Source organism: Felis catus, chromosome B1, assembly GCF_018350175.1.
Source record: "Felis catus isolate Fca126 chromosome B1, F.catus_Fca126_mat1.0, whole genome shotgun sequence".
NCBI classification, from domain to species: Eukaryota; Metazoa; Chordata; class Mammalia; order Carnivora; family Felidae; genus Felis; species Felis catus.
In genome coordinates, this window is record NC_058371.1 from 73,842,644 (window position 1) to 74,073,005 (window position 230,362).

The 230,362-nt window shown below is 41.8% G+C and overlaps 1 protein-coding gene and 3 long non-coding RNA genes across 7 annotated transcripts; 1 reads left to right on the forward strand and 3 right to left on the reverse strand.

The window, feature by feature from the left end:
* Positions 1–6,719: 6,719 nt before the first annotated feature.
* Positions 6,720–177,766, reverse strand: TMEM131L (transmembrane 131 like). 4 transcript variants are annotated; one of them, XM_023252754.2, is made up of 35 exons: positions 177,561–177,766; positions 176,790–176,860; positions 168,141–168,184; positions 97,555–97,623; positions 92,656–92,779; positions 91,492–91,608; positions 90,032–90,142; positions 69,620–69,697; positions 69,259–69,412; positions 67,591–67,649; positions 67,170–67,278; positions 64,762–64,855; positions 64,109–64,262; positions 63,221–63,391; positions 61,827–61,896; positions 60,645–60,762; positions 59,165–59,306; positions 56,663–56,772; positions 55,586–55,658; positions 52,229–52,356; positions 50,024–50,166; positions 47,588–47,774; positions 47,192–47,377; positions 46,224–46,373; positions 45,217–45,842; positions 38,876–39,024; positions 30,031–30,155; positions 26,644–26,810; positions 25,270–25,458; positions 21,017–21,095; positions 20,056–20,138; positions 12,010–12,130; positions 10,631–10,719; positions 8,581–8,720; positions 6,720–7,131 (listed from the first exon to the last, which is right to left on the reverse strand). In XM_023252754.2, the coding sequence occupies exons 1-35, from the start codon at positions 177,682–177,684 to the stop codon at positions 6,856–6,858; spliced, it is 4,830 nt and encodes a 1,609-aa protein (XP_023108522.2). In that variant the 5' UTR covers positions 177,685–177,766; the 3' UTR covers positions 6,720–6,855. The 4 variants fall into 4 exon arrangements, with proteins under 4 accessions (XP_023108522.2, XP_044911697.1, XP_044911699.1 ...); XM_045055762.1 differs by having other exon boundaries at positions 10,631–10,722; positions 177,561–177,765; XM_045055764.1 differs by lacking the exons at positions 10,631–10,719; positions 12,010–12,130.
* A 145-nt stretch (positions 177,767–177,911) lies between these two features.
* Positions 177,912–191,096, forward strand: LOC109498928. Its single transcript, XR_002155967.3, has 4 exons — positions 177,912–178,124; positions 179,189–179,926; positions 181,561–181,721; positions 189,126–191,096. It is a non-coding gene; the product is annotated as an uncharacterized LOC109498928 (long non-coding RNA).
* Positions 191,097–191,211: 115 nt separating this feature from the next.
* LOC111560032 lies at positions 191,212–192,309 on the reverse strand. The gene is made up of 3 exons (XR_002741485.2): positions 192,269–192,309; positions 191,879–192,042; positions 191,212–191,514 (listed from the first exon to the last, which is right to left on the reverse strand). It is a non-coding gene; the product is annotated as an uncharacterized LOC111560032 (long non-coding RNA).
* Positions 192,310–196,889: 4,580 nt separating this feature from the next.
* Positions 196,890–200,090, reverse strand: LOC111560033. Its single transcript, XR_002741486.2, has 2 exons — positions 198,885–200,090; positions 196,890–197,700 (listed from the first exon to the last, which is right to left on the reverse strand). It is a non-coding gene; the product is annotated as an uncharacterized LOC111560033 (long non-coding RNA).
* Between the last annotated feature and the right edge of the window lie 30,272 nt (positions 200,091–230,362).

The window sequence follows — 230,362 nt, forward strand, 5'->3', positions numbered from 1 at the left end:
TATTTTTGGGACAGAGAGAGACAGAGCATGAATGGGGGAGGGGCAGAGAGAGAGGGAGACACAGAATCGGAAACAGGCTCCAGGCTCTGAGCGAGCCATCAGCCCAGAGCCTGACGCGGGGCTCGAACTCCCGGACCGTGAGATCGTGACCTGGCTGAAGTCGGACGCTTAACCGACTGCGCCACCCAGGCGCCCCAATCCCATGTGATCTTGAAAGCACAGTTTCTGGTTGGGTAAGAGAACAAACATTTGGTATCGACTGTCATGGCACGGCCACCCTCATGCTGCCAAGCTCACTGTGGCTCATCGGACAGCCCTTTTCCCTGACACATTTCTCAACTTGCCTTTCAAACCCTGCCACCATGCTGACCTGGTCTTTACTTTGCTCACACCTGCATGTTTACTGCCTCCTGCTAGCATCCAGCTCTTCCCCAGCCCCTGGGGGCTGCCTCACATTCCAGAGCTGGAGTGACATCCCTCCCACCTTTGTTCCCAACGTCCTCGTCCTCATCGTGGTAGCCAGTGTATGAAACCATGGGCTTGAAGACTGCTCCCGCCTTTATCTCATCCCCCCACAGAACCTGATCAGACTCACTTTCCATCAGAAAGCCAACATTTTCCCTCAGTGTAACTATGACCTGTTTTTCCAAGTTCTGCTTCCAATTAATCCAGCAATGACCCCTTTCACGGCCACCCGTGTTTGGGGCATGCTAGTAACTCTGGCAAAGTGTTTTTGAATAGCTGTTCAGTAGTTGACATGTATTTGTGCCCAGTAGTTACAATTGTATTTTTCTGAAATAAAAGCAGCGTAGGGAGCACACGCTGTGTTTCGGGACTAGGTTTAGGCTCCAAGCAGTCACGTAAATCCCGTTTGCTATGGCGGGTGTCAGCGCCCCTGGTATATGGAAGCCTGGAGGGGTGGGTGCTGGGTACCATAGGGAATGAGCACTGGACTTTGAGCAACTCCCAGGGCACAGCCCAAACGGCAGGGCTCCAAGTGAAACCTCTGTGGCACTCCAGATCTCTTCTCCAGAAGGAGGCCCGGGCCCTGTTGCCCACCCTGGGGTTTAGAGACCAAAATGTCTCCAATTAGGAGAGAAATAAAGAAACCATCTGCAAGCCCGTACCCTGTTGGTTTAACATTAGCTGTGCTCAGCAATATCTGGCACCGGCCTTTTAGACACGGGGAAGCCCCTATTTCCCCCTGACTGGGACCACATGACCAGCTCCCGCCAATGGGCTGTGAGAAGTGGCCTGGGGGAAGTTGCCCCTCCGAGGAGTGGGTGGAGTCCTCCAAGCACTTTCTTCCAGAATGGAAATGAGGGAGACCTCCTGTGGAGATGGCCAAGTGATCTGAACCACTTGAGTCACACTAGAGGCCCTTTGCCCTGCAGTGTCACCTGAGCCTGTTTGGGGGTCAATTTGTTACTGCACCATGTAACGCAGCCTATCCCAACTAACACCAGATCAGTTCCGAATTTTAACCCATTATTTTGATTTAATGAAATTTTCTTTTTTTTGTTTACTTATGTATTTTGGGAGAGAGAAAGTGTGAGCAGGAGAGGGGCAGAGAGGGAGGGAGGGAGAGAGAGAGACAAGAGAGGGAGAGAGAGAGAATCCCAAACAGGCTCCACACTGTCAGCGTAGAGACCGATGCGGGGCTCAATCCCATGAACTGTGAGGTTATGACTTGAGCCAAAATCAAGAGTCCAACCCTTAACCAACTGAGCCACCCAGATGCCCCTTGATTTAATAAAATTTGGTCAATGAAAGCAGGAAGGTAAACAAGTGGATCTAGAGCACAAGAAGGACTTGGGAACCTGGCCTGACCCAGTACTGCTTGCTCCTTTTCTTTTAAAATTGAACTACACACTGAGTGGTCACTTTCCACTCCCTTGTGGCAGCCTCCCCAGCCTGAGGCCACAGTGTTCGATGTTCCTTCAATCATTTTCAGATTTTCAACAAGCTCTAGGTCTACAGTGAATGAATACACATCCGATTGGCCAGATGAAGAGACACTGGGTAAATTTTTCATTTCTTTTTAACTTCTAAAGTAAGAGTCTTCCTTTATTAATAATATGTGCATTCTACATCCATAAATAATGTTCTATTTTACGGACATCTTCTCTGGACTCTGGTAGCTGTATTAAACTGCTCAAATATCTAGGTCACACAGAAATGATTATTTAGAAATGTTAATTTGAATTGGCATAAATATTATAGTACAGTATGTGTATTTTAACTAAGTTGTATTTTAAAGGTGACTTTTATAATACTTGTCTAGTATTTCAATTAATTGTAATTAGACTGGCTTGCATTTTATACGCTGGCTATACAAGTATTTAAAGACATTCTTATGTGCCTTTAATCCTAGCCCGAGTAATTACTACATACCTCATTTTATAGGGTTTTTATTAGGGAATGTTTAGTGAAAGTTTCACTTTGCCTTTGCCTTAAAATTATGTCCTTTTATAGCGTGATGTAAATTTTACTTGGACTTTAGTATTTGTTGTTAGCACGCTTACTTTTCCCCATTGTTAAATAAAGTATACTTTCCCTTCATATTTAATTAAAAATTTGGGGGGGGGGATGGAGACAGGGTAATAGTAGTACATGCTTATAACAGACGATACAAAAGAAAATGAAAATCACTCATAATCCACCCACCAGATAGTGCATCATTCCCTCCAATCCATAGCCTGCTGTATACAACTATCATATTCATACTGTATAAAATATCCATATTCATATGCAAGCAACTGTCCATATTCATACTCTACATAACTTTGTATCCTGCTTCTTTTCACTGCATATGTCATTGTCTTACAGTTTTTTGGAGGCCTCCCAGAATTTTGTTTTAAATGTTTATTTATTTTGAGAGAGAGCGTGTGCTCGTGCACCAGCAGGGAAGGGGCAGAGAGAGAGAGGGAGAGAGAGAATTCCAAACAGGCTCTGAGCTGTTGGCACAGAGCCCAATGTGGGGATTGATCTCACCAAGTGTGAGATCATGACCTGAGCCAAAATCAAGAGTTGGACGCTTGACCGACTGAACCAAGCAGGCACCCTGAGGCTTCCTAGAATTCTAATATTTGTATGTACTATAATTTATTTTTTTTTCTTAAGTAGACTCCATGCCCAGTGTGGAGCCCATTGTGGGGCTTGAACTCACAGTCCTGTGATCAAGACCTGAGCTGAGATCAAGAGTCCAACACTTAACCGAATGAACCACCCAAGCACCTGTACTATAAACATTCCTATTGTAGAACATTTATTTTCAATTCATCACTGTTGTAAACATTGATGAATATGCTCACACATCACTTGTGCTAGACAGAATAATGATTCTTCTGTACCAAAGAAGTCCACATCCTAAGCCCCAGAACCTGTAAAAACACAAAAAGGACTTTGAAGATGGAATAAATTAAAGACCTTGAGATGGGGGGATTATCTGGGTGGGCCCAATCTAATCACATGGGTTCTTAAAATAGGAGAACCTTTCCCAGTTGAGATAATAGAGATGTAACAATGGAAGCAGGGTCAGATGCTACATTGATGGCTTTGAAGATGGGGAAAGGGGACCACGAGCAAAGGAACGTGGGTGGCCTCAAGAAGCCAGAGAAGTCAAAGAGAGAAAGCAAATTCTCCCCCTCGAGCCTCCACATGGGAATAAATATAGTGTCTCCAAAATGATTTTAGCCCAGTGAGACTTGTGTGGGATTTCTGCCCTACAAGACTGTAAAATAATAAATTTGTGTTGTTTTCAGCCGCTAAGTTTGTGGGAATTTTTAATGGCAGCAATAGAAAACTAATACCGGATTTTTGCGCACATCTTTTACTCTTTCCCATAGGAATCGACTCCTAGAAGTCTTTAAAGTCCCTTATATTGCCAATGAATTTATAACATCAGCAATGTGTAAAACTGCCCCACCTCATTTGCCCTCACCAACCCTGAAACTCAATTTCCTGCATATCCTGTTGTTTCGTTGAAATTGATGATAGTAATGATAACCAAATACTCATAGCATCCAATGGAACACTTACACTCACTCATTCAATCCTCACAACTCTGTGAGGTATGGTACCATTGCCACCCCCATTTTACAGAAGAGGGAGCAGAGACATGGAGAAGGTAGGAATGTGGTACAGCTGGAGTTAGACCCCAGGAAGTCTGGCCCCAAAGGGCACACTCTTTAATAAGTGTTCCATTCAAATCGAAGGTCCCAAAGGGAAGGGTCAGTCTTTTCTACCTCCTTGATTACTCGAGTGATTGTCAAGTTTTCCCCGGTGTTACCGTAATCGTGTGGCAACAGTAGTCGTGAAGAGCTCTAAGCAGAGATTGACATCTAAGAGTTCACTCAGTCTGTAAAGAATCGCGGTAACATTTTCTCCTACCTTTGCTGCTTTGCTGGTGGCCCTTTGCTTCTCTCTCAACCACAGAATAATTGGAATATTCTCTAATAATTAAGACTCACTTCAACTGCCAGATCACTGTGAACCACCCCCTCCCCATTCCTTTACACCCACTACTATAGAATGGATACCACACCAGGTGCTAGAGACAACAGTGGACCGGACAAGAGGGGACGGCTGTATTAGGTCTGATGCCATAACACAGACCCTTACGAGAATCAGGAGTCCAGGCCTCAATGCCAGCGGGTGAAACAAGGAAGAGGAAGCCACACCCCTTCCATTAGGGGCACAATCCAGAGCAGGCAACCTCGGTTTGCTCACATGCCAGACAGCCACTGCTTTTAGTCTTGGGGCTGAAGGATCTTCCAAAGTTAAGACGTTTACTTTCTCTTGTGTATAGTAGAATAAAAACTTACTTTGGTTTCTCGCGTTTTCCTGACGTAAAACTGGGGGATCAATGAAAGTAGAAAAATAGATTAGATCGACAATCATCCTGAACAGAATGTGCATCTAATGTCTCACTGTCTCCAGTGCGAGTTTTGAGTTTGACTCTGAAAATGCTTTGGGGCTGTTTCACCTTATTTTGTTGTGTGGTTAATAACATAAAACTTACCATTTTCATTTTGGAGCAAGCAGCCCAGCGGCATATGGGGTACTTTCACACTGCTGTGCGGCAACACACCATCCATCGCCCCAAGTTTCATCTTCTCAAACGAAAGCCGCACACCTCAGGGGCGCCTGGGTGGCTCAGTCGGTTGAGCGTCCGACTTCGGCTCAGGTCATGATCTCATGGTCCGTGAGTTCGAGCCCCACGTCGGGCTCTGTGCTGACAGCTCAGAGCCTGGAGCCTGCTTCAGATTCTAGGTCTCCTTCTCTCTCTGCCCCTCCCCCATTCATGCTCTGTCTCTGTCTCAAAAATAAATAAACATTAAAAAAAAAAAAAAAGCCGCACACCTTAGACGACAACTCCCCCCAGCCCCAGTCCACTTTCTCCGGGAATCTGACTGCTCTGGGTACCTCATGTAGGTAGAATCGTACAGTAATTGTCCTTTGACTGGCTTAGTCCATTTAGCATAAAGTTTTCATGGTACATCCACGCTGTGGCAGCATCAGAATTACCCTCCTTTTTGAGGCTGTGTATCCCATGGTACGTCTGTACCCTGCTTTGATTATCCGTTCATCTGTCAGTGGACACTTAGGTTGTTTTCACCTTTCAGCCGTCGTGAATGATGCTGCCAGGAACATGGGTGTGCAAACATTTGCCTAAGTCCCTGCTTTCGATTCTTTGGGGTATATACCTAGACCCTAAACTATGTTAACGTTATTCAACACTGCAGGTGGGAGATCTGCTTTACCCAAATCGGGATTCTAACTTGGCAACCTGAGTAGTTTCTAGCAGCTGTGCATGCCTGGAGGCGTCCCCCACAGAAGGGCAGTGCCTGGTTTACAGTACACTGGTCCTCCTTGTCCCAGGCTCCCGACGATCGCAACAAAGGGAAACTGAAAGCAAACATTGCCAGCACACCTCTCAAAACTCTCTCCCACTGAATTTCCAATAAAGACAAAACGCAATGTAAAAATAAGACACTTTTATTCAAAGTTAAGAATGTTTTCCAGGTTGACACACGTACATAGATAATTCCACCATCTTATGGATTTCTAAAATCACTGACAGGCAGATACGAACCGGTCTGGCAAACACGGGTCAGCCACCTAACTCCCGAGTTTTTGTATTTGCACTCAGCCTGCTCACTCAGAGGGAAACCACTGGCCGGAATGCCCCTGCTGCTTTTGTTGCCCCCAGACTGGCATGACGGAGGGGAGGGAACGCTCCTGCTACACTGAACGGGCAGAACAGCGCTAGGCTCTCGGCTCCACCCAGCGGCCATGACCGCCAGGACCGGGGAAGAGCCACCCCGCACCCCCAGCAGGGTCTGTCCAGGCCCGTGAGCATGCTGCTCAGCGGGGCTTCCCAACCAGCCGTTCTCCACACTGGCTGCACGGTACCGTCAATGGGGAACCTGACACAAAATCCAGATGGTCTGAGCCCCCTGAGAATCTCTGGGAAGGCCACCGGATAAAGGTCATCTCTGAAGTTCCCTGGGGGTGGGGGAGGGGGGGTTCCGAAGCTGTGGAGAAACATAGCAGCCCTTTCTTTCTCAACTCTTACCTTCTTGGAAGTCTCTCTTATTCTGATTTCAAACATTGGGCATGTCAGACACACTTCTGAAATTATGAACTTATGCCACATGGATGCTAACGTCTCTAGCAGGGATTTGCAATGGGTTTAAAAAAACAGAGCACCTGGGTTTCATTAAAAAAATTTATTTTCATATAAAAGTGCCAAAATATCCACCAATGTCATAATCTATCTCAGCAACCAGTTTACGCTAGTAATCAAAACACAAGCCTCTTTATTCACATTGTTTAGAAATCAAATCCTTTTCACACATTCCCACAGTAGCTGGAGTCTCTAGATAGTGGGAAGCTTGCGCTCCTATCTGCCGTGGTAGTCCATATGTCCAGGTTCATATAGGCACGAAACGGGTTAAACCCCGGGTAGTACTCCTTGCACATGACAGCCTGGTTTTCCATGTGAGTCGAATGTTCCGTGGTGGGACTGATGGGGCAGCAACTTTCATATACATCACTCTGCGGGGCCCAGATGGAACCAAAAAGTCCAGACATTGGAGACAAGCTTCGGGTGCTTGTGAGGTAGGGCTGAAGTGTACATGAGGAGAGAAAAAAAATGTTTTTATTTTTTAAAAATATTTATGTTTGAGAGAGACAGAGGAGCGGAGAGAGGGGGAGACAGGATGCAAAGCGAGCTCCGTGCTGATGGCAGAGAGTCAATGCGGGGCTCGAACTCATGAACTGTGAGATCGTGACCTGAGCTGAGGTCAGACACTTAACCGAGGCTAGGCATCTAGGCCACCCGGTGCCCCAAGAAATGTTTTTTTTAAAAATAGAAGGCTTGGGGCACCTGGGTAGCTCAGTCAGTTAAGTGTCTGACTTTGGCTCAGATCATGATCTCGTGGTCCATGGGTTCAAGCCCTGTGTCGGGGAGCTGGAGCCTGCTTTGGATTCTGTGTCTGCCTCTCTCTCTGCCCCTCCCCCACTTGCACTGTCTCTCTCTCTCTCTCTCTCTCTCTCTCTCTCTCTCTCTCTCTCTTTCTCTCAAAAATAAATAAACATTACAAAAATTTAAAAACACAAGCCTTAGAAAGGCAATATCAAGGTCGAATGCTTACCAGTGGACACCACAGTGGTAGCAATCCAAGATACTTGTAAGTTATTAATATTCTCAACCATCTGGGTTGCTTCAACTCCATTTTTCTCAAATGGAGTGATGTGAAATCCTCATCTAACTGGAATAAACTTATTTTCAACCCAAGGAAGGACCCACACAGGTCAAATGCCCTCAATCTATAAGAACTGTCTTGAGGGGCATCTGGGTGGCTCAGTTAAACGTCTGACTTGGCTCAGGTCATGATCTCGGGGTCCGTGAGTTCAAGCCTCACGTCGGGCTCTGTGCTGACAGCTCAGAGCCTGAAGCCTGCTTCAGATTCTGTATACTCCCCCTCTCTCTGTCCCTCCCCCACTTGTGCTCTGTCTCACTCTCTAAAAAATAAATAAATGTTAAAAAAGAAAAATTAGGGGCGCCTGGGTGGCGCAGTCGGTTAAGCGTCCGACTTCAGCCAGGTCACGATCTTGCAGTCCGTGAGTTCGAGCCCCGCATCGGGCTCTGGGCTGATGGCTCAGAGCCTGGAGCCTGTTTCCGATTCTGTGTCTCCCTCTCTCTCTGCCCCTCCCCCGCTCATGCTCTGTCTCTCTCTGTCCCAAAAATAAATAAACATTGAAAAAAAAATTAAAAAAAAAAAAAAAAAAAAAGAAAGAAAAATTAGTGTCTTGAATGGATGTGAAAGGAAGAAGGTGTGGGACTTTTAGGCGCAGAAGGGTGTTGACAGGCAGGAAGCCCTCAGGACCCAGTCACAGAGGGCTTCCTGGCCCCAATTCAATTTTATCTACAGACCATCACCCTGACTTCTGTGATGTACAGGAACCAAGCCAGGCTTTGGCTGATCTGAACCTAACTCTGAAATTAAGGGAGACCAGGATTAAAGCAGCACCAGAAGGAATTTGCAACTGCCCCAGGGTCACAGCACTAACCGGAGAATTGAGGAGACTGGCATGTCCCCAGGCAGTCGGCATATTGGGCGGGGGACTCCAGGTAGACTGAGAGTTGTGATCCATAACATCTGTCTGAATTTCGGCAGGACAAGGGAAGCCATTGGGGTAATTCATGTTTTCTACAAAGAATGGGAGACAACAACACAGGTAAACATTTTTATGGCAAGATCTGCATTCTTACTCTTGGGCCAAAAACTTTCAAGGCCTTACTATATTGACAAGTCAAAGACAGGTATAAATACTCACCCCATGTGGACCAGGAGGCCCACTGTCATTCTCAGGGTTAAAACTATTTATCAGATACACTACCTGGGAAGCCCTCAGTGAGGAAGGTCTTCCTCTGGACTTGATGTTCTGTATTTGACAGTCTGATGGGAATCTTTCTAATAAACACTACCGCAGATTGGAATCATGTCAAGAGTCTTACTAGTCCTCAACATTTTCCTTTATTACCTGCCATGCTAACCTCATGCTTCCGAAATCTATATATGTTTTTTTCCTATACATAAACAGTTATGGTAAAGTTTAATGTACTAACTAGGTACAGTAAGAAATTAATGACAATAACTAATAAAATAGAAAAATTATAACAAAAGTTATGTGAATGTGCTCTCTTTTTCTCCTTCCCTCTCAAAAGATCTTACGGTACCGCAGTCACCCTACTTGTGATGATAGGAGATCATAAAATGCCCATGTAGGGAGATGAGGTGAGGTAAACGACAGACATTGTGACATAGTGTTAGGCTAGTATCGACCTTCTGACAATATGTCAGGGGTCAGGGGGAGGATCATCTGCTTCTGGATGGCGGCTGGCCGCAGGTAACTGAAACAGAAGAAAGCACGACCGGCTCACAGGGTGCTGCTGTCATGAACACAAGCCCCACCAGCACAGGAAGAAAGTTACCACAGCACCTCCCAGTGGTTAGCATGGAGCAACGCATACATTACAATCGGGGGAAGTACATCTGCTTACACCTTCCCTGAAAAGGCATGAGAAATCATGATCAGACTGTAATGTAGAATCAGAACACTCTGCAGTTTATCTTTTTGCATAGCTCTTATTGTTTACTATTACCGATGCTTGAGCCCAAGCATCTGTAATTTCCCAGAATTTCCCCTCCTAGCTCTGTTCCTTCCTTCTGCAGCACCACCCAGGGGCAGAAGAGTCAGGACTTGCTGAGGAACAAGCCCATAAATGCTCGCATTTCACATGGGGCTTGCCTGCCTCAAAAGTTCAGCAAACATCTAAAGCCTCAGCCTCCCAATGGATCATCTACAATCTTAGGTCCACATAAATCCAAATGACCCAGTTCTACCAAATGGGAAGGGCTAAATAGGTTAGAGTTATCTGTAGAAGCCCCCAGACATCCAGGTTGAAAGGGCTTTTCGAGGCCATATAAAACTATACATGGCAGGCATGCACAACTGAAGCCACTCAGCAGCTTCCTGTAAGGTCATTCTCCACGGTTGCTCACTGTTAAGGGCACATTCTTAACAAACAAACAAATAACAACAATAAAAAAACCAAGCTCACGGACGCAGAGAACAGACTGGTGGTTGTCAGAGGCAGGGGTCGGGGCTGGTGGGGAGTGGGGTGTATGTGAAATGGGTGAAGGTTCTTAAGAGGCACAAACTCCCAGTTAGAAGATGAACCAGCCCTGGAGAGATAATGTGCTGGCATGGTGAGGTTAGCTGACCACACTGTACTGTGTATTTGCAAGTCGCCAGGAGAGACCCTGAAGGTTTTCATCACAAGAGAAAACCTTTGTAACAATGTACAGTGACAGATGGTAACCAGACTTACTGTGGCAATCACTTCCCAATATTTACAAATATGGAATCATGATGTTGTACACCTGAAACTAAAGAACGTTCTACACCAATTATATCAGTTGTTTTCAAAAAGGTACTCTTCTGCAATTAGTGCCTTAGACAGACTTAGACCTTAGACTTCAACCTTAGACAGACTTCCTGCTTTGACTTTCTGAGAGTAAAAGAATGGCACTGGGATTGTTCGAATAGCTTTTACCTTCCGGAAAGGCATTATAATCATTCAGTTCCAACGGACAGTACACACTGGAGAACTGGCCTTCACAAGTCGCACTCCAATCAATGAAACTGCTACAAAAAACAAGAGGTGTAGTCTCAGAAATAGGATGTCAAAAGATCAAGTAAAGAAAGGAAACCGATTTTATTGCCCAGCATCCTAATCACTGCTAATTCCTCAATTTTGGAAGATAAAAGATGTACTTTCTCAAGTCACAGGATCAAAGACTTACTAACTGAATGCTCATCATCAATGACACAGCCTTGCAGGTTGGACGGTCGGACTAGGAGCACACTTCCTTTATTTGTGAAGTCTAACTGGAGGCAGTCTTTATTTGTGAAGTCTAACCGGAGGCAGGATCCAAGGCCATGGCTTTACGAGCACTCTGGAAGAGTGACCGTGCTACCCTGAGGGTCTCAGCAAACACCTGACGGTTGTGTTATAAAATATCCACCTTTGCTCAAAGCAAGGCCAGCACTCACCTTACGTAAATCACAACCATAGAGACTATGATTCACGATAGATACTTCAATCACTGTTACAAACTGGATTCTCATTATAGACAGAAGGAAGTAAATACCACTATAACAAGCTGAACCAAAAAAGAAAACTTCAAACAGACTCTGTGATTAAACACAGATAGCAACATTTTCTCAAGTTTTCATAATTGAATGCCATTAATATCCAACAGCAAAATTAAAAAACTGCTATAATGTAACTACTTTTCAATACTCAAATTATTTGAGCTTTCTTAACACTTTAAACGTGTTCATGATGAACACCATGGAAAAATGGAAATCTTTGCTCTGCTAGGTGGTAGAAATTCTGAGTGATTGTTTTTTCAGACTTGCCGCTCTCTTTTTTTTTTTTTTCAACGTTTATTTATTTTTGGGACAGAGAGAGACAGCATGAACCGGCGACGGGCAGAGAGAGAGGGAGACACAGAAACGGAAACAGGCTCCAGGCTCTGAGCCATCAGCCCAGAGCCCGACGCGGGGCTCGAACTCACGGACCAGGAGATCGTGACCTGGCTGAAGTCGGACGCTTAACCGACTGCGCCACCCAGGTGCCCCGGGACTTGCCTCTCTTAATAGATCCGTCTTTCCAACTTAAAAAGGAAGGTAATCACGTGGCCAACAGCTTTGTTATTTTTATTTCCGTTCATGTTTCTCTCAATCCGTGCTTTGTTATTTTCTGAGACATCACAATGCGACTTCAAAAGGCAGGAAACACCCAGCTAAGGTGCACTGGGGAAGAAGCCTGGCCCCCAGTTGTGTAAGGCCTGCCTAACTGACTGAACTCAAATGCCCACGGCAAGCCCTCAGGCTAAGCAAGGCAAGGACCAGAGGAGAGAGCTGTACCTATTATGCACGGGGGCGGGGCCCTGCATCACGCCAGGCATGCTGTTCTCCAGGGCACAGTTGTAGCTGCTTGTCACACACATGGGCTGCGTGGGCCATAGGTCTCCAGGTGGGTAAAGACCTAAGGAAGAGAACAAGGCCTCTCAGTCTACCTTCTTCCCCCTTGGCCTTCATCCCACCCTCCTTGCAGGACCAGCTCAACTTCCCTTCTCTCAAGAAAACACTCCCTGAATATCACCCACACCCACACACATGCCGATCACTTCTATCTTCCCCAACCCCTTTCAGGATATACTTTCAAGATATGAAGTAGAAAGATGGCATGTGCTTTAACCTTCACTTCGGACGGTATAGGACTGTCTCCTGACCTGGATTATAAGATCACTGTAATAACTCAACAAGTATTTGAGGGCCTGCTCTCTGTAAGGCCCCATTTTAGATGTCAAGAACACAGCAGTGGACAAGTTTACATTCAAGTAGACAGAGACAAACGAAAAAGGAAGAAGGAGAATATGGCAGGTGGTCTAAGTGCTATGCAGATAAACAGCAATTTCATTTATTTTTATATGTTTACTTGATTTTGAGAGAGAGCACGAGTGGGGAAGAACAGAGAGAGAGAATCTCAAGCAGGCTCTGCTATCAACACAGAGCCTAAAGCAGGGTTCAACCCCACAAACCATGAGATCATGACCTGAGCCAAAATCAAGAGTCAAATGCTTAACCGACTGAGCCACCCAAGGGGCCCCAACAGCAATTTTAAACAGGGTAATGAAAGGCCTCACTAAGGGAATATCTGATGGGTGGAAGATGTGAATAAGGTGAGAAACCAAGGGGGATGGGGGAGGCTCCAGGCAGGGGGAATAGCACTTTCTGTAAAGGCTCCTGGTGAGTTCAGAACAGCAAGGATACTGGTGTGGCCAGCAAGGAGAGTAGTGGGGGATAAGGTCACAGAGATGACTGAGAGCCAGAGAGTGCAGAGTTTGTGGGCTCCCCAATTTAAGGATGGGGGCATTTACTTTGGATGGTATGGGGAGCTGTTAGAAGGTTCTGAGCTTAGTGACTACCAGGAGACAAGTCTCTACCAGTTTCTCACATTTCTGTACATCTTGCAGGCAGAGGCCCTGAATGCCTTTATTCTGGACTATCTTCTCAAGGATGTTTGGTAAGCAACCTATATACAGCCTCCCTCTGGAGCAAAGGGCAGGTATGCTTACTGCCCATTATAAAACATATGGGTTCCCTAAGCTCAGGGTTCCTTCCTATAACATAACCCAGTATGCACACAGGTATCCACGTAGGACCCAGGGGAATTGATGCAAACATGGTGATGTTCATGTAGCTGGCTTGGCCTCAGCCCTCTCTCAGCTTTATGTGGAGGAAATGGAGGCTGTCCCTCTGGGGAAATTGTATCTCCCACTCTACTACCTGAAGCAACGCTGCTGGCTCAGTGGGGCCTACAAATCATTGAGGTTCCCCTAAATGCCTGGGTGTGGCTCACTGATGGTCAGACTAAGCTGAAACCGGATAGTGCCCACTGGGCTGCAGCAGCTGTCCGCCCCAGCATCCACTCTGCAGCGTTGAAAATGAATATGGCCCCTCTGGTCAGGCACAGACCCAGGGTGGTTCTCAAAGCCAGCTCTTCTCTTGATAAACTGAGTTGTGCTTTTGCTGACACAAGCTATTGCTAATAGCCTAGCTACTGGTCTGTCACTTGGAAAGCTACTAACTGGCAGATTAAAAGACACTTTGCTTTAGGGATGTGAAATGGGGAAACAAATGTTGGCTTCCAATTTAATCATCTGAGCCACTCAGGTAGGGTATCCTGGGGAAGGTAGCCTGGAATCAAGCTGCACACCCAGACGACCAGGACTGCTGCCTGTCATATCGGATGTGGGAGCACTTCCAGCATCACAAATGCACAGAGGGAAGAAACCACTTGTTTAGGATGCAGGACTACCACTGCCAGCCAGACTCATCACAGCTGCCTCGAGCTGGGGTGGGCCACATCATACTGAGCATTGCTGTCACCCACTCCTGGCACATGGACCATGCTGGACCCTGAGCCCCGTCTCCAGGCCATTACTGCTGCCTCCCCACTGCTGACACATTTCTGGTTACAGTGCTGCTGTTCATCCAACCAGCCGGCACAGCCACATCACTGCAGCCCCTGAAAGTAACCTGATCAGGACAGCTATCCCAGACCAAAGCCACTCAGCGGTGGGTCAAGAGTCAAGGCATTTGGTGGTCCTTCTACACTCCCTACCACCCACAGACACCTGGGATAGCTGGGCTTGGAACAGCCTCCTCCAGTTCAACCCAAACAGGTTTCTGACCCTACTTCCTCATCTCCCCTGGTCTACATGCTTATGTAAGGCAGTTTGGTACTGACTGGACCTATGCCCAGAAAGGGATCACTGGCCCTTGGCTGCTTCCTGGGTATGAAACAGGACTAAAGGGGTGTGGGGCAAGTGGGATACAGAGATCTGTTCTGAACATCCACAATTCTGCCCCGACCACTTCTAGACATGTGACACTTGTTTTTTGCCCTACTAGCAACCCTAGGCTGAGCTGGGGGGTAGACACTCTGGTGTCAGTCCAGCCAATAGGGGGCTGAGTGGGTTCACACTTATTTCTGGTCCAGTCACCTGGATTCTCTTGTTAGACTGAGGGGATCCTGGACCATAAGGATACCAATCACGTGGATGGGTACACTGCTCACTGAGTCCCCTACATGGCCCATACAGGCCCAAGTGGGGGAACATATGGATCCCTGTAAGTTTCATAAAAAATGCCTTGACCCAGGGCACCTGGGTGGCTCAGTCGGTTAAGCATCCACCTTTGGCTTGGGTCATGATCCCAAAGCTCATGGGTTCAAGCCCCACATTGGGCTCTGTGCTGATAATGAGCAGCTTGCTTGGGATTCTGTCTCTCTCCCTCTGCCCCTCTCTCCCGCTCTCTCTCACAATAAATAAACATTTAAAAAAATGCCTTGACCCTTGTGGACAAAAGGTGGTACAAGTACGGTTTTGTTGTAAAAAAAAAAAAAAAAAAAGTCACTGTTACAGTTACAGCTCTTGTGATGAGAGACAAGGATTCTACGGTGATGGAGGAAGAAAACCTCAGCACCCAGGGAGGGAGTGCCTTAGGTCTCAGGAGGTGCAGAGCACAGGAGGACATTCATGATCCCTCTTTTTCAGAATTGCCCTTGGAGTCTTCCTCAGGGAGGAAAATGTCCTGGTACGGCTCTTCCAAACTGTTGTTAGGGCCTTAAATGCGACTGCCGAGTCCGCCAAATTACATCACACAGTTCTGACCTCAACTGGTCACCTTCTCCCTTGACGTTTCCAGGGGATGGACTGGCTCCTGCCCCCTCCATGCAAAGCACTTGAGCATCTCCCGCTGTCTCGTGCCTTCACTGCCATTATCAGCGCTCAGTCATTTGTGGGATGGATGGATGGACAGCTGCCATCAGCTGGTGGCATCCATCAATGGGACAGCCTGGGCTATCTGCATGTAGGCAGAACCTCCACAAAGAAAGACTAGACTCAATTATTCAAAACTGAATTGGGAACCCAAAGGTTTACCAGCCAGTCAGGCCACACTCGAGACACTGCCAACCTGTATTCCCTGAATGATCAGGTCCCATTGCCAGGGCAGGGGGACAAGGGGGGGAAGCGGGGGCGGGGCAGGGGTAGCAACTGTAAATGACACCTTCTTCCCAGGGCAGTGTGTGTACCCCCAGAACGGTACTTCTCATGCCAGTCACCAGTAGATCACGTAGCTTTCCTATGACTGTGGAGATCTCTCAGAGACGAGGATGCTCTTGGTTATTCAGGGAGACATCCCTGAAGGATAACTTGCTGTTTATGCACATCCTGTAGGCAGTAATCACCACGAGGGAGCCATCCAATCAGCAAAGATGGTATGAGATTTGTTTCCTAACATTAGCTGAAATGATCAAAGACACCACAACACCAGCTTGGCTCTGGAAGGCGTTCAGGTCAGCGCTAACTCACAGGCCAGGGTGTGGGGGACAGACTCACCCAGACATGTTCCTGTAGGTCAAGTTGCAGGCTATATCATCATAGTCAAATTAAAAGACGTGGCCCCACCTTCTGTCACAGTAATCGAGAACCACTTAAGGAGTGATGTACGCATGAGAAAATGGACCAGAAGCCAAGGCTACGCAGCAACAAAGGGTGTGTATATTGTTGTGAGACAATTTTCTATGGGTGTCTCGCTTTTCTGTACTTCCTGCAAGGAGGAAGCTAGCTGCCTATGTTCTGACCTACCTTTCCAAGGATGTTTACTAAGCAAAGCCTCAGGAGAGAGATGAGGTCTCTCTTCGGAGCAAGGGGCAAGCTTCTTTTTTTTTTTTTTTTTTAATTTTTTTTTAATGTTTTTATTTATTTCTGAGACAGAGAGAGACAGAGCATGAGTTGGGGAGGGGCAGAGAGAGAGGGAGACACAGAATCAGAAGCAGGCTCCAGGCTCTGAGCTGTCAGCACAGAGCCCGATAAAGGGCTCGAACTCACAAACCGTAAGATCATGACCTGAGCCGAAGTCGGTTGCTCAACCGACTGAGCCACCCAGGCGCCCCAAGGGGCAAGCTTCTTTAATATTCAACAAAATAAATACAGTGTTTCCTGACTATTATAAAACACTTGGGTTCCCTAAGCTCAGGGTTCCTGTCCTGTAATGCACCCAGAGCCCATGCAGGTGGCCACCCAGGCCCACCTGTATCACCCCTGTGGGACTGCAGGCCAGGACCTGCCATAAATACATCCATGTGCATGCCATTCATTGTGCTTAACGTCCTCTGTGTCTGACCCAGAAGTCTCCTGTCTTCTCCCAGTATCTATAAAAATGTGGTACACTAATTGGTTAACTTGTAAGTTGGGTAAACTTCTCAGATCCTCCCCAGTTCTGGACAGAGAAAGGCTATGACTTATGTTAACATGGTCACTAAGGCTGCATTGCTAAAAACAGACGGTAAGGCACTGATGGATGTTAACCAGACTTACTGTGATCATTCTGCAATATACACACATATCAAATCATTACATTGTACACTGTATAAGTCAATTAAACCTCAATTTAAAAAGAGAAAATTAAAAAGAAATTAGATGGCAAGGTGAGAGCAGATGCAGGGAGATCTGTCAGAAAGTTATCGTGACAGCCCAAGAGAGAAACAATGATGGTCTGGACCAGGGTGATTATGGTGGAGGTGAGGAGAAGCAGTCAGATCCTGGTTGGAAGGCAGAAGACGAACAGAAGACAACAGATCATGTGTGGGCGACAAGAAAAACAAGTCGAGATTTCTGGCCTGAGCAACAAGAAAGACCAAATGGGAAGGCTGTAAGGTGAGCAGGACTGAGGGAGGCCGAGCACTGGGATACCTGCTGCATCCCCAAGTACAGATGTCAAATGGCAGTTGGCTATAAGACAGTGGCGCTCAAGAGAGAGGCCCAGGCTAAAGGTGCAAATGTGGGAGTCATCAGGGTGGAGGGAGCACTTACGTTTGCAGATGGATGAGACCACCCACCACAGGACTGTGCACAGAGACAGCACAAGGTGGCATGACAGGTCGGGGGGTACTGAATTGGAAACCCTAAAACTTAAGGGCCGGAGCAGAAAGTCTAAGGTCTGCAGTAGGTCACCGTGGAGACAGGAGGACTGAGAAGTGTGGGACTTCACGGCACGGAAACCGCTAGGGCCCCTGCAGACACTGTCTCGGGGAGTGGTGGAGCACAGCCAGTTTCAGAGGAGAAGAGGAGGAAAGGAATCTGATAGCAAGCACAGACTACTCTTCTAAGAAGTTCCCCCAAAGAGAGGCACGACGTAGCTAGAGAAGGGGATCGAGAGAGAGGGTTTGGGCTGTTGGTTTTTTAAAGATGGGAAGTATCACAGCTGATGGAATGACCCCCAGAGAAAACCAGCTGATGGCAGAGGGATGGGCAACGCACTGAAACAAGAGCCTTGGGGAGGAGCACCGCACTGATGATTCAACAGGTTGAAACAGGAAGGAGCAGAAGATGTTGTGACTGGTGGTGCATGGAGGGGGCAGTGGGAGCCTTCCGAAGGCCTCCAACTGTCTCTTTCCTTCCCGGGGAAACACCAAGCAATATCAGCTAGGAGGACGAGGCAGAAAGCACTGGAAGTATGAGCACAGAGGAGGGAACAGATAAGGGCCCAGAGAGTCGCAGCCATGGGGTCACGTGAAGCGAGGGCCGTGGACGTACAGAGCAGTGGCTGCTGTGTGTGCTTCTGCCCACTGTTCTCCAGCCTCGCTCGCGGGCACTGCAGCCGGCAGAGAAGCCGCAGAACCTGGCAGAACCCTGACTGTGGTTTTGCAAGGTGTCTGCAGTGAAAGGAGGTAGCAACGGAGAGACTGTAACGAGGACGGGGAACTGGGGCTGGGCAAAAAGCAGCTGTGTGAGGAAGGGCAGGGACGGCAGAAGGAGATGGGGCCAGTGCTCTGCAGACAGTCACTCTGAGCAATTCTCCAGTGACTTGAGGATCCAACCAAGGACTATAACAGGTGATTCAAAACTAATTGCAGGGGTGCCTGAGTGGCTCAGTTGGCTAAGCATCTGACTCTTGATTTCGGCTCAAGTCATGATCCCAGGGTTATGGGATCAAGCCTCGCATCATGTTCCACACAGAGCATGGAGCCTGCTTAAGGTTCTCTCTCTCTCTCTCTCTCTCTCTCTCTCTCTCTCCTCTGTACCTTCCCCATTCTCTCTCTCTAAAATAAAATAAATAAACAAAAGTAATTGCAGATTATTAACACCAAGAACAAGGTGAAAGGCACTTGAAACATACACACATGCAAAAAAACACAGATTAAGACTCTAGACAACATGTAAGTCTCCACCTGACAACACATACAGACAGATACAGACAGAATACCATTTTAAGGCATATCTGTTTGACAATTTTTATTTTTCCCCATCAACTAAATCTTATCTTGTCTACTACCTGAAAGAAAAAAGGTAGTACCACCTAAATTTTGTCCAAATCTTGCTTCAGCAACATTACTGAATTCAAGAGTTTTTGTTTGATTGAAAACACTTATTTTATTGGACTAGTAGTTGGATCCAACTCACAAATAATTTATTTCTAATGACAATGCAACAACAGCAAGTCCAAAATGTATCCAAAGAACAGCACAGAAGCCTATGCTTTCAGAGTCGGCTCCAATGCATAGAGGAGTTTTCAAATCTAGTCTCATTTATATGAGCAAAAGCAAGTGCATGCGTTAAAGCTAAATGATGCCACGGGAGTGAACATCAGGTTTATCCTGCCACGGTTCCTGACCCTAATCACGTAGGAAGCAGGCACTAGAAGAAAACAGGAGACACAAGACAAGAGCCAAGAGAGGTAACAAAGAGAACTGGAGAAGAAAAATGAGGGAGACTGGAGTTAACGTCCTACAGAGACCCCAGGAGGGAGCGGGGTTTGGTTTTCCCTCCCACTCACATCATTTCCACACCCCTGGGACGCTGTCCTCCCCACCTGGGGGTAGCCTGCAGGAGCTCAGCTCCTGGTCTCAGGTCACGTACAGGGAGTGAGGCTGGTCACTGAGGCTGCGAGGCCAGGTTAAGGGACTTCTAAGACATGGGGAGGCAGGGAGGACAGGGAGAGAGTGGGAAAGGTGGAAGCCGGCTCAGGTGCCTGGACTTGACCCATGGCATGCTGTCCAACCAGAGCTTACCTTTGCTTTCTCTATTTCTCTGTTACCTCAGACAGGCAAAGGTGGACCACACATAGCAGTAGTCCCCTGCAAAGCACCCCGTGCTATACTCGGGCCACAGGGCACCCGTACCCTGGCTCTAAATGAGGGGGCAGCCCAAGTCAGAGACCTCGATGAAGCCAGTCCAGAGGGCAGGTACACTCCCAACGCACGAAAGCCCAGTGACATGGCTTGAACAAGAGGGCGCTGGGCGAAGCCCCGGCCCCACCCGATCTGCCTGCCTCGGCAAGCTCCCCAACCTGTGGTGTGGAGCACCTGGCTGCTGTCTGCTCCAAGCATATGCGCCTCACCTTTATCTTCTTCGACACCTGCAGGCCCGGCAGGAAGGCTGGGACAGGGAGGTTCTGCATACTGTGGGACATTATTCACGTTTCTGTGGAGAAAGTGAGAGAATGAGCATCTACTCATTTCTTCTGTACAAGGACATACCAAATTTGTTCACTGAGTTTTTACAGACATTCTTCCCACAAGAAACATAAAATACTAGAGACACAATGGTACACGGCCAGAAAAGGGCTGAGGAATAGTAAATTCCCAAGACCCAGCAGAGCCTTTTTTAAATAAACAAAACAAGTTTAACTCAGGTAGCTAAGGTGAACTGCAGATTCACCATCAGCCCACCACCAGCCAGCAGCAAGTATTAATCCCTAATTTACTTTCTACCTCTAGCAAAACAGTTCACAGACAGCTTTGTCTCCTATGCTGAGTTTCCTTTTTTACAACCCACCAATTTAGTTTTAATGACAGCCTCCTATCCTCTCACTATGTGACCAGCGCCTAAGGAAAGGTGATCACGTGCCCACTCTGAAAACCTCTGCTGGCTGCGTACCCTCCTCTTCTCCCACTCAATAAAAGCCACTTGTTGATTTTGTCCCATGCAGTGGCAAGCATCACACAGAATTGTTACCATGGAGGTAGCTGCTGGGGTCTTGCAAACTTCCCTAAGTCATGGGCGTCCAGTTTTATTTCAAGTTGTAGCAATGCGTTGATGACCCCCACCCCTACAACTACTGCAGTTTCTCTGTCTGCTTTCAGGAACGAGACGTGTTCCAATGTGGCTACGTCACTGGGCACCCCAGAGATCATGAAACGTGTTTCCTCGGGAGGATCCTGCCTCCTGAATGATGAGCAAAATTGGACTGTATTTTCCCACATCCTTAAAAAGTTTTCCTATTTTCACCCGCAGAACCAAGTACAAGGAAGAAGCAGTACCTACAACACACTGTCAAAGCTAGGAAATTAAAAACTCACGTGGGATTGCAGATGTTATGAGAAAGATTCAAGGAGATGGGAGTTTCTGAAGGAAAGTCATTTTGGGAAACATTGTCTCCTGCATAAAAACAAAAACATTATCATTATGTTTTACACATGTAATTCAACTGTATTATGTATTAAAGAGCAGATGGCTAATACCTCCAACCCCTAATGAGCAAGTTCTCACTTTAAAATGATTTTCAGGGGCGCCTGGGTGGCTCAGTCAGTTAAGCGTCCGACTTCGGCTCAGGTCATGATCTCACGGTCTGTGAGTTCAAGCCCCGTGTCGGGCTCTGTGCTGACAGCTCGGAGCCTGGAGCCTGCTTCCAATTCTGTGTCTCCCTCTCTCTGACCCTCCCCTGTTCATGCTCTGTCTCTCTCTGTCTCAAAAATAAACATTAAAAAAAACAAATTAAAATGATTTTCACATTCAGTAATTTTATTTTATTCTTTTAAACTATTCCCAACATTTATTTATTTTTGAGAGAGAGACAGAGACAGAGACAGAGACAGAGTGTGAGTGGGGGAGGGGCAGAGACAGAGGGAGACAGAATCGGAGGCAAGCTCTAGGCTCTGTCCGAGCTGTCAGCACAGAGCCTGATGTGGGGGTCGAACCCATGAATCGTGAGATCATGACCCGAGCCGAAGTCAGATGCTTAACTGAGTGAGCCACCCAGGCACCCCTCAGTGATTTTATTTTTTAAAAATCTCTATTATAGGGGTGCCTGGGTGGCTCACTCGGTTAAGCATCCGACTTCGGCTCGGGTCATGATCTCACGGTTCATGGGTTCGACCCCCACATCGGACTCTCTGCTGTTAGCAGAGTCCACTTCAGATCCTCTATCCCCCTCTCTCTCTGCCCCTCACCCACTTGCACTCTCTCTCTCAAAAAATAAACATTAAAAAAAATCTCTATTATATTTATCTTCATTGAAAAGTTACTGAAATTCAACACTTAAATTTATGAATTTTGGATTAATGGTGTTTTAATTTTGGCAAAAAGCTGAAATCATTAATATCATGTAACTTTCTCATAGGGGTTTTTCTGATAAAAGAAATCTTGCTATATAAATAGATCCCTGCAATTTATAAAAGTAATACATATTTACTGTAAGAAATCTATGAAAATAAACGTAAGTTTAAAGAAGAAAAACAGGGGGCTCCTGGGTGGCTCAGTCGGTTGGGCGTCCGACTTTGGCTCAGGTCATGATCTCTTCGTCCGTGAGTTCGAGCCCCACGTCGGGCTCTGTGCTGACAGCTCGGAGCCTGGAGCCTGTTTCGGATTCTGTGTCTCCCTCTCTCTCTGACCTTCCCCCATTCATGCTCTGTCTCTCTGTGTCTCAAAAATGAATGGAAGGAAGGAAGGAAGGAAGGAAGGAAGGAAGGAAGGAAGGAAGGAAGGAGAAAAACAGAAGTTACCTGCAATTATACTGCCATTCAACATTTAGATATATTTCCTTACAATCTCTTTTATGTGAACGCACACATATAAAATTGGGGTCATGCTTCACATATACGTTGTCCTTATGGTCTTTTACACCATAATTATGCTGGGGACATTTTTCTGACAGTACGTAACCCTCAAACAACTTATAAACTACATATTAAGCCACTGTACAGAAATACTATGAATAATTTTTGTCATCTTGCTCTCTCAGCCCTTCCCCCAAGCAAAACTGCATTTCTATTTTTTGTTAGTAAGGACTGATTTTTCAGAATCTTATGTTTGCATCATCAGGCAAACTTTGTCTTCAGTGGTGGATGGAGCTGGGCTTGGTGTAGGCTGTGGAACTCAAGCTTCCTCAGGCCAAACATATCCCGCTATCAAAGCGCGTGTACCTGCCTGCCTTCATCTGAGCCTGTGTGTCTCCATGTGGGCGACAGTGTCTCCTAGAGGGGGGCAGGACTGCTGAGTTTCTTGGGGGTTGAGAAGATCTTATCTTTTCATCCCTAAAGCACACTACACAGTAAGAAACACTGCCTATCAGTGATATTAAAATTTTACGGGGGGTCATTAAGAAAACAGTGTCTCAAAAGGCTCCCGGGGAGGGAGAGGATAATGAAAGAAAGGCTGAGAAATGCAGCTTGAAAATACGCGTGGGTGCTTTCTGTAGGTTTTTATGGTTACTAGGGCCCTGGTCTCTCAGACAAGACCTTCTTTTATAGGTCTCACTGCCGGTGGGAGACAGAGAAGAGAGGACAGCCCGGAGGCTGCTGAAGGGAATGGTCTGTGGCTTGAAGCGGCCTGTCTTGGGGGGAGGAGACAGGGTTCAAGCAAACTGGGGTGTGGAACAGGCTGCCAACCTCTCTGTGCCCGGGACCTCAAATCTCAGACTGCCCGGGGACACCAGCCCTGGCCCCTCAGGGTTACTTGGGAGCAGTGTGAGTGTGATGGTGAACAAAGGCCTCACAAATGTGAGTTTCTCAATCTCACCCTTACACAAAGACTAAGCTGAAAATAACAGTGAAAAGGAATGAATTCCATCTTTATATAGACACAGAGCTTTAAAATAACATTAAGTGAAAGAAACAAAATGCAGAATGATATACTGAAGTATGATTTCCTTTATGTAAGTTAAAAACAATAATTCTATACTTTGTTGATGGCTATATAAATGTAAGATAAAATATGGACTAAAAGAACATGTACCAAGTTCATGACAGTGGGCAGTGACTCGGGGAGGCCAAAGTGGAAAAGACTATAAAGCACTATTAAAAACAAAAACAAAAACAAACCCAAGGGTAAAGATAGTGAAAGTAAGAGTAGTTAATTCTGACCTTTCCCAAATCCTCAAATTTCTCAAAAATAAGAGAAGGCCACAATGTTCACAGCATTATTCACAATAGCCAAAACGTAGAAACAACCCGAGTGCCCATCAAAATGAGATATGTGCATGCAACAGAGTATGATTTGGCCTTAAAAAAGAAGGATGGGTGACCCTTGAAGACATTATGCTAAGGGAAATAAGCCAGACACAAAAGGACGACCACTGTATGATTCCACTTAGACACCAGAGTAGTCAAATTCATGGGGACAGGAAGTAGAGGTGAGGCTTCCAGGGACTGCAGGAAGTGAGGAATGGACAGCTGTTGTTTAAAGGTACAGAGTCATGGGGCACCTGGGTGGCTGAGTCAAGCATCTGACTTCGGCTCAGGTCATGATGTCACAGTTTGTGAGTTCGAGCCCTGTGTCAGGTTAGCTCAAGCCCAGCTCTGGGTGAGCACGAGCCCTGCTTCAGGTGAGACCCACTTCTCTCTCTCTCTCTCCCCCTCCCTCTGCCCTTCGTGGGATTCTCCCCTCCCCCTCTCTTAGATAGATAGATAGATAGATAGATAGATAGATAGATAGATAGATAGATAAAGGTGCAGAGTCTGTCTGGGGTGATGGAAAAATTTGATGGTGGTGATGGTTACACAATATGAGTGTACTTAACACCACTGAATGGTACACTTAAAAATGGTAAGTTCTGGGGGCGCCTGGGTGGCTCAGTCAGTTAAGTGGCCGGCTTCAGCTCAGGTCATGATCTTGCGGTTCGTGAGTTCGAGCCCCATGTCAGGCTCTGTGCCTACAGCTTAGAGCCTGGAGTCTGCTTGGATTCTATGTCTCCCTCTCTCTCTGCCCCACCCCCTCTCACACTCTGTGTCTCTCAAAATAAATAAACGTTAAAAAAAATTAAAAAATGGTAAATTCTGTGTTATATATATTTTACCATAATAAAAACTTACAAGTGAAAAAAGAAATGCAAAAGTTCTTTGAACTGTGTCAAAGATAGACATTAAATGATGGTGATGATGGTGGTGATGATGATGATGATTTAGGGAGAGGGAAAGGAAGGAGGAAAGAACAAAAGAGTGAATGAAATCCAAAGCTAAGTAAATACTCCAATCTGCAGTCCCGCATGTACTCCAGGCCCTGGAAAACAGATCCAGGTCTCATACTGGGCTAGGCAGCAGGGCAGGAGGGAGGACAGATGGGAGGGAGGGCAGGGGGGAGGGCAGGTGGGAGGGAAGACAGGAGGGAGGGCGAGAGGCAGGGGCAGGAGGGAGGGCAGGAGGCAGGGGCAGATGGGAGGGAGGGAGGCCGGGGCAGGACAGAGGGTAGGTGGGAGGGAGGACAAGAGGGAGGGCAGATGGGAGAGAAGACAGGATGGAGGGCAGGTGGGAGGGAGGGAGGGAGGACAGGTGGGAAGGCGGGAGGCAGGGCAGGAGGGAGGGCCGTTCCCAGGGCTGGGTGTACTCCCAAGACTCACCGCCTGGCAGGAAGTGCTGACGGCCCACCGCGGGCTTCTTGTCCCCATCAGAGCTGCTGCTGCTGCTGCTCCAGCTGCCCCAGCTGCCGCGGCTGGCCCGAACGCCGCCCGAGGAGCTGCCGCAGTCGGAGCTGGAATCTGAGCAAGACTTCTCCACACACTTCTTGCCAGTCTTCTGGTAGTAACCGTCTGCAGGAAGGAAGGGAGAAGTCATATCTCATTCGAACAATTTTCAACTTGATGCCATGTCTCCTCAAAGGAGATAAGTGAAGTTATGAAGAAGGCCAGGTTCACGGTCAGGGTCTGCTACCTCTGCACATCTAGCGAGAAGAAAGAAGTTAACTACAACCAACAACGGGACTTTAAGAAACAGTGAGGGATGGGCTGTGTCTACTCTGCCTGCGGGATGGGTGATTACACCTGGCTGGGGCTCAGACTGTTAATACCAAGCATACCCTTGATCTAAAAGTGGTTCTGGAAATAAACACTCTGTGAAGAAAACTGAGCTACTCGATCAGACTGGAAATTTATAGGTAATTTCTCCCTCTCTTTTATGAAGATACCTCCTAAGAGCTTCAACGTACTGGGGCACTGGCTGGCTCAGTCAGTACAGCATGCAATTCTTGGTCTCAGGGTTGTAAGTTCAAGCCCCATGTTGGGTGTAGAAATTACTTAAAAATAAAATCTAAAAAAAAAAAAAGAGCTTCAAAGTACTATTTATGTGTGAGTGGAATGAACCCCCAAGAAGACCAAAAGGCAACACATGTGTCAAGGGAATGAATGAGAGGACAGAGAAAGAAACTCCCGAAGTCTGCCAGCCATGTGCATCGAGGACATGGAAGTGTGTCTGGGAACACGGTGTTGGCAGACAGGACTACAACTCCCCCACACCGTCCCCCAACACGTGCAGTCAACTTCAGTGGCCCTGGAGCCTCCTGCTACCCCTTAGTCTAGCTCGGACCTAGCTGTGGGTGCCCTCTACCTCTCACTCCCAGAGGCGCTGCCGGGTAGTTCTTGGGAGGGACGGCAGCCTGGCTCTGCAGGAACTGCCTGGCTTGGGTGTGTGAGAAGAACACAGTTCTCACCCGGCTGTCCCCAGAGGGAGCAACCACCGTTCCTTCAGCACTGCGCAGGAGGACAGTTGAGAATGGCCAGATTTTAGGGAGGAGGGGACAACACTCGAGGCCTGCCCGGGTTCAAAAGAATCTCAGGTTTACAGTGTCATCCTGACAGCTTTCCATTCAGGCGTCAATAACCTAAGTTGCCTCTGAAGCGATAACCTCATCAAGGTGCCATTTCTTTACAGTGGCTACTTCCTGGAGGAACCAAAAATCCCAGCAGAAGCACTGCTCATAGCTCAACAAAGTCACACACCTGCCTCTTCCTGTGCAGCAGGTAAACTGCTCCCAATGCCAGCATCTGTCTTACAAATTTCCCCCGGGTTTTCCTGTATACACCAGTTTCGGACATTGATGTCACTGCTCAGCTCAGGCCTTTCAAATGCATTGCACACAAGTTTTAATTCACTCTGTTCAGAAGGCCTAGAAGAACCACAAACAAACAAACAAACAAAAAAATCACATCCACATGTTATCATCCAACCATCCTTGCTTTCCATGAGACTTACCAGAGGTGAAAATGAACCTGGGACAACCCAAGACCTCTGCTCTTCGTGTTTTGGGGGAGAAGACACTGAGTAAGGGAGTGGTATCAAAAAGACAAAAGATTTTTGCTGTTTTAGAACTACAATCAATCTGGAGCTCATTTAATCTACTCTATACTTCACAATGAGAGGAATAAAACTCCACAAAGTTAAATAAGTGATGGAGTCCCTCCGTCACCTCATAAGTGGCAGGTCCAGGTCCAGAACCCAGGACTCTTGGCTTTAGTGACAGGTATGATTCTTAATAGATGAACCTGCTGCCTGGTGTCTGGGGGAAGGTACTGAGCATTCATTTATATCTCTTCTCATCCATTCATTTAGCATTTATTGAGTGACTACCATGTGCCATGTATTATTAGGAAAGTTGTGCTTACAAAGCATAAAGTTCTTTCCCCAGGGAGCTCACAGTCCAATGATAACATCTCTGTACTAGACCGTGAACTGGGGGAAAGAACTGTAATGGTTTTGTAAACGGCAAAATAGAAATGGGTAGAGGACGCCACTGGAGTCCACAGATGGCTATTCACATCGTCTAACTGCAGTACCTCACGTCAGGTTTGTAGGATGGCAGTTAAGAAGACAAAATATGTGAGCTACAGCACATGATTTCATTGGTTTCTGACCGCTCAAAGTAAAGACTATAACAGAAGAAGCAAGAGCCAAGGAAACAGACAATCCAACAAGCACCCACTTCTCTTTTTGTAAGTTTACCCATTTATTTTGAGAGTAATCAAAATAGGTGAGGGCCCCCCAGCTACTTCTTAAGTATCATATTCTCAAAACATTCTGATTAGTTACAAGCTACTGGAAAGTTCTATTTTAAAATTTTGTTTCTTGGGGCGCCTGGGTGGCTCAGTCGGTTAAGTGTCCGACTTCGGCTCAGGTCATGATCTCATGGTCCGTGAGGTCGAGCCCCGCGTCGGGCTCTGTGCTGACAGCTCAGAGCTTGGAGCCCGTTTCAGATTCTGTGTCTCCCTCTCTCTCTGCCCCTCCCCTGTTCATGCTCTGCCTCTCTCTGTCTCAAAAATAAATAAACGTTAAAAAAAAAATTTAAAGTTTTGTTTCTTTAGCATGTCAGAAATATCCTTGTAGAAATATATCATAATGCTTAATTGGTGAAATTCCACTCGAATTTTGTATCTTCCTGTATTTTCACATCAGGAAAATATAATACTTTAGAGTGACCTAAGTCAATCAACTTTTTATGAAAATACATGTAAAAAGAATAAAAGGTGGGGGGCGCCAGGGTGGCTCAGTTGGTTAAGAATCCAACTTTTGATTTGGCTCAGGTCATGATCTCATGGTGCATAAGATGGAGCCCTTGTCGGGCTCTGAGCTGACAGCACAGAGCTTGCTTGGGATTATTTTCTCTCTCTCTCTCCCTGCCCCTACCCCGCCTCAAGATAAGTAAATAAAACATTAAAAAAAAACAAAAGATATAACTTTCCTTTCCACAAGATACCACACTGCAGCTTTTAAATAATTTAGCCTAAATAAAATGGTAATTGCTAATCAACAATTAGTATTTAGTATTAACAACGAACTAGCAGTCAGTCTATGCTTTTTTCCTATTTGCACTTTGCTGTTTGCTCTGAGTGAGCCAGGGACGTTGGAGCTGCCTGACCTTTCCCCAGCAGAGTGTAAATGAGAAGGCTGGCGGGGGGGGGGGGGGGGGGGGGGGGGGGCGGTCCTGCAACGCTGAATCACAGGCTCCGGACAGCAACCACCTAAGCGACCCAGCGACAGACACTGCAAGCAGCACCATATGTGCCCCCCACCCTCCCGTGCCAGGGTCCTTGCCTCAGTGTGGGCTGTGCTGCCAGAGTCCCCTTCCAACAACAAACAGAACTGCAGCATGGTGGAGCCCCTTCCCCAGGAAGATTTGGAGCCACTAGAGAACAATCTGGCAGAAACACATTTAAATACCTAGCTGAGCTCATAAGAAAGAAATTCCCAGATGCCTGAACTCAGAAGAAGAAAAAGCCAGAGTGGTGAGGATGTACTCAGGAGGAAAAAGGTTTTAAAGCCCAGGGGGGTAGGTTTTAATTCCTCTCAAAGACAGTTATACAAGAGTCAGGGAGCTGGAACTATTCCTAAATAAAACTGGGGTCCTGGGAAGGGGGTATTGTCAGTGCAAGGGACACCTGAAAGGCTCCATCCATGGACTTAGGGAGGAAAAGGCAGGAGAAAGTGTCTCTACTAGAGGCTCTGGGCTTGTGCATATGTTGGGTGTTTAGATGTCTAAACCAAGAAATCAAAATTCAGAAACTATACCACCAGGTAGATTTGAAGTCAGAATGTACATACATACTAGTGACCCCTTGAAAAAACAAACCAACCAACCTCAAGCTGAGAAATTCACATAATATCAGATTTAGAAAGATATTTCTGAAAAGCCAGAATGCGGGATTCCCACAAACACTATCCAGCGCCTTCATTTTACTGATAAGAAAACGAAAGCTCAGGGATATTAGGTGAGCTACAGAAGCAAGGTTTCCAAAGAAGAATATCACACTGCTTGGGTTCCAATTCAGACCCTGCCCCTTACCAATTCTGGGGCTGTAGGCCAAACACAAAATGTCTGGGCACCTCACTTACTGACGCTGTAAGAGAACCCAGCTTCTGCAGGACTGAGCCTCAGGTTCCCTGAGTCATGACTGTTCTCTTGTTAAGGGGCAGGGGAATGCAGGACCCCTCGCGCGTGAGAGCAATGCGGGGGTAGGAGGCCTGAGAGCTCCCAGCTGTCTTCTCTGTCACCTGGCCCACAAACACTCCTGCAACTGCACTGCACAGGGAGAATGAAGGGCCGGGCACAGAGGATGCCACACTTTTTCTTTAAAACCTCCCAGAGCTTTGAGCATTTTATAAAGTAAAAACATGAAAACTATGTTCACTTTAAGGTATTATTTTAGGAAAAGAAATGAAAACATATCCAGGATATGTATTAATTTTAATAACATTTATCTCAAAATACAAACATTGATATCTATTCTCTGTATCCAATACAACAAAAATAAGATTAAAAGATAATAGCTAAGAATAAAATTATAGATTAAAAAACAGATGAAAATTTTAAAGAGATCGTAAAAATTACACACCTCAAGACCTGAGCAGTACCTCTTTTCTTGTTTTTTCTACACGTTCGATTTTTATTCCAACTCAAGTTCTGTAAATTGCCTTCTTTCTTCTCTTGAAGCTTCTTCCTCCTATAAGGATCTTCTTGCTAAAGAGAAAAAAGAAACCTTAAGTAAAGGTTTAAACTGAAGACCAACTTCATATGAATTCAGAATGTTCCAACATGGGTGAAAACAGAGACATACATTTCTCAATCTCTAGTTTGTTTTCATTTCCCTTCCTTCTCTACCTTCCTCAATCTCTGCAAAAAGAAAAAACAATCATTGCCTATAAAATTCCAAACAGGCTAAAAAGGAAAAACATCTGTTAGCAATTTAGGGTCAGCTTGCTGTTAATCGGCAGCAATAAATTCTCCAGCATTCACCTGTTAATTTGGTATGTGCAATTCGCATGAATTACTACTGAAGAAAAGTCACGTAAAAACTCAACTTAGGAGTAATTTGTGTATTTATGTTTTTATTTGTTTACAGAAAAACTTTAGGAGGACAGCCAAATCTCCACTGAGTGTGCCAAACTAGTTTAAGCTTTTGTAAATAAGGCAAGAATATGCTTGATGTTTTAAATGTGGTTCTGAAAAACTTAATTTAGCATGAAATTCGTATTTTTATATATCTACACATTATGTACGTATGCGTATATACACATATACACATACGTGTGTGTGTGTGTGTGTGTGTATACATATATATATATATTTTTTAATTTGGGCCTTTTCCTCTTTTAAATGTTAGGCATAGTCCGTTAAGCCAAGAGAAGGGGGATTCCCCTGCCCCTTAACATTTTGAAGTAGCTCCTGCCTTAGAAGTCCTCTAATACTCTATTTCTCTTCCTTCTACCACTCTGCCTCTTTGAAGGTTTTTTTTTTTAATGTTTATTTATTTGAGAGAGAGAGAGAGAGAAAGAGAGAGAGAGAGCACGCACAAGCAGAGGAGGGGCAGAGAGAGAGAGGGAGACACAGAATCCAAAGCAGGCTCCAGGCTCCCAGTTGTCGGCACAGAGTCCAAAGCAGGGCTTGAACTCACGAACCATGAGATCATGACCTGAGCCGAAGTCGGATGCTCAACTGACTGAGCCACCCATGTGCCCCAAACTCTGCCTCTTTACAGCAGAGGCACTGTCAGCAGGTGGGACAAGGTACAGAGCTCACTAGGGCTTGAAAAATGCATTGTTCCTGGACATCACAGAGGCAAATCCCCCAGCTCAGAGAGTCCTCTTCCTACTGACCCTTAGGATTCACCTTTCATACAGAATAAAGACTGCCTCATTTTACCTTCTTTTTTGAGAAGTTTGGTCCAGAAATCAGAGTAGGAATCCATGGCATTCTAGCATACACCTGACTAATACACGACTTGGAAGAGGAAAAGAAGAAGGTTTCAAATGCCTACATGTTACATATCTGGGGTATCAAAAGCCTCATGTACCTATTACAGCAAGAGGCTTACTACAATAAATACTAGAAATAAAATGAAACTGCAACTGTACATGTGGTAGGATTATGGGATTTGGGGGTTCTTCTTAATACTCCTTTAGTTTCTCTCCCAATAAGTATGTATTAACTTTTTTCTGATTCTGAAGGTATCTGAAAAACATGACATGTTAAACACACAAAGCCCTATCTTATAGGATTTTATGCTAACTGCTTAAGTTAGACGCTAAACACATTAATAACATATGATCAGACATTATCCAAAGTTAAACAGTAAATACGTGCCGTATTTATTCACATACTATTCCCTGTATATTTCTAACTTTGGGGAGGAAAGTTTTCCTCTCCCCTCCCCTCTCCACTTAAGGGCCAAGAAAGACTTTTCAACACAGCAAGCCTTTCTGTCCCTTGAGCCTTTCTGTCCCTCCAGAGTCACATACAAAGAAAGGATCTGTCTCTAAGTGGGGTCAGAGAAAGAGTGAGCTGGTCAGTAGTCACTCTGACACTTGGCTGCCTTTCTGCACTCAATCTGGTTAGATTTGTCATCCTGTGCAAACAAGAGGGACTACAGAGACATGAGACTGGGTGGTCAGAGGCATCGTTACGGTCTCTGAATATAGGCAAGAGTGATTAACGAGAGTGCGGGGCACGCTGGACTCCGGTGAGTGGAATGAGAGAGAAGCAGAGTGCGTGAGCAAACACAGACAGGAACAGAAACAGGGTGTGGACAAGAGAGGGAAAAGACTGAGGACATACTGAGGAATGAAAAGCTAATGAATGGACTTGCTGTGTGTGTGTGTGTGTGTGTGTGTGTGTGTGTGTGGTGGGGGGGGGGCTGGGGGGCAGGGGAGAGGGAGGGAGGAACAATGGGAAGTGAAGAGGAAGGGCTCCAGTCAGGCTTGGAGAACAGGCCAGCACTGGCAGTAGCAGATGGCGGGGGGGCGGGGGGGGGGGGGGGGAAGGAGGCCGGGAGAGAAAACCAGAGACCCAGAGCAACAGACTTGTGGAGAAATGAGAGGCAGACTAAAGGCACAATCTGGCTCTTTGCATTCTGGTAGAGGGTGTCACACATAGAGGGAGGCGGGACCAACCAGGGAACGAGTCCGTGCAGAGTTGCAAGTAAGACCACAACTGTGAGGCCAAAGAGCCCGATTTGAATCTCACTCCATGCCTGCAACTGTGATCTTGAGCAAGTTACTTAGCTTCTCTCTGCCTCAGTTTCCTGAATCTTCCTCAAAAGGCTGTTGTGAGGGTTACATTACCTGATACATAGTAAGAATTCTATAGAAGACCCGGCTATTATCACATTATTGAATTATTTGAACTAGTGAAGTTCTCTGATAGCCCTGGTAGAAGGGACGATTTCATTGATTACAGGGTGGGGAAATAAAAAGATTTCCTAAACTTTAATAAAAGCAAACGAAAAAAATCAAAGAAAAACCACAGATTTCACAATACATTCTTCAAGCTGCTGTATATAAGTAACAGCAAATAAAAGAGGGAAAGGGCCGATTAAGAAAAAAATCGGATACACTATTTGATAGGCAGAGTCAAAACCGTGCTGTATGTTCTTAGAGAAAATAAGAAAAACACATGCAACAGAAAAACGGGCAAAGGACATGAAATAGAAATTTGCAAAAGAAATATAAAAGGCTAAAAACCATGAAGACTTCACCCAAAATACTTAATAATGAAGTATGTTTTTAGGAAAGGCAAATTATAGACCAGCTTGGATCTCATCTTTCCATTTTGGCTTTAAAAACCACGAGTGTATTTACACTGCATGTTTCTGCCTGCAAACACCAGGAGAGGGCTTGGGGGGGGGGGGGCAGAGTGCCATTAACACAGTCTGCCTCTGAGCAGCACAAGTGGAACTGGGCGAGACATTCACTTCTAATTTATTTTAAAAAATGAAAAAGATTTCAGCGGTAGGATTTTGGATGGATGAGTTTTTACTTGTTTTTCGGAATAGGAAAGTGCTGATTTTTCCCTGGTGAGAGATGCAAAGTGAAAGAAAACACAGTCGTTTCCCTATCTCGCTGATCAAGATTTTGCATGACACATGGGGCTGCTGGGGGCAGAGGAAGCCAGCGTTTCCTACACCATCCGTGTGAACGTGAATCCACCTTTCTGGAACGCAATCTGGGGCACACATGAGGATACTCTCTAATCCTACTTCTAGAAATCTCTAACAAGGACACAGCAGGTACACAGGGAAGACTTAAGAACAACGTAGCTCATCATAGCGCTATTTACGAAAATAACAAGCTGTAAATTAATGTCCAGTCACAGGGGAATGGTTTAGGATTAGGGGCATAGTTAAATGACGGAATGTTATGTAACCACTGAAAGTTCCCTTTGTTTTGAACGTGAGAAAATTCAGAATTATTAGCATGATTTGCAAACCTACATCTACATAATGATGATGCTGAGGTTTTTAAAAAGTTGTATAAAAAAGAAATAGAATATAGAAAAATGTACAAAGTGGTTCATTTTGGATAGACTTTTCTCCCCGCTGCCCCTTCTTTATGCTTTTGTAACAATCATAAATTCCTTTTCTAAGGGGGAAAAAATCTGCTTGAAAAAATAAACAGCAGGGCTACGGTTAAAATTTAGTTTGTAGCTCTTAAATCTGGGCTTCAACCTTCTTTGCCAATAAATCTACAGGAATGTTCCCCATGTACTATAGACAGATTTATACAATTTTCTAAGCTGCAAAGTTAGGCCCTAAGAATGTATAAGAAAAACAAACATTGAGTGCTGCCCTTGGGAATGTGTTTATTGAGAACGACTTCTCCAAACGAACAATGAAATGGAAAGCACACACTTGCAAGGTTTTAAAGAGATGCTCTGCAAAACAGGGAGTGAGTCATGGAGACCGCAAAACAAATGAGGGACTATGGTCCCTCAGATCCTCCAGCTGGTGGCATCCTTCCTGTTGAGGGGATTGCCATCATCTTTAGGTGCAGATGTCTCTCTTACACAGGCTCCCAGTCCAGAAAAGGAAGGAGGAGCTTACATGACCCCTGGGACTGTGCACGAGCGAAGTCTGAGCTCCAGGGATAATGAGAAAAAAGAAGAGGCCCAAGCACAGAGGCCTGGGTCTGTCATGGGGGCCAGAGGCTGAGTCTGAAGTGGGGGAATGGCACCCACCTGTGACAGATGGATGCCAGCAGCACCACCACTGAAGCACAGTTCCTCGGGGCCACCTCCTCCTTGTGGCCCTCAGATGGAGGGACCTGGCGTGAGTCCCAGCTCGCAGGCTGTGCAGCCACTGAGTGATCATATCTCAGTGTTGGTTTCGATCTCACTACAGGGCAACATGGAAGTCTCCAAAGCCCTTATCAGGAGGATGTTACGGTTCAACCCTTACCTTCACCCATTCCCTCCTACCTCAAATTCAATGACTTTATTTCTGCTCCTGAAAGCACAGCCCGTCTTAGTCTTCTGGCCTCGCTTCCAGTACATCTGCTATACCTGCACCCTCAAGCCGTCCACAGCTACACCACCACCCGAGGTTCACACTCAGGCCCCTGCTCTTCCCTCTGTACATACACACCTCGGAGAACTCAGTGTCCTCTTTCAGTTCTAACCTCCACAGGCACAGCTCCCATTCAAGCCCTGGATCCGTATCTCCGGCTGTCGCTAACGAACACGGTCATTTCCTTTCTACTTACCCCTTGTCAGTGCTTAGTAAGTGCGCTACTCTAAGCACTTACCACATGAACTCATCTATGCCTCACAATGCTAGGAGGTAGGCAGGCTATTATCATCCTCATTTGTCAGATACGGAAACTGCGATGTTAAGTAACTTGCCCAATGTTATAGAGCAAGTAAGTGACCACCTGGATTCAAACCCAACAAGTCTGGCTGCAAAGTCCATGCTCTTAATTTGCAACATTGCTTTGATAAACATAAAAATGAACTCATAAGTCAGAATTCCCCATCTTCTAGTTAGCCAGACTTAAAACCCTGGAGTTACTTTTGCAAGTGATCGTATAAGAGAAGACAGCTCCTCTCCTTTGTGCAATTAGGTGCAGGGAAGTCCTATTAGTTTTTCTTCTAAACTCTTACCTTCTCTTCCTACCCTTCACCCTTGCTCCTGCCCAAACACAGCCTTACATCACACCTCCCAGCAGAGTAACAGCCTCCTTATGAGAAGACAGCTGGTGCCCATCTCTGCTCTCTATAACCCAGCCTCCAAAACATTCAGACTGACCCTCCAAAAATGCATTATCCACACATTCATTCAAGCATTTACTAAACAACTACACTTTATAATCTTTGTAACAGCCATTCTGCCCGTCTTTGTGAAACTGAACTGAAAAATACTCAATTATGACCTTCAAGAAACTCACAGCCTATAGGCTATTTTCCACCACCCATCCACATGCCAGTTCAGAAACCTTCCATAGCACTCCATCGTTTGCAGCAGGGTCCCCCCCCAAACTGGCCACCCTTCAGCCAAATCCTCTGGCCAAACCCTTCAGCCAAAAGAACTTTGTTTGGACAGATGTGCTTTTAAAAATCTGACTCTGAAATTTATTAGCAAGCAACCCACTACTGTCCAATTCTCTATAGGCATCATCACTTTGATTGCTGTGCTCACCCAGTTCACTATTTGTGCTTCTGGCTGAGGCCTAGGGGATAAAGTCTAAATTTTCAATTGGTATGCAAAGGCCTTTCCCATCTGGAAGGTCTCCCACTCTTCCCTCCCATTACTTCCCACTCCTGATTGAGCTTCTTCTCAAAGATGATCTCCTACAGCTCCCAGTTATGCTGTGGGGTTCAGGGGTGCCGCTGCCCACCTTCCCTTCTTTGCCTGTCCACGTTTCTATCTGAAATCCCTTCTACCATGGACTGATTGGGGCACTTGACTACTTAGAAATATCTTGTCCTTCTTTAAATGCTGCAAACTCCCAGTTTGGAATGCCTAGGATATCTTTATTTTGTATCATTTTCATGTTATTTAAATGAAAAACCCATGTTGGTTATGAAGTTTAAGCAAAAACAGAAGAATATAGAGAAGGAAAAAAGAATCACCCCGAATCCCACCACCCAGAAATAACCAGAGTCTGCCACTGATTATTTGGCAAACCTTATTTTTTACTATCTCTCTATGAACGTACATACACAATAGGATGGCAAGACAAGTGACAGGAATGATTCATATTGGAACGATGTATTATTTTTAAATAAAAATTTAAAGCTCAGTTTTATCTGAATTTAACAAAAGTAACTGAAGTAGAACCCAGGGAACTGCCAATGTTCAAATAATCATTTCTTCTTTATTAATTGTTTAACGTTAAGAAAGATAGTGAAGGACATTTTCATTAAGTTTTCACCCTATTAAGTGCTATGTTCAGTTTTATACAGTATGGACTCTCTACCAAGAAAAATAACATTAAAACTCACTATCACCTACCATTCAATACCATCTCTCATTTTTGCAGATTGTTAGCTTTTCGTTTTAAAATATGCAATCTGTTCTGCAATTATAATTGCTAACTGTTTAATTTTAATTGCGGGTGGAAAATGGACAGAAATCCCAACAACAGACCTTTAACACAGCTTCAGTAGTCCTGGGTCCTTATTTTCACTTCTAGCTTAGTTAGTTAAATTTCATTAACTTCATTTTTTAAGAAAGACTCATGATGAACTCACCTGTGTTTAAGGATGCTGCTGTCTTCGCACTTAAGTGTCAACTTGGCTAGAGTATTCTTGCTCACATTCTCATTCTCTCCAAGATATGGCTTCCTGTGCCCTGGCATGAGATTTTTCTACCAAGTGAGGCAAGCCTGAGCTGGTGTTTCTCCATCTTCCTCACCTCTTTGCACTGTTCTTCAGGCTTTAAGTTCAATAACTATAGCCAGGCTGTGCCTGTGTCCATTGCTATGTGTCAGTTTTTCCTGGTGTACCCCATGTGCCCTTTTATTCTATGAATTCCATTCTTCCCTTGTATCAGGAAAATTTTCTTCGATTTCATCTCTGAATAAGTATGTTTCAGATCTATTTCCTGGGCCATTTAAACACTCATTATTCTTCTGTTGGACTGGTTTTGTCTTTCTTTGCCCCATATCTATCACCATCTTTTCTCTAACTGCTTCCAGCTCTTCAATTTTTTCCCTCACACTCGCTCTGATTATCTTAAAGCCTTTCTTGGGGTCAAATAATTCAAGTTTTGGCTACTGTCTGTGTAACGTCATTTGGGTCTTCATTTCTTAGCTTTATAATATCTCTTTTAACCTCACCCTGGTGTATTGATTTGCCTTTATAAAAGCTCTCATTTTATGGAGTTCACTTTCTATAGTGAGAAGTATGAAGAGTTTTCTTCAGGTCTCTGGATATGTTTTCTTCTACATTAGGATCTTTACCTGTCTTCTGTGTTCTACTCCTTTCATTCGCTTTTACTGTGTGTGTGTTGGGGGGGCGGTATACAGTGTATATCTGCATAGTTAGAATGCTATGTTTTTCCCACTGGGCTTTTACTAATACACAGATAGCTCTGTTCTGAAATAAAGTAGGTAAATTCTCCTAAATACCTTTTCTACCTTTCTCCTTCACCTGTTTGCTTTTGCCTATGAGATATGGGGCTGGGTTCTGCTCTCTAGATGCTCTTTGGTAGGCTACACTAGAGAGAAGGGAGAGGGTTTGCCAGGACAGTGTGCAACTATGTTCTCTTTTCTGGGAACCTGTTGCACAAGCGCCCACTTGCTTGAGCTAGATAGGCATCCATTTCCTGTGGATTTTGGCCTATGCTTCCAACTCAGCAAGAGCAGACCCTAAAATGGATGTTGGGTAACAACTGGAGAAAAGGGACTGGTTCTACTCCACCGTCTTTACCAGGAGTTAACCCATCTACTTAAGAACAGCTTCCCCAGGGGCGCCTGGGTGGCGCAGTCGGTTAAGCGTCCGACTTCAGCCAGGTCACGATCTCGCAGTCCGTGAGTTCGAGCCCCGTGTCAGGCTCTGGGCTGATGGCTCAGAGCCTGGAGCCTGTTTCCGATTCTGTGTCTCCCTCTCTCTCTGCCCCTCCCCCGTTCATGCTCTGTCTCTCTCTGTCCCAAAAATAAATAAACGTTGAAAAAAAAAAAATTAAAAAAAAAAAAAAAAAAAAAAAAAGAACAGCTTCCCAGAGAATAAAAGATAAAAGCTATCTGATGTTACTAGAAATTATCTTAGTGTCTCCTATGGAATTAGAAGATAAATAAAACTTTCCAAACACCTCAAACTCACCACTTACAAGTACAGATTCAAATGCATAACTAGCCCCCTCACTGAAAAGTATGAAATATACGTGGATAGTCACTAGACAGATATTTGCTCTCTAAGCCCTAAAAATGGGTTTTGTCCTAATAGGCAAGAGAAAAAGGAATACAGACCTCGACTGAAGGGATGTCCTGTTTCTCAAAACATATGTCTTCTTTAGATGCTTTGTGGATCTTCTTTTCTGAGGAAGACTTTGTGTCAACCTTTTTCAAAGTTTCACAGCTGTCTACTTCATTCTTGACAGGCACTTGCTGGTTATTCCCTTGAATACATAAAAACGATTTAATCTCTAGCTAATTATTTCCATTCACATTCCCATAGTTAAATCTCTTTCCCACACCAATCTAATTTAATGAGATTTACACTTAAAGATTGTTCCTGACATTCACGATGCTCTAGAAATGTGCTGACCAGTAAAACCGCGCTTATGTTAAGAGTTCTACAAAAAGTCTTTAAAAGAGATTGAGGGAAAAGCCTGAGGCGGTACACCATTATTTATAGCAGCATTATACCTAACAGCCAATAGGTAGAAACAACCCAAGTGTCCCTGGACAGATGGACAAACAAAATGTGCTATACCTACAGTGGAATAGCATTCAGCCTTAAGAGGAATGAATCATTGCCCAACACCATGGGCAATATTATACTTAACACTATTGAGGTGTATACTCAAAAATGATGGAGATGGAAAAGCAAAGGAAGGAAATTCTGACACATGCCACAACGTGGATGAACTCTGAAGACCTCAGGCTAAATGAAATAAGCCAGTCCCCCAAAGAGAAATACTATATGATTCTCCTTGTCTGAGGGACCTAGAGTCGTCAAATTCATAGAGAGGGCTGGCAGGAGAGGGTAGAGGTACTCACTGCTTAATGGGTATAGAGTTTCTTTTCATGACAGTGAAAAGGTTCTGGAAACGGATGGTGGTGATGGTTGCACAACAATGTGAATGTACTTAATGCCATGGAGCTTTACAATTAAAATGGTAAATCTTATGTTATGCCTATTTTACCCCAATTTTTTTGAAGTTGGTGAGGGGAGAGAGGGGTAAAGGCCTTGGCTTCCAGTCATGACCCAGTCCCTAATTAGTTTTCAAAGCAAATCTCTTAAGTTGCCTGCTTAAGTTTCCTTAGTTATAAAATGAAAATACCACTTTCTCCGCCTGCCCCGACTGCTACAAAGATGAAATCAGAAGACCCTATAAATGGAAAGGATCCCCCACCAAAACTACATGACCCGTTTCAGGACAGGTCCTCCTCCCAGTCGGGGCGCACCTGCCCCCAGCAACCAGGGCCTGTACCCTGTAAATGAGCAGATGAATCACAGGGCAAAAAAGCTGGTGCTGGTAGAAACCTCATGTGAAAACATGATTTTCCTACTTTTCTTTCAAGTGATTTCATGCCTAAGTGTATTTCTTCTTCCATCCCTTACTTCAAAATAAAGTCAAAGCAACGTCAACCCTACAAAAACTGGCCTCAGTGTTCTAATATGAAACAAAGCATTTCAATACCTTCTCTTTTTTTCTTAAACTGAGACTTCCCTTACCATACCTTTGGAATCTGAGAAAGTTTAGATGGCCCGGCAGCTATTTCACAAGGAAGCAGGCTGCAGGCTTGGTGATGCAAGCCTGACCTCACCTCAGCAGGGGCTCCAGTCCGGCCCTGCTTTGGGACCTGGTGCAGGAAAAGTCTGTGCCCGCAAAATGAAATGAGCAGTTCAATCCCTCCTGATTCTGAAATTCTGAAGCTGAACTCACTCAAAGCAAGGTATATACATCTTACAAATAACACTTACAAGGGAAGCATGGTTTTATTTTGTTAATGGAAAATGGTGTAAGTATCACAGAACTATAAAAACGCTGGGAAGCATTAATTGCTCTAAGACACAAATTGGGTGTTCAGACAACTACAGAGGAAAATATCCACCATGATGAAGTGGTAAAGGAAAGAGCCAAGAACAAAGGAGGCAGGATCCAAAACACAAAAAGAAATCATAAATAAGGACATCCCTTCGGATTCTGGAAACCATACATATAAAACAGAACACATACATTCTCCCAAAAAATGTGCCGCTAACTTTCCTAGAGTCTTAATTCGTGAGAAAATGGATTTCCTTACGTGTTCTTCCGGCCAAGAACAGCACTAAAAGTATTAGTCGTCAAACTTTCTCAGGAAGGATCCAAAGTTAATATCCAACACTGAACTATCCCCAAAAGTGCTAAAGCACTTAGTAACACCTTCTGTGGGGCTGGGAATCAGGACAAACAGTAAAAGCAATACTTTTTTTTTTTAATTTTTTTTTTTAACGTTTATTTATTTTTGAGACAGAGAGAGACAGAGCATGAACGGGGGAGGGTCAGAGAGAGGGAGACACAGAATCTGAAACAGGCTCCAGGCTCTGAGCTGTCAAGCACAGACCCTGACGCGGGGCTCGAACTCACGGACCGCGAGATCACGACCTGAGCCGAAGTCGGACACTTAACCGACTGAGCCACCCAGGCACCCCCCCCCACTTTTTTTTTAAATTTTTTTTTAGTAAAAGCAATTCTAATAACAAGTTCTTCATTGAGTCTTTGAGAAACTCTAACATGACAATATCTAAGAATTTAGAAATTCATTTACTAAATGGAGCCATCCAAGTCATCTTACTAGGCACGATTACTTACTTACAGTGTTATACAACTTTCTTATACCCATCTCACAGAGTCAGTGTTTGAGCCATAAAGATAAAAAACAAATAAAACAGGGAACAAGTGAACTCAACTAGAATCCTGCTTAAACTTTTATGGTATCAAATCTAATCAAATGTTATATTTTGAGTAAAAGCTAATCTTCAAGATATTAGTATCTATAAGTAAAATGAGACTATTTGAATTTTTCAAATATTCGTATTTCAGAAATTTGGAGTGTCTATTCAGTGACATTTTCCATGTATTGTTAATTCCAAGGCTTAGGGTATTATTCAATTTAAAACTTTATTATCCTTTACATTGTTATAAGCAGAAAGCAATAAAAGGGTGCCTGGGTGGCTCACTTGGTTAAGCATCCAACTTCAGCTCAGGTCATGATCTCATAGTCTGTGGGTTCGAGCCCCGCATCGGGCTCTGTGCTGATAGCTCAGAGCCTGGAGCCTGCTTCAGATTCTGTGTCTCCCCCTCTCTCTGCCCCTCCCCTGCTTGCTCTCTCTCTCGCGCGCGCGCTTTCTCTCAGAAATAAACATTAAAAAAAAGAAAGCAATAAAATAATTGGCTGACTATTCCTCTTTCATAGTGCTGAGGCCAGCTGTGTGTCTTTAGCCTTAATTCCAGAGATCATTATTTTTTAATTGTACGGTCAAATACAGATCTAGAATTGTGATCACACAATTTAAAAATAATACACATTTGAAAAGAGACATATTTAAAAGATCAGTTACGTTACACACAGAGCTCTACTCTTGTCAGATGCTCAAAAGACTCTGGAATACATAACAAATGTTTGAAAAATTGAGCTGTGGTTTGACAGGTGGATGCCAAGAAAACTGTGTGTGAAAACAGAGCTCTGAAGCATCTGTCAACAGACTTCCTTTCTATGGGGAATTTTCATTTATGACTTACTACAAGGCCTCTCAGAAGAAGGCCGCAGAAAGAACAGGAAGGGGATGAGACACATTTCTTTTATTCAGAAAATAAATTCTGTGTTTTTCAACAACAAAACTGAGCATGTAGTGCCAGACCCATTAATATTCACCTTGGAATATTTTTTTTCTCACACAATATGTCACCCTCAGCAAAAACTAAAAAGCCTCAGAACAGGAGAAGGCAAACTTCCTCACATGCCTCAAGGAGGTCTGTCAGGTTAATAAAATCACTTCAGGCACTCTTAGGAGACCGACCGCCTGCCCCCTTCCCCTTTTTCCAAAAGCAATCTTATCACTGAATTTGCCTCTATGGAACATTTGTGTACTTTAGAAGGAGCTAGGATGTGGCAAACACACTAGCTGCTTTCCCCTGAGCAAACAGAAATTTTCCCCATTCTAGTGGGCCACACAGGAAACGAGGTGGAGGGACCTGGGATTCCCAACCAGCCGGCGGGCTAAGTTCAACTATTAACACAGAAGCTGTTTTCTTCAGATTCTAGAATGATTTTGTGATGGAAACACGTTTTTCACAAAGTAAAACACTTTTCAAAGCAAAAAAAGAACCAACACTCAAAGTTGGAAGTGAAAATTTGGAGAGTTCTCATATACAAATGGTTTTCTCATCCTTGAGCATTCTTCACACGTTATGGACTCCCTGCCAATTATATGCCTGTTCACCATCTGCCAGCTTATTACAATGCTTTCCTTTAACATCTGATAAAAGCACCCCAAGCCCTTGATATTACTAAAAAAAACCCTCCAAATCCTATCTTCAAACTACCCTCTAGAATTCTCGGTCCTTTCTTATTTTTAAAATTGCCAATCCTTTAAAATGTCTAAATTGTAAATGGATGGCAGGCAACCTATTTTTTTTAACCTCTTTGATATTTTCCTCGAATAGTGCTGTGAACAGAAAACAGAACAAAACACATGTCAATGAATGGCTTTCCCTGCGAGGAATCTCCTGCTGACATACTAATTCCGGAGAGAAATCCAGCACTGTGAATCAGTACCTCTAAGTTTGCTGGTCGGAACACGGTGGAAAGCCAAAGTTCTTTCATCAGTCCTTACTAGATCTGATCAACAATCACCCTGATACCACTTAACATACTACTGATCTAACCAAACAGCAGTTTTTAAAGACTTCTTATTGCGAGATACTTGTTTCCATTTAAAACACAGATTAGCAATCTGCACAGGAGGGAAAGATTCTGGGCAGGAATGACATCTATGATGATACAAGCAAGTCCTTTGTTTCTGGACCTCCAATACGAAGTTCACTCACACTTGCTGAAGTATTACTACATGGCCATCTATGTTCCACTATGGGCATTAAACATCAAGTATTGGACAGGAGGGACCTGAAGCACAAATGTGAATCCTCTGACCCACTCTAGCGCTGCACTTTGGGCCCACGTCTCCACATTTTAACCCACTTCAAAGTACTGCAGTGCAGCAAAAGGTCCTTCCCATCTATCTGTCCACAAGGCCATGGCCACTGCACTCTGCAGGCACATTTATGCAGATGACTAGTGGACGCAATGGGCCACAGAAGCACCTCAAACAACTATGGTTTTAGGCTTACGTAAAGTCAGCCTATGTTAGATCCTGTGCTCAGGCCTAAATAATACCGAACAAGGAAAACCCTGGTAGGATTCACCCCTAATCTCACTCTTTCACAAATGTTTTGCAGCCTGGGCCCCATGGAAATGGAACAATAGGCAGCCCCCTGCCCTACCACAAAACATCCTCAGACCAAGTATGCTATGCTATCATTTGAGGATCTGGTTGAATGCTTCATCTGGAGTGCGTGCTCACACGCCGGGTGGACAGAACACAGGGGACGGGGTCAACCCTGCAGACATGATTCCACCTCAAATACGTGCACAGATACCAGGGAAACGGTACAAACTGGTTGGAACAAGACGCACCAGGAATACATGTGCAGTTGCCTGACCTTGCTCCACTCGCTCGGAGGACTCCAGCTCTGAAGTTAGAGACGTCCTTTTATGGAACACATAAAATTCACTTCGGGTTTTTAACTACATGCATAAAACGCATCAGAAACTGACCAATCCATAATATTTCTCTACCCCCTCTACAGTAACAGGGAGTGAAACACGTTAGAAGTTTTAATAAGATCAAAGGTGACTGATTTTTCCAGATTAAAAAGTGTCCAAAATCTGACTTTTACCAGGTACAGAAATGTGCATATTAAGATGATCAGAACGGCTAAGAAAAATAAGCACGGGCTCTTCTGCCAAAAGCCAAAGGGGTCAGTTAAAGCTTCACGACAATGTTACATATAGGTAGTTTTCTGAGTCCAGTCCTGCCGACGCTTTCACTAACTGCCTTTGCTATAAGAGAACATCTGTCTCTTTTAACCAAGGGACACGATTAGACAAGAATCGGGGCCAGGGAACATGAGACGGTAGCAGCTGTTAAATATAAAAAGTTGGTAAGTTTTGTTCGGTCAGAAACATTTTATGAGCAGATTAATTTTCACAAATAGTCTGAAAATCCAAGATAGAAAATAATAATTAGAAAGTGGTGTCCATATCCTCCCAATAAAATATGACATTCCCAACCCTCTAAACACATGTGTTAAAAGTACACTTCTTAGCCACGACATTCTAAAAACGTGGTGTCTCCTCCTAAGCTTTTCATTTTGCAAACCGTACTTCAACATTTACACCTTTGCTTTAACTCTGTGCAAGAACTAAAAATTCAGCATCCATGATTAAACCTAAAGTCACAGGTGAGAACAAATTCTGTTAAAAAAACAGACCGAAGACAAACCGGAGAGAAAAGTCATCCAGGAGGATGAAAAGATTACCATTATTCTTCCCGGAAATCTCTGGCAAGTCTGACTGGTACTGAGGTGCACTTCTTGACAAGTGATTTTCAGGTAGTTTCTTAGAGGTCTTCAGAGAACAGAGCTCTCTCTCCTTGAGCTCACCTATGTTTTCTGAAGTTTTAATATCCGTTTCCTTAGGAAACATACATGTCTGTATTTCCTCCTTCATATGACATTCTGAAGAAGGATGATTGACCATAACTGTGTTTTTCAGTGTGTTTTCTTCTTTATTCAGTAAGTTTTTGGGAAGGGTTAAATTCTTTTGCAGGTTGACATTTATGCCACTTGCATATTTGAGGTTTATCCAGTTCTCACCCATAACATCAGGGCACACGTCCTCTCTAGGGGCAGACAGAGGGCTGCCCAGGGCTGGAGTCTGTCTCTCCTCGGCAGCAGTGTTGGCACTGCTGGCAACAGGTGGGCTAGGTCTGTGTTTGCTGTAATAGACTGAGCACTTGTGCTTCTTCTGAGAATGACCGTAGGTACCGGGGCTCCTCCTTGCCGCGTTCTGGATCCTGCTTTGTGGAGTGTTTACTGGAAGACAGCTCTTCCCTCTGCCTTTATCAGAGGGGCCATAGGTATCAAGAAAGTTCTTACAATTGCTCCTGAATGGAGGAAGAAAAACATTTAACATCAAGCCAAGTGGAATCAAACCCTACCCCTCTGTTTCTAAAGCCGTGAGAAAGAAGTGGCCATCGGTACTGTGTGTACTGGGGAGTTCTATCTTTCCTTCTTCCAAAGCCCCCTGGGTTTTACAAACTAAGTCCTTATATGAAGTCTATCTTATTGTAAAAGGACTATTACAGCCTCAATGACTTAAAGAAAATTTTACGAATCTAAACCTGGACTCAGAATAGTATTTATATCACCTTAAAATAAAATCAGAACAAAGTAATATCAAAGGTGAGAGCCCCTTCCCCCTCAACACACACACACACACACACACACACACACACACACACACACACACACACAGAAATTCTTACTTGTGAGAATGGGAGCTAATTACATCCATCGAACTATTGTTTTGCTGCGAAGATGAGCTAGCATTTTGCCTCTGTCTTGTTTTCATGAATTCCATAAGAATGTACTGTGCTTGTTGGAAGGCTATTAAAATCACACCCAACAGGGACAAACTGAGGAAGAAAGCAATAGGGTTCATTACTGCATGGTTCTGACTGGCATTAAAAAGACCAGCTCTCTTACAGAAGAGCAGTGGATGGTTGATGCAAAATGTCTAAAGATGTGGTATTGGGATTCCCTAGGATGTATGATATCATACTTTCTGATATTAAAGATTAAAAAAAAAAACCCCAAGTTTCTAAAAATGTGCATACTTGTAAGTTTGACATTCCAATTCCATTTTTAAAAGCACTTGTGGGGCGCCTGGGTGGCTCAGTCACTTGAGCGTCCGACTTCGGCTCAGGTCATGATCTCGCAGCTCGTGAGTTCGAGCCCTGCGTCAGGCTCTGTGCTGACAGCTCAGAGCCTGGAGCCTGTTTCAGATTCTGTGTCTCCCTCTCTCTCTCTCTGCCCCAACCCACTCGCATTTTGTCTCTGTCTCTCTCAAAAATAAATACACATTAAAAAAAAAATTTAAAAGCACTTTCATGATAAAATCTAAAAGGGTTGTTCTAGTCTTCCAATCTCAAATTGCCACTGCACTGGGCCAATAGGAGTCAAAGTCGTATCTTCCCCTGTGACGGCCAGTGAAAACATATAGGGCACAATGGTCTATGATACTTCTAGGTCCCATGAATCTCTTACAATTCATTTACTATTATCTTAAAGTTTATCAGTTACTACTTTGTCTACTTCATGTCTATCAGGGTTCGCAAAGAAATACAAATTTCACTCAATTCAGATGCTTTGAATATGCTATTTGACTATTCATAAGCTCTTACACCCAGGCAATAGACAGTTTCTTGCAACTCGTCCAAAGGCGGGAGCATACCTGACAAAGAAGACTGTGAGCCTCCAAAACGACTCCTCCCAGCTGGGTCCTGGAACCACGTCGGCACACAGAGGCAACAGGTGATGAGGGAGGGTCACATTGAGAGTAAAGTGAAATTCTAGGTCTGCTGCAGTCACAAGAGTCAGCTCACGAATGACCCAGGAAGAGGTAAAGTCGGGAGTAAACCTGGTAACAAAAGATTCATCTTTATGAACTTTGATTCTTTTAATTCCAGGCACAAAACAAAGTAATCACAATAGCAGCCAAATTTCTTACTTACCATCAGTATTTATATAAAAACAACTTAACATGTCTTACCAATGGAAAAAGGTCCCTCCACCCCCACATTATTAAATGCGCCACAAAACTTAAATGAGGTTAAAACTCAATGCTTACACAATGCTGATATCTCGGGATGTGTTTGGGGCCAGGGAAAATTGATGACAATCTAGCACTTCGAATCCATAACCTTGGCAATTATACCCATTAATTTTCAGAGATGTCACAGTTATAGGAAGTGGTCCAATATTCTCAACTTTAAAGTTCTTTGTAATAGATAAAATTTGCTTGCTGTCTTTCAGTTCTAGTGAGGACAGAAAGTAATATTTAGTGTATACGAACTGCAAAATTTACTTAGCATAATTTATTGAATCAAAAAACCATGACGTGTATTATTATAATGTGAAAAAAAATTCAATATAAGCTCAAAGTATGACTTCTATCTAATTTCTAGAACAGTTACAGATTTTCTTATACTACCAGGATACAATAAAAACATTTAACTAATCAAGATTTTTAAGTTAAATGACCTTCCTAGGTACCAACAGTAATCAAAATCTCTTCTTTGTTCTTTTACTTAGTAAAGGTTAAAGTTAGGGATGCCTGGGTGGCTCAGTCAGTTACGTGTCCAACTCCTGATTTTGGCTCAGGTCATGATCTCACAGGTTCATGAGATTAAGCCCCACGTCAGGCTCTGTGCTGACAGTGTGGAGCCCACTTGGGATTCTCTCTCTCTCTCTCTCTCTCTCTCTCTGCCCCTCCCCTGCACATGCTCATGCACTCTCTCTCAAAATAAACTTAAATGTTGTTTTTTTTAAAAAGGTTAAGGTTAGAAGTTTATTCTTTTCAGAAGCCAAATAGTTTGGATATCCCTAGGCACTATGCACACTTTGCTCCCAGTATCTTCACACTGAACAGGGACCAAGAGCAAGTGTGTGTGCTTCTAGAAACATGACTCAAACACCCACTACATTCAGAGGAAGTAAGTCACCAAGTCCCTGCAAAAAAAATGAGAGCACATTTTATATAGGGAGTTTAAAAAAGAAAGAATTACCACAATTTTAAATTACTCCCATAAATTTACAACCCACAATCTTTTCCATAAAGGGACCAATATCTTATCTGGTTCTATAGTTTTTATAATACTCCTTAATTCTATCTTTCAAGGTCAACTCTAAATTACTGAATGAATGAAAGAAAAAATGAATTGTGATGAATGCTGAATGCAAATGGTTAATAAATCGCTTCAAACTCAATGCTCATTTAGCATAGTTTTATTAAAAAAATTCTAATGAGACATTAAATAGTGCTACAAAATTATCCAATAGTTTTCACTAATCAGATTTCTCCACAGGAAGCACAGTGTTACTAAAATGCTTTCAGTGTGTTCCAGAAATTCAAAATTATATAGGAAACAAGACAGAATTTACGAAAAACATTTTACATCTATTGTTTGATTTTTGTTTTAGTTCCTGAGAAAGTTCTTGAACCTAATATAAATAATTTAGAAGTATTTAACTTAAATACATGCACAGTTTGGAAATATCTAATGGAACATTTATGTAAATTTCTAAATCTTCTATGTCTAATACAGTAGCCACTAGACATATGTGGCTACTTTAAATTAAATTAAAATTAAGTAAATTTAAAAAGTGATTTTCGGGGTGCGTGGGTGGCTTAGTCGGCTAAGCGTCCGACTTTGGCTCAGGTCATGATCTCGCGGTCTGTGAGTTCGAGCCCCGCGTTGGGCTCTGTGCTGACAGTTGAGCCTGGAGACTGGCTTCGGATTCTGTGTCTCCCTCTCTCTCTCTGCCCCTCCCCCACTCATGTTCTGTCTGTCTCTCAAGAACAAACATTAAAAAAAATTTAAAAACTTATTTTCTCAGTCACACTACCTATATTTTTAAGTGCTCAGTAAGCACATGAGGCTAGTGTCTGCTGTACTGGATGACACAGACACTGAGCATTTCCATTACTGCATAGAGTTCTACTGCTTAGAAATCTTTAGTCTTGTCTCCATTCAGCATTTTGGTGTGATCTTTTTTTTTTTTAACGTTTATTCATTTTTGAGAGACAGAGGGAGACAGAGCATGAGCGGGGAAGGGGCAGAGAGAGAGGGAGACACAGAATCCGAAGCAGGCTCCAGGCTCCGAGCCGTCAGCACAGAGCCCAACGCGGAGCTCAAACCCACGAACTGCGAGATCATGACCTGAGTCGAAGTCGGACGCTCAACCGACCAAGCCACCCAGGCGCCCCATGGTGTGATCTTTTTATGATGATGTAGCCTCTTACTATTTATCTTAAGTATTTGACACTATACTGATAATTCAGCAATTACACTTTTTATATATGTATTAAGTAAGATGGGTTAAATATCTAAGGCTATTTTTATAAAGTAAAGGCCTATATATACTAAACGTTTGCCTGATTCAATTATTTGCATCAATGCAATGAATTTACTATAAATTTATAAAGAATCTTCCTCTAGAATCCTTTTGCTCTTGGCTTTAGCACCAAGCCTGCCCCATCTGAGTGCTACACGCACGAACTCACGTCGCCGGCAATCCATCAGCGTGGACTCAGGCACCTTGAACCTGAGAGAACCTCCCGAACCAGGAAGCCTTCCGCCCACTTTCAGTAACTCTCTCGCTCCAAACCCTTCCACGCCAATCATGTCGATAACAGTCAAGTTATTCCTATTGGGGCAGCACATACAAATACAAAGGCATTACAACACAGTCACAAGATACAGTGCACTTGGACTTAAACATTCCTAGTTAGCAAGAACAGCTGTAAGGTTTTCAAAGAGAAAATCAATTTAAATAGTGTGGCATCTCCTGGAATTTAGAGGCTATTGACGGGCAACGGAAGCTGCCAATGGGCTCAGAAGAGCCCAGGCAAGCTGACTACACCAAGAACGAGTGAATGCCCAGAATATTCCTGATCACCCTCCTGCCTCAGCCCGAGAATGTGAAGCCATGTTTTTCTAATAATCAGCCACCTGGGTGGTGATGAGACCTGCAAGAGCAAACAAAAACAAAAACAAAAACAAAAACTGAAAAGATAAAGTTGGGGTCTCAGAGAAATATTAACAAATTTAACCTAATTGATACAAACTACTTGCAGGGTGAATTAAGGAGTTTCATAGTAATTGTGACTATTAGAGATTCTGCCTTAGGGATAATTCTAGAAATAAAATCCTACTGTTTCTTTTGAACCAAAGATTTATAATGTCACCCCACAAAATAACATAGATCTACTCAAATCCTTAGTAGTCAAGCAAAAATTCAGACTAGTTTCTGCCTTTTCATTAACTGAAGTCATGACTCCCAGGACAAAAAAAGTTAAATGGAGTAGATGTTTAAAAGGTGTAGACTGGAGTGAAAGCCAGTCATCATTAATGGAAATACTATAGAAGCTGAGAAAACATTCCTAATTAGGCAAAATACAACAAGAGCTTTTTTACACCTTTATCTGAAGGATTAAGAATCTTTAACCATTTAAAAGCCTTTAAGTTAGGTTGGATGACTGATATTATTTACAGAAAAATACTATGTGTCAATATAGAAATATCAAAAGTAAATTAACTACTACAAATAATTTAGACTTTCTTTTCGAGGTGGGATAGCTGAACCTGGGATGAGGTACATGTTATCTCTGCACTTCCCAGGACCTTAGTTCTTCAACGGAGAAGGAGTTTTAAATGAAAGACGCTGTCAACAGGGCAGCAGGAGTCTTAGTTAAAATGCTTAATAGAACAAACAAGTACATTTTCTTTTTCAGAGCAATTCACTTGCAGAAGAACAAACTCGTGTAATATATTAAAGGAAGTCCAGAATAAGAAAGTCTTCGCTAGCTGATCTGATACTAGAAAAACTCTACAAAGTAACTAAAAGGACATTTATTGAAAATTAGTGTTAGACTTCTCACCAACGCAGAGAGCTTCAACATAGATCTGTATTTACTGTAAATTTTTGAAAGAAAACTCTCAATAAAGACTAACTAAAGATGAAAAAAATGTAATAGTGAGAAACATTTAGCTGCTTAAATTTAGCAACATCGTCATTTAAAATAAGGAGGGAAAAAAAGGCAATGGGCTCAACAGTCCTTAGTCCATTGTCCTTTGGGGCTACAGAGAGTTCCAGAAGCAAGACAGGTATGAGAGTGATATAAATCCCAACACTGCGAGTGAAAACATACACAGCAGTGTTTCAATTATTTTTCTGAGCTGGGAACATGCGTTCCTAGCACATACGTGTGTGTGTGTCTGCATTTGTACATGTGTCCTGCCCTCAATGACACCAACAGATGAGATGTTGAGCAAAATATACTGCGGCTCTTAGAGAGAAGGGCACACAGCCCCTACTTTACAAGGTGGGAAACTGAGGCACAGAATAAGGTGAAGCCTCACATAGCCTCTCCTCTCCCTCTCATGCAACACAGCCCCATCCCTGAAGGCCTGACCATGAGGTGAATGTCAGCTCTTAGCTAAAGAGATTACATATTCTTGAGGCACCTGGGTGGCTCAGTCAGTTAAGCGCCCGACTTAGCTCAGGTCACGATCTCACAGTTCGTGAGTTCGAGCCCCATGTCGGGCTCTGTGGTGATGGAGCCTGCTGCAGATTTTATATTTCCCTCTCAGAAATAAACAAATACTTATAAATAAAAAATAAAGAGATTATGTATTCTTGAGAGAAAGAGACTTGGACAGACGAGTCAGAGAGAAAGAAATAGGCTCCATGACAGGGACACACCCACCGGATTAGTATGAGTGAGGTAACTTTTCCGTAGTCAGCTGGCGTGAAAACTACACCGACCCTTTTCATCTCCAGAGGCTGCAAATGTAAGTGGAGGATGCCAAACTCAGATTCCTCAGAAGGCATGCCCTGCAGATTTAATAAATGCAGTGAAATGATTCCCGTGAAGCAAGCTTCCGTCTTCATTACGTGCATTTTAGGGTATAAACATGATTGCTCTTCTTTTAACGTCCAGAGTGGACTACCCTAATCGACGTGCTGAACTTGCTCACTCTGAGAGTTCACACTGATAAACAGTTCCCGAACCACAGCTGAGAAGAGCAGGCAGAGGCTGCAGGACAGCCTGCCAGGGATGCTGGAGAGGGGGATTTGCTTCCCGGCCCGGACGGAAGCTGCAGCTACAAGAGCCATCTCTGCCAAGATGCTCTGACTGCAAACTGTCACTTAGACAGCACACCAAATAGCCTCTGTTTGAATGCTGCAGGGATCTGACCCAACACCCAACTGCTGCTCGACAACCCTATCTTTAATACTGACCTTAGGTTCATACAGAAACTTTTTTTTTTAATTTTTTTTTCAATGTTTATTTATTTTTGAGACAGAGAGAGACAGAGCATGAACGGGGGAGGGGCAGAGAGACAGGGAGACACAGAATCGGAAACAGGCTCCAGGCTCCGAGCCATCAGCCCAGAGCCCGACACGGGGCTCGAACTCACGGACCGCGAGATCGTGACCTGGCTGAAGTCAGACGCTTAACTGACTGCGCCACCCAGGCGCCCCTAAACCATCTTTATTATATTGCGTCTCTTCACTCAGGAGAAAGAGCTGTGTTTATTCACAAGCTCCTTTATTTTTCCCAAGGTCTCTAACTTTCTCTGATTAATCTTGTGTTCTAAATCCAGTATTCAAGGCTAAAATCTTGTTTTCTAAATCTAGTATTCAAGGCTGAGTTCTTCATCATTTTTCCTCTTTCCACTGTTTTTTTCCAGCTCCTTCTCAAAAAAAAATCATTAATTTCTTAGCACTATAATCATATAATCTGCATGGTAATATTTCTCTTTTCTGCAGTCTTGATTTCTGTATTTGTTTTATCCTGCAATTGTTGCTAGTATTTCCACACGCTATCAGAAGAAATAGCGACAGTGTTTGATTCATTTTCATTAGGACTATAAGTTTCATGAAGGGAGAAACCTTGCTTTACATATACCTAATATGAATACTGAATAAAACTGATTTTTAGTATTAAAACTGTAATAACAACATGGCGCGCCTGGGTGGCTCAGTCGGTTAAGCACCCGACTCTTGACCTTGGCTCAGGTCATGATCTCACAGTTCATAGGATCGAGCCCCACAAAGGGCTCCATGCTGACAGCACAGAGTCTGCTTGGGACTCTCGCTCTCTCTCTCTCTCTCTCTCAAAATAAATAAGCAAACATTAAAAAATCTGTAATAACAACTGCATCATTTATTAAATCGTTCTTATATGCCAGGCACTGGAATATAAGAAGTCTATAAAATGCTGAGCATTCCATAAATGTTACTGAATCTTCAAACATTATTACGAGTGAGTGAGAGAAGGTTGTAGAGAGGATAAGTAATCTTCCTGAGGGCACAAAGCTAGCCCATGTTAATAGCCGAGACTCAGAACCCTGACCATCTAATTCCCCCTGATCTTAACCGAAGGAACTACATTTCTAACAGCAAACCATCATAAATACAGGTGCCATTCTTTGCGTAACAAAGAGTTCTAAGAAGAATTTTGAATTAAACTTTAAGTGTCTCAAAGGCATCGATACTATTATTGTCAGTGTAACAAACTCATAACAGTAATAGTGTCTCTTATCACAAAAGGTGTAATATTCTTGGGGGAAACCTTTGGTCACACATGAAAAACTTCTTCCGGGGCGCCTGGGTGGCACAGTCGGTTAAGCGTCCGACTTCACCCAGGTCACGATCTCGCGGTCCGTGAGTTCGAGCCCCGCGTCAGGCTCTGGGCTGATGGCTCAGAGCCTGGAGCTTGTTTCCGATTCTGTGTCTCCCTCTCTCTCTGCCCCTCCCCTGTTCATGCTCTGTCTCTCTCTGTCCCAAAAATAAATAAATGTTGAAAAAAAAATTTTTTTTTTAAAAAATAAAAAAGAAAAACTTCTTCCAAACAGGCTGCAGCATTTGTTCAAATCTGAATAGAACATTTAGATGTAAAAGAAAATCGGCATTATTTTTGGAATTCCAAATTATATACGATTCAACACCAGTGGAGCCAAAGATCTTTTAGTATCCTGGACTAACTTGTCTCTAACAGCCCTGGGAGCCTGCTCAGTGGAAAGGAGAACCAGAGGCAATGAGCAGGGCAGGTGTGCTAACAAAACCAAGACCATCCTGCTGCCTAAACCACTTACAAACAGAAAGGGACATTTGCTGTGATATGTTTCCTATTGTAAGTCTCTGTTAAAAATCCATCTAAAAACTTGCTTTGATGAGTTTTAACTCTTAGGTGGAGGTCATTTGATCTCCCTCGTTCTGCTATTCAAGTTAATCTAGAGTCAACAGTCCATCTTTGGAGGGATAAGTGTGGAGAAAGAAGAAAATACCAAGGCATTTCAGTGTGTGCGTGCGTGTGTGTGTGTGTGTGTGTGTGTGTGTGTGTGTGTTAATATAGTTGTATGCCCATGTGTGGTGACGTGTGTGGCTGTATTTTTTTAACAGATGCTCCGCGTCTGACTTGATCTCACACCTAGGATACTTGTAAGGAGAACTCTCAGCTCTGTACAAAGAGCCACAGAACTACTGAGTGGAAACTAAGAAACAAGGCTGCCAAGTCCCAGAACAACATCCTTTCCACATGACATGTTTACTCCTCCTCCTGAGTATTTGTGCAAGACCTCATGAGCGCCCAGAGGCTTAAGAATTTCAGAAAGACCTTTTTTTTTTTTTAACAGATGAGGTGAACACAGAAACTGGGTGACTTGCTAAAAACATGAAGCCTGTTTAGTAGGAGAAGATGTTCTTAGGTGTATCTTTACCTTATGTCGCCTTAAAAAACAATCGATGGGAAATCTAAAAGAGAATTGTAAATTCTGGGGTCTCAGGTTTTATGGTTTTCTACATAGCCCTGATCCAATTGTTATTTCCTCACTCACATGAATCTAAACTATCAAATTAAAATGATTTACAGGCTAACATGAACCATGGGCTCTTGCTGCATTCGTTAATTGGGAAAATCTGCTATGTATACTTCACGCCTAGAATATAAGAGAGCCACATATATTATGTAAAAACACTTGAAACATGACTTGGTGCAGCCATATGCTATGTGTATGGTTTGTCAGCATTCTTTTTCTATTTAAAGAGGACATCCTACCTGGTAAGGGCAAGCTTTGGTGAGCTGGAATTCACCAGTTGTGAAATTAATCATCTGCATATCGGTGCCAAACCTATAAAGGAAAAAAACATGTTTGAAGTAACATTCAGGTTGCCACTAAAGAAAACAGTGCATGTGTGCACATATACAGATTATGTGAGCACATGTGTTTACATATACAGTTCATCCCATCCTGTCACCACTGCATCCCAGCCCCCTGCATTGTCCTGGGCATACTGGAAGTGCTCAATAAATACCATTGAATGAATGACTTTGGCAGCACAGAATGTAAAGAAGCATATGGTGACAACAGCTCTAAATACAAAGCAATTTTTTTTCCCTCTCCAAACAATACATAAGGAACCTGACAGGAAGTGACTCTTGAGAAAGGACAGTTTTGTCTCCCGGTAGACACGTAGCAATGCCCAGAGACATTTCTGCTTACCACAGCTGGGGAGGTCCTACTGGCACCGATTGGGTAGAAGCCAGGGACGCTGCTAACCACCCTCTGAAACACACAACAGCCCCTCCTCCCCCAAACAGAAAATCACCTGGTCCAAAATGTCAATAGTGCTGCAGCTGAGAAACCCAGGGATAAGGGTAGATCCTACTAAGCCAAAGAGGGAAACATTCTAACTGAAACTGTGACTGCTTTGTGAAAATAAGATATAACAGACAGGGACATCATCTTTTCTTTTCTAACACGAGATTAAAATATACTAAAACACTAAACTCCTTTCTTGTGTTGCCCAGAGATCGCTGTGATTTAGATTCTCAATATGAGGAATACACGTGGGAAAAAATCACAGCTGTAAAGATTCCCTGACCAGAGAAAGTAATATTCTGCTGGGAGCTAGCCTTGTCACAGGAACACCAAAGATACCACGTAACAAGAGAAGCGGCAATTTCCATCAGGTTGTATGTCCCAAGGAGCTGGGTGTGCAGGTACTGGGGCCAATATTGTGTACACCCACATACAGGTTCTGAGTGAAAGATGTGAAGGACTCTGAATAATTCTGAGTCTTAACAGCGTTTCCCAAACACCGTCAGAAAGTCTTCACCAACTGGGTGCTTTACCATTTGTGCAGCAGGCGTACCACAGCCTCGGGTGTAGGATACAAGGAGAGAGGCAGGAGCTGCAAGGAGACCGGCCAAGAGGAAGGGTTCTTCACCACAAAGTACTTCACCTAGATATGGGGAAAGGAAAATCAAAACCCCGAGGAAGACATGGCATTGCTCCTGAGATAATCCCGCCAAGAATTCATAACCTGAATCGAATCATGGGAACCATCATGCAAATCAAATCGAGGGACAGTCTAGAAAATAAATGGCCTGCTTACTTCAACAACATCTCTGCTATGAGAGGCAAGGGAAGGCCGAGAAAGATTACAGGTGATGATAAAGATCATGCAATGCAAGATCCTGAGCTGGGAAAAAAAAAAACCTACCATAAAGTATGTGAGGGGGATAACTGGAAAATTCTGAATATAGACTGCAGACTCGATAACATTATTATGATTAATATCACATCCAATTTTAATAATTACACTTTGGTATGTGAGAAGATGCTCCTGTTCTTAGGAAATCCACAATGAAGTAGAAATAAGGGGGGACATAGCATCTGACACTCTCAAACAGCTCGTAAATGTGTGTGGTGTGGAGCACGTGGGTGGCTCAGTTGGTTAAGCGTCTGACTTCCGCTCAGGTCATGATCTCACAGTCCATAAGCTCGAGACTCGCATCGGGCTCTGTGCTGACAGCTCAGAGCCTGGAGCCTGCTTCCGATTCTGTGCCTCCCTGCCTCTCTGCCCCTCCCCTGTCATGCTCTTTTTCTCTCAAAAATAAATAAACATTAAAAAACATTTTTAAAAAAAGGGTGTGGTGTGTGTGTGTGCAAAGACAGAGAAAAGGAATGATAAAGCAAATGTGGCAAACACAAAAACACCTTTGTGAAAGGTGATTAGGAGTTCTTGGTACTATTTTTAAACCATTTAAGTTGAAATTATTTCAAGTTAAAAGAAAATGTAATGTTTATTTTTGAGAGAGAAAGAGACAGAGAGAGAGAGAGAGAGAGAGAGAAAGAGAAAGAGAGAGAGAGAGAGAGAGTGTGTGTGTGTGTGTGTGTGTGTGTGTGTGTGTGTGTGTGTGTGTGTGAGCAGGGGAGGGGCAGAGAGGGAGTGAGAAAGAATCCCAGGCAGGCTCCAGACTGTCGGCACAAAGCCCAACGTGGGGCTCAAACCCACGAACTGTGAGATCATGACCTGAGCCAAAGTCACACACTCAAGCGACAGAGCCACCCAGGCGCTCCACAAAACAAAAACGTTTTAAAAACAGTCTTCAGATGCCACCCCTAAGAAACCCAGGGAGCACCTCATGAAGTGTAAATCATCACCCAGACCACATGTGATACAGCGCTTTGGCAATGAGATGACACACACACATGGAAGTCTGCTGGTGTGGCTTCTGTGCCTCTGCTTTGCTCCCTGCCTCCCCAGCTCGTGGAGGGAAGCACACACGAGAGAAGAAGTCAGCACACGAAGGACAGAGGGTAATGGACGAGTCCAGGCTCTTGATGGCATCACACTGCTGCTTCATCAGTTTTGGACTTCTCTCTTTTGAGCTTCTCACTATAAAACAAGCTAACTCCTATGTAAGCCTGTGTTAATCAGGATTCTCTCTGTGATGGGGCTCCTGGTTGGCTCAGTCAGTAAAGCACTGTGACTCTTGATCTTGGGGTTGTAAGTTGTTTTTTTTTTTTAATTTTTTTTAACATTTCTTTATTTTGGGGAGAGAAAAAGAGACAGAGCATGAGCAGGGGAAGGGCAGAGAGAGGGGGACACAGAATCCAAAGCAGGCTCCAGCCTCTGAGCTGAAGGCACAGAGCCTGATGCGGGGCTCGAACTCATGAACGAGGAGATCATGACCTGAGCCAAAATCGGCGGCTTAACTAACTGAGCCACCCAGGCACCCCTCGGGGTTGTAAGTTTGAGCCCCACGTTGGGCGTAGAGATTACTTTAAAAAAATTGGGGTGCCTGGGTGGCTCACTGGTTGAGTGTCCAACTCTTGCTTTCAGCTCAAGTCATGATCTCAGGGTCGTGAGACTCAGCCCTGTGTTGGGCTCTGTGCTGAGTATGGACCTGCTTAAGAGTGTCTCTCTCTCTCTCTCTCTCTCTCTCTCTGTGTCTCATTTTCTGTCTCTCCTACTGCCCCTCTCCCCCACTCTCACTCTCTCTCTAAAAAATTAAATAAAATAAATTTAAAAATAAAAATTTTAAAAACGGTAAAATCTTATAAAAAAGATTTTCTCTGATATTCGTAGTTGAACTTTCTTGACGGATTTTGAATTGAAAACAAACTTCAGAAAATGTGTTTGTTTCATGCACTTTCAGTCTGTTTCAAGTTTACTCCTTTGTTTCTTGACACCTCCCTGCTAAATGCACTGAACAGCATATGTATGTCACTTAAAATGAATTTAAATTAACTTTGGTTCTGACACAGTATTCTCAAGGTGGAAAGACTCTGATAACTTAACACCCCAAGAGCCAGGGGTCACTGACAAGGAGATACACAATCCTCACCACGCTACTCCTCAGGGCAGTTGCGCTGAAGTTTAACACAAGGCCGGGCTCTGTGATTAAACGAGGAAGATATGAAACAAAGGATTCTGACTCCTTGGATTTCTTCAAGCGACCAAATCGAGTCATGCCTAAAGCAGTCCTCCTGTGTAATTCATAAAGAAAGAAATTATTTTGAAAAATAATTTTCACATAAAAAAAGGAAATCACTAATTATCCCTCCTACTAAAAGGAACAAGGGCTCTCGGAAAAAAGAAAAGGCTTATTCTGGGTATTCTGGGTCTGGGGAAGAGAAAGTACACATGATCCCGGAGCATCCTGTTTTACTAGAAAGCAAGGAAGTTGCTCAAAGAATGAAGTGAACATCTAAGGGATCCACGATCTGGCCTGAAGGGGCTCCCATCAGCCAAATCTGGGACAATTTAGCATCAAAAAATAATACTGATGGTACATCATGGTAATGAACAAAGAATCCACAGTGATGCTCAAAAAGAATGTAGAATGAACAAAATAATCAGAAACATCACTATTTTGCAGCCATCAATCTAGCAACTGATCCAGGCAAGGATTATCCATGGATGGGGTGAAATGTTCTTTGGGAACAGGAAATTTATATGATCTCAAATTATCATAGCACATGTTACTTATTAATTTTTAATAATTACTTAGTAAAGGAAAAATTCATCTGCAGTGGAAAGAGAGCTGTCAGACGCACAATGGGGACAGTCAAACGATTCAACTTAGCAACACCGACAATGGGACAAACTGCCATTTATGTTCCTTCTGAGGTGATGCAATGATAAGGACACAATACCAACCAAGTAATTAGCACTCTTCCCAAAAACGTTGGACATGAATGTAAATCTGAGGAAACAATCCAAAAACTCCACAGTGCCAAAGGTTCTGTAAGACAACTGGGTAGGCCCCTCGAAAATGTCAGCATTATGATAGATGAAGAAAGGTGGGGATACAAGTCTAAAGAAAATTAAGAAAACATGACAACTAATTGCAATACATGATCCTTGAATGGAATCTGGATTTAAAAAAAGGAAAAAGAAAAAGATAGCCATAATGGATACCAGTGAGTCAAACAGAGAAATTTCAATACAGACTGTATACTGTATAACTGTATCAGTGTTAAATTTGTTGGGTGTGGAATCATAGCATAGTCCTATGTAGGAGGATATTCTCCATGGGAAATAAATTCTTTCCTAATAAAGTACTGAGGGTTGAGGTATGGTATCTTCAGCTTACCTTCCAATGACTCAGCACAAAGACAATGCGTGTGTACAAAGGTATAGAGGTCGAGAGAGAAATAAAGCATAAGTGGCAAAACGTGAACAACTGGTTGAAAACAGGCGAGGAACATCTGAGTATTCACTGCACTCCACTTTCAACTTTTCTAAGGTTGGACATCCTACAACTTCACCTGAAGTGTCTCCCCAGTGCCGCATAAAAGAGACAAGGAAAGGTGAAGACATACTTGCAGCCGTCACCGTTTTTAAACTTCTTCCATCTTTCATACAATTTATTGGCAAGTTCCAAATCCACATCCCAGGTAGACCGATCCAGGGAAAGACTCCCTTCCCAATTAGGATTTTCTAAAAGTTAGATCAGATTTAATATTTAGATTTATAGAAGATGCAACTCAATTAGTAAAGAATGCCACAGGCTGCCAAACTTCTCAAACTGAGAGGACTGTCAAATGCATAAACACACCCCCTCCCTCCCTCTGACTTTCCTAGGATCCCTCTAACTCAATGGCAAATGGTACATCAAATCAAACAAACATGTAGAAAACAAAACTAAATCGAATCATGTAAAGGTAAGAACATAAAAGACACATGGCTCATGAATACAGCCTGAAACAAGTAAAAATTATACTCGGAACATTTTTAACAGCTTTCCGTCTAACAGGCTAAACTGCTCCCCCGTAAGCACTGGTCATCATCTAAGCCTTGCGGTGATCAGTGCTGATGGACGAACAGTCCTCCCAAAGAAGGGCACAGACCAGGCCTGGGGAAGGTGCATGTGCATATTTACAAAACGGCCTCCTGTTCACTGAGCCCTCTCTACTTATCTGCTCTGTCCTGTCTGGGCTAAAGAGTGTACCAGGATGAAAACATGGGTGTCTCCTCAAAGAAGTCTCCATACTGCAACAGTCTCCTTACATTAAATATTTTAATAAATCAAAAATGTAGGGCAAGGGCTAGAAAGAGCTTCTATATCAACACCATAGCATTCAATCTCACATAACAGCAAGCACCCCTGGAAGATGTTTATGCTCCTATAATCCAAGTCTTCAAACACAATTCCAGGTTATTTTTACCACCTTGTAGTCAGCCCTTTTATAAAAGAACCAGAATCTTCCAACTTTTCCTGGACACAAAGTTGCTGTGACCATCAAATAATGTGTTTGAAAAAAAATCCCTTACCAAAGTTCAAGCTACTTAAGGGGGCATTATTTTTACAAGTAACCTCAGGTGTTTTTGGAGGATTCTTAAGACTTTCAAGTCATTCTGTGAATGATCATGCTCTTTAAAAATAAAATATGATACAATTATGTTTACAGGACTAATTATTGCAGCTACAAACTCTATTTTTCCTATTTCCCACCCAACCCCACTCTAGAGTTCTACAGAAAGCCTAAGGGCAAAATACTTACCTGTCTTTGATTTTCCCATGAAATAATGCATGCCACAATGTGCTATCACTTCAAAACCCAGACTCCCTTCCTAGATTGAAAAGTAATATATGAATAACTTAAAACACAACACTAAGCATAAAAATCCTAATGCACTCAAATGCAAAGCAGACATTGGCCTCCACCTCAGTGAATTTCTCTTTAACCAGAAGCCAAATAATGAGAAAGCGAATTCTTGGCTTCCTTTCCCCCTGAATGAGAGCCCTGAACGGTCTCTCACAGGAAGGCTCACAGCAGTGGATTCTGCACAATCATCGATGCCCACAGTGATGATCCATGGGCTCCAAAGACACAAAGCTGCCTCCTGAATTAGAGGTTAATCTCAGGACGTTCCTGATAGGTTTAAAAAAAACCAAAACACTGTAATCCTCTGAAAAACAGCATACCAATCTGTAGAAACTCCTAAGCCACTCAGGACATTTAAATTGACGTTCCACTTCCTACAGGTTGGGAAAGCACAGACTCGCTACTTCCACATATACATGAAACCTGCCTACTCCCTCCCACAGGGCGCTCTTCTTAATACGCATCTCTTGATCAGAAAAAGGAAATTTCTAAGAAATCTCCCCTCCTCAAAATAAGGATGAATGGAATTAACCTTACACTTTGTGTAATTTGATTTTAGAGGTCCTACCTTTAAGCCTATAGCTAAGCATGAGGCATTTCTATCTAATGAAACACCACGGCTAATAAGTGAGAAAAATCATAAAGATGGTTGCATGAATGTCTCATAGTGAAAAATCAGAACCCAGCGTTATACAGAATAGCTTGGATCAAAAAGAAGCAATAACAGTAACCAAATGGAAATAAATAAACATTAAGAAAAAAATGAGACATGTTTAAGATAAGATCTAAATTGAATACGGTTTACCCAGATTTTAGAAAGCATTTTAATTGTGAAACCTTTCAGGCTTTAGATTTGGCCCCCGGGAGAAATGCAAGAACTACAAGCAACCAAGCCTCACTTACCAGAGGTCTAACTACAGCATTTAACCGTCTAGTTTATTTGAATTCATTGCAAGGATGCACTAAAAGCTCAACTGTGCTTTCTAGAGCAAGCACATATTCCTTGCTCTACAAATTTTGGAAATAAATGAAAATGAGATGAATCTACTTGTAATACCTTATTTTGTTCAAGAACCTCAAGTTACTTTATGAAAAATGGAAACTCTTTCCAAATAAAGAGTTCCATATCTAAACAAATGACCATCTAAGCTTGACCTGGTAATATCTGTTGTATTTCTTGAGATAGTCTTAAAGAACACGAGCTTAACTCTGCCAATAAAACCCAAGCACCATAAGTTAATAACAGCAATTATTATGAAAATTATAACACATAGTGTTGTAAACAATACCTTGGTTGGTGCTGAGTAAATCTGTAGAGGTATTGCAAAAACGGCACCTGTGTTTGTAGTCAAAAATACATTGGTGAATAGATTTATGGCAATGTCTTTAATAGCAAGTTTCAAAGTAAATATATTCCAACAGCCTGGAGGTAGAAATAAAGGGCCAGTGAAATTCAGAATCTAAAAAGAAAAAAAGCAAGAGAAATTACTTTTCCTAATACCAATTATGATTAAAACCATTATAAAGTATGATACTAAAGTTCTTTTGTACTTTCAAAAATAGAATTTACTCAACTATTTCCAGCTCAAAGATTGAAATATTTTCATATAAATGATAGGTTTTAAATGTTTCACATGCTGTTTTAATTTCACAAAAGTAATCTTGAACTTTCCACGGGCAGTATTTTGAAAAAGTCTGTTTTGTCATTAAGCAGGCTTATTTTTTTTTCCAATATATGAAATTTATTGTCCAATTGGTTTCCACACAACACCCAGTGCTCATCCCAAAAGGTGCCCTCCTCAATACCCATCACCCACCCTCCCCTCCCTCCCACCCCCCATCAGCCGTCAGTCTGTTCTCAGTTTTTAAGAGTCTCTTATAAGCAGGCTTATTTTTAATAAATACAATCTTTTGAGCATAAATTGTACATTGTAATTTTTTTAATAATGGTGACAGCAAATATCCTTTAAGAATATACCTTGGTCCCTCTGTGTTCCTTGAACGATAGTTTAAAAAAACAAATAGATCTTAGAAATAATTCTGAAAACGTTAAAAGAAAAATACTTGCTTTAAAACTCAGAAGAAAAAATTAAACTTTATAAATATTAATTTCATTGCATCTGACCTTAAATAAAACTTAAAATAGGCTAAAACTTGGATAAAAATACCGTATGTACCTTTAAAATGTGCTTGGTCTCCTTGGAAACAAACACATCATTTAATACAACACTATGGTCAAAATGGTTGAGGTACCACATTGACCAAACTCCTGAAGTGTTCTCGTGAGTCTCTATGTGAAACTGGGTCGCAGAGGAGTCCATTCTAAAATACCTGCGAACACAGGACGTGCATGCTATCAGCCCTGAGTGGGAGACAACCCACCAGCACTCAGCGCGCCTCGGAGTGTGCCAAAAGAAACGTCAGAGCACAAACGTTAGCGCCAGGAACAGGCCGCCAGACTGCCTTCTTCACCCTTCGTGCCCTCAGGCGCAGCCTCTGAAGGCCAGAGGGTAAGTGACCAGGCCAGGACCAAGGCAGCTCACACAGGCCGCCAGGACAAAACCAGGACCCCAAAGCGCATCCTCTTCCTTCTTCCCACACCTGACTACCTGGTCCCCGGCCCAGTCCACAAACGGAATCACTGGAATCCTTCTTTTCCCCTCTCCCGTTCTGCCACCAGCCTTTCCACTGCTTGCTAGCTGTGTTAATGTACGCAAGGCAAGTCCGGAGAGAGAGAATCATACACGTCTCATCAGTCACACTTTTAAATTATTTCCAGATGAGAAACACTTCAACAAACATGATTTAAAGGAAAATGGATTCACCCTACCCTTGAATCACAGGAGAGGAGAGACACGCTTTTAGTGTTGGAGTGTTTTTTATTTTCTTCACGTCTTCTTTAATTCCACTGGCACATGATGTAGCTGTTTTGAGATACAAAGAAATAAACGTGAAGCATCTTTTCTTTTGTTGCGCCTGAATAAAAACAGGATATACGTTTTATTTATAAGTTTCTAATTACTTCAGTTTCTCCATTAAAATAGTGCATCAGATATCAACGGTAAAATACTTTCTCAAACACTCCTATCTTTTTCCTCTGCTGGCTGGTTGCCAATTTTCTAGAACTTGATGTCTACCACACACACACACACACACACACACCCCTCCCTTTTCAAACCAACCTCTCATTTCTTCCTTTGGGAGAAAAAGAAAAAGAGAGTCAACGCTTTATAGCTTCTCTTTACAAAGATCTGCATTCACCATAAATAAGAGGAAAGTCTTTAGGTCTGCCAGAGATGACAAAAGTGAAAAATGATACTCAGCCGGGTGGGGTGAAGAGGAGCATGTGGAGGCATGAGCAAGAAAGGAAAAAGAAAGACAACCGAAATAGCAAGAAGGAGCTTCACAGGGTGAGTGGAAATGCATTCCAAAACACTGGAGATTATCAAAACAACACTTTTAAGCTTTCCCTGAACTACTCCTAATATTAAGGCATCAGCATTAAATTCTTAACTCTGATACAAATACTCAAGTCTTTTTTTTAAGCTGCATATATGGCCCCAACCCACCCCCCCCCCGCCAAAAAATTCCAACACTAACAAAAAATGTGAAAATAAAGTCCACCCGAGTCCCCACTTATCTTGGAGGAAACAACTGCTAGCAGGTTCCTGAGCATCCGTCCAGTGTTCTATGACATGCAAGTACACAGACACCCTTTAAAGGACACCAAGTGTATGCGCTGTTTGCATTACATGCCCACATATGCCTCCTAATAGCTGCAGGGTATACCCTCCTGTAAATGCACTGTGAGTGAACGAGCCCCCTGTCGACAGACGGATGTTGTCACTAACAGTGCACATTTCTGTAAGCAGTTCTGAATATGTATATGAGTGTACCTAGACAGTTCCCAGACGTAGCGTCAAAGAGCATAAATGTGCATTTTAAATTTTCACAGATTGCCAATTTTCCCTCCAAAAAGCCTGCATTGGTTAGTACTCTTGTCAAAAATACGTGTTTTTTGGGGCGCCTGGGTGGCTCAGTCGGTTGGGCGGCTGACTGCAGCTCAGGTCATGATCTCGCGGTCCGTGAGTTCGAGCCCCGCGTCAAGCTCTGTGCTGACAGCTCAGAGCCTGGAGCCTGTTTCAGATTCTGTGTCTCCCTCTCTCTGACCCTCCCCCATTCATGCTTTGTCTCTCTCTGTCTCAAAAATAAATATTAAAAAAAAAAAAACGTGTTTTTTCCCTAATCATTACCAACACAGAATATTAACACTTTATTGATCTAAGTAATAAATTATATCTTACTTGTGGCTTTAGTTAACATTTCTTGAAACGTAAGTGAGGCAGGGTGCCTGAGTGATACAGTGGGTTAAGCATCCGACTCTTGATCTTAGCTCAGGTTATGATCTTACGGTTCATGAATTCAAGCCCCACATTGGGCTCTGCACAGATGGTGAGGAGCCTCCCTGGGATTCTGTCTCTCCTTCCCTCTGCCCCTCCCCTGCTGGTGCTCTCTCTCTCTCTCTCTCTTAAAATAAATAAATAAACTTAAAAAAATTAAAAAGGGGTGCCCTGGGTGGCTTAGTCGGTTAAGCGTCCGACTTCGGCTCAAGTCATGGTCTCACAATTCGTGAGTTCGAGCCCCGCATCGGGCTGTCTGCTATCAGCACAGAGCCTGCTTCAGATCCTCTGTCTCCTCTCTCTGCTCATCCCCTGTTTGTGTTCTCTTTCTCTCAAAAATAAATAAGCATTAAAAAATTTTTAAAAAGAAAAAGAAACAGAAGTGAGGCAGGGCATGCTTTCATATGTTTCAAACAACTTGCATTTATTTACAGAACTCTTTTTAACCATAAGTCAGAACCTAAAGCTACAGCTGGGTTTATACTCACTAGATCTAGCTTGCATTCTGTACAAAGATACACGACCCAGGCAGCACAACCTTGTTCTCTGTGGAAGCAGCACCTCCACCAGACACATTTACATCCTGCTCTTTCAGATCACCACGTGAGTTAAGCTTTAAATGCAAAATCCCCCATATGTGGCAGAATAACAGTGGCATCAACAATCATTTCTTCCATCATTCTATCTCTTAGAACTCTTAAGGCTGCAATATTACCATCAAGCCAACTTGCTTTCTGAAAACCTTTGTGAAACCCAAGTCATTTCACAGAAAAGAACTGTCATCATAACCAGATAACAAAAATAAAAAGACAATCTCCAGTATTTTTAAAATCTGTACCTTTGCAAGTGAAAGAGGCAATTTTTGTAAAGTTGGTTGCAGAAGTAGGTACGAGTACTGGTTCAAACTGCAAAGACAGAGCATCTCTCTGTGAGAAATGATGTACGTCCTACAAAAATAAAAATCCACATGACTATTCTCAGCTGGGTGAGTATCCAATGTGAATCAACTCTGTTAAAAGAACTAAGTCGTTCAGACTGGCATACAAGCAACTGCTCAGCATATGTGTCTATGACAGTAGGAAGGGGGGTGCTGACAACCTTCATCCTAATGTGGGTTCAAGCAAGGGAAACCGGGTATAAATTAAAGCAAAAGAGAAATGAGACAAGTATTTCTGTATCTGGGGTTGAAAATTCCTCATGTTCTGCAATGAAACACACATTCGTAAGTTTAAATTTTACTTTATGTAATTTACAATTACCTGTATCCAAATAAGGCTGTTTCCTGAATGTAATATATACATATTTACTGCCGAATCATCTGTCCAAAAGAATCAGAGCAATGAGATTAAAACAAAAGAGCCATCTCATTCTCATACCTTAATATAGCGGCTAAAGTACTACATTACACATTTCTATAAAAAATGTGACTCGTTTTTCAACACTACCATTGAAACTGGAACTATTTTCTGTTGGGTATTCTTAAGTCACAAGGAAAAAGATCTATACAAAAAGACTGACCTACCAACATGGGCTCTCTAAAGGATAATGAACTACCAGTGAAGATATTCTGAGTATAGGATCACACTATTACTCCTCTGGATGAAACTAACCAACTGGACAGCTTTAAATAAAGCGATGTTCTCCTATTGATTGGACAGGCCCTTATTTCCTTATTGGGATGATCACATTTGAGGAAAAACAAAACCCTGGGATCTCAAAACATCACCTTCCTTTCAACCTTCACTCACAGAAGTGCTCCCCATGGGACAGGGTCTTCTCTACATTGATGTCTATCTGGCCATTCTGAGAATCACCAAAAACTAGGAAGCCGAAGACAGGACAGCTCTCCTGCTGAAGAACCATCACTATTACAGCCAATTCTGAGGGCTGGAAAGTAGATGATGTTTGACCATAAAATTACACTTTGGTACGAATTCTTTCTCTGGATATGTATACGGTATGTGTTTATGTACACGTGGTACATGTGTATGTATGTGTCCATATATAAATGTACATACACATACATATATATACATACAGACACATATACCAGAATAGCCTTGCTAACCAATGGATAACAGCAAACTCTACATTGTAAATGTCAAAAATCACCTAATATGTGTTGCCTACAAAAGTTCTTAGAAACTGAAGCTGATGAACTAGGTAATTCCTGGTACACAGGACATACATTTTCAAAGACAAAATTCATAACAATGAACACTACAATTCACACTCTCTTAACTTGTCCGGCATCCGGGAACAATTGGCACCCAGTCAGCTATTAAAAATACAACACGGCATGATTTCTTTAACTGAGCTTCTGCAGATCAGTAACACTGGGACAAGAGACACAAAACTTCCCAAACACTTTGTGAATATTTATATTAGATTGTTGTGCCTGCCCATTTAACTTGTTTCCTATCTCAGAATGCAAAAAAAAAAAAAAAAAAAAAAAATCATCCCAAGAAAACTAAAAAGTGGTTTGCAGTTGCCACTTAATTTACTCCAAAATAATATAGCCTTATTAGCAGTTGCAGATTGAGAACCAGTCACTGTTAATCTCTTAATAACGAACGCAAAGCCTCGTTGTCTTGCATTGCAATGATACAGCCTACAAGTAAATGCTTTAAGAATGGTGATGCAGGGGTGCCTGGGTGGCTCAGTTGGTTAAGCATCTGACTTCGGCTCAGGTCATGTTCTCGCAGTTTGTGAGTTCAAGCCCTATGTCAGGCTCTGTGCTGACAGCTTAGAGCCTGGAACCTGCTTAGGATTCTGTGTCTCCCTCTCTCTCTGCCCACCCCTGCTCACACTCTTTCTCGCTCTCTCTCTCAAAAATAAGTACTAAAAAAATAAAATAAAACAAAAAAATGGTGATGCAGGTTAATCAAGATATACTATAATAAAAATGTTAAAAGATTCCACCTTACCTGAGGTCTCAGATTTATCTGTGGCTACATAAATTATAGAAAGATGATCTAACAAATCTTGTGTGTTTTCTTCAAACTCTTTTGAGGAGTTTTCCATGGTTACGATTATGCTCATTTGTAGCCGTAAAACATCGTCAGATTCCATATAACAACTCTGAGATTGGAGGGATGGAAAGAACAAAAGAAAAACTCAAAAAAAAAAAAAAATCATCCAAACTTTGTGATTTCAAATTTTAGAAAAAGAAAAGCACTTATGATAAGGTCATGTGTATTTCTGAAAACATAATGTGTCATGTTATTTTTGATTTCCAAGCCAAAGGCAAGAAAGGAAGGATGAGAAGAGTGAATTTTTAAATTTTACCTTTAATTGCTGACACACTTTATTACGTAAACTGCATTCCAGTTGTACTTGCAAGAGGCTAGTATTAGTGGTTTCTGCCTAAAAGAAGAAAAAAGGGGAGAAAAAAAACTTAAAAAGAGGCAAAGAGTTCAATCTTGTATTCATAGTAAACAATCTATCATTTATTCAGAACATTCATTCACTTAATAAATATTTGAGTATCTGCTAAATGCTGGGTACTATCCTAGTAGCTGGAAATAAACATGAATAAGACAGAAAAGCCTGTCACCAAGCTCACATTCTAATGGAAATCATAAGCTCTCCCTTGGGCAACATGAAAATTCCTATTATGGCAATAAGGAGATAAATATGTTCTAAATATACACAGGAACACTGTAGTTTGGCATTTCTTATACTTTCTGAACATTCTGTTTCAACACAGGAATCTTTTATTTCAAAGTAGGTTCACCCAGCAATAGCCAATTAACTGTTCTTCCGTCTGCCTTCCGTTAATAGAATGTTAGAAGTTGTGGCAAAACAGTTAAGAGATGTCTAAAATTGAAACGGGCTATCATTATCATTTTTAAAATGTGAAAGAGCTATGCATGGAAGAGACGAAAATAAATGAAAAGAATGCAAAATTTCATCAAGTTCAAAGATCTCAACAGCCACATGGAATGATAATCGACATATCTTTTAAGATAAGGAAATGCACACTCTGATTCAGAAATACAGTCATTTGGGGGGAAGGGGGGAGCTGCAGACAGTGAGCACACAGGGAAGTCAGGTAGTGCAGCGTGTAAATCCAAAACCCATCAACTATGACAGCTCCTCTTTTGTTCAGCTTGATGTGTCTGGCATAGTGATTATAAAATAAAAAGGCACTCGGCCTGGCAGCCACAGTCACGATGGCAGGAAATCTCAGTAAGGCAAGGAGGCATTCCCCAAATCCTTGGCGGACTTGATTGCGGGTAAGCGTTTATTCACTCCAGGAAGACTTAATATTAAGTAGAAAGAACCACCATGATTGTGTTTAATTTATTAGATTTATTAAGAATTACCTAAGCACACTATATTAAAAACACATTTTTAACTACTACAATTTTCATTCAGCAATGAAAGTACCAAAAAAGGAATAAGACACATTTTAAAATGCAGTAAAGATAGTGGAGTTTAATCAAGATGGGGCGCCTGGGTGGCTCAGTCAGTTAAGCTTCCAACTTCAGCCCAGGTCATGATCTCATAGTTTGTGAGTTCAAGCCCCTCATCGCACTCACTGCTGTCAGCACAGAACCCACTTTGGATCCTCTATCCCCAGCTCTCTCTGACCTTCCCCCACTTCCCCTTCCTCTTGCCCCCGCATCCCAGGGGCTCATTCTCTCTCTCTCTCTCTCTCTCTCTCTCTCTCTCTCTCAAATAGACATTAAAAAAAAAAAAAATCTTTAAAGAAGATTAACCAAGCTTGAAATAGGACCAAACATTAACCAAAGACTATTCTAAAAAGCAACTGCTAATTGGGGTGCTGGGTGGCTCAGTTGGTTAAGCATCCAACTTTGGCTCAGGTCAACAATCTCACGGCTCATGAGTTCGAGCTCCTCATCAGGCTCTGTGCTAACAGCTCAGAGCCTAGAGCGTGCTTCAGATTCTGTATCTCCCTCTCTCTCTGCCCCTCTCCTGCCCACGCTCTGTCTCTCTCTCTAATAAACATTTACAAAATTTTTTAATTAAAAAAATAAAAAGCAACTGCTAGTATCTGCTAGACTTCAACAGAATAATACCATTTGTAAATGGAGCCTAAAATCTTAAGGAAGAATTAGATGACTGAATTTGTCTTTCTGCAAACAAGTCCCACCATATCACAGACATAAGAAGAAAAAGCCCACTACTCTCTGAAATTGCTTTAACCAAAGTTATAAATGTCCTCCTCACATCCAAATCCAATAGGCCCTTCCCATTTTGCCTAATGCTTCTGCCAATTTAACCCCATTAACCACTGGTGCTTCTCTTGGTTTTGCTCCTTCCTCTTTGCGTCATCCTTTGTGGCTCTTCCCCCTCTCCACTTAAGATGTTAGAGTTATTAGGGATTCTTCCTTTTGCCCTCTTCACTCTCTCTAGGGAAGCTCTGTAACACACCAAAGCTGCCTGCACTTCTCTCTCCACACACCCACGTCCAGCCAATGGCTGGGCATCCACCCGAATGCTCACGCTCACCAAGACAGCTATGCTTGGTGCGCACGTCGTCCTGGAACCACTATTCATACAGTTATTTAAGCCAGAAACCTGCACACCAACTTCAGCTTCTCACCTACCCTTCTCAAACAAACCCATAACCACCAAGTAATACTGATCACAACTCCTCAGGAACCCTTGAATCCATTCACTTTCCTTCATTACTATATCCTGGAGATCGGGGGTCAGCAAACCATGCCCATGGGCCAACACTGCCTGTGTTTATAAACAAAGCTTTATTGGAACACAACCATGCTCATTCCTTTGTGTATTGTGTACGGCTGCTTTCATGCTAGCATCTGAAGAGAGGAGTACTTGCAACGGAGATCACATGGCCTGGAAAGTCAAAATATACTCTCCGAGCCTTTACAGAAAAAGTTGAGGAATGCTTGCCCTAGTGGGAAGGAGAAGGAGAGGGAGGGAGAGAGACAGGTAGGCTAGTCTCCCTGTGTCCACCTGTCCTCTCCATTCCAGTCTCCACACTGCATCAAAAGTGAGTTACTCATCAGGCTCTGGGCTGATGGCTCAGAGCCTGGAGCCTGTTTCCGATTCTGTGTCTCCCTCTCTCTCTGCCCCTCCCCCGTTCATGCTCTGTCTCTCTCTGTCCCAAAAAAATAAATAAAACGTTGAAAAAAAAAATTTAAAAAAAAAGTGAGTTACCAATATGCAAATCAGGTGATGCCACTAGCTGCTTAAAACCCTCGAAGACCAAATCCTTTACTGTGGCTTCAACACTCAGATACCTGCCTAGTCTTCATCCACCTCCTTATTTATGCTCCAGCCTCACTGGTCTACTTTCTGCTCCGTTTTGCCTTGAACCTCTAAATGTGTTGTTTTGCTGTAAACTCAAATCCCCAATCCCCCCTCCCTCTACCTACCTAAACCTAATTCATCCTTCAGGTCCAGCTTACACACCCCCTTCACAAGGGTTTTCCCTGCCCCCACAGCTGGGGTAACTGCCCATTACTCACACCCACAGCACCTTTTCCCTGACCTTCCTTAACAGTCCTCATTATAATGTAACAACTTGCTCAAGGTCTGTCTTCCTCAGAAGATCGTAAGCCCCTTGCCCGATGCTGTTACCTCAATGCCTACCACTTAATGCGCACTCAATATGCAATTAGTGAATGAAGACAAGTGGGCACACAGCCACAGACGCTTTAAAAAAGCAAGCTTGCATAAAATAAACTAAAAATAATAAACAGTGGCTCTAAAATAAAAAAATATACCAACTCCTGCCACTTGATGTGTACTTATGCTCTAAAACTTTCAACAACAACAAACAAACAAAAGTTTAAAGAAAACCCATATCAACACATTTTCAACATATGCATTTATAATAGTTATGTTTTTTGAAAATTTACAGCACTTTACCTATAGGTGTTAACCTGACAAGGCAATCCTCTTCCCTAAAATATTTCTTCAAATGTTGAGATGTTACAAGTTCAAAATTATAATTTTTTAACGTCTATTTGTTTATTTTGAGAGAGTGTGTGTGAAAGGGGGAAGGGCACAGAGAGAGGGAGACAGAGGCTGTCAGCACAGAGCATGATGTGGAGCTCAAACCCATGAATCATGAAATCATGACCTGAGCTGAAGTCGGATGCTTAACTAAGCCACCCAAGCGCCCCCAAAATTATGATCTTTAAACACGATTAACAATCCAACTTGCACAGTGATTTGATGTAATATAAAGCCTACTATTTTGACATTTTTGGTAAGCTTATAGATGGATGAATTTATAATTTACCAATCTTAAGTAAGATTCCTCTCTTAGCTGGAAGCCTAACAAGAATAAACTACTTTATTATTTTCATTTGTTGCAGAACATATTTCAGAATCCCACAAGGGGGCGTCCTAGCACCTCCACACTGTCCTGAAGTGCTCCAGGTTTTCTCAAAGAACAATTTAAACATTCATGTCTTTAACCAAAGAACAAAACTACTGCAATCTTGACTTTAAAAAGTAAACCATAACCAAAACAGGAGCCACCTGAGGCACACACACACACACACACACACACACACACACACACACACACACACCTGGGATTGAATTCTCTCTGAAAGGGCCCCAACTGAGCACACTTGTTATGACAGTGGGACATCCCTTTAACCAAGAGTGTGCAGAGCAGATTATAAAAGGAGAACAGAAGCCTACTTCTCTACTTTTCAACACCCCCCCCCATTACTTTAACAAATTAGGTCATGAATTTTATAGCTAAAAACTAAAAACAATTTTTCAGTGCTTTCCACGTGAAGTATATGGTATCATTCCCTTTCAGAAGATGAGGGAAAACGTGGTTTGGAAGGGTTAAATGACTTATCAAAGGTCCTAACAGTAGCTAATGGAAAACCAGGAAAAAAAAATAGCAGGTCCTTTAACACAAGTCAAGTTTTTTCTAAGTAAATCAGAACAGACCAAGTCTACTCCTAAATTTAAAAACCAAAAAGTTCTTCACCATGGAAACAAGTATTAGAACACCATTCCCAGAGATAATGCAACATTCAAGAAAATAGCCACCAGGGTGGGGCGCCTGGGTGGCTCAGTTAAGCGACTCACTCTTGGTTTTGGCTCAGGTCATGGTTTAACGGTTCATGCGAAGGAGCCCTGCATCAGGCTCTGCGCTGACAGCATGGAGCCTGCTTGGGATTCTCTCCCTCTCTCTCTGTCCCTCCCCCTGCCCCTCTTGCTCTGTCTCTCAAAATAAATAAATAAACTTTAAAAAAGGGAAAAGAAAATAGCAGCGTTTAAAAAAAAAAACCCTTTTGTAATGGCTTATATTCCCATGCTTTTGTGTTATAAGTCTAGTTAACTGAATCTAAGAGAGAAAAAAATCACCTAGTTCTCTACCTGCTAAGAAACTCATCTTTGTGCATCAGGCCAGGGCACAGTGTGATTTGGGGGAATTGTGTACAGGTAAAGCGGAAAGAAAAGTATAGATTTCAAGTCCTATCATTTTAGAGAACTTAAAAAAAATTTTTTTAATGTTTTATTTATTTTTGAGAGAGACACACACAGACACACACAGACACACAGACACACACAGACACAGACACACACACACACACACACACACACACACACACACACACACAGAGTGTGAGAAGGGGAGGGGCAGAGAGAGAGGGACAAGAATCCAAAGCAGGGTTCAGGCTCTGAGCCGTTAGCCCAGAGCCCAATGCAGGGCTCGAACCCACAAACGGTGAGATCATGACCTGAGCCAAAGTTGGATCCCCAACCGACTGAGCCACCCAGTCCATGCTGGAGGACTTTTATTTTTAACAAGAAGAAACCAATATCCTAAGAAAAGTATATGAGAATCTATAATATATTAATCCAGACAGAATGAACAAGAGCCTTAAAATTATGTAACATTCTCAGCAATGACCACACACAAAAACCTTTCATTTAAGGAAAATAACTCATGAAATAGAAAAATATTAGATAAAATCCAATACTAGGTCCCATTTTTCTCCCCTTCCACAGTTTTGAATGCTAAATTTTAAAGGTCCTTATACAGGTAAATTTCTCATGCCAACACACGTATCAGTAGGAAGGCAGATTCTGTATATGCCACGTGACCACGCCAGACAGTGGCCCACACACACAGTGCTAGGTCCAATACAGTCTACGCAGCAAATGATTTTGCATAAAACAGGCACTTTCTTGGATCTCTTCCACACAACACCCATGCTCTATAACCAAACTCCTAATTTAGTGTTTCCTGCACGACGGAGAGGCTCAGCTGAGTTATTAGTCAGCACTGTATGGTTGCTTTTACCCTTAAACAGCAATTGTGCTTCAACCCTCCCCATAACCGCTACCCTTCTATTCCTCAGATATTTAACCACTGAAACAAAATTCACCTATGTTGCCAGACCCACTGGCTAAAATATTTGTAAAAACCTAGGAACTTGCTGAAATTAGTTTTCTGTTTAAGGGAAGAGCATTTTTCCTTATCCGCATCTTTTTAGAAAAGGCTTTACACTTAACTAAATTCGAGATGAAACCCCAGCCACAAAACCTTAGGGACATCCCCTACCCTGCCTAAGACTCTGTCTCCTCTTCAACGGAGGAGTTAATGAATTCAAACGGAGTTAATGAATTCACAGCCACGTTATGAGCCCTAAATGAGATACATATGCCAATCACTGGGCATCAGTAAACCTTCAACAAGGAGCGTTATTGTTTTTACTTGTTCATTCACAATTGATGCATTAAATTAGCAAAATTCCACAATAAATAACTTAAATGCTCCTGGGAAGCATTTTCCCCCACATCAAAGCTGTAAGAGGGGAAACTCCTCTTCCACACTCCTTTGGTTTCTAAGAGAAGAGGTTTTTGTTTTTGTTTTTTCTTAAACGCTTCAAATTCTTTTTGTCTTATTTCACATTTGGTTCAGAACCCCCCAAAAAGAGAGAAGAGCCATTTATTGCCGACAGCTTTCCACCCTCCTGAAATGTGCCAGAAACCCTGAAAGACAGACAAAAAGCAATTTGGAGAACAAGTTAACACTTAGATATTGAGACTTTTTGTTGGACCAAGTGACAGTGGCCTGTATTGTGCAACACCTTGGCTTTTGCACTTGGATCGCAGATTTTTAACTGTTACGAGCTGGGCTGGCAGTCTCGGGAGAGCCTTGTGGGATTTTCACCTTGGTAGGTCATGGAGCATACGGTGACTTGATCCAAAGGCAAGCAGCTATTTTTATACGGCTGGATGTTGCCGGACCTTAAGCAAATGGCAAGTGGGTCCTGAAGGCCTGACCCAGACCTTGATCCTGAGCCCAGGCTCGGCAAAAGTTCAGCCTTTGTGATGCAGGCTGCTGAGCTTGACCTTGAGCAATGTGGGCACAGTTTTTACTTAAATAGTCATAGCCATGGCAAAGATTAGCCAAGGCTCTAAAAGAAAGGGTGCTGCAGTGGAAAATAGTATGGACGTTCCTCAAAAAATTGAACACGTACTTACACTACGATCCACCAATTCTACTTCTAGGTACATCCCCAAAAGTGATAGGAGGGATTCAAACAGGTATCTGTACACCCAAATTCATAGCAGTATTATATACAGTAGTCAAAAGTGGAAGCAACCCAAAATCCATCGATGGATGAATGAATAAATAAAACATGGTACAGCCATGCAATGGAATGCTGTTCAGTCTTAAAAGGGAAGGAAATTCTGACACACATATGACAATATGGATGAACCCTGAAAATGTGATAACAAAGTGAAATAAGCCAGACACTAAAAGGCAAATATTCTGTGATTCCACTTACATGAAGGAGCCTAGAACAGAAGCAGAAATAATAATGGTAATCAGGGGCTGAGAGGAGAGGTTAACAGGAGAGTTACTATGTACTGTGAGTAAGAGTTTCAGTTTGAAAGATGAAAACACTCTGGACATGGATGGTGGTAATGGCTGCACAAAAACGTGAATTTACTGAACACCAGTCAATTGTACAATTAAAATGGTATCTTATGGTGTGCACACTTTACCACTAGGAAAGGGAAGGGAAAGAGAAGGGAGAAGGAAAAAGGAAAAGGAAAAGATGTCCCAGTCAGGGCTCTCTCTCCTCAAAATAGAGCTTCTAGAACACCATCTGCTTTTATAACCAGATCTTGAAGAAACTGTTGGGTCCAACTCCAGGCAGGCAGTACAGACGGGTTGTTTGGAATTCTGTTCCTTTTTATGTATTATCTTCATGGCTATGAGTTGGAACTATGAAAAGTCTAGTTTAAATTCATGTGGGCTGGTCCACAGACTCAAAAGTTCCTCCCCAACTCACTGGCTCTAGATTTATTAATCATTTAAACGCTAACTGCTGTTTTAGATTTTCAAGATCCAAAATGACAGATATACAGATGGGTGGCAGATTTTATAAATAAAGAAGCAACAAGGTGGGGTGCCTGGGTGCTCAGTTGGTTAAGGGTCTGACTCTTGGTTTTAGCTCAGGTCATGATCTCCTGGTTCCTGGGTTCGAGCCCTGCACCAGGCTGTGCACTGACAGTGCGGAGCCTGCTTGGGAATCCCTGTCTCCCCCTCTCTGTGCCCCTCTCCGGCATTCTCTCTCTCTCTCAAAAATAAACTTTAAAAAAAGAAGAAGAAGAAGAAGCAACAAGGGTATTCTCATTAAGGAGCTATGTTCTTATCTTGGGTTGAGTCAGAGAAGCAATTTGACAGAATTATTGCATGCACAAAGAAGGCAACCACTAAGGTCCGTCCTTGGAACAATCCGGTTCACTCTGGAAATCAAAGAGGTGCTAGAAGGTTAGGGAAACATGGTTTAGTCTTCCCATCAGAGCAAGATGAACAAAAAATAAAACAGAAAAGGCAGATTAATGAAGCAAGAGGAAGAGAGGGCTCCCCTTAAAAGGAAGACTAACCTCTTAGGGAACAACCAGAGAGAACGTGAATGAGAAACGAGAAGGTACAGCCTTCTCTTGGGTACAGCCCAAGAGACATACAGAGAGATGGAGACAGCCTGGTATGTAACTGAAATAAGGGAGATAGATCTTTGTGCTTATTGGAGCTTAAAAATATATATAATGAAAGAATAAAAGCAAGATGTTAGCAGACTAGAATTGTTCCCCACAAAGGAATCAGGATTTGGTTATAGGAGGTATGGAGAAATGCACTTCTAAAGCCAGGATCAGAATCCATAGTAAGAGCAACTGAGGACTGAAATAGCTATACCCAGGGTTACACAGTCCTGGACAGGTTCGGGGGAGGGGGGGGGGCACTGGGGGCAAGCAGGAATATCAGAGAAAAATGCCCAGAGCATATTAGGTGGAGACAGTTACTGCCCATACCCTGGGGGAGCATTTTGAGAAGTTCATGGAAGTAGGACTCAATCTAAAGGCACAGCAAAAAGAGGAAACTCATTAAACAGGAACCAGGCCAGACTATCAAGACAGACTGACCCCAGGCCTGATTTAGATGTTGGTCTGATAGGTGAGCATCTCCTATGGAAGACCATCCAATGCAGGGAAGAGAAGTTGTGTTTGAACAACAGATGCTTTCAGCAGACTCAGAACTTACTGATTTTATCTCTTTCCTTTAGGAGAACTCACAAGAAAATATCTAGGGAAACATCTAAAGAAAAAAAACAATCTAGATCAAAAAGTGAAAGAAAAAGGAAAAGGAACGAACCAATTCCTGAAAACAGTAGCAACTTTGCAGGTGTTAGAGAAAGAAAGAGAGCAAGAAAAGAAGCTGGTTAAATGGCGAGAAACTCAACTGAGCCTTCCTGAGAGCAAGAGGGGACAGGAAAAGCATATCCTGGAGGCAGAGCCCACAAGTGCAGAGAAAGAAGGGGCACACTCACAACCTGGAGGCCATGGTGAGCGGCTCCCGGCCAACATGCTGTCCCCACTAGGCCCCGAGCTTCCCAAATGTCAACAGCAGCTCCCCTCCAAGAACCTGAAAACAATGCCCCACTTGATGTAGGTGGGGCTAAAAGGGAAAGCCTTCTCGAAGAAGTAGGTCCCAGAAGCCTCAGTGAATCCACAGTAAGAGGCAATGGAAACAACTGTGTACACAGATCTCAATGCCCCTGCCCGGGCACCGTGGACACTCCATCCCTCAATAGGGTGTCCATGCCAGTCAGCACAGGAGTGCCAGAAACAAGGGCTTCCCGCAGAAAGAACAAAGACACACCTGTGACTGGCTGCGACCAGTGCCAAGTCCCAACTCTGAGGGGAGACCAGAGCGCCTCAGGGGCAACTTCCTGAGAGAGGAATCCACAGGCTGCCGCCTTAGCCTCCTGACAAGCAATCTCTCCCCACGGAGTTTAAATGCAAGGTCTGAGAATCAAAACAACTGGCATAAACTAAAGCCAAAACCAAGGTGATGCTCTCCATCATCCATCCCTCCTTTCGGCAAAAATGAAGTACTGGGAACAATTCTGCTTAGAATCAGTCCCTTGAGGGCTGGGATGCGAGGCACGTTTTCCAAACCCAGTGGATGTATGGTTGATAATCTGATATTCCTGCGTGTCTTAAGATTCTAGACTCAAGCAAGGCTCAAGAGAGACTCGATATTATTTCTAAAGATATTTTTTATCTTTAAGTAATCCCTACACCTAATGTAGGGCTCGAACTCACAACCCCAAAATCAAGAGTCACATGCACTATGGACTGAGCCAGTCAGGCGCCCCGAGAGACTTAATATTAAATTAATGTAACTTGTGAAACTCCAGGGAAGCCGCACACATCCTAGCGAGAGTGAGCCCCAGCTGCACACAGGCATGGACAACCTCTCTGGCGAAGACCAAATGAGTAAGAAATTGGGGAGGGCTTCAAATTCTTTTAATGTTAACTCACAAGCCAAGATAATTTGATATGGGACTATAGCCTTGAACTTTCACGTCTTGCCAGAGGACTGGATTTCTGAATTTAAAAAATTTCCAAGAGTTTCACAATAGGAGAGGGTTTATATTCAAAACTTTATTTTTACAGTTAATTGGTGAATACATTTTAGTTAGGTGCCAGGTACCAATTCTAAGCACTTTATATGCATGAATTTAGTCAATAGCTACAGCCATCCTATGAAGTAGTGCTATTATTATTTATCTTATAGATAAACTGAGACACAAAGAGGTTAGGTAATTTGACCAAGGTCACTCAGACATGACCAAGATTTTTACCCAGGTGGTCAGAATTCACTTTCTTATTCACTCTACCATGCATCTCTATGATGGGGCATCCTTTATGACTGGTATTTTTTTTTTTATTGGAGTAGCTTTACTCTGTTATTTGAGCCCACTGCAAAAGCTCTGATAAGCTGTATTGGATATCATACTTGAAAAGAATTTGGAATGGGAAACAGATGGGGACATGAACTCTCAACCTTGACTCTAGTATGGCTTTGGAAAAGATTATTAATGAATTATTCTAATCTGTCTCAGAGCTTTCTAGGGGCAAACTCAACAATGCTCCCCAACAGGCTGAGGATAATCAAAGAAATGGGGGTTTGGGTCCAGTGGGAGGAGGAACAGGCTAAGGAAAGTGGGAACACAGTTGCCAGAAGCCTGCTGATCTCCTTGTCAGGGGAAGGGGGGACTCAGGCTTAATAAAAGGCAAGCCCAATGAGTCAAGGGTATAAAAAACTGAGGAATGTTACAAGGAAAGGATTCTCTTTTCCTAACTTCACTTGTCCTTTGGCCCCAAGTCTTCCTCTCCCCTTATAGGTAGGGGAGGGTTGCTTGTCAGTGGGCCACAGACCATGATGCTGTGCTGTAGACAGTGAGGAGAAAGATAGGGGCTCTTTCTCTCTACTCTGGAGAAGGGTGTCTGTCCTTCAGACTCAAACTCCCCTTCTGATGGGCGGCTCCACAATCTACTCGAGGGGACAGGGAATTAGTAACTGGCTCTCTGACCTCAGCTGATACATGAGAATGTGGCTCATCAGCAATATGAAGGTGGCATTTTGGTTCCCTAACTCCTGATTCTTATACATACATTAGTTCAGAACCATATGTTATTTATTGGGCATCTTCATATACCCCAACAAAAGTTTCTAGAACAGAGTATAATGAAAGTCTGAAAGAAGTAAAAAAAGATTCATATCTTACAACTTCTTAAATAACTGAGGTTATAGTTTCTTTTTAAGATCATTTATTCAAGTATCAAACATTTATTCACTGTACGTTATGTGGCCAGACTGCCAGGTGGTAAGAAAACAAATGTTGGCTAAGACAGGATTCCTGCACTTAAGGAGCTTATAATATTAGCAAAGGAAATGCATAAAAACAAAAGCTTCTAAATACTGTGTTTGCGATGCTAGGGATCTCTCATTTTCAGTAAAGAGCTAGCCAATTCTCCTGGAAGGCAGAAAAGACACAAGGTAATAATAACTGAGTTAAAGGAGGGACCAGGAAACTGATCAAGAACACTGTTCTCTCCTGCTAAGACAGTAGAGATTTTAAGGAAGCAACGGGGGAAGACAGACGGAAGGGGACTGCCTGCCCTGCAGGACACAGAAGAGAAACACCCGCCCCCCCACACACGTAGGTATTCTTCTCTCTAGACTTTCCCATGCTTCCTCCCTTCCTTCCACTCACCAGCTCCCACCCCCAACCCCTCCGGTCTCGGCTTCCCAAGTTCCCATCCCCTTGAATCATTCTCATTGGAATGAGATGAAAAAGAGAAAAATGTACAAACTTTAGCAATTTCCTTGCTTTTAAAAGCCACATTCGGAGGTAGGTAGGTAGAGGAAAATTAAGTAATGGCACATATTTACCTAACATATAGTAATAGCTTTCCAGAGTCTGACAGTCTATCATTTTTATGTAAAAAAAAAAAAAAAATCAAACTTTTATCAGGCAAAGAAATGGTATTAAATATATTGTTGATGTCACACGGATCTGTAGGAATTCTCAGCTGTCACACTCAGAAAATCTCTTTCTTTCATTTAACTAATGATGGAAGTCCATCAAGAAAATAGGACAGCTTCAGAGGTTAAAGAACCTTTCCCTATTCTCTGTTTTCCATCTCCAAATCCTAGGCGAGACTCTCGTACCTTATTTGTTAGTGAGAAATGTGCCCCCTTCTTTTCTGTCAAACTGTGGTTGCAAAAACTTTCCTTGGTCCTCTCCCTATACTGATTTTACAGCTTCCCTTCCAGATTGCCACACTTAATTGACAGGGATCAGCACCTCAGCAGCCAAGAAAGAAGCAGGAAAACAACTTAGGGCACCTTCTCCCAGGCTGGCAGGAACCAGGCTCCACACAGACCTGGGGCCACAGCCCTTGCCTGACACCTGTCCCGGGCGGGCAGGCAGGCACAGGGGCCTGATGTCACCACTCCAAAAGCGAAGGCTGTGCCAGTCTCAAAAGGTTAGGAACTCCTGGTCTGAAATGCATTAGGTATCACGCAGCACACCCAGAAATAATCTCTCCTTTACTCAATCCAGCAACATTATGCTGTGATGGGAAGGGGAACCCTTCATTGTATACATGCACACTCAGGAAATACACTGAAAGGAAATGACAAAACATTTTTTAATGTTTTTGTTTGTTTTTATTTTTGAGACAGAAAGATACACAGAGTGTGAGCAGGGGAGGGAGGGAGCTGTCAGCACGAAGCCCAAGGTGGGGGTCGAGATCATGACCTGAGCCAAAGCTGGACACTGAACCAACTGAGCCACCCAGGTGCCCACTAGGATATGACAAAATATTAATCCTAGTTACCTTTGCCGAGTGTGACTGTAGTCTTGGGGCTTATTTCTAATTTTTCGCTTCTCTGGTTTCCCATGTTATGTTCTGATTACATAATAATTTCTGTATAATCACAATCTCACTTTTAGATAATGTGATAATATGGTATCATGTTAGGACACACACACTTTTATTTGGTGGGACTGTGTGTCATGTGTTTTCCTCTAACTTCAAAACTTATCTGGGTTTCCCACACTGCCTTATCATTTTATTTTTAACAATAGACATTATTTTATAATGATTCTAATACCAATAACTAAGTTCCTGTAAATCTCTGAGACGAGCCTATCGTGATAGTGAGCCTCTATGCCAGATCCTGAGATGATGCCAATTTCTAACATTGTTTTGCCCAAATAAACCGCTGAAACACTCCTCAAATCTCAACAGTCTGGAACCAAAATAGCACTGTAAAAAAACATAAAAGATAAAAACTCTCACTTTTTCATAAGCCTAGCACAACTGTATTTATGTATTCTATCCCACCATGTATTTTATAGTTACATTCACCAACTATAACCTAGCTTATATTCTACTATTCCCTTGTCAGACAAAGCATCAGAATTATAACTTGGAAGAACTACTTAACAGTCTACATGTTGATATAATCACATTCATCAAATCCTCTTTCTACTGTCGAGCCTTTAAGCGGTCTCCATTGTTCTTCTGCCATTATAAACATGTAGCCAAACCCCACATCTTATTTGCCATTTATCTCTCATGGAACATGAGTTACTAAGTCTACAGATGTGGAAGTCATCGCGACACTGAACTATACGTGGCGCAAATCCCTCGGCAGAGCGCGCTGGCACTGCCCATCCCAGCTCAGCTCTCGGCCTCCACCAGGTAACTTAAACTCTACGTCCATCCTACAGTTTCTAAAATAAGGATATTACCACCTGCCCTAGTAGTAAATCTGGTGAAGGTCAAAGTGGCTGATGTGGTGAAAAGGGGAAGTTATGCAAATCTTCCATGTTACGACAGGTAGATACGCTATGTGGGGATCTCGACTCAGATGCCCACTGACTCACCTATTTATTAAAAACTGTGGGGGCCTCAATGTACTAAACACTAAGCTGATGTTGAGATTATAAAAATGAAAAAGAAACAGGCCCATGGAAGAGAGCCTCATGGAGGACGACACAGGATGACACCAAACGTTCAAGCAGGGGTCTGAACCACATGCCAGGGGGACTGGAACACAGACTTGCCCAGGGCCCAGGGGAGGCTGCGGAGGAGCTGATACCTGAACCAGGTCTCAGAGGAGGGAGCGAGAAGGACAATGAGGGTTAGAAGGGGGTGAAAGCCTATGAAGGAAAGGCAGTATGTAAAAAGGGATGGCCCGTTTCAACAGCGAGCAGTTTTGGAGGCCAGAGTGGAGAAGAGAAGGGCAGGACGTCTGAGGCTGGACAGGAGGCTGGAGCAGGTGTCGAGGGCCTCATATGCCAAGCTCCGGGGCTCGGGCTTTATGCTGAAACCAACAGGGGCCCAGCTAGTACAGAGACCAGGGAAGCACTGAACAGCTTTGTCTGGGAGGACATGAGAGCAGCAGTGTGACACATGGAGCAGAGAATGACTGGGACAATAACCCGGGGGTCAAATAATGACAAGACTGCAACAAAAGCAGAGGAACCTCAGACTTTTACTCAGACCCACTGCAACAGTGACCCACTGCTAGGAGCCCTCGCTTCATAAAGGGCCAAACAAATGAAAAAGAAGGGCCAGATGAAAAGGTTGAAAAAGAAAAAAGCAGACACACATGGGCAGCAGAGAGGCGAAAGGTATACCCTCCTCCCCACTGAACCTAGTGGCTGTTACAACACATCACCAAAAATCTAGATAGAAAAGAAATCACACACACACTCTTGTTTCCAGCAGAAGAAAGGGAGCCATTCAATCCGATTCAACTGAGCAGGAAAAACGCAAAAGTCAGATACCAATGGGTAAAGACACAAATAAAACGGACCAAAATGAGCCCAAAGTGCAAAAAAAATGAGATAACATAACAATGATTATTGGCACCCTCGTTTATCCCATGAGATGGAGCTAAGGAAGCAAGTGAAAGCAAAGCTGACAATATCTTAATTTCTGCCCAAACCTTCTCACTCTCTAGCGTTCTAGCAGACCCACCTTCCAGCTCCCAACTGAACCAGAGTACCTCCCAAACCCTCTATCCCGTTTTGAGGGAAGCTGAACTCAACACTCACCTCAGATGATGGGTTCTTGACCGAAAAACAGAAAGAAGGAAAAACAGAAGAGCAAACTGAAGACATTTCTTTCTGAGAAAGCATAGCTGGCAATTATGGCCACTTAAACACAACACAAACACATATATGTATGAAGTTTAAATGCAAAAATATTATAGTCAGGGGCGCCTGGGTGGTTCAGTTGGTTAAGTATCTGACTCTCAGTTTTGGCTCAGGTCATGATCTCGTGGTTTGGGAGTTCGAGCTCCGCACTGGGCTCTGTGCTGACAGTGCAAAGCCTGCGTGGGATTCTCTCTCCCTCTCTCTCTGCCCCTCCCTGCTTTCTCTCTCTCTCAAAATAACTAAATGAACATCTTTTAAAAATGGGACTACTAGATACCCACACACAGAAGAATGAATTAGGATCCCCAGCTCACACTATACACTAAAATGTCAAAATGCATCATAGACCTAAATGTAAGAGATAACTATAAAACTCTTTGAAGAAAACAAAGAGGTAAATCTTGGTAACTGTGGACTTTTCAGATAGGACACTGAAAGCATAAGTGACAAAGGAAAAAACAGGCAAAACTGAAGTTCATCAAAACCGAACACTTTTGTACTTTAAACAACACCATCAAGAAAATGAAAAAACCAACACAGAATGAGAGAAGTATTTGCAAATCATGTACTTGATAAAGGCCTAGTATCAGAATATATAAAGAACATTTACATCTCAACAAGGACAAAACAAAATCCAATTTTAAGGTGGGCAAAAGACTTGAATAGACATCTCTCCAAAAAAGATATACAAGTGACCAATAAGCACATTGAAAAGATGCTCAACATCATTAGTCATCAGGAAAATGCAAACCAAACACCTAAGCTATCACTTCGCATCCACTAGGATGCTCTTAAAAAGCAAAAAACATAAAATAAGTTTTGGTAAAGCTGTAGAAAAACTGGAATCCTCATATATTGCTGGTGAGACTGTAAAATGATACAACCACTTTTTGACAGTTACTCAAAATGTTAAACACATAATTACCATATGACCACAAAAGTCCACTCCTATGTACACACCCAAGAGAACAGTAAACATATGTCCACATGAACTTGTACAAAAATGTTCACTGCAACAGTTTTGATAATAGCCAAAAAGTGGAAACAAATCAAATTCCTGCCAATTGGTAAATGATGAAACAAAGTATGGTATGTCCATACAATGGTTCACTAGTATAGGGTAATAAAAAAGAATAAAAGACTGATATGCGCTATGACATGAATGAAGCTTAAAAACATTAAGTGAAAGAAGCCAATCATGAAAGATCACACATTTCATTTATATGAAACATCCAGAAGAGACAAATCTATAGAGACAGAAAACTTAGGGGTGGTTGCCAGGAACTGCGGCCGTGGAAATGTTCTAAAATTAGACTACGGGGGTGGCTGCACAATTCTTGAATATACTAAAAACTGCCGAATGGATCAAGTCTGTGGTATGTGAGTTATAGCTCAATAAAGCTGTTAAAAAATAAATTAAAATGCAAAAAAAAAAAAAAAAAAAAAACAACAGAACAAAGAACCCCTGAAACTGCTCCCATGGGGAGAGCTACAGACGTCCCTCCAGCCGGAACTTCATCTGACCAGTGTTCACTGAGCGCCTCTGCCGGAGGCCCTGGGCTAGGTGTAGGGGACCCTGTGGAGAGCAACAGCAGACAGTCTCTGCTTCCACGGGGCTGCAATTTCACGGAGGGAAGGAAAGGGTGGCTGAGTAATGGGGATAAGCGTTCTAAGTGGGAAGAACACAGTTGTACGACAGTCCATCCAGGGACCTGAAGTAGGATGGGGAGAGATGGCAAGACTCTCTGAAGAAGTGGAGCTTGAGCTGAAACAGAAAGGATGAAATCAGGGCTACTCCAGAGGACAGTTGGGGCGGGGGAATCTGAGGAAACCGCAGGCACAAAGGACGTGTGGAGGAGTGAAAACGGCATGGGTGAGCAAGCAGAGGAAGCAAGCAGAGGAAGACCACATGACGGTAGAGAAACAGCAGCCAGACCATGCAAGGCCTTAGAGCCACACTAAGAACCTGGTTTAAATCCTGAGACCTGCAGGAATACACTGAAAGGTGTTAAGCAGATGACTAGTGTGGTCCAACTTGCATTTTAGGAAAAGAGACTTTTGAAAGGGCCAGACTAGATGCTGGCAGATCCGTTAAGGGGCCACTGGAGTAGACTGGGAAAGAGATGATGACAGCCTGGATGCAGGAAAACAGGCAGCAGGCATCACGGTCAGCAGATAAGATCCGCCAGGTACAATGCATATAACGTGCAAGCTCCCCTCATAGCAAGGTCTCTCACAGGCCTCGTAGAGAGGCCTGCATGGTCATTGCCTCTTTCCCTTAATTCTCTGTATCCTTAAATTAACCCCTACTAAGATATGTGAACACCTGTCTCTGTTTCAATACTTTTATCACCACTAATACAGCATCTGGCATTCAAAGCTTCCAGTCTCAGTAACCAGAGAAACCTGGCCATTCTCAGCCACCCCCTTTGCTGAAGGACGGCCCTGAGATAAGGCTAAATACGTTCAGCAGGAAAAACCCATGCTATCAGCATATGCAAGTTACACTTACCCTAGCCCTTTCAACCCCTTACAAAAATGCAAGTCAGTTCAGATCATTTTTATGCTAGAAACTGTTCAATACAAGGGCACTTGAGTGGCTCAGTTGGTTACAGTCAGACTCATTTTCGGCTCAGGTCATGATCTCACCATGCAAGAGTTCAAGCCCCACATCGGGCTCTGCACTGCCTGCTTGAGATATTCTCTCTCTCTCTCTTTCTCTCTGCCTTCCCCTGTTTGCTCTCTCTCTCTGAAAAGAAATAAACTTAAAAAAAAAAGTTCAATACATCCCCATTGGTCTTAGGATTTAAACCAAATCCAAATGTACAAACTAAAAGATATCTTCCTTGGGGCGCCTGGGTGGCGCAGTCGGTTAAGCGTCCGACTTCAGCCAGGTCACGATCTCGCGGTCCGTGAGTTCGAGCCCCGCGTCAGGCTCTGGGCTGATGGCTCAGAGCCTGGAGCCTGTTTCCGATTCTGTGTGTGTCTCCCTCTCTCTCTGCCCCTCTCCCATTCATGCTCTGTCTCTCTCTGTCCCAAAAATAAATAAACGTTGAAAAAAAAAATTTAAAAGATATCTTCCTTAAAATCCTGGGAGGAAAGGCTATTCAGTTTTATCAAAGTAAAAATAGTACCAAAAATTCCCAAGAATTATCTAAGTGATGACAAATCTCCCAGACATTACATTACAGGTAAATTAGTTTTATTTGTCTTCCCACTGGAATGTAAGCTCCAGGAAGATGGAAATACTAAACCAGTGCCTGCCCACAGCAGAGGAAGACTACTGAATGAAGGAAAGCCCCAGGCACTACTGGGACTGACACAAAGTTCTAAGCAATATTCTTTATTCACTAATCAGAAAGAAAGGGTCAGTAAGGTGATACACTGGTTCAAGACTTTTCTTGGAGCGCCTGGGTGGCTCAGTGGGTTAAGCGTCTGACTTCGGCTCAGGTCACTATCTCATGGTTCATGAGTTTGAGCCCCAGGTTGGGCTCTGTGCTGACAGCTCAGAGCCTAGAGCCGACTTCGGATTCTGTGTCTCCCTCTCTCTCTGCCCTTCCCCTGCTCATGCTCTGTCTCTCTCTCTCTCTCTCTCTCTCTCTCTCTCTCTCTCTCTCAAAAAAACAAACATATATATAAAAAAAAGGAATTTTCTCAATTTCAAAAGTTAGCCATAGTTACAAGGAAATAAGTCAAAGGGGAAAAGTGGTCAAACTTATACACTATAAATGAAATGCATATTAAAACAACATTAAGGTATCATTACCGCTGACCCTTGAATACCATGGGTTGAACTGTGCAGGTCCACTGATATGCAAATTTCTTCAATAAATAGAGAACGGTACTGTAAATGTATTTCTCTTCCTTATGATTTTCTTAGTAACATTTTTCCTAGCTTACTTTATTGTAAGAATACAGTATATAATACATACAACACAGAATACGTGTTAATCAACTATTTATGTTATCTGTAGGGCTTCCAGTTAACAGCAGGCTGCCAGCAGTTAAGTTTCTGGGGAGTCAAAAGTTATACACAGATTTTGAACTGCATTGAGGGTTGATACTCATAGCCTCTGCACTGCTCAAGGGTCATCTGGATATACACTCTAAAACATCAAAAACATTTCTTTCCACTGAGCCACACTCAAGAAAGGCTAGGACTAGGGAGAGGGGAAGATAGTAAGACATTCCTGAAAAAATATCATTACTAGTGACCATAGCAGTCTGTCTTCTTGAAAAGCAACCCGGCAATATTTAACAAGCTCTATAAAATGGTTCATGGTCTTGAACTACAGACACTCTCTTTACAAAATATATCCTGAGGAGACGGGTAATCCAAAAAGGAAATAAAAAAACTTATAAAACATGTACATGGACTAATGGTAGTAATAATGAAAAACTGGAAACACTTCAAATGATCAAAAACAAGATAAAGCCAACTATGACAAAGCAACACTATGGACTATACAGCCTTTCAAAAGAAGAACATGGATTCCACTGACACAACATCAGGATGTTTTCAAAAAGTGGAAAATAGTAAAATCCCAATTCTAAAAGCTGGTGAGTTTAACATCTCTAGCAATTCTATATAAAAAGGGCTGTGAAAGATACATAACTTTAGAAGACTACAAAGTTTGGCATTTGCTAGAATTCAAAATAAATCCACCATTAAAATTACCTGGGTTTGTGAAAGCTGAATGCTCTGAACCTGTGGGAGCAGAAAATAAGCATTTGGTAGCTGTTTTGCAGACCCTTCTGTAGAGATTCTTCGAGTGCCAATTCCAGAAACCTTCAGAAAAAAAAGAAGTTAATTACTCCTCTATTTGTTTTGAAACATATTTGCCGTAATGTTAAAATACCTTTCCAAAGGCAATCTGTATTCACCACCTTGACCTTTAACACGGTATTAATCCAGGGGCACCCAGGTGGCTCAGTTGGTTAAGCGCCCGACTTCAGCACAGGTCATGATCTCACGGTTCGTGAGTTCAAGCCCTGCATTGGGCTCTGTGCTGACAGCTCAGAGCCTGACGCCTGCTTCAGACTCTGTGTCTCCCTCTCTCCACCCCTCCCCTGCTTGTACGCGCGCTCTCTCTCTCTCTCTCTCTCTCTCTCTCTCTCTCTCAAAAATAAATAAATAAATAAATTGCTTAAAGACTGTATTAATCCTTGGGGCACCTGGGTGGCTCAGTCGGTTAAGTGTCCAACTTCGGCTCAGGTCATGATCTCACGGTCCATGAGTTCAAGCCCCGCGTCAGGCTCTGTGCTGACAGCTCAGAGCCTGGGGCCTGCTTCAGATTCTTTGTCTCCCTCTCTCTCTGACCCTCCCCCGTTCATGCTCTGTCTCAAAAATAAATAAACATTAAAAAATAAAATTTAAAGACTGTATTAATCCAGTTACTATATTTATCTCCGTCTACAAAAGAAAGTAACAAAAGTTGCTACATTTAAGCTCAATGTTCCTCACTGTAGCAAAGCTTTTCAGATATAGACAATTTTTCCATTAGGGAAACAAGTGTTAAATGGAATCCAATAATAAATAATAATGAAAATGACAGATCTTGGCTTGATGCTACGTCGTATGAAATAAGTCACAGATACCACTTAAGATAAAGATTCCTAACTACTTTTGTGAACAACGACGAAAAGATTCTTCACTCTCCATCCCTGGTGCCTTGATATCAATAGTAAGCTCCCTGAGAACTGGCCCCAAACATGCAATCCTTGTCCCCTGATCAGAAATATTCCCGAGCCTAGAAGGGACGAAGGCAAAATCAGTAGAGACTGCCTTTATAGCTCCTCCCTCTGGACTGCTCATAAGGTGAGGGCAGAGAGTTCTGAAAGTACACTCTATTTTATAACAGAAACAGAATACGGTAGACTTCTGTGTTTTGTTCCAGTGTCCTTCAGAGATTCATGGTGAGAGTTACAGCTCTGTACTCTGAGCCGAAGACAGTCCCATGTGTGTGGCATGGGATGCAGAAGAAGGGTGAAAGCTGGTGAGTTTAACATCACTAACGATCTTATATTCTAGTAACATAAGCCAGGTGGCAACATTTCCAAAAGTCTTTTACAAAACATCCAAACCCCTTTGTTAAATCAACAACAAAATCATGGGACAAGAGGGAAAAACTTACTTACATGATACGGAAGGACTCCATACGAGGAGGTATTAATAAATAAAGAACTTTCAATGCTTCCTTCTTCAGTAGGTAAGAAAATAATTCTGAAGGACGTTTTCCCCATTGCTGGAATTACCTGAAAGAAAGGTACCAAATTAGCCATTGGGAATGGCCCTCTTTAAAAGATGTCTTTCAGAGACTTTCTTTTTGACAATTTCTGTTAACAGATGTCTGCATATCTGTACCCTTGATTCAGAAGTATCATGAATCCTTAGGAATCCCCCAAATGGAACAAAATCCAACAATCTAAGAAGGTATCGAAGGACATACCACAGACTTACAGCAAGGCAGCTGCCGAGTGCTTTCACTTTGGACTGGGAACCCTGTGCCCTCACATCCTTCCTTTTCCCTCCTCTTCTGCACCCATGTGTGTTCAACGGCCTTTATCGAACACAGTTCTAACCTTACTTAAGTAGAAGGAGCCACCGATGTACAAACCTGGCAATACCTAATAAAAATCGGAAGCTGCATTTATCTGGGCAATCATAAACAGAATAGTGGACTTCCTCTTACACCATTTCCTTGGTCTTATATTTAAAAGAAAAAAAGTATATCAGGTAGACATCAGTACACTAAATAAACAAATAAATAAATAAAACCCACCAATGATTGGGATCTTCAAAGACCACTGAAATCTACACTACTAGAAGACCAGGGTCTGGAGCGCTCTGTTACGGTGCGAATTACCTTTATAAGGAGCCATTCACTCCCCCCTACTCCTACACTTAGAAAGGAGTCCAATGCTAGTCAGTGTGCCAGGCAAAGAGACCATGACTATAAAACTTGTATTAATTACTAAATGCTTCAGCATTTGTAGTCATTTCAAGACACATAATACTATATTTCTTTAACCATGAAAAAGTCCTATTAAATACACAAACATTATACTTTGTTTGGACTCTAAACTTTTTTTTCCATGTTTTTTTTCCATGTAGATACCAAGAGCCACCAAAATTATGAACAACTGAAAAAATAAATGCTAAAGCAAACACACAGAAGGGAAGAGTTTGGGTAGCAGAAAAGGGGGAGACAGGGAGCAGAAAGTAAAAACTTCAGGCCAAAGAAAGCAAAAAAATCTGGCAGCCTGCCACAGCATAGTTTCCAAGAGTACATCAACACTTACCCTGCAATGAACAGGAGGCACATGAAAATGTCTAGCAGCTGTAAACACTGAATTCACCACGACCTCACTATCCCTACTAGGGTTATAAGCATAGAGAATCTTTGCTGCAGGGTGACCCAGGAACCTAGGAGGGGAACAAGGAGAAAAAAAAACCCAATGTATTATGTGGTTCTAAATATAGCTATCCATCCACCCATCCCTCCACCCACACACATTGTATATATACTTTAATCCCAGAAAGCTGTTGATGTTCGTTAAAGTTAAAAGCAACAATTATTAAATCCTGTTATTACTAAAACATTGAATCCACAGAAACTTTTTAAAGAATCCTTTCTTTTACAAGACACACTTAATGCCAACCAATGGTAACGCCTCACTGACTTTTGTGTTAGAAGAATTCAACACACATGGGCCATTAAATGCTTGCAAATACTCAGAGTAGGAAATAGGTACTCGCTCTGACTCAAATGAAAATACGTTTAGGTAAGAAACTGTACTCAGAAAAACCCAGTTTTTTTAGGGTTTCTTCTCTGAGTAATAAGTTTAAAGAGGCTTTCCAGGGGAATGGATTTCAACTCACAAAGGGACTTTATCAAGCCTTATGAAAGGAAAACTTAATTGTTGCTAAAGACCATTCTTCTGAGAAAAATGAAAACTCAGCAGCACTTTCTAGCACTTGGTCTTATCCATTCAAATCATGAGTCTTGTAGAAAACCCTGATGAAAGCTTTGGCTCCTCCCTCCACAAACGGGCACACACAAAAGTTTTACACACGGCTCGAAAACACTTGTGCACTAAGGTAAGAATGTCTGCTTTCCAGCAAACACCCTGAGAAGGACGCCCATGTTAATTCTTTCTTTCCTCTGCTTTCTATCCACAAGACTAGCAAAGGAACTGCAAGGGAACAGAGAGCACTCTCTGGCCAACCTACCTGCCATGTTCCCTGGAATCATTTACTCTGATTCCTACTGCCCAATACCAAATTCACTCCACTTAACTCACATTGTCATAAACAGAGAGCCAGTGAAAGTTTCACTGAAGCCATTTCTCCAGTTTTAATGCCCTCAGTAGCAGAGACCCAAATATACCGCTCTCCTAAGTATGGCCTAGAAATAAAACTATATTTTAAGTTCAGCAAAAATTCATCTACCTTATGCTTGCATTTCTCTGATTTTATTCTGACTTCTCTGATACTAAGAATTGTGTGTTTTAAGGAAAATTAAGTGTGTGCTGTCTGTCTTACGTGTAACAGTGGGATTTCCAAACTATTATACCACCGCCATCAAATCTCTCACATTCTTCTTCCAGCTTTCCTCCTACTTTTTTTCAAGATTTTATTTTTAAGTGATCTCTACACCCAACATGGGGCTTGAACTCACGACCCCAAGATCAAGAGTCGCATGCTCTACAGACTGAGTCAGCCAAGCCAAGCGCCAACGCCCCCACTACTTTTAATCACAAGTCTTCACTGAAGGTTTAATACAGCCAATGTGTTATTTTCAAAAACGGGTTCTTTACACCCAGTGATAAATAAAATATACATCAGTGTGATCAAAACCTTGATATTTTTTTAGCGTTTGTAGCTAATACAACTAAAAATATTTTAGACTACCATGAGCACAAAAGGTCACCTCAGGGAGTCCTGCTTGGGGAGGATGGGGCTCACATTTGTCTTTTCCTTCCATTAAATTAAAAAAATAAAGACTTCCATGTTTTAGGTTTTAGGTAAATAATACGATTCAATCAGCAAAGCTATTAATACTTGTCCTCAAAGCTTTATCTCCCATTCATATCACTGGAATATAAGATTTTTAGTTCAAAAAAATACAAATGTTTCCCAGGCAAAAACACATTAAAAAATCGTACTGCAAAACTGCAACTCTAGGGAGCCCAGTGACTGTGTTCCCCCAGAAACCTCACCAGACCTGACCCAGACCTGGTTACCACTGGGCTATTTTTATTCTATGTTTTTTAATTCTATTTTTAAAAGCGTTATGAGGATAAGAATTTCCTTCACTAGTGACAACTGGAAGGTACTCTTTAATTTAATACTACAAAAGAATGATTAAAATCTTTTAGGAATGATTAGTACTTTTAATCTCAGGACCAGTGGGATATTAACCCTTAACAACAAATCCTACAAAGTGGATTGTAGGCAGAAGGCAGCTGCCAGAAGGCAGCTGGATAACACACCCCTGGTTCTGCATCCCAGAGGAAAACCAAAGCTATGAAAAAGGGATGGGGTTTGCCCAAGGTCAACTTCAAAATAAACAATAGCAAAAGCTGAACAAGGGCAGTGAAGAAATCAGAAGGAGAACACTTGGGCTGAAGTTTGAATCTAATGCCTATAAATTAGACCATTTGTTAAAAGTAAGGTAAAACTTGACTAATTTTAGAAGTGTTCTAATTGACTGCAGTTTGTTATTGAGACTTTTTTAAAACTTCAGCAAAAATAATTTATTCCCTTAATCATATCCTAGATCTCGCTTATTAAAAAAAATAGCATGCTATGTGCTGACTTAGAAATGAGAAGACAATTCTAAGATTTATTCTGTTACTTCTAGCAAAGTGCCCTTGGGCAAAATACATTACTTCTTAGCAAGAAATACATAAGCATCTGTAGTCCATGCTCAAATATGAGATATTTGAAAATCTCACACAGACACACACGCACGCGCCTCTCTGTATGTGTGTGTGTCAGTCTCTCAGATAATACCTACCTCCACTAGTCCACTATCCTTCTAGGATTGATATAAAACTCAACTGACAAGAGACATGATTGTACTTTGAGAACTATAAAGTACTACATACACAAAACTGTATCATCCAAAGATGATTCAAGTCTACAATGTAGTAACCTTTTTGGGGGTGCCTGGGTGGCTCATTCGATTAAGTATCTGACTCTTGGTTTCAGCTCAGGTCATGATCTTGCAGTTCGCGAGTTCGAGCCCCACATCGGGCTCTGCGCTGACAGCAGAACCTGCTTGGGATTCTCTCTCTCCCCCTTTCTCTCTGCCCCTCCCCCGCTCGCTCTGTCTCTCTCAAAGTAAACTCAAAAAAAATTTTTTTTAATGTATAAAGATTTTAAACATTTGTTTTTCAAACTGCTTCCAGTTATGGGGACCAGAAACTGACGCATATAGCTAATTAACATATGTTGCTAATACATCTATACATTCATGTGCATTGATCACAGGATTTTTATCTTACCGAAGAGTAAATATATTATAGATAGCCAACATACTATGAACTGGAGTTGTTATCCTGATCTAATTGTACTTACTATATCCATCTTATTACATCTACCAATCTGTAATATATATATTTTTAAAAGTAGGTCCTGCACTAAAATTTCTTTTTACGATAAAGACTGTTCACAAAAGCGATCTCTCAGAATTTGCAACCAATGAGGTTTTATTATAAATTCAGCTTTGAACGTTTCTACCTAACAGTAAAGGTGTAAAAAACTCAAACACCAAAAAGCAGACACCTCGAATCTTGTAAAATCAGCAAGCTCCCCTCACACTTTTCTCTCTTCTTCCTTTACAGAATCTCCTTTAAAAGCTCCACAAGAAACTTTTATATTTAAAGTTAATTCTTCCTTCACCTTAGGGCTAATCTTTTGATGATCAGAAGGAAAGGGAAAGAAGGAAATCCAGATGAATAAAGGAGGGCACACCAGGGGACCACCACTAACTCACCCCAGATGCTCTCCTATCACCACGCCTATTTCATTCACATAACTTCTCTTGTAACTCAAATAAGCTCTTCGTAAAACTGAACTGATGTCCCAGGCTGCTGAAATAAGCAGAGCTTTGACACCTAAAACACTCTTTTACTTCCATACCTGAAACTCCACCCACGTGAAATTGCATCTATTCAGTTCTGCAATATTCTGCATCCGGGGAGTTTAACATTTTAAGTTTCAAACTTCAAACACTTGTTAAGTGTCACAGCCAACAAGAGTCCTTAAGTCCCTTCTGCACAGTGTCACCATGCTATTTCTCCAAGTTCCCAGATTAGCCCCACAACCAACACTCAGATCACATTCCCTTCATCTTAACGGTTCTTAACACAATGCACTCAGCTTATGTGTGCTCTTCTCCACTTAACGTCTTTCCAGTCTTAACTGTGGTAACTAATGTTTGTACATGCAATTGTAAATCCCACAGCATCACAAGCAGTAAAAATAAGCAGATGAATCTAATTAAAAGAATCTAGGGGCGCCTGGGTGGCTCAGTGGGTTAAGCGTCCAACTTCAGCTCAGGTCATGATCTCATGGTTTTTGAGTTTGAGCCCCTCATCGGGCTCTGTGATGACAGTATGGAGCCTGTTTGGGATTCTCTCTCTCTCTCCCTCTTTCTCATTCTCTCTCTCTCCCTCTTTCTCTCTGCTCCTTCCCATTTGCGCTTGTGCAATGCTTGTGCGCTTGTGCATGCTCTCTCTCTCTCTCTCTTTCAAAGAAAAAAAAGAAAAAAAAAGAACTCAGAAACCATCAATATTTAGTGTTTTCATTACACAATAACCTGATTTGCTATAGAAAAACCAGGAGTTAATACTGACTTCTTATCAAATTCTAATCACTATAAAATATTATAAGGTATATTTATTAATAACTGAAGAAGTAGCTAAAACAATCTTATACTCTCCTTTTCACAAAAATATTCCTTTTAACAAGCCCCAGAATCAACATCCCTTATATTATTAATATACTTAAAATGTATTCAACTTTTTATATATATTAATATATTTTAAGTATATATATATATATACACATACATATATATACATATATGCATATATATACGTATATATATACATACATATATATATAATATCCTGAAAGCAAACAATGCAAATAATACAAGTTATTAAAAATTACAAAGAAAAGATACTTACTGAATTCCAAAATCTAGAACTGATGGCTGAAAATGTAAGCCCTTTCCACTAAATAGTTTGTCTGAGAAGCTAAAAAAGAAAAGAGAAGACAGATTATTTTTTGTTGCAATTTTGAAACTTGAATGCTGAGTTAAGAGTATACACTTAGGCCAAGGGCTCTCACAAGATATAATTTTACTCCCCTATTGATGAGTCTGAACTAGATCTTAAATGTAAAAATTGAATTATTAGAAGTCTAATACAATTCTATACTTGCAAAAATTTAAGATACTTTTAGATTATGGTTAGTATAACATATCACAAGTACAGATTCTATAAGCATTCGACAAAAATGAGGAAGCAGTTAATTTTTAATATACATTTAATTTAGGTTTCATTTATGGATGAATTCAGATAATACGACTATTTTCATAAACTACAAATCAAGACATACATGTAAGGTGCCTGGGGATGAGGGGTTGGAGAGGGAAGAGATTTGGCCTCTAAAGTTGTAAGAGGGAAAGGATGGCAGCAGAGCCAGGGATGCCCCTGAAGGCTGAAACCATCCCCAAGGCCGTATTTTTAAGAACAATCATCACATAAAACCTCACATGGCAGGTCACATCTTCAACAGCTATTAACCAGTTATGATGATTTTTCTTTAGAATCAAGACACATACCAAATTAACATACCACAAAACAGAGTAAAATAAAAATATATGTATAACATAATAAGATAAAAATATATATATATATACATATACATAAACATACTTAAAGAGAAAATACAAAATATGTGTGTATGTACTTGTATTATGTGTGATATATTATATACACCAAAAACCTATCAATGCTTGTGACATTTTAAAAGCCATGCAATCCAAAACTATTGAACTGGAGAAGCCCCTAAATGCAACAAGTGTATCTATTTTCAAAGACTCCAGCAAGCTTTCTAAAATGCAATCTTTCCACTGCCTCCTCCCACCAACTAGCACGGCACCAAACATGGTCCCAAGATTGGTCCAGGAGTGGACATCTGAATTTCAGAGCTGCTGGCCAAAAGAAGCTTTGTGACCTTCAGCAAGCCCATCTCCCATTTTTCTTGAAGGTGCAAACAATACAGAAACCAGAAAACCCCTTCCAAAATCCTCATGTCATAGGAAGGATCCTGGCTGCAATCTTTCCTTCCTCCCTCCACTTTTCTGTCCCTATCTAAATCAAAGTGACATCTCAGTCTCCACATGCCCAATTCCCACCTTTCTACTTTCGTTGAGCTTGAACAGATAAGAGGTATGTTGTTTACTGGCCTCCTAGGACAGGACTAACTCCATGACGATGTGCAAAAAGGCCACTAACACACCCAGTTGCCTCCAGAAACGTTTTCAAGAGCCCCAGGAGGTGATGGATGCAAAGAAGTGCCAACATCACATGTACCACAGCCACCCCGCTCCAGATCGAGCTGGCCAGGTTTTAGCATTCCAGAAGAAAAGGAAAACAGGCAACTTCACATGCCAAAAATTATCTTAGAAAAGTCAGGGTACTGTATAAGTAATAAGTAAAACAATTAATGATAGTCTCTTCCTGAGTACCAAAAGTGGATTTATCATCAGATTTCACACCCAACTTCTGCACGAAGACAAGGTTTTAAGGATTTAGGTAGCTCACTTGAGATCACATAGCTATTAAGAGTCAGAGCCAGAATTCCCATGCAGATCTGTCGAGGCCAGAAATATGAAGCTGGTACGGAGTCGGGGCCTATCCAAGTTCACCAGACCTACCCAAGGAACCAAGGCACTCTAGCGGTTGAGTGAGGGTTTGAGCTTTGGCGTGCAGACAAACTTGGGATGCCAGGCCCAAAGCCACTACTCTCCAGTCCTGAATGGGTCAATCACTCAACTTCTCAAAAGTCTTAGCCTTACTATCTTAAAATGAAGATGACAACAGTATCTACCATATAGTTATCCTGAGGTTAAAATGAGATAATAATGCCTTTGCTTCGTGCCTGGCACATAGTTAAGTGCAATAAATATTAGATCATGTTACGAAGAGGAAGACTGTCATCTAACAAGAAAAGTAATGAGAACAGATGGAGAAGCCAATTAAGCCTGAGTCAGAGCTGACCTGGGGATTTAAAAGTCCCAAATGGGGAGCAGTAATTATCTCTGAATAGAACAGATGAAATATAAACCTGCACCATCTCATATCATAACAGAGATTTTTAAATCCCACAATCAGGAAGTTTTACACACCCAACAAAAATCAGATATGAAAGGTCCAACCTACAGCAATAAAACTAGAAACAGACAGACTGTCTCTAACTTCGAAGAAAACTCTATTTCAATCTCATAATGGAGAAGTAAAACCATGTCAATATTTCTTCCTAAAAGTCACAGAACAGATTCATTTTTCTCTTTGGTCAGTTTCAGCTCACTCGACTTTACAATTTGGAAAGGAGAGCAAGTTACAAGGGGATTTAACGTCACTGTCTAAGGTTACAAAGCTAGTACTCCTAGATAAAACCATTTTAGATGTAGACACTGCCCGGGAGAGTATTCACACACATGCACATGTCCTCAAGTATTTGTTAAAGACTTTAGGGGGAGGGGGCCTGGGTGGCTCAGTCAGTTAAGCGTCAAGACTCTTATTTCAGCTCAGGTCCTGACGTCAGGGTTGTGGGATCAAGCCCTGCATCGGGCTGAGTGTGGCATCTGCATGGGATTCTCTCTTCCTCTCTGTCCCTCCCCTCCACCTCAAAAATAAATAAATAAATAAATAAATAAATAAATAAATAAATAAATAAATAAATAAATAAAAACATAAGGCACAAGTTTTTTAAAAAAACTTTAAGGGGGAAAAGCAGCAAACTGCCAAAAATTAGTCAACTACCAACACGTATTCTCAAATATCAGTGGTAGCTAAGAAATTACACTGTGTTTAAAGACGCCAAGGTTTTCACTTCCAAATCCATGACATCAAAGTAACTTAAGCCTTAAGAGCTACAGCAATAAAAGACAAAATTCCTTCCCTTTGCTCCTTTCATTCAAAGTCAGCATTAACCTTTTCGCATGTGTGCCCTTAATACTGCTGATGCTTCTTTTACATCACAATTCACCTGGCCTCTTTCCCTCTTATGAATTCGCTTTGTCTGGCATAAAATAAACTCAGACATCTTGTAAAAACAAATTAGAAAATTATGCCACATATTTCTAATGTGTACCCTCCCCCCCCCCAGGAAGGTAATTATAAGGAAAAGCCCTTTATTAGAAGAGAAAGATAAAAGAGGAACCATTTTTCTTCTATTACAGGAGGGAGGCATAGGAGGAGAACTAGAGGTGACAGTAATCTGAGATGCGGGCGCTCTTGTTTATATGGACTCCACCCCACACACTCTCTTAGCCCTTCTAAACACCCCCCCCCTCCACCGTCACAAAGAGCTGAATCTTTCCTCAGCAGCAGGACATGTGGATGAGGAATCTACACATTATTTGGAAAGAATATCATCACCTAAGATTACCTGACTTTTTGTCTTTTATCATCTTCTCTTTTTTGGAAACTTCAGCTAACTTTTTTCTTTGTATATAAAACAAAGAAACAGTTTTTTTTGTTTGTTTGCTTTGTTTTTTAAAGTGGCTGGTATAAGAGAAAAGAAAATTTCTCTGGAAATTAGAAGAGCTTGGTTCAGGTCCCAGATATGATATGAGCTCCCATGTGACACCAGGCTTCTGTTTTCTCTTCGACAAACTGAAGGAGCTGGACCAGACTGCATGGCTCCGGGATCCTTAGAAGGGCATTCAGATGCCCCGACTCCTTCTTCCTAGGAAAATTATATCTATTTGCTGATATCAGACACACCCATTAAAAAATTTCAGTCCAGTGACTTCAGTAGGGAATGAATTAACTATAACCAACTGTTTAAGCCATTCAGAAATGTTATCTAACCAAATACATCATTCCAAACACAATGCTCCAGCTCCCTGGAAGGAGCAACGGGACCCAAGGACTGTGGACCAGGCCTCAACGGCTCATGGCAATTCAGTAAGGACTAGCTGCGCCGGGGCAGGTGACCAGCTCTAGGAAGACCCTCCCCTCAAGGTTACAATCCAGGAAGCCAGACAAGGCTCAGATGCCAACAAACAAAACTCAAAGATCAAGAAAGTTCAAAGTGAGGGACAGAAAGTTCTGAAAAAGTCAGGAAAGGCTTAGGGTGGGGGGTGGGAGGGGGCAGGGGCCTCAAGGAACAGTCACCACAAATGGAAACTGAAGGGAGGCCACTCGCAAAATGAACAGCAGCAGGGAAGACACAAAGGCTAGGGAAAGCACAGGCCGCATCTGGAAAACACCATTCAGGCAAGGAAGACACACTAGGAAGTTGGGGTGGAGTCTCTGACTGGTGAAGCATATGGCAAGGGAGGTGAGCCTGAACAGTGAGGACAGAAGGGAGCAGACAGGAGGGCAGCCAGCAATACAGTCTTACTGGAGGACAAGGACATTGGGATGGTGCACGAGCCAGACGCTCACCACAACACGCCATGAAAACAAGACTCATGCACCGTGGCTCTGCGCTGGGTCTTACCCCTAAAGGAGCCTAAAGGTTTAACCAATCTCTGGAGGACACTGCAAAGTTCCAGAACGGGGCCTGCACAGGCTGGTATAGTCCTTTCTGAACAGGTAAAAAATAACTTCACCTTCCAGCAAGGATTTGAGAAACAATGGTGGCCACCTACAGAGAAGATGGAACTGTCTGGTTTTCCACATTCCTAAATGCACTGATTTCCATTTGCCTCTCAAAGCCCCAACATCTCCAGCTGGCTGTCTTTTACATGCAAACTCTTCTAATACCTCCAGAGCATGGCCATGACCAGGCTTTAGCCACTGGATGAGTACAAGGACAAGAGGACTGGCTTCCCACACAGTCCACAGACCCTCTTCTGCCTCAAGGAAGGTAACAAAGGAGACCATAGCAAAATAATACCATAGCCTAGACTCTGAAGTATTCAAGGAAAGACATGTTACGCTAATGAGCTACTTACTGGGCTGTTCTCCTTAGAGTCAGGAGAATGTGAGTGCGCACCAGAGCTCAGTGCTGGGACTGCTGTAAAAGACCCACAGAGTCCACAAAGGTAGAGATTTGTGCACTGTTAATCCCCTTGCACTCTGAGAAAACACACACACACACACACACACACACACACACACACACACACACACACAACAGGTATATTCAGGACTCAGCTGCTATTCCCAGGCACCTGGCGGGGGGGGGGGGGGGTGCGGGGGCGGTGGGATTTAGTACTTCCCATCATACGGCAAAACTGGGATCGAGTCCTACGCAGATACAAGAAGCCCCAGCCTAAGGCAGCCCTTCCTGAAGCCTGTCCACAGTTAGACCGGCCACTCCAGAGCAAGGCCTGCACGGTTAGCATGGACACTGCCCTAACCACTCCAGTGATCCAAGGGAACCCAGCCACAGGCCTTTGGTGAAATGGCCCGAACCATGTGATTTATGAAGTAAGTTCTATAACTACATGGGTTATGAAATTCTACATAATAATCTTAGTACCACAAGTTGCTTTTGGCTCTTCCTTTTAACTTAAAAAATATTTCTAAGAGTTTACCGTGGCAGATATGATAGACATAAGCACATCTACTGAAGTTAGAACTGTCATTCTTCCTGGCAAAGTAACTACTGACAGATAGTCACTTAAGGATGGAGGCAGAAACCAGTATTTTTCCCTAATGAATCCCCAACGAGTGGGAGGGCGGGGGGTATCATTTGGCCGAAGAGAAAAGTCCTTGGAGCAATCCTAGCAGTGGTCAAAGGCACCCTCACTGATAAGGGGATATTTGGCGCATTAAACCAGCCCTACATGTTGATGGCCAGGCCTTCCCAAGGCCAGGACAAAAGTCCTACACACCAATCCGTCCCTCGAGTTGCAAAGACGTTCTCCCAGCTCATACCACCCAGGGATGAGGTGTTCCTTCTCTCAAAGATTAATGCCCGAAAGCCCCTTTCTGGATGGAACCTGGGCTGGTTTCAGGCCCTCGCCCATCCTGCCCTCTCCAGGATTCTCAGCATCCCCTCCTGCTCTTTCTCCTCCACTTACATATAGGAGATACTCATACTCCGGTCACTCCGACCTGATTCAAGTCCCCTCCTTCCCTTCAGCTATGGGTCAAAGTAGCAACGACAGCAAGTACACTTACTGAACACTTACCAGATGTGTGTACCAGATGCCGTGCCCAGCACTCTGCTATCCTGTGTAATCCAAGGAACCCTGTGTGGCTACTATTAGTATCCCACGTCCACACCCAAAGAAACAGACACTTTGAGGGTTTCCACAACCAGCCAAAGCCCACTCCACTGCTGGTGGCTGAATGGGAATGAGCCCCTGGCTACACCGCCTCCCGTCCACGTCTCTGGGGTCCTGCTCCCTCACTCTGCCGCAAATGCTCTTGCTGAGGTCATCAGTGAGAACAAGCTGGGAAGGCAAGTGCTGAGGCTACTCAATCTCCCCACTGGCTACTATCCTGAAGTGCCCCTCCTTGGTTTCTAGGAAATCTCGCCCAGTTTTCCTCCGCCCTCCGTGCTGTTGCTTCTCACCTCCCTGTCAGGCCCTTCTCCCCCACACTACTGTCTCCTCAGCCCTCCCTAAAGTCTCACTTTGGCCAGGCACACCTACCCCCTAGTTTTAGCTATCACCAACAGGGTGACACTTCCTCTAGGGACATCTGTCACTTCTTTCTCCAGCGTCCATGTTTCCTTACTTCAACCACAGACTTCCCACTGTCACCTCTCCTGGATTCCAAAAGGGCCAATTACTAATTCTTCTAGACCTGCCTGTAGCTAGAATGCTGGCATATGACCCAGACTTGGCCAGTTTCACCTGCCTGAAGCGGGCAGGGCATCAGGAGATGATGCCACAAGGAAGGGAAGGAAAGAAAATGGAGAATCGCTCTGGGGGTAACCACGGCAGCCAGGCAGCATGGTTAAGTGTCAGGGACAACAGTGTCCTCGGCATCTGCTTCCATGGCACAGTTCTAGCTGTGGTTCTATCTGCTATGTCCCCTCTTCCATTCTTTGTTTTTCTCAGCCTGGTTCTTAAGTCTTCCTAGAGATTCTGAGAGCTGCCCAACATCTTTTCAATAAATTCCTTTTTTTTTTTTTTCCTGCTTAAATCAGCCAGAGCTGGTTTCTGTGGTCTGACTGATTCATTTCTCAAGACTGTGTATCTGTGGCCTGGACCCCTCTGCTGAGCTCCTGACTCAGGTTTCCAAATGTACCAGACACCATCCCACAGATGGCCCACAGGCACATCCAAGTGGAATCCATGGTGGAGTTCAACGTCTTGCTCAGACTCCCCAATGGATCACAGCACTGCACAGTAGTCCCTTATCCACAGCTTCGCTTTCTGTAGTCTCAGTTACCCACCATCAACCACGGTCCAGAAGTAGATAATCCTTCTTCTGATACACAGTCAGAAGGTCACTACTAGCCTCATGCTACGTCACTTCACTTCATCTCATTAGGGTAGGTATTTTATCATCTCACATCATCACAAGAAGGGTGAGAGCAGTACAGTAAGGTATTCTGAGAGAGATCACATTCATACAACTTTTATTATAGTATACAGTTATAATTGTTCTATTTTATTATTATTGTTGTTGTTAATCTGCCTTTGTGCCTAGTTTATAAATAAAACTTTGTCAGAGGTATGTATGATGGGGGGGGGGGGGAACAGCACAGTTGACCTTTGAACAACACAGGTTTGAACTGTGCAGGCCCACTTACACACAGACTTTTTTTCAATAAATATGGTACAGTACTGTAAATGAACTTTCTCTTGCTTATTATTTTCTTAACATTTTTTCCCCTAGCTTACTTTACGGTAAGAATACAGTATATAACACATACAACATACAACATGTGTTAACAGATGGTTTACGTTATCAGTAAGGCTTCCGGTCAACAATAGGCTCTTTGTAGTTCAATTTCTGGGGAGTCAAAAGTTATATGTGGACTTTCTGCACACGGAGAAAGTGCCCCTAGCCCCATGTTGTTTGAGGGTCAACTGTATAGACAGAGCTCCAGTGCTACCCACAGTTTCAGGCGTCCACTGGGGCTCTTAGAATTTATCCTCAGAGGATACAGGGTCTACTGTATTCTCCTCTTGGTGAGTGGCGGCCTACCTGCCCAACCAGGAGACCTGTTGAGATTCTGACTCCTGTACTTTTCTTAACTCCACATGCAATGGATGCTGAGGACTCTGCTGGGACCTGGCACATAGACACCACTCAAATCTGTCCCCTCCTTATAGTGACACTAACAGGACCTTATATTCAAAAGGCATTTGCGATATTCTGATTTGTCAGTATTTACTCCTCATATATATTTGGTCTTTGACCACAGTTCCTGGCTGACAGGTCCCAAAACCGTTGGCATTTCCCAAGTGTTAAGGGGGACAAAGGTGTCTTTTGTCATGTTAATGGCTGTGGAACCCAACCACAGTGGGTGTGCTGGTTGCAGGGGAACCAACCTTGTGATTAGAGACTTGGAATTTTCGGTCACCCCCCCACCCCAAACTCCTCAGGGAGGGGAGAAAGGCGGGGCTGGAGGTTGATTCAGCCAATGGCCAATGACTTAGTCTATCCTTACTGTGTAATGAAGCCTCCACAAAAACCCAAAGGACTGGGTTCCTAGGGCATCCAGGTTGGTAAATATGTACAGATGCAGAAATAGTGGCACGTCTGGAGTAGGCATGGAAGTTCAGTGCCCTTTCCCCAGGCTCTGCCTTATGTATCTCTTCATCTGGCTCTGGATTCTTATCCTATACCATATCATTCAATAAACTGGTGAACATAAGTGTTTTCTTGAGTTCTGATAACTGCCCTAGCAAATTAATCAAACCTAAGGAGAAGGTCACTGGAAATACCCACCTGTAGCTGTCAGAGCACAGACTGGTGTCTGACATGGGGATCCAGTGGGGAGGGCGGTCTTCTAGGGCTGACCCTTTAACCTGTGCAATCTCTGAGTAGGTAGTGTTAGAAGTGAGCTGAATTTTTGCACACCTTACTGGTGTCCTAGAGTTGCTTGGTGTTGTACGTGGGAACCCCCATACACACTGGCATTGGGTCTGGGAACCCAAAAAGAGCACTACCTTTGCATTTCAAAGAATTTTAAAATATATTATTATATTTACATATTTAATCATACCACAGTTCATACGCCATCAAGAACTCCTTTAGTTAAGTGGTTGAATTTGCAAGAACTTGTAAAAGAAAAGGAGAAATAAATACATAAATAAAAAGAAAAAGGCTGGTAATTAAGTCCACGTTTCCTAACTCCTGTTCCAACTTATGCCTTTATGCAGTGTATGACTTCTCATCTATGTTTTAAAGATTTAACATGCTGGGGTACCTGGTAGCTCAATCGGTTAAGCTTCCAATTCTTGATCTCTGCTCAGGTCACAGTCTCAAAGTTCGTGGGCTTGAGCCCTGCATTGGGCTCTGTGCTGACAGTGAGGAGCCTACTCAGGATTCTCATCCTTCCTTTCTCTCTCTCTCTCTCTCTCTCTCTCTCTCTCTCTCTCTCTCTCTCTCTCTTCCCGCCCCTCCTCTCTCTCAAAATAAATAATAAACATTTAAAAAAATAAAGATTTAACATATTTTCCTAGATTCTACTACATGTTAAGATAATTAAATGTGATTTTTCAGTCTGCAGAATACAAAAGGTATTTTGTACTACCTTTCAGCTCTAGGACAAGTTAGGACGAAAAAGTAATTCAGTAGTAGATATCTCCAAGTAGTAATAGAGCTGGCCAGATGCTACATATCAGAAGTGGAAGCAAAGGCAAAAACTCACATGAACACTAAGGGAACCGCCAGGCAGACTAGGGATGAAGGACTTTTCCTTCTCAATCACAGGGAGACAATGCAAGTTCATTCAATACTGTGGCTATTTTTAGAAAACCAACTCTGAGCTCTCAAAGTGTCCATATAACTTTAGATATTAGTTCTCTGGACATGAACTAGCTATTATTTAAAGTTCATCTATAACCTTTTAAGCAACTGGACAGCTACACTTATTCACATTATAAAAGCAGCAATGCTGTATCTCTGACCATTAACTTCTTCCGTCTCCCTGCATTAAGATATTACAACAGCCAAGGCAGTGTGACCCAGGCCTCCAAAGATGAATAAGAGGCTGCCTAACTTTCATGTGCCTACAGTGCTGCATATAGTACGAGGTGGAGCAGAGTCCGTAAGAGGGAAAAAACAGTGTGAAGCAGGTTAGGAAAAGTGTTCTGGATGAGGTGGCATGGAGTAGGGCTTGTAAGGCTGGATATGCCACCTTCAGGTAAAAGTGGAGGAGGGATTCCAGACAAGGGGAGAAACGCAAATGACGACACACAGACTACAGAAAGGCACGTAAGGTAAAAACCGACATATATAAGGTAACTTCTTGGAGTTTCTTGGTTGAAACTCTAAATGAAAGAATAACCCTATGTAACTTCAAATCCCAGGACAACATTTTAATTCAAACACTATGAACCGATTTTGTTTTTTATTTATTTATTTTTTAACGTTTATTTATTTTTGAGACAGAGAAAGACAGAGCAGGGCAGGGACAGAGAGAGAGAGGGAGACACAGAATCCCAAGCAGGCTCCAGGCTCTGGGCTGTGAGCACAGAGTCCAAAGCGGGGCTCAAACTCACGAACCATGAGATCATGACCTGAGCCGAAGTCAGACACTCAACTGACTGAGCCACTCAGGCGCCCCTGAGTTTTTTGTTTTGTTTTTTTTTTTTTAATTTCGATGTCAACAATATATCAAAATAATCTTCAGGCAATTACAAAGACTTAGCAATACTGTTGGAAAAATCTAATGAAAAATGTCTACACTGTTCCTTGAACAGTCAGCCTCGCAGCTTTCTTGGCCGGAGCGAGTGAAGGGCCTGCAGCGTCAGCTACTGGGAAGGGTGCGGCAATTGTCAGTTTTGCACAATAGTAACTTGTGTGTCCAGGCATTCCTGTTTCTCAGAATACCTGGGCCACGTGTCATTGTTCAACAAGGTCAAGTCTTCTTAGAAAGAAAAGAAAAGAAAAGAAAAGAAAAGAAAAGAAAAGAAAAGACAAGAAAAGACAAGAAAAGACAAGAAAAGAAAGAAGAAAGAAGGAAAGAAAGAAAGAAAGAAAGAAAAGAAAGGAAAGAAAGAAAAAAGAAAGAAGAAAGAAAGAAAAGAGAAAGAAAGAAGAAAAAAGAAAGAAGAAAGAAAGAAAGAAAGAAAGAAGAAAGAAAGAAGAAAGAAGAAAGAAGAAAGAAGAAAGAAAGAAAGAAAGAAAGAAAGAAAGAAAAGAAAATTAAAGAAAAGGAAAGGAAAGGAAAAAAAAAAAAGAACAGTCCCTCTGAATATTTCTTTCATGTAGAATCAGCTCTTTTAAGTGGACTGTCCAGCTGTCCACTAAACACACTAGCATACACCACACACTTGCCCACAGAGCATAACTTCCTACTGCCAAGCTCACTTCTTGTAAGATATAATCCCACACTCACAATGGCTTAAAAGCTGATTTTTCTCATGTGAAACCCAAGTCATACTGACAACAGAGAAACTAGACTAGAATGTTCCCAGAAAGACAATTACTCCTTAATATAAATCAGAGGGGCCGGGTTATTTTTTTTTCCCCCCTAAGGATAGGGAGCTTGGGGGTGGTAACTTTAAAATGTGTTATGTCAAAAACCATCTTCCCTTGAGAAATAATGGTAAAGGTTTCATGGTTTCTTTCCCAGGGAAATCCCTGTGTGACAGGGATTGTTCTCCTGCTCTTAACATCCCTTCTCTCCCTCTTTCATAGAATTTTTTGCCAGGCACATTTCCAGGGCTCCCTTGCAGCTGGGGGTGGCTATGGGACCAAGTGGCAAACAGGAGGTAAGCACCGTGCAGCAGCTTCCAGGAACCCTCTGGCCCTCCTTCCTCCCATCTGCTGCCATGAACACAAAAGTCCAACTTGCATCCTGAATACCAGACCCAGTACCTCAGGGAAGGCAATGTGGTGATCTGCGGGGAGCAGGGCTCCCTAAAGACTTTCTGGAGGCAGGGGCTGCGTATGTCCAGACTCTCAAAGGAAAGGGAACACGTGATCTTGTTTTAAACCAGTGATATTGTAACCATTGTAAACCATTTTAAACCATTGTAACTGTTACCTGAAAACTTAATTCTAACTGAAACAGCTTCTCACCCTTTTTTTTTTTTTTTTACATTTTTTAATGTTTATTTATTTTTGAGAGAGGGAGAGAGAGAGAGAGAGAGAGAGAGAGCATGAGTGGGAGGGGCAGAGAGAGAGGGAGACAGAGAATCCAAAGCAGGCTCCAGGCTCTGAGTTGTCAGCACAGAGCCAGACGCAGTGCTCGAACTCACGAACCACAAGATCGTAACCCGAGCCACAGTCGGACACTTAACCAACTGAGCCACTCAGGCACCTCAACTTCTCACCCTTTTCTAACACCACAAGCTGCTGGGGCCACTGCTCAACAGAACGAATGCCATGTAACCTCCCCATCCTTCCAGCCTCTGCTGGCCCTGGGGGACACGGGTTCCAGGGGCATCAGCCTTCCTTTTGGTCCAGAACCAGAGCCTCCCCCAAAATCAGGAGGCTACATGGTTAAGCAATAAATGTAACCCAACCGCGCCAGCAAAACAAAGAAAATTCTAAGAAAGGATGGCTCCTGGCTGCCTTTCACTGAGAAAAGCCACTGACTGTGGTAGTAGCCTTTGGTGGCTTTGTTCACAAGCTGGTGTAAACTGAGAAATGCTTGTAGATGAACCGCTTTTAGGACCGAGCACACAGAAACTACCTTCTAGTTTAGAACCTATGGTTCTGCCTCCTAACCACACACAAAGGGACAATCCCAAGCAGGGACCTGCGAGGACCTCTGTGAGACACGTCAGCGAACCCAGGGTAGGAAGGTATTCCATGCCAATGTGACCACACCAGAAAAATAAGAGGTGCTGGAAGGGACACACAGGGGTTCCTGACCTCCTAGGAATAAGTCCAAGAAGGGGCCTTGCCAATAGGAGCACAACACCACTTACATTGCGGTGAAGGCAAGGAATTAAAATTATTCAGGTTTTCAAAGCCTGCTCGAAACACACTTACTTACTGACCTGCACTGCCTCCTTCCCCTGGGGGGGATGACAGGAACCCTACAAAGGAAAGCAAGCACCTTCCTGCTCTACTCAAGGTCCTTCAACAGGGTGACACAATGCAGAGCTCCAGCAAAGCCAGAAAAGGAAGAATGGGGAAGACAGTATCCTGTTTCCTACTCCGTCTTGGCAGAAGAGTCCAAAGAAGGTTTTAGCAGTGAAAGGAGTTTGCTTCATTCCCAGGGCCTACGGGTTACCGGATCCCAATCAGAAACCACCCCACAAGAGAAAGATGAGTCAAGAGACTACATACTGTTCTTGTGACCAGAATCTCAGTCTCTACTACTGTAGAATTAAGGTAACACCACAGGTCCTCTGTGAGGAGTAAATGAAATCTGTATGCAAAGAGCTTGCAAAGCACCCAGCCGAGTGTTTGCCCAGGGAGTAGAGGAGTGTCAGTTCTAAGGTCAACAGAGAAGCAAAATAGTCAAGACTGATCTTCTGATGTCTATAGACTCCAGAGAAACAAATCAGGACCAGGCTAAGAAGTGTCCGTTTTAAAATTTAATTTATTGGGGGGAGGCAGGCAGGCGGGCAGAATGCCTCCAACTTAATTCAAGGGAGCTGACAGCTCCAGGCTGCACTCCACTGGAACAGCAGCGAAAGTAGCTGGAGCCTCCCTTTCAATTCAGCCCAGGGAATTTAATTGTTCTTAATTATACAGGCGCCACTCATATGCAAATAGTGCATGAAGGGTTTTCCTTTTAAATTGTAATTTTGCTTTCAAACCCCTGAGGCACTGAAGTGTTATTGCTGAAGATGTCACAGAAGAAAGAGGGCCCGGCCTAGGTCACCCAGCCCAGGAGAGAGGCCCCTCTTCACAGACCTTCCCTCCCTTTGTCTGGCTCTGCAGGCTTGCTACCCTCCCACCGGTCAGACCTGCCCCAGCCTGGCAGCCTGTCTCAGCCTTGGTCGTGGCCCAGCTCTTCTCAAACATCTCCATCTCTCCTTCTAGCGTTCTCCGTCCCTAGACAAAGCACAGGATGAATCCAGCGCAGATTCCAGGGCCCAGCGGAGAAGGGAGAGGGAAGTAAAGACCAGCTGGTGGCGACCACCCAATCCCTTTGTGGAGGAACGCCAACTCCAGAAGAAGTGGAGCCCCGCCCCCCCCCCCAAGGTAAAAATTGTGTTTCAGGGCACCTGGGTGGCCCAGTCTGCTAGGCGTCCGACTTCGGCTCAGGTCATGATCTCGTGGCTCATGAGTTCAAGCTCTGTGTGGACAGCTGGGAGCCTGGAGTCTGCTTCGGATTCTGTGTCTCCCTCTCTCTCTCTGCCCCTCCCCAACTTGCGCGCTGGCTCCCACACGCGCTCTCTCTCTCTCTCAGCAATAAACACTTAAAAAAAGATGTAAAAAAAAAATGTGCTTCGAAGATCATAGAGCCATGAAAAAAAATGCCGCCAACAAGTAAATAAAAGGAAACAAAACAGTCACGTGCTGCATGAGTACAAGTAAAAAATACACAGAGGAACATGAAAAGGCAATTACCAAAATATTAACAGCAATGTTAGGATGGGTGGGATGTCGGTAACATCTCTCTTTCTCCTGATTTTCCAAAATTGCTAAGCGGCTCAATGTCTATGAGAATATTAAAAATTTTCAGTTACGTGCTTTCAGAAAACTCAAGAGCAATAGGAAGTCACATTCTTTTTAAATATTACTTGTGATCATTTCTTTTTATCAATTCAAAGAACACATTTCCACATTTATAAGCTATTTAAAAAGCTAACAAAAGTTTCAATGCCTAACTCACTGGCAACTTTTCAGTCTCCGTGGGCTCTTCTTCCTCCACCATGTCTTTAAGACACAGACCTGCAGGCTCCAGGCTTCGCTCTCCCTGCCATACACCCTCACTTGCTGATCTGGTACAATCTCAGGCTCCAGCATCACTTCAAACTTAACGCCTCCCGCGCAGCCCTCTGGCTGCCCACCCACAGGTCAACTGGATGTCTACAAGACATTAAGAAAAAAAAAAAGTCTAAAGCAAAACGCTTGACCTTATCCCAACTCTATCCATAGCCATCTAGCTCAGGTGTTCAAGCCAATAATCTTGGAATCATCCTGGACTGTTCTCCACCTTACACCCCAAATCAATCTGCTGGAAATCTTGTGAGCTCTGCTTTCAAAGTGAATCCAGAACCCCACCACCTTTACCGCCTCCCTGATAGTCCCAGGACTCTCATCTCCCACATGTCTTGGTTAATGACTCTAATGGCCTCAGCTGCTCTCCCTGCAGTCCAGGCTGGACACCTGCCTTTCTAAATCTAATCCAGATCCCGTCACTGTGCTCTGCTCAAAACCTTTTCAAAGGTCTCGCAAGAACTCTGCACCACGCTCCTCGGGGTGACCTCACTGCCTTCAGTTCCCTCCCCTCCTGGGACTCTCAGTCTGCTTGGTGAACACTTGGCATTCGTTTCCACCTTAAAGGCCTCTGTACTGGCTGTTCTTTCAGACAGCCTCAGGGCAAACTCCCTTCCCCCAGATCTGAGTAAAATCTCTCCCTTCTAATAAGCCTCCACATCCTAATGACAGCCCCCACCCCACCCACCATCCTCATCTTTTTTTTTTCCCTGTCCCCAGTTTTTAATTTCCTCCATACCATGTACTGTCTTCAAACATCCATTAGCTTTTTCTAATGTTTACTTACTTATTTTGAGAGTGAGCGCGCGTGCAAGCAGGGGAGGGGCAGAGAGAGAAGGAGAAAGGGAGAATGCCAAGCAGGCCCTGTGCTGACAGCACAGAGCCCCACGTGGGGCTCAAACCCACGAAGCATGAGATCATGACCTGAGCTGAAACCAAGAGTCAGACGCTTAACCAACTGAGCCACCAGGTGCCCCAAACATCCATTCGTTCTAGTTGTTTATTGTATTTAGGTTTGCCGTGTCATTCCCATACCCCATCTGACGGCACGTTTTCCAGGACAGGAATTTTGGTTTGTCTTGCATGCCAATGTGTCCCAAGCATTTACAGCACAGTTGCTGAATAGGATTTGTTAAGTTAAAGAAAAACTTTTCAACCGATGCCATGGATTCATAAAATCACAATTCAGGCCTCAGATTATCTTTTTAATTATCCAGTATAAAGTCAGCCTACCATAACATAGCAGAACCACAGGATCATTAAAAAAAAAAAAAAAAGTTCCCTAAATTTGAATTTAAACCTTTACCAAATCTAATTCTGAAAGAAAAAAAGGATAGAACAGTCTTAAAAACCAGTGTCAGGTAAGTTGTATTTTTTATTCACCTTAAAAAAAAAAAAATCATGTCAAAGGTATACAGATTAGAATGAATTACTAAATTACAGATGCTATAATTGTTCAGAAAACGTCAAGATAACTAAGAAGTTAAAAAAACAAGGAGGATATTGAACTATTGAGAAAAATAAGGCATTGGATCAGGCACTGAACATCATGGAAGAGATCAAGCTAAAGAAGCACTTTGTTAACCCTTGGCTGGGGAGAATCTTTCAGAAGGAAGCATCTGGGGTGAGGGCCTGTTTCACATCTCTGATAAACCATCTGAATCAGCATCACTAGTTATTACAACATTCCTGGGATGGCTGTTTTGGTTCCACTGCCTGAATGAGTAGGTTGGTAATCCCAGAATGAAGCAATCAAAACCTACAGTATTTATAAACACCAGCTACACAAAAAGCATGGCAAACTGAGGTGAACCCTGGCACCAGACTCTCGGCCTCCCTTCTGCCACCTCAGCTACAACCCTGGTTTAGCACCAGTGGGGCGCCGATGTGTACCCCAGCCCCACACTAGTCCTCCAGCTATAATGGGGCCAAATGTGGCCAACCGTGGGGATAAAAGATCTGAGAGATGAAGGGAGAATCCCCAAATTCACTTACTCCTTGAAGCCAACAACACTCCTTCTTCCAAATTATAAGAGTTAACAAATTCCTGGGGAACCTGGGTGGCTCAGTCAATTAAGCATCCGACTTCAGCTTAGGTCATAATCTTGCGGTTCGTGAGTTTGAACCCTGAGTGTGGCTCTGTGCTCACAGCCTGGAGCCTGCCTTAGATTCTGTGTCTCCCTCTCTCTCTGCCCCTCGCCATTCCCCTCTCAAACATAAATATAAAAAAAAAAAAAAATTTTAATAAAAATTAAAAAAAAAAGAGTTAACAAATTCCTTTTAATGCTTAACCAAATGATTGGAGTCTGTCACTTGAGGCTGAAAAGGCCCCAACTAGTAGTGAGATGAACTCAGTAACTCAAATATAATTCATGAGACTGGGTCCAAAAGTCAGAAAAGCAAGTAACCTTTGGAACATTAAAATATATTTTATGACTGTTTATGAAAACACATGCTTTCTGAGAAATAGGATGATTCTACAGAAGGCCTAAGATAATCTGCATCCCCTCCAAACAAAGGCAGAAAAGTCTCTCTTAAAAAGTGCAAGCTACATTTTCTTTAAAAAAAAAAAAAAAAAAAAAAAAGAACCAATAGCTTCTGTTAAGAGGGACAGAAATGTTCTAAAATTAGATTGTGGTGATGGCTGCACAACCTTGCAGATAAACTAAAAAACGGTGAATTGTGTCCTTTAAATGGGTGAATGGTACGGTACATGAATTTTATCTTTAAAAAGCTGTGTTTTTAAAAAAAAGAACTAACAGCAACCACACAGTGCCAGCCTCCTAATTCAATCATTCTGTCAAGATTCAGTATAGCAAAGGAAAGAGGAGGCCATTTCTGCCGACGCATCTTCTCAAACATGTAACCATACAAGCCCTACAAGCTCATTTCCTTTCTGTGCACACAGATGCCTCTTATACATAATGAAAATGCCATATGCAGATGCATCTGATTAGCGCCATCCACATTTCCCATCATCATGCAGCACTTGGGGAGCTGCAGTTAATTCCTGCCCATTATCCAATTGCAAAATCATTCTGCCTGATTTCAAGCAGCCTGGCAGCTGCAGAGGAAAAACAGCCTTGCCTGTCAGTGGAGGCCCATTTGACATATAACCCCTGTTGCTACAAGGACTCCAATCATCTAGGGCTAATCAATTTCAATCAAGTAGGCACTATTAGACCACAGAACAATGGTGACTGCCTTCTTCATCTGTTAGCATGTACCTTCAAAAAGCCAGCAAGAAAGATGAATGAGAAAGGGCAGAAATCAGGACGGGTGTGTTTTCTTTTCTTTTTTCTGCGGGGGAGGGGGGAGGCAGGAAGGGGTTGCGGGGGGGGGGGGGTGGTGAAGAAATCAAGTAAGAGCAGAACAAGTATTTACACCAAGGCATGTTCTCTCCCCCTGCTATCCCCATCCCCATATTAATCTTCACGGACATGTGAGCCCTGATCCTTAAACCACCTGGCCTCCAGAGCTCAATAAACTCCAATACTACTAAATTATTCTGAATTTGCCAGTTCTCCAAATAATCCCCTGACCTCTCTTCTGAGGAGGCATTTCCGTATTTTAAATAGCTTCCATTGTGGTTTTCCTTTAACTATAAAAGAGATAAGAAAATATACCAACAGTATTTCATACAATGAAATGGGGAATTATACTGTAAAATGCCATAATTATACAATAAAATACTGTACATAAAGTATTCAGCTAAATTTTTAACTCTCATTAGAAACAATTCAATTTATAACCCAATATTCAGTAACACTTCAGAAATGCATTCCTTTCCTCTAGTGATAACGAAGGGAATCCTGTACACTCCAGTCTAGAAATACTACGCATTCTGGCAGTAGTTACAGAATTAGTCCCATTAAATTCAAGAAAAGGTTAATCCCCTGCGGTGGGTTCTTTAAAAACGTGTAACTCCTAAACATTTCCTCTCTTTTAAAAAGGATCATCATGAGCACATCTCCTACAGTCAAGAAAGAAATGAATCCACCGGTATCCAATTTACCCACCCTCAGAGGTAACAGGAGTTTTTGTAAAATATGGATTTTAGGGCTCCACCACTTCCTGCTGATTGAGAATCTCTGGGGATAGTGCCTGGAAATCTGCATTGTGAGAACAGCTCCCCACGCAGCTGCACTCTCCTTGCACCCATTAGGAAAGAAGTAGCATGTGCATTTGGGAATCACAGTTCCATTTATTCATCTTTCTGCTGCTCGTTCTGGGATTCTTCCAGGGATACTTCTGTTTCCAATGCAGCTCATTCATTCTCCTATAAAATTCTCTGGTTTCAGGGAGAAACAGGTTGCAGGAAACAAACTAGCTATTTTAAGCTGAAAGGGATTTTACTATAGAGAATTAGATGCTTCTGGGATTGCTGAAAGGTTCAAGGAGGCAAGTCTCTGTTCTAGACCTCCAGAAAGGACTCCCAGGACAACAGGGAACCGACCCACCTAGAGTACTGGTACCTTTGTCACACTGGGAAGGTGGGACACTTTGGGAAGCAATCCTGGAACTACTGAGTCAGGAACATCCTGTCAACTGTGATGGCAGGACCTGAGAGCTACCTCTGCCACCACTGTTGGTCCAATGCCACATATCCACTAAGTCAAATCAAGGGACGAATCACTCACGTTTTGCAATATTCCAGAGGTCGAACTTTCCTGAGTTGATACGCTTCTGATGCTACTGCACCGAACAGCGGTCACCAGAGTGAAGTCCAGCATGCCTGCCTTACCCTGAACAGAGGACCTCAACTCTCCCAACAATCACTTATTCAAGCAGTCCTTAACACTCTCATGTCTCCTTTATCTACAGCACTCTGGCCTTTCTTCTCTCCATGTCCCCTTCCTGTGGGGACAACTGCTAATTCAGATCCCAATACTGTATCTAGTACCTTTTGAATTTCTTCTTCTTTGGCCCCACTCATAAGACAGTATCTTTTACAAGGTCCTGATTTTTATCATCCAATAAACTGGATCTTTGCCCCCCACCAAATCCTGTCATTCACCAAATCAATGCCACTTGAACTAAATAGATAGGATTAACAAAAAAACATACTAACACCACCCTCACCAGGAAAATTCTAATAATCACATTATTGAGATCTGCCCAGGTTCGACCAGCATTTTTTTACATGGTATTTTCTTTTTTCCTTTTTTTTTGAATGTTTATTTATTTCTGGGAGAGAAAGAGAGAGAGCACGAGCATGCAAGCAGGGGAAGGGCAGAGAGAGAGGGTGACAGAGAATCCCAAGCAGGTTCTGCACTGACAGCACAACACTGAGCTAGAACTCAAGGACCACAAGATCAAGACCAGAGCTGAAATCAAGAGTCCGATGCTTAACCAACTGAGCCACTCAGGGACCCCACACAGTATTTTCTAAGCCATATGTCCAACACAGCATGAGGTGCTATGAATGGATAAAAGCCCTTGACCACAAGGAGTTGGTATTCTCAGAGGAGCAGCAGAGACCTAAGAAAAGAATAGTGGGGACAGAAAGAATTTTAGATGCTACAACTAAAATATTTGATACCAATATTAACTATAAACTTCTCAGATTTGAAAAAATAATGTTCGTTCTTTTCTTAAAGCATGTGTGAGGTCTCCTGAAATGAACATATGGTAACATCTTGTGTAACAGCCCACAGAGTCCATTTTTGCAATCAGATCTTACTTGATACAATACACTGTGTGACTTCAAAACATGTGCATATGTCAAGTGCAGAAAATCTCCCACAGTTACCTGGCCAGGGTGAGGAGTGAAGGGAGATCTTTAAAGCAAACAAAATCCCTCCTAACACAGGAGTCAAGCCTGAGAGCACACTACAGTATGATAGAAGATATACAGTTACCTTTAATTTCTTAATTTATTTTCTCCTGTGAGTAAACTACTTTTCCTCCTAGATTTAACTTGGTATCACATTTGTGCTTACATTGAGATTTTTTTCCTCCTGAGGGATTCAGTTTTCTCTTTTAATTGGCGCTTCACATCTTTTGGGCTACTGTCTTCCAAAGAAGCAGCATCTTTTTCTAAATAAGGAGTCCACATACATTTCTTACTGTACATACTCACTTTCAAGAAGTGGAAACATATACACAGAGTAAGTTTCTCTTCAAGTCATGCTGAAGGTGGAAGGGGCACACCCACAACAGCTTGCTAATCTGTTTTAGGTGGAAACTTTACTTCTATTTCTTTTGTAAAAGGATTCCATCCCATCCCCCACATTTGAGAAGCATGCTGTCTATGCAATTTCCTTAAATAGAAAATTCAAGGTAATTAATCATTTCTTTTACTACTGCAAATATAACCAACTTTATATGGAACAGAACATTTCCACCTTCTCTAGATGAAAAGTCAACAACATTCACAGGCGCTAGACTGTCATCTCTCATAAGCACCAAGATAAAATTAATTACAAACTATCCTGCAAATCACCAAAGATTAAACAGATGACTGATGAATGGTCTCTGGAGCCCTCTGGACGGTGGGGTAAAAGCAATGGAAGGCTCTTCCTCACTTCACAGAATCCTACTTCCAGAGGACACAATCCTCCCAGACCAGACCAAATGCAAAACCGCCCTACAGAAAGAGAGCAAAAATCCAAAGCCTGCTGTGGTCTAGCACACATATAGCATCAGATAAGGGACTATAGCTGACCTTTCTCTTGAGCTTCAAAGTCTACCCTCTCTCTAGGCCACACTCTAAGCCACGCCCTGACGGAGGGGCCAGTGCCTCCAACCCCAACCAAATCCCTCTTCCACTATGCTATTTCCCTTAGTCTTGGAAACTCTGAGTCTGAAGCATACATTGTTAACTGCTTTGCTTGAGATACAGCAACGTTAATATGAACATTTTATGAGACAAGTCCAGGAAGCAAACCTACAAGAAACAAGACCAGTATTTTAAAGACAGTAAGAAGAACAGAAGAGAAAACGGAAATGACAGTTATTTCCTCCTTAAGTTCTAAAAGAAGTCTTCTCCTCCTCTACCTGCTTTTAAGCTGACACTTGTTCTCACCTTGTTTTTAACGGTCTTGTTGTTTTCAAACCTAGAGGTTTCCCCCTAAATTTCCATAAGTGAATGGTTTATCTGCATTACTGCAACCAGACTAGATGGATACTCTTATTTTAAAACTAGTCCTTTTTAGGGCTCCTGGGTGGCTCGGTCGGCTAAGTGTCCGACTTCGGCTCAGGTTATGATCTCACAGTTTGTGAGTTCGAGTCCCGCATCAGGCTTTGTGCTGACAGCTCAGGGCCTGGAGCCTGCTTCGGATTCTGTGTCTCCCTCTCTCTCTGCCCCTCTCCTGCTCATGTTCTGTCTCTCAAAAATAAACAAACAGTTAAAAAAAAAATTTTTAATTAAAAATAAAACAATAAAACAAGTTCTTTTTTTTTCAATATTTTAAAACACGCTACATAGTTTTTCTCCAGTCACTGGAAAAGGATACACTAAATTTAAAACTTATGTTTTCAACCCACACAAATCTACCAATGCCAATTGCTAGGAGCTCAAATACAGCCTCACTCTCGGTTCTGTTTTCATATACTAGATTCTCCCTATCAATAAATTTCCATTTTCACAACTAAATAACACAGTCTTTGAAGAGGCAAGCTGTAACCTATTTTATATTATCTACTGCCAAACTCTGGGAAGTAAGCTGAGGCTACAATATTTCACTCGCAGTTGTAAAACTCCACACATATCCACACTGCTCTCCATTTCACAGAGATGTGATAAACTCAGTGAGTGAATGTGTGTCACAGGCAAGCAGGCGATGTCTCCCAGCAGGCCAAGGAAATTCAGAACAGACCATGGGGAAAAGCAGCTGCACACGTTAATGGTATGGCTAACACTCTAAAATACTCAGGACCAAAAATCAAAGCCTCTCAAATTATAAAAATATGGTACCAAAACGATGAAAATAAAAAGAAATACATGCAATGTGGCCCACTAATGCAGGAAAAAAAAAAATAACACATGGACAGGAAAAGGACATCTGTCAAATACTTGGACAGTGTGCTGTTTTAGCACACTTAGCATCATCAAGTATGTGTCACTATCCAAGTAGCATCATCTTAGAAAGAAGAGCCATCCAGTGAAGTTTCTAACACAGAGACAGTCCCTGCTTTAATTTCACAACACATTCCTAGAAACCATAACATAAAGCCAATCATATCTTCCCATGGGAACTACATTAAAATCGAAGGGTTACATCCTGGCCAAAGACACCAAATAAATCATAGCAATGACAATGTTGCAAAAAATCTATGACACAGCTCCAAACCCTCTAAATAATACAAAGTGATAAAATCAAGCCATAGCATTGGAATTTGATGTTAGATGTGACCTTATAGACCACAGGGTCTAAATCTCTCCTTCTCTAGGCCAGTAAATGAAAACCCAATGACCACTTGCCCAAGGTCAGAAATGTTGTTAGAAGCCAACTGAGAAACAAACCCAGGCCCCCTATTAACCAATGCATGTACTACTACACAAGCTTACTTTCTTTACAAAGGTCCCTTAAAACAGAAAAAAAAAAAAAAAAAGCATACACTGTTATTATATAAACTACCTCTAAAATAAGACAAACATAAAGCAGAACTCCCATATAACACATTCTACCTGCAAACAATGCCAGCCCTTAAAGATTACACATCTATGTGCTTGTGATGAGCAATCATTTTTCTTTTTGGTCTTTTCAAAATTTACAAAGTACTATGGGAGAATACTTGGACTGCCAATCCAAGAAGAGCCATGAGCTCTTTGGCCATGCGCTCCTTCTGGTTAGAGACCCAGCCTCCCTGGCCACCAGGACTTGCACGTGACCCAAGGCAGGTATCAGAGCCTTTCCCCAGACCACGTGAACTGGAAGGGAATCCTTGGGGTACAAAGCTGTGAGAAGGGCACTCTGGCACAGCCAGTGACCAAACTTCCCATTAGACTTTCTGCAAGAGAGATGGAAAAGCCAAACAGAAGTGAAATCTGCGAAAGACAGGGCAGCCCCACACACCTAAAGTGAGAGGTGCTGGTAAAAGCCTTAGCAAGCAGATAGGGTGAGGATTTCTGTCCCTTTTGGGTTTTTCTGAATTACCTAAGCTTGCTACCACAAACATGAATTTTGTAATGAGAAATGTAATGGGAAAACTCAGTCATGAAAGAAGGCCAGGGTTGATATTCAACTAGAATGAACTCCCTTTACTGAATGTCTAAGACCTCTTCTAAATGTTTTGTTTATTTCTGAGAGAGAGAGAGAGAGAGAGAGAGAGAGAGAGAGAGAGAGAGAGAAAGAGCACTCAGGCAGGGAAAGGACAGAGAGAGGGGGCGACAAAGGATCCGAAGCAGACTCCATGCTGACAGCAGAGAGCCTGACATGGCCCTCAAACCCATGAACCTTAGGATCATGACCTGAGCCAAAGTTAGATGCTCAAGCGACTGAGCCACCCAAAACACCCCTAAGATCTCTTCTGATCGGAACCTGATTGGGTGTCATCCTGAACATGGGGTAAAAAACAAAACATTCCCTATAATCTATGAGGGTGAGAGCTTCATTTCTGGGTGTGGCCTTGATTTGACATAAGTTTTAACTGTCTTTAACACCAGCTAACTGTAGACATTTCCCACAGTCCTATCAATAATAACAGGTTAAACAATGATCACATGAAAACTCCACAACAAAACCTGAGGTGAGTTAGAAGCATACAACCTCTTTTTGACAGCTCTCCTCAGCACACCCTGCACAACAGCCAACCAACTCTGCAAACGTCTGCCTCTGCATTTCTAAAGACTCAATTCCTCTTCCTCAAACACTTCCCCCTTCTCTTCACCCCACGTGTTACCTATATATATGCATCAGATTTGGCTTCTCCCTACATAATGCAGTGCTGTTTTCCTTCCAAATTTTAATTTTTTATTTATGATGCTTTTCTCCCCTCTCCATTTCATTCCTGAGACATCTGTCCCCCCCCCCCAACTTTAGGCAAACCATCTAATAACCTCACATCTTATAGAATGAATTTCACCGAACAGACAGCAATAGAGACAAATGTAGAAAATACCTAAGGTTCACAAATACTTCTACTTACAAAGCAACACAATTCTGGTAGTTTTAATTAACATGGTTTGCCAATGCCTGACATAACATCTGGGAATTACATTCACAGGAAACTGTATTTCTGGTCTTATTTTGACACAAAATGCTAAAGGCACAACAAATGCTAAAGGCAAAAATACAGGTAATCCTATAGTCACATGGTCTTTAAGTACTTTTTCAAACCAAAGAAAACACTGTACCATGGAAATATTATACCATGGTTAAGTGAGCAGACGAAGCCACAAAAACCTACTCAATCCTTAAGTCCTGCAAAGTCTAACCACCAAGTATCAGAGTGGGCTAAGGGGAAACCCAGGAGCTCCGCAGGCCTGAGGCAGACAGAGGCCACGGGGATTTCCTCTGCCTTGTCTAAATCACCAAAGGCAGGGCTCCAAGCAAAGCTGGTGCTGAAGATGGGCTGTGGCAAGAACACGGGATCCTGGGGGACAGAGGAATTGAGGTGAGAATCAAGACAGCACGGCCCAGAGTGAGACAGGAGCGACGACCTTCCGGGCAGAGTCTCCATTCATTTCAGGGAACATTTATTAAAGACCATCTAGGGCCAGGGCACTTGGCTAAGCAACAGGAGACTGTGCTCTTAAAGAACTCCACCTCACCAGGTAGAGACAAACAAAGACTAGAGAATTAGGCAGGCAGAGCACCGGATGATCTGGCAGAAGGAACAGGGGCTGGGGCTTCCTGGAAGCTACCCCGGGGGCTGAGTCTCAGGAGACCCAAAGAGCACAGGCTCTCAGCACTGCATTTACCTTTCCTTCCATCCTGGGTCTCTTCCTTCCCCCAGTGCCTACTTAGCTCACAGCACTCCTCCCAATGGGCCCATCCTGGAAGGGAAAAGACTGCCCTTCCGAGGTCTCCTTAGTATCTGCCCATAATGAAAGCCAGGACACCTATTTACTACAAACTTATGAACTTAGAAAGTTGAAATTAAAGGGCACAAACAGGAACTCAAAACCCACAAGCTCAGGCTTCAAAGATGAGAATGTCCCATTTCATAAAAGGTGGTTGCGGCTTCCCACTCTACCGCTCCACGTTCTCCCCCAGCTCTGTCTCCACAGCTCCACAGACTCTCGCTTCACTTCTCATTGTCTCCAAAACCTACATTCGACAGCTCCCCTCACATCCAAAGAGACCAGAGGCCCCAGTATATGTGGGATTTTACTCTAAATCATTCTGCTTTAAGAGGCAGCCTTAGCAGAAGCACACAGCGAAACGTAGCAGGAGTTATGTCAGGTAGGAGTATTATGGAATGCTTTTCTTCTTCTCTCTATTGTTGAAAGACTGTAAACTAAACATGTATTTGTGTAATAAGAATGAGGACGGGGCACCTGGGTGGTTCAGTCGGTTAAGCGCTGACTCTTGGTTTCACCTCAGGTCATGATCTCCAAGTTCATGGGATTGAGCCCTGCGTTGGGCTCTGCGCTGGCAGCGAGAAGCCTGCTTGGGACTCTCTCCCTCCTTCACTCTCTGCCCCTTCTCCACACTCCCTCTCCCTGTCTCTCCCTCCTCCTCCCCCACACTCTCTCTCTCCCCAAATAAATAAGCATTAAAAAAGAAAAAGAAAAGAAAACAATAAAAACAACAGAGAACACATGCTACCACATGGATAAACACTGAGGACGTTATGCTATGTGAGATAAGCCAGTCCCCAAAGGACAAGTAACTATATAACTCCACTTCCGTGAGGTGCTCGGAGTAGTATCTATAATGACAGAAAACAGAAAGTGGCTGTTTCAGGGGGTGGGAGAGGGGGAATGAGGATTTACTGCTTAAAAAGCAGAGATGCAGTTTTGAAATGTGTAAACAGCACGGTGGATGGAAGGCAGTGATGGCTGTTCTCAATGATGTGATGAATGTTAATGTCACTGAACTGTGCACTTAAAAATGGTTAAAATGGCGATTTATATATATGTATATATATATATATATGTGTGTGTGTGTGTGTGTGTGTATGTGTGTGTGTGTGTGTGTGTGTGTGTGTGTATATATAAATATATATATATAATCACGATTAAAACAAATAACTTTTAAAAAGAACAGTCCTCACGAGGCGCCTGGGTGGCTCAGTCGGTTGAGCGTCCGACTTCGCCTCAGGTCATGATCTCACAGTCTGTGAGTTCGAGCCCCGCATCGGGCTGTGTGCTGATGGCTTAGAGCCTGGAGCCTGCTTCCGATTCTGTGTCTCCCTCTCTCTCTGCCCCTTCCCTGCTCATGCTCTGTCTCTCTCTGTCTCAAAAATAAATAAAAACATTAAGAAAAAAAATTTTAAAAAAAAGAACCGTCCTCAGAAATTTATTCTACCCAGGGTCCATCTACATTTAACAATACACACACTCTTTTTTGAATAATACACAATGGATCTAGCAATTATAATGGAAACTCTCTAATTCCTAACTGGAACATCAAGAATGGACATGTCTATTGAGAGAGTCATACCTGAAAGATGACGGCTCAGAATTTTCCCTGGAGAAAAAGCCATCCTCTGCCCTCCCAACAATATTAGCACTGTTATCCTCAACACAGCTACCACCACGAGCTGAATCTGATCACACATTTACCCGATTCGTGTTAACTCCAGCCTCACAATCACCTAGAAGAGGAAGCATCATCCGCTTTCTACAAATGAAGAGAAACAGGTCCAAGAAAACACAGTTCAAAGTGGCTAAAGTTTGTGCATCACTGATCTGCGGGCAGTGCTACTCCCCCATGCGGACTCCCCACTACTGCCTTTCCTCTCCAAAGTCACACACACAAAGCACTGGCTTCCCGGGGTGGACTGCATGTCACTTCACCTACCCGGCCCCATATCCCTCGGCACGTACACAGTCCACATCTGCTCTAGAATTTCAGGGCACTATTTTAAAAAAAATTTTAATGTTTTATTTATTTTTGAGACAGAGAGAGACAGAGCATAAGCAGGGGAGGGGCAGAGAGAGAGGCAGACACAGAATCGGAAGCAGGCTCCAGGCTCTGAGTGGTCAGCAGAGCCCAACGCAGAGCTTCAACTCACCAACTGTGAGATCATGACCTGAGCTGAAGTCAGACGCTTAACCGACTGAGCCACCCAGGCGCCCCTCAGGGCACTATTTTAAATGCTGGATCCAAACTCCTCAACTGAAAAAAGAAGGTGTAGAAGCCACTTTTAGGCAACAGACTTGAGCAACAGAAGTCTGATTAAGGTAGAAGGGCCCCCAGTGACCACCAGGCTGGAGGCAAACAAGCTCATGAAGCCACCCACCTCAAAATAGCCACAGACCCTAGCCGACCAACAGGCGACTTACAACCGGGCACAGGTACCAAAAAAGGAAATTTCCATGCGTTCCCCTACCTCCTCACTCCCCACTTTAACTATAGCCCCCCATCCCCCGGACAGTCTCTCCTCCACTGTCCTGCCCACTGCTCCCTTGTAGTGTATTCAATGAACTTCTATCACCTGTGTTCTGTCTTGGGTGAGTCCTTTCACCACTCATGCCCCGGCCTTCACCAGATCGGGCTGCCCCACAGAAGGTTCCACAGTGCGGGGAGAAGTTAGTTTTTGTGACTAAAATTCTACGTGTAAAGGATTTCTTACATGGGTGATATGATCGCCAGCCTTAGGGAAACTTGTGCTGGTGAGCCAGAGAGGTGTGGTGGCTGTGGGGACACTTTTTGTTCTTTGCTTAGAGGATCGGTAGGGAAAGTTCTCTGGGATTTCGACAGCAGTTGTTCTGATGCCATGTGTAAATATTGTCTTTTTGAGTTGCTTGCTTGGGGCCAAGCTTCCAGTGAAAGTTGCTGAAGTGACAGAAGCTGTGACAGAAAATGATTTAGTGGCATCACATACTTATTTTTGAGGTTGAAGACTTTGTACTCGAATCCACGTCAATAGGTCTCTCGCTTTTTATTCTTGCTTGCCACAGAGATTGTGAAGTTTTACTCAAACTTCAGGTGACATGAAGGCCACAGAGGGAGAGAAGCTAAGATGAAAGTCTTCAGACACTTTAAGTTGCTATGGAAGGTGTCTGAGTATCTGTACCTGTCTGACTCATTTAGAATATGGAGAATGAGCGATTTTAAACTTTAAGACTTGGGTTTACATTGGAGGGGAACGGCAGGCGAATGTAATTTTAAAGCAGATGCGTGAATTTAGTACACATATAATTTGGCCCGTTTCCTTTGGCAGGGACAAAGGAAAAATGGCCCTGTTATACAGTAGGATACATTGTTGTTCTCCCTGTCAGGACTGAGGGGCTTATCAGGCGCTAAGACAGAAATGCACTGTGAGTCTCCAGGAAGATGGCCTGTTGGCTCCAACCACATTTTTTTCTTTTACTCAAGGTTTCTAAAGAACCTGCTGTCCCGAGAGTCTGTCATGTGTCAGAAACAGGATTAGATGTGGTGGACAAATAGGGAAGTTTGACCTTCCTCGATCACAGGGAGTTTACACACTTATGCATGTGAAAACAAAACGACGGGGTTAAAGCCCGATAGGTAAATTCCCAGCGAATGGTACACATAGCCGTCACTTGCTCAGGGGAAGGTCTTGTCAGAAGTTCAGTGTGTGGGGGCCTGCAGTGAGAACTCATGGGCTGGGACAGCCAGGCCTGCTTCCTCATCTGGGCTAACTTTGGGGCTTTGGGGTTTCTGGAGGCTTTGAATGTACACGGTCCATCTTTCTTGGTGCCAGTTGTACGTTAAGACTTGGAAGGAAGATTTTTTTATATTAAAATAAACGCAACAGTTTAGAGCATGTGGTTTGCAGCCATGTTAAAAACAGATGACTACCCTTTAAATACTTGTCCCACTTCAGGTGGGACGGCGGGAAGGCCCTAGATCCCTGGGGCGGTTCATTCCCCTCTGTCAGGAGGGTTTGAGAAGCACCGATGAGAGATTAGGAAAGGCCAACTCTCCGAAGCGTCTTCTCCTTTCCCCAGGGACTGAGTGGGTTTAGGGAACAATGGTTTCAGTTGGGTGGATAGAGGCATCTGGCGTGCTGGGATTCTTGAGTGAGATGGACTCATAATTAAATGCAAAGAATTCAGCACGACTTGAAGTGTTTTGTCGTTAGAGTCAGTTTAGGGCGGGGAGAAGAGTTCTACACATAGAGACTAAAAACTGATCACAGGAAATGTAAGAAAGATGTTCAAAAGTTTAAACTACAACAAGTAAACCACAGGTTAAAGTTTCTCAGGGTCTGTAAGGGCCTTAACAACTAGGATTTCCAGGTGCCTACCCTGCTATGGAGCAGACAAGAGGGAGGAGGCCCGAATCAGCATGTCACTAAGTAACGTCCCTTGGAGTCACAGATTCCATCTAAAAGCTGCAAACTGGCTCTGATATATCCTAGGAATACTGAGAACAGAGTCTGAGCACCACATGAGGCTACTGATTTTCATAGTAAACATATGCCAACATATACCAAAGCCTGTGATAATTTTTTGAAACTGTCAAATATGATTTTAATTATTAGGAATTTCTCAATAATTTACCCAATTTCCCCTTTCCACACGTCATGCTACAGTCTCGCTAGTCTACACCCTGACCCTGCAACATCGCATTTGTTACGTATGTTTTCTCTCCAGAATGACCTCATGCTGAGACAAAAACTAATTTATTCCTTATGTTTTCAAACTTTTCTATTCCATTAGCAGTTTCTCAGCTAATTGTGTCTGCTTCCTATTTTCACAGACTTCGACAATAGGCTCAGCTTCTTCTGATTCTGTTTTCTCTTTGGATCTCTTTGGATCAGCTCTTGGACATCCCGCCTGGCCCCTAGCTACCACAGTTTTCTATTATACCCAAAACGCTGTCTTTGGAAATACTCAGCAGGATCCAACAGAGCTAACCAAAGGTGCTCGGGGAAAATGAGACATTTTGAAGTTATGGTGTTCCATCACAGTGCACAGCACGTGCTAGGGAGCCTGTGTGAACTCACACACCTGTTGATCGACCTCACTTCTAAACACGAACCCAGCTGGAGTCAAGTGAAAGCCCTGTGTGTTTATCCCCATGTTCCAAGTCCCAGGTCTCACTAACAGCAAGTCAGAAATGTTTTATTCAACAGTTTATTGGTTTTTCTCACCCCATTATTACATACACACTCATTGTCAGTTTAGGAAATATGGAAAACTAGTAAAATTAAGTCACCTTGAAGCCCCATCACTCAAGCGGGGCAAATTTTCAAGACCTAAAAACTAGGGTTCTAAAAGATTCCTACTCAGTTTAAAGGCTTTAAGAGATGTAAAACAGAGTGAGTTAAGAAAGAGGTTATACAAGCAATGAGTAATTTGACTGGGTTATCACAGGAAATCAGGAACGTACCAAAATAGATTTTTGACTTCTGGTTAACAAGGTTTGGGAACACATGATTGCATAAACAATACTGCCCATAAAATGAATCTTAACTGTTAAAAACGTTCAGAAAGTATTTCTTTCACTGCTACCTTATTTTTCATGAGTCTACTAGGAACCAAGCCTCAGATGAACAAAAGTACCTCTGCGAATGCTCAAAAAGCTAATAAACACTAAACTTCACGCATGCCATTCAACCCAACTTTGTTCTGAACACATAACATGTCCCAGGCAGGGAGATCCAGCTTTTACGGGGTTTTGAAAATTATTTGGCAGGGGTGGGTAGTGCTAAGGGAAGAAAAAATACATAATATATTTTACTTTTGAAAACGTAGGGGCAGCTGGGTGGCTCAGTCAGTTGAGCATGGGGCTCTTGGTTTTGGCTCAGGTCATCTCAGGGTTGATGGGTTTGAGCCCCGCATCGGGCTCTGCACTGACAGCTTGCTTGGGATTCTCTCTCTCCCTCTCTCTGCTCCTTCCTCACTCATGCTCTCAATACTCTCTTTCTCTCTCTCTCAAAAAAAATTAACTTAAAAAAATTAAAAAGAAAGTATAAAAAAAGAGGAAGGAAGGAAGGAAGGAAGGAAGGAAGGAAGGAAGGAAGGAAGGAAGGAAAGAAGGAACGAACGAACGAACGAACTATGTGAACACGTTCCTCAGCTCCTTCCCAGGGCCTTGGGAAGTAAGGATGAGAGAACGTGTTCAGGTCTGTGCAGGTGGGGGAAGGGGTAGGAAAACCTTCCTAGATCAGGGGTACCCAGGCAGAGAGCTATCTGGAAGAAGCATAGAGGAAATCTCCAGGCTCAAGGAACAATGGTGGGAAACAAAGACTTCAACCAACTTCATTAATAAATGAATGCAAATTTAAAGAAGTATAGAATACCAACTGGGGCCTCAGATTAAATATTAACAAAAATAGTGATACTTAGTATTGGGAAGGTTGTGGGGAAACCAGCAATCCTAAGACATTTGCAAGAGAGTAGAAACTGGAACCGCGTTTCCAGAGGGCAATTAGCGAATATTTTTCAAAGGCTTTAAAACCTGCCCACGTTTTGACCCAGCAATTTCAGTTCTGATATGGAAAGTATCCTAAAGAAATGACTGCACAAGCATTCAAAGATGTAGATGTTTCTCCTTTCAAATAAACTCTATATATAAAGTATGAGACTTTAAATTATGGAATGTTCATATAATGAACTACAAAGCAGTCATTACAAGTGATATAATTAAATACAGGCACAAAAAGACGGTTACAATATAGGAAGGTTAAAATCAAGTTACACTAACACACAAAAAAATATCTGCACCCCCAAGTTCATAGTAGCATTACTTACAATAGCCAAGACATGAAAACAACCTAAGTGTCCACTGATGGATAAATGGATAAAGAGGTTGTGACACACACATATACACTAATAGAATGTGATTCAGCCATAACAAAAAAAAAAAAAAAAAAAAACAAGGAAATCCTGCCATTTGCAACAATATAGGTGGACCCTGAGGACATTATGCTATGTAAAATAAGTCAGACAGAGAAAAGACAAATACTGTATGATCTCACTTATAGGTGGAATCTAAAAAACTCATTGAAAAAGAGATCAGATTTGTGGTTACCGGGGAGGGGGAATCTGAAGGAGGTGTTTAAAAGATACAAACTTCCAGTAATAAGATAAAGAACTACTGTGTAATACACAGTGTGATAGCTACAGTCAACACTGCTGTATAAGATATAAGAACGTTGTTAAAAGAGTAAATCCTAGAAGTTATTCTCACCACAAAGAAAAAAAAATGATTTTCTTCTGTTTTATTTTTATTGTATCTATAGGAGATGACAGAGATGATGGATGCTAACCAAACCTACTGCTGTAATCACAACATTCATAAGTCACACCATCATTCTGTCCACCTTAAACTTTTACAGTGGTGTATGTCAATTATTCCTCAATAAAACTAGAAAAAGGAAAAAAAATAAAATTACAAAACTGTATGTCTCAATCCCACTTAAAAATATATAGTAAAAATAATACATCCTATTAATGGAAAAAAGTTCTGGCAGGATACATTAAAACCTTACAGTATATGCCTGACTCTTGAACGATGTGGGGGTTGTTCCCATGCAGATGAAAATCTACATATAGTTTTTGACTCCCCAAAAACTTTACTAATAGACTACTGTTGACCTTACTCATAACATAAACAGTTGACTAACGTATATTTTGTATGCTATAAGTATTGTATTCTTACCAAAAAGGTAAACTCGGGAGAGGAAAATGTTACTAAGAAAATCATAAGGAAAATACATTTACAGTACTGTACTGCATTTATTGAAAACGAAAATCCATGCATAAGTAGGCCTATGCATTTCAAACCGAAGATGTTCAAGGGTCAACTGTACAAACCAAACAATAAAGATACAATTAATCCAATTAAAAATGGGCAAAGGGTTTGAATAGATATTTCTCCAAAGAAAATACACAAATGGCCCCTAAGCACATGAAAAGATGCTAAACACAACTTGTCATTGAAGAAATGCAAATCCAGGGGCACCTGGGCAGCCAAGTCAGTCAAGCATCCAACTCTTGATTTCAGCTCAGGTCATGATCTCAGGGTTTGTGAGATCGAGCCCTGCATCTGGCTCTGCAGTGACAGCACTGAGCCTGTCTGGGACTCTCTCTCTCTGCCCCTCCCCTGATCACATGTGCACGTGCTCTCCCTTTCTCTCTCTCTCAAAATAAATAAACTTTAAAAAAAAAGAAATGCAAATCCAAACCACAATAAGATATCACTTCACATCACATCTAGCATGATTATAATCAAAATGTCAGGTAATTAAATGCTGGTGAGGATGTGGAGAAATCGGAACCTTCCCTACCTTGCTGATGGGAATGTAAAATGGCACAGACACTTGGCAAAGAGTTTTGACAGTTCCTCAAAATGTTACACATAGAGTTACATATGAACCAGCAATTATACCCTTAGACATATACCCAACAGAACTGAAAACACATGTCCACACCAAAACCCATACACCAATTCACGTTCATAGCAGCATTATTCATCATAGCCCCCGAACTGGAAACATCCCAAATGCACATCAACTGAGGAATACATAGACAAAATCAGTATATCCATACAAGGCATATTATTTGGTAATACAAAGGAATGAGGCTATATGCTACAATGTGGGTGAACCTCAAAAACATTAAGCTAAATGAAACAGTCAAAAGACTGCACGTTGTATGATTCCATTCATATGAAATGTTCAGAATAAGCGAATCTACAGAGACAGAAAATAGAGTAGTGCTTGCCAAGGACTGGAGCGGAGGTAATGGGAAGTGGCTGGTAGTGAGTGTGAGGTTTCTTTTTGGGGTGATGAAAATGTTCTAAAATTAGACTGGGGTGATGGCTGCACAACCGCTAGCATGCCAAAAGCCACCGAACTGTACACCTTAACAGGTGCATTTACATGGGACTGTATGAACTGTGAATTGCATCTAAATAAAGCTATTTTTAAAAATACAATAATGGGGCACCTGAGTGGCTCAGTCAGTTAGGCAGCTGACTCTCGATTTTAGCTCAGGTCATGATCTCACTGTTCGTGAGATGGGGCCCCACCTCAGGCTCCATACAGAGCCTGCTTCTAATTCTCTCTCTCCTTCTCTTTCTCCCCCTCCCCTGCTGGCACTTGCTCTCTCTCAAAATAAATAAACTTAAAAAAACCACAATAGTTATTTCAGTACTTTATGGTGGCTTTAATTTTCTTACGAAGAAAAATTTTAACAGGCATTACACATACCAGCTGGACCAGATAAGTACCCACTTTGATTTCCTATTATAAAATGGGGACAGTGATGGTACCCATTTTAATACTACCTAGCTCACAGTTCCATTTGTAGAGGGCTTTAAAGAATATCTAGCATAAAGCAAGCATTCAAAAATTAGCTATTTTGATTATAAACTTTAAAAAAAAAACAAACTACTGTATCTTCACTTTGAAAACACAAGCATGCCCTCCTACTGACATCGCAACCGTTCTTTTATTTATTATTATTTTTAATGTGTATTTATTTCTGAGAGAGAGACAGAGCGTGAATGGGGGAGGGGCAGAGAGAGAGGGAGACACAGAATCTGAAGCAGGCTCCAAGCTCTGAGCTGTCAGCCCAGAGCCTGACACGGGGCTCGAACTCATGTACCACGAGATCATGACCTGAACCGAGATCATGACCTGAACCGAGATCATGACCTGGACCAAAGTCAGACGCTTAACCAACGGAGCCACCCAGGTGCCCCACCTCAGTACGCATTCTTGATTTGTTTCCCATCATTTAAGAAGCAATTCTCCTCTCAGCTGAGACAAATGCCAAGTACAAGGCAACCGAGATGCCAGAGTAAGATGGCAAATAATTAATGACATCCTCTGGTCCTATCACATAGCATTTGCTATTGTGTAGGCCCCACACCAAGTGCTTTCGTGCCTGCTGCTAATAAACCTCAACACCATCCTGAGAAAAGTACCATCAGTCTCGTTTTACAGAGAAGGAAATCAAAGCTTGTACAGATTATTTGGCCAAAGATGCCCATGGCCAGAGGCTGAGGGATTCAGACCCACCATTAAGCTTCCAAAGCCTGGGCAGTGTCTTATGTGAGGGAAAATTGGTACCTGAAAAAACAGCTACTCAAAGGAAGCCACTTAAAATCCACAAGAGTAAGAGAGAGATGGGAAAAAAAAAAAAAAAAAAAAGATACTTATCTGGGACTTGACATCCTAAAAAACAAAACTAACTTATAAAACTAAGCATTTTATATTTAACAAATATTGTTGTAATCCCAACCAGGTCCTAAGTAAGTCTCAGTAGGAACAAAGAATGAGTCAAGAGTTGAGAATTTTTAGCAGAATTCTTGACAAATAGTAGCAAGATACGATATAGAGGGAGATACACACAGGTAAATTTTTGTGAAAATATTTAAGGGCCATAGTAATTTGCATAAGGGCATCTCTTAATGTTTTGACATTTAAACCACCCTCTTTTGAAGCATCAAATACATCATCCTTTGTCAATTCTGCCTTCTTCGACAGCCAACACAAAGACACTGGCTACCGACCAAATGGGAAATGAGTGGTATAGAAGCTAGCACTAAGCAGGAAGACATGTTTGAATGGAGACCAATTTTACAAGGGTTGTATTTTTTAATATTTTTATGTTATGACAGTTTCTGAAACACTAGTATTGGAATTCAGAACAAATATAAGAAAACAAGAATATCGATACTGTTTTCCCCACTACCTAGTCTGCTCACAAAATATAAAAAGTAACTAAATACTTTCTGCCTTACTGCAATCCTCATTTTCCCCTTTTGCTTTTTTCTGGTCATATCTTTCCAAAACCATCAACCCAAAAATGACAGAGTGGATCTACCTATCTAGATCTCCTATGTACCCAGCATAGAGACCTAGAACCAACAGAAATAAGCTTTTGTGGTGAAGTCTTAACAATTTTCTCTAATAAGTTCACAAATGTGCTCTGAAAAAAGCAATAAGAAAAGGATATTCCCCCTTAACATGACTGTCTACAAAGTAACTGTAAATTTAAGCAGCTTGTTAGCGATAGAGCCATAATTAGACCACGGAATATCCAGACCCTTTCTCAGGGCTTCAACTACTTCCTTATGCATTCCCAATCGCTCTAGACTCTTTGATAACTAAAACCACCAGAAAAAAAGGAAAAAAAAAAGAAAAGAAAATTAGCAGAACATGAAGACATGTCTGCATGTAACAAACTGGTTAAGTTAAAACCCCATTAAGTGATGGTAGCTACACTTGTGAACTTGTGTAGAGTAACATAGGGCTTGTGGAATCACTATGTTGTACACCTGAAACTAACATAACATTGTGTGTCAACTATACTTCAAAAGAATGTAAAAAAAAGTTTTTGTTTAGAAAAACAAAACCTATTAACATCTACTGATAACACAAATGGCCTGCATATCTAAATAACACCTCTAACAGAGATTCCTGTTAAGCAGGAAGAAGGCAGAAGACACAGAGATGTCAGGAATGGCATAAAGGCTCAAAGAGGAAGTGATCTTAGAAAACAGTGCGTTTTTGGACATCCTATTACAGTTTGGCAACTATCTTTTTTTATTAAAATATTGCTGAGAGGCTTAAAAATATCCAGTTATATCATCTTTCCATATATTTTAACCAAGGAAAAAAATAAATAACCCTGTCTTCCTCATCACCCTTGTCCCCACAATAGGCCTGACCCAGGGCTCTTCACCATTTTAAAGTTAACATTCAAAATTTCACACTGTTAATCTCAAATGGTTGCAAAGAATATAATTTCCAGCATACTGTAAATACTGAGTTGTAAATAAAACTACTATATCACTTTTAAATACATCTATTCTAGTCTAAGTTCCATCAGCATTTTTCACATGCCACATCCATTTAAAAAAGTAAATGAATAAAATCTTCAAATGTTGGAAATTGTGCACCATTTCCCTTTCTCCTTGATCTCATCTTTCCATTCTACTTTCCCTACAGTATTATGTCTTAATATACTTTTATGCCTACATGCCCGTCTTACCTCTCTGCAACCAAAACCTCTAAACAAATTGAGATTTACGTATTCAACCATAAAATTCAGTGTTAAAAGTTTCTTCTAAATTGAGTGCAATACAATTACTATTGTAAGGTCAAAAGTGACCCAAAAAATAATATAATTATTCAATATAAGTAATATTTTATTGGAAACGTATGTGTATCTTAATGATATGGATGGGACTCTTCCTCTCATTAGTTCATTCTCTGTAGATTATTATTACTGGAAGGAGACAAGATTCCACATGAAATCTATTATATTTAGCTATTACAGATGTAGGCATTGAAAATATGGGTTTGCATAAATATGTAGATGGAAATGGGAAAAGATTTTTCTAGCAAAGAGTAATAACATGCATCCATGGGTGTAAGATTTAAGAACTTATTAGCTGACCATTCAATAAGCCTTCTCTCAATTTTATGGACAGTAAACAATGGGAAACTTACTTGCAAAAGGATCATTTTCCATTACGGTCATTGCCTTACTCAGCAGTCACACCAATATTTTCATTATCCCTCTGCTTGGCACCTTGATGATTAGGGGTAAGTGTGAGGTGTACCTTCCCTTTAAAGATAGGTCATTCCGAAGGAGAACCAGCAGACTGCCTGGGTCACAAGCATTTTCTGAGGCACATCAATTTTAGGACTGATTACTTTCAAGGTCTAAGAATCTGAAATTGATTCTCTTTAAATTATAGGTGCCTGTGTCTCCCTTGAAACGGCTTCAAAGTACCCCCAGACACGCATCCTCTTGGATCTGAAGGCCAATGCTCTAAGACTCCTACATGGATAGACCTCAAGTTCAAAGGCAGATGGGAATGACAAAGAAGCACAAGATAAAGATTAAAAAAAAAACTGTGCAAAGTCTGATTTCTAATTTGGGCTGTTTCATACATATTGTCTTTAACAAATTTGAGTCAGGTATCAAAATCTTAATATCAAGGTATGTTTTCACATCCCTTCATATCATCAGATGCGCTTTTGTTTTAAAATGAAAAGTTAGCCTTATTCAAAATGAACACTGTCATCCCTTTCCTGACAGATCATATTCCAGTTAGCAAGATCAAAACAAGGGCATCATAAAAGCAGCCGTCAGTCTTTTACAAAGCAATCCCAAAGCAGCAGTTTCAACTTTGGCTGCACATATTCTGATTCAATTGCTTTAGGGTGGGGCCAGTCACAGCAGTAGTAAAAAAACAAAAACAGAAACAAAAAAACTCCCCAGGTGATTCTAAAGTGTGACCAGGGTTGAGAACCAAAGAACTAATACCTAAATATTAAAATTAGTTTTTAATTGCGGAGGAGTGATGTTTATTTCTCACCTGTACATGAACCCAAGGTTAATCTATTTTAATTTTTAAAATATATTATTAATACTTTAAAAAGCATTTTAGGTATCAGAGTTCTTTGGAGATAAAACACACCATCTTCTTATTAAAAGAAGCATCTTTTTTCTACTCTTTTTTTTTTTTGAGTAGTTGACACACAATGTTACACTAGTTTCAAGTGTACAACACAGTGATCTGATAAGTCTATACATTATGTTCTCTGAATTTATAGGTCTGATTATGCTAAAAGAGGCCATCTAAAGCAAACATAAAATAACATTCCTCAATTCAAAGAAACCTATGAGATACATGATTAATCAATCTCCACTGGGAATCTGTTTAGCGGATTATATTATCTACAATACAGATGTGAGAAGAAAACATTAAATGAGAACCTAGGAATTTAGGAACCTAGCACATTGCTTAGTACACAGTAGAAACTCAGCAACTGTGCGTTATGCATTCTGAACTGAGGATTTGTATGGAACATGTACACAATTTTCTATCTTTACATCTCCAGTCTTCATAGCCTTCCTTCATTTGATTTATTGTGACTTCTCAGATTAGAAAAAAATATGTTCTGGGGCTCCTGGGTGGCTCAGTCAGTTAAGTGTCCGACTTCGGCTCAGGTCATGATCTCACGGTTTGTGAGTTCGAGCTCCACATCGGGCTCTGTGCTCACAGCTCAGAGCCTAGAGTCTGCTTCAGATTCTGTGTCTCCCTCTCTTTCTGCCCCTCCCCCACTCATACTCTCTCAAAAATAAGTGAAACATTAAATTAAAAAAAAAAAAGAAAAAATATTTTCAAACTCATGTACCATATACCCACCAAAATTTGATATCTGAACACTACAATGTTTCTAAGTTTCCTGGCTCAAATCTTAGAGCTTTTTTTAAATCACAAGAATATTATAAGCATACAGTAAACACAACATACAGTAGGGTACGAACCGCCTATTATCTACATATACCCAACCATCCCTATGTCACACTCAAACCCATTCCCCAGAGGTAATGCTGAAATGATATCTGATTCCCACTCCCCCACCCCCACACCATTTCCTTATTCTAACCATCATTAAAGTGTGATTTATTCCTCCTTTCATACTCTCCTTAAATCCATTCTTATATCCTACTAAATCTCTTCTAGTTCCCACTGGACTATGCAGTGGTCTTTTAGCTGCTTTCCCAGCTTCTAGGCTATTTTCCCCAACAATCCACTCTACAGCAGGTGTCAGGTTCTTAGCTGCCAATTCCAAAATCCATTCTACACATTTTAAAAGCATTTATGGCAGTAGGGTAGTAGGTTACAGCCAGTCCAAGGATCTAGGCTGAATCATGTTGTAGAACTGGTCTGGTAAGGGAGCAGCTACCATCACCAATTAGAAGAAATCTGTCTTCTAAAGTATCACTTTGACCACAGTCTTCCTATGAAAGAAAAAGCAAGTATAGCAGACATGGAGACGTGCTAGCCAGATAGCCACCAACCCGAAAACATGCCCTTCAAAGGGCAGCCCACATCAAGTGACTGATGAAGACAAGGCTACAAAAGCCCAACCATTTGTGCCCAACACCAGCCCTGATGGGCCATAAACACTCCAAAGCTGCCCGTGGTGCTGGCCTCGGCTTTGCAGACCTGTCCTGAAGTTTTTCCTCTCCCTGTGCCCAACCCTGCTTCTGCCCCCTCCCTGCCACAAGTGTTAATCCTTCATAAATATCCTGTACACCAACTCGGTCTCAGCAACTGCTTCTAAGGAACACACACTGTGACAGAAAACAACCTCTAAGAGCTTCCAATTACATGTAGAGGGAAGGTTTTCATTCTCCCATCGCTGCCCCTTCCTCCATTTTAGCCTTAGATCTGCAAACAAAATAGGAAACGCTCAGGCTCCGTCACCTTGCTGACATTTTCCCCCATCATTCTTGCTTAAATGAAGTTCACCCTCTAAAAAATTCCTCAGTGTGGGCTCCAAAGTACATTATTCCCTGACTTTGTGTATGTTTAAAGCTATTTTTTCTGGCCTTCATACGCGAAGGGCAGCTTGGCTGAATACAAATGCATGGTTATCACTTTCCATAAGATCTTCCGAAAATGCGGCTCCGCTATGACAAATAAGTCATTTTGAGAAATGTGATGATTGTCAAATATTTTTAGCCCTTGTCTATCATTTCATCTTTTCGCAAGCAGTCCTTGAGAATGTGGTTTTCTTTTCTCTTAAGTCTAATACTTTACCTAGACTGTATCTCCGAGCTGTTCATTTTGGGTTAATTTCCCTAGGTATCTGATGGGTTCTTCCAATTTACAGATTAGGTCTTCTTTTCCTTTCAGAAAGTTTTCTTGGATTTTAAACATTAGTATCACTGCACAATTCTGTTTCTCTTCTTCACAGCCCAATTATACATAAGTTGTTGTTTCTTTGCTACCAAATCTTCTATTCCCAACACTTTCCCTCTGATCCTTTTTGCTTCATGGAATAGTTTAATTCCTCAGGCAAGAATTCAAGCTATCAAAATCTGGTACAACCTTTCTAGAAAACTTATGTTTGACACAGCAAAATAGGCCCAGTGCTCTGGCCATGCTCCCCCTCCCCACTCCTAGCACCCTGAGCACACCCTACTCACTTCTAGATGCCTCTCCTTCCTTTCAGGTCCCCATCCGCTTATGTCATGAGCCACTCACTCACCATTCTCACTCCAAGTTGTCTGAATTCTTATGATTTTATCACCAATTCATTTTAGTGGTATAAGATATTTTAGCTGGGTGAAACAATTGTAGTACTATCTCATACTATTAGCAGGTCCCGGGCTCATAATTTAGACCCCAAACAGATCAAGAACTTGAGTACTAAGAAACAGGACAACATTTTTCTTCTCCCCTTCAGTACATAATATGCTTTCAAATACTAATTCAAATGATGCACAAACATGTGTTTATTCACATTGTAATTAAAGACAGAATTTATAGTTTTAGAGTTCATTAAAGACTAGTATTATTTATTTGCAAGTATTTATGAACACAGAATACACCTAAGTTGTCTCTATCCTCCCATCAGGGTCCCCTGACACTTACTCTACATCCCTATAGTCTGCACCTAGCCAACCCTGTCCTCTCCTCCCACATGGCCCCTGAACCCTAACCTCTGTTCTTACTCAGCAAGGCTGGTCACTCTGGAAAAACAAGCTGAGATTCAAGTGAATGCATCCATCCTTGACAATGGCATGTTGCCAGTGGTAAATGTGATGAAGAGGCAAAAAGTCAAGGATTATGTTTTTCATACATCCTAAATTTCATTCATTTGTAAAAAAAAAAAAAAAAAAAAAAAAAAAAAGACTTTTTTTTAAGAAACAAATCTTTATAACCCAGTTAAAAGAATCATAACATTTTGCTAGTTCTATGGGATAAATTAATGATCATTTATAAGAAAATTTTATTACAACTCAGACTAACCAAGCAACAAAATAATTATCACCTTAATAAGCCAATTTTTCTCTTGAGGAGGATAAAACAAAGAAACAAAACATTTAGCCTTCATCATACATTTAAAAGCAAAGTCCTCAGTATGTGTATTATAAACGATGTATTTTGAAAAGCAGTGAGTTTTCTGTTTTCTTTTCTTATTAAAGATTTGTTTCTAGGCTCGGCTACAATTCTTTCATAACATAACCTTACATTTCATGACCTTTAATCATTTTCAAAGCACTTTATAACCAGTGTCTTATTACTACTTGCAATGAGGCTGGCAGAGCAGACATTAGCCTTATTTTGCTTCTTGTAGCGAAATACTCAGAAGTCAAATAACTTGCCCCAAATCATGCCACTAGTAACCTGCAAGACCCCAGTTCTCTGATTCCTGGTCCTGGCTCTGACCACAAAACCAAATTAAGGCATTAATTTAGTACATACCCAACGGTTTTTTCTTAACTATTAACATTTCAATTTATCCAATACTATATCCTAACAGATTTTTCAAAGCTATATCCTAGTAGTTGTATAATGTCTGAATTTGAAAAATGATAGTAACTCACAGAATGCACTCATTTTGTTGTACTTCAAATGGCCCATTTGTGCCACTTAACCTTAATTCTTTCCCATTTAATATGGTTAATTCTGTCCTGGTTTATGTTTAAAAGCCATGTTATACTCCAAGGGCAGGAAGGAATAATAACCAGATCCCTGAAATGTGAAAAATCCCTTGCATTCTAAAAATGATTAAGGGAAAAAGTGAATTAAACAAGAAAGTTATAGCAATGGAAAACATCACATGAACATTTGCTAAGTGTTAAGGTTCTTGAAAAGTTTCCTAAGTGAGAAAGCACTCTCCAAGTTAAGTATGAGAAACTGAAATTATGTCTTTGTTTTAATGCACAGTTTATAGGGCTTAAGATTAACCTTTAGGCATCTCCTAGTTGTTCTAACTAAAAATAAATCTCAAGTATTTGGGTCAATAGAAATAAACATGGTCAGGAAGACTTGGGGGGTGGGTAGAGATCATCTGGCAAGATAAGACCTTGCAACAACCGGCTTTCTAGAAATTTTGTATCTAGGAACAAGGTCATGGACCCCACAGCTATCCTCCAAACAGAAGGAAATAATGTGAAAAATCTAAGATGTAGATTTCCCTGGAGTGACAGCAGAGTTAGCACTCCCAGGGCAGAGAGATCAAGTAACAAGAAGTTATGAACACCAAATGCTATAACTGTCTCTAACAGTCAAAGCAATCTGCACAAATTGTCTCCATACCAGAAGGATAATGTATGACTAATACCAGCCTCACAAGATGGTCCTAGTAATTTCTAATTTTCCCCTAATCTGCAGATCTTTTCAAAAGTAATGTTGAGCTGAGTATTTTCAGCAGGGCATGTTTAAATGCATGTCAGCCATACTAAAAGCTTCTGTGGTTGAATGCCCAGTTTAACACGTAATAATTCACATGTCAACCACAGTAGAATATGTTAATGGATCTTTGTGTTAAATCCCAAAGAGCTGGAACAAATCTTGTATTCCAAAAGTTGAGGATCCAACGTATTGATAAGTAACGGCCTCTTGTGACAAAGGGAATGCTAGCTGCCAACATCAATAGCCATTCTCCCTTCCTCCTTAAAAGTCATTTTTAACTACCCACGTGGCTGCAGAGTAGGTTCCTTTTCCCAGGTGACCTTGCAACTGAGATGCAATCATGTTGACTCAGTTCTGGAAACAAGATGTATACTGGAATTCTGAGGCTACTTCCAAGAAGTTACCTTAAAGGGAGGCTGAAGGCCAAATGCCACCGCAGCTCCTTCCTCCTTCCTAGAGGGGATATGAACAGGACCCTGCAGGCTGAGCAGTCATTTTGAACCGGCAGACAGAGAAGCCGAACCTTGATGACCATGGAGCTATCACCTGAGCTCTGGCCGGTTCACTGCTCTCTCAGATGAGCCGTCTAGAGGCAAACTTCTATCTCATTTACTCCACTTCTATCTTGTTCATGCCACTGGGTTTTCTATCTCATGAAGCTGATCCTAATCCTGATACACTTCTTCACCATCATCATAATAGCAGGAATGGTCAGAAGGGGAGTTCCTACCATGTGTCAGAAAATACTCTACATACATTATTAACTTTAACACTTGCACAACCTCGGGAAGTGCATGTGCTAAGCCCCATGTCTCCAGTCAGGCATCCAGTGTAGAGGATCAGAGTCCCGGCTGTGGTGTCTTCATCAGTGAACTATTCCCTGCCAAACCCCACCCACCCTCCTCCTAAAATCTTTGAGAATCTTCTCTTTATCCCTGTCATGCTGGCATTTCATAATATGCTTGGAGGGCGCCCTCATCTTTCATGTTATAGGCTTTCCTCTGGCTCCTCCATCAGTTAGCATCTTCATCCATTTTCAATATTTGAAATTGAAATTTCTTAACAACTGATAGCTCCTCTCCCAAACACTTATTCACTATGGGCTTTTTCTACCTTTTAAATTTCTGTCCTATTAAATCAGGTCCTGGAAGAGACCACTAAGTCATGTGGTCACTCTGGAATCGATTGTCACAATTAGGAATAAAAGAGCATGTGCACACATTCATCTCAATAGGCTAAGGTAGGTCCAAATCAACAAAACGGAATCTTAACAAGACCAAATGTAAGTACTTAAAGGTTTGGTTTTTTTCCTAAAGAAGGCAATTAACTACTTAAGTATATGTTGAGAAAGAGAACCTAATAGTTCTTGGTAAAAAGAAGAAAAAGGAAAAAAAGAAAAAAAGAAAAGGGAAAGGGAAAGAGAAAGAGAGAGGCTTAAGGGGTTTGTTTTGTTTGTTTTGTTCTTGGTTTTGTCTGGCCATAAAATCAACATGGTCCTGGTGGGAAGAGACTGATACAAGTACTAATGAAAACTTAATCCTCGTTAAAATAAACAGAGCCCAAGCCAAAAACAAAAAAAAAGAAAAAAAAAACAAAAAACATCTCAAAAAAAAAGTTCGGATGAAATTAACATTAGAACTGAAAAAAAGTGAGGAATAATTTAGCCTGAAGAAAGTAAGAAAATAACACTTAGGTATAATCAACCTAGAGATGAGATTTGGTAACGGTGTCCAGATCTGTGCACAACTGCCATCTGCCTGATGGCAGAGAGCAGACTCGGTCTGTGTTGCTTCGGAAGGCAGACTGGAAATCAACTGGTGGAGGGCCTAAGACGGCAAACATGAAATCACAAACATCAGCTTAACAATGAGAGAGGCTCACAAACGGAAAGTCCGTTTCTGAGGGGTGAACCCCCCATCACCTGGAGAGTTCAAGCTGAAGCTGAATAATCAATCAAGCGTGAAGGGCATCATCAAAGGATTTATTCCTTCAGTGGCAGCACTAAATTCCTGTCCAGACAGACATGCCTGAGGAGGACGGACCACAGCCTTGTCTAGCCATGCTGCATGATGCTGTGGGTCAGCAGCCACGGGCAGATGAGTGCTGGCCAACTTCCAAACCTCCCAAGGACGTGCCTGAGCTATAGCGCCTGACATCTGAGTCTAACTAACTGTGGGAAAGTGACTGCCCAGGACCAGTGCTCGTTAAGATTTCACGTGCAGGCTTGGCACCACAAAACACGGAGTTCCGGCTTGACCCACCCCTAAACACTAAAAAAGAAAGAGAAAAAAATAAGCTGTGTCTAGGACAAGCCAGATAAAGGTTTCATCAAATGAGAGGCAACCCAAGTTCTCTATGTCAGACTGCATTCAAAGAAAAGACAACATGCTGTGGAGGCTCACACACCACATACATACTACAAATGCAGAATCAGCTATGCTGCACAGCACTGTGAGATTTCACTTAATTCCAGTGGGCTTTATTCCATGAAAGGTTGGGAAAAGCTCAAAGTTGATATAACTGCAAAGTTTGGAACAGACTCTCTCTTGCGTATGTTGTATAAACTTCTAAATGGCAACTTCTCAATTCCCAGCCATAACTAGTTTCCAAAGTGACTGAAAGAGAAAAATAGGAGGCCCAGCCTTGCCCAGAAGGGCCAAATGAGAAGAGCCTTGGGACCCAGAGAGTCACAGGATCTCAACTCCTTCACTGTCCACACTCTGCATAAATACTAAGGGAGAAAACATTTTGCATCTTGTGAAGAGAGGGTTTAAAGGAACTATCTTCACTCCCTACCCACCTCCAAAAATGTGCACTACACACAGTCTCCTTCTCTTTCTCTCTCTCTCTCACACACACAAACACACACACACACACGCACACACACACACACACACACATTCACGTAGTGCAATTATCCATGTATGGTGTACTAAAGAATGCGCAGCCTCTATTCCAGAATCCTGCAAAAAACATTTTTATGAACCAATTCACTAAAACACATGTTCCAGGATTTCAAATTAAACAGCGAGCCGGAAATGAGTGAGAGAGCAGGGAAGGCTGGCCTCGGCCCTTCTTGGCTCCGTGGCTGCAATCTGTGTCTCTACCCAAAGTGGACTTTTAGGAAAAGTTCCCAGCAGGAAAGGGCCCCCTCACAGTCTCTTCGTCCTCCTGGGGAGCAGCAAAAGCATATGAAGAGCTGAAGGGGAAGGCCCCCCCGTGCAGGACTCCTCAAAACCCCTGGCTCCATCCAGGGCTCACTGAGCAATGTCTATGAATAAAGCAAGATGCTCATTTTCCATCCTCCTACATCTTCTCCCACCCGCCTCCTCAAACTTACATAAACTCAGAGAATGGCAGGCCGACTGAAAAGGAGCTGTGCCTTAAATCTGACAAAATAAAAAGAGAAAGCAACATAACATTTTTCTTTATTTAGCCAAAACTTCAAAATGCTTAAACACTGGCCCCTGCTATTGAAAGCTCTAAAGATGTCAGTAGAAGCTGAATCTAGGAGACGTATACCTGGGTGTTCGTGGCACAGTTCTTTCAAGTTTTCATTATTTTTGAAACGTTTCATAAGGAAAAGAAAAAAGATTTAAGTATGTCTGTATCTATGAAAGCAGATAAGACAGGGAAGAATAGCAAGAAAAGAATATAGTCCATGACAAAAGAGCTGGTTTATTTGTGGAGTGCTTATTGTCTATGCATGGTGAGTATGTTTTCTGTATGGTGTGTGTGTTGTGTGTGGAGTATGTGTGAAACGTGTGTGGTAGGTCTGCTATGAATATACTGTATGTGGGATCTGTGTGGTTCATTTGGTCGAGGTATGTGTGTGGTATACATGTCACCACATTCTGATTTCAAATCTGTGTGTTCAGCACACAAACAACTTCCTTTTCCAGAACAGGAAAAAGCAGCTCCAATGGACAGGTGATTTGACTATGAAGTGGAAAATACTCTACCTGAGATGCAAACTTTAAAATGTCTTGGGGAGGGGCGCCTAGGTGGCTCAGTTGGTTAAGCAACCAACTTCGGCTCAGGTCATGATCTCGCGGTCTGTGAGTTTGAGCCCCGCGTCGGGCTCTGTGCTGACAGCTCAGAGCCTGGAGCCTGTTTCGGATTCTGTGTCTCCCTCTCTCTGACCCTCCCCTGTTCGTGCTCTGTCTCTCTGTCTCTCTGTCTCAAAAATAAATAAACGTTAAAAAAATAAAAATAAATAAAAATAAAATGTCTTGGGGAGCCTGGGCGGCTCAGTCAGTTAAGTGTCCGACTCTTGGTTCTGGCTCAGGTCATGAGCTCACAGTTGGTAGGATCAAGCCCCATGTCGGACTCCACGTTGAGAGCGTAGAGCCTGCTTGAGATTCTCTCTCACTGCCCCTACCCTGTTCATGCTCGCTCGCTCTCTCTCTCTCAAAATAAATAAACTTAATAAAAATAAGTCTTTGAAGATATGAATAACATATGAGACCTAATTTAGTAAAATTAATTCTCTAGGTAGATGATTCTACGGAGCAAAAAGCTTTAAACTGGGTTACAGACACAGGTCTCTCTCAAGGACCAGATGGGAGTGCCTAAAACACAGGTGTAACAGGATGTTTTCAGCTTCACACGGCATGAGGCCTAACTCTGAACAAGGTAAGTGAGACTAGTTCTCTCATGTGACTCCCATGACTCAAAGTCCTAGACGGCTCCAGGGCAGGTTGGTCCAGTAGCTCCATGATGTCATCACAGTTGTGGAACCTTCCCACCTTGCCATCTCCTCAGCATCACGTCCTCACTGGTACTGAGGTGAGGAAAACTTTCCCCAAAGTCCTCAAGCAACATTACCTTCAAAACTATCTTCATAGGGGCACCCGGGTGGCTCAGTTGGTTAGGCATCCAACTCTTGATTCTGGCTCAGGTCACGATCTCACGGTTCATGAGTTCGAGCCCTGTGTCGGGCTCTGTGCTAACAGCTTGGAGCCTGCTTGGGGTTCTCTCTCTCCCTCTGCCCCTCCCCCACTCGCATGCATGTGTGCACATTCTCGCTCTCAAAAATAAAATAAGCCTGAAAAAAATGTTAAGCTGTCTTCATAAACATCCAACCCTAAATTAGTCACTGGCAAAATTGAGGGAACAACCATGACACCGTCGTGGTCGTACTACACACACATGTATGCAAAGGGGACTGACTTAGATGGAAATGTGTCTCTGGTGTCGGGGTTAGGGTTAATCTTCCCTACCATGCATGGCCGCCCTAGCTAAATAATAAGATTGGTGGATGGAGGGGGGGGTGTCTTGAAAGGTAAATATCCCTTTGGCCCAATAGGTCTCCCCATCTCCACTGTAATAAAGCAGCCTGTATTTATCCTTTATACACTAGGCTTCCACAGAAAATTCTTCCTAAATAAAGTGTTCAGTGATTTAAAATCTTGTGTTTCGTTTTTTGAAACTGTAGTTTAGGCCAGTCTTCTGAAGTAATGCCTGGGCAAGTTACTAGTCAATCCTTTCTAAAAGAACTTCTATCCATTAAATCTATAGCCTAATCTATTTTGCTACTCTCACTCTGAATGGGATTGTCTTCAACCGGCTGCCTTTCTGATTTTCAGTTACACCACCCTGCAGTGAAGCTGGCTTGGCATTCAAAGGCCTTGCTGGCACTCTAGGAATTCGTCTCGACTTCTTTCCCGGCTGGGGCTGACATCCACTCCCTAAGCACCTGTAGAGCCACCCTGTTAACATGCTGAGGCAGTTTCATACTTGCTCACTAAGTGGCTACTTCTCAGTCTCCTAGGACCCTCTCACCCCTCCCCAGGATTGAGCAACTAGTGGGTAAAAACACTCAGCAGAGCATTCCCCCCCTCATGCTGAGCTCCCAACACCCGTCTCAGAGCTGGGTCTAGAATATGGCCTATTCAGCCCACTGCCGTCAGCTCTATTACAGCCCCTCTGACAACTCCAGCACCACAATCCCAAACTCCTGTAACCACTCTTCCCTTTTGTCCTTTTCCCCGCCCCAGAATCACTCCTCACTGGCAAGAAAACAACTTCCCACTCTTCAGGAGAGACTACTTTATTAAGCACAGTCCTCAAGTGGACAAAAAACCACCTTAGCAAAAGGGGATTTTGCTGGCTCCCAGCACTTGGGAGTTTATCAAGAATTATAGTTAGAGGGGCGCCTGGGTGGCGCAGTCGGTTAAGCGTCCGACTTCAGCCAGGTCACGATCTCGTGGTCCGTGAGTTCGAGCCCCGCGTCGGGCTCTGGGCTGATGGTTCGGAGCCTGGAGCCTGTTTCCGATTCTGTGACTCCCTCTCTCTCTGCCCCTCCCCCGTTCATGCTCTGTCTCTCTCTGTCCCAAAAATAAATAAACGTTGAAAAAAAAAAAAAGAATTATAGTTAGATATCTTTATCTGTTTCCCTCTTTATTGTGAGCGTCCCTAATTCAAGATGTCTTATTTTTAAAATGTACCTTATAGCTTAATAAGCAAAAATAAAAATAACATGGGGCACCTGGGTGGCTCAGTCAGTTGAGCATCCGACTCCTGGTTTTGGCTCAGGTCATGATCTCACAGTTCATGGGTTCGAGCCCTGCATCAGGCTCTGCACTGACAGTGCACGGCCTGCCTGGGATTCTCTCTCTCTCTCTCTCTCTCTCTCTCTCTGCTCCTCCCATGCTCACTCACGCTCTCTCTCTTTTAAAATAAACTTAAAAAAATTAAAAATAAAAAAATGAAAATACAAATACCATTTCACTACCAAATGAAAACAGTGAACACTGTCAAGGGCACTCTCCCAGAATGCCCAAGTAACTCTGCTTGTTTGTGAAGTATCGTACGGCTATTCCCATGCTCTGAGCAGCATGTTTTAAGGGCAAAACAAAGCAATATTTGGGGAACTCTATCATAGAGCCTGGCACAGACCTGGTCAACATTAGTACCTTTCACTAAAAGCTTTTTTTTCTTATTGAAGTAAAACTGACATATAACATTATATTAGTTTCAGGTGGACAATGATTTGGTATTTGTACACATTGCAAAATGATCACATTAAGTCTAGTTAACATCTGTCCATCATTTTTTTCTATCAAAAAATTTAGTATCATAAACATCTTTCTCAAATACTTTACTATACCATTATGTACATGGATATACTGTTGGACATATAAGTTGTTTCTAATTCCCTCCCAATATAAATTAGGTTGGTTACAATTTTTTTCCCAATATAAATTAGATGGACATTGTTTTAAGTACATTTTTGTGAACTTATTCTACTGTTTCCTTAGAAAACTTTTTTTTTTAATTTTTTTTTTCAACGTTTTTTATTTATTTTTGGGACAGAGAGAGACAGAGCATGAACGGGGGAGGGGCAGAGAGAGAGGGAGACACAGAATCGGAAACAGGCTCCAGGCTCCGAGCCATCCGCCCAGAGCCTGACGCGGGGCTCGAACTCACGGACCGCAAGATCGTGACCTGGCTAAGTCGGACGCTTAACCGACTGCGCCACCCAGGCGCCCCAGAAAACTTTTTTTTTAATGTTTATTTATTTTTGAGAGAGAGAAAGAGAGAGCAGGGGAGGGGTGGGGGGTGGGTGCGGACCATAACATCCAAAGCAGGCTCTGAGCTGACAACGAGAGCCTGATGCGGGGCTCGAATTCACGAACCACGAGATCATGACCTGAGCTCAAGTTGCACACTTAACCAACTGAGCCATCCAGGTGCCCCAGGAAACTCTTTTTAAAGAGTGTAGTATCTTTAAAGCACACCCACATTTTGATATGCACTGCCAACTGCATTTTCCACTCTTCAGAGTATCTTTTACATGTAACCTCTTTAATTAATCCTCACACAATCTTGTGAAGTAGGTGCTACTATCGTCCCAATTTTGCAGATCAGAGAACAGAGGCTCAATTCACACTGCTAGTAAGCTACAGAGACAGGGTTCACACCCCAAGCCCAGGGCCTTATTCCCACTAGTTCCAGATTCTCAAATGCAACAATTCCTGAAAAAAGTATTCTCCCCTGGAAGCCAGGGAAGGGTGTCGGCCAGATAGGCGTTCCCTGATGCTGAGTGGCAGCCACCGCTAAAAGGATGACAGCCTTCTCAATCTCACAGCAGGTCATGTGGAAGCACCTACAGGTGTGGCGCTGTCCAAACACCTTACACGCATGTATTCACTTCTTATAACAAACTCCGTAGGAGGTACTGTTAATAATACCCATGTTTTAAAGAAGGGAAACCAAGGCACAGAGAGTTTTGGCAAATTGCCAAAAGTGGCCAGCTAATAAGTAGGAAGTCAGATTCCAACCATGGTGGTCTGGCTCCAAGCACATCATTTAGCCACTGACTATACTACCTTGAGGCTGGAAAAAAATACCCTACCCCAGGTAAACATTACCATATCCGCCTGTGTCTCACCATCTTATTTCACAGCCTTGCCCACAACCACTTCAGGTTCCTGACCTTGACCCATTTCTTTAACTTCCTGTCCCTACTTCTGTCCAGATGTCTGTCTCCTCCTAACCTCGGCCTGCTGCCCCCCCACCCCGCTCTTCCAGTTACCCACCATTGACCCACTTTCTCTTCTGTTCTTTCCACTCTACCCCCATCCCTAACCCAACATTAGATGAAGCCAGAAAAGATGGAAGTAAAAAGAGCTCAACTAAAAACTTGGCTCATAAACACATATTACTTCATGTGTCGCCAAAGTCATGTATTCTCTTAAAACTATATATTCCTTGTGAGTAGAGCCCATATTTATAACCTAGTAGTTAACCAGTATGCTTCAGGGGCTTTCTAGTAACTAGGCAATGCCAGTTTCCTATTACCAGTATATTGCCTTTTAATCACTAATTACAGCAGAATATTCATCTTCCCCGGGTCCACTATGGTAAGTTTGAGATATTTTATGCACAACCTTGAGACTCTGACAATGATTTAGGCAAAGTTTTACACATATTTATTATGTAATATAGATTCACAATAGTTGTTGAAGAGCTCTCCAGTTGAAGCATCATTAATTTGGAAAATGTAATGATTCGGACAAGAGTGAGCAAAAATTCAAATTTTCAACAAGCTCCCTCTATTTTTCATCCAGGTGAACTCAAGAGAAAAATATTTTAGTACTAGGCATTTAATTATTAAGAATTCTCTACAATCAAACCTACATGTTAATTATAAGTTACCATCATCATGGATGTTTTCATCAGCCTCCTTGAGCTAAATTATGTATTTTTATAAAAGCCAGTTGTTTTAAATTTTTTAACATTTATTTATTTTTGAGACAGAAAGAGGCAGAGCATGAACGGGGGAGGGCAGAGAGAGAGGGAGACACAGAATCCGAAGCAGGCTCCAGGCTCTGAGCCATCAGCCCAGAGACCGATGCGGGGCTCGAACTCACGGACCGCGAGATCGTGACCTGAGTTGAAGTCAGACGCTTAACCGACTGAGCCACCCAGGTGCCCCTAAAGCCAGTTGTTTTAATCATCTTTAGGTCAAAGTTTCCAGAACTCCATACTGCCTTTTCCCAGCTTACATGAATTAACATTTCAATATAGGTAACTACATGGTACTATTCTATCTTGTTTTTCTTGTTCTCAGAATAGAAAGAAAATAAAGGAAAAAATGAAAGCAAGTAAGAATTTTCTAATCATTTCAACTGACATAACACCTTGAATGTGAGAAATTCAAAGTCTGGTGGCTTGATCTCTGGACTCCGGTCTCAGCCCCGACACCTTTCAGTTGCAGCAAGAACTGACGCTTTAAGAGGCATGGTTCTCAAGAGTCAAGATAAAATAGAGATAAGCCTATTTTCTCTCTGGAGGTTCCGACGAATTAAGTAAGCTAGAACTTCTAAAAATAACCGGAAATGTTCAATGTTCAATAAATGTTTCTACACCCAGAATCTTGGGTTCATTACCCCCGTTTTCCAGAAGAGATCTGTTCTACGACCTTATTCGGAGCAAATGAGAACACACAGCCATGTGCTTTAAACTAAAGAGTATGGTATGTTAGCAACTGCATAGAAAACCCAGTCTGTGAAAGCATACTTGGTTTTAACAATCAGCATTTTAATTTCTAAATGGAGTTTTTAGGCTACAAAAGGAATACATGCTCAGTATAATAAAACCATAGCAAGAAGAGTTCAGTTCAGGACTTTCCCATATGGTGCTTTTGTACAAATGTGAGTAAGACGCCCCCCTCTGGGAAGGATGTGACTCCAGGGGCAGCCTGGCAACTCCATGTGCAGTGGCATGAGGTAAAATGCTCAAGTCAGCCTGTCCCTCTCAGCCCCCCTCCATGAAGACCAGAGCAGATGTAACATTTCAGGGCTTCAATTTCTATGAAAATTTTAGGTTTCAATGTATATAAAAATTAAAAGCTAGGGGCACCTGGGTGTGGCTCAATCAGTTAAATGGCTGACTTGATTTTGGCTCAGGTCATGATATCCGGATTCGTGAGATCAAGCCTCTCATTGGGCTCTGTGCTGACAGTGCAGAACCTGCTTGAGATTCTCTCTCTCCCTCTCTCTCTCTCCCCCTCCCTTGCTCTTTCTCTCTCGAAAAACAAATAAACTAAAAAAAAATTTTTTTTATTAAAAACTAAAGATTTAATTTATTTGCTATAATAAGTACACAAGTACAGTAAGTCTCTTAATCAGGTTTCTATTTTATGGCAGAAATCACATGTGCCGAGTGCTGCCAAATACATCCAAAACTAGACATTACAAGAAAAATACTCCAAAAGTTATATAAATGTAGAAAACTAATATTGTAATAGCTTAAATACCTTTGGATACTAAAAGTCTTTACTTGGAAAACCAAAAGAAACCTTAAAAAAAAAGTACTATGTTGGGGCACCTGGCTGGCTCAGTCGGAACAGCATGTTACTCTTGATCTCAGGGTCTTGAGTTTGAGCCCCATGCCGGGTGTAGAGACTGCTTAAATAAACTTTTTTAAAAAGTACTATGTTAAAAAAATAAATGCACAAACCATACAAATTGGAATAAAATGACTAATGGGAAAAAATACTTCAAGTTGTTTCTAAACAGACTTACAGGAGTAAAAATGATTTTTACTAACCACCTGAATGATTACAGAGTGACAGAAAATGGACATGGACCATTGAGAAAATAATACAAAATACCGGTGACTTAATTTCATAGGATTATCTACCTGATCAAAATCCCTAAAGATGGGTGTGTAGACAAGAAATGCCTGCCATCCAGACTCTAACTTCTCCCTTTCTTCACCAGTTTCCTGTTCCACTTACTTCCTGTCTACTCCTCCTTCTCTTTTATTAGTCAATATTACAGGTGTGCAGGTCTCCTGGAGCATCTCCTTCTCCAGTTTCCCCATTTATTCCCAATTCAAAAGCAGAAACGAAAAGAAAACATATATAACATGCACTCAAGTGACAGATTTTGAACTCAGCAAGAAACCAGGTTACCTTGTATCTGTGTGTCCATAAACCCTCTTCCATGTGCCACAAACACATTTCAGAACTCACGAGGACCATGCCCATGAAACATCTCTGAACTGGGACATGGTTTTGTCGAGCCTGTTTGGTTTGGATTTAGCCTCATTTTTTTTTTCAATCCAGAATTTCAGTTTCCAATAAGGAGCAACATAACTTTAATGGGCCTTTAAGAAATTTAGGCAATTAGGGATAACCTTCCTCCCTTAATTATGGTCTAAATGTGGTGAGTTAATGAAACCCCTTCCCAACTACCTAAGCATACTTTCAAATTAAAATAAAGCCTAAACTGACTACCCAGGTTAAATGGATTAAAAGATTAAGGCATCGGGAGCCAGTGCTTTCTCCCTCTCTCCCATTTCAACCACAAACCACCCCAGCCCTCTAAGGACTAGAGGAGTCACCGTGAAGGCGCCCAATTACCCACGAATTACACCAACTGTAACCAATTTCAAGATCACAGATCAGGCTTTCCCAAAACATGAATCTGCTAATTAAGTTACATGAAAGTCAAACTAACAGGCAATTTGGATGTGACATCCATCCACCTGAAAGCAGACTGATGCGCGAAGTATTAAAAAAGCTCACAATAACAGAGCTACTCCTTACGGTGAACAATATTATACACCTGGCTAATTGCAATTAAAATACATGGAAGCACAAAGGGGCTAATCTTGACCCGAGCATTTCCAGGAAACAGCACCAAACCAATAAACGACCCACAGGGATCTGCTTCAGCTTGTGAGAAAACCCACAAGTACTCATCTGCAAAGTTTAACTGGTAAGGAAACAAGTTTAAGGCACTTACACCCACAAACACAACACTGCGAACATGGCTACAGTCTTAGTAACTGCATTTTTCTGAATTCTAATCAAAGGAGTGTGGTTCAATTTCAAGGCTTTGTCTGTTAAGCTTTAGTATATACTGAAATACTTGTCCATCTTCCCACTCATTTCCCACAAGAAAAAAAAAATCCGTAAGAGAAAATACTTGTTCCCAATGATCATGTGTAAATAACATAGAGTCATTAAAGGTAGAAAATGATATACTGAAACCCTAACCCACTGTACCTTCTTTATGTACCTTCTTTATGTACCACATAAAGAATGCGACCTTCTTTTTTTTTTTAATTTTTTTTTTCAACGTTTATTTATTTTTTGGGACACAGAGAGACAGAGCATGAATGGGTGAGGGGCAGAGAGAGAGGGAGACACAGAATCTGAAACAGGCTCCAGGCTCTGAGCCGTCAGCCCAGAGCCTGACGCGGGGCTCGAACTCACGGACCACGAGATCGTGACCTGGCTGAAGTCGGACGCTTAGCCGACTGCGCCACCCAGGCGCCCCAAGAATGCGACCTTCTTTAGAAAAAGGGCCTTGCAGACACAGTTAGTTAAGATCAGGCTATAACAGAGTGGGCCTCTCGTGTAACTCAACTGGTGTCCCTCTAAGAAGACGGCCACGTGAAGAGATGGAGAGACATGGGGAGAATGTTGTGTGATCACAAAGGCAGAGACTAGAATGACATAGCTACAAACCAAGGAACCCCAAAGGTTACCAGCAAGCCAGCAGAAGCAAAGAGGCAAGGAAGATTCTCCAACAGGTTTCAGAGGGAATGTGGTCCTGACACCTTGCTTTCAGACTTCTAGCCTCCCGAGCTGAGAGAGAATAAATTTGTTGTTTTAAGCTACCCAGTTTGGAGTACTTTGTTATGGCAGCCCTAGGAAAAGGGAATACACTGCACTTGAACTTGGGTTTCTTCCTCTTGCATTTCTCCATCCTGCCCCCTCAGCTGGCAAATACTCCCACTGCACCATCAAAGAACTGCAGGGAATCCCCAGTCTGTGGTTTGGTTGGGGAAGCTCTCTCTCTCTTAAAGTGTCACATGACAGGCTAAGCTATCTGGGCCCTTGTCCCAACTTTCTTCCTTCTTTCCAGCTCCCACCCTGAGCACCATCCTGCTCCTGTCCAAGCGTCAGTGACCCAGGTGGGGGTGGGGGGCGTCCAGGCAGGATGGGGAAGTTCCCTTCCCTGTGGGCGGTGCCTGTTCTGCTTCCGCCCACCCCAGTTTCTCACAGAATTTTTAGAACACTTCTTTCAGTTTTTACTTAAGTAATATCCTTCCTCATGCCCCAACACCCCCGCCCCCCACTACAGACTCACACACTCTCACTCTCTCACACACACAGCCACGTGCCCAGAGGGAGCTGGGCCAGGAGGCAGATCTGAATACACACACCACCCTGTACTGTGACTGGCCTCTCCCATCCAATAACTGAGACTTTTTGTTACTGGGCCAAGGTTTTCTGCCAGACTCACTTCCCTTATAATGAATGAATTATCCCCGAGAAAGTTCCTCAGTTCTCCCCTGGAAGCTGACCTGCAGTGGCCTAACCCACCTGTTTACCAGGAGTGCCAGGCCACGGCAGACCCCCAACGGGTAGGCACTAAAGCTCAACCTGCAACTCCACCCTTACTTAGCCCCATAACCATGACAGAGCTCTTGTAGAACAATTAGAGCAACTGGCTGAAACTTGATAGCATCTGAAAAGAATATGTATATACCCTAAGTTTGCTAAACTCTTGGGCCAGTGACAGTGAGCAGCGCTGGGGAAAAAAAAAAAAAAAAAGCAACTGTCTCCCAACTTCCAACCCAATGTTTTACCAACAAGACCATTTCTGCTGTTAATTATTTAATCTTCAACCAAAGTGAATTTTGACATGTTCTTCCTCAGATGCCTTACCCTGGACCAATGGTTCTCAAACTTGAACATGCATCAGAATCACCTGGAGGGCTTGTTAAAACAGATCACAGGCCCCTCCCCTGGAGATTCCGATTCAGTAGGCTCGGGGTGGGCTCTGAGAACCGGTCTAACAGGTTCCCAGGCGGTGCTGATTCTGCTGGTCCCGGGACTATTCTTTGGAGAAACACTGCCCTAGACTTGTCCTTCCTCACTCAGAACAAGCCCTGACCTGGGCTCAACAGGCACTGCTGCTGGCCTTCCCACTGTCCATCCCCTTCTCCCACACAGGTACAGCCCCCGAGTGGTCAGTAAGCGCCACTCCCTGGCAGCTGGGTGAACTCCCCTGCAAAGCAAACTGGGTAGTCCCATCGGTCCCTAAGCCAGGAGTAGTTCCAGGTGACTTTGGACCATTTTTGACTTGGGAGATGTAAGGCGAGGTGCGCTGAGGGGCGCTCCTGAGAAACAGACACAGGATGAAGGTTCTTTTAACCTGCCTTTGGTTGTTCCAGTGAGAGGACACCAGGCAGCGAGGCCTCAGTCCTCCTGCAACCTAAGGGAGCTGGGCAGCACACTGAGCCTGCTTCACAGAGAGTTGGAAGGACCCGGGTGCCTGGTGCTGACGCTCACCTGATGAGTAAACCAGCCCAGAACCACCCAGCCTCCAGGCTTCTTGTGATATAACACGTCCTTCATTGTTTGAACTGGTTGAGTCAGGGTTTTCTGTTACTTGAAGCTGAAAATATCTAATCGCAAAGCAAAGCAAACAGGGTAATATGTCCATCCAAGAACTAAAGACAACCTCTGAGGACACATTACAGTGGTATGTGTTCCACAAAGTAACCCTAAAATTCTGGATTTAGATTTTCCAGTTATTTCATCAAAAGCTATGCAACCCAGTATCAGGGGATGAGCAACACTTAGAAAACGAAAGAAGCTCTCTAGGACACAGTGAAGTGTTACTACACTGAAGTCCCAACTCTCGGTCTTTCTTACAAAGCCATGCTCATTTTCTTCAGGGGATTGCTAGGAACCATAGAATACCAAAGAATTCAGAATTCTTACTGAAGAATCCAGTTGCTTCCACATACCAATCTTAGATTTGGTCTCTTTCTACACAGAGCAGGCTAATTGGGAAAATGGTTTTCTATTTTCCGTATCACTTTAGATAAAAGGTAGACAACAAGTAGATCTAGAGAGAGGACACCTCGGACTGTGTGCCTGTTCTGCCCCTTCATAGCCCTGTAATCTTAAACTGTTTTACCTTTTTGAACCTGTTTCCTCATCTACAAAATGGGAATCCCTGATTACCTAAGGAGACGATGCATATAAAAATACTTTGTAAACTATGAAGTATAATACAAGGGCAACTACTTCAATCTAATTTTTAATGGATTGACTGGATTAGCATGGCCTGACTTTAAGAGATATAGACCAATCGTGATCCCAGAGGAATTACCTCACCGAAACTTCATGCGACATACATCTGTCATAGCAATCAACTGGGACAATGGATTGTTATTCAAACTGGACTTCACCTATTATCAATAATTTAGTGGCAGCTAAAGGAGCCCAACATCCACAAAGCAGTACAACCCTAAAAGTCAACAATGTACAAGGCATAACATCACTGTGAATTATTTACTATGTGCATTTTCACAACGCTCAATGTAAGAGGCACACACAATGTCTTTGCTTTTACTGACGCTGTTCTCCAGGAACGACCTCAAATGCAGCAGTGGGTTTCTTTGGCTATTTCACAGGTGGCAATTCATCTTTCCTATAGAAGTTTAGTTTTGGGGGGGATGGGGGATTAATATTTTTCGAAGTTTAAAAAATTACTGAAATATAGTTGGCATATGTTATATTAGTGTCAGATGTACAACACAGTGACTTGACAATTCTATACATTACTCAGTACTCATCACCGTAAATACAGTCACCACCTGTCATCATACAGTATTATCACAATATTATTGACTTTATTCCCTGTGCTATAGTTTTCATCTCCATGACTTATTTTATAACTCGAAGTTTGTACCTCTTAATCCCTTTCACCTATGTCATCCATCTCCCCACCCACCTCCCCTCTGGCAAGTACCTGTTTGTTCCCTGTAATTAAGAGTCTGGTTTTCTCATTTGTTCATTTGTTTTTTTTTTATTCCATGTGTAAGAGAAATCACATGGTATTTGTCTTTCTCTGATTTCTTTCACTTAGTATAATACCTTCTAGATTCTTCCATGTCACATATGGGAAGATTCCACTCTTTTTTATGGCTAGATAATATTCCATCGTATGTATACATCACCTCTTCTTTATCTACTCATCTATCAATGGACACTTGGATTGCTTCTATATCCTGGCTACTATAAATAACACTGCAACATAGGGATGTATATATCTTTTCAAATTAGTGTTTTCCATTTTCTTGGGTAAATATCCAGTACTGGAATTACTGGATCATATAGTATTTAATTTTAATTTTTTGAGGAACCTTCATATTGTTTTCCACAGTGGCTGCACCAGTTTACATTCCCATCAACAGTGCATGAGGGTTCCTTTTTCTCCACATCCTTAACCAACACTTGTTTCTTACGTTTTTTTATTTTAACCATTGGGACAGGTGTAAGGTGGATCCTATTATGGTTTTGTTTTCCATTTTCCTGATGATGAGTGATGCCGAGCATCTTTTCATGTGTCTGTTGGTCATCTGTGTATCTTTGGAGAAATGTCTGTTCATGTCTTCTGCCCATTTTTTATTGGATTATTCATTTTGGAGGTGTGGGTTGTATAAGTTCTTTATATATTTTGGATACTAACCCTTTATTAGATCTATCATTTGCAAATATCTTCTCCCATTCCATAGGTTGCCTTTTTGTTTTGGTCACGGTTCTTCTTTGCTGCGCAGAAGCTTTTTAATTTGGTATAGTCCCTATAGTTTATTAATAGATGAGTTTAGTTTTAGCCCAACAACCACATGCCATCCAGAGCCATGTCTTCTGATCGAAATATATGAACAAACTGGTTAAAAATAAAAGGAATTGGTGTGGGGGAAAAAGCAAGTATGATGCTAAAACCATGTTTCTCAAACTGGGATATGTATGTGTGTAGTAGAGAAAATAATGCCATGAGGTAAATATGGCTATCTTCCTGAAACAAACATTTTACTAAAAAATTTTTGGAGGAACAAAGGAACAATCAGTGAGTAATTTTTAAATAACTTCAAAAAATTAAATAACTTCAAATTCTCAATAAATTAAAATTTTTTTTCCGAAGAATTTTCATGTTCATAGCAAATTTTTAAAAACTATATCCCCACTACTTGGAGGAAAACATGGGGAAAGACTATAATAAACAAGTAAGACTTCCCTTGTATCATTTATAAATTAGTTGCAAGGACAATTCAAAAACAACAGTTCTAAAAAACATCTTTATTGGGCACAACATCTGTGAAATACCGTACAGATTTCCGCAGTTAATTATTTGTAAAGCGGCAACATTCTTTTGTTACATTTATTGGAGGAGGGGTGGGAATCACTATTACTCTAGAGTCATATTTCACATGTGGAAGACTGTAACAACAAACAAATAATTTGATGACAATTCATTTAAAATTAGAGTAACAAGCTCCTGGGAGACCCCATTATCTTAACACTTGTGTTCCTAGACAGACAATACTGCCTTGGGAAATTATATTTCTCTTCTGAACCTTGAAACCCCAAGCTTTGCCGCCCTCTTAAGCAGTAAGAAGTTTGGCGTCACAACACATCCAGAATGCCTTCGTAGAATTAATCAATACTGCTGCCAATATATTGGGATCCATCTAAAAGGACTTTTATTTCTCATCACCCCATCAAGATGAATGGGTTAAAGAGCAACCCAAAGCACAATTCTCACTACATAAAAGAAGCCCAAGACAATCACAATGTCAGCTCATCTCTAACTCTGTCGCTATAAGCTTTCTTGAAGAAAGAAGTTGAGTTCCCAATGGCAAAACACTCAAGTCTCTCTCTTCCTCATGGTGGTACCTTCGCTCTGGCCTGAAATAAGCCCCTTATAAATCTTCTATGTACTTTTTAGTAACCACATTGTCATTCCAACCGCTAGGCTGTTGAATCTGCCTAGCTCTTACTGCAGGATGCACACCTGACTGAACAGACTCCACAGAGTTAGGTTACTGTTAAATGTTTGTGACAGGTAGCAATAATCAGACAAGCCACCCAGTGGCATATGGAATGAAGCCAGCCAAGAGTCAGCCTTTGAATGCTGAATTAAGGCACTTGTCCTAAAGCAATCCTTCCTAAAGTAATGAACGAACACCAAGTTTCCAGCACTGGATATGCCATGTTTACGGGCCACACCCAGGCTCTCCAGACTTCAACTCCACTTTATTGTTTCAGGAATGTGAACATTAATGAAATGTTTTGCTTATTTTTATTCTAGACTAACTCTTCAAAATACACCTGGAATTATTAAAATTGGTTCAAATATCTTTTTTGATATAAAGATATAAATTAGCACAAGCCTGATCACTCTGGAGTCTGTAAGATAAATCTAGGGAAAATAATAATTTTTTTAGAGGAAGTAATAATTTCAATGAAAATCTGAATTTGGATACTGATCCTATTAGACTATTTTTCTAATTCCACTTGAGGGCTAAATAATTATATAAATAAGTTTCAAAAGTGTTGCTAAAAATTTCACAACCTAAAAAAAAAACAAACAAGGTTTTTGTGACTTGAAAACAATTTTAATATATGCCAAGAACCCTGTTTAAAACCTTGTATTCTAAGGATATCTAAATTATGAGATCTATTACAGTCAAAGAAAATTCACTTTACACTGTTACGGCCATGAAGATGATCGCTAAATGCATTCATTCCACAACCCTCCTAGGGCCCACATGACCGCGTAGAAGGTGTCACAGGGCACACAGAGATAGAGCTAATCACCCATTCTCTTTAAAAAAACACACCAACTGCAATAACCTAATTTAAAAACCACAACCTCTAATACTAATACCAGTCCTTGGACTTCAATGGCAAATATAACTTGTGGGCTTGGATATGAAGAACATGTGGAACATTACAAGCAATCAATCTAAAAGACTTAAATTTAAAAATAGGAGCTTACATCCCTTCATTTGGCAGGTCTTCACCCAAGTGTTAGTTAGGTACTAGGTTAGGTGCTGAGGAATCAGTCAAATGAGACTCGGGACAATCCTGGGACAGGCAATTTTAAAACAGGGATGAGTCCTGTGCTAGGAGAAGTGTCATCGTGTGCCATGTGGAGTCGGTCAGGTGGGCAGGTTAGCCAGAGAAAAGAGAGAGAGCATGAGCCCAAGTGCAAGAGGGGAAGTGAGAAGCAGGGGCAGGAAGGCTGAAGAGGTGAGCAGGGCCTAGATCACACAAGGCCTTCTACACCATGCTCAGGTCTTCTGCACTTCATCACGAAGGTAAGATTGTTTGCAAGAGGAATGGTAGGAAAGGATGTATGACTTGTATACATTATGCAGGGAGGAAGACGAAGAACAGACCTGGGTAGCTATAAAATGGAGGCAGCAGACCATCTGAAGAAGATGCAGCCATACCTGATGATCATCTACTAGGTGGGGGGTATGAAGGAGTGGGGGGGGGGCCATCCTGGTTTCTGGCTTATGCAAATGAACGCACGGTGCAGCAGCGGGGGAAGGGCTGAGAAGGACCTGAGCCCAAGAGCTCAGTTCCAGACACACTAGGTTAGCAGCACCTGAAAGCTAAAGGGAGCTCTCTGTGGGCAACTGGGCAGGTGAGACCCCTGGCTCGAAGGTACAATCTAAGTGCAAGTTCTTTCTACATACAGACCCAAGAGAACAGGTGAGATCACATGGGGAAACGGCAGAGGGAAAGAGAAGCAGGTCCACAAGGGAACCCTGAGGAGGCACACAAAGGTTAAAAAGCTATGATCCTGTCAACAGGTGAGGAATTTTGGGGTTGTGCTGGAAACAGAGCTTTCAACTTCTAAAGGAGAACAAAGAAAAGTGAAAAGCAGTTCCATTCCCTGTGGGGGCTCTGAAATCCCCTTGACTGCCAAAAGAAGTTTCCCTAATGATTAAGTCGTTTTTGTCTGCAATTATATCTTTCAGTATGTTGCTGAAAGGTTAACAAGACTTTCTGCACGTTCTGACTTCGAGGATCTGCCTTTAACTGATGTTAAACTACTTCAGGAGAACACATTTTGCTGCTGTTACTGATCATATAAAAACACATTAAAAACACAACACAATGACAACTTCTGCAGATGCTGTACCTGACCAGTCGGTACTGATGATTTTTATATAACCGTTTTTAGAAGCTGACGTACTATACTGTTCACCTCGGTGATGCTCACACTTTTCACATTCTAACAAATTATACCCCAACAAGGCTTATGGGAGCTGTGTACAGAGCCAGACAACCTTCCCAGAGAGCATTCAATTCCAGCAAGAGCTGAAGTCCAGTCTCACTTGCTCGCATTGCTTGAGTCCCAACCGCAACCTCTCTCTCTCAGCAAAGAAACTGATTACTGCTGATATTTGAGAACACCCCGGAGAAAAATGGGGACGCAGAGGCAAGAGGCAAGAAAGTCTTTCAAATATTGCTTTTCTGGCATTCAACCAAATATAATTACATAGCATTCATAGAAGATTAAGTCAAGTTAATACAAACAAAATCTTCAGTGAGGCCAATTTCCCTGAAAGCTTTCCCAAACTGTGTTTGAGATCATAGGCTGGCTACTCCAGAACCCTCCGCCCCAGGATTAATGGTGGTCTGCTTCGGGCCCTGCCCTGGGCCATCTGGAGAGTGAGACACAGAGCCCTCCTCCTCTATCTAGATTCTCACCAGGGACAGATGTCAGTGCCACCTACACTTTTCTTGGGACATCTGGAGACTCCATTTTATGGTCAAATCTCTCTTGAATCTCTCTTCTCTCTTGAGTCCCAAGAAAGACTCCTCTATGTGAGTGCTCTCAGAGACGAGGCATTCATGTCGTAGAATTCGTAAGTACTGACTCTACTGACTTCAAGTCCAACTTAATATCATTGAGAATTGGCCTTGTGGGGTAGTAATTAAAACAAAAATCTCAAAAATGTTTGAAAAATGTGTAAAGAGGTAGTAATAACTTCATAAATAAGATTTAGGATAAAGGACATCAACCTAGCAGAGCAAATCAAATATTAGATTATAACCCAAAGTAGAAATTAATATCCCTAAGTCCATACTGATATAAATGACTGAATAAATGAGAGAAAATAAGCAAATTTCCCATAAAGAAGAAGTCCAAATAATTTATGCAGGTGGAGCTTAATTCCATTTAATGACTTATCTCCAAAGAGTGTAGCATGGAAAGATGGAAAGAAAAGAGTTAGCCAGGTGATTAAGGTCAACATCAAAGTGATAAGCCATGCTGACAGCAGATATCCTCAATATGTGACGAGAATACCAATGTATAGCTGTGGCCTTCCTCCCCAAAACACATAATAACCCCAGTCTAACAAAGAGGAAGAACATCAGGCAACCCCAAACCGAGGGATATTTTACAAAATACCTGAGCAGTGCTCCTCCAAACTGTTAAGATTTCAAAAACAAGGGAAGTCTGACCAACTGTCACAATCCAGAGGTCCTAAGGAGACATGACAACTAAAAGTAATGTGGGATCCTGGACAGAGAAATGACACCAGGGAAAAATTTGTGATGTTCGAATAGTGTGGAGTTTAGTTCATGGTAATGTACCAATGCTGGTTTCTTAGTTGTGACAAACGTGCCACAGTAATGGAAGATGCTAACTGTAGGATAAACTGCATGAGGGGTATATAGGAATACTCTGGACCATCTTTACAGCTTTTCTGTAAATCTAAATCTATCCTAAAGCCAAAGGTCTGTTTTAACTGTAGCAAGACATTATATGAGCTTTGGAGGTATTAAATTTTTCATTAAAAAAAATTCCCAGGGGCACCTGGCTGGCTCAGTTAAGCGTCCAACTCTTAATCTCGGCTCAGGTCATGATCTCACAGTTCAGGAGATCGAACCCCACGTCAGGCTTTGTGCTGGCAGCACAGAGCCTGCTTGGAATTCTCTCTCCGTCTCTCTGCCCCTCCTCCGCTCTCTCCCTCTCAAAGTAACTTAAAAAAAATTTCCAACTGTGCAGTAAAGGTAAGTGAATACTAAGTACTTAGGTGACTCATTTACATACCACATGACATCACACTTACAGAGGGAATTCTTGCCAAGGACTCCAGAACCTACATTTTCAGAAAATCGACACAAAGAAAGTTTTCTAATAGCACCATCCAACCCATGTCATGATGTTATCTTTACACATAAGGAACAAATTCTAAGCAAAAAAAAAAAAAAAAAAGGCCAGAAGAAACAAAGAGGAAGAGGCTTGGAAGTTTGGAAGTCAAGTTAAAAGGAAGGCAACTATGGATAATATGACAGCAAAATACTAGAATATTTTATATCGAGAAGATTAAAATATACAAATCAGGGCTGATCAAAATGGGAATCATGATTAAGAAATTTTTTAGTCAATCCAGTCATGGCAAACAGCATTTTTTTTTTCCATGAAATAAGATGGACTAAAAAAATTCTATGGATGGATGGTAGTGATTGGTTGCACAACAATGTGAAATTACTGAATGCCACAGAACTGACATTTAAAAATGGTTAAAACGGGGGCGCCTGGGTGGCGCAGTCGGTTAAGCGTCCGACTTCAGCCAGGTCACGATCTCGCGGTCTGTGAGTTCGAGCCCCGCGTCAGGCTCTGGGCTGATGGCTCAGAGCCTGGAGCCTGCTTCCGATTCTGTGTCTCCTTCTCTCTCTGCCCCTCCCCCATTCATGCTCTGTCTCTCTCTGTCTCAAAAATAAATAAATGTTAAAAAAAAATTTTAAAAATGGTTAAAACGGGGGATGCCTGGATGGCTCAGTTGGTTGAGCGTCCGACTTCGGCTCAGGTCACGGTCTCGTGGTTTTCAAGCCCCACGTCCAGCTCACTGCTGTCAGTGCAAAGCCTGTTTTGGATCCTCTGTCCCCCGCTCTCTCTCTCTCTCTGCCCCTCCCCTGCTCATTCTCTCTCTCTCTGTCTCTCAAAAATAAATTTTAAAAAATGGTTAAAATGGTAAGTGTAATGTATATTTTATCACAGCAAAAAAATTTAAAATAGAAAACAGTATGTCCTAGGTAGTAAAGGTAAGCACTATTTGATAAATAAACTATGTGCATACACATTCATACATCCACATAGATGCCTATGGGCAGGTAGGTAATCTTGATGTAAAATGCATCTCTTACCAGGAGTCACTGTCAAAAAGCCCGAAAGCCACTGTTCTAAATCACTGCTACAATTCTCTCTCCCCACACACCTTCACAGCAACCTGACACTGTGTCAAAAGACCAACAGGGATAAAATCTACTAATACCTTAAAGTCTGACAGAAAACTGACGAAAAGAAACCAGTTCCCAGTGAGAGGAAAGGAGAGAACCGAAGCAATCTACAAAAGAGGAGAACAAAGGCTAAGGCCCGAGCAACAGACTGGATGCACCCACCCCCGGAGATGCTGCCCAGGCCTTCCATGCTCCGGACTCACAGCATCAACTGCCTCCCTGCCATCATCTCCAGACTTGTCATACCAAGTCTGACATTCCGATGAGACAACCAACCAGAGTTCCTGATTTCCCTCCCCCTAATTCCTTTCCCATCCCTCCAGATGCCCAAGCCAAATTTTAGAAGCCCTCCATGACATACTTCTCTTTCCCTCACTCTCCACCACTGACAGAGCAGTGAATCTGTTCCACTCCCAAAATTCATCTCAGAACTTTCCACGTCCCTTCATTGCCACTCCCACCAGCCTCGTCTGAACAACTGCCAGCATCCTGCGCCTTTTCTTAATTCCGCACACTCTAACAGAGGATTGTGACAAACTCTGAGCTCTGCCCCATATATTTATCCTCCATTTAAAATTTTATACAATGAATTTAAATGGTCACAAAGAATGTAATCTCTGGTATATTATAAATGATGGCATCTTTAATAAACTCACAATCACTTCTTAAAATATATTCAACGGAATCTAAATACCACTGCAATGAAATCCATCATCATCCATTTTTTTAAGTAATCTCTACACCCAACGTGGGCCTCAAACTCATGACCCCAAGATCAAGAGTCACATGCTCTGCCAACTGAGCCAGCCAGGAGCCCTATCATCGCCCATTTTTTAAAAACACATCTATAAGCATTCCTGAATAGCTGGATATTCCCTCCGATTTTAACCTAATACATACATCTTTATGTTCAAATACTTGTGCAACAAAACTATGGGTATACACTGAAATAGGCTTTTTAAAAAACATTCCTGTGACCACAGGGTTCAAGTGTTAAATATTTTTTTCTTCTGAATTGAGTTACCATTACAATTTTTACTAGTACAAAACTGATCAACAAATTTTATAAATTTTGATAGGAAATTAAACATAAAGAGACAAATTGACTGAAAATGCATCCTTTAATGAAATGGATGAGTGTCTTACCCCCTATCATTGGTTCATGTAGATATTATATTTAATATAAGCACTGAAAAAGCTTGTTTACATAAACAGATGTGAATGGAAGGAGCATTGTTATAGCACTGTCCCTATATTCTCTAAACACCCTCAGTGTTTATCCAAAAATCACAGTGATTTATGATTAAAAATAACTTTTGAGGCACCTGGGGGCTCAGTTGGTTAAGTGTCCGACTTCGGCTCAGGTCATGATCTTGCGGCTTGTGGGTTTGAGCCCCACCTTGGGCTCTGTGCTGACAGCTCGGAGCCTGGGGCCTGCTTCAGATTCTGTGTCTCCTTCTCTCTCTGCCCTCCCCCACTCATACTCTTTCTGTCTCTCTCTCTCAAAAATAAACATTAAAAAAAATAATTTTTGATCATCTATCAACTGCCAATTTGATTATGTCCTTAAATTTTGTTGAAAGATTCAAGAGCCACCAGAGTTACAAAAGAATTTGTCATCTAATCAGAGTTAACTGGTTCTCCTAACCAATATCAGCATTTCAAAGCCACACCTCTGATTGCCCAAGATGAAGTACTCATAAGACTGGGGCTGGGTAAGAAGTATGCCTTTCCTTTGTAAAGTGGAGAAGAGAGAATACAAAAGAAGAGGTGAAAAAGGATAACTCACAACCTCAGATCAATTTCAGGAGACTATAGGACAGTGGGATCTAAAAGCTGATTCCTTGGAAGTTATCCCTGTGCCCAGGTACCACTTAGAGTCTCCATGCACCTCCAAGGGACCAGACATCTCAGTTGGACAAGTGACCGAGACTGTACCATGACCAAAGTATTCTCTTAAAAATGTAGTTTACACCTTTCAATTTGCTAGCCCCTGCTTTAAATCCTTCAACAAACCATACCACCCTTAAAAAAAACAAAACCCAACCTCCTTAATGTGTTTTCTAGGGTCCTACCTCACCTCACTATCCCACAAACCACCCAAGCCTTCTCCAAGTTCCTGGAATGCTGCCAGTGCTTCCTACCTCAGGGCCTTTGCACCTGCCATTCCCACTGCCTATGGTACATTCCCTCTGTTTGCTGCACGGCCATTCTTCCACATCCTCCAGACTTTAGCTTAAATGTAACCTCCTAAGAGGGGCCTCACCTAACCACCCCTTCTTCTTCATTATACTATAGCAATCTAATTCTTGGTAGTTATAATTGCAATATTTTGTTTTATTTACAGTAATGTCTGACTACACCACTATATGCAACACAGGTTTTGTTCACTGTTTTATGCCCAGCACCCAGCACTGTGCCTGATGCTCAACAGATATTTGTGAGCAAGAGGACAGCATAAGCATGCCATGAAAAATGTGAAGTTGAGACTACATGTGAGAGTGTGTGGGGGGTTGGGGGGGGCAGGGGGGTATTTCTAACAGCTTTCTATACAACCTTATTTTAAAACAAAGTCATATGAATTATCAGAGAGTACAGATACCCCAAATGCCAAAGAAAAAGGTATATTACAGATATGTCAAACACATAAACATAGCTGTACATATACCAAGACTTTGACAGCATCCAAAGTGAGCAGCAATATTCAGCATGCAGGTATTTGCTCCTGTTGTTTTTCTTACCTCTGCTCTTGAGAATGTTCCTCCATATCCTCTTCAGAATCACCCTATTGATAAAAGAACATGGTTTAACAGTTATTTCAAAACAACACAAAAATCTCCAAAAGAAACAGTTCTTCAAATTAAACACAGGTAATAACCTTGTAACGAATATCTAAAAACAGTGCCTGATACACAGCAGGTATTCAGTATCTACTGAAAGAATAACACTAGTAATGACACCACTAAAAGCCATGAACAGCCAAGTGATCCCTTAGATATTTTAAGTAAAGATCCTCATTTAAAACCACAACCTACAGGGGCGCCTGGGTGGCGCAGTCGGTTAAGCGTCCGACTTCAGCCAGGTCACGATCTCGCGGTCCGGGAGTTCGAGCCCCGCGTCAGGCTCTGGGCTGATGGCTCGGAGCCTGGAGCCTGTTTCCGATTCTGTGTCTCCCTCTCTCTCTGCCCCTCCCCCGTTCATGCTCTGTCTCTCTCTGTCCCAAAAATAAATTTAAAAAAAAAAAACGTTGAAAAAACCACAACCTACATAATCTCAAAATTAGTTTGACATCTCTTCTCTCCAAGAGCCTTTTAACATTTAAGTTACACAGGGGCACCTAGGTGGCTCAGTCGGTTAAGCGTCTGACTTCGGCTCAGGTCATGATCTCACAGTTTGTGAGTTCGAGCCCCACATCAGGCTCTGTGCTGACAGCTCAGAGCCTGGAGCCTGCTTCAGATTCTGTCTCCCTCTCTCTCTCTGCCCCTCCCCTGCTCATGCTGTGTCTCTCTCTCTCTCAAAAATAAACGTTTAAAAAAAAAACATTTAAGTTACACAAAAGTCACACAAAATAAAGTTTAACAATATAGGAAATCGATCGGTTAGCTCACAATCCCCCAAATGGATATCCAACATATTTTGACATCAACATAAAAAAGGATGATCAATTTTATAAATAGTATAAACATCACACTCAAAAGCACTTCCAAAATCCTCTCCCAGACTTACCAGGCTAAAATCTAACTACATGTCATATAACAAGAGGGTAAAAAGAAAAGGCACGTGAAACCAAAACACAAGGGCAGATCGGATTAGATACCACATGTAATCTGCCGGACGGACACGATGTTGACCATTCTTTCCCGAAGCTCACCATTGCTGGCTTCAGGAATACCAAGCCTTCCTGGTCCTCCAGCTTCTCTCTAACCCTTGGCTCTCAGCACTTACTGCCTCATTGCCCTCTTCCTCCCTGTCACTGCCAGTCCTCCTGGCCCCAGACTCCCTACACCAATTCGAACCATAGGGCCCAAATCCCCAGTGCCAGCCCCCATGCCCCACTCAATCACACGTGTGGATACTCAGGGAATGCCTATCCTTCCCGAGAGCAAGACTCCTGAGATTCTGGTGAGCACTGCACCAAGCCATGGCCAACAGATGGCAAATACTCCACACTACTTGGAGGATGGATTCATTTACAGCTTCAGCCCTACTGGCAAATGCCTCCAGGACATATGCATTTTGTCTCCCCAGAAATAGTTACAACCAACACTTACTTATCAACATCAGGGGCCCCTGCCAAGTGGTTTCTGTTCTAACGCGCCTCTTTCTGTCAAGGATACCAACATCCTCCTTGACTCATGGCAAACCTTAAGGTCATCTTACACTGCTCTCCTTCCTTCGCCTCCAGGCATAAAGACCTACCCACTCATCTGAAATAGGGTACAGACCTGTCCTTTCTTCTCCATCCCTTCTGCCAGCAAATCAGCCCATACTAGCAGCACCCCAGGCCTCCATTACTACCACACACAGGGCTTCTTCCTCTGTTTAAGACTCCAGGGGCACCTGGGTGGCTCAGTCAGTGAAGCGTCCGATTTCGGCTCAGGTCATGATCTCGCAGTCCATGGGTTTGAGCCCTGCGTCAGGCTCTGTGCTGACAGTTTGGATCCTGGAGCCTGCTTCCGATTCTGTGTCTCCCTCTCTCTGCCCCTCCCCCACTCATTCTCTCCCTCTCTCTCTCTCTCTCCCTCCCTCCCTCTCAAAATAATAAATAAAAACATTACCAAAAAAAGAACAAAAAACAAAAAACAGACTGCTGTCTCCAACCCATCCCGTGTGCCACTGCAAGACCAATTTTCTTCAACATCAATCATGACTTACCACCCGCATGGTATGGACCCAGCATCCAATGGCATTGCGTTAATCTCTGCTCGAGAGCCTTCCACGACTCCCTAACTGCTAGTCAGATGTACTCCAAGCTCCTTAACCTGTAACTGAGCAACTGTCAATTGACTTTGCCATAGCCATCTCAATCTCTACAGCCACACTTCATCAAGCGCTCTGGGCTCCAATTCAAAGCATCGACTTTAAAAACACTGAACTGTCACCCATGTAAGGGTCTAGACAAGGCCCCATTCACACCTTTGCTAATGCAGCTCTCCAAGTGCCCTCCCACCCTTAAGCTTTAACAGACCCCTCCAATACACACTGTTCTTCCTCTCTCCTCTCAGTTCCTACATTTCAGCACTTGAATGTTATCTCAGGGTATTACCAGCCTTATCTCCCCAACACCACCAGGCTCTCAAAGGGCAGGAACCAAATCCTGTAATTCCCCCACCCCATCCTTTAGCAGTGCCTCAGGGCCCTTGCACTAGCTATTCTAAATCTCCCACTGCTTTCAAGGGTTGGTTCAAATGTCAAATATATCCCTTCTCAAAGGGATCTACCTTGACTTAAATTAAAACTCCAGTTCCCATCACCTGAATCTTCTCCAGTCTGCCACCACAAAGCACTGATGCCTTCCTAACAGACTAAATAAGTGACAATTTATTCTACTCCTTATCTACTATCTATATGCCTCCTGTAGACTGGAAGCTCCACAAGGGCAGTAGTTTTTGTTCAGCGTGACACCCACAGCACATAGACCAGTGCTTGGCCCACAGTACGCACTCAACAAACGTCTGCAGAGCTAAGTACCGTCTAGCTGGTTCTTAAATGCTAATGGATATATACCTTACACCTGCTAGAATGGCCATTATCAAAAAGACAAGAAATAAAAACTGTTGGTGAGGATGTGGAGAAAAGAGAACCCTCCTGCTCTGTTGGTGGGAATGCCAACTGGTGCAGCCACTGTGGAGAACCGGACGGAAATTGCTCAAAAAATTAAAAATTGATCTAACAATTGCCCTTCTGGGTATTGATCTGAAGAAAACGGAAACACTAATTTGAAAAAGTATCTATACCCAACAGCATTATTTACAATAGCCAAGACATGTAAACATCTATCCATTGATAGATGAATGGATAATGATGTGGTGGTTTGTGTGTGTATGCAGATATATGTGTACATGCATATAAATATATATATATATATATATATATATATACACATAATGAAATACTATTCAGCCATTAAAAAAACACACACACAAAATTGCACCACTTGTGACAACACGGATGGACTGTTACGGCATCATGCTAAGTGAAATAAATCAAACAGAGAAAGACAAATACTTTATGGTCATTCTCAAATACAGAATTTAAAAAACAAAAACAAATACCAAATTCATAGATACAGACAATAGACTGGTAATTGCTGGCAGGGGGTGGGGTGCAAAACGGGTGAAGAAGGTCAAAAGGTACAAACTTCCAGTAATAAAATAAGTGAGTCTCTGGGGATGTAATGTACAGCATGATGGCTAGTTAGTAACACTGCACTGCATATTTGAAAGTTATTCAGAGTAAACCTTAAAAAAGTTCTTATCACAAGACAAAAAAAATGTTTTTATAATTGTGTATGGTGACAGATGGTAACTAGACTTACTGTTATGTTGTACACCTGAAACTAATATAATGTTGTATGTCAATTATACCCCAATAAAAAGTTGTAATGCTTTTTAAAAAAATGTTTTTAATGTTTATTTATTTTTGTGAGACAGAGAGACAGAGTGTGAGCGGGTGAGGGGCAGAGAGAGAGAGAAAGGGAGACACAGAATCTGAAACAGGCTCGAGGCTCTGAGCTGTCAGCACAGAGCCCGATGGAGGGCTTGAACTCCAGAACAGTTAGATCATGACCTAGGCCAAAGTCAGACCCTTAACTGACTGGGCCACCCAGGTGCCCCAATAAAAAAAATTTTTAAGCAAAAATGTAAAAAATACTAGCGGATATGACTATTGATTATTTTTAAAGACTTCATTAAGCAAATTTTTCTAACTCAAAACAGAATATGAAAGTATCTCTCTCAGACACAGGAACTTTATCACAACACTTTTCCTGGTCAGACTGCTAAAACTCACACAGAGCACAGGCTTTAACCCTAAACACCACCTGGGTTCAAATCACACCACTCCTGCTTTCATATAGCCTTGGGCAAATTATTTAATGACTCTGGGCCTCAATTTCCTCATCTGTAAAAATCAAGTCACAACACTTCACAGTTTTTCATGTATTACCATGAGTATTAATAACTCATAAAGTGCTTAAACAATGCCAGTGATATTCAACCCATGTCAGCTATTATTTTTTTTATGTTGATAGTGGAAGCAGATTAAGCCCAAAATAAATCTCTATGACAAAAAGATTTCTAAATACCAGTCAATGATTCACTGACTGGAGCAAGATGCTATTACATAACACAGTACCTGAGATAATAAAGAATTCAGATATTCAATGTACCATTTCCCGTTTCACTTTCTACTAGTTTCCGTTATCTATACCCTCAGACTAAAGGGGTAAGACATGAGTTTTTTAAAGGCAGAGACTCTTTCTTATTCATCACTGTATCCCAGGGGCCTAACTGGGTCAGGCCCATGCTAAGCGTCTGCTAGATGAACAAACAAGGCCAGAAAAGCACTGAGCCCACCCCCCCCCCACCCCCCACAAACAGACCAACATGATTCTGTATCAGGTAACAGCTGTTCTCACTCAGCACCAATGTCTGTGTCCCAAACCTAGCTAGGGGGGGTTAGGAGCGAGACTTCTCTTCTCAGCAAAGGCTGAATGCATTAGAACAAATTCTAGATTCCCTTCTTTCTACTAGAACTGATACAAAACAACGACAACACAATAATAGGAAATCAAAGCTTAAGGCATTACACCTGCCGTCTTCGAAACTAACCTCATAAACAGGACAACACACTGGTAACTGCCTCTCCTCCCCTAGGAAGAACTCATGGGCTAGCCACTGAATGCCTTCTGTATGCAGAACCATGGGGCCACAATGGGCCCACCAAGCTCAAAAGCCCAAACCCTCTTATGGGAAATCCAGTTACGGCAAGAAGGCACCCCCAAGGCAAAGGAAAAACTGCAGACACCTAAGAAACTCAAAAGGAGAGAAATGACAGTGCTGCTGCCTAGTTAGAAGTCTAGAAGGACTGGCTCTTTGGGAACAGCAGGGCAACAGCATTCGTCCTTCCATTCAACAGATACATGTGGGGCCTCCTCTGCCAAGGGTCAGGCTGTAGCGAGCATCCTAGATGACTGACTGGAGCAACACACGAGGTCAGATTGCGGAAGGCCCCGAGGGCCAGAGCAGGTCAAGGGGATCAGCGGGATTTTACTTGAAGGCGAAGTAGGAAGGTGCACAAAGCAGTATCTTGGCACACTGGCAATTTCTTCTTGATAATAAGCTAATGAAAACATTTTTTGGTTCCTAACCATCACCACTTTGGATTCAGTGTGTTGAAGGAGGGGTAAAGCTAGAAGAGGGGGAAAATTCTGTAAATCTAAGAATAAAACCGCGTTTTTTTCTTCCTTCTCATCATCACCAGGGATAGAGTTTTTTATGTTCCTACACCAAAATATCCTACCACATAAAACAGCATCTAACAAAAAGATATGAATAATATTATGTATCTATACAACTGCAGAGAACATACAGGACTGAGTTATCTGCACTGGTTCAAGCCCTTCAAAGTAGGAAAGCTGTCCCATGCTCTCCAGAGACCAAATCTAGGAGTCAGCTGAGATACTGACAAAATAATAGGTAACATATATGAAGAGCTTACTAAGTTCAAGATACTTTTAATCCTCGCAAAATCCTCTGAGATCAACACTGCTATTACCCCCATTTTGCAGGTGAGGAAACTGAGGACGAGGGGTGAAAAGGGATGGAACCGGGAGTCAAATCCTGGAACCCTGGACAGAATTTGGAAGATGATACTAATTCAATTGTTATATTTGTTTTTATTAATGATGCACTCTTCTAGTTCTTGATCACTTAAAGACCCATTAGAAAAAGGAAAAAAAAAAAAAAAAAAGACGACCCAATCACCAGAAAACATTTCAAAAATAAACAACTATAAATAATTAGTGGTGGTAAATGTTAATATTCAATTCTGTAATGCCACATCTTCTGGTGCTCCCATTTCACCTATCACTGACAAATCTTAGCTTCTGAAGCTGCCTCGGAGTCTTCTGAGTGAAAGGAACCCAACCTAGAAATTAATTAAGGAGAAACCCTCAAATTTAAAAAACACCTATAAATACTCTCTTTTCAGCTGACTCCATGACACACGAGGGAGCTTTTTGGGGGGGGGGGTAGTCAAAATACTTTGAAGAGAATTCTCTAAAAATAACTGTCTTCAGAACTCACTGCGGTTTATATGTGTATATATTACATATATGCAGTTTAGAGAGATATGCATATAAACGTGCAGTTTAGATAAATAATATAGATCCATATATATCCTCACCCCCACCCAGGTATGTGCAGGGTAAAACAGTCTCTAAAAGATACACATATAGACAGAAACGAAGTATTTAGAAAATTATTTTGAACACCAGTTTCACTTTCATTATAGCTTTGATTAAAATAGTTTAGTTATAAATGCTTCTATACTGAGTAGTCCAGAAAGACAGCTTCTAAATTGTGACTTTTTTTTTTACCAAAGCAAACTGTATTATCCATATAAACAAAACAAAACCAAAAATTAAGACTTTTATAAAATAACTTTCATGGCTATAAATAATATCATTAATCCTATCACAAGCCTTGACATTTCCATCTCTGAGCACAGTGACTAAATCTTCAACTAATGCTCCAACAAATCAGAGTCTATAATTTACTTTCCTTTCTGTCTGGGTTGGCTTCCAACACTAACCAGTAAGAGGGTACAGGCTACAATTGAGTAAAAATGCAAATGCATATGGATATACACCAGTGCTTCTCAACCCGGGCAGTTTTGCTCCCCAGGGACATTTTGCAATGTCTGGGGACATTTTTAGCTCTCACAACTGGGGGGAAGAGGGAGGAGAAAGTGCCACTGGCATCTAGTTGGTAAAGACAGAGATGCTCTCACTGCTTGACATCCTATAGCCCCCACAACACAGAATTCTCCACCCCACAGTGTCGTTAATGCTGCTTTTGAACACCCCTGAGATACACAAATATAACTATTTTTAAAAAGTAAAAACATCAAATTTTAAATGTGGATCTTTCAGTAGAATCATGAACAATTTCTATTTAGTTCTTTTCATCTTTATGTATTTTCCAAACCCTCCCAATACACATCTGTTATTTATAATCAGAAAAAAAAAATCCATTTGGGAATAGACTTTTAAGAGAAGGACAGACTATTTGCTCCCCATCCCGATAAGGCTTCTTCTCAAAGGACTGGTCTCATTCAGCTTGCAGGCCTTCAGGGAAGGTCCAAGAAAATTTTCCTCTAAAAATCACCTCTCCGCCTTGAAGCTGTTATTCATTAGCCCTGGTAAAGGGGAATATTCTGAATATCTCAAAACCAGCACTCTAATGCTTCACATAGGAGGGAGAAACTGAAATGCAAAACAGCACAGTTCTTCAGGGAACTTATAGCTAGACATCCTGTTTTTCCAAACAGCCACCAGAGACAACATAGAATTAAGTGCTGTCACCAATGTGGGAATTAATGAACATCTTAAAAACTACCACACGCAAGCTGAATATTCCCTTATAATTCAACACCCCCCAAAAAACAGTATTTGGGGTCACTACTGCTGCTGCTGTAAAGCAGTCAACAATATATTAAAATGTGTACATCTGCACTCAAATGTTAAAATTAAACCTTCACACAATGCTTTGCAGGACCGTATCTACATATGATGCCACATATTCTCAATGAAATGCTAGTAATTATTTTTCCACATGCAATCATTGTATCATATGGGGGAGAAACCCCCAAAACCTGAAATTCAAGTTGTTAAGAGGGTGTATCTAACACGAATTAAAGGCCCTTGGAAAAAATCCAAGACTACAATCTTTTAAAGTCACATCTTCATCGCAAAGCTACTTAACGCTAATGGCAAGTGCCACTCACTAACACTTGTGAAATCAATATTCCTGTTGTCCTCAGGCACACACAGCTCCAGCTCACTTAGGGAACAGGGCACACGTCCCTCGCGCACCCAGGTCTACAGCCCGCCGAGGGGCCCGCCCTTCCCCTCCACAAGGCTGCCGCTGGCCTCGGCCCTGCTGAGGTGGCCTGGGCTCCCACCTCCTGAACTTGGGGCGGGCGTGACTCACGCCCTGTCACATGGCGCGGGAGGAGGCTGGGAAGGCCACCGCTGCCAGGTGTTCAGGCTCGGCCCGACCGTTTATTTGCCTTGCAAAGTGGCCCGAGCGCCTGTGCCGCTGGGGGGCCGACGGCCTGTCCTCCCTCGCACACCCACACCAGCCCTGTCACCTGGTCGTCCTCACCTGAGTGGGCAGCAGGAGTTCCCCTTCTTCTGCCTGCCACAGCTCCACCACGTTCTGCAAGGGCTCAATCGCTGCACGAACACCAAAAAATACACCGCATTTTAATGCACGGAAAAGAAACGCTTCCTGTTTCCCTATCATGCCCCCGTGCACTCGCCTCACCAAAACAAGTCACCCTTTCCTTCTCCAAGCGGAGGCCACCCGAGGACAAGAACACAATGGACGGGGTGCAAGCGGGCGGCCCCTCTGACAGAGAGTAGGGAGCGTGCAAGGTCGGGGTTCTTGTGCTGGGCGGGGTGGGGGGGACGCAGGGGGCTAGCCACCCGGCGGGCCGCTCGGCGCTCCGCATCCCGCAGCATCTGGGGCTGGCGTCTGCAGGATGGGTCCTGGGCGGCCAAGCTCGAGGAACAAAGCTGCAGGAAGCCGGGCCGCGGCGGGGCCCCAGCGCGCGCCACACAAAGCGGGGGCTGCGCCCGGGGCGCCCGGGGCCCGCGCACAAAGGCTCCGGGGCGCGTGCGGCTAGCGGTCCGCGCCGCTGTCCCCAAGCTCCGCGACTGCCCAGCTTTCCGTTTGTCTGAGGGCGGGGGGCGCGGGAGGGGACGCTGTGGTTAGAAAATGTTATCAGCCGAGAATTGCAACCGCTTTCCTTCCTCCTCCTGCCCCTTTCCCCTTCCTCCCCTGGCCCTCTTATAGATTTCAGCAGTTCCCTAAAAGAAAGAGAAGGGGGGGCGGGGTGGAGAAGGAGAGCGAGCACAGCGGCGCAAGGCTGACCTTGTCCCTGAGCCCCTCCCGGGCGACAGCAGGGCAGGAGGACCTGGAAGACGCCCAGCAGGAGGTTCACGGCCGCGGCGGTGCGGCAGTAGCAGCCCGGCTGCGGGCGTCGGAGCCCCGCCATGCTGGTGCTCGCGCTCCTCTCGGGTGCTCGCCGCGCTCGCTGTTCGCTCGCTGGCGCCGGGGCTGCCTCGCCCCGGGCCCGCCCCCGCGCCGCCCCGCCCCGCCCCGCCCCGCGCCGCCCCCGCCCCCGCCCCGCCCCCGCCGCAGCCGCCGCCGCTGCCGCCGCAGCTGCTGCAGCTCCGGCCCCGGGCGCGCCGCTCGCTCTGCGCGCGTGTGCGCCACAGATAGGGAGGGACGGAACGCGGCGGGGCGCGGGGGAACGTGGACAATGCGAATGCTGCGGCCCTGGGCGCCCCGCCCGGGCGCGGACCACACGGCTGCGGGCCCGCCCCACAGCGCCCCGCGGCGTCCTTCCCAAATCTGCGGTCCCCAGGCACTGTCTGCGGCTGTGACGGGGTCTCTTAGAGCTGTCGGGAGAGACTACCAGGCCACTGTCGCCAAGTGCGATTTGAGGAACTTTCGGGTGGTTTCCTCTTTGTTTGGGCACGCTGGCACAGTCGGGTTATTACCCACGAGGGAGGAGGGCGGTGTTGGGGGGGCGAGGGTGGGAGTGAGGAGTCGCCGGGCCAGAGGCCTCAGACAGGATATTAGTGGAAATAATGCAGTGGTTGTCAGGAAACGCTAGTGCAGCCACATGGCTACTGCCAGTTATGCAGCGAGGATATCCGGTGGCTGCAAAGTCTGTAATTTAAAATAAAAAGAGCTCTCCCAAGACCCGAGAGGCTGACCTCAGCGAGGCGTGGCGGTGGTGCGCCTGGCAGCCTCCGAGGAGACGGCCCAGGTTGTGACAGGTGGGGAAGCCTCTTCCTAGGGCATTTATAGCTGCAAAGACCCTGCAAATACTCCCTTAGGATTCATACTGCAAAATTCAGCCAGCCTCCTCGGAAACATGGTTGAGGTCGAGGTCGGTTGCCTGTTTCTAACATTAACTGGGTAATATACATAATACCTGAAAATGTATTTTCTAGCCCCATTATTTGATGCCTATAACCAAAAAGTACGTCTAATATCTGAGATCCCGTTTAAGTTTAATATCATGCCTTTGCCAACGGTACCACAAACAAAGGTTTTATTCAGGAATCGCTTTGCATAAGCTGGAAGTATTGGCAGTCTTAAGGTTTTTTTTAACTAGTTTGCTGCTTCCAGAGTAGTTTGTGTGAAATTCAGAGAATTTGAGCAGTGCAGAATAAGGAGAAGTGACTGGGGCACACCTGTCTGTTTACATTGATCCTCTATTTAATTGTTTCTGGTGCCTTACAGTCTAGACAATGGCAAAGCAGTGGTCAAAATAGCAGGAGGGATGCCAAAGAAGAACTAAATCAATCATGGATCCTTTTCTCCCAAGGAAAAAGTCACTTTGCCTTATCCAACTTCAAGACCCCAGTATTTTCTCAGTTCCTTGTCTTTTTCCCGTGTTCCCTGCCAGCATCTCCCTTTCTGTAGCAAGGATCGCCAGTCCCATCCTAATGAGTCTTTTTTTTTTTTTCTTCGTTTTATTTCTCTAGGTTTGTATTTCCCCTTGAGCTCTGAAGATTCTCCTCTGTGTTAAGGGGCTGTCTTCTGTCAAAAAATACTTGCCAGAGCCCAAGGAGACAGTAACTCACCTTCAAAGTTTGTTTTTAAATGAATATTCTGTCATTGGCCTATTTATTTACAATATGTGTTTTTAAGTCCTCTCATGACTTAGAATGGAAAACAAGCAAACATCGATGAACATGAAACAGGTTTCATGAAACAAGTTTAATAAAAAGTCATGGTACAAACTTTTTTACTATTTTTTTTCTTATTGCTAATTTTTAAACTATCTTACTTTTTTACTAAAAGTCTTTCCCACAATAACCAGTATCACACAATCAATGAAAATGACTTAAAAGAGGAAAATTGCTGTGGACCATTATTAAAAAAAACAGCTCTATTTTGTTCTCGTACTGAAACTTTTTGAAGGCCAGCTTGATTTTCAAGTTGTGATCTTGTGGACTTTACAAAGTGGGTAATGCTATTTGACTGTTGTTCAAAAAGCCAGAAGCATGTATCTGCAGTGCCATGGGGTTGGAGAGGGATACAGGATTACACAGCTGTCTTCTTAGATAAATCTGACCTACTTAGCCTTCTCTGGAGGTATTTTTCATGCTGACTCATGAACAACAGGAAAGTTATGGCCCATTAAGTAGCATCCATGTTTTGAAGTAAACTTCTTCTCCAAAGAAGACTCCTGTGTCATTGATGCCATTATTTGCCTGCAGGTAATAAATATTCTTTTGTCACAGAATATTAGAGTTGGAAAAATTTGGCTATTAAATAATAGCACAACTGCATCATTTTACAGAAAGAGAAACTGAAGCCCAGAAAGGATGAGAAATATCCAAGTTATAGTAGCAAAGTTATGGAGAAGTATGTATAAATAATGTTAACTAAAGAAAAAAAAATTAATGGAAACATGAATTAACTCAATATGCGAATTATAAACACAAAACTAAGCATGGAAGAGGCACTGAGGAGATACCTTACTAGAGTTTACCATTTTTTTTAAGTGTAAAATGTGATGATTTAATTATACATTGTGAAGTGATTACCACTATCAAGTACATGAATACATCTATCACCTCCCATAGCTACCTTTGTATGTGTGAAAATCTACTCTCCTAACAAATTTCAAATATACAGTAGAATATTATTAACTCTGGTCTCCATGTTGAATATTAGATCGCCAAAACTTAAAAAAAATTGTTTTCTTTTATTTAAATCCAAGTTAGTTGACATACAGTATAATAATGGCTTCAGGAATAGAATTTAGTGATTCTCCACTTACATATAATACCCAGTGCTCATCACAACAAGTGCCCCGCTATCCCCATCCCCCCACCCTACACCCCCTTGAGCAACCCTCAGTTTGTTCTCTGTATTTAAACATCTCTTATGGTTTGCCTCCCGCTTTGTTTTTATCTTATTTTTCCTCCCCTTTCCCTATGTTCATATATTTTATTTCTTAAATTCCACATGAGTGAAATCATATATTTGTATTTCTCTGACTGATTTATTTTACTTAGCATAATTATTCTAGTTCCATCCACATTGTGGAAAATGGCAAGATTTCATTCCTTTTGATCAAGTAATATTCCATTGTGTGTGTGTGTGTGTATATATATATATATATATATACACGTATATATATGTATATATATATATGTGTGTATATATATATATATATATATATATATATATATATATATATATATACCAAATCTTACTTATCCATTCATCAGTAGATGGATATTTGGGCTCTTTCCATAATTTGGCTATTGTTGTTAGTGCTGCTATAAACATTGGGGGAGTTTATCAATTTTAAGTTAGATCCATATAAGTTAATTTAAACACATGCGCACACACACACACACATCTACCTAGGGGGTAGCTGGATGGCTCAGTCGGTTGAGCACCTGACTCTTGATTTCCACTCAGGTCATGATTGCATGGTTTCATGAATTCACACCCCACATTGGGCTCTGTGCACTGACTGCATAAAGCCTGCTTGAGATTCTCCTTCTCTCTCTACCCCTCCCCCACTTGCACTCTGTCTCCCTCAGAATAAATAAATAAACTTAAAAAAATTAAAAAATAAAACACATACACACACACCTAGGAGCGCCTGGCTAATTCAGTCCAAAGAGCATGCAACTCTTGATCTTGAGGTTGTGAGTTCAAGCCCCATCTTGGGTATAGAAATTACTAAAACATTAAATAAACTTAAGAACCCCCCACCCCACACACACACACACACCTAAAATTGACTAAATCTACACTCATTTTAAGATATACAAGATGTTGACCATGCTTTGGACTTAACTGCACTCTTGTTTTTTTTTCTTAATGAGTATAGATGAAAACCAAGCAAGTCTATAAATGTGAGTTACATCTCAACACATTCTACATAAAACTGACAGTGAAGCATCAAGTCCAAATCACCTGTCTCTAGTCTAGAGAAGATTCAACACACCAGGTCACATGGTGGGTTGTAAAGACTGAAAGAGATACTATATGGTAAGCATCTAGTATATGTGTTAATAAATGCTAGTAATGATATTATCTTGCATGCACATTGTGGGGACATGCCAGACCTTTCTTGAATATGGTAAATTTGATACTGATATTCAATTATTTTAATTACCTATTCATTATCCCTGATCCTTTATAACTCAGACATGCTGGAAATGGGAATGTTTAATGAAAATGTACATGTAACAGCTGTTTGCTATCTATCTATTTTGGGCTTCACCCCAGTCACAACAATAAAACCAAGGGTTTCATGAAACAACCACTACCATCATTGCTAGGATCCGAGCCTCATCTTCCCTGGGAAGAAATGCCCAGAGGGATGGCTCTTGAAAGCAGAAACCTAATGGTTTTGGTCAGGTACCTTTAAGATGCAAATTGTCCCCTTAAGGGGACCCAGCATATGCTAACTTTATTCCATTTATCCATTTATTCCATTCATCTCAAGAAGCCTCGATTAGGTGCACTGGATAAAGTTTCTCTCCTTTCTCAAACGACTCTGTTGTGTTAAACAATGGTCCTTTACCATTATGAAAATACCAAGCATCAGTATTCATAGTTAAAAATAGTCATCTTTCTCTCCATTTTTTTTCAAAACCCATAAGATTGTACAATGAAAAGGATACATTTCACTGTATACAAATTAAAGTAAAAATGATAAAGTTTTTAATTAATAAATTTTTAAGAAATTAAAGACAAAATTTTTAAAGATAGGTTAGACTGTGATTTATACAGGATGCCTTGGATGTGGTTATGCTAAAGGTTTAAATATGATTAAATGATATTAAATATGATACATGAGTGAAAAACAAAAAAAAAGTAAACAAAACAAAAAAGTAGTTACCTTCCCAGTAGTCTACATTGTGACTTGGCATGGTTATTCGGCTTAGTTCTGGTCAATGAGATACAGGCAGGCCTCTACTAACATGGCTCCAAAGAAAGCTATTGCTTTCATGATGAAAAGGAATAGACTCAGCTAATACAGTCCTTTTACTCTGTGTCCTTTTTCCTCCTGGACTATAAACATAATGCCCAGAGATTTGCAGCCAGCAGGCAAGCCTGAGGAAGAAAGCTACCTTTCTTTTTGATGGCCCCAAGAAACGGTGCTTATCACTTAGCATACTAGTTTATTCTCCAAAGGACAGTGCCATCACCAGATACATCACATTAGGTCTATGTGGATGGCACTCGTGACACGTGTGACATACAGCTCTAAGTACTGTGAGATCTTCCCCATACCTCCTCAGTCTGCTTTGCAGCCTCTTGCCTCTCTGTTCAACCTCTAAAAGTAAGAGTACTCTAGGGCTTGGTCCTGGATGCTCTTTATACTCTCTCTTTCTGGATAAACTCATCCAGCCCCAAGTCTTTAAATATCTATAAGCTAATGAGTCCCAAGTTAGAATTTTAGGCTTAACCTGAAGTCCACATTCATATTCCCAGCTGCCTACTTGTCATCTCCACCTGAATGTTGAATAAGCATCTCAAACCTAACATGTCCTACTTGCTTCTACCCATCCAAAGCTGCACATCCCTAGTCTTCCTAACTTCAAGTACGTTGCTGTAGCATCTACCCAGTTGCTCAAGCCAAAAGCCAAAGTGTCACCCTTAGTCCATATTTTCTTTATACCCTTAAATCTAGCAACAAGTCGTGCCACCTCCAGAACATTCCTCATACTTATCCTTTCTGAACCACTACCCCGATGTAGGAGTGCCTCATCCCTCACATAGACTCCTACCATTGCCTTCTACTGGTTTCTCTGCTTCCACTCTCTCCCCTTACATCTGGTTTTCCAACAGCCAAAATGATCTTTTAAAAACAGAATTCATCTGGCAGCATTCCATCTAACAAATGGAGGATCACTCTGAGGAGTTATAAAAATTAAAAAAAAAAAAAAGCAGATTATGTACAAAACCCTGCAGTGGTTTCCTAGAAGCTTAGAATAAAATCTGAACTCCTTTCCTTGTCCTGCAGGAAGTGAGATCTGGCTCCTCCTCGCCTTTCTAACCGCATCTTCTACCAGTCTTCCCCTTGATAACTGTTCTTCAGCCCAGGGGCTTTTGCATTCCCCAAACCTACCAGACTTGACCCCCATCTCAGGGCCTTCACACTTGCTGTTTCTTCCATGTGGGAAGCTCTTTGTCTCATTGTCCCACATCTGGCTCCTTCTCATCATTTACATAGGGCTGCTACATAAGGTTGTGTATAAAGAGCCAAGGAATAGGGACTGACATCAGCTCTCTGATTCACCAAGCCACGCTCTGGCTCGAGGATGCCCACAGTGAGAAGAGTCTTATTCTGATTCCACAAAGGCACGGACGGATGGCCAAACCCCGCGCCTATTTTGTGTCCTCCTGGACGGAGGACCTTTTTCCAATCAAAATATTATTTCTTATGTCTGAGAAGAAGGTAGAATGAACAGTCACTGGGCACCAACTTTACATGCATTTCTTATTTTTAAAAAAAAATTTTTTTTAACGTTTATTTTATTTTTTTGAGACAGAGAGAGACAGAGCATGAATGGGGGGAGGAGCAGAGAGAGAGGGAGACACAGAATCGGAAGCAGGCTCCAGGCTCTGAGCCATCAGCCCAGAGCCCGACGCGGGGCTCGAACTCACAGACCGCGAGATCGTGACCTGAGCTGAAATCAGACGCTTAACCGACTGAGCCACCCAGGCGCCCCTGCATTTTTTAAAAACACAACAGGATTAGTCTTATTGTCCCCATTTTACATGTTAAACAGTAAGATTGAGAGAAGTAAATTGTTAATGCAGAGTTAAAATTGGACTCTAATTCCATTGTACCATAGTGTCTCTAAAGATGAAGGAGCAAGAACTCACTTGGAAGCTTCCACTTTTTTCATGTTTTAATTCTACTTCTTATTTTCAGATTGTTGTAGGAAAGTTAGAACAATCTACAAAAGCCCAACTATAGTCATTAAAAATAAATTACTATTGCTACATATAGATGCAAAACATACCCCACCTACACACCCTCCAGGTAATAAATTAAGATCAATATGAAATCCAGTAAAACCTGTCATTTTACTTTTGAGCCTCCACACTTTTGGAGATGCAGTTCTTATCCTTCTGACTTTTGTACTTACTTGCTTGCTTATAGTGTATTTGGGAAAGTTATTTGTATAAACTTCTAAAATAGTGGCTGCATTAACTTATTTAATTGTTTATACTTATTAAAATCTTCTACTTGGGAAGTCAAAATGCAGACCGATAAGTAGGATTTATTTTTCTCTTCCTTGCCGAGTTTTTTTCCTTCCTTGTTGTTTTTGAAAAGACATGACTGGACTTCAGAAGGTTGGCAAGAATTGCACTTCTGTAAGTCGAGTCAATTTCTTGATGATCTTGGAAAAATATTTTTTAAGGACTTAAACTATAAAGCCAGGACACCCCCTTAATCTGAGAAGCAGAAATAGTAAGTACTTTTTCAGCTGTATTTCACAGTCTGAAGTGATTCCTTGTAACTCAACTTCCTTTCTTAGAAATAATGAAAGATAACCCTCCTATAGTGCTTATGACCTGCCAAGCCCTATCCTAAGTCCTTTGCATATATTAAGTCATTTAATCCTTCCAACAACCCAATGAGGTGGGTATTATTATTATCCCTATTTTACAGATGGAGAAATTGAGGCACAGATAGGTAAGGTACAACTTAGTTGCCCAAGGCCACAAATCAGTAAAGGTACAGAGCTGAAATCTAAGCCCAGGCGTCTGTCTCTGGAATCCATGTCCTTGACCACCAGAGCAATACTATCTTTATACCTTCAAGTGATTGGGAGGGTAGTTATGATCACTTTTGTACTATTGGTGAGCATTAGAAATGTATGCAAAATGCACTGAAATTAGAGACGCTGAAAATAAAGGCCATCATGGCATCAAAAATCTAACAAATTGTTAAGAGGATGTCAATACCGAATAGCCAACGTCTAGTCATTGAATGTGTCATAGTTCCAGAAATAATGGCATTCTAGGTCATGGAAATGAGTCTATCTAGGTAAAGTAACCTTGATATATTATATGAATTAAGTTATATGAACCCATGTTGGCTGAGGAAGCTCCCCAAACTAATACCATATACCACTTTCCACAGTGAGATATAATCTTAATAGTAGTACTTTTTCAACAATACTTATATGATTCACTCACCTGAGCATTCTAACTGCAATTTTGGAAAATATGCTTCACGACCTGAACAAAGCACTTCACCTCCCTGCACCTGTTTTCTTACCTGTAAAATGAAGCCATTAAACAATATGATCTTTAAGACCCTTTCCATGCCTAACATTATATGATTTTCTGTCCCGACCTGATAGCTTGGAAGCAAGAAGCCTGAGCTTTTTTGGTTGTCATTTCTTACTATTTCAAAATCCACTGAGTAAAGCAACTTCACAGCTTCCTGAACTTGCATGCTTTCAGATTACAATCATGTTAAGTTTGGCATTTAAAGTTCAAATCAAAAGTTGCCCAGTCAGCAGCAGGGGACCAGATATTATGGAGAAGAAGTAGTAAAGGGGAGATCTGTTCTTTCCTTAGGTACACACCTGATTTGCCAGTGTGGGACCACTTAGCAAAGCATACAGTCGGTAAAATCTAATGTCCTATCTATGGGGTCTGGAGTAAGTTATTTAACCTCTCTGTGCCTTAGTCTGTCATTTGTAAAACAGAGATGATAACCATCTACCTCACAAGTTGTGGCAGAGAAATGAGTCTATGTGAGCCTGGAGAAGAGTGTCTGGCACATAGTAAATGCCACATAATGTTTTGTTATTGCTCTTGTTTCCTATATTAAGAGAAACAAAATAAGAACCGGAAGAAGGTAAAACCTAAGAGTCTGGATGGGCACTCAAGAGAGAAGCTCAGGCAATGGCTCATAGAAGGCTTCTGCCAAGTTACCTTTACTGCCAGGCCAATGTGAAACAAAAGCCCTCATACTGTGAAAATACCCCCATTTCAGTTCGTCTATGTATTTATTTATTTTTAATTTTTTTTTCTTACATTTATTCTTTTTTGAAAGAGAGAGAGAGAGTGCATGTGCCTGAGTGGGGGAGGGGCAGAGAGCGAGGGAGACAAAGAATCTGAAGCAGGCTCCAGGCTCTGAGCTGTCAGCACAGAGCCTGATGTGGGGCTCGAACTCACCAACTGTGAGCTCATGACCTAAGCCGAAGTCGGACACTTAACCAACTGAGCCACCCAGGCGCCCCATCAGTTCTTCCATTTAGACACATGTTTAAATTCCAGGCTCCTGAGCCAATACAGGGCTTTCTTACTCTTCCTTCAGCTGCAAAGTAAAGCTGACCACTAATTGAAAAGGGAACATCTTGAGTAAGTTCTGATCTGTTTACTTTTGTATGATCTCCCTCCCCTTTCAAGAAATAATAATAATAGGAGCAAACACTTACTTACACAGGCAGAGGTGAAGTAACTTCCCAAGGTCACAGCGCTAAGTGGCGGAGTCAGAATTCAAACCGGGGCTGTCTGGCTCCAGAATGTGCGCTTGTATGCTAGTAACCACGACATTTTGCTGCATCACAGACTACATTCAGTGTGTGTGTGTGTGTGTGTGTGTGTGTGTGTGTGTGTGTGTTGGAAGGTTGGAAGAAGAGAATAAAGTACACTCTAAAGGACTTGAAAGGAACACTGCTGCATCATTGAAAAATACACTCACACAGAGTACCAAACATGACATCTGACCCTGCATCATGCTAAACGGAGGCACCCTGTGCACCTTGCTCGGGAAAGAAGCTGCAGACACATGATCGGGGGGCCCTCCACTCGTGTAGTGCAACTCACAACCCTCCCAGGCCCCTGGCTGGTCGCGGCAGCCCTTACAGGACAGCAGGCCCTGTGGCTCAGAAAGAGAAACCAAGGGGGAGGCAAACAGAAGGCACGGCTCGGGACACAACCTGAGGCAAGTCAGCGGCCAACAATAGCTTGGAGGTAACAGCAGAAACATCTTCAACTGGAGTGCAGCTATGAAGCCTGAGGACTCCGACCGGCAGGAGGCAAAGGGGCAGAATCACAAACAGCGGGGGCGCGAACCTCAAGCCGTGGTTTCCACAACTGTAGCCAGAAGGCTGTGCAGAAAACCTCCAACGTCAGCCAGCAGCTCTTCTAGAGATCTGGATCCCCAGAAAGTAGTGAGAGGTGCGAGAGCACTGCCCAGGACTCATAAGACTGAGGTTCTGGTCCTAGCTGGCTCTGTGCCCTTCTGCAATATATATTTACATACTTACAGAAAGGTACAGAACACATATGCAGTTTCCTCCACAAGCAGCACATCAAACTGGAAGTTGTAGGTCAATTACTTGGAGGGTCGGAGGTTACTAAATTGGATAAGAGACTTTGGCAATCATCTGTGTGTGGAGGAAGAAGTATCTACACTATAGCAGTGGCAGTTATTTTGCTAAATAGCAAACAAGAGTTTTTCCCCTACCAACACGTAGGCAAATTCTTTTGAGTCAGCCCAATAGATGTGAAGGAAGGACCAATCCCACTCCCCTTAGAAATTATTTTTGCTATATATAAAAAATTACCTTGGTCATATTTTATATTAATAGATCAGCCTCACTTAAGAAGCACAGATTAAGATAACTGTGCAGTATCATTTTATAATGATTAAATTAACAACAATAACAACAAAGCACCCCACAAAAAAACAGATCATTATAAAAACCCAGTTTGGGCAAGATTCAAAGAAACCAACATTTTACATTGTCAGGGATGGGATGAGTTGATACTTTTTCTTAAAGGCAGCCCAAATACAGAATAAGAGCCATAAAAATGACCATAACCTTTGAAATGTATTTTGAGAAAATAATTTTAAATAAAAGATAATTTTGTAAGATACGGCCATGTTATTTAATGGTTCCAAAATGGAAACAGCCCAAATAAATCCACAAATGTGGAAATGGCAAAGATACTCATGATAGAATCGGTACAATAAAAAGCATATAAATGGGTTTTTTTAAACACTGTAAAAAGAAAAAAGCACACACACATAAGGTTGAAAAAGAAGGGATTTCTAGGCAATGAAAGCAGGAAGGCGTAGAAGATAGTGTCTCACGTGGGCAGAATGGGGGTTCATGAAAGAGTGCAGCTCCACTTGGAAGGGGTGTAAGTGCCAGGGTCAGGGATGAGCTTTGTCAGTTTAAACACAAACTAAAAGGCCCATGGGAAGCCATGATCATAAGCCATTTGTTTATGCATTTTTCTATTGAATGATTTTAAATTTTCAGTTGTGAGGAGAAAAACTGGCACGTGGTTTAACAGGAAGACCATAGAGCAGGTCATCAAAGAGAAGGTGGGCACGGGGCAGCGGGTGTTGGTTACCTAAATGGGAAAGGGGATCAATGACTGGATTTTCCTCTGCTTTTTCAGTGAGCAGATAACTAAAGAGGTCCCTGAAACAAGAAGCTGGTACACAGGCCAGTGTCTCAAAGGGAGCAGGGTTCTGAGCAGGAAATGGCTAAGACAGTCTCCAGTTGTCAGAGGAAGTTGATGTAATGAAGGCAAGACTACGGGAAAATGTTGCTCAATTATTAAGACCAAATACTTCAGATCACCTCTGAAGAAGCCCAGATTTTATCTCAGAACAAAAAGGTAAGAGGCTGAGAGGATTAGATAAAATATGTGCAGAAGTGCTTTGCCAACTGAGAAATGCTTTATAAATACTTGCCCTGGAGATAAGGGCTTCACTCTAAAAGACAAAACAAAGCAAAACGACAACAAAAAAACAAACAAAAAGATTGCAAAATTAGCCAGTGTGTTTTTAAACTATAATTCTAAATCGATTATTTCATAAATTCTTATAGTTCTAATTTTGAAGAAGAGTTGGTAAAATCATAATCTTTTTTTTCTATTTGAAGCTATGATTTTATCTTGATCATTTAACCATTTTGGCTCTTTCCAGATTTTTGGTAATCTATAAGCCAGCCCTAATTAAATTGATCATGTTGTGAATTAGTGAAATAGTCTAAAAACACCAAAATTGGCCATGATTGCCTCAATGATTTTTGTAGTCTTAATATTTTAAATCAAATGACCACTTAATCACTCATTCATGCATGCATTCATTCAGGAAAATTGCAAGAGAGACGATGTGTCTAGGTAGTAAGGCAATAGAAAGGTACAGAACACTAAAGACTTAAAAAAAATAAAAATATGAAAGTAGGGTTACGTTACATAAATTGTTCTTTCTGCTGATCTCCGTGAGTAAATAAATAACTTAAATCTTTTCAAAGAACACCATTTGATCGTTCTTGCCTAATCTTAGCATTTGGCTTTGTGAAGCCTGCTGAGTTGTGCTAGCTAAATGCTTGCACTTACACGCACTTACATGTTTCCTCAATGTTTGGTCCGCCAGGGCCAAGAGTCAGCTTCTACCTCATGCCTCAGGGATATCAGGTTTCAACTCATATCGTCTGCATATTGTATACCTCCCCTCGTGCCTCATTAAAAGGAACACTTTCCATTTACTTTTCTTCTTGTGACTACTGGGTCCACGGTTGTTTTCTTTCTCTACTGTTGTTAAACATCACCTGTATCATTAAGCCCAGATGTACAAAGGTATAGAGCAACACTTCTAGCTGAGAAAGGTAGTCATCTTGACTAGATACAAGTTTATCCATGCGATGAAAGTACCATTTCATTTTTGATGGCCTTCATTTAGCATTTATCGCTGGGGCTGGGTTTTGTGTTGCCTTTATAAACACACACACACACACACACACACACACACACACAGCCTAGTTCTTTTTAGGCGCTTCTCCAGCTGTGAGTTTAGCAAGGCTTCCTGCTAATGGGGAGACAGAATTACAGCTCCAAACATTCCCCTGCCACTGATCCAGAACATGTGTTATCATATCACACACTGTCAATTGATTCCAAATCCCTGCCAACAGGGCACAGTCTGCATTCCAAATATCTAAGGCCCTGGGACAGTGAATTATAAAACAGAAATATGCTATGCTTTCTCCTTTAATTTGGTGCACACATGACTAAGTTTGCTGAACATTTTTGATTCTTAGAATACGTTTGCTTTTTTTTCCCCCTGAAAACATAGAACAGCCTACAAAATCTCTGTACGTTAGTGGCAATAGACTTATTCTGAAGATCCCCAGTCTCCTCCGTGTCACTTCCAATCTCTTGGTAAAGGTTGGTTAACAGGAAATAGGGCAAGATGGAAGGGAGCTCACATTTAGGATAATAAAGTGACTCTCATTCAACTGATGAGAGACATAAACAGTCTGACTATGATGGTCCCACGGGAGTAGAAGGCTAAGATTTCAAACGCTATATAAACAGTTGCAAATCTCTGCAATTACTCTACAAATGGACTCCTAGCGCACATGGCAATGTCAGGAATAAACATATTTTCAGTTCTGTGCTATCCTGTATTGATGACCTGAGTTACCATTGATTTATTCCTTATTTAAAATAAGTGTATAAAACAATTCAAAATAAGTGCAATGAACAAACATGGCTAAAACTTTATTTTTGTGATTATTGAGGACTGGAGAGTGGGGGCAGGGAGAAGAGAGACCAAGTGTCACTGGCAACCTGGCATTGGGAACATCTTGGGGATAAGCAGGAAAGTTGGACTCCTCAGAAGTCCTCAGCCCCAAAATGCCCGAAAAGCCCCAACTTGGTTACTATGGTGATACCATTCCATTCCAGTAATTTCACCTGACAAGGTCTCTGTTGTCTCTTCACTCTTGAACATGAGCCCATCCCACTCTTCTGTGACCTAGCTCTTCCTCATTAGATCCTAAGAGACAACCACATATGCACACATAAGAACAGGCAGTTAATACTTTGTGACAAGTGAGTTAATGCCAGAGGGTGAATTGCCAGGGCAAGTACTCAAACTTCACAGAAGAGGATGCTGCATATTTTCAAATCAAATCTCATTATACATGGCAGAGTCCTGGTGTAATGGTGGCCTGGCCTGGTTTTCCCTCAATGTATTAGCTCGTGCTAAGAAAAAAAAAATCTGGACAGCTGCATAATTACCCCCAAATTGTTTTCAAATTGGTCTGGGACAACGAAGACATAACTCCACTAGCCTTCAAGAGGCTTGGCCTCCAGGATCAGCTTATGGTCAACCGAGTGAGATCATGCAAGCCACTTACACTTGCTAGGTCTGTAGTTCTTCAACAACAAAATGGAGGAGTTGTGCGGGCGGTGCATGGTCTCAAATCCAGAGACTCTTTTCTTATTGGTCCCTTCTTCTCTGAGATGAAGGATTTTCCTGCTCACTTCTAGGCCTATTTGTTTGATATTGCTCATTCAAAACCTTTAGGGAACAGAAACAATAATGTGTGAAGTAGGAGTGTACATTATCAGAATAAAGGAACTTTAACCTTATTATATGATTTTTTATATGTCTACTTGGGAGAGACAATACATAAGATTATAATAGGAAAGACTAATTCATCTATTTAAGTATAATAGGTGTTTTCATTTCCTGAAAAGCCAAATTATGAACACTGGGTATAAAACTAGATTTAAATTCAGGGCACCTGGGTGGCTCAGTCGATTAGGTGTCCGACTTCGGCTCAGGTCATGATCTTGCAATTCATGGGTTTGAGCCCCACGTCGGGCTCTGTGCTGATAAGCTCGGAGCCTGGACCCTGCTTCGGATTCTGTGTCTCCTTCTCTCTCTGCCCCTCCCCCGCTCGTGCTCTCTCTCTCTCTCTCTCTCTCTCTCTCAAAAATAAACAAACATTAAAAAATTTTTTTAAACTAGATTTAAATTATGTAACAATAAAAGTGGATTCTTCTCAAATGTCAAGACATATCTATGTATTAAAAGTCCCTCTTGAGAAATGTTCTCCTATGTTTATTTCTACTTATTCGAGTACAACATATATCATGGCCAGCATTTTGCTGTAAAAGCCACTGACTATAAGCACTTGGATTCATTGACCTGAGTCCAAAGCCAGAATGTTGGAACTCTCCAGAAGGAAGGAGGTCTGCTCTAATCAGTCGTAAGATGAGAGTAGTTGAGAACCATTTGTAGCAGGGCTGGATAAATTTCTTCTGCATAACTCGAGGAGGGGATGGGCAGCGGTAGTGAAAGACATGATTTGAAATAGGGAGGTCAAGGTGGGCCTCATTTAAGAAGATAACAACTTGAGGGGCACCTGGGTGGCTCAGTCAGTTAAGCATTCAATTTCGGCTCAGGTCATGATCTCATGGTTCATGAGTTCGAGCCCCACGTCAAGCTCTGTGCTGACAGCTCGGAGCCTGGAGCCTGCTTTGGATTCTGCGTCTCCCCTTCTCTCTGCCCCTCCCCCGTTCTCTCTCTCTCTCTCAAAAATAAACCTAAAAAAAAAAGATAACAAGTTGAGCAGGAGTCAAATTTGCAGGTATCTGGGGAAGAGCATTCCAGGCAGACTGCAGCCAAGACCTTGTGGCAGGAGAATGCCTGCAAGAGGCCAGTGTGGCTGGAGAGGGAGGGTGTGCAAGAGATCAGAGAGCAGAGCAGAGTGGGCGTCGGGCATATCAGACAGCACCTCACAAGGCTGCCGTCAATGCTGTGAAGTATACTTTTACTTCACAGAAACATGGGGAGTCATAAAGGGTTTTAAGCGCAGTGACCTGACCTGACATGAGGGTAAGGATGAAACAAACCGGGTTGGAGGCTAATGTGGTAATCTAGTCTAAAATTTATAGTGGCTTGGAACAGGTGTTGGCAGTGGATGAGCTGAGAAGTAGTCAGATTCTAGATATGTTTTATAAGTAGAGTTAACAGAGGCGCCTGGGTGTCTCAGTCAGTTAAGTGTCTGACTTCTACTAGGTCACAATCTCATGGTTCATGAGTTCGAGCCCTGTGTTGGGCTCTGTGCTGACATCTCAGAGCCTGGAGCCTGCTTTGGATTCTGTGTCTCCCTCTCTCTCTGCCCCTCCCCCACTCACATTCTGTCTCTCTCTCTTAAAAATAAATAAACATTAGTAAAAAATTTTCTCAGTAGAATTAAGATTTCCCAACATAGATTAGATATGGGAGATGAAAGGGAAAAAGGGAGCCAAGAATGACTCCAAACTTTTTGTCCTGAGCAACCAAGAAAGTAGAGTTGTCATCAACAGAGACAGCAATAAAATGAAATACCCAAGGAACCCACAAATCTGTATTTTTCCTACTTAAAAACAATATTTACTTAGCTCTTACTATTTGCCAGGCACTGTGCTAAGCATTTTATTTAAACATAATAATGATGCTGCAAGTTACGTACTAGTAACTACCATTCACAGATGGAGAATCTGAGGCTTAGAAAGATTAAGTTAGTTGCCCGCAGTCATACAGTTAGTGGGTGGAGGGCTAAAATTTGAACCTAGAAGGAGCCCCCACTCTTCTCTCAGTATCTAATACCACCACTCTACCTGGTCAGGTAATATTCTATTTACTTTCCTCTCTTAACTGAGTCCTCTCGACTTCTAAAGTGCAGGAATTCGTCACAATTATCTGGGTATGACACTGTGTTCGATTTAGAACAAGTCCTCAGTTTGTGGAAAATCAAGCCCAGGACTTATCTCAGCTAGTAGCAAGAGTACCTACATCAGAGAAATGCAAATCAAAAATCACAATGAGAGGTCACCTCACACCTGTCAGAATGGCCAATGTCAAAAAGACAAGAAATAACAAGTGTTGTCTTTTAGTTTTGTTGATTGTTTCCTTTGCAGTAAAGAAGCTTTTTATCTTGATGAGATCCCAACAGTTCATTTTTGCTTTTAATTCCCTTGCCTTTGGAGATGTGTCAAGTAAGAAATGGCTGTGGCTCAGGTCAGAGAGGTTTTTTCCTGCTTTCTCCTCTAGGGTTTTGATGGTTTCCTGTCTCACATTCAGGTCCTGCATCCATTTTGAGTTTATTTTTGTGAATGGTGTAAGAAAGTGGTCTGATTTCATTCTTCTGCACGTTGCTGTCCAGTTCTCCTAGCACCATTTGTTAAAGAGACTTTTTTTCATTGGATATTCTTTCCTGCTTTGTCAAAGATTAGTTGGCCATACTTTTGTGGGTCCGATTCTGGAGTCTCTATTCTATTCCATTGGTCTATGCGTCTGTTTTTGTGCCAATACCATACTGTCTTGATGATTACAGCTCTGTAGTAGAGGCTAAAGTCTGGGATTGTTATGCCTCCCGCTTTGGTCTTCTTCTTCAATATTACTTTGGCTATTTGGGGTCTTTTGTGGTTCCATACAAATTTTAGGATTGCTTGTCCTAGCTTCGAGAAGAATGCTGGTGCAATTTTGATTGGGATTGCGTTGAATGTGTAGATAGCTTTGGGTAGTATGGACATTTTAACAATATATATTCTTCCAATCCATGGGCACAGAATGTTTTTCCATTTCTTTGTATCTTCTTCAATTTCCTTCATAAGCTTTCTATAGCTTTCAGCATACAGATCTCTTACATCTTTGGTTAGGTTTATTCCTAGGTATTTTATGATTCTTGGTGCAATTAAAAAATAATTTTTTCAGGAAATTATTAAACAACAGAACTACCAATTAATCCAGTAACTCCACTTCTGATCCAGTATTTATCTCAAGAAAGTGAAAACACTAATTTGAAAAGATATCTGCACCCACATATTCATAGCAGCATTATTGACAATAGCCAAGATATGGAAACAGCCTAAGCATCCATTTTTTAAAAAGATTTTATTTTTTTAAGTAATTTCTACACCTAAGATGGGACTTGAACTCACAAGCCAGAGAGTTGATTGCATGCTCCATCGACTGAGACAGCCACACGCCCCCTGAGCATCCACTGATGGATGAATAGACAAAGAAGATGTGATTTTGCGCATGCGCGGCGCGCGCGCGCACACACACACACACACACACACACACACACACACACACAAACACAATGGAATAATATTCAGCCATAAAAAAAAAATTAAATCTTACTATATGAGACAACATGGATGGACCTTGACGGCATTATGCTAAGTGAAATAAGTCAAACAGAGAAAGACAAACACTGTATGATTTCACTTATACCTAGATTCTAAAAAACAAAACAAACCTCACCTCATAGCTAGAACAGATTGTTGGTTGCCGGGGGCTGAGGAAGAGCACAAAATGGGTGAAGGAGGTCAAGAGATACAGACTTCCACTTATAAAATAAATAAGTCACAGGGATGTAGTATACAGCATGAAGACTATAGTTAATAATACTGTATCGCATCTTTGAAAGTTGCTAAGAGAATAAATATTAAAAGTCTTCATCGCAAGGAAAAAATTTTTCATAACTGTGAATGGTAATGGATGGCAACTAGACTTTCTGTGCTGATCATTTTGCAATGTATGCATATACCAAATCATTATGTTGTACACCTGAAAGCAATATAACGTGAAATGTCAATTATACCTCGATTTAAAAAAAGGAACATAGGGGCACCTGGGTGGCTCAGTAGGTTAAGCGTCCAACTTCAGCTCAGGTCATGATCTCACGGTCTGTGAGTTTGAGCCCCGTGTTGGGCTCTATGCTGACAGCTCAGAGCCTGGAGCCTGCTTCAGATTCTGTGTCTCCCTCTCTCTCTGCCCCTCCCCTGCTCATGCTCTGTCTCTCTCTGTCTGAAAAATAAATAAAAACATTTAAAAATTAAAAAAAAAAAAGGGAATATAGGCCATCAACTACATCTAAATATATGTGCACATTTGAGTCAGCGTCATCAACCCTCAATGTCAAGATAAGGTGGATATTGACCTTCAGGCCAGTGTAAAGGAGATACGTGGTGTGAAATCCTGATCTCCACAAGACTATGGTTCCCCGTGAAAGGGAGTTTGTCTGGGTAGAGGCAGTTTGTACTGCTGGACCACTGGTCTAGAAAGGGCTTTCAGGACTCCCTTGGGGTAAGATGACAGTTAGCAGGATAGAGCTCCTCATATGTCACATGGTACATTTGTAGACACCCAGCAATTATGAAATGAACTGAAAAGTAGGTCATCCAATAGCTTTTTCCCAGAGGTACCTCACCCAAATAGGAAAAACTGAATAAGCAAATATCCCAAGTAAACCAATCATCAGGAAGACTACCCTGGACTTACAGGTGGCAGGTATGGGAGAAAAATGAGCAACATGTGCCCCAAGCGAAAGGTGGTGAGAAAGACACAATGAGCAGAATTTCTTGGGATTCAAGGGAAAGCACTGGAGTTTTTAATGAATTCTGTAGATTCATATCTCTGAGCAATAAGAAGTATATTTGAATAATGTCAAGAGAGGCAGGGGTAAGGAGGGAGGGGGGGTCTTTTTCTCTGATTTATTTCCAATGGAGGAAATGACCACTCCCAGAGGCTACGTTTTTCAGAAAACGCTGATTCAGAGAAGGGAAAGGCTAACACAGGCATAGCTGTCGTGTTGACCTTTTCATAGCAGCAATACCAGCTTCACACTAAGAAGCTTTATTCAGAGTCTGAAGACATTATGGAGCACCCTTCATACTCTCAGACACAGTAGGACTCGGGCTCTGCAGCCCATCTGGGTTCCATCCTGGTTCTTCTGCTCTGCATGGCTCTGGGCAAGTTTTTCAACCTCGTTGTGTCTCAGTATCTTCATCCATAAATGGGGAAAATAAGAGTGTCTATATCATTGTGTTGTAGAAAGATCAAATGAGATCATTCATTTATCAGTTTAGAACAGTGACCCGTGTATCAGAGGCACTGAAATATTAACACATATTGTTAATATTATTATTATTGCTTGGTAGTATAATACAGTCATGGCAGTCAGTAAAACTTCTTTGGTGATTACCAGGAAAAAACTGGAAGGCGCTTGCTATGATCGTCTTCTGAAAACCTTTTATTTGCCCACCATAAATAGGCAGAGCACCCTGCCGAGACTTCTAGTGCAGTACTTCCTGCAGATGTCCATTCCAGCTCACTTTCAATCAGTGAAAATCTTCATCCTTGGGTCTTCTTGATCCCTGTACTGGCTGATACCATTTACTATACACAGAAAAAAAAATTAAATTAAATTAAAATAAAATAGCCACCGTGCCTAATTACCATTTCAGTTTACATACAAGCTTGTCCTTTTGTGCTCACGCCATTCTTCCTCCCTGTAATAATCCAGCCTCCTTCTTCCCATTTGAATCTTGCCTGTCACTAAAGGGCCACTTCTAGCTCCACATCCTCCAGAAAGCCCAGCCCAACCATATTCCCAAGCCAAGTACTTCTGCTATTGTCTTTACCGTGCTATCTGTAATGACTTATTTTAGTCAAATGATATTATTCACGGGATCACTGTTGAGTTGAATCCCTCAGTAACTATTTTCCCTTAAGTTCTTACATTCTTCAATTTCTTTTTTTTCCAGGTTTTTTTTAAATTTCCTTAAGTAATCTCTATACCTAATGTGGGGCTCGAACCCATGACCCCAAAATCAAGAGCCACATGCTCTATAGACTAAGCCAGCCAGGTGCTTCCGCCCTTTATTTTCCCCCAGTTTTATTGAGACATAATTGGCATGACATTTTAGTTTCACGTGTACAGCATAATGACTTTTGTGGATACTGTGAAATGATCACAACAGTACATTTAGTTAATATCTATCACCATACTTAGTCACAGATTTTTTTTTCTTGTGATAAGAACTTTTAAGATCTACTCTCTCGGCAACTTTCAAATATATGGTACAATGTTAACTAGAGTCACCATGCTATACGTTATATCTCCAGGACTTACTCATCTTATAACTGGAAGTTTGTACCTTTTGACCACCTTCACCCACCTCTCACCCCTGCCTCTGGCAACTACTCATCTGTTCTCCAGACATTCTTCAACTTGTAATTCTTTTACTCCTCTCCTTCACCAAGAACTCACTCAAAAATAGCTACCCGGCCTGAATTCCCATAGATTTCATCACCACCATGTCCCAGGCCTGTGTTGTGCCTGTGGACCCCCTCCTTTGGTCACTACCAGAAAGTGCTTAGACTGCTCAGCGTCACAGAACCTTCAGACATTTCAAGACAGTTAATGAAAGGCATTTTGAAAGCTCCATTGTTTTGATGCTCTGACTCAAGCTTTCCCCCTGTGCTGGGCTGGCTCCTACACCCGGGTTTCGTGTGCAGACATCTCAAGGGCTGTCGGTAAACTCCTGAATGAGCTGACTCCACAAAAGTGCTTGCATTACCTCAAACTACACAGCAGTCAACTCTTAGAGAAGCAGTCCTGCGTCTGGGAGTGCCGGCCCACCTCTCCCAGTGCCAGAAGTTAGAGAATTTCTGGAAAAGACAAAACAAAACAAAACAAAACTTAGTGTCATTTCCACTTACTTGGGCCTGTTGTTGGTTTTCAGATACTTTTATAACAGGGAGAAAGGCACTGAACTTTAAAAGTGGGGGGGGGCGGGGAAGGAGGGAAGAAAAGCTCAATTTCCCCATGGGCCTCATCGTTTCTCTTCTCTCTCCATGTGATCACTCTGGGTTTCTCATCCAATCAAATGGCTCCACCTACCACACCCCAAACTCTATCTCTGGCCCCAATTCTCTTCCTTGCTTCATATTACTGGCTGCACAGAGTGACTCTCCTTGGAAATGCGTTGGTTCCTCAGACCCCAGATATTCAAGGTGGAGTTAATAATCCCTCCTTCCTCCTACCTGCTTCTTGTCTTAGGTCACCTGTCTGTTTTCTCGCACAATGCTCAAACCAAACCAGGAACTTGATGTTGGCTTCAACTCTTTCAATTCTCTCCATGGTAATATTGCTACTCTGAATGCCTTCTTCAAGGTCCATCCCTCCGCTCCCCAGTCACAGAAGGGCCAATGGTTCGTATGTCTAGCCTCCCTTTACTCCAGTTCATCTTGATGTTGCTGCCAGTGATTCCTCTAAAACACAGATTTGACCTAGTTATTTCCCTGTTTAAAAACACTGAATGGGCTCCTGCTGCCTTCAGAATACATCCTGAATTCTTAGCGGTGCCTACAGGTCCCCCCACACTCTGATTCTTGGCCACACTTCTGGCATTCCTTCTCCAATTCCTCTCCCCAAGTCACCCCAAGCTCCAGGAATGAACTAACTGTGTTTCCTGAAAATCCCACTGAATTTCCCAATCCCACATTTTTGCGATGCTGTTCTCTCTCCACATGTAACACCTAACCCTTTTCTTTTGCATTTCTACATTTCTTCTACATATTTCAGTTTGTTCTTTCAAAAGTAATTATATCAATGGTCACTCTATGCCAAGCAGGGCACAAAGCTACTCTTAAATATGTAACAGGAAACCCCTACCCTCAAGGAGTGGCAGAGTGGTAAAGCCAGATTGATAAACAGTAGATTTTATAATCACACAAGATGATAAATGCTATGAGGCCCAGTCTCTCTTACTGCTTGAACCTTCTCCAGCTCTCTCAGATAGAGTTGGTGACCTTTTTTTTTTCTTAATGTTTGTTTAATTTTGAGAGAGACAGACAGACAGACTGTGAGTGGGGGGGGGGGGGGGGCGTGGAGCAGAGAGGGAGACACAGAATCCGAAGCAGGCTCCAGGCTCCGAGCTGTCAGCACAGAGCCCAACGTGGGGCTTGAACCCACAGACCCAGAGATCATGATCTGAACCAAAGTTTGATGCTTAACCGACTGAGCCACCCAGGCGCCCTGAGTTGGTGACCTTCTTGTCTTTCCCCCATGGAAAGTTGGTCACCCTCTCATCGGTGTTTCTCTCAAGTAGACTTGATCACCCTTTTTTTTTTTTACCTTACTGGTCCTTATATCCCTTGCACCTGTTGTATCCTGTATGCCTGGCACATGTTTCAGAACCAGGTGGTACTCCTCAGGGATACTGAACTCAGACCCTACCTGTGTTTCTCCATTGAACTCAATCTAAATGGCAATAAGGTCCGGGACCAGCAGCAGTAGAAATCACCACTCAGAGCCCTCATATAAATCTAGAATAAACATCACTTCTCTAGTAAACTTTCTACAACAGTTTTATCATGACTCTTCTCCATAAAGAAGCTATCTTGGCTTCCCGTGGATGACAACAGATAAGATACCAAGTTGTTGATTCCTCTGTTTCCAGCTTGATGGTGGGGAGAGAAGGTTGCCCGAAATTGGCACGGAAGGGTCTGAATTCATTCCATCAGTTGATTCCCTTAGTTAATGAGACCCTCTTTTGAAACACAAATGTTCCCTTGGGGAATGAAGCCTATAAGCCCCTTAGACTTGGGGTATAGTATTTTATCCAAGTAATTTGAAGCACGTATAGACTACAAAGTCCTTGGTGACTGTGGCTTAAATATGCATATGACAAGGTAAGCTGACGGTTTTCCAATTCTGAGAAATTGGAAACTTCACATGAAGTGCATTTTTAAAAGGAATAATTTTAGGACAAAGTGTAGTTTTAAGGAAACAGCCTTGTTCTAGGTATGGCTATACCCATGTATAGTGTATTTGGAAGACACTGAACAATTAGGATCGTGCCCAGGAGGGGTGACAGACCTGTAAAAAATGCAGGTAGGAGCAGGCAAAAGAGCTCCCTTCCTTCCTCACTTTCCTTTCAATTAATTAATTACTTCATTGACTTCTGTTTAGGATTATGATGATATACCTTCTTTACAAGCCATTTGTAAATCATTTGGGGTTGTCACAGCCTGGATGATATGATCAAATTCAAATTCATTCAGGCTGTCATCTTCTTCACTTGGCCCACATCCTCACCTTAGATCAAACGTTACCCTCACTCTAATTTACCATACCTGCCTCTGCTTCCACTTCTGGGCTACTTAGCTTACTAGGGGGTAAAGTGTCACTTCTCTAAAACCTATCTATCCTCCATTCACTTATTCAGCCAACAAATATCCACTCTGGACCCACATTCACGGAACCATGCTGGAAGGGGGCACAAGCACCAGTGAACACCAAGATGGGCTTGACATCGACCTTGCTCTTGTTTGGGTGCCATTTCCTCCATTAAGATGTCATAAATAGTCTGGTCAACACTTTCTGAACAAAAAAGGAAATCAACCAACAGCTCAGGATATTTTAAACCCAATCACTCTGGAAAATGTAGTTTAACATTCCCATTTCTTATACCCTACTGCCATAATGTTTCAACTGTAAGGAATGAAGGAAAGAAGTGTTTTTCTTAGACTGGATGGAGTTTTAAGACTGAATATGAGGTGGCAGAGGGACAGAGGCACTGAGAATGAGAAATCACAGGAAGAGAAAGGGTGAAACTTGACAGAAACTCCTTCTCACACTAGTGACCCCGATCCAGAAACCTATTCTGGTAAACCCTCGGTGAGTTTGGTTTTATTTTAAGTTGAGTTTATAGACATTACTTTCAAAACTAAAGAGACATAAATAACCTTGGAGGGGGTTCAGAGAAGAAACACTGTGAGAACCACCATGACTAAAGTGTGGGCAAAAATACCTATTAATAGACAAAGACATTGAAATCACTTACTGAGGGAGAGCAAGCTTAAGATCAACCTAAATGCTATCTTTAGTGGATAAAAGTTCAGAAGAGGAAAAGACCAGTAAGAAAAGAAACATACTCTTTGAGTTGCTCCATTTTAGAATCTCTATTTTTATTTTTTTTAAGTTTGTTTATTTATTTTGAGACTGAGAGAGAATGTGAGCGGGGGAAGAGCAGAGAGAGAGAGAGAGAGAGAGAGAGAGAGAGTGTCCCAAGCAGGCCCAGCGCTGTCAGCACAGAGCCTGATGCGGGGCTCAAACTCATGAACCATGAGATCATGACCTGAGCCTAAATCAAGAGTCAGATGCTTAATTGACTGAGCCACCCAGGCACCCTAGAATCTCTACTTTTAAAGGCATGATCAATTTCTTATAATGTTGTTAAAGTGAAGTTGAGAAATGAAGGATTCCTAAATACTGTCTGTAGGATGTGGCTTAGACACAAAAAGTAGGTAGGAGCCTCTGCATGAAGAGCAGTGGAGGATTTTTAAAATGACATAAAGTGTACTTAATGCCACTGAACTGTACACCTAAAAATGGTCAAAATGGTAATATATTTATATTATTATATTTGAACGACACACACAAAGTCCACGGAAGAAAGCTAGAGTCAACATATTTCCAATTGCTAAATAATGTAACTTTTTAGGAAAATTCATATATCACAGCCCCCAAATACACTAACTTTCCTGCTTTTCTAAGACTGAGGTAAATCCTTAGTTTTCCTGCAAAAGGAAAGACTCTTAAAAGGAGAAATGGACGCTGTTAGAAGATAGGCCTGGGACTTGAATCCAGATGCAGAGAGATAGGACATAATGGACGGTCACTGCCTTCTCAGCTACTTCTGTGTAGAATTCAAGTTAAGGCTGGGGAGCAGCACACCAGTAAAGCTGGTTGGCTGGGACAATGTTTCTTTACATGAGGCAAAAACGTCCCAAAGAACTGAGTCCAGAAATATGAATTATTGGGGCTTCTTCATTGCCAGTTCTTCCCCTTCGAGGTCCTCTTTCCTCTACTCCCAAAGTAAGATCTTCCTTCCAGCTCTATTCATGGAAGCATCAGTGGGTAACTAACTAGTGAACCGAAATGGCAGGGAGCTAAACAGTTCCTTTCCTTGACGATCCTGATAGGGTCGAAGAAACACTGACTTGATTGCCCTGCTTGAAAATAAACATCTTTACTAGTTTCAATCTTCAGGGGAAAAAAATTAGATTAAAGCAACTCATGATGATGTCTAAGAAACATGAAAGAGTTCTCTCAGAAGGAAATACATCTAAAAATCTTTAACCATTTTTAAAGGTCTAAAAACTGTAGTGGCTACCATTTCCTTTTAGTAGTTCCCTTGCATGATTATCATGGGAATCATATCTGTGTATTGGCTGTAAGTAAATGTTCGTATTTTCTTAGGCTCCGGCTCGGCATGGCTAGCTGAGCAATGAGTTGTTGGCCATTCCCAGTGCTGCCTGGGTGCTATATTTCACAGCAGAAATATCAGAGCCTGATCTGTTTTGGAGATTATTTTCAGGGCCAGCTGGTCATTTCAAAACGCATGGTGAGGCTGGTCATGCCCTGCCATCCGCCATTAGAACAGACACCCTGCAGTGAATTAGAGAAAAAGACCTTTATGCCTTGGGGGAATAAGATCAAAAGTTACCCCTATGGTAACTTTAGAGCTGATAACGAGAATCTTATTTCAGTAAAAAGCATAGACTTTTTAAATTAAGGTTGGAGCAGAAAGGGGAAAGTCATTAATTTCTTTAACCCACCTTACCTAAAGACCAAAACCCAGCTCAACACTAGATAAAAGTGCCCAAATTTTGCATCCAGGTATGGCATTCCTATATAAGGCATTCTACTTGAAAGAGCAGAAGCATGCCTCTTCCTATTTTTGCCCCCATTTATGTTCCACCCAGAAACTCATTATGAGGGTAGAGAGCCAAGCAGAGGTTGAGGGAAAATAAAACTCAAAGGGACTAAGGACTAGCTAAGTGCTCAGTTTCCTCCACTAATGGAAAAAAATGTCTGCCTTTGGTCTCTTGTCTGTGAGACTAAAAAGAACCCATCCCAGAAACTAAGAGGGCCTTGACCAATGATACCTTGAAATCTAGCTCCAGCCTCCTTTTGCAAATGAATAAATACTAAAAATATCTTACAGTGATGGCAGGTTTAAAATATGGGGGCGCCTGGGTGGCTCAGTCGGTTGGGCGTCCGACCTCGGCTCAGGTCGTGATCTCACGGTCTGTGAGTTCGAGCCCCCCATTGGGCCCCTCTGGGCTGACCGAGCAGAGCCTGGAGCCTGGAGCCTGTTTCAGATTCTGTGTCTCACTCTCTCTCTCTGACCCTCCCCCCATTCATGCTCTGTCTCTCTCTGTTTCAAAAATAAATAAACGTTAAAAAATTTTTTTTAAATAAATAAAAAAGAAATAGGGATACATATGCTTTTTTTTTCCTTTAGAAAAAGGAGATCCTTTGTGATCATGCCTCCCACTTAAAAAGTATAGTCCCATTAAGGTTTATAAAGGAAGGAAATTCTGACACAGGCTATGACATGGACGAACATTATACTATATTGAATAAATCAGTCACAAAAGGACACTGTGTGATTGTACTTACATGTAGTACCTAGAATAACCCATTCATAGACACAGAGAGTAAAACGGTGAGATTGCCAGAGGCTACAGGAGAGGGGATGGGAGTTATTATTTAATAACTAATGTACAGAGTCTCAGTTTGGGAAGATGAAAAAAAAGTTCTGGGAATGGGTGGTGGGCAGGATGGCACAACAATGTGGGTGCCACAGGATGTACACTTAAAAATGGTCCAAATGATAAATTTTTTAAAAGTCTATTTATTTATTTTGAGAGAGAGCAAGTGAGCAAGCGAGAGCAGGGGAGGAGCAGAGAGAAGAGAGAGACGGAGAGAATCCCAAGCAGGCTCTGCGTGCTGTCAGCGCATGGCCCGCAGTGGGGCTCGAACCCACAAACAGCGAGATCATGACCTGAGCTAAACCCGAGTTGGACGCTTAATGGTGTGAGCCACCCAGGAGCCCCTCAAATGACAACTTTGATGTTATATATTATTTTGCCACAATATAATATAAAACATTAAAAAAAAAAAGGGTAGGCCCTCATGTGGTGACAGTCCTGCATGCTGGCTCTTTTCTAGATGTTCTTTCATGGTGTGATCTATGTCTGGTTCCCACAACAGTGTGAGATTCATAAAGATGGTTTCGCTCATAGCAAATGCCTTTTGAATCACTACTGGGAACATGACGGTGACTTTCTCAATCGCACCTGCAGTTTGCAAGCCGCCTCCTGCAGGCAGAGGTGCACGGTTTATTTTTACAATTGGCCTTGAGCAAGAGTTGATTAAATGCTTGGATAACATAACTTCTTGGAAGATGTTGCTTTCCTCCTACTTTCCTACCCTCTTCCATCCCTCATGAGCACCACATAAAAAGTGACAGTTTGTAACCTTTTCTTCTTCTTCTTTTTTTAAGTGTTAGCATTCAAATTGGATGGGAACTTCATTCTCTGAATGCAAACAGGACACGTTCCACTCTGGGAACATCCCTCGCTCCAAGCTGGGCAGCACCCTATTAAGGAGCTGGTATCTTATCCAGCCACAGAATCAGGCGCTAAGGTGTAAAGGGACATTTCCTGTACATCTTCCCCCTAATATGGTTGCTTCTTTAGGGGGAGAGGAGTCAGGGAGCGTGCTGGGAAATAAAGGCTTCTGGTCCCCAAGTTCCTCTTTCTGTTTCTATAATTTTCACTTCCCCTCCTATCAGAAATCCCCACATGGTGGTGCTTTCTGCTCTCCCTTCCTTGTCATTTCCCTTTCATTTATCCCCTGACACCTCTCCTGGGCTTGTCCCCATCTCCCTGCCACTGATACCTTGTCTGTCTTCATGACTTGGGGTCCACTTCCCCCAAAGTGGACCACTGGCAGTCCACACCTATACAAACACACCTCCCTGCTTTCAAGAGCACCCTTCATACTTGCAACCCTGGCCAGCTGTTCCTGGTGCTTCTTCCAGCGCAGACAGTGGGTCAGGGAGTCATGTCTGCCTTCTGCATGCTTCCATTTGCTAGCTTGTGCCACACGTCTGGGCTGGAAAGGGACATAACCCGCCCTGCGCGTGTGAAATTGTCTGCCGCTCTCGGGCTAGTCAAAGAGGAGTTTCACAGGGAAGGCTTTACCTCCCACTGTTTCTTAGAGCCACGAGTCCCCATTTCACCTCGACGGTGTCTTCTGGAAAAATAGAAATGAGTTTTTATTGGGTAAGCCTCCTCTGAAAACTAAAATGTCATCAGGCCCTTTGCTACCTGTCAGAAGTTCCAACCCTATGTAAACGTCTAAGCCCCATGTCAGCCGACCCTGTTTAAAGGACTCTGACTTGGCAGTGAGAGTGAGTCCTTTCCGTATCTTTCCATTTTAGAGTGCTGGCGTGGCTCACCCTCTTTCATTCATATCCTACTATTCCGGAATGAGTACAATTGCCTGGACATGCTAAACCGAAGTGTATTTCTGCACTTTGTCCAAGAAAAAGAAGTTTGCCCTTTGTAGTGGTTATAAATCTCAGCCCACAAACTCGTTTCTGTAAGGAATATACTTCAGTGTATTTTGTTTACTATATCAACTTGTTTCTCATTTTAAGGCCCCATTCTGCGGGATGAGAGATTTAACCTCAGCTCTTTTCGAGGCTCTCCCCTTCCTGTTTCCCAAGATTATGCCACAGCCCTGGCGTCGTACATAGTAACAAGGGCTTGTGCGTCTAGACCTTCTGTTCGTAGATGTCACCTGCTGCAAAGATGTCCACTCTGGTCCAAGGGCTCCTGGCAGCTTCAGTGCCATATTTGGGACATGGGAATCCTTGTCTATCTACACACATCAGAGCCATACCTCTCCAGGACTTGCCTTCTCCTCAGCGGTGCAACCAACAAGCAGTGTGTACATCCCTTTCATTCTTAGGACCCTCAACGTTCCCTCCCTTTCTTCTCCCACCCAGCCTGGAGGAATTTCTTTCTAATAGCAGGAAAATCTTCCCTTTGTGTCTTTGACCGAGATATTTTGACCATGCCTACTAATCCCCACCCCCGCTTGCCTTTAAACCAACAGTCTACCTACTACCAGGAACCCAGTAGCCTCTCCAGGGCTCAGGCCTCTGAACAAAAGCCAGGATTTCTGCTTTCCAGGGCTGCCACCAAAACAGCGAGCACAAGTCCCACCTGAAAAGATAAAGAGGACCCCAACTATAACTTCTGGTCACATTCTCGGCAGCAGTTTTTGAACACAAACAATGAATGGGATCATTACAAATGACTTTTATTAGATATCTGACTGATTAAATGAAACCCTTGTCTCCCCAAGGTAGTTGTCCAATCTTTGTATAACCTTGTATATGTAGAGTAAAAAGCTGCATGTCTCTAAAATTAGGTCAAGAGTTATGCAAATTCTCTCTTCTGAAGAAAATTAGCAAGACATTTATTTCTAAGTTTGTAAATAATATTTCCCCCTAGACTTTAGGGTCACTGAACAGGCTCAAACCTGTGTCTTGCTTACTAATTTTTCTAACTAAGAAAGTGAAACAAAAGTAATTACAAACATCTAACAGCGTATTAAAAGACCATTTTTACTCAGTATGCATCTAGGAGAAACATGCTGCTTCTATCCTATTCTAACTCAAAATCACTCAATTTCGTTCCGAACTCAAAATCAAGCAGACTTTTAATGATGGAGCAGGGCTATGGGTATGACAGCCTCTCACATTTCATTTATTGGTGTATTCAACTTCTCTATAAGTTGCTACTCCGGGAGCATTTAAAAATAATTTTGCTTTAAAGATAGTAATGCATATTCATCTATGAACTTGCAGTTTACTTAACACTCTATATCCATTATCTTTTTGGATCCTCATAATCACTGTAAGTGGCTGTGCCACTTAATGGTAGCTGCGGCTGACATTTGCCTACAGATAAGTATGGAGCCCAAGGGCTTACTTAATGAGGGGATTCCCAGCTAGTTCTCTGGAGATGTGCAAACGATGCCCGCCACCTACGTATTGGAATAACCATAACTCCTCAAACTTTTTTATTTTGTGGAAATCTGTGAATTGCTTTATTTTCAGTGTACTATATGCCGAGAAATAGATTCAAGTGGTTCCGAAAATGTACTAAGAAAAGGATCATAAGATGGATCAGTGTGAAAAAGAGTCATAATTTATATATATATACACATATAGTTTATATGTATTTTATATATAATTTTAATATATATCATAATCCAAATTGCAAGTAATAAAGGTATTCCTGTAATGTTGACAACTTAGAAGGTATTCAGTATCTGAGAGAACAAGCAAGAGAAAAGTGAGGCCTTAGAAACCTTGGCTTTCTATGGGAATTTCCTACCTAAGAGGAAAGATGAGGACACAAAACATGAAGGCTAGAGGCAGTTCCTGTCACAAAAATAAACAACGCACACGCACACGCACACGCACACACACTGCCAAAATGACTGTAAAAGTTCTTCCTGTCTTTTTTCCCTCCAAAATTTAAATGGCAGAGTTTTTCATTTGGCTGCATTTGAAGGGTAAATTGATGCTATCATTTGAGAAGTTACTCAAAGCAGAAACTGTGAGTCACTGTTAAAATTGTCTTGTTCCTCACCCCCACCACCCCCTCCATGCCATCCAACCAGTCATCAAGTCTTCTCTATTCAACCTGTAAAAGATGTTCAAAATCTGTCCACTTCTCACCTTCCTTGCCCTAATCCAAGCCCCCACCGCTTCTTACCCAGATTATTACAAGAAACACACCCATCTCCCCTCTCCCAGTCTTGCGGGTCCCTCTACACGTCATGACGATATTTCCCAAATGGGTCCTGCACCTACAGAGTGCACTGGACAGGCTGATGGACTGTGGGAAGAAAATCTTAGGACTTCTATTTATCTCATCCTTTAAAGTGACTGTTTTTCTGTATTTTATAATATATATAACATTTTGTGATAATAAGCACCACCTCACAGAATCTCTGGCCTTTCCTGTGTTCATCTGCCTTGCTCTGGAACACCTTATCTTTAAGACCAGGTCCCAGTTAACCATCTGTTTTTCTTTGAGGACTTTTGAGATGCGCATGGACAATTATTGTTTCACCCGGACTCCCCAGCACCCTCTGAAAAGCTTTAGTATAGCACCCGGTATGTACCTATTTCCACCAATTTCCATTTCTGTACCAAGACTGATCATCTTCAGGACTTGGACCTTGTCGTTCATTTTAGTGAATGGTATAAAGGAGGCATTTCGTAAGTGACTGGAGATCTCTGGTGTTCAACGGATGTATTTTGTAGAAAAAAAGAATCAGCTTGCTTAATTTCACAATTCTCAAAAAGTTACAACTACCCCTTAGAACAAGGCAAACACTCTGGGTATCTTCATAACAATTTTTGAGATGTATTAAATGCCAATAGCTTACCCTTCTGGAGAACTGGCTTGCTTACAGGGGTGGAAAGAGAGTTAACACTCTGCCTAGTTCTGCTTTTTTTCTTCTCCCTCTTAGAGACACAAAAATAAAAGAGATGGTGAATAACTCAGGGACTGAGTGTAAGCCTGGGATAACAGCAAAGAGTACCTGAAAGTTACATACACAAGGATAGAAGAAAGAGAAGAAAAAGGCAAGAAAAGACACACCTAATGCTCTTTGTGGCAATTACACAAAAATGGAAACATAAGAGAGAGAAAATGCTTTCATTGGGACTTAGGACAAGATGAATTTAAAACAGGGCAAGTAATTGGTTTTTTGTTAGAACAGCAACCTCACACAGATCATTTATGCTCCTATCTCTTCCTCCCTGAACGACTTTATCCCAAATTCAATTTAGTTGATCCATATACTATCTACCAGATTCTACACACAGGAGATTCTTAATCTTAGTCCCTGGGCTGTTTAACTTTTAAGCTTGGATCCTAATAAGGGTTCGACTTGCTCACTTCGGTACGAAGGACTGCTGTGGAACAGTTACCATACTTGGGCAGAGAAGCCACCAGAGGGAAAGGGGGAGGGGCACTTGCTTCAGCACAGCAGTTATATAACCACAAGGGGAGTGCTTGCAAAGGGAAAGGCTCTTTCTACCTTCCTTAAAAATATTAAATCCTAAAAATGTGTAAAAGACACCCAACACGCATATTTGAGTTGCTGGAGTTAGTGACTTAAATGCAATGAAGACCCAGAATCTCAATTCAATTTGATGGGTTTATGTAGCTGCTATTTCAAATAACTTAAGACACTTGGTGTCCTCAAGAAACGATCATAAAAACATGTGCAGTGTGTTTCAGTAATAGCAGAATAAATGTCATTTCCTTTTTCATTGACAAGGAGTTAGGAATGTTGACCTACAGACAGTCCCCAAACAAGTTGCATTCCAATAGCCCATTTCTAAGTCAGCTGTTAGACCCTTGGAACATAGTTTCCCATAGAAACAATTTTAGATGGTGTGGTTTAGATTTCCAGATATGGCCAAAGAAGCCCATCTGCCGATAAGTAGTTCCACTAAAGACCCTCACCGCCATGTATAACAATGCTTTTTTATAAGAAATTGTTTCCTGACTTCCTACTTGGGATTCCTGTAACTCATGTTCCCTTGTCCTGGAAAGAGTGGAGGATGCCCTAAATGTACAGCCTGGTTGGGAGGTGGTGGTGGTATGGAGGCGGAGGGCTGAGAGGGAATGCAGGGCAAAGCAGGCTTCTCCAGCAGCAACAGCCAGGACTTCAAGGATGGAGTGAGGTCTGATGCAGTCTGGGCCTGGGAAGGCAGTGCATCTGTGACAGTGACCTCTGTCATTATATTTGAATTGAGGAGTTATGTTATTTATTATCGTAGCAAGAACGTCCCAAATGTTCAAGATGATACAACTACCTTCTATTAAGGTACTCTGTGCTACAGCACAGTGTTGATTTCTGTGTCTACATTATTTTGCGTAATTCTACAAACTCAGTATCTGTGAGGTCAATTATTTTATCTGCATTTAAGAAAGAGGGCTCAGAGGCTTGGGGATATTAAGTAACTTCCTAAATTCATCCAGTTAGAGCCAGTACTTGAACCCAAGCTTCTCTGACTCTAAATCCCCTATTCCATACTGTGGCCCAAGGACCTAAGGAATACTTCTAACAGCTTATTAGTTTTTCATTGAACAGTTTAGTTTAATGAAGGCAGTAACTATCCCCCTCAATGAATGGACCCAACTAATGGACTAAAAAAATATGAAGTGTTTCCTATGTGGATAATGTAAGGAGGCGTGTGCTGGAAATCTAGGGGCTACGAGCAGACATCCAAATACGAACATTTAGGTAGCTTTCCAGAGCAAAAGAAGGCCCGTGCCACAGGAACTGACATACCTTAACTCATTATAAAGAGGCTTTTGAGAGGTCACTGTGAGCTGGAAGTCTCAGAAGGCTCCTGAAGGATGCTGGACCTTGAAGCAATGGGTTTAGACAGAGGGCATGCCTGATGAAGGGCTCAGATGAGCCAAGTTTGCATACTGATGATCGAGACAAAACGAACTCAATTTGCTTTCTGTTACAGAGAAGTGGAAAGTAAGATTAGAAAAGCTGGTGTCAGTCGGTGCAGAGACTTCTAGGATTTCTTTTTTTTTTAAATATGGAATTTATTGTCAAATTGGTTTCCGTACAACACCCAGTGCTCATCCCAAAAGGTGCGTCCTCAATACCCATCACCCACCCTCCCCTCCCTCCCACCCCCCATCAACCCTCAGTTTGTTCTCAGTTTTTTTTCCTTTGCAATGTATTTAATATTTCTCCTTTCATTATCATTTTTTTTCAATATATGAAATTTATTGTCAAATTGGTTTCCGTACAACACCCAGTGCTCATCCCAAAAGGTGCCCTCCCCAATACCCATCACCCACTCTCTTCTCCTTCCCACCCCCCATCAACCCTCAGTTTGTTCTCAGTTTTTAAGTGTCTCTTATGCTTTGGCTCCCTCCCTCTCTAACCTCTTTTTTTTCATTCCCCTCCCCCATGGGTTTCTGTTAAGTTTCTCAGGATCCACATAAGAGTGAAAACATATGGTATCTGTCTTTCTCTGTATGACTTATTTCACTTAACATAACACTTATTACAATTTAACTTTTTGAACAAGTAGTATATAGTTCATAAGTAAAATTCATAAACAGGAACAGAGGAAAAATCTCTACCTCTCACAGAAGTAACCATAAATTTCCTATGAATCCCTTCAGATATTTTTGTGCATATACAAGCAATTATAAATATATATTGTTTCCCCTATGTTAAAAGTTAGCATATGACCTGTAAACTTTGAATAGCAATTACATATATTTACATACACAGATGTATTCTTACTATTTAAAATGATTATGTTTACTTATTAAAGTATAATGGTGTTTCCTAGGGTGGATTTATTAAACAAATACCAAGAATTGGGATCCAGAAAAGGGACAGTGATATCCAGAGGTGGACTAACCCAGAGTCAACTTTATATGTATGGATCTAAACCCCAAAAGTGTGGCTTTAGGCTGGTGAGGTGGGTGCTCCTTTTTAGGGTTACCATAACACCCCGTACGCTCCTCTCCTTGGCTTTCTTCACAGTTTTCTAATTACCTGTTTATGTGTTTACTTCACTCACTTGATTAGAATTCTCTGAGGCAAAGACTAAAGAACTCATTTATCCTTATATCATCAATATGTAATATAATACCGGGCAAATAAGAGATTTTTAAAATAAGTGTTCAAATGAGTTAACGAGTGGAGAATAGATATGTTGAATGAATGTGAAAAACATGTTCAAGGAATGGCTTAAACACCTTAGCTAACCCCTAGGGTATCAGAATGTAAGGAGACAGAATGGTACTTTATTCCCTCTGGTAATACCATTTGATGAAACACTGGGAGATGTGTTAGGGAAGATCAGGCAGTGGAGAAAAAGAGGGAAGAGATTAAGGGGGAGGGGAAGAGGAAACATAAAGGAAGGTCTCTGAACAACCAGAAAGAAGTTGGATCATGGGGAACAGCAGAGAGGTTGGCCTAAACAGGAAGTATGGGTGTGAAAATAACTGGAGGTAGGACGGTTAGAGAGTTGAAATTATGCCTGAAGGGTTCAAATTTAAAAAAAAAATTTTTTTTTAATAGAGAAAATTGAGGAACGAACGTAAGGCTGAGCAGAGGGCCTGGGTGGCAAATGTGAGAAATACTTGTAGGGACTGATTGGAAAGGCTGACTAAAAGTAACAGCTGCCTCCTGGAATAAGGCCAATTATAACTGCAAGTAAAAGCATTGATAAGCAATGCTCAGAGTCCACTGGGGGCAGGAGATTGTGACGTTGCAATTCTTTTGTGTCAAATTCTATGTGAGGTTCTTTGGGCCTATAGGAATGAAAAATCAACATGCTGTCAAGGAGCTTTTGTTCAGTGCAGAGAAGGCCATCCGACCCTTCAAAACACATTTGTTTCTAACATTACCACCTTACTTTTCAAACGATCTTATTATAACATTGCAATATAACATGGCTGTCACTGCTTCTATTCTGTTCGCATATAAGAAAAGTTAATAAGCAATCTCTTAGACACTTTCAGTTACGGTTATGCAAAATAATTTTGATATCCAGGTACTTTATTCCCCGAGGCTGTGCTACGCCAAATGCTGACACTGTTCCAAAAGAAGAAGTTATCTTTCTGGATCCATTAAGGGAATCGTTATCACTAAAGAATGTTTTTATCTGTTCAAACAAACAAGCAAACAGGCCATTTCAATCCCTGTAGATACAAACCGATTTTATTAGGGTACTTAAATGCAAAAATACTTGTTCCAGGTGACCTAAGAATCAAACCAAATCTGCTCGGACGGAAACTTGCTAAGCAAGTTAAACTCAGTCAGGTGTAGGTCCCCAGAGCGCACATAACACAGGAAACACATATAAGCAAGAAGTACATTTACTTAAACACGGTAACAACCACAACTGGACAGAAAAAAACTACACATCTGTTCAATTTAAATGTGTAAAAAGTTCCCATAGTTACTTTTCAAAATGTTATGAGAAACATGATGCCTTCCAAGTTGAGGCTTGCAAAATAACTCACCCTGTCTGTATCAAATCCAGTCTCCAAATTGGTAAGTTACATTTTAGAAGGTTGTTTACAAAGCATTTAGGCTTTAACTTTTAAAAGCCAATCTCTAACCTAAAGACATGTGAACAGTAATTACAAATTATCTTTTTTATTAATAGGTTCCAGCTAAAAGGCAGTGTTTTTAACAAATCTGTTTTTGATAATAGATTCCCAGCTCATTTTATACAGATCTGTTTTAAAAAAATTACGTGGAGTTCACTTCTAAAACCCCATGGAAAAAGCAGTTCAAAAAGTCCTCAAAACCATTACCATTCCTCTTCTTTCTAGAAAATTCAGCTTTGCCTTATATTTCTTTCTTTTTAAAGGATCAGTTCTTCATGACTAGGGACTCTTCTTTCTTTTTCTCTCTCTCTCTTTCCTTCTTTTTCTTTTTTTCTTTTTCTTTTTTTTTTTTTTTTTTTTTTGTCAAGGAATTCATCCTCAAAACTCCCACAAATGGGCAAATAGATATGTTTGGAAATGTTCTTTGAAAATAGTCTGAAAGAGCTTGAAACTGAAAATAGACCAAATATCCATCCATTTTAGTATAGCTTTATAAAAAATACTACAGAGCAAGTAAAAGAAACTTTTTGAACAAAACAAACTTCACAAACTTTTAAATGAAAAACAAAAGTGCTGATCTACATGTACAGAATGATCTAATTTTTGTCTTTATTCTTGTTTACAATTATACTTGACTATCTTTAGAGACCAGAGCGTCCCAATGTTACCTAAATTGTTTCAGAGCAAACAGAATGAAGGAAAACTTCCACATATTTTTTAAGAAGCAAGTAAACATTTATATCCAAATCTGTAAAGATAGCACATAAAGAAAAAATTATAGATCAGTATCACATAAATATTTATGCAAAAATTCTAAATAAAATGTTAAAAAATAGACTAACATCACATTAAGAAAATAATTCACCATAACCAAGTATGTTTTATGCCAGGAATGTATGAATGCTTGAGCATTGGAAAATATATTAATATCATTCACCTTATAAATAACCTAAAAGAGAAACATTACATGCTTATATCCATAGATGGGGGAAAGGCCTTTGACAAATTCAACAACCTTTCCTTATACAAATATTTGAGAAAATAGGATTAGATGAATACTTAACATTATATATTCTAAGAATCCAGCATTTTAATTAATGCAGAAATACAAACAGCATCCCTAGTAACATCAGAAACAAAAAAAAGATGCTCTCGATGTCCACCACAGTTTTATAATTAGCCAATGCAATTAGATAAAACAAGTAGATGCATAAGAATTAGGAAAGAAGAATCAAAACTATGTCTATTTGAAGATGGTATGATAGGATACCTGGAAAACTTCAGAGAATTAATTATAAACAAATTCAAAAAAGAAAGCAAGACAGCAGGATGTAAAATTACAGTTGACCCTTGACAACATGGGTTTGATCTGCTTGGGTCCACTTATACATGGATGTTTTTTGATAAACATTACAGTACTATAAATGCAATTTTTCTTCCTTATGATATTCTTGGTAACATTTTCTTTTTCTGTAGCTTACTTTATTGAAAGAATGCAGTAAATACATATGGCATACAAAATGCATTAATCAACTGTTTACATTATTTATTGGTAAGTTTTCCAGGCAACAGGAGGCTATTAGTGGTTAAGTTTTGGGGAGTCAAAGTTACATGTGGATTTTTGACTCTGTGGGCGATAGGCATCCCTAACCTCCATGTTATTCAAGGATCAACTGTAATATGCAAAATCAAGGCCTTCAGATACATAAATAATAACCAGTTAGAAAATAAGATGGAAGAGAAGACTCTATTTACAATGGTAACAGAAAGGATAAAATATTTGAGAATACACTTAAGAACTTCAACAAAAAGATAGAAAATATTTTAAAAAAACTAGTAAGAGCTGAAGAATACAATAACTGAAATGAAAAATACACTAGAGGGAGTCAACAGCAGATTAGAGGATACAGAACAGATCAGTGACCTGGAAGACAGGGTAATGGAAAGCAACCAAGCTGAAGAGCAAAAAGAAGAAAGAGTAATAAAAAATGAGAACAGGTTAAGAGAACTCTGAAACATCATCAAGCATAATAACATTTGCATGATACGGATCCCAGACGAAGAAGAGAAGGGGGAAGAAAACTTATCTGAAAAAATACTAGCTGAAAACTCCCATAACGTGGGGAAGGAAACAGACACTTAGATTCAGGAAGCACAGAGAGACCCTAACAAGTTGAATTCAAGGAGGCCCACAAGACATATAATAATTAAAGTGGCAAAAAGTAATGATAAAGTATCTTAAAAGCAGCAAAAAAAAAAAAAAAGAAAAAAAGAAAAAAGAAAAAAGAAAAAAGAAAAGAAAAGAAAAGAAAAGAAAAGAAAAGAAAAGAAAAGAAAAGAAAAGAAAAGAAAAGAAAAAAGTTACAAGGGAAACCCCATAAGGCTATCAACTGATTTCTCAGCAAAAATTTTAGGCCAGAAAGGAGTAGCATGATATATTCAAAGTGCTGACAAGAAAAAATCTACAACCATGTATACTCTACCTAGAAAGTTTATCATACAGAATTGAAGGAGAGATAGTTTTACAGACAGGCAAAAGTTAAAGGAGTTCATCACCACTAAACCAGCCTTATAAGAAATGTTAAAGGGAATTACTTTAAGTGAAAAGAAAAGTCTGTAACTAGAAGAAAATTATGAAAGGTAAAAATTTCAGTCAAAAGCAAAAAAATCTAGTAAAGGTAGTAGATTAATTACTTATAAAGCCAGTATGGAAGTTAAAAAAAAAGTACAAAAATAAATCATATCTACAAAAATTTGTCAAGGTATACACAAAATAAAAATATGTGAACTGTGATATCATATATATAAAATGTGTAGGAGAGTAAAAATTTAGGGCTTTCAGAATGTATTTGCACTTAAGTGACCATCAACTTAATACAGACTGCTATATATAGCAGATGTTATCTATGAACCTAACAGTAACTACAAATCAAAAACCTGTAACACATATACACAAAATAAAGAAAAAAGAATCTAAGCATAACACTGAAGAAAGCCATCACACCACAGAGAAAGAGCAAGAGAAGGAACAGAGAAAAACTACAACCAGAAAACAATGAAAAAAATGACATCGAGTACATGCCTATTACTTAAATGTAAATGAACTAAATGCTCCAATCAAAAGACACAGGGTAACTAAATGGATCAAAAAAACAAGACCCTTCCATATCCTGCCTACAAGAGACTCACTTCAGATCTAAATGTAGGTACAGCCTGAAAATGAAAAGGATGGAAAAAGACATTCCATGCAAATGAAAGTTTAAAAAAAAAAAAAATCCAGGGTAGCAGTACTTTTATCAGACAAAATAGACTTTATTTAAAAAAAATTTTTCTTTAATGTTTATTTTTTAGAGAGAGAGAGAGAGAGAGAGAGAGAGAGAGCGAGCATGAGTGCGGTAGGGGCAGAGAGAGAAGGAGACACAGAATCCGAAGCAGGCTCCAGGCTCTGAGCTGTCAGCACAGAGCCCGACGCAGGGCTTGAACTCACAGACTGAGAGATCATGACCTGAGCCGAAGTCAAACCCTCAACCGACTGAGCCACCCTGGCGCCCCAGACAAAATAGACTTTAAAAGAAACACTGTAGGGGCACCTGGGTGGCTCAGTTGGTTGAGTGTCCGACTTCGGCTCAGGTCATGATCTCACAGCTTATGAGTTTGAGCCCTGCATCAGGCTCTGTGCTGACAGCTCGGAGCCTGGAGCCTGCTTCGGATTCTGTGTCTCCCTCTCTCTCTGCCCCTCCCCTGCTTGAGCTCTCTCTCTCTTTCAAAAATAAATAAACATTTAAAAATATATACATTGGGGCGCCTGGGTGGCGCAGTCGGTTAAGCGTCCGACTTCAGCCAGGTCACGATCTCGTGGTCCGTGAGCTCGAGCCCCACGTCGGGCTCTGGGCTGATGGCTCGGGGCCTGGAGCCTGTTTCCGATTCTGTGTCTTCTTCTCTCTCTGCCCCTCCCCCGTTCATGCTCTGTCTCTCTCTGTCCCAAAAATAAATAAAAAATGTTGAAAAAAAAATTTAAAAAAAATAATAAAATAAAAATATATACATTAAAAAAATAAATAAATAAAAGAAACACTGTAGAAAGTGACAAAGAAGGGCATCATATGACATAATGATAAAGGGGTCAATCCAACAAGAGGATATAACAATTGTAAATATCTATGCACCCAACCCAGCAGCACCTAAATACACAAAGTAAATTATTAACAGACATAAAGGGAGAAATTGACAGTATTACAATAACAGTGGGTAACTTTAACATCCAACTTATATCAACAGATAGATTATCTAGATAGAAAATCAACAGACAATGGCTTTGAATGCCACATTAGATCACATGAACCCAACAAATATATACAGAACATTCCACCCCAAAACAGCAAAATACACATTCTTTTCAAATGTACATGAAATAATCTCCAGGACAGATCACATGTTAGGCCACAAAACAAGTCTCAATAAATTTAATAAGACTGAAATCGTATCAAGCATCTTTTCTGACCACAACGATATAAAACTAAAAAACAATTGCAAGAAAAAAACTAGAAAAAAACACAAATACATGGAAGCTAAACAACATGCTACAGACAAGACAATCAATGGGTCAACAAATAAACCAAAGAGACAATAAAAAAAATACACAGAGACAAATAAAAACAAAAACACGACAGTACAAAATCTTTGGAATACAACAAGAACAGTTCTAAAGGGGAAGTCTAAAGGGTTGTCTGGGTGGCTCAGTTGGTTAAGTGTCCAACTCTTGATTTTGGCTCAGGTCATGATCCCAGGGCCGCAGGATAGAGACCCATGTTGGGTTCTGTGCTGAGCATAGAGCCTGCTTAAGATTCTCATTCTCTCTCTTTTTCCCCCTCTCTCCCATTTGCTTGTTCTAAGATAAAGAAAGAAAATAAAGTAAAATGGAAGTTTAGAGCAACGCAGACCTACTGCAAGAAACAAGAAAAATCTTGAGAAAGCCAACCTTACATCTAAAGGAACTTAGAAAAAGAACAAAGTCCAAAGTTAGTAGAATAAAGGAAATAAAGATTGGAGCAGAAATACATGAAACTTAAAACTAAAAAAAAAAAACGAATCAATGAAACTACTTCTTTAAAAGCTTTAACAAAATTGATAAGCCAGACTCATCAAGAAAAAAAGAGAGAGGACTCAAATAAATATAATCAGAAAAGAAGGAGGAGAAATAACAACTGATACCAAACAAATACAAAGAATTATAAGAGAATATTATAAAAAATTACATGCCAACAAATTGGACAACTTAGAAGAAATGGATAAATTCCTACAAATACACAATCTTCCAAAAATGAATCACAATAAAAAATTTGAACAGACGGATTACTAGCAACAAGTTGAATTGGTAATAAAAAAACTCCCAACAAAGAAAAGTCCAGGGCCACATGTCTTCACGGGCAAATTCTACCAAACATTTAAAGAATACTTACTCTTCTCAAACTACTAAAAAAAAAAAAAAATAGACGAGGAAGGAACACTTCCAAATTTATTCTACACAAGGCCAGAATTACCCTGATACCAAAGCCAGACAAAGGCAATACAAAACCAAAACCAAATCAAACCAAACCAAAACTGCAGGCCAATATCCCTGATGAACACAGATACAAAAATCTTCAACAAACTATTAGTAATTAGCTAATTAGCAAACCAAATTCAATAATACATTAAAAGGGTCATTCACCAAGATCAGATGGGATTTGTTTCAGGGATGCAAGGGGGTTCAACATTCTCAAATCAATCAATGTGATACATTACATTAACAAGAGAAGGGATAAAAACCATATGACCATCTCAAGAGATGCGGAAAAAGCATTTGACAAAATGAAACATCCATTCAAGATAAAAACTCTGAACAAAGTGGTTTTAGAAGGAACATATCTCAACATAATAAAGCCCATATAGGAAAAACTCACAACTAACATCACACTCAATGGTGAAAAATAAAAGCTTTTCTCTTAAAATCAGGAACTAGACAAGGATGTCCACTGTTACCAATTTTATTCAACATGTATTTGAAGTCCTAGCTGCAGCAATCAGACAAGAAAAAAATAAATAAATAAATAAAAGTTATCCAAATTGGAAAAGACAAAGTAAAATTGTCACTATTTGCAGATGACATGATACTACATATAGAAAACACTAAAGATTACACCAAAAAACAAAAACAAACAAACAAACAAACAAAAAAAACAAACCTATTAGGGTAAATGAATTCAATAAAATTGTAGGATACTAAATTAATACACAGAAATCCGTTGTGTTTCTATTCACTAATAATGAAATAGCAAAAAAAAGAAATTAAGAAAATAATCCCATTTATAACTATACCAATAAGAATAAAATACCTAGGAATAAATTTCATCCAGGAGATGAAAGGCCTATACTATGAAAACACCAATGAAAGAAACTGAAGGTGATACAGACAAATGGGAAAATATGCCATGTTCATTGATTGGGAGAACTAATATTGTTAAAATGTCCATACTACCCAAAGCAATCTAAAGATGCTATGCAATCCCTATCAGAATACCAAGAGTATTTTTCATAAAACTAGAACAAATAGTCCTAAAATTTGTATGGAACAACAAAAGAACTTGAATAGCCAAAGCAATCTTGAGAAAAAACAAAGCTGGAGGGATCACAATCTCAGATTTCAAGATAATACCACAAAGCTATGATAATCAAAACAGTATGGTACTGACACAAAAATATAAACACCTAAATAAATGGAACAGGACAGGGAACTCAGAAATAAACCCATGCTTGTATAGTCCATTAATCTATGACAAAGGAGGCAAGATTATACACTGGGAAAAAGTCTCATTAATAACTGGTATAAAGAAAAATAAACAGCTACAATCAAAGGAATGAAACTGAACCACTTTTTTTACACCATACTCCCCCAAAATCCCAAATGGATTAAAGGCCTAAATGTCAGACCTAAAACCATAAAACTCCTAAAGTAAAACATAGGCAGTAATCTCTTGAACATTGACCTTAGCCACATATTTATGGATATGTCTCCTTAAGCAAGGGAAATAAAAGCAAAAATAAACTATTGGGAATTCACCAAAATACAAAGCTTTTGTGTGTCAAAGGAAACCATCAACAAAACAAAAAAGCAACCTAGTGAATGGGAGATTATATTTGCAAATGATATATCCAAAATATATAAAGAACTTACAGAACTCAACACCAAAAAAAACCCCAAACACTGCAATTAAAAAAATGGGCAGAGGATCTGAACATTTTTCTAAAAAGGATATACAGATGGCCAACAGACACATGAAAAGATGCCCAACATCACTAATCATCAGGGGAAATGCAAACCAAAACCACAATGAAATATCACCCCACACCAGTCCAAATGGCTAATATCAAAGACAAGAGATAACAAGTGTTGGCAAAGATGTGGAGAAAAGGGACCCCAGTTTGCACTTTTGGTGGGAATGTAGATTGGTGCAACCACTGTGGAAAACAGTATGAAGCCTCCTCAAAAAATAAAAAACAGAAATATCAGGAGCACCTGGCTGACTCAGTCAGAAAAGCATACAACTCTTGATCTCATGGTCATGAGTTCAAGCCCCATGTTGGGTGTAGAGATTACTTAAATAAATAAAACTAAAACAAACAAACAAAAAAACAAAAAACACACATGGTCCAGGAATTCCATTACTGGGTATCTACCCCAAAAGAGCAAAACACTAATTTGAAAAGATATATGCAGCTCTATGTTTATTGCAGCATTATTTGTAATGGCCCAAATATGGAAGCAACCTAAGTGTCCACTGATGGATAAATGGATAAAGATGTGGTATATATACACAATAAAATATTACTCAGCCATAAAAATAAATGAAATCTTGCCGTTTGCAACAGCATGGATAGACCTAGAGGGTACTATTCTAAGTGAAATAAGTTAGAAAAAAACAAACACCATTATGATTTCACTTACATGTGGAATTTAAGAAACAAAACATATGAACAAAAAAATAGACTCTTAAATACAGACAATAAACTGGTGGTTGCCAGATGGGAGGTGGGTAGGGGGCATGGACAAAACAAGTGAAAAGGATTAAGAGGTACAAACTTCCAATTATAAAATAAGTCATGGAGATGAAAAGTATAGCATAGGGAATAAATTTAATAATATTGTAATAATGTTGCATGGTGACAGATGATGACTGTATTTATCATAGTGAGCACTGAGTAATGTACATAATTGTCGAATTGCTATTTTGTACACCTGAAACTAATATAACACTGTATGTTAACTCTATTCCAATTAAGAAAACCAAAAAAAAACTGTACCTGGAAAAAAAAAAAAGAGTACACTTAAGAGACATGAAAAATCTATGTGAAGGAAATGATGCCATCGTTGGAAAAACACAAAGGTACCCTTGAACAAATGGAAACATATCTCTTGTTCTTGGTTCTTGAATAGGATGCTTCATCATTATCAAGATATTAAATCTCTCTATGTTAATTTATAAATTTAATACAAGCTAATTTAAAAAAATAGCACCAGGATTTTTTGTTCTGGAATGTGAAAAGTTGAAACTAAAGTTTGATCTTAGGTCAGTTTATCAACATGAAATAAAACTAACTTAGAGAAGAAAGCTATCTGCTGCATTCCTCTAAGAAAAGAACTTATTACAATTGAGCCAGTCCTACTCACCTCTAGCTGATTCTCTACCATGTGGAATGAGGATTTAGGATTGCTAAATCATCTAGTTTCCAAAATAAACTGAAAATCTCAATTTGCATGTGACATTTTACATGTGAACATGTTAGCAACTAATTAAAAAAAAATGCAGTTTAGGCAAAATAAAATCCACCTTGGGGCACCTGGGTGGCTCAGTCGGTTAAGCAGTTGGCTTCGGCTCAGGTCATGATCTCATGGCTCATGAGTTCGAGTCCCGCGTCAGGCTCTGTGCTGATAGCTCAGAGCCTGGAGCCTGCTTTAGATTCTGTCTCCCTCTCTTTCTGCCCCTACCCCCCCCCCCCCCGCCTCACGCTCTGTCTCTCCATCTCTCTCTCTCAAAAATAAATAAACATTAAAAAAATATATATTTAAAATAAAATCCACCTTGCAGATCATATGTAGCCCAAAGGCTGTCCGTTTTTGAACTTTTGGATCTAACTGTTCTGTAAAGGTTCGGACAGTAAATAATTTTAGGCTTTCTAGACCATAAACACCCTCTATTGCATATTCATGTCCATTTTTACATCATTAAAATTGTAAAAGAACATCCTTAGCTCAAGGGCTGTAAAAACCAGGCCTTGGATTTGGCTCTTGGGGTGGTAGCTTGCCCATCTTGGTTACTAGAGATCATTAGCTTTGAGATTCAACAAATACTTCCAAAGACAGCCATGTTATCTGACTTCTACCTCTCACAAATAATTTTTTAAATTAAGCTGGCATAAGTATAATATATTTAAAATTCACTGCAGTGGGACATTTTATAATGCAATACATTTTCCTCCTGGTATACGGAAAATAGTCAGGAAGCACACATCCTGAAAAGGAGTGTATGCATGATTTTAAGATACATTCCTACCATCTGTTACATTTTAACTGCTCTTACAAATGAAGCCATATTGCTTGAAAAATGTTCCCTATTTTACTCCAATCATGTTCTCAAAAACAGTATTATCAAGTTTACAATTTAGACTTTTCTGTTCAAGCACTATAAGGGTGGTTCTTCTTGGCTGGCTGGCAGCTGTACTCATTTCCTTTTTAATCCCTTAAAAAGAAGCATGTTTGATAAAGTTGGATAATAGCGTCTCTTTCTCAGATAGGCCAGGAACCTTATAATCCAATTAGACTAATGATGTGGCAAACATCAGAGGAAAAGTCATAGCCAATTCATCCTTACAGATCACTCTGGTACTGAACCAACTTCAGAAGGGACATCAGTGATATGATCTGACCCTGAACAACTGTGAAACTTGTTAGGAGACTATAAAATCTCTTTCCTAGAATCTTTGAAAATAGGATAGTGAGACTTAAAAAATAACTACATGTGAAGATTGAGAAGATGGATATCAGCTCTCAAATACCTTTTATGTAAAAAAAAATTTTTTTTTTAATGTTTTATTTATTTTTGAGACAGAGAAAGAGCATGAGCACGAGGGGGGCAGAAGAATCTGACAGAGAATCCAAAGCAGGCTGCAGGCTCTGAGCTGTCAGGACAGAGCCCGACTCGGGGCTGGAACTCAGAAACTGCGAGATCATGACCTGAGCCGAAGTCGGATGCTTAACCTACTGAGCCACCCAGGTGCCCCTCTCAAATACCTTTTATTTTTTTATTTTTTTTTTAAATTTTTTTTAACGTTTTTTTATTTTTGAGACAGAGAGAGAGCATGAACAGGGGAGGGTCAGAGAGAGGGAGACACAGAATCTGAAACAGGCTCCAGGTTCCGAGCTGTCAGCACAGAGCCCGACGCGGGGCTCGAACTCACAGACCGCGAGATCATGACCTGAGCCGAAGTTGGCCGCTTAACCGACTGAGCCACCCAGGCTCCCCTCAAATACCTTTTAAACTTCACAATTCATTGAAAAGATATTGGGAGTATCAGTCATAGCATTATTTACCAAATCAAATTTGATCCTGGATCACTACTAATTTGGCTCTAGTTCTACCCCGGTTGTACTCAGTCTTTTTACATCAATAACCAAACCAACCCAGGACTAAGGATTTCCTAGAGCTTGGCTGAACCAATGTCCCTATGCTTCTTAATTAGTATCTCTAATTTCAGGGAAGAACAAACTTAAAAGTAGCTTGTAAAAATTAAGGACAGGGGTGTGCTAGAGTAGTCAAGTTGATTGTTAAGTAACAGTGAGGACCTGTTAAACACAGCTATCACTAAAGGTTAAATTACATAAACTATGATGAATCATAACATATTAAAAACAATGATGTTGAAGTTAAAAACTTATCACTCCCTAATTATTTTCCATTTTACCCTTATCTGTATTCTTTTTCTTTTTTAATGTTTATTTATATTTGAGAGATAGAGACAGAGTGTGAATGAGGGAGGGGCAAAGAGAGAGGGAGACAGAATCCAAAGCAGGTTCCAGGCTCTGAGCTGTCAGCACAGAGCCCGATGCGGGGCTTGAACCCACAAACCACGAGATTGTAACCAGAGTCCAAGTCAGACACTTAACCGACTGAGCCACCCAGGCACCCCATACCCTTATCTGTACTCTTGACATTATTTACATTTATTATATTTACATGGTAGAAATACTATGTAATGGTGTGCTATCGAGAATTTTCCCCAAACTATGCGTTGTCATCATGTTGGTAATCTGAAATTGACTGTACTGGGAGTATTTATACCACACAAATAGGCAAATAATATAAATCAGTCCCAATCCCATTTCCCAAAGAGTCAGTTTGTTATAAACATTTAAAAGCACACTACTGGGGCGCCTGGGTGGCTCAGTCGGTTAAGCGTCCGACTTCGCTCAGGTCATGATCTCACGGTCTGTGGGTTCGAGCCCCACGTCGGGCTCTGTGCTGACAGCTCAGAGCCTGGAGCCCATTTCGGATCTGTGTGTCTCCCTCTCTCTGCCCCTCCCCTGTTCATGCTCTCTCTCTGTCTCAAAAATAAATAAACATTAAAAAAAATTAAAAAAAAAAAGCACACTACTGGCTTGGAGGTCAGCAGTCTCTGGTTGGCTCATGTACAGATTCCATCTCAATCCTTCTTGTGCTAACACCATAAAATAGACTCAAAAACAAAAATAAAGACAGAAAAAGAAAAAAAACAAGAGTTGCTGAGCAGAATACTCATTTTTCTCAAGTGCCATGAAGCACTGTCCAGGATACATCATATACTAGGCTACAAAACAAGTCTCAATGAGTTTAAAAAGAATGAAATCATAGCAAGCATCTTTTCTGACCATGATGATTTAAACCTAGAAATCAATTACAAGAAGAAAACTGGAAAAATCACAAATATATGGAGATTAAACATGCTACTGAACAGCCAATGGGACAACAAAGAAATCAAAGAAGAAATTAAAAAATACATGGAAACAAAAAAGGAAACACAACATACTAAAATCTATGGGATGCAGCAGTAGTAGCTCTAGCAGGGAAGTTTATAGCATACAGGCCTACCTGTAGAAACAGGAACAATCTCAAATAAAACATCTACCTTTACACCTACAGGAATTAGAAAAAGAATATAGTCCAAAGTTAGCTGAAGGAAATAATATAGATCAGAGCAAAAATAAATGAAACAGAGACTAGAAAAGACAATAGAAAAGATCAATGAAACTAAGAACTGGTTCTTTGAAAAGATAAAATTGACAAACCCTTCACTAGACTCCTCAAAAAATTAGAGAGGGTCAGGGCACCTGGCGGGCTCAGTCAGTACAGCATGCGACTCTTGATCTTGAGATTGTAAATTCGAGTCCCACATTGGGTGTAGAGAGTACTTAAAAAAAAAAAAAACTCTTTAAAGAAATAAGAGAGGGCTCAAATAAATAAGAAATGAAAAAGGAGAAATTACTACTGATGCCACAGAAATACAATGGATCATATAAGAGACTATTATAAACAATTATACACCAACCAAGTGGACAACTTAGAAGAAATGGATAAATTTCTAAAAACATACAATCTTCAAAGATGGAATCAGGAAGAAATAAAAAATCTGAACAGACTGATAACTAGTAAGAACATAGAATCAGTAATAAAAACCCCCCAATGAACAAAAGTCTAGGACCAGACATCTTCACCGGTGAATTCTACCAAACATTCAAAGATTTGAGACATATCCTTCTCAGACTCTTTCAAAGAACAAACAAACAAAAATGAGGTTCCTAAACTCATTTTATGAAACCAGCGTAACAAAACCAGACAAGGACACACACACACACACACACACACACACACTACAGGCCAATACCCTTGATGATGGACCTAGATGCAAAATCCTCAACAAAATATAGGAAAGTGAATTCAACAACCCATTAAAAAGATCATACACTAGGGTGCCTGGGTGGTTCAATCAGTTGAGTGTCCGACTCTTGATTTTGGCTCAGGTCATTATCCCAGGATCAAGTGTGGAGCCTGCTTAAGATTCAGTCTCTCTCTCTCTCTCTCTCTCTCTCTCTCTCTCTCTCCCTCTGCTCCTCTCCCCCGCTCAGTCTTTCTGTAAAAGTAAAAATAATAATTAAAAAAAAAAAAGAAGAAGAAAAAGATCATACACCATGACCAAGTGAGATTTATTCCAGGGATAAAAGAATGGTTTCACATTTGCAAATCAGTGTGACATACCACATTAACAAAATGAGAACCAAAAATTATATGCTCATTTCAACAGATGCAGAAAAAGCATTTGACAAAATTCAACGTCTATTTATGATACAAACTCTTGACAAAGTGGATATAAACAGAACATAACTCATAATAAAGGCCATATGTGATAAGTCCATAGCTAACATCATACTCAACAGCAAAAAAGCTGAAAGTTTTCCCCATAAGATCAAGAGCAAAACAAGGATGCCCACTCTCACTACTTTTATTCAATACAGTATTGGAAGTCCTGACCAGAGCAATTAGGCAGGAAAAAGAAATAAGAGGCACTCAAATTTAGAAAGGAAGAAGTAAAACTATCACTATTTGTGGACATGATTTTATATACAGAAAGCCCTAAAAACTCCACCAAAAAACTATTACAGTAAACAAATTCAGTAAAGTTGCAGGGTACATAATAAACAAAACCCTTTTATGTCTTTATAATCTAACAACAAACTAACAGAAAAAGCCCAAATAGGCAAAGCAATCTTGAGAAAGAACAAAGCTGAAGGTATGATACTTCCCAATTTCAAACTATACTAATCAAAACAGTATGGTATTGGCATAAGAATAGACACAAAAATCAATGGAACAGAATAGAGAGCCCAGAAAGAAACCCAAGCATATATGCTCGGTTTATGACAAAGGAGGCAAGAATATACAATGGGGGTAAGGGTAGTCTAATAAATGGTGATGGGAAAACTGGACAGCCACATGCAAAAAAAATGAAACTGGACCACTATCTTACACCATACACAAAAATTAACTCAAAATGGATTAAATACTTGAATACAAGACCAGAAACTATAAAACTCCTACAAAAAAACATAGGCAGTAAGCTCTGTGGTGCTGCTCTTGGGGATATTTTGTTTGGATACAATTCCAAAGGCAATTGTTGCTCCAAAGGCAACAAAAACAAAAATAAAACAATGGGACTATATCAGACTAAAAAGCTTCTGTACAGTGAAACAAACTGTCAACGAAGTTAAAAGGCAACCTACTGAATGGGAGAAGACATTTGTCAATCATATATCTAATAGGAGTTAATATCCAAAATACAAAGAACTCGTACAGCTCAATACCAACAAAAAATAAAAATAATCCAATCAGAAAATGAAGAGGATCTGAATATACATTTCTCCAAAGAAGACATGCAGATGACCAACAGGTGAGCAAATGCTCAACATCACTAATCACAATGAGATATCACCTCACACCTGTCAGATTTGCTATTATCAAAAGAACAAGAAATAACGAGTGTTGGTAAGAAGGTGGAAAAAACGAAGCTTCACATACTGTTGGTAGAAGTGTAAATTTGTGCAACCACTATGGAAGACAGTATGGAGGTTCTTAAAAAAGTTAAAAATAGAACTAACATATGATCCAACATTTCCACTTCTGGGCAATTATCCAAAGAAAAGGAAAACACTAACTTGACATGTATCCCTAGGTTTTTTGCAGCATTACGTATAAAAGCGAAGACATGGAAATAACCTAAGTCCATCCACACATGAATAGACCAAGAAGACGTGGGAGGGGCACCTGGATGGCTCAGTCAGTTAAGAGTCTGACTTAGGCTCAGATCATGATCACATGGTTCGTGAGTTCAAGCCCTACATTGGGCTCTGTGCTGACACTCAGAGCCTGGAGCTTGCTTCAGATTCTGTGCCTCCCTCTCTTTCTAAAAATAAAGAAACATTAAAAAAAAATTTTTAAAAATGTGGTACATGCACGCGCAAACATGCACACACACAACAGAATACTGCTCAAAGAAAAGAATGAAATCTTGCCATTTGCAACAATATAGATGGACCTAGAGGGTATTATGCTAAAGTGAAATAAGTCAGACAGAAAGACAAATACCACATGATTTCACTTATATGTGGAATCTAAAAAATAAAACAAGCAAACAGAACAAAACTAAACTCCTAAAGAGAATACATTGGTGGTTGCCAGAGGGGAGTGTGTGTGTGGGTGGTGAAATGTGGGAGGAGGATCAAGGGGTACAAACTTCCAGTTACAAAAATAAATAGAGCACTGGGGTGGCTCAGTCATTCAAGAGGCTGACTCTTGGTTTCTGCTGAGGTCATGGTTCGTGGGTTCCAGCCCCACATCTGGTTCCACACTGACAGCATAGAGCCTACTTGGGATTCTCTTTCTCTCACCCTCCCTCTCTTGCTGCCCCTTCCCCACTTGCACTCCCTCTCAAAATAAACAAACATTTAGAAAATAAGTCAGAGAGATGTAATGTACAGCATGGTGACTATAGTCAATAATGTATTGCAAATGTGAAAGTTGCTAAGAGTAAATCTTAAAAGTTCTCATCCCAAGAAAAAAATTGTGTAATTTTATATGGTGACAGATGGTAACTAGATATACTATGGTGATCATTTTGCAAAGTATACAAATGTCCACTCATTATATTATACACCTGAAACTAATATAATGTTGTACGTTAATTATACTTCAATTTTTAAAGTGCCTCCAAAAAGGTGCCTAAATATTTATAAAATAAAATCTTTTAGGGATCACTAGAAATGCTGTCCTTTTTGAACATACATCCCTTCTCTTTAAACAAAGAATTATATTTTCTAATAAATAGCAAATGGTGAGAAATTTTGGAATTTCCACAATTAGTGTTTTGGGGAAAG

Bases quoted from the DNA above. Each gene is read 5' to 3' on its own strand.
- TMEM131L (XM_045055762.1), bottom strand. From the start codon at position 177,684: ATGGCGGGGCTCCGACGCCCGCAGCCGGGCTGCTACTGCCGCACCGCC. The intron at 92,780-97,554 runs GTAAGTATCTTT...TTCCCCTCCTAG, and splicing joins GTTCTAGATTTTGGAATTCA to GTTCCTGGGTCACCCTGCAG. The intron at 56,773-59,164 runs GTGAGGATTGTG...CCCCATATCTAG, and splicing joins CTGCCCTGAGGAGTAGCGTG to GTGAAGTACTTTGTGGTGAA.